Source organism: Helicoverpa armigera, chromosome 23 (assembly GCF_030705265.1).
Source record: "Helicoverpa armigera isolate CAAS_96S chromosome 23, ASM3070526v1, whole genome shotgun sequence".
NCBI lineage: Eukaryota > Metazoa > Arthropoda > Insecta > Lepidoptera > Noctuidae > Helicoverpa > Helicoverpa armigera.
Window position 1 is genome coordinate 3,243,220 of NC_087142.1, and position 221,113 is coordinate 3,464,332.

General features: G+C 36.2%; 17 protein-coding genes and 1 long non-coding RNA gene across 38 annotated transcripts in view; 9 read left to right on the forward strand and 9 right to left on the reverse strand.

The window, feature by feature from the left end:
• LOC110376848 (UDP-glucosyltransferase 2) overlaps positions 1-3,169 on the forward strand; it is a 6,960-nt gene extending 3,791 nt beyond the window's left edge. For both annotated transcript variants that reach the window (XM_021335461.3, XM_021335462.3), the window contains exons 5-9: positions 1-51; positions 749-968; positions 1,143-1,362; positions 1,733-1,952; positions 2,208-3,169. The exon at positions 1-51 is cut by the window's left edge and continues 147 nt beyond it. In XM_021335461.3, the coding sequence (XP_021191136.3) occupies positions 1-51; positions 749-968; positions 1,143-1,362; positions 1,733-1,952; positions 2,208-2,478 (982 nt within the window). In that variant the 3' untranslated portion in view covers positions 2,479-3,169. The remainder of the gene's footprint in view (positions 52-748; positions 969-1,142; positions 1,363-1,732; positions 1,953-2,207) is intronic.
• A 6,297-nt stretch (positions 3,170-9,466) lies between these two features.
• Positions 9,467-18,160, reverse strand: LOC135118533 (UDP-glucosyltransferase 2-like). Its single transcript, XM_064040876.1, has 9 exons — positions 18,002-18,160; positions 14,569-14,721; positions 14,299-14,386; positions 13,874-14,066; positions 11,274-11,471; positions 10,955-11,174; positions 10,657-10,876; positions 10,334-10,553; positions 9,467-10,021 (listed from the first exon to the last, which is right to left on the reverse strand). Exons 2-9 carry the CDS (start codon positions 14,716-14,718, stop codon positions 9,721-9,723), a joined length of 1,590 nt encoding a protein of 529 aa, XP_063896946.1. The 5' UTR covers positions 14,719-14,721; positions 18,002-18,160; the 3' UTR covers positions 9,467-9,720.
• Positions 18,161-19,562: 1,402 nt separating this feature from the next.
• On the reverse strand, positions 19,563-23,262 carry LOC110376846 (UDP-glucosyltransferase 2). Of its 2 annotated transcripts, none has more exons than XM_064040708.1 (9): positions 23,135-23,262; positions 22,529-22,684; positions 22,125-22,212; positions 21,680-21,872; positions 21,165-21,362; positions 20,838-21,057; positions 20,457-20,676; positions 20,086-20,305; positions 19,563-19,930 (listed from the first exon to the last, which is right to left on the reverse strand). In XM_064040708.1, the coding sequence occupies exons 2-9, from the start codon at positions 22,679-22,681 to the stop codon at positions 19,657-19,659; spliced, it is 1,566 nt and encodes a 521-aa protein (XP_063896778.1). In that variant the 5' UTR covers positions 22,682-22,684; positions 23,135-23,262; the 3' UTR covers positions 19,563-19,656. The 2 variants fall into 2 exon arrangements, with proteins under 2 accessions (XP_063896778.1, XP_063896779.1); XM_064040709.1 differs by having other exon boundaries at positions 23,223-23,240.
• Positions 23,263-24,487: 1,225 nt separating this feature from the next.
• LOC110376845 (UDP-glucosyltransferase 2) lies at positions 24,488-36,252 on the reverse strand. The gene is made up of 10 exons (XM_021335455.3): positions 35,929-36,252; positions 28,763-28,918; positions 28,034-28,121; positions 27,242-27,434; positions 26,886-27,083; positions 26,619-26,650; positions 25,971-26,158; positions 25,521-25,740; positions 25,107-25,326; positions 24,488-24,835 (listed from the first exon to the last, which is right to left on the reverse strand). Exons 2-10 carry the CDS (start codon positions 28,913-28,915, stop codon positions 24,562-24,564), a joined length of 1,566 nt encoding a protein of 521 aa, XP_021191130.3. The 5' UTR covers positions 28,916-28,918; positions 35,929-36,252; the 3' UTR covers positions 24,488-24,561.
• A 5,772-nt stretch (positions 36,253-42,024) lies between these two features.
• On the forward strand, positions 42,025-44,747 carry LOC110376837 (uncharacterized). The gene is made up of 5 exons (XM_064040711.1): positions 42,025-42,184; positions 43,048-43,116; positions 43,506-43,604; positions 44,164-44,262; positions 44,548-44,747. The coding sequence occupies exons 1-5, from the start codon at positions 42,103-42,105 to the stop codon at positions 44,643-44,645; spliced, it is 447 nt and encodes a 148-aa protein (XP_063896781.1). The 5' UTR covers positions 42,025-42,102; the 3' UTR covers positions 44,646-44,747.
• Positions 44,748-44,851: 104 nt separating this feature from the next.
• On the reverse strand, positions 44,852-47,832 carry LOC110376857 (uncharacterized). The gene has a single exon (XM_021335472.3). It carries the CDS (start codon positions 47,646-47,648, stop codon positions 45,966-45,968), a length of 1,683 nt encoding a protein of 560 aa, XP_021191147.3. The 5' UTR covers positions 47,649-47,832; the 3' UTR covers positions 44,852-45,965.
• A 295-nt stretch (positions 47,833-48,127) lies between these two features.
• On the forward strand, positions 48,128-54,796 carry LOC110376859 (mitochondrial pyruvate carrier 2). Of its 2 annotated transcripts, none has more exons than XM_021335475.3 (3): positions 48,128-48,411; positions 48,487-48,527; positions 54,511-54,796. In XM_021335475.3, the coding sequence occupies exons 1-3, from the start codon at positions 48,327-48,329 to the stop codon at positions 54,733-54,735; spliced, it is 351 nt and encodes a 116-aa protein (XP_021191150.1). In that variant the 5' UTR covers positions 48,128-48,326; the 3' UTR covers positions 54,736-54,796. The 2 variants fall into 2 exon arrangements, with proteins under 2 accessions (XP_021191150.1, XP_021191149.1); XM_021335474.3 differs by lacking the exon at positions 54,511-54,796 and adding an exon at positions 49,516-51,297 and having other exon boundaries at positions 48,139-48,411.
• LOC110376858 (mitochondrial pyruvate carrier 2) lies at positions 52,076-53,629 on the forward strand. Its single transcript, XM_021335473.3, has 3 exons — positions 52,076-52,420; positions 52,496-52,536; positions 52,730-53,629. The coding sequence occupies exons 1-3, from the start codon at positions 52,333-52,335 to the stop codon at positions 52,979-52,981; spliced, it is 381 nt and encodes a 126-aa protein (XP_021191148.1). The 5' UTR covers positions 52,076-52,332; the 3' UTR covers positions 52,982-53,629.
• Positions 54,797-59,071: 4,275 nt separating the features above from the next.
• LOC110376849 (septin-interacting protein 1) lies at positions 59,072-67,651 on the reverse strand. The gene is made up of 12 exons (XM_064040721.1): positions 67,391-67,651; positions 66,953-67,096; positions 66,487-66,686; positions 66,061-66,180; positions 65,617-65,786; positions 64,875-65,058; positions 63,438-63,641; positions 62,587-62,804; positions 61,299-61,495; positions 60,713-60,931; positions 59,889-60,052; positions 59,072-59,503 (listed from the first exon to the last, which is right to left on the reverse strand). Exons 1-12 carry the CDS (start codon positions 67,494-67,496, stop codon positions 59,105-59,107), a joined length of 2,325 nt encoding a protein of 774 aa, XP_063896791.1. The 5' UTR covers positions 67,497-67,651; the 3' UTR covers positions 59,072-59,104.
• Positions 67,652-70,343: 2,692 nt separating this feature from the next.
• Positions 70,344-90,913, reverse strand: LOC110376820 (FHIP family protein GJ17503). 2 transcript variants are annotated; one of them, XM_064040765.1, is made up of 17 exons: positions 90,615-90,913; positions 86,540-86,713; positions 85,900-86,084; positions 82,132-82,201; positions 81,473-81,557; positions 80,582-80,690; positions 80,018-80,178; positions 79,377-79,517; positions 78,800-78,882; positions 76,497-76,664; positions 75,945-76,154; positions 75,337-75,477; positions 74,556-75,063; positions 73,992-74,170; positions 73,017-73,158; positions 72,646-72,762; positions 70,344-72,571 (listed from the first exon to the last, which is right to left on the reverse strand). In XM_064040765.1, the coding sequence occupies exons 2-17, from the start codon at positions 86,684-86,686 to the stop codon at positions 72,327-72,329; spliced, it is 2,691 nt and encodes an 896-aa protein (XP_063896835.1). In that variant the 5' UTR covers positions 86,687-86,713; positions 90,615-90,913; the 3' UTR covers positions 70,344-72,326. The 2 variants fall into 2 exon arrangements, with proteins under 2 accessions (XP_063896835.1, XP_063896834.1); XM_064040764.1 differs by having other exon boundaries at positions 76,497-76,685.
• Positions 90,914-91,050: 137 nt separating this feature from the next.
• Positions 91,051-93,890, forward strand: LOC110376836 (uncharacterized). Its single transcript, XM_021335447.3, has 2 exons — positions 91,051-91,365; positions 91,981-93,890. Exons 1-2 carry the CDS (start codon positions 91,152-91,154, stop codon positions 93,261-93,263), a joined length of 1,497 nt encoding a protein of 498 aa, XP_021191122.3. The 5' UTR covers positions 91,051-91,151; the 3' UTR covers positions 93,264-93,890.
• A 672-nt stretch (positions 93,891-94,562) lies between these two features.
• On the forward strand, positions 94,563-96,491 carry LOC110376851 (uncharacterized). The gene is made up of 2 exons (XM_021335465.3): positions 94,563-94,841; positions 94,973-96,491. Exons 1-2 carry the CDS (start codon positions 94,667-94,669, stop codon positions 96,214-96,216), a joined length of 1,419 nt encoding a protein of 472 aa, XP_021191140.3. The 5' UTR covers positions 94,563-94,666; the 3' UTR covers positions 96,217-96,491.
• Positions 96,492-96,626: 135 nt separating this feature from the next.
• On the reverse strand, positions 96,627-108,386 carry LOC110376853 (spidroin-2). Its single transcript, XM_021335466.3, has 3 exons — positions 108,313-108,386; positions 102,327-102,387; positions 96,627-98,446 (listed from the first exon to the last, which is right to left on the reverse strand). The coding sequence occupies exons 2-3, from the start codon at positions 102,349-102,351 to the stop codon at positions 97,125-97,127; spliced, it is 1,347 nt and encodes a 448-aa protein (XP_021191141.3). The 5' UTR covers positions 102,352-102,387; positions 108,313-108,386; the 3' UTR covers positions 96,627-97,124.
• An 8,150-nt stretch (positions 108,387-116,536) lies between these two features.
• Positions 116,537-213,961, reverse strand: Pyd (polychaetoid). Of its 13 annotated transcripts, XM_049837589.2 has the most exons (29): positions 213,636-213,961; positions 194,487-194,538; positions 171,248-171,395; positions 136,488-136,663; positions 135,983-136,170; positions 135,355-135,624; positions 134,433-134,603; positions 133,940-134,006; positions 133,592-133,742; positions 133,026-133,176; positions 132,053-132,196; positions 131,569-131,741; positions 131,149-131,320; positions 130,596-130,812; positions 130,236-130,416; positions 128,166-128,390; positions 127,674-127,845; positions 127,182-127,288; positions 126,658-126,813; positions 126,393-126,517; positions 125,874-126,005; positions 124,721-124,849; positions 124,130-124,265; positions 123,461-123,604; positions 122,992-123,094; positions 122,524-122,599; positions 118,997-121,695; positions 118,442-118,519; positions 117,760-117,924 (listed from the first exon to the last, which is right to left on the reverse strand). In XM_049837589.2, exons 1-28 carry the CDS (start codon positions 213,925-213,927, stop codon positions 118,491-118,493), a joined length of 6,786 nt encoding a protein of 2,261 aa, XP_049693546.2. In that variant the 5' UTR covers positions 213,928-213,961; the 3' UTR covers positions 117,760-117,924; positions 118,442-118,490. The 13 variants fall into 13 exon arrangements, with proteins under 13 accessions (XP_049693542.2, XP_049693541.2, XP_049693540.2 ...); XM_049837585.2 differs by lacking the exon at positions 118,442-118,519 and having other exon boundaries at positions 116,537-117,924; positions 133,026-133,158; XM_049837584.2 differs by lacking the exon at positions 118,442-118,519 and having other exon boundaries at positions 116,537-117,924; positions 127,182-127,282.
• On the reverse strand, positions 147,106-148,492 carry LOC110376795 (PIN2/TERF1-interacting telomerase inhibitor 1). The gene is made up of 2 exons (XM_021335397.3): positions 148,133-148,492; positions 147,106-147,919 (listed from the first exon to the last, which is right to left on the reverse strand). The coding sequence occupies exons 1-2, from the start codon at positions 148,410-148,412 to the stop codon at positions 147,108-147,110; spliced, it is 1,092 nt and encodes a 363-aa protein (XP_021191072.3). The 5' UTR covers positions 148,413-148,492; the 3' UTR covers positions 147,106-147,107.
• On the forward strand, positions 149,926-151,379 carry LOC135118509 (protein angel homolog 2-like). The gene has a single exon (XM_064040785.1). The coding sequence runs from the start codon at positions 150,138-150,140 to the stop codon at positions 151,230-151,232; it is 1,095 nt and encodes a 364-aa protein (XP_063896855.1). The 5' UTR covers positions 149,926-150,137; the 3' UTR covers positions 151,233-151,379.
• LOC135118537 (uncharacterized) lies at positions 161,070-163,543 on the forward strand. The gene is made up of 2 exons (XR_010277655.1): positions 161,070-161,351; positions 162,957-163,543. It is a non-coding gene; the product is annotated as an uncharacterized LOC135118537 (long non-coding RNA).
• Positions 164,903-171,012, forward strand: LOC110376796 (thioredoxin domain-containing protein 12). Of its 5 annotated transcripts, none has more exons than XR_010277669.1 (6): positions 164,903-165,062; positions 165,439-165,495; positions 166,024-166,118; positions 166,638-166,736; positions 168,156-168,451; positions 170,650-170,790. XR_010277669.1 is itself a non-coding variant. In XM_021335398.3 (2 exons), the coding sequence occupies exons 1-2, from the start codon at positions 169,466-169,468 to the stop codon at positions 170,804-170,806; spliced, it is 489 nt and encodes a 162-aa protein (XP_021191073.1). In that variant the 5' UTR covers positions 169,340-169,465; the 3' UTR covers positions 170,807-171,012. The 5 variants fall into 5 exon arrangements, 1 of the variants encoding a protein (XP_021191073.1); XR_010277668.1 differs by having other exon boundaries at positions 164,904-165,062; positions 166,024-166,122; positions 166,638-166,732; XR_010277667.1 differs by having other exon boundaries at positions 164,904-165,062; positions 166,638-166,732.
• Positions 213,962-221,113: the final 7,152 nt, after the last annotated feature.

Genomic DNA, 221,113 nt, shown 5'->3' on the forward strand with positions numbered 1-221,113 from the left:
AAGAGTACATGAGCTATGGACTTTACTAGTAGGACTATATCACCATAACTTGTAAGTATTGGTATAGAAATGCTATTTATCTTACCTCGTGTTAAAATGTAGGATCAGAAATTAAAAATGATCGAATACTCCATAATCAACTTTTTCTGAATGATTTTTGTTCGGGAGTAAAACTGCTACAAGATTTGCTTAGAAATAATCAAACAGACTTGTAAATTCAAACTCATCACTGCATTGTTCTGTTTGTGCAAAAGAATATTATCTATCATTACCGTGCCATACATGTACAATCATCTTAGGATGTTTGAAAATGAGTTACGATGCATGTTTTGTAGAAAATGAGAGTATAATTATACAAAAACCGTACATTTGTTGCTAACTCACCAAATTATATAATATATGAGAGTGCAAAAAACTTCGCTCGATTAAAATTCAGTGTCAGTCATGATAAACCTATGTATTACAAAATTCCATGTGTCATGTACCAATGTCAAACCAGTTTGATCATTCATTTCATTATTATTATTGAATTTTAATCTTTTCTTAATGCGACTGTTTATCTTTGACAGTAACAAATGTAATTTTTTATCAATTATTATTTATGTTAGGAAATAAATCCGTATTTATATAGACGCCATGATTATGCAGGATTTCCAACAGCGATTATGCATAATTGTGTTGGTAATCTTTTGTATCGCCAGACGCCCTGATAACCTTTGAGATAAGCATAATTTTCTTTTCATTGCAGTGATTATCACGCGAAAGAAGTGTCTGATTACGAGACTTTGATAGCCCCGATAGCCAGGGAGCAAGGGAAGCCTGTGCCTGATTTCAACGTTCTGAAGTATAATGCATCTCTTTTGTTGGGTAACACACACGTTGCCATTTCAAACGCAGTACCTCTTCCACCGTGTTATAAGCATATTGGAGGATACCACATTGATGAGGAGGTCAAACCTTTGCCTGAGGTTGGTGGCCTCGTCTTTGAATATTTGTTATATATTTCCTTCTGAATCGATGATGATATTAAATTATGTTCTAAATTAAAATTAAATACCCAAATTATAAAATGAGTCCAAGAATTTGATTGCCTTAATCAATTTAAGCTGTATTCTAAACTCATGTGTGTACGCATTTCTCAGGACTTGCAAAAAATTATGGATTCCGCCAAACACGGTGTTATATACTTCAGTATGGGATCAAATCTGAAGAGTAAGGATCTACCAGATGAATTAAAGCAAGGACTATTGAAAGTTTTTGGTGCATTAAAACAAACTGTGATTTGGAAGTTCGAAGAAAATCTGCCAAACACGCCGAAAAATGTTCAAATAGTACAGTGGGCACCACAGCAAAGTATTTTGGGTAAGTTTTTTCAATAGTTTCATTCGAAAAGCAATTTGATAAAGTAATCTATATACATAGTACAATAAACATAATCTTGAGGTTTTATCTTATTGAACACTGCAGCAATAAAGATAAGGAAGCCGATTATTTGGAGAGGGCATCCATTTATTCCTAGCGAAGGTGATTTCAATTGACATCAATTAACAATTGAATCCTCGTATCCAATCGTAATCTGAGGAGACGAATACTCAGACATCAAATCGTCGTGACTTGCATCTAAACAATTTAGAGAGACAGAATGCTTTTTAATTTATCTTCTTTATGAAGTTTATGATGCTTAATAGCAATTTCGAAGCATGTCATTAATTTATCTTCTGTTCTATTTCAGCTCATAAAAACTTAATCCTCTTCGTGACACACGGAGGTCTCCTGTCAATCACTGAAGCAGTCCACTTTGGTGTTCCCCTCATCGCCATACCAGTATTTGCTGACCAATACCTAAACGCCAATAGGATCGAAAAGAAAGGGTTCGCCATCAAAGTAGACCTGTCACGCACAATGGACCAGGATCTTAAAGTCGCTTTGCACGAAGTCCTTGGGAACAAGAAGTAAGTTGGATACTGATTTTAATACCAAATAATTATAAATTATAAAGTTAATTTTTTGGCTAGTTTACCACGACCAGTTACTGTCAATCCAAAGTCCCACTGTATCTACACCTAATATTTACTCTTTATATCAAAAATTTGTTTGAAACTGGTATTCGATCTTATGTATATCACACTCATTTTCCAAAATTCATCATCTAATCCAATTTCTCTCTATAAGATCTCATAAACTAAATATCATTCCTCTGTCAACAGATATGCAGAAACAGCAAAAGCACTATCGATAGCATACCACGATCGTCCCCAAAAGCCGAAAGATGCTTTAAACTTCTGGGTGGAGCACGTGGTGCGCACGCGCGGCGCTCCTCACTTGCGCTCCGTCGCGGTCGACATACCCCTCTACCAACGAGTGTATCTAGATCTCTTAGCTTTAATCCTTCTAGCTTTAGTAGTACTATTGGTAGTGATCAAGAAGATTTTGGGTCTTCTAACATCAAAGAAGAGTGTTAAGCAAAAGAAGAATTAGATTAATTGACATTTAGTGCTGTGAGTGTATTTGAATTGAGAAAGATGACATACGGCTGATTTCAATATTATTTCTTTCTGAAAAAGTGAGACACATTATTTGACGAAAAAGAAGTTCCAATATAGGTACTAGTTTATCGATTTTCAAAATATCTTGAAGCATATCCCTCTTGTTAAGAGTCAAGGCCTTCTTTTGAATACTGTTGTGTTATCATCTTTAACCTTATGTCCTGAAAGATGCCCTGTCTGACTGATAAGGTTCAAAGTTATCAATAGCAGTAAAGTTTTTAAGGTGTAAATGTTTTTCTTGTTGTCAACTGCTGGTTTGTTGTATAATAATTAATTATAGTTCTTCCTAACTTTTGTGGTTTCGTCAATTTGGAGTTATTTGGCTTCCTATGATAATTTTATAATGATGACTATTAATGTGTAAAAATCTGGTAGTGAAACTGAAACCCAAGTTTCCCGACAAACTAAAACGTAAGTTTTCTTAAAACAACTGGTGATTATTACTTACTTATTTTCACAGTCAATTTAAAGTAAAAATAGTTCTTTAAGACAAAAAGAAAAGGACGTTTATGCTGTCGGTTAAAATGGGCCCTAATGTTGATATTAATTATTATGTTTTATTGAACTTTGTGAATTGTGACTGTATTTTTCTATTATTGTAAATATAACAATTTGTTACAAAACTATAGTTTTATTATGTATTATTGTCTAATTTTTTTGTAATTTTTAACATTATGTATTTTCATTACTATGGGTATCCGTAAATCTATTACATCTTCAAGTTAACCTGCACTAAGAAGTTCAAATATCTAATTAACGATTAAACTCATTAGTATTAATTAATCGAGTGATATATTCACGTTAATTCCGCTCTAATGTGTTGTCATAACAACAGATATTAAATCATCAAGTGTTATCATTAATTAAGTAGACATTACCGGTTCTTGCAAGTTTCAGAGTCAAAGGCTTTGCAAGGGGATCCATCTTTATGGGATTCGGGATAAGCTTCTTTTACTTATCCATGAATCAGGTGGTTATTAGTACACTAAAATAGTAACATTTTAGATTCGGATCATTAATGATTTGGATGACCCGACTGTTGATATAGACTAGCTAAAAGGAATATAATTATGACCTACGTATGTTCCTTGCCATCCTGCTTAACCAATAAGTTTAACGAACTATGTACAGATAGCGCGCGAGTTGAATGCAGTCGGGGTCTGAGGTAAAGAGCCCCCCGCCACCCGCACGCCCCACCTCACGCGCCTGCAGTGTAGTACCACAAAATACATAGGTACAGAAGTCAATCTCATGTATGTACTTCACTTTTCATGCCTAAACTCGGCGGTCGCGCTAGGGTCGTCAACTTTTTATGCGCATAAAACTAACGTGGTAGTGGTACTCGTATCTAATTATTTGATTTATTGTTGAGAATAAAACAGGAAAAATGAAATATAAACCAATAATAATAAAATATTTAATGTGGCATACATGAGGTTAATAAACACTTTCAACGGAAATTCGTTTGAACGAGATAGGTACCGAACTTTTTCAGAAACCGCAATTTATAATTTTGTTATTCATACATATACTTATAGGTACTTACTTATTACTCTTTACTTGCGAAAAAAATATTTTTGATTGTAATGGGTTGGTACAGTCCCTGATCTAAGCTTGCTTCTGCCTACAGAAACCTTGATTTGCGAGTTTTATTTCGTCTACCTTACAACATACTCTCGCCATGAATCATCAACTCCTACTACTTAGTAATAATCTTTGAGGGTAGGTTGGGCGGTTCGCCTGGGCCGACACTAGCAAAACTTATTACGGCATTGGGCCAGAGGCCGCCAGGGCGCTTACCTACCCACCTAACTGTACCTACCTACCTACTGCGTTTATTAAAAGAACCATCGAAATATGAGAAAATAAGTAGGTCCATACTATAGGTAATACGGCAGGCTAAAAAACGACAGTTCACTGTTTATTGTTGTATTAAAACAACCGTCCACTGAACAATTACATATAATACGACTTTTTTTGTTACTCCATTATTACTTTTTCTTTTGTTATTAAAATTAAAAATATTACAGTCAAATTACAGTTAGGTAGGTATCAAAACGCGTGCACATTTATCTACCTTGTGTGTGACGCGCGTATCTCAAGAAAACGGCAGCCCCGCTCGCACTGTTTTGAGTTGTTTTGAGACAGCGCGTCTGTGAACACGCACACATAGACACCTATGTCTGCGTGACTCGAACGCGCTTTATATGTAGATTGACTTCTGTACCTATGTATTTTGTGGTAGTACTGTGCCATCCTTGTCAACTATCATACCGCATTCCTAAGCTCTGCATTCAACTCGCGCGCTATCTGTAAGTATGTATGGTATGTTCTCTTATGTATACATAGCAAAAAACTATGACGACAATTTAAATTCTTGTTCTTTATAAAGTGATCTCTATAACAGAACTAATTAGTAATGCTCCTCATTTCTTAACAGAGGCAGAATCGTCGTCATCGGATACTGTCAATGTTTGCCATAAAGAAGAATAGAATAGACAGTAGGAAGTTTTTAATGATTATTTAGGTAAAGACAAAGATCGTTTACGTACGTTTTACGATTGTGGTGAGCAAATACATCATATTGTTTGCAACAAATATCTATATTTATTTTAGGTTCATGGTGAAACGTGTTCGCTCACGTGTCTAGTCTCACTTCATCCGTAAACACATATTATACATATAGACACTAGATACAGCATACTACAACAACTACATACAGCATAGTGTAGATGTGTTTATTTATGATAAATAAACCAGAAATGTAGATGTTGCTATATATGTAGACTATAATAATTCCCTTGAACTTCCCCGTTTGATATACCTACTCCTTGGGAATGTGCTCTCAGTTTAGACCGTTTTAGAAGTACATAAAATAAGTACGTTTTTTTTTTATCAGCTGCAATAGCAGATTTTGACAAACCACGACAACGTGAAGTTACTAATAAAATTAGTTCAACGGAATATTATTATTTGGACCAAAGAAACACAAAGGGCTTCGACGCCTTCTATCGATGGGGATGCATATAGGGAAACTTCGTATTTTTTTGTTTACCAAATAAAACTTCATAAGTATTCCGTTTCGTGGTTAAACTTTCCATAAAATAACAACAGTTTCACGTAAACACCGATGGGGAACGTTTGGAACAACTGATGGATGTATCCTATTTTCATAATACCTCCCAAGTGGGTGCTTACCAGCCTCACGGAATCGGCATGCAGTAAAAATATGCAAGAACCTACATAAATGTTCGGCTGTGGGCTCAAGGAGCTAAATTGTGAAAATTTTTGGGCACATTCGGCAGATCTTCTTCGAACTTCCAGAGCATTGTTTTTTTCAGTTGTCCAAACTTCTCTCTCAAACTGAATGTGAAAGCTACCCTGTCTGTCTATCCAACTTTTTGTCCAAAACTACTGAACCTATTTTAACTTTATCTTATTTAAATAAGAATATGTGCAGTAGGTACACTATGCAAACTTAAACTACTTTACTGAAAATAAAATACTATATAAAAAAATAAAAATAAAATAACATTGATTAGGCGTCGAAGTATTCTTCCGCATCTGTCCTACTTTAACTCAATTTGGATAAGAGAATATAGCCTATGAAGGGATAATTAGATAAGCGATTTTTTTCCGGATTCAGGAAGTAGATTTTTCGGACCGCGGGTGGAACCACGTTGAACAGATACCTGGTTACAAAATCTGTTACTAGCCTTCAAATTAATAGTCTTCTACTAATTTGAATTCAGAATACATTTTGATTCCAAACGTAATTTTACTAAATTCACATAAAGGTCAGTTAAGACCTTGGACAAAACCTTTGTTAAAAACAAAGAAGTCGAGACTCCACAGTCTAATTAGTCCTTAAGAATAATGGGCAGGACATGATGTCACGTTTCAAAGTTACAGCCTTAGTCTGAGTTTGGAAGTCTGAACAGGTCTGGATTTGACCTACTTGCAGTTCGGCCAGTCAACTTCGAACACATGGCACGAACTATGGTATTAAAATTTCAAGTTGGTTATTGATGTCCAAAATTTTGAAATGGAGGGAACTTTGAAAATATTCAAAGTAGGTTAACTTTTAGTATCTATGTTCGTAAAGTTTTTACATACAAGAACATTGCGTCCTAGGTGAAGTATGATCGGCAGGAATAAGTATTATGATTCTTTCGTTAATTCAAGCACATTCACCCAAGTGGTGCTGGTGCCACAAGCCTATAAAAGCATTTACCTACTTTACTACTAGAACATAATAACAATTGCAGGTAGACACACAAGCTTTTTGTCATCGGGTGGATGACCTCTGCTAGCCAATTCAAACTTCACTCATTCAAAGTCCTATGAGACCAAAATGCAGACAAAACTCATATTATTAACAAGATAACTTTTGACCGTTTCATTAATATGCACATTCTATTATTCCCTTCAAAAATTATAATGTATTTTTTAAGAATATACTTATTATATAAGTCTAACTTTCATTAAGCGTGATTTCTTTCCAAAAAATGTTTAAAATTATCACTACCTTCACGCTTTATAACAATTGTGGGTTTAGTGATACCCGGTGCCTAGTAATATTTTTACACGCTTTTTATTAGCTTCACCTGTATGTTTGTAGGTTTGTATGTTTGTTTGTAACCGACTTCTTTGGGCGCGATTTTGACCCACTTTAAACGGCCAGATTTCGTTCAAACTTTGTAGATTTATTGAGGACCGATGACAATACACTAATTTGATAAAATTATTCCATTTTAACCGACTTCCCAAAAAGGAGGAGGTTACACATACACATCGATTACTCCGAGGTTTATAGACCGATTTACGTGATTCTTTTTTTGTTCGACTTGGAATAGCTGCCAGTTGGTCCCATATTCATCAGGTCAGGATCTGATGATGGAAACCCTGAGAAATCGAGGGCAACCGTCAAAACTTGTAGGCATACATAGGGTAAAAACTTGACACTTAGGTGTACGCCTAAAAGCACTATTCAACTGTGAAGATTTGGAGCTGACCTGATGATGGAGACCAGAGAGGGTCGAGGGAACTCGACAACTGAATATGTAAACTACCTCGTGTTTGGGCTTAAATTATTTGTATTGACAAGACCTTTGCAACAGTGAAGGTTTGGAGCTGACCTGATGATGGAGACCAGAGAAAATGGAGGGAACTCGACAACTGAATATGTAAACTACCTCGTGTTTGGGCTTAAATTATTCGTATTGACAAGACCTATGCAACAGTGAAGGTTTGGAGCTGACCTGATGATGGAGACCAGAGAAAGTCAAGGGAACTCGACAACTGAATATGTAAAATACCTCGTTTGGACTTATATTCTTTGTATTGATGAGAATTTCCCACTTGTATGGATAGTGACAACTATTCGTATCACTGAAAAGCTTTAAATAAATAACCTTTTTACAAAAAAATTAAACCGAGTTCCCAAAACACTAAAAAGCAAAAAAAAAACTAATTTTAGGTGCATCGGCCTAGAAGTCGGTGGCAAAATTAACTTAGTAACATCCATTAGACACCGACTTCTAGGCTTTTCAATTTGCAAAATATGATCTTTGTTAATTTATATAATTTTCATATATAGTCGATAAGGTAAGAAAATTAATTAAAATTTTCTAGAATTTTTCTCTACAGTCGATAAGGCAGGACTCGATGTTAATTTTTATTTCCAATAATTATCTTTGGCTTATGTTTAACTGATCACCAGAAATAGTAACAAATAGCAGACAAAAATAGTAAATGATCACCAAAATGAAACTCGCATTTTAATGTAAAATGATAACCAAAGTTTTAACACTTTGCTATCCCATTTAAGTGAAATTACTCCAAAATAAATCATGCGCAAGCCAAAAATAGTAAATGATCACCAAAATTAAACCACCATTTTAAAGTAAAATGATAACCAAAGTTTTTACATTCTGCTATCCTATTTAAGCAAAATGAGTCCAAATAAATCATTGTTATCCCAAAAGTAGTAAATGATCACCAAAAGTAGTGAATGATCATCAAAATTATACCAGCGTTTTAATATAAAATGATAATCAAAGTTTTTTAAGTAAACTGACTCCAAAAAAATAAGTTCGGCCTGATACAATAAATGTAATAACATTATGGGGACCCTTTTCCTGCACTAGGGTGGAAAATTATCTATTCCATGCCTCTAAACAGTGCGATAAGAGTGTGTTTTCGAGGGAGTGTATTGAGAAACACATTCTTCTTCTTCTTTCTCCTGCCCTGTTCCCAATTTTACTTGGGGTCGGCGCAATATGTCATTTTCTTCCATTTTCCCCTGTCACTCGTCATACTGACACTCACGCATGCATTGCAAGCCGGACACATAACTTAATATGGCATCATAATACTTTATTTGATAATAAGCCTACATTTTATGGCAATCACAGTGACTTATTTAGGCAAAAATAATACATTAATTTGGTCGTCAAGAGTTGGTGATCATTTACTAAATTTGGTGGTCGAATACAATTTAAAGTGAAGTCGTGACTAAAATAGCTGGTACTATTACATTTTTAGACTTTATTTTTCTGGTGTTCAGTAGATTTTTCTGGTTGCAAAACTAAGGGTATCAAAGCATTTTATGGTGGTCATTATATTTGTTCCCATTATCTTTAGCCGTTTTCTCTAATATTGACAATTTTTTGTATACTAAAGAGAATTTTAATTCTACAAAACAAATAATAGTTTGAAAACAAACTAAAAAGTAGAAAATAAATAATAGTTTAAAAAAACTAAAAAACACGCTTTTTATAGAAAAACGAACTAAAAAATAGGTTTTTTTTTTTTTATATATCAACATCGGGCGCGGTCAGTACTTGGATGGGTGACCGCCTGGGAACACCGCGTGACGTTGGCTTTTTGTTTTTAATTTCGATAAATATAAATCCAAATTGAACAGTAGCATTTATTTATTAAAGCTGTTATTTACAGATATTGATAAAGATTTTTTATTCATAGTATGGCCTCGGCAGTGTCGAGGCAAATAGCAATGTGTAACAATTTACTGTTATTGCCGATATGGGGACTACATCATCTTTAGGTCCTATGATTGAGACTTTTTACATAACCTGATCCCAAACTGACTGAAGTAGGTGTATACAGATACAATATACGTTCTATAAAAAATATCGAAAAAATCAACATTTCAATTTAATTTTGCCAACTTCTTTCCAACTGCCTTCACTCTTATCTCTTTCTGTTTCTTAGAACATACAAGTTTACATAAAACTCTTAACAGTATGAAAAACACTAGTATGACAACTGATATTAGGCCTAGTAGGTCTAAGTATAGGCGCTGGTATAGTGGTATGTGAAGTGCTGGGGATCGTAAATGGGGGGCACCATTCGTGTTGATGACGTGATGTACCCAATGCAGTAATTCTTCTCCAGGCTTCGCGATACGATCGTGGTATATGAAGGACAGCTCTTTCACCTTTTGTCTGTATCTGTAAGAATAGCAATATTATGTATTACTGTACAGCCTTTTATCACTGGAGGATTTGGTGTCGCGCGGTTTCCAACGTCATTTTTGGCAGTCAGTGTCAATTGTTTGCTGTTGCGCATATATACGCGCGACACCGCCCTTATGTACCGGACGGTATCGCTCGAAAAATTCGCCTGTGTCAATCAATCAATCAAGTTGTTCGGAAACTAACAAAAAAAAATTATGAAAAATTGAGTATTGAGATATTGTTTTCAGTAGAATCTGGAAAGTGCTACCAGCTTTTTTAACCACCATGTTTCAAATTATGACTTACTTGGGATTGTGAAGTATTTCTTCAATAGCTGCTTTTAAGTCTGCAGCCACAGTGTATGATAGTTTAACTTCCAAAGCAAAGCCTTTGTTGATAGCTCTTTTAACATTTATGAATTGGTCTCCAAATGCAGGTATGCCAATAATGGGGACGCCGTAGTGGATTGTTTCTGTAGTGGATAGGAGACCTCCATGGGTTATGAAGAGCACGCATTTTGGGTGCGCTGGAATAAATGTAAAATAATATTATTAGAGAAAATAACCGAAAAGTGATTAAACTCAGGCTGAAGACGTTACGAAATGTGAAAAAGAAATATTATAACCTACATAAAATGCTCGCTTGTGGTGCCCACTTTAAGATGTGAACATTTTTGGGCAGATTGGGCAAGTCTTCTTCAAACTTCCAAAGCACTGTATGTTTCAGTTGTCCGAACATGTTCAGTAGGTCTCGTTTCACCTTTTCAGGCCAGTCTTTGCTCTTCAAGTGGGATCCCATGCTGAAGTATATTACTCCATTTTTGGCACTCATCATAATGTTTTCTAAATCCTGCAAAAAGTCAGTGAGTATCAGGATGGTGATATTTGGATTTGATTAATTTACTAAATGGGTTCAAAGAGTAATTACCTCAGGTAAAGGCTTCACATCCTCATCGATATGGTATCCTCCTATAGGCTTGTAGTTCTGTGGCAATGCAAGAGCCTGTCCCATAGAAACGTGTGAGTTTCCCAGTATTAGGGACGCGTTGTATCTCACATCATAGAAGGATGGGGCCTGGCGACCCCTCTTCTCCACATAAGGCACTATTAGCCTCTCATAAGCATCTAACTCCATACGATCGAAATGCCTTTACAAAAAAGAAATTCCATTTGATAATGAACCTTCAGGCTTATACAACTAAGTCAAGATTGGCTTGAATTTTTTCCTAATCATAGGATCTACTCACTTAAGTTCATAGTATCGTGTTTTGATTCTGGTCCACAACTCTTGAGCTCTCTGCAAGAAGTTAAATGGTGGCATATTTGAAGAAAACGCACCCGTTGAATATGCAAGATGTGGTGCTCCATCAATGAGACTGATGTCTAATGAGTTGACTTCCATGGGGGACAGCCAGACCAGAGGACAACCGAAGACTGTCGCTAGGCTGGAACAATTTCAACACGAAAAAAAATTGTAACGTAACTTAGGTAATTCTAAATTAAATAAAGATCCGATCTATCAGAGCTCAGAGGGTCTGTCAGTGGATTTCATTCCCAAGGTGTCAATGCCACTACTGTCTGTCCGTCCGTCCAATTATCTGTGCGACAGGAGGTTGTATTTTATGAACCAGAAAAAGAGGAATATGAAATCCCAGGAAATCAAGAAATAATATCCAAGTCATGTCCCACTCTTAGTTAACATATTTTCACGTATTGGTTTCATATGAAATTAGGAATGTTGTGTTATTTTTTAAAGTAATCAGAAGCATTGTTTGTGTCATTCTCATACGAAACAAAATATGTGTTATAAGATTAATAACAGCCCTGCGGTAGATATACCACAACATATTATACTCTTTGCAAATAAATAAATATAAAATGACTAGCTGTTGCCCGCGACTTCGTCTGCGTGAGCAATATAGAATTGTCAAAATACTATTTATCTCGTAAGGGTATTGTGTGTAGGTATATTTTATGTATGTGTGGCCATGTATCATCATCATCATCCTCCTGCCCTTATCCCAATTTTATTTGGGGTCGTTATTATGTTTTCTCCTTCAATACTCTTCTATCTGCCGTCGTCTCTCACGTGTGACCATTTATATTTAAATGAAAGAAGTAAAGTTTGTGACTTTGTGGAAATCTCTGGACCTAGTCAACCGATTTGGAAAATGATTACGTATGGGGCGTAAGTAATTCTCACAGCATACAAAGGTCTGATAAAGCTGTCATTTGTACATTTTCTGCAGCAACTGCGACTTATCAGAAGCCAGAAAGTCTGTCAAACAGTCTTACCATGGATAACGTGGTGTCTAGTTCACTGGGTTGAGGAGATCATATAGGTAGTCACTCCAAGTAAAATATTGGTACTCAAACAGATTCGGTTTGACCGGAAGTCAACAGCCACATAATTGGGAAATAGCTGGGTGGATGTCATTAGGCAGGCACATAGTTTCACTACAGGGGGTAACACTTGAGGATTTTCTGTGCACATTCACTATGTTAAGTTGGGGTTCCACCGAAATGTTTGAATTAGTTCACGAACAGGCTCTGTGAGATCTGTGAGAGTCCAATTCATGTTCTTGAACCCCAGTGGGGCCCAGCAGGGCCAAGGTCTGCCGGGGCTGCGGGATGATTGTTCGAAAGAGTTACCGCGGCCCTGGTGCATAAAAAGCCTACGACGGAACACGACGGTTTTTAGTCAGTAAGAGTCTGACACACCCTCACCGCTGCTAACCCACAGCGGGAGGGGTCATTTGATGATTTTTGACGTCATCGTTAAAAAAGAAATGTGTTCGTACTTGAAGCCTGCAGTTCTTTTTTCAAAATGTGCGCTCGCAATTTGTCACTTCTTGGTGGAGCCAGCAGATCAGAAGAAACATAAGGCTGTGTTCACGCTAATAATTATGTAGCTTCTCCAGAATTGATGTAAAAAGATTCGACAGCGAGCTATAGTAGCGTAGTTAATAAAACTAACTAAAACAATCTTGTTGATTCTTCAAATATAGTTAGAGAGCGGGAGTGCATGATGACCACTAAGAGTTGGTAAATACGTAACGAAGACGACCGAGTCCCCGCGACCAAAACTAATTCATTACTATTCTATGTTCGTTCCATTACGTACTGATAGGTTCAAACTAATACATTTTACATCCTTCATCATCCCTTATTTTATCACCTTATGGGTTGAATGGGGGTTGAATTAATCAAATTCGTATTTAAGCGAACGTCATCATAAAATTCTGATTCGTCATCAGGACTTCTTCATAAAATCTAAGAAAATGTATACAAACTTTCATCCCCCATTTTATCCCCTTAGGGATGGAATTTATCAAAATCCTTTCTTAAGGGTTGCCTACGCCATAGTAGCTTTATACATGCAAAGTCTCAGTCTGATCGGTTTAAAATTGACAAAGTTTCATACAAACTTTCATCCCCTATTTTATCCCCTTGGGGGTAGAATTGATCAAAATCCTTTCTTAGCGGATGCCTACGTCATAACATCTATCTGCATGCCAAATTCCAGCCCGATCCGTCCAGTGGTTTCAGCTGTGCGTTGATAGATCACTATGTCAGTCAGTCAGTCAGTCACCTTTGAGTTTTATATATTTAGATAGATTGAGATCGAAAATAAAATGATGACTAAAGCTAAAAGAAAAACAGCTAAAAGTAATGGGACTTTCATGTTACACAAATTTAATGAAATTTCTACCGAGGCAACAAAAAATGTTGCGTAGTAACAGTAGTTAGTGCATTTATTTATCTTTCAACATATCATTTATATTTTTAAATATTAGATTATAAAATGATATATATAAAAAAATGGTAAATAATATAATCAACCTACCCCGCAGGAACATCAGCGAGCATCCAATCAACGATGACCAAGTCGAAATGTTCACTAGGGTCTTCTAGAAGCTTCTTAACATTTTGATGCTCTATTGTTTTAACAGCTAGTTGCAGCATCATCATCTTCACTGTGATGTGGTCATTTGCTGCCACATCCTTGTCCATGATTTTCTGGATGTTCATGATGCCCTCTGTAAAACATAAGAAATACTGTTAAGGCAGGTATTCTTTTCTACTGAAGGTAATTGATGCCTAGGCGCTGCGGGATTCTTCGAAAGGACTACCGGCCTGGATCATGAAGGGCTCCAGAAGAAACATAGTGGTTCCAGTCAGGAAGATAATGATACTCCTATAGACATTAAAATTTGATCTATGTAAACATGGCAGTCTAACTTTACCAAACCTCAATTATTTCATACCTACTTGGCATTAAATCAATATTGCTGCTAACATCAATCTGGCGAAGGTTTGGTGGAGGATTCTTATACTCAAAGATTCTGATGTACGTCACCTGAAATATTAGAGAATAACTCTTATACATATTTTACACTTCAATTTACTCATTATAAGGTCACTGGTCACTCAAATATCATCGTGTTCTGTCCAGAATTTGTTAGGCATTTTAAAGAGAGCATTTTCTTCTTTATATAAATAAAAAATACCAAGAAATCAAGCAAAGACTACTTCACCAACCTCGTGACCACCTTTCAGCAATTCTCTCACAACTCCATTGCCCAGATTTCCATGACTCCTGGATGGCATGGTAACCACCACCAGTATCTTGGAAGCCTCGCATGACAAACTTAATAATATGATCAGCAAAAAGTATGTAGCCGCTGCCATTGTCTGTAAACATATTGGTTGTAATTTTAGATTATAAGTAAGTATACACGCTGGTGCAGTCGTTACGGGTAGTCAGAAGCCAGTAAGTTTGACACCAGTATAACCAAGGGGTATTGGGTTGCCCGGGTATCTGGGTTGAATAGGTCAAGCAGGGCAGACGCTTCTTGTAAAGCACTGGTACTCAGCTACATTCGGTTAGACTTGAAGCCTACCATAACATAGTTGGGAAAAGGGAGGATGATGTGTCCATCTTTTCATCACATCATTTGTGTAATAGGCATTGACCTGATTTTAAGTTGTTATTTCTTTACCTACACAAAATCTTAATGGGACACGTACAAAGTCGCTGGCAGAAGCTAGTGTAACATATTTATTCAAAAGTAGCTAGCTGTAGTGTTTTGCAATTGTTCATTTACACAATGTTTACGTTATTGCACTCGCTATTTCACTCTCAAGTGTAGTGATAATTGATAATCTAAGTATATATTTATATAATACATTGTTGCTTCATCCCGGGAGGTAGTAGACCCAGAAGAAGGGCATAGTTTTGGTCACCGCGGTACATCACCCACTTCCAGAAGCCTTGTGTTCGTTCACTATACACACTTATACTAACCTATCATGTATGTTTTGTCCATCAGAAAATAAGTAAGGTCTGGGGGCCCTGAGATCTTGCTCTATTAAATTCAAAGTCAAAGCCAAAAATGTTTATTGAAAATAGGCTAGTTTTTAGCACTTTTTCACGTCAAATAATACAAAAGGACAGCACCCCCAAAACGCCCCCCTTTCACACAGATGATAAACTTGCAATTTGTTTCATTATTTAATTTTATCATTAATTGAACTCAATCTTTTATATTTTGTCTTTTGACTGCTAGACTATCTCCAAATAGCATAATGGCAGTTGAAGTGGTAATAAGATTAGTCAATTTAATTCTTTCTATAATCTCATTGTAGCTGGCACCGGGTGAACAACTGTTTATTATATTACTTTTACAGTATTGAGAGACTAATTTACCAAAACCTAGACCAAATCTATCAGAAAATATTTGTGATGAGTTTTGATTTCCTGAACTATGTTTATGTGAAATGCTTGATGGTGGAATATTGCACTGAACAGCGACACGAGGTGGTATTGTGTCTAGGGATTGCGATCCCGCAAAACGGGATCCAGCATTCCCGCGAAATCCCGCACCCTTTATCAAAGTGCTAGATCCCGCACATTCAAAACGCGGATCCGCGGATCCCGCGAAGGTTATCAGTAGGTATCATCATAGGTGAGTCGCAGTAATAACATAAAGATAAGAGGAAGTTGTAATTTGATAATGAGTCATTGTAATGGATAAAACTGAATTTAAAAACTTTTGATGCAAAACATTTAAAATTTAAGTTTTTTTAAGACTGACTTGATTAATAATTGCTCTTGCTTCCTCCTCGATCGTTCCCTCAATGCTGAGGATCGTGACTCCTTTTTATTTCGTCAACCAGTTGTCTCCATCGGTTACGTTCCGTTGCTTGGTGTAGTGCAGTGCTGACAGATATCTCCAGTTCCTCCGATATCTGGTCTGACCACCGTTTGGGACTTCTACCTCTAGGTCTTTTGCCTTCAATTTTTCCTGTTACCATCAGGCGTTCCAAGTTGTTAGTGTCTCTGCGAGCAACGTGGCCGAAATACCGTACTATTCGCTGCAAGCAGGTAGTGGATAAGCGTTTTGTCTTTTCTAGCTTTAGTTGTTGTAGAATGCTCTTGCTTAGGTACTTAATTACAATGTAATTAATATTTTGTTAGAAAACAAATACTTTTGTTGCATTATGTGAGACATATATAATTTTAAAATTTAAGTTCTTTTAGGTAAGACTGCTTTGAAAAATAATTACTCTTGCTTCCGTAATTACAATTTTATTGATATTTTGTTAGAAAACAAATACTTTTGTTGCAATATGTGAGATAAGTATATGATTTTATAAAAATAAAACTAGATTTTTATAAAAAACCTGTAGTTTTAATAAATGAAATTAAAAAATGCGGGATCCCGAGGGATCCGCGGGGGTTGGTCAATCCCGCATATCAATCCCGCGGGATTGAATAAGCTGCGGGATTGCAATCCCTAATTGTGTCACTGTTCACAGCTGACTGCATAGTACGGTAGACTGCACATCAGTGGTAACTGTCATGCACCTTAACACAATAGTAATAGGTACGATTTTCCTATAAAACTGTTACCACTGACCTGAAGTTGACTGTACCAGGCAGTGTTAACTGTAGGTCAGCTTGTACAGTTGGTTGAGAACAAGTACAGTTGTTATATTTTTTTTCACTATATTTTCACTACCTAACTGGAGCAGCTCATCGGTAGCCAGAATATGTGCCTTAATTTGATATTTGGCTGCCTCATAATTGTGTGTAATTTTTGTTAACTCACGCTGCAGATCAAGCATCTCCTGTTGCAGAACCTGTGTATCTTGGTCATACATTAGCCTACTTTGTAAAAGTTGATTAGTGCACTAATTTAACTGTTGTTTTAAATTAACCTTACTTTTAAGTAAATTATGTAGATTTTTGTTTATGACACACTCTCTTAATTTTTTGAATCAATTTGTTTATTCTAATATATTTTTTATTTTTTTTGTGACTCATATTTAGTGAATTTGATGCAACAAGCTCATTAAAAAGGCGATGAGTGTCGTTTTCTTGTTGTTCTATTTAGTCTAAACGTAGGCTTAGGCTGTGACTGTTCAAGTAAATATTTTAACTAAGTAAGAGCTTAATTTAATACACATCATCCTCCGAGCCTTTTCCCAACTATGTTGGGGTCGGCTTCCAGTCTAACCGGATTCAGCTGAGTACCAGTGCTTTACAAGAAGCGACCTATCTGACCTCCTCAACCCAGTTTCCCAGGCAACCAGATACCCCTTGGTTAGACTGGTGTCAGACTTACTGGCTTCTGACTACCCGTAACGACTGCCAAGGATGTTCAATGACAGCCGGGACCTACAGTTTAACGTGCCATCCGAAACACAGTCATTGATGTCTAAGATACTTAGAAAGAACATACAAACTTAGAAAAGTTGCATTGGTACTTGCCTGACCTGGAATCGAACCCGTGCCCTTATACTTGAGAGGTTGGTTCTTTGCGCACTAGGCCACCACGACTTCTTAATTTAATACACATATACGCATATAAAAAAAAATAAGGTTTTATTGTATGTATAGTAACTGTAAATATTGTATAAATAAAACTTAATAAAAAAAAATGAAAGAAAATATTTTTTTAATTTTTACCTCTATGTACTTTCACCACTTCACTTTCATGACTTAATATCAACTGTGACAGTGATGATCAGGTACTGTTGTTAAGCCGGGTTGCATGAGTACCGATATCATCTCTCTCGCATTTTGTAATAAACAAAGGTATCTACGTACTGTGTGGGTGAAGTACATTTTTTTTATTATCAGTCACCTTGCATTGCCCTGCAATATTTATCTAATCTTATTCGCAAAATAACCTTAGCGTGATAATCCGTGCCTACTAGCTTTCGTTCACGAGACTGTTCGCGTTAATTCGGTACTACGTTTTCGTTATAATTTTGGTACTCATAAAAGGTTCCAGTATCCTTGAGTTAAATCAGGCTTTTGTCATAAGGAATGTCATCAAAATGTATCCAGTCGTTTAATTTCAAGTTGTTACTAATAATACCTGTACCCGAACTATAACCTTCCGAATTATAAGAATTGTTTGAACTTTCCAAAGCCATCATAGCCAGAAAGGTTAAGATTACGTCAGGTGCTTATATTCTAAGCAGCATTTCATAGAAATCACGAAATGATCTCTCCTGCTGTAACGATGATGATGATGTCCTCCTAGCCGATTATCGGCTACGGCGGCTGTTCTCATGTAAGGAGATTAGCCAACTGCGCAGGACATATTATAGTGCACAAGCATTTGCTCACTATTCCTTCACTCTCATCTCATCTCTCATAGCCCGATAGGACGGTAACCGGGGAGAGATCAGGGGCAGGACCGACATTTACGTGCTCTCCGATGCACGGGAAAATAAAGAATATGCCTGCTGTAAAATATATGCGGGTAAAAAGTACTAAGCAAAGGTACGACTAACCAGAATCTAAATTATAGTGTCGTGATTACGCTAAACAATCACTCATAGTTAAAATCGAGGAACGATAAAAACGAATTGAAGAAAGCAGGACAGATTTGGAAACATTAAAAACTTACATAACTCACAGATCAAAGCAACGGGAACCCGTATCAAGTTAACTGTTCACTAACTCATCCGCCTTATCGTCGCCTAATAATGTATCTAAATATCTATTTCTTGAACATAACATAGGACTTCTAAGACAATCATTATCAGTCTGTCACACGTTATCACATTTCTCTTAAGAGATGTAGTAAATCCCTTGCAACTTTTGGATACGGATGAAATCGAAATCGAAATAGAACAAATTGTGTCCGCACTGAAAGATGATAGTGCAGCTGGATAGGACAATAATTTAGAAACCAATAACTTATTATCTTCTTTACAATTCGGGTTAGAAAAATCTTGGCCTTCTTATCCGAACAAATGTTCTATTTTTTCAGTCGTTTTTTTTGGCCATGTATATTTCGACGTGCCGTGACCAAGTCTTGAAATTTTCAGCGAGCCTTTCAAAAGCCAGGTCCCCATCGAACGACACTGGTGGTTATTGGGTAAGCGTCATACTCGTCGTTGTTTTATTTGCTAATATAGTTACTGGCCTAGCAACAATAAGAACGTCGCTTGTTGCCCACTGCGCCATTTTAAATTATGCGTTGGATACTTACTAAAATAGTGACGAAACCAAATATGTTAGTTTTTTTTAATTTTCATTTATATTATATATTAACAACAACTAAAAAACGTCTTATACATCTTACAAAAGAAATAACAAACTAATTTCTAATTATTCTTCTTTGAGCTTTTTGACTTCCCGGAGCGGTAATACCTCCACGCACGTTTTAACAAAATGTATGAAAGCGTTAAAACGATTGTGAGCACCACGGCAAGGTCCAAGAACATTTTCTGGTAGAACGGAACGCCCAGCGCAGGCGAGCGAAGGTGAGGGGCGCCACGCGTACGCAGGACATGATTCACCCAATGAATCAGCTCGTCTCCCGGCTTCACGGGACGATCGTGATGAATGACGGCCAACTCCTTCGCTTTCTCGGCGTACCTGAAATTATTAATTAAAAAATTATTATGTAGCTGGATAAACGCTTTACTTTAGCTCTCATGACCCACAACCAGAAGTTCTTGAAATAAATATCATGCCATTTATGCCTCACACGTTGTATAGTACCTTAGATTAACACCTCTTTAAGAACTTACCTTTTGTCATCGACAACTTCAAGTATAGTCTTCTTAAGCTCGTCAGTCATTGTGTAGGATAGATCCACCTTTCTCGCAAAGCCTCTGATTTCTGCTCTGTGTACATTCACGAACTGGTCTCCGAAGACCGGTATACCAATGATGGGAACACCGAAGTGGACAGCCTCAGTCGTTGATAGGAGACCACCGTGAGTTATGAACACGCGAAGGTTCGGGTGAGCTGTAACGAAAAGAGGTTTATTGAGTGAACCAATTCAAGGTGTCAGTTTACCATCCCATGATCACTACTTAAATAAAGATTTTGTAAATGGGTACTCAGAGAGTGTATATGAATCCTGGAAGTGCTTAAAACAATTTTTTTGCAAACGCACCAAGAATAGACTGTTGTGGTGCCCATTTAATAATGTGAAGGTTTGAATGCAGGTTCGGCAAGACTTCTTCAAACTTCCACAGCACTGTGTACTTGAGGCTTCCAAACATCTTCACCAGACTAGCCTTGAGCTCGTCCGGCATGTCTGCACTCTTCAAGTTTGAGCCCATGCTGAAGTAGATCACCCCATTCTTAGCTCCGTCCATCAATTTCTGCAGGTCCTGAAACAATATTTTCATTTGTATGTTAGAAGTGGTGAATAAAAATAATTTAATACTGAGCCAGGTAATCTCGCTTGTAATTTATTATGGTAGATTTCCTGAAAATCTTGAAAGTTTAAAATTGTTTCTATTCTCAGTAATAATAATTTCTCATGACTTACCTCTGGCAAAGGTTTCACTTTTTCGTCAATATGGTAACCACCAATATACTTGTGGTTCTGTGGCAAAGATAAAGCGCTAGAAGTGTCTACATAGGCGTTGGAGAATATCATTGAAACGTTGTATCTGAGCTCATGGAGCGTCGGTGCTTTCCTTCCTCGCTGTTCAACAAATGGAGCTAGGTAAGATGAGTACACATAGTCTTGAATTCTGTCCAAAATTCTGCAAGTAGAAACAGAATTAGTTATTTCAAACAGTAACGGTTAATTAGAGGGATATAGTTTAAAATCGAATACTCAGTTTCGACGAAGAAATATTTGCTTACGTACAAGTAATTAAGGACCATATGTTTTATTTGGGTCCACAGTTCCGAAGCTCTCTGAATAAAGTTCAGTGGAGGAGTGTATGGAGACATGATGTCAACTGTGAACGCAGGGTTTGACGGCTGGTCGATGTACTGCAGAAGCATCCAGTGAATTTCCACAGATGATATCCAAATCAATGGACAGTCGTAAACTGCGGCAAATCTGTAATTGACGATTGATTAGTCGATTGTTTCAGATAAAACCATCTCCATGTTCCAAACTGAAATCGACAGTAAATTGACAATATTGTCTTCAACAATGCTTCAACATTAAAAAGGTCGAGTGTAGGATGAAGTCCACTCTTAACTGACCATACTCACCGTGCTAGACATGCGTATTGGTAAACACTCTATGCGGCCCATCTGCGAGGAACGCATTTAAAATTCCAATTGAAGCTATGTACTGATTTTATTAGGACAGGGCAATGTTGGTTGGATCCCTTTACACACTAAGTTACCTTTACATTCTTTTTGACTTACCCAGCAGGTATTTCACTCATCATCCATTCAGCTATGACCAAGTCAAACTTTTCGTTGGGGTCACTCAAAATCTTCTGCACGTTCTCGTTTTTAATCATTGCCTTAGACATCTCAGTCATCATATAAGACATGAACAATGCATGTAAACTCATATTTTTCCCTTCCATCAATGATTTTAACGTCATCAAGTCCTCTAGAATAGGATAAATTTATTGTTTGTTAGACTCAGATGGTTTAATACCTGAGCATCAATAGTCTCAGACAGATATTAGGTCCATTAATCTTCAATAGATTTATAAGGGTATTGCGTTTTCCTTAAAATGTTTTATGCTTCGGTTTTGTTTTGCTACGACTTAGACTTTGTTGATATTAAAGGCGTGAGTATTAATTGACTTTTAACGTACTTTTATGTTTAAAGTCAATTCAAGTGTAAATTAAGACTTACTAGGTAAGAGGTCCAAGAGACTACTGACATCAATCTGACGAAGAGCCGAGGGAGCATTCTTGTACTCATATGGTGTGATGTATGTTACCTGGAAGAATACAAAGGAACAATATTCAACTTCAGATACAGAAAAAGTCTAATGCAATTATGTAAACCAACCAGAGTGGCTTATCACAATATAATAATTACACTATCTGTCCGATATTTTGCTATCTTGAGTGATTAGTCAATAGTCATCGTATCATAATGTTTTATTGTTATTTTTATAGTATTAAAATGAAAAAGATTTCTAGTACTAACCGATTTCGAAATTTTTTGTTTCTTTTGAACCCCTTTTAGTACGTACCACGGTAACTATTTCGTAATTCCGGCAGAACATTAAACTACCCTAAAGAATAATTTACCTCATGACCAGCTTTCAGCATATTCCTGACAATTCCATCTCCTAGATTGGCATGACTCCTGGAGGGAAGCGGGTACACCACCAGGATCTTTGAAGCATCCCCTATTGCGAGCATGATGCTGAACAGCACCCAACATATTTTCGTCTTCTCCATAGTCTATAATGAAAAGTTGTTGAACAATTTAGATAAATACGAAATCAATAAATGAAGAGGAGATTTCTCTTTAATGATAATGGTCAGTGGGTCGTCTTAGGGGCGGAGTTATTTATTAAATTAACAAGAATTACTTGACTAAGAATGGGCATTCCTAGCCAATCATGAACTTGTGTTGCAAAATGATAACCCTGACAATTAGGAATCTCTTCTTACAGGAGTTGCATGTAAGTCCAACATAATAGTATAGATAGATCTAAGTCTTCAATAATGTGCTTTTAAAAGGTGTGGTTTACTTTAATTATAGTAACAAAGTTTGATATCAAGGCAATGCACTTTTACATGGATGCCCTCCAAACATTGTACAAGAAACATCTCACCGAATATCATTTCAAATCAAATAAAAAACTACACGATGATCATTTAATAAAATTGATAACAAAATACACTCACGTTAACAGCTCCTTAAAAATTATGCACCACTTATATTCGTATTTCTTATCAATCCCATTTAATTGTTGTAAAAGACCAGCGTACTTACGCGCAGAAAACAAATATTGTGAATGATATAGTAGCCATCGTAGATATGAATTATATACCTATGTCTTAATCTGTAATCAGTAGATTAAACTGCACGTAAGGCCTATCTTCAGATAACTTAGTGAAAACTACACTCGCGTCACTCGCGTTTGGGGTCTCATTCTCATCTCATAAGTAAGAAGTTGTGATGATGAAAGAGTAACAAACTTAGATCCGTTCATTGAAATTTGAATGTAAGTCTCTTACATAAGAATGATGAATATTTGAAATTTTTCATCCAATTCGTAGGACTTTACTCGAGGTGTGGGAGACGCCGTAGGACCCATCAAGACAGAAAATGGAAAAGCATCTACCAGCATCTGAAAATTAGTGATCGATGGTTATCATGACAGTTCTGCCCACCACTTGCATGCATAAATAAGAGCATACCTATATAAAACGACAGCAAACGCTGAAGACTGGTATCTGGATTTCTGGATAATCAGAATAACATAAATACGACTGCAATTTCATCATATTGTTGTCAAGCCGTCCATACGAGGTCTGTTTAAAAAAATAAGATGACTTTTCGAAATTGGCTTGCTATAAATACTGTCTACGCACACTCGATTATCGATAAAACATTGTTAGGTTGATTTTAAGAGGCATAGCAGTATGAAGTGTCTTTATTGGTTATTTTCTGATATCCAAGAAATAGAAGGAAGACCTTATTAAGTAATTTTACATAAAACTTTGAAACGTCACAAGGGATAGTAACTATGCTGTCATCCGCAAACATTGTTATAGACAATTCTAGGGATAAGGGCATATCATTCACATATAATATGAACAAAAATGGTCCCATAACGCTTCCCTGTGGTACACCGAATGTAGTACGTTCTCTTGATCTGACTATATCTTGCCTATCGACAATATTAATACGGCTAACTTCGGTAATTTGTGTTCTATTCTCTAAATATGACCTACTTTTGCACGTTACCTCTAATACCATAAATTTCTGATTTATTGAGTAACATATTGTAATGGACATAATCAATCGCCTGAGTCATGTCGTTCAATAAAGCATATATAGGGTTTCGTCTATCCATGTTACTGACGATATTATTCGAAAAGTCAAACACTGCCATGTTGATGGTTCAATGCTGTCTGAATCCTGTTTTGTGCTCCACAAAGTATTTCGTATTTTTCCATGTAATTAAAATGTATTTCTCAAATAGTTCAAGTATCTTGTAGTTTGAATTAAGGTACGAAAGAAAAGAACCAGAGTTTTCACTGATATTTTTTTATTAACAGCATTAAAAATTCTTACACATCTTATAAAATAAATAACAAACTAATTCCTAATTATTCTTCTTCGAGCTTTTTGACTTCCCAGAGCGGAAATACCTCCACGCACGTTTTAACAGAATGTATGCAAGTGTTAAAACGATTGTGAGGACCACGGCAAGGTCCAAGAACATTTTCTGGTAGAACGGAACGCCCAGCGCGGGAGAGCGGAGATGGCGGGCGCCTCGCGTGCGAATCACATGGTTCACCCAATGAATCAACTCATCTCCCGGCTTCACAGGACGATCGTGATGGATGACGGACAACTCCTTCGCCTTTTCGGCGTACCTGAAATTATAAATTAAATAGGGTGATGGGCTGTTTTCGTTAACTTTCAAGTACCTACACTTTATAATGGGATCCACAGAATTGAGGATGGGTAAAAAGATAACAGTAACGCTTAAAATCCAGCCTTTTATGAGGAACTTAGCTAATTACTCTCATGACCCAAAACGACGGGTTCTCTCTATATGAACCATACCTATTAATTACAAAGTATATCAGCCTGAACAGCTCTAAATTATAACATGTTTGATAAACGCCCTCTTTAAGAACTAACCTTTTGTCAGTAACAACTTCAAGTATAGCTTTTTTAAGCTCTCCAGCCATTGTGTACGACAGATCCACCCTTTTCGCAAAGCCTCTTATTTCTGCTCTATGCACATTGATGAACTGGTCTGCAAAGACCGGTATACCAATGATCGGTACTCCGAAATGGACAGTCTCAGTCGTTGATAAGAGACCACCATGAGTAATGAACACGCGAAGGTTCGGGTGAGCTGAAAAGAAAAAAGTTTAATGAGTCAACCAACATTAGAAGAATTAGAATACAGAGGTATTATCTCATGATGCCGTCTTGAATAATAGACCCCAAGGCCAGACACAATCAGAATATATTGTCGATAGATTGAACCTTTAAAAAACTAGAACACGAAACACTTAAAGTACTCAAAAAAAATGTTTACAAACGCACCAAGAATAGACTGTTGTGGTGCCCATTTAAGGATGTGAATATTTGAAGGCAGGTTCGGCAAGACCTCTTCAAACTTCCACAGCACTGTGTATGGGAGGCTTCCAAACATCTCCACCAGGCTAGCCTTGAGCTCGTCCGGCATGTCTGCACTCTTCAAGTTTGAACCCATACTGAAGTAGATCACCCCATTCTTAGCTCCGTCCATCAATTTTTGCAAGTCCTGAAAAATATTTTCATTTGTATGAACTTACAATATTCTTTAAACATGACAATTTGACAAGTAGGTAAAATTCTCGTCAAGTTATGGGTATAGTGGACACATAATTTATTAAAATTGATTTCGGAAAAAACTTAGAAGCAGCTCATACATTGTTTCTATTCTTAGTTATTTTCGTTAATAATAATAAATTATCTGGGAAAAATAACAATTTTAATAAAGAGAGTTCATACCTCGGGCAAAGGTTTCACTTTTTCGTCAATATGGTAACCACCAATATACTTGTGGCTCTGTGGCAAAGATAAAGCGCTAGAAGTGTCCACATAGGCGTTGGAGAATATCATTGAAACGTTATATCTGAGCTCATCGAGTGTCGGTGCTTTTCTTCCTCGCTTTTCAACAATTGGAGCTAAATAAGTTGAGTAAAGATAAAGATAAAGATAAAGATACTTTATTTTGTAAAACATGGTACAAAGCATAGGTGTTATAATATAAGTAGTATCAACTCATGTTTTGCCTTATGATGGCGTACAAAATTTCAAATGGTTCTTAAGCTAGCTTAAGATATTAAAATTGACTCTATATAAAAAAAAAAAAACAATATTAAAATATGTAAGTAATTAAAGAAAAGACTCAAAATAAAAACAATCACTAAAGAGAATTTAAAATAAAAAATATGTGTGTATCACTCACTTAAAAATTCTTGTATGCTATAGTAGCACTTATTTATTAAATACCTTTTTAGATTGGTTTTAAACATTGTATCTGGCATTTGTTTTATTGCTTTGGGTACTTTGTTATAGATTTTGGGCGCCAAACAGAAAACACTTTTATTCTTCAGGGTAGTTTTTGAACTTACTATACTGAGGCAATCATTTTACAGTATACATTGTCTTGAATTCTGTCTAATATTCTGAAATTAGACATACATTTCGTTATTCTACAGCCATTTCTCATTAAACAGACATAACATTAAAATAAAAAAGTGGAAAAATTTAAGGCCGCATTGAATAGTATCAGTAGGATGGCTGAAAAGCATTATAATTGAATAGGGTTTCTACACAGTAATTTTCTTCTCCAGACCTCTTTAATTAGGTGCTTGAGACAACGCCAACGTAACTCATAAAATTGATAGCAAATGTACTTACACGTAATTCAAGACTGTAAGTTTCACTTGGTTCCACAGTTCTATAGCTCTCTGTACGAAGTTCAGTGGTGGCGTGTATGTGGTCATGATGTCGACCGTGAACGCAGGGTTCGGCGCCTGATCGATGAACCGCAGGAGTATCCAGTGAATTTCCACCGATGATATCCAAATGAACGGACAGTCGTAAACTGCACCAATTCTAAAATTAAGGATAAGTTACTTTAGTCTGCTTTAAAAATGAAAACAAAAGTAAATATCATCGACATTTACTCTCTGAGATTACATTTAATTCCTAAAAGTTCTCAGTGGACTTATACTTAGAACTTGAATCGGCAGGAATTGCCTTTTTTGACTTACCCAGCAGGGATTTCACTCATCATCCACTCAGCTATGACCAAGTCAAACTTTTCATTGGGGTCACTCAATATCTTCTGCACGTTCTCGTTTAGAATCGTACCCTTAAATATCTCAGTTACCATATAAGTCATGAAGGCTATGTTTAAACTGATGTTGTTTCCATCCATTAATGCTTTTATCGTCAGCAAGTCCTCTGGAATAGCATAAAAACAATAATTTGTCTAATTCCTAGGCCAAACGACACGTTCATTCAGGACATAAACTAAGCCCAATCATATTTTAGCTGTATACGGTCTAATCACAACATAGGGAATTGCCGAATCTTCAAACTGACCGTATCCTGCACAAATCTGATCTGGCTTCGAAATTTATGTCTCATTGTCAACTTTCATCGTTTCTATATGACGTTCTCGTCATATAAGTCCTAAACCTCTTTAACATATTCCTCTCTAGTTTAGTTTTTTAATCATACACTTTTATTTAATCATCTAACAATGTCTCCTTCATCGATATCCCATGTTCCTACACAAGACCGTCCTAAGGTACACCATGATGTTTGTGTGGCTGATCTCTTCCCAGTGGTGTTGCATTGCCGACCCATCAGACTATGAGAGTGAAGGAATAGTGAGTCAAAGCAAATGCATTACAATATGTCCTGCGCAGCTGGCTGACCCCTTCAAGGAGGACAGCCGCCTTGGTTGACAATCTGGACGTCATTATACTGTCATTTGTGGCTAAACACCGACAGCTGTTGCAGATGGAATTCTACTCAAAAGGACGATGAAAACTTACTCGGCATGAGGTCTATGAGATTGCTGACATCGATCTGACGAAGAGTCGGGGGAGCATTCTTGTACTCAAATGGTGTGATGTATGTTACCTGGAAGAAAAATGAGACACTTCAATTTGAATACCTACATATTTTTTTTTGTTACAAACAAGTTCCTAGGGCATTCCTTACCGCGCATAGATAATCTATGTTATTCTAATACAGAAGCTATAATAATTACGACCAAGTTTCTTCAAATCCTTCGAGAAGTTATGTAAACATAATTTTAGTAGGATTTTCAGGCTCTTATGAAAAGTCAGATACTAGGTGTTTATGATAATTCGACAATTTTATCTTGTTCTGAGTCACCATGGATTTTTGGACAACCAGGAAGTTCTACACAAGGTTAATAGGTATATAGATATCAGAAAATATTTAGGTCAATGTAATAGCTAATTTGCTATGGTATTTCATATCTGATATTATGTTATCTGACTGAAGCGATTAGTAGATAATCTGAATAAACATATAAATATGAACCTAATACCTAAATGTTCCATTATCGAACAAATTTAACGTTTAAAAGGGAACTGCTTCCGGCGCGGCGTCTTATTCAAAAGTAGCTTTTTTATTCTGATGAATGCATTAGCATAAAACTGCCAATTTTCATCGAAATCCATGCAGTCGTTTTTGTGCAAAAGATGAACAAACAAACAACCTAGTTTCCTAGTTTTTTAGAAAGAACTGCTTACCTCATGACCAGCTTTGAGCATGTTCCTCACAATTCCATCTCCTAAATTGGCATGACTCCTGGATGGAAAGGGGTATACCACCAGGATCTTTGATGCATCACCTATAGCCAGCATGATGCTGAACAGCACCCAGCATATTTTCATCTTCTCCATATTCTGGAATTGAAAGTTGTTGTTTAAATAAAATATTTTTAAAAATAATCTGTATCGTGTAGATCAGATATGAAACATTAGTATCACTCAAAATAATATACACCTATTAAACTGATATATTTAGGCTTAGACCTGAGTTCACCGAAAACATAACGCCAATTTTCTTAAAACAACTCATCCTCCGAGCCTTTTCCCAAACTATGTTGGGGTCGGCTTCCAGTCTAACCGGATTCAGCTGAGTACCAGTGCTTTACAAGAAGCGACTGCCTATCTGACCTCCTCAACCCAGTTACCCGGGCGACCCGATACCCCTTGGTTAGACTGGTGTCAGACTTACAGGTTTCTGACTACCCGTAACGACTGCCAAGGATGTTCAATGACAGCCGGGACCTACAGTTTAACGTGCCATCCGAAACACAGTCACCGGTGTCTAACATATACTTAGAAAGTACATACAAACTTAGAAAAGTTGCATTGGTACTTGCCTGACCTGGAATCGAACCCGCGCCCTCACACTCGAGAGGTTGGTTCTTTGTCCACTAGGCCACCACGACTATCTCGACTATAATTTTCTTAAAACAACTGCTTACTATATATTTCCACGTTCAATTTTCAACTCTTTTAAAATACGTACATGTTATATGTACACAAAAATTATTATTACCTACCTATACATCACATAGTGATTAATATAAATGGGTGTTTTTCAGAAAACTTGACCCTAGCAAAATCGGCCTGTCCCACACATTCAAACATTTTTATTTTGATTTTTTTATATGGCACGTGTGAAAGTGAGTTTTTGATTAATTTAGGTATATATTTCAATGTACAATTAAATCAATATGTAGCATAAAAAGTGGATAGTTATTTTTATATTTAAAATAAACCTAAAGAGGACGTATAAATATCGTGTGTCCCATGGCGCTCTTGGAGATTTCTAATACATCTTACTTCTAAAATATTCGTTTTTAGGTATGTTTAAGTTTTTGACCTTAGTCTCTGTATTTCTAAAAACGTATTTTTAATTTTTATTCCATAAATTACTTGTTATTTTAAGAAATATCATTATTTTAATGTTGTCCTACGAAAATCATTGTACCGGAAAATCCGGTTAAGTCACGGTGAATTTGATATCTTATGCAAGACAAAATCTACTAATTTGTATTTTTTCTGCCTTCCTGGCAACTTTATGATCGTATTAGGATTCCGCCATTGCTGTTTTAAAGTCAGTTGCGACTAAAACTGAGACGAAAGTGTTGGTGTCATCGGCGCGCAGAATTTTTGTTCTGGATAGTGGCAGCATTTAAAAGGTAAATAAAGTGTTTTATTAACTTTATAACATTGTATATAACAGAATAAACTTATCTCCATTCGATAAGTATGGCAAAAAACAAGGTAGTTTAACTAAATATTAGTTATTTTCAATTTTAAAACTTTCGTGGGATGAAAACGTCACCTCCTGTGCGTCACGTTACTTACTACCGGAACAAAATCGTGACTATCTTGAATTATAAAGCTTAGTGTATAATGAAATATTTTATGGAAGTGTCTTGTCCGCGCATGTGTGTAGGTATCAAACGAAAGAGTTTAAAAAACAGTTAATCGGTTTTGTTTTGCATGCATTCGATAATCTTATCTTATCTTATATATTATCTTCTTATATATAAAAATCAATTGCTGTTCGTTAGTCTCACTAAAACTCGAGAATGGCTGGACCGATTTGGTTACTTTTGGTTTTAAAATGTTTGTCGAGGTCCGGGGAAGGTTTAAACGATACGAAGTTTGTTGGGTCAACTAATCTTCATCTTATATATAAAAATGAATTGCTGTTCGTTAGTCTCACTAAAACTCCGGAATGGCTGGACCGATTTGGCTTATTTTGGTTTTAAAATGTTTGTAGAGGTCCAGGGAAGGTTTAAACGATACAAAGTTCGCGGGGTCAGCTAGTCTATAATATAAAAATGAATCGCAAAATGTGTTAGTAAGCGCATAACTCAACAACGCCTAGACCAATTTGGCTAATTCTTTTTTTGTTGTGTTTGTTATTGTCAGGAGAAGGTTCCTATGAAAAAATAGGGTAAAGTAGAGAAGTCAGTTGACGGGAGCGAAGCGGCGGGCAAAAGCTAGTTGGTTAGGTTAGGTTAGCTTAAAACTTCATTATTGAAAGTTTATTAAATACATATAAATAAATAATGTGTTAGTTGTCTTTTTTTTATAGACAATAGGTATTGAACGCTTGGCGGGAGCAACAATTTCAGACGAAAATATTGTCTTGTTTTATACTTTTTTTTTCAAGTACCCAGTTGGGTTTTAGTTCTGAGCTTATTTTTCATGTGGTAAAGAAGTAAAGTTGGTATGTTTTGTTTGTACATAGGTAGGAACTCGCCATATCATACTAATACACGGAACAAAAAAATAAGATTTAAAAATAACGCTTTTCATTATTCCTGGATGCTATAAATAGATTTGTTTTTTGTTTCAGACCAAAGTTCGCTGATCACTGCTAGCAGCTATTATGGTTGTCTATTGTGACGTTGACAAAATCTTAACGTATTTCGATTTAAATCAATGTTACATTAATAATGCTAAGTGGCCCTGGCCTGTGACACATTTCACAATTACTAAAAAGTGTTTCGGATGTCGGCGAAAAATCAACAAAAGCAGAAAACTGCAGCATTTCACATTGCTTATGGATCAAAGTGATATCCGAAAATTACTGCAGTGCTCCATTTTTTGGTGTCCGTTTTGCATGCACTTAATCTATGATCATTTTCCTGAGGACGAGTGTGAGGTTTGCGTGGGAGAAAGTAATTTATAGATAGATAGTTTCATTAAAGGATAATGGCGCTTACGGCAGCAGAGAGAGCAAAAGATATCGGGAAAATTGAAGCTAAATGCTGAAAAATTTGAAGTACAGCGACAAAAACAGTTGGCGAGACTAAAAAGAAATCGGAAAAAGGTAGCCGATCTAACAGAAGAAGAAAAAACAAAACAACGAAAAATATGGAGAGATGAAAAGAGAAAATCGAAACTAAAAAAGTGTAATAAAGAAAACATAAAACCTACAAAAGAACCTTTGAAAACTGAAACTCATGTTAGCCAATTACTTCAACGAAGATATAAAAATTTGCGCGCCAATTACAAAAAAGCTTTATATAAAATACAGAAATTACACAGGATGTTAGAAACCAGTCGCAAACGCTATTATCGCGAAAAATTTATGCATGAAAGAACGAATCGTGAAATAGAGAAGCTTCAAGCTCGACAAGAAGTATTAGAATGTTCTTTGAAAACAGTTTATAAAAACGCAAATACTCAAAAAGAAAAACGACTGTTAAAAAATATTGCACTTAATGAGAATGTAAAAGCTAATAAGTCAGTCATGGACGTAACAAAATATCTAGGATTAAAAGCCGGATACGGAATACAAAAAAGAAACTACCAAATTCTAAAATTCAAAACGATATTGAGACATTTTATAACAGGGAAGACATAAGCAGATGTACAGCAGGAAAACATGAAACAAGAACAAGGGGAAAACAAAAGATGCAGATTAGGTATCTAACTGACACATTTGCAAATTTGTACGATATTTACAAAAAAGAAGGAGGAAAGTACAGTTTTACTACATTTTTTAGATACAAGCCGTTTTATATTTTGTCACCCACGATTAGAAATAGAGACACATGCTTATGTATAAAACATAGTAAAATCGAAAATATTTTTATAGCGCTTAAAAAAAATAATATTTTATGTTACACAAATTTAGAAGAAATAATAACCCAAACAACTTGTAATAAAAGTCGTACAACTGTATGTTTGGTAAGTGTAATAATTGCAAAACTCTTGACCTCCAATATAAGCAAGAAAAAATGGAAGATGATATTACCTGGTTCAAGTGGGAAAGGGTAAGTCATACCTATATTAAATCTGGTAAAACATTTGTTACCAAAAAATTGCAAAACAACAAAAAAAAGGAATAGTTAAGACCTTAGTTTCTACATTTATAAAAGAATTTCCGTTGTTTAAATCACATATTTATAATTGGAGGCACCAACAAAGCGAGTACTTAAAATGCATTAATGGATTACACGATAATGAAATAGCCATCTTATGCGACTTCAGTGAGAACTACGAATGTAAACTTGGTACAGAAATACAGGCAATGCATTTTGGTGCTTCTAAAAGTAATATAACTTTACATTGTGGCATGATATACTTCAAAGGTAAATCACAATCATTCGTCACCATATCTAACAACACATGCCATGAACCGAATGCCATCTGGGCACATTTACTACCAGTTCTAAAATTTGCCAAGCAGTTGGATCCAAATATAGAAATAATTCATTTTTTTTCCGATGGTCCATGTAGCCAATATAGGCAAAAAAAAAACTTTTATTTAATCAATCTTTTTGCAAACAAAACGAAGGCTTGTTATACTTGGTCATTTTCAGAGAGTGGTCATGGTAAGGGTGTAGCAGATGGCATTGGTGGAGCAGTTAAACGTCAATTGGACAAACATGTAGCTTATGGTAAAGATATAAAAGATGCTGAGCATGCTTACCAACACCTTAACAAAAGCATGCAGTCAGTAAAATGTTTTTTAATAGCTGATAATGAGATTACCAATATGAAACATCTTATACCAGATAACATTCGGCCTGTCCCGGAAACTATGAAGTTACATCAAATAATGTCAGGAGGTCAAAATACAATATTTTACAGGCAACTGAGTTGCTTTTGCGGTGACCGACGAGGTCTATGTGACTGCCATTCTCCTAAAATACATAAGTTGCTTGAAGTTCTTGAGAATACCTACCATGCATCTGCGTTTCAAACGCATGATCAAAATCTGAATCTTGAAACAGACCAAAGACTGAAAACTGTTGGATTGTCTTCCATTCAAGCTAGTTTCACAGAAGAGGAAGATGTGGTTCAAATTATGAATGCTAATGTGAGTTTAGTTCATAGTGAAACAAAAAGAAATGATTGTCTTGAACCCATTGAAACTGATGATAGTTCCCATATCAGTGAAATTATTTCTATAGACCCTAGTGTTTTGATTGAACTAACTAATGTAATAGACTTAGAAGCTTTAGATGTATCTACTTTTATACCACAAAATGATATTTTGCATAGTAGTTATGAACAGAATCTTGAAGAACCTAGTACTTCTACAGGCTTGAAACATGTTGATTTGAAGAATTTAAGTGTTCCTAAAAAGCGGGCAAAGATAATGTCACCAGTAAAACTGTAGTCCCAAGATACTTTTTATGTCATTTATGTAAAATTCGTAAATTTTTTGTACCTAATGATATGACTCGTTGCATTGCATGCAAAAACTGGGTTTGCAGCTTATGTTGTGGCCATCCTTCAAGCATTGACTATATTTGCGACATATGTTACGGTTCTGAATAATACAATAAGTCAAATGATTGATCAAATTTGCGTGTGTCGCTGTAAGTGTAAGTTTTAAAATTATGATTGAATAGTTGATTCAAGTAGGATTATGATGACTGAAATTAGTACAAAATAGTATATAAGAATATAAAAAGTTCCTATGAATCCAAAGTAATATTGTGTGATAATTGTGTAGGTTACATTTTAAGTAATCGCCGAGAACTAAGCTGGTTTTCGTCATATAGGTACCACATAACTTATAATTATTATAAGAACCAACTTAGTCATTGGCGATTAGTTTTAAAATTTCTCAAAAATTATGTCTATTATAGTTTTAAGTGTATAAAAAGGTTGGTACAATTAATCTAAAAGTTCATTAAGTAAATACTTTATTCTTTATAATTGTGTTTTTAAATCGGCAGTGTGGACATTGCTCAAATTATTCTTATCCATCACGAAATTTTCATAATAGTCACTGTCCCATATTCTGGATGTTACAAAAATGGTTTTAAAATATATATTTTTCATTTTATAGCGTTTATTTTGGCATCATAGTATTTTGTTAGTATCTAAAATTTCTCACTAGGCTTGATTTTGGAAATTGTAGCGGGTATCATTAGTAATGGAAACTTTTCTAGTGAGATGTGTCCAAGAAGTGACGAACGTGAAACTATTTAGCTGATTATTTAATAATCTTATAGAATTATGCTACTGTTTTGTTATTTTTTTAAAGATTTCAAGCATACCTTTATGCCAATATAAGTTGATTTTGTTTCAATACTTGTTTGTTTTATTTCTGATTGATTATATTTTGTGACGTTCAGGAATACTTTGCATCATACGCTTACAGAAAAACTTTAATATTTCTTAAAATCATATTATAATTTTAATTTAAAATGCAGATTTAGCTAGTTAACAATAAATTCTTTAATATTAGAGTAAATATAATAGAATTCACGAAATACAAAAAAAATATTTCCTGTGCGTCACAGGGCATTCTTTTCTGAAAAACACCCAAATACATAGTACCTATATCACTATTAAAACATGACTCAATCAATTATCTTTGCTATTTTTATGTATTTACAAGACATTTAAAAATAGAACATACAATGTCATGATTAGGTACTTGTAAAAATTATGTCCGCAAGATTAACTTTAATACCAGATTTGGTTCCTTATTACTAAGCATTTGCTTGAAAACACATATTTACGTTAATTGGGATCTGATGTATGTAGTATAACATTCTGTATCAATATTTATTTGTTGTCATACAACTTAATTACACTTGTAATATTTTTTTGATTGGGTAGGAACCCGTTAGCACCGGTTATAGCTACTTATAAGAAGCTTTAACCAGTTCCAGATTAACATATGTACATGTTTATTCAAGGAAATTAAACTAAATAAATCCTGTAGTCTTCTTTACGAAAAACCTCTTTTTTCTTTTGTAGCAATAATATAGAAAAACCATCTAGTTTTTCATTGTTAATTAAACATTGACGTAATGTAAATACATTTATCACTTACTGATTAATAAGTTTGACTTCCGGAAAAGGCGTGAATGCCACTAATGATTTAAAAATAATTCATTAACAAAACAACTCACCTTACAATTGCTACACAACGATCATAAAATAAAACTGATCACAAAATAAACAACCACGTTCTCAGCTGTTCAAATTATTACAACATTAATATCTTATCAACTAGCACTTTTAACTGTAGTTGAAAATCAGCGTACTGCAGACACTGAAAATATTGTGAATAATAGAACAGCCATCTGAGTATTTTATACGTCAAATCCTGAGTTATCACTAGATTAAATACATGATAAAGCCTATATCAACTGATTACTTAATAAGAATCTAACTCGGACTGATGTAATTAGTTGTACCTATTTCCAAAACGATTTTATCTTATTTAAAGATTACTTTTAGTTCGCGTATCGAATGGAGGCAACCACTTGTGTTGTGAATTCGGGTCGCTACTACTGTAGGTACGTATTACCGGCGTGTTGTCCAATTTAGGCGGTTAGTGGCTAGATCAAGGACAGTAAACTGGTTATTATTTAATCTACAATAATATTGTAAAGTTGAAGAGCTTGTTTGTTGGTATGCTTGAACACGCTCATCTCAGGAAATATTGGACCAGTTTGAAAAATTCTTTCACTGTTAGGTAGGCTAGTTATAGAAGAAGGCTAGGTAGGAGGCTACTTTTTGTACAAGTGAGTAGTAATTCCTACGGGACGTGGGAGAAAAGTCTGGCGGAAGCTAGACTTTGATAGTTGATTAACATCATGTTACTAAGATCTCGTACATAAACTGGTTCAAATACATACCTAGTTATGCTTGGAGAAAATTGTTCTAAAGTACTAGGGGAGATGTTCCCAAAACGGGTAAGCTAAGGGAAGATGTTAAATAAAATAACCAAAAACATTACATGCGACTTGTATTTGTACTCATAGGGTTGTTTATATAATAAACTTTGGAAAACATAAGATAGTCTTAGTAATCTTCTTCAAAATTCAGAAAAAAATCAAAAAAAGTAAACCCCTTCGAAATACCCGCTTTGCCCTCGGGGGGGTCCTAAAACGGGTAGTGCCTTTGGGCAAAGCAGGTAATGAATGAATATATGTGATAAATGAATTAGAAAACGTATCTTAGCCTCCTGTTATCCAGGAAATCTTTATCGTTAATTAGTCTCCTTAATTATGTTAAACAGTTTTTTTATTTTGATCAGTCTAGAACACTTTTTTACTTTATTAAATGTTACATTTGAAATTATAATCCTACCAGCAGATAATTTTGTAAAAAATCAGAGAAAACATATTTTAATTTCTTTTTCACGCTGTTCCTGTACTTGTTCAGCTCTCTGTGGCTTCTTTTGTCTTCGATTAGCTTTCTGTGGGATCAATTGAGGAAGTGGTCCCTTATTTCAAATCGGGTAGTCACCCGTTATGCCCCTACCCGTTTTGCCCAAAAGCACGTTTTAAATTTCAACTACCTTAACCTTAAAATAGTAAACAATCAGACCACTAAGTATTCACAATTAATAAGCATATAACATGCAAAATGATAATACAAAACTACGAGAACCGTATCTTGCACCATATTTGAGTAGTCAGCACTAGCATAATCCGATTTTTTTTAATAAACTCTGCAAAAAACTTTTTTTACATCTAATCTCGAAAACGCTCGTTCTAGGCGCCCGAGCCAACTGACCGTGATCGGCGGGGTGGTAGTGCACCGCTCTACACTCACAGGTTCACACTAAGACCTATAATATACGAATGGCAAAGCCTACCCGTTTTAGGAAGGGTACCCGTTTTAGGAACATCTCCCCTACTCATTACCTTAGACAACAAAGGGGTTAAATAGGGACATGGGTGGGTTTAGTTAGTTTAGAGTCTGACACTCCCATCTGCTGCACGCACAGCAAATGGACCTATGTATTTTTAAAAATTCTCGACCCAGTATTTGCCCATTGGATTAAATTCCTTAGGACAAAGTCGTGGGCAGAAGCTAGTATCACAGATTATTATAATAGTAAAGTATGCTCATTATTTGCTCAGTACATGAATATAGGAGGAGATGACAATGAATATCAATTGCGGATTTATAAACCAATTCACGATTGCGTTCTAAACAGCACACTAGAATCTAATACACATTATCATAGTATTGTCAGTTGCGCAATAATTTGAATCTAATAATAGATCATTTATTTGTAAGTATGAGCGGAAAGCACCAATTTGCTGTCTACATAACTCATAAATCTGAGGAGTTTGTTTTTGATTGAACGCGCTGATCTCTGGAACTAATGAATCAATTTGAAAAATTCTTTCAGTATTAGATAGGCCATTGATCGAGGCCCATGGCCGATCATTGATCGTGGCCTGTGGCCTATCATTGATCGATCGAAAAGATAACTTTATCCAGCTGAGCAGTTCTCTTGGGATGCAGGTTTACACGCGGGGAACAACTAGTACCTCTATAGGACAAACAAAATACTTGTAAATACTTAGGTATCTCTTTAAAAATATTAGTTTAATTAGTTGATAAAATGATAAATGCGTTGTCATCGTTAGTTAGCGCATCTCTTATTTATAAAACAATGTAGATAACTTCAAAAAAGAATAAACATACTGACAGATAATATTATGGTAATGATAATCCGGTTCAAAAAAATAGGCCTATCAATAATTTACCTACCTACACTCATTGCGTAAAAAATATATTCAGCAATGCGTCAATAATTTTGTAATTGTTATCATGTTATGATTAACGTTTAGAAAATATATACTTTCTTCGAGTTGTTAAGTGGGCTGTAAGTTCAATCACCTAACAGGCCCAAGTTTTTGAATTTCCTCAAATCCAACTGACGGCCTCGGGTGTGAAATTTTGGCAGCGACTCCTTCAATCTGTATGATGTTTAGGGACTCTTCCTTCATACACTTACCTACGTGTGTACGGGAGTGTAACAACGCTAACTTGAAGTCTCCGAGTTGTTTTCTCAAAGTTTCTCAAAACCTACAATGCGCTTAGTACCCAAACCAGGAATCGAAGACGAGAAATCCTGCGCTCAGTAACCGCTCCTACAACCAAAGAAGCAGTCGATACTCTATCTATAAGCTGGCAATTCTTTCCCAGAATCATTGCAACGAAACGTGGCTTACGTTTCGTTCGTTTTTTTTAACTAATCTCGGATTAGTTAAAAAAAAAATTGTTGTTCTAATTACTTACCTACCTTCTTAAAACATTTCCAAACAAATACCATAAGATAAGGGTCAGCAAAATAATCCTAAAACCCACCTGGGTTCCGCACACAACATTCCTCACTATCCCATATTTTATAGAGAATTGACAGCCAGGACAAATTGTTCGGGACGGACAATTTATCATCACTGTCCCGAACTAAAGTGGACAACCATTGGATAATAATTGTTTGTTTACATGCTATTGATATTTTATTTCCTCGATGAAGCGTACATAGGTTGTCCAAAATTTTGCAGTTTTATTTAGTAAGGTAAGTCGTAATGGCCTAGTGGGTAAAGAACCAAACTCTCAAATATGAGTGACGGTTTGATTCCAGGCAAGGCAAGTACCAGTGCAACTTTTTTAAGTTTTGATGTATTTTCTAAGTACTTATAATATTTTAGACACCAATGACCGTATTTCAGAGGGCACGAAAAATTTGTAGGTGCCGGCTGTCATTGAATACAACAGTCGTTACGGGTAGTCAGAAGCCAGTAACTCTGACACCAGTTTAACCAAGGGGTATTGGTTTGCCCGGGTAACCGGGTTGAGGATGTCAGATAGGCAGTACTCTCTTATGTACTTTATTATATACTCTCTTATGTACTTTATTATATACTCTCTTATGTACTTTATTAAATACTCTCTTATGAACTTTATTATATGCTCTCTTATGTATTTTATTACATACTCTCTTATGTACTTTATTATATACTCTCTTATGTACTTAGCCACGTTGGATGGCAAAGCTTAAATTTTTGACCAAAATAGTTACCAATCCTTGGGTCACTTGAAGGTTCAGCAAATCGCTTCGCCGTTTCTTTGTACAGGAGGTAATCTTTTGTCTTGTCATGCTACATCTTCATTTATATTTATCACAGATATTTATAGGTATTGGTAACACTAGACGACAAGGTTTTCAGTTAGAAACTATATTGTGATAGTGTGCATGACTCTTCAAAAACAAGGATATTTGTAAGACAAGCGGAGCTTACGCTGTTAATTGTTATTATATTAATCAATCAAACACTGACCAGGACCTTAGATAAACAAAGTTATAAACACCTGATGAGCTAATATTTAGTATTTAAAGGACTAAGGATGATACAACAGATTTTAATTACTCGATACCAGTGCCGGATTAACCCTTTTATCAAGAGTGGCAATTATTGCTACAGGCCCCACGCATACGGGGGAACCGAACCTAGGCTATGTGGGGCTATGTGCCTCCTCACAACTGAGTGACAAACTTTTTCGTCATCTCTGTAACTCAGTTAGAAGTTATGCAGGCACTTTTCATGACTTCAATAAGGAGCCCCGCGCTGACAGCGTAACAGTAGCACTTCCTTGAAGTCAGTTGGGGTTAACAGCTGCCTGGGATGCAAGATTGTTCGGCTTCCAGTCTAACCAGATGCAGCTGAATACCAGTATTTTACCAGGAGCCACTGCATATCTGACCACCCCAACCCGGGCAACCCAATACCCCTTGGTTAAACCGGTGTCAGACTTACTGGCGTCTGACTACCCGTAATGACTGCCAAGGATGTCCAATGACAGCCGGGACTTATAGTTTAACGTGCTCTCTGAAACACAATCCTTGGTTTCCAAGATAGACTTAGAAAGTACCTACATACAAACTTAGAGTATTCCTAAGTTCCTAACCTGCAATGTATCTCACACATAAAAATAAACACTTCAAGAAATAGCTCTAAGTAGGGACTCATTAAATGTTTCTTTATTTACTAATTTATGTAAAATACCTTATGTACCTCTAATCTGATTATGACTTAATTACTTACAAACACCATAATAATGATTGACGAAATCACACAATGAATTTGCATCAGACATGTAAAGTGGTTTTGAATTTATCTTTTATTATTTTGATAAGTTAAGATATTTGAATTCAAGATTTTGGGTTTTTTGGTACACACTAAAATTAGATTTTGTCGATAGGTAATACCTATATTACTCACCTTGATAAGATTATGATGTAACTCTTAACGCAATTTTCTTTCTACAAGCATCATTGATAAATATAATCGCCATCAAATAGGTAACTTTGCGTCTCTGAAGTTAATCAATCAGAAAATACGTTAGTGTGAAAAGGCTGTTGTTGCACACTGGTGGATTTTCCACGCAGTTTTTAACCACACCGCCTGGAATGTCTTGTATGCTCGATGATAAAGCGCTGTAAAAAAATCTATCCAAAAACATCCACTTAATTTTACTTCACACCATTCAATAAACAACTTAAAGATATCCTTATTATGGTCAGTGAGATATATTTATTTTAGTGGAAGAACAACCATGATAGGTACCCATTATGTTTGCTACTATAATCGACGTGCAGTTGAGGACGCCTTTGTGTGCGGAATTCAATTATCTCCGCGTTTTGCATTCCATCTGCATCCAAACACACTGATTCAACTTCTATTAAAGATGATGACATTACGCGTCCTTTTCTCAAATAAGGACCTCGGCACATATAGGCAAAAATAGCATTGGTACAATATTTTCGTCAGTTGTGAGTTGCGACTTAGGTAATATAATTGGTTTGAATATGAAGGGGCTTCTTACTATCAATGATTTAATAATTTCAGGAACATCAATACAGACTGAAAATTACAGAAAAACCTTTGACTAAACCATAGCACGCTTAAACTTTTGCTATTAAGACTATCATTTTTTTTCTATATGCAACTAGATAGGTCTAGACAATTTTTAATGAATTTAATTTTCTGAGGGATTATGATTTTATCTTGGACCATACAAGATTCAACAATATCTACCTACACATTCATCAAATTAAATCAGCAATCATATACACAGTAGGCACGTCATCAAATAAAGCCTGCAATATTAATTTCTATATCATAAGTGGCCGATACCACCAACGGCTAATTAATTTTTCGAGTGCGGGCCGTTTATAAAAGCGCCGAAAACGTTCAATATTACTACATTTGTCATTCGGGAAACCATTAGCAGGAATAAATTCGGCGATATATAACAGCTTGACTACCAAAATGAAGGCATTTATTGTGCTCTGCAGTGTAATTTCCATAGTTTATTGCAAAACTTTGGGACCGCATTCGAGGCAACACAAATGTAAGTAAACTGTAGCTTTCTTTGTGTTTGATACTTGCCCTCTTCTGTAAACTGAAATTAATTTCATACAATAATCTTGTGATTTTCGTCTATTTTCTGTAGATTCATAATCAGTCAGGTAGAAATCAGGTATTTTGTGTGCTTCCTTAACCAGATTTCAATATGTCCTCATACAACTCTTGAAATCGTGACAAGAACTAGGTTCTTTTAAACTACGCAGACCTGTTGCCACCTCCGACGATATCCTTCTATATGACTAGACTACTTTACCTGTAATTAAATTATCATTTTGTTTGTTGTAATTTATCATCAATAGGTACTCATAATAAAATTTTCATTTGTTTTATTAGTCACAATATATGTAGTTGCTGGGGACTTTGTTTCACCACTTTTTCTTCCCAGCAAAAACACATAGGAAGTGGTGAAGGGCGGGCGTTTTGGGGGCTGTCTTTTGTTTTGACGTTCAAAAAGTGCTGATTTTCAGCCTACTTTGAATAAATGACTTTTGATTTTTTGATTTTAATAAAATGTAAAGTCAAAGCATAATCTATATAGCATATTTTATAACTCAAGAATGGCTGAAATGTTTGAGCTGAAAATTAGAGGGGAAATAGCTTAGACCCGGGAGAAGGTCATAGGATAGTTTTTGTCACCATCCGGGAAGCGGGTGAAACCGCGAGCAGAAGCTAGTACCTATCAGATACCTATCAGTTCCTGCTAGATTATGTAGGTATACTTAGGTAGGTATATCTATTTGTATTCTATACCTACCTATATATCATAGATCTACCTCTAGATATACACAATAGTGTAACTACCAAGGCGTATTATTAGTTTAGTACTAAAGTTTAGTTTGTATTCAGTTTCAGGCAATCAAAGATGTGTCAACATGTGGGACGAAGGATGTATCAACGGTCAGCTTCCCGGATCCGGTAAGACAACAGTTCATACATCTTCCTAGAACATTAAGCTTTGATGGAGACCCAGCTAAAATATCATTTGGCAATTGAAAACTTACGGCATTTGCAGTTCGCACCAATTAATTTTGCATTTCTGAAGTTAGCCATTTGACTCCTTGGCCATTTGGTCCCAGATCTTGTTGAGAAGCTTTGCTTGTGCAAAGGTGGCTACTATTGACATTTCACATTACCAAACCACTTCTGCGTATGCGTGAGATATCACAATGATAACATGAGAAATGCAAAGAAAATTGGTGTTACCTTTTTTAACCATTTTAGTTCAATAGGTACCTAGTTATTTTAGTTGAGATAATATGTAGTTCCATCCACCTGATAAGTATTTCATACCAAAAAATATTTAGGCAATGATGACGACTATCTGAACGGAGGCTTCAACCCTGGCAAGCGTTGTGTCAACATGTGGGATGAAGGGTGCGTCAATGGACAACTCAACGGGGCCGGTAAGAATCCACATCTCCGTTAAACCTTATAAGTAGCCTTAAGGCCGTATAGCTACAGAAAGGCTACAGGTAGCCGGTGCTGAACCGCCGGTGCATTTTGGTGACAGTTACGTAGGTAGGTACCTTAAAATTTCCTTCTCGTTGCTTCAATCTGCTTGCTTTATGTATTAGGTGCCTAAGTAACTGTTACTCGAATAGATTATCACCGATAAACACACAATAGATTGGCGACGGCTTCCTACTAGTTTTCTTGCTGTAAGTTCCTGCCTGTAGAAACGGCCTTAGCTGTTTACACCTCTTATGAGGATTCATATCACAAACGTTCTTCTTTAAATAAATAGATCCCTAGTCCCTAGACATGAAACGCCAGTTTATTGACACCACGTTCTAACAATGGGCATAGAAAAGTCCTGAGCATTGAACTATTGCCTACCTATTTGATAATCATAATAAAGCTGATGTTTGTTTGTTTGCAAACGCTTACCTCAGAAACACTTGTGGAGCGCTAAGTGCCTACTTACTTCCCATTCTGGATTTTAATTGTTATGTTATTATCTAGGCAACGATGATAACTATCTGAACGGGGGCTTCAATCCTGGCAAGCGCTGTGTCAACATGTGGGATGAAGGATGCGTCAACGGACAACTCAACGGTGCCGGTAAGATGGCTCAGAATACCTACTCACAGTTTAAAACTTTCACCCTAGCTGACTTTCCGCCCGGTTTTTCGCCAGTGTGAAAGGGCATCAACGAAAATTCATCAATTTTAAATCTCAAGTTGCTGCTTTTCACCACACAGAGAGGTCAATAGACTACTTTTGCGCTTATTTCCGTAAGAATTCAACTGGAGCGAGTGGTGAATTAATTAATTCAAATTAACTACACCTACTTTTAGAAATATGATATGTAAGTACTGAACTAGTAACATGAGAATTTTTTTCCAGGAAACGACGATGACTATTTGAACGGCGGCTTCAACCCTGGGAAGAGATCCCTCCATAGCCTTCTGCAAAAGCTGCATAATTACGAACACCATGAATGATAAACCCGCACCCCACGTACAAACTTACAAGGCTTTCTTTTGTTTATTTTTATTTCATTAAACTGGTCTCGTCATTTGCTTGAATAAATAATTTAAAATATATGCTTTTTTTTTGTTTTATAATCGAAATGATATTCGTAATTCGACCAGCTTCATTCTGTAACAAAAAGGTAAATCAAGGAACTAGGGAAAAGAAATAGCCTGTATATACTATAAAAACTTTATTAGTCCCACATAAACTGAGCTATGAGCACAATGCTTACATAGACTCTATAAAAAATATTTTTTAAACATGTTCCAGTGTTCTCACTGTTTCTAAACCTAATTACCTATTACATACTAAAATCTATATACAAGTGAAATATTTTTAGCTACCGAATATTTTGTTACTGGACGAAAGGCATTGGCAGTTAGTCTAAAATTTGCTTGGCAAGTAAGATAAGTCTTTGAGTATAGAAAACAGTAACAGCTTACGTCGACAACATTAGTTATTTAAATATAATGCATTGAATTAATATAGTAAAAATAACCAACTAGGTATCTATCTACATTAAAATTTCACTAGTTTTAGAATAAATTTTACAGCTATGTGAAAAGTAGCTACCTAATCATTTCACATTGACTAACTAGACTCGAACTTAAAGGTACCTAAAATAACTGATCTCAAACAAAATATTACTTAATTATGAGAAATATTATCACAAAAGCGGCGATGTTAAATAATGACATTTAAATGTTGTTATTTTTGTATTACTAAAAGCGGTGGGCAAAGCATCGAAATTACTTAAAATTAGGGCAAATTGTAACAAGTGGTAATACTATCGGCTTGTACTTGTACCTAATTAAACGGCAATTCAACGAGATCAAAATAATAGAATTAACAATTGTCAGCTGTTTACATAGAATTTTGATTTAGTATATAATGATTACAATCTTATGCAGTCTAACTCTTTATTGTCACAATAATATTGAACAACTTGCACATTGTTATCACAGCGCTAATCTTATCAATATTCAAACATAATGGTTGCCATCATTCATTCAATTGTCATTTCATCACAATAATCCAGTAAAATAGAAATATCATTTCAATATATTTTGCAAGTTTAGTGTCACACACATTTCATCTAGATCAGACATTGGCAGACATTCTCTTTTCATTATTTTGCCACTTTAAATATGAAGATAACAATTTAATATAAGTACACACTATGAGCTAAACTGTTTAATATTACTATAAATTCTCACACCAATTCTAGTCAAATAAATTATTACATAGTAAAAACAAATTTTACAATATTCAAAGTCTTGAAGAAATCTTCAATTAGTTTGGCCATGCCAATGTTCTTGAGCATACTGTGGCAATTCCATAGGCAATTTATTATACCCTGAATTTAAGCTGGGACCAGGATTACTTGGGACACTTTTTTGAACATTAGCTTGCCTAAATTTAGTAGAATATTTGTAAAAATCAGACATTTCAAAAGGCTTCGTCTCTTCTCTGTATGGTATACATTTTCCTTGTTCAATCACTGTCAGGTTTTTGGGTGACTCCAATGAAACTGCACCAGGGGATAGCACTGGAGGACTTTGTGGCATCTGGTTAGGGCTTTGCATGGCCGAGTGTCGGCCAGTAGAGATCATGATCTCATACGCTTGCGAATTTCCTACACTGGAAGTCCTCTTCAAGCTTGAACTCTTTTTAAGAAGAGACGCTTCAGATTTTGTTGGTGAATCTAATGAAGTCTCATACCATTGCTTCTCTTTCACTTTCATATCTGCTTGAGAGAGTGGTGAGAACTTATTCATGCCTACAGGGTCAAAATTGTAAGATTTTGTACTAATTGGAGTTAATTGATCAGCGTAGTGTCTCCTATCATCTCTGATATAGTCATCTGTAGACACTTGTAGTTGCATGTGCATAGGATGTTTGATGGTATTATGTTCCCGTAAAGGTAATGTATTTGGAACAACAGCAGTCCTTTCTATAGGCATATGTGGCTGCTCTTGAATATCAGGTTGTGACCTGTGTTGATACATCACCATTGGTTGTTCATGCTTCATGTTTTCTAAATGTAGCTGATTGTAATCACTGTGGGATGTTAAATGGTAAGTCTGAGTCCTCTGTAATGTGTTGCGTCGAACACCTTCCGCTCGCCTCTTAGATTGTTGCATTTGATGCTGATGGGCTAAACCAGTGAGGTGCTGACTCTGTGCTTTCAAATGTGATGCGTACTGGTATAACAGAGGTGTATTACGCATACCATTTTGTGCTGGATGTGGAGCCATACTGCCATGAGTGTAATGTGTAGTTATATCAGGATGGCTCGAGCTAAAATGAGTTTCTCGTAATCTAGATACATTATGAGCTTCAGGAGTATTGTTGCAGTAGATTTTATTCATGTAATCATTTGTCATGGTGTGGTGCCTGTAAATGGTACCTTGCTGCATGTCATTCTGAAGGTTGTCATTCATAGGCTCATGTCTTCCTGCTAGTGCAGGGTATGTGTGGGATGTATGAATGGAGAATGTATCAGTGTTCCGCTCTTGTGGAGGAGAAGGGAAGAAGTTAGAACAGCTAGTTTCTGGACGTCGGACATGTCTTGAATGTGCACTTTTTGTAGAAACACCCGATATTGACGGAGTCGATAGTCTATGTGAAAGATTTTTACGTAAGTTAGCTTCTGCTTCCATCGTGCGGTCACCTGTGGCGGCTCTGAGGCGCCTGGACGAGTTATCCGATCCATCTTGAACGTCATTGCCGTCTGTTGACCTATCGACACTCTTTATACTTCCTAATCTTTCTCTTTGAGGCACTTCGGGGCTTAAGGGCGCTTCTGGTGGCATAATGCCGGTTAATTGCACTTCTTGAACACATAATTTATAAAGTTCCTCGTTTTTGGCCGCAAGTATCTGCTCCAATTCCTTTTTTCGAGCTTGAAGCTTGAGCAACTTGTCCTGTTTATCAGAATGCAAATCGCTTCCCATTGTGCTCGTACCCATATTAATAACGTATCTTAACACACATAGAACATAAGTCAACGGAACGTCCACAGAAATGAATGTAAATAGTCAATGGATAAGTAAAATAAACAAAGAAAATTATAAATTCTTGAGCGTTGACACATTTATTATCACACGCACATCCGCACCCATGTTTGTTTGTAGAAAAAAAAAGTTACGTTCCAGTTTAATGATTTTCGTATGTATTCACAAGTACTTTATAATGTTTATGAAATAATCTGAAATATTTTTTGCTTTCTGTGCTTTTTATAGTGTTATACTTTTTACAAATTTTTACTTAGGTAAAAATTTTATTGAATTTGAAGATATTTTATAAATGACCAAATAAATTGAACGCGTTTTTTTATCTATCGATAGTGTTGTGAATGTGATAACCGGAAAAACCGGTTTTTCCTCACGCATAGACACTAGATAACGGCAGCTTGACTTTCTCTCTCAGCTTGACTCTAGACTATCAATTGTCAATTTTACAATTTGACATTGACAACGCTATCTTACTATCTTTTATCACAACTCGGGCTTTCAAGTATTGCCTCGGCTGCTATCAGTGCCATGTTTTAGAAAACACTAAAAAGTAACTCCGTAACTATCTTCCTTCCCGTACCTTTGTATCCCATATAGAAAGACCTCTACCTTAATTCATACAAACCCTGCAAAATGTCGAGAGTGTACAAATCAATTATAACTATTGCGGACAGGTTTGTCCCAGGTTCCATGCGTCCTATGTGGGAACATCCTGCTGGTAAGTATAACTTACATCTATGGAATATAAAATTTAAAAAATAATGTGTATTTTACGGACGTTTCTCTGTTTTAGGACCTAAAACAATATTCTTCTGGGCGCCTGCTTTCAAATGGGTAAGTAATGCGGACGTAAATTCAAGGTCACACTATTTATATTAAAAAGACCTTGCGTAAGGGCAATTGCGCCGCGCATAAATTAATAATTAGGATAATATCTCTTTACTGGAAAAGTAGGTTCTAATAAAAACATAAATCTATTTTGTTATTCTACAAAAAAAAAAGATCTACTCAAAGCTGCGTTCCAAATTCAATCTATTACAACACTTATGTACAGGCATAGGTACTGCATATGCAAATGCCTGAAACAATATTGGATATCAATATTTATGCTATGTAATTTGTCAATTTTGACTTCTTATCTTGGTTTACCAGCTTACATAGCTCTTTATGAGTAAGATTATGGTTTATCTGAAGAATCAGTTTTTATGACATGATTTTATTGAGCACTGTTTAATGTGACATTCACACACACTCTGATAAACTGATAGCATATAGTACTTAAGATTGTGGGATCACTTCTATGGTGCATGTACCTATCATTTTAAAAAAACTGTGTTACCAGTCCCAATATTTAATATTTAAATGTATAAATAACATGAACCATCTATCATGGTTTAAAAAATCATTTTGTGTTTCTGAGAATGTTTCCATTCTAATATCTCATCTGGGTAATTGGGTTGTCTGAATAAAACTGACTTCTGACATTTAGAAAATATGTGCATGAGCAGAAATATTAACAACACAACCATTGTATAATTAATGCACAGAATTTATTCAATTAATAATATTAGCAAGTCCATATCATTATAATAATATAATTAATTGACACTTGAATAATGGTATACAATAACACTTAAATATTTTTAGCTTACAAGAATATATTAACCAAATCAATATTATGTAGTGTAGATAATATTAATACATGGCTCATATATCGGGCAATATAATTTACTTCCATTGCTTGGTAACAATAACACAGAAGTCAGTTTTATTCATAAACAAGTACTATGGCCTTGACTCACTTCATCATTGTCACTTTCAGGGTTTGGTGATAGCTGGGTTGGGTGACTTGAATCGACCTGTCGAGTCCTTGTCTATCCGCCAGTCCGCATCACTAGCGGCCACCGGCATTATATGGTCCCGATACTCCCTAGTTATTATACCTAAAAACTACAGCCTCTTTGCTGTCAATGTATTTGTAGCTTGTACTAGTGTATACCAATTGTCAAGAGCTTATATGTATCATAGGGATCAGGAAAAATTAAAACAGGCCCCAGCGCAGTAAGTAGTAAAACCTCTTTTGACCAAGTGATTTTGCTGTGGTACAAATGTATGCAGCGCCAAATGTCACTGGCCAATAAGTTTTGTCTTTGGTTAGGTCGATAGTTACGGGATGTTACATGGTGCCACTCTAGTAGCCGGGCCTTAGTAGATCATTTTTTCAATTTAGATGCGAGATTTTCACATCTCCCTCAGATAGCTAGATTCTACTTCAACATTGACAAATATATATTTAATTGTTATTTTTATGCTAGCAAAGGGTATTAATTTATTATTAGCTGATTTTGTTTATTATTTATTTAGTTAATTACAATTGTAGATTTAAATATTATGTATAATTAGTATATTTTGGGAAGGATAGGAATATATTTTTTTAATGTTAGTTTGTGATATAAGTACAAAGCCTTGTACAATTTTGGATCAAAATTATTCTGTTGATGTTGTCATAAGTAGTGTATAATGGAAACTAAATGAAGCATAAAGTTCAATGGAGTCAGAAAATAGAATACTAATAGTTCACAGATTTTAGTAAATTTTCTATATTGTTTGAAAACCTGCACTGGTTATTGCACGAATTATTTTTACGTACTCTCCTGAATCACTGACCCTATATATTTCTAATACATGGTACCTGTGCATGGCCATTTAATGCCAGGGTGGTCAACGCTGATGTTCTATTTTGTGACTACATTGTGACTACCAATTCGTTAAATATGACTTACAAATGTGGTGTTAAGGAGGTCATTCAAATATTAAAGCGCCATTTAATGGCAATAGACACTACAAACGTTGGCGGATACAGGTTGGGGAGTTTTTGGAAAATGCAGCATGGATGCCTGTTGATTGTTATGCATTCCATGAATGATATGCATGCTATATGGCCTAGGGCTATATGTTAAATATTTCAGACTTAAGTGCGAAATAGGAACGTAGATACTTGCTACGCTCGAGCAAGCATTCCACCTTAACTTCTTTGAATGATTAAAATTTTTAAATTAATACTTTTATAGTTCGTGAACATTTACGATTTGTAAATGATTCTTGGGAATTTAGAACTATAAAGGTATTTTTGCAATTAAAGTCTTAAATCGATTCGGTACGTTCCCAAATAAATCTGTATTCGTCACATTTGTTTGCGATAAAAACGCTGTAATAATTCATTTCTGTTACAGCGTAAGTAATATTTTTTATCAAGTGACCTCAAGTCGGAATGATCCGTTGTTTAATTAACGTGATCTCGAAACGATTAATTAAGAAAGACAAGAATCTGTGACAATGTTGATAGTATCTGTTATCATAGCTTATCTAAATTGAGAATAGGTGCATAAAAATTCTGATTAGGTAAACATTTTGTCTCATAACTGTGATATTCTTAACGTAAATGTGGTTGTAGACCAAACGAATGTTTAGTATTGTTATCTTTGTCATAGCACACCGTTCATGTAACATGGCGTTATTAAATCATAGTTTTGTAAAAGAACACTTTGTCTATTTTTGTAAAACCTTTTTGGATTTGTGGAAATATATGTTTTTATATTTCGAACGTTTCTTGTTTCTATTTACTTTCTCTTCTCATTTGTTACTAACGATGTTCGTTTCTTTTAATTAATTTGTTTTGGCCTTCTGTCAGCGTTGCATGTGCCTGAATTGTAACATTTTCATTCACACCATAAAAGTACAAATGATAAGAAAACCGTCATTTGCCTTGAACATTATTTCATCTGAGTGTACCAAACCGGCCAAGTGCGAGTCGGACTGGCGCACGATGAAAAAAATGTGTCTGATGTTGTACTTATGCAGAGGCATTGGGCTTGAGCGCCTTAAGGGCCACCATGGGCATAGGTATATACCTAGGCCCGCTGCTAAAGCTTAGGTACCTACAATTATCTCTGAGCAGCCACTTACTCAATGTTCCGGGCCGCCATTAACTTCGGCACGAACTTTAAAAGCATGGTTTGTAGAAGAATGCATAGTTAGCATAGCTTTAGCATTGTGTTTACCTACATAGAAATCGCACGTCTGTCGCACTTACAGATTGGTAAAGTATTGCATGGAAGTACAGTTGCAAAATTAATAAAAGTTCTTTCTACCTGCCTACTGTTTAGTTTAGACCGTTTGAAAAGAGTTGGTTTGTTTTGAACGCCAACAGCACCGCGAGTGTGTAGAGACGCTATCACGACATATGAAAAAGGTTCAGGAAGCAATTATAATGTGTATAAATATCGTGTTAAAATGGCCTAAGCATGTGTGTAGACGTAGTATCTAAAGCCAACGAAATTCGAAAAATAACGGTTACTGGAAATGTTCAAAAAATACCTCTAACGGTGTAACCGATTTCCACCGATTTCACCCTAATTTCTATATCGACGGCCAGTAACAAATTACCAAGGAAATTATTATGAAGACCTTCTTGGTGAGTAATAACAACTTCTTAGTCCTCTATGACAGATCACGTCTGACTTTCTGATTTTAGAGTTTGAAGCAGATGACAGCTGACTGTCTTCTGTAGTTTCAATGCCATGTAACGAATGAAATTTTTGTATAATTTCTTATAAAAAAAATATAAAATTCCACAAAAATGTCTTCTAAACTATACAAAGCTATTATAACGTTCGCAGAAAAGTTTGTTCCTAACGCCCTTCGGCCCTTGTGGGAACATCCGGCTGGTAAGTATATATGCTTTTGGAATATCCCAGTTGTGAATTAAGAATGATTTACAAGGCTTAGTGTCTTCATTTCAGGTCCTAAAACAATTTTCTTCTGGGCGCCCTTCGGAAAATGGGTAAGTTCAATCAAGATCGCAAATCCCATAAACAAGAAACGATCGGTTTGTCTACACACAGTCACGTTTTATCGAGACATTTGTAGTTCCTTTTACAAACAATTACTGAAATCGTTACCAAGAATCGATTAAATAGAAACCGGGCAACAGCTGGAAAGCCTGATGGCGATATTTCATTCATTATTCCTTTCAGGGTTTGGTGATTGCTGGCTTCGGTGACATAAACCGTCCTGTGGAGAAATTGTCTGTGCGGCAATGCGGGTCCCTGGCTCTCACCGGCACTCTATGGGCGCGATGGTCGCTCATTATCATCCCAAAAAATTACAGTCTCTTCTTTGCTAACTGTTTCGTTGCTGTAACAGGCTTTTACCAACTTTCGAGGATATACTTATACGAAAGGCGACTCGAAGAAGAAAAGAAATTGAAAGAAAAAGAGAAAAAGTAATCATCATAAACATCAGTTCGATTCTATGAAAAATTCTTGCCCCCCATTTGTAATCGTTATTATTGTAAATTGTAGCATTGGCACTCTATAGATGATTGTCTTCCAAATGAATTAGCTTCTTACGCTAGGTACCGATAAGCTTTCGAATCAAATCTCCCTCATCATGGCCCAAGGCCTTCGTGTTGCAAATGTCTTTCTGCTGTTCTTATGCAGGCCAAAGTAAAACAGTAAGAAACATGACGAAAGTCTAAAAGTAAAATGTTCTAAGGGATTCCTAAAATGTTCTCCGAAAACAGAAGATACGTCGGAGTAAAACAATTTTGGAGAAAAATGTCCCAGTAGAATTTAAATACCTACCTACTTGTTAAAAAAATGTATGTCCATGTTAGTTATTGATGAGAATAATTAGGATGGAGTTAACGTGGTTGAATAATCGGATTCGTATTTAAATTTTAAAAGCCTGTGTTATAGGCGGCGAGATGAATATTTGGCTATGAGTTAGGTTCACTGGTTCATGAGAAAGTAGCGGAGGTTTGAAGACTGTTTCTGCGCGCTATTAAGTGATTCTTTATTAAATTGTAGTTCTTCATTGAAACGTGATCATGTTTTGTACAGTACATGGCATTGATATTAAACTTTTTTTTCGCATTTCTGGTTTTTCATTTCACTTAATCTTCTGACGGGAATAAAACCTTTGAATTCATTTTACGTGGGCATTTAGCCACAAGACAAGACGATGACGGTAGCGAACTACACTTCTAGGTTCTACGTATCTGGGGCAGCTTGAAGATGTTGAAGATAAGCTCCTCGGCACCTGGGTACAGGTAGCAAGCAGTAGGTAAAATACATAGGTACCGTACCTAAGTAGGTAACTTTGTTCCTAAAATTGCTCCAAAACATGGATGCAAAAATGATTTTGGGCTGAGGCCAAATTATGATTTCAGGCAGGGAAACAGGTAGGTATTCAAATGGTTCTTGTTTGAAGACACTTGTTGGTAGGAGGGTGTTTTGCACGAATTGCACGTTATTCGTGAGCACTGAGGAGCCCCTTTGCTTGTTGGCAACACGGCTTTCATTATGCGGTCTGGCAGTTTCTGTTGATATTGACTATGACGACGTTGACTACCTATGACTGTTAGATCGGTCTGTGCATGTTGATTACTGGGTCCAGTGTCTAGACTTGACTAGATTTATGATTTGTCTAGATTTTTAACTGCGTAGACTAAATTTATGATTTGCATGACCGTTACTTACTGCACGATTTAGGTAGGTAACTAGAAAAATCGTACGTAGATCCATTATTAACACTGTATTTGACGATAGCTGCATTTTTATATTATACGAAGGTCGTAATGGCAGGGCACGGCGTAGCTGTTATGAAGCAGCGAGCTCGTTGTCACCTTTCTATAGGTACTGACGATTTAAAGGTCTAATTCAAATGACAAGAGACAATCTCTAGGTTGGAGATACGCCGTGCCGTGCCATTAAGTGCCTTAATACACTTTATTGATGTGCTTGCGATGTTTCAGGCTCTCGTGTTGGCTTCGCTGGACGCCTACACGCGGCCCCTGGACAAAGTGTCGACCACTCAGTCGGCGACGCTCTCCGCCACTGGTCTGATCTGGACACGATACTGCTTGGTCATAACTCCTGTCAACTACTCTCTGGCCATTTGTAACTTTGCGCTTGGCGTGGCGAATGGCGTGCAAACTGTTCGCGCTTATATGTACCAACGTCAAAAGGCTATTGCTTAAAGGCATGGTGGATGAAAAAAGTCCGTCTTTTAGATAGCCCGAAAATAATGGACACCTATTTTTTATTCACACAGGTGAAAATTAACGAAGATACACCATGAATTTTGTAGGCAGTAGGACCTACGTCAGTTTTACAAGCCCAATTATATACCTACCTAAGATTTTTTTATGTTTTGTTGTAATAAAAATAGGTGTCCAATATTTTTGCTAAGTCTAAAAGACGGACTATACCTATCACAATTTTTGAACCCTATCTTCACGTCTTTTGTTTGTTTGTTGGGATGCTAGAGGAAAATACGCATGCATCCTTAATATTGAAAAGTTAGATATAAGCAAAAATTAAACCACAAAAGTTGAACAAAAAATACTTGCCTCAACTAATTAAAATACTAGTTTATATAATTAAGTGCCATAACTATTCAAGTCAAGAGAACTAACGCTGATTTTTTTACATATTAGGTACCTAAAGAAATAGGTAATTTTATCGAATTTATTAATTTAGTTATACAAAATACAGTCTAATAAACTAGTCACAAATTTAAAAAAAGAACTTGCCAAAAAAGTCCCACCAGGTAGTGAGGCCTACCTAATATTTACTACTAACTACGGCGCCACCTAGACGATCGATTAAATTGCGCAATATTACCTACGTACCTACAATAAAATGATAATCGCTCGTCTAGGCTGCTTCTAAGACTTTTTATTACAGTAAAATCTGTTGATTGGCTTTTTAAATTGCTTACCTACGGCTACATATTACTCTGTTAATTAATGTCGCTTGAAGACTGGAAACAGAGCTACTAATAATATTTTAAAGAAATTCTACTCTTTGTTGATTGAAATACATCCTCTATTTTCTTGTCTTGCCTTGAGCTCCCAGTCTTAGTTGACACATGCTTAATTCTTCATTTAACCGCGTTTAAGACCAATTTACATAAGATATTATTTACAAACCACGACGCTACTGCGTCAAACTTTGTATTGCATTGTACTTACCACTAATATTGTTACTAACTACCTCAACAATAACTGTTTCTACTAACAAAAGTAAGGAAATTGTATTGTCTAGGTTTTCTATTGACACTCATTTTTGTAGAGTGGGATGTGTGCGTTCGCGCAGCGGAATGTTGTTGAATTTAAAGATTTTAATTATGCAGATAATTAGTGTAAGACGTCCTATAATTGTGTATGGTAAATAAAAATTTGTGTATGCAGCCATTGTGGAGAAATTCACCAAAAACAGATTCCGCTGGGCGAACGTTGGCGAACGTTGTCCTGGCGGAACTTTTTTTAATCCATAGACTTTAGAAGAAAAGAGATGTGTCCGAAAATTAGTGTGTATTTGTGTATAATTGATTATGTATGAATGAAATCAGTGCATGCATAAACTTCGGAGAAATTCAAGTTTCCGCTACGCGAACGTTTGGCCATTAGCTAGTTTTCATATAAAGCGCTTACATAGAGAGCTGTAGATTTTTACATACGTTGTTTTGAATTTGTTTATATTTGTTTAAAAAACAGGTTTAGAAAAAGTCGTAGGGTTTAAAAGATAAAAATATAAACGTAAAATACACTTATTAGGTCTTAGTTCTTAAAGTATGCAGTTTGGGGTCTAGATTTTCACTTTTACACAAACCTTGTAAGTGTCTCCAACATGTTGCCAAGTATCAATGATGTTCCGTTAGTAATTAAAAAGTTATAGGATATTTTACCATGAACAGATCACTGTTTACAAAGCAGTCGAATATCACGACGTTCTAAAGGAATTGCATGGTAAAATGTATGCCAATAATTAGTTTAATCGTTCAACTATTCACTTGCAAAATTTCATGTCATTAAATTCAGTAATTAAAGAAAGACAATTATAATACTGACGAAGCATCGAAACCCTACATAATCCGACCAAGTTCGGATAGCTACAAAAAAGCGGCCGTGCCATATGTCTAAGCAACGTTCTTAACTTGGAAGGTTAGTATATTTATTAATATGGTACAGTTGCGTACACAAGCGTTAGGAAAAAATAAAACAATTGCATATCTTGAATGAAAAATATTTTTTTAATAATAATGCCACTATCTACGAAATTTTAGTTAAAATACGTAACGTTTATTAACGTTATTTTTAATCACGTAGTCAAGTAATTTATGTAAGTAATAATAATAAAAATATTTTTGTACACGGATATTTAAATAGAGAAGTACTTGTTAATTGAAGATTTATTTCTATCGTAGATAGTGGCATTATTATTAAAAAAATATTTACAATCCAGAAATACAATTGTTTTATTTTTTCCTAACGCTTGTGTACGCAACTGTACCATATTAATAAATACTAACCTACCAAGTTAAGAACGTTGCTTAGACAATGACACGGCCGCTTTTTTGTAGCTATCCGAACTTGGTCGGATTATGTAGGGTTTCGATGCTCCGTCAGTATTATAATTGTCTTTCTTTAATTACTGAATTTAATGACATGAAATTTTGCAAGTGAATAGTTGAACGATTAAACTAATTATTGGCATACATTTTACCATGCAATTCCTTTAGAACGTCGTGATATTCGACTGCTTTGTAAACAGTGATCTGTTCATGGTAAAATATCCTATAACTTTTTAATTACTAACGGAACATCATTGATACTTGGCAACATGTTGGAGACACTTACAAGGTTTGTGTAAACGTGAAAATCTAGACCCCAAACTGCATACTTTAAGAACTAAGACCTAATAAGTGTATTTTACGTTTATATTTTTATCTTTTAAACCCTACGACTTTTTCTAAACCTGTTTTTTAAACAAATATAAACAAATTCAAAACAACGTATGTAAAAATCTACAGCCCTCTATGTAAGCGCTTTATATGAAAACTAGCTAATGGCCAAACGTTCGCGTAGCGGAAACTTGAATTTCTCCGAAGTTTATGCATGCACTGATTTCATTCATACATAATCAATTATACACAAATACACACTAATTTTCGGACACATCTCTTTTCTTCTAAAGTCTATGGATTAAAAAAAGTTCCGCCAGGACAACGTTCGCCAACGTTCGCCCAGCGGAATCTGTTTTTGGTGAATTTCTCCACAATGGCTGCATACACAAATTTTTATTTACCATACACAATTATAGGACGTCTTACACTAATTATCTGCATAATTAAAATCTTTAAATTCAACAACATTCCGCTGCGCGAACGCACACGAGTGGGATGAATATTTTTCATAACAGTCGTCTTGGCGGTGGCATTTCCGTGCCCACGATAATATATACCTACTAATATTCCCACACTTCATCATGTGTCCGAAGGAACCTAAAAACATTTTCCGATATATAGCCGCTTTTCCCAGTATTTTTACTATACTTACTACTATGTATTAAATACTAACTACAACTAACATTTTAATCATAACTTAATGCCATTGATTGCCAGAACAAAATAACCTTATTAACTTTAAAGTAGATTTTATGTAATGTTGTTATTTGTTAATATTTTTCAAAATTTTATCGAATATCATAGAAACTAGATGTAGTAACAGTAGTTTGTAGTTTTACAGATTCATGGATTGATTTTCATAAATACAGTTTTATTTTTTAATGGTTTTCGCACTAACATTTGATGAATAATGTAAAAATTTTATAAGAGGTCCATGTATTTGTGTAGAAAGTAGTTTGTAGTAAGCTTGCACGCATGTATTTGTGTTGTTTGCACGTTGTTGTGTTATTATATTAAATCTTGCCGCAAATTAACTTTTATTTTTAATGGTAACATTCCTTTCATATCGCTTTCAATTTTTAGCCGTGTTACTGACGAATGACTACCAACTACCAACATGTTCACATGTATCAGTAATCATAATGTGAGGCGGAATTCCAACAGCAAGAGTATTCCACTCGAACCACATGTTAACTAACACCATGGATCATTGTATCAGCGTCGGTAACAAAAACCGACACCCAGTGTCGTATAAACAAACTAGAAAGCGGAACTTGACAGCAAGCCAACGATACAATGCCAATAAACGCATCGGAAGATCAATTCAATGACCTTTGCAATAAGTGTCAAAATCGTGCCAACTCGGGCGAGACCTTGATTGCATTTGTTTGAGGAAATGAAACTCAAATATAGAAGGGGATGACTGAAGAAACGATGGATGGATTGTGTGAAAGTCGACATGGCTAGAAATAATGGTACTTGTGAGATGACGGATTGACGGCAGATAGAAGAGTATGGAAGAAGCAAATATGTTCCGCCGACACCATATAAAATTGAGATAAGAGCACGGCGCTGAACGCAGATAAAATTGGTATAAGGAGGATAGTAAAGGAAATAAAACTCAAAAATAAATCTTAATATTTTAATTTCTTAAATACTCAATCTTCAACCATACTCAGTAGTTTATCCATGCTAATAGGGCTGAAAGTTCTGCCACTATCATTGGAATACATGATCACATTTCTTATAACATAACACTGCAATTCCCCTATCTTATACAGCGGTCTTCCTTCCCTGGTTTTGCCGGCAATAGGTACAAAAGTAATGCCTTTTTCGATGCACCTCGTTTCGAGTAATTCTGAGAAGGATTTCGCTTGGGTAGCTGAGGCGATGACGTCAGCGATTCTAGAAGTTTCTTTAGGCTCGGGCATAGTGAAGCGAGGTGGAGGAGGCGGTTCAACGGACTCTAAGTCAGCGCTTCGGTTCATCATGTCCAATGCTTTTCTGAAGGCATCACGCACCGCTGGTTCTTTTAGCACTTCCTCGGGAAACATTTTCTGGTGAAGAAATATATAAAGTTAAAAAATTTGTGTTGTTGTTTTATTTTATTTGTCTTTTAAAACATCAGGGCTGAATTATTTACAACAATAACAAAAAGGTTAAACGCTTTTATTATAATTTTTACCTGACACACTGTACAATATGTAAGTACAGCTCAGCACATCAACCTAACTCAATCTGACAAACTTCAATAGATTTTCAAACTTATCACAATAGATGAAGGTCAATATTCGACTGGTAAAAATTGACAGATTCGGGTAGTTTGACCTCCTGCCGCCTACACTCAGTTGATGCAAAAAAGTTCTTTTTTTAATTTCCTTTAAGCAAGCTTTCCCATCATATTATTGCCAAATAAATATCAGTAGTAAGTATATAAGTCACCTTAAAGTCAGTATAAGAGTTGAGCACGGTGGCGTGCGGCGGGTTGGTGTTGAGCCAGGCCGCCAGCGCCGCCAGCCAGCGCGGCAGCAGCGCCCGCGCCGCCAGCGCCGCCACCGTGCCCGCGCCCAGCAGCTCCAGCCACTCCACGCACCACAGCCATGCCGCTGGGGGAATCATTATTTAGGTTAATAGTGATTTTTGGACAGATAGTGACAGAAATAAAAACTAATCTTGATATTTCGAGGAAGTATTAAAATATTGTTAACTATTCATTTATTTTATTTATTAATGCTTTTTGCACACATTTTACAAAAATTCATGTACAAAGGCGCACTTAACGCCTTAGGTCCTTAACGCCCGGTCAACCTTTAGATGGAGGAACAATGACATGGTAGGTGCTCAAGCACTAAATGAATAATAAATACAAAGAGATTTTGTTTGTACCTCAAAAGCTCCTAATACCGAATATCCTGAACCGGTTTGAAAAATATTTTGCTGTTATGAAGCTACACATCTCCTTGTGTCGTGGATAACTTAGGCGTCGTCCTAATTGGCAGCGATCGCGCGATGGCGCGATGCGATTTTCATCTAAGACGTCGTCCCAATTGACAGCGATCGCACGATGACACGATGCGTTCTCGTCATGCGATGAGTTCAAACATACAGATTTCATCAGAGTGTCCTATTTGAACCTCGGAACCTCGCAAGTGAGATGAAAAACGCCATCGCGCGATCGCTGCCAATTAGGACAACGCCTTAGGCTATATTTTATTTTATCCGAGTACGGAAAGTATGGCGTAGCTACTGGGTGCAACGGTACTTACTGTTCTCCCTGCCGACGAGCTCAAGCGGCGCATGTTGTAAACAGTGGTCCAGCTTGGGCACGATGTGCTGGTGCAGCAGGGCCCCCAGCGCCGGGCCCCACGCGGCGGCCCACGCGCCCAGCACCCCGCGCGCTGACGAGTCCGCGGGGTGCCACGCCGACAGCGCCGCGGCTAGGCGAGACCGGATGAGGGGGTATACTGAGCTGGCTAGTGCTTCACCTGAGACATACAATCTTCTCATAAATTAAGGATCCCATTACCGTTTGATAGATTAGTAATGCGTGACAGATAACTATGAGTTCATAAAGGATCACCAGAGCATCGTACGGGCCCCGTAAATATCAAGTGCACAAGTCAGCAACAAAAAATCGATAAAACTTTTAACGTTCTATGATCAAAATCAAGAAATACCAGAAATACCGATATCGAAGTTGAAGAAAGCAGCACATATTTTTCATTAGATATGAAGCACATATTTCAGTTTTGGCTTCACAAAAATAACTGGCTTGAAGATCAATATACTATCGCATATCTATGATTGGTAAAGTTTCCTTGGAATAAAGATTTTTCAGTACTATTATCCGACCTGCGATGTCATGCCAGGGCAGCACCCAGGTGTGCAGCGGCAGGGTGTCGTGGGTGGGGTCCCAGGCGCGGACGGCGGCCAGCAGGCGCGGCAGCACGGCGCGGGCCACGCCGGCGCCCGACACCCAGCTCGGGCAGGCCGGCTGCCACAGAGTCACTGCCTGGAGCATCTTGGTCGGGGAGCGGGGGTTCCATGATCTGAGGAAAGAAATACTAAGTTAAGATCGATTTTGGTTTGTTAGAAAAATATTTTCCAAATAAATACTAGCATTACCCGCAATTTTACCAGGGGAACTTTACTAGCATATTCTATGTCACCAGGGAATCCTTCCCGGAAAGGGTATTTTTACTCTTTGATATCCGAGTGCAAAAGCCCATTTTATCCTCTAGAGCGGCAAAGTAAATTGAATTTAGAACGTCATGTGGACTGAGTTTGTGAATTCGGCTGTGTTCCGAAATTAAACTCAGTATACTGGCCAGTGTTCGTGAGCTCACGAATCAACGCCTTTGTACGGAGTGCCACGGCGATACAAGTTGAAGTAGTAATGTCCTGAGCACTAGCTTCGGAACACAGCCTGTCATCAACATTTTTGAATTTGGAAAACCTTTCTGGTACTTTTTTCTTAATTTGCGTTGTGCGCGCTGTTTTCTTTTTACGTCATATTGTTTAAAAAGTGAAAAACATATTCTATTCTACTAAAATGAGTGATTTTAGTGACGACGCGACGACGACAGAATTGATTGAAACTGTCAATAATGCGCAAATGACCTTTCTCCTTCAACGATCACGCGAGAAGTATTCAAAACAATACGAAATGTTTAATACATGGCGACTAGCTAAAGGTGCCAAAACATTTTCAGAAAACGTTTTGCTTGCATATTTTATTGAATTATATGAGACCAAGAAATCAAGCACACTATGGAGTACTTACTCAATGCCAAAAGCAACGATAAGATGAAAAAAGATATTCATATCGAAACCTATACTAAGTTACTGGCATTTTAAACAGAGCCTCATCTGATCATGAACCAAAAAAATCTAAAGTTTTCACAGCATCCGAAACTCCGCCCCTTCACCATATGTATACATAACACATATAATACGTTAAAGAAACATATAGTTATCGGCACGGATATTGAGCTCTCGGCGGAAGAGTGGGGATCGCTTTGCGCACTGTACACATAAGGCAATAATCCAAAAAATCGCTTCTGCGCAGGTGAAGGTCAGGGCTCAATATCCCTGCCGATGATTATAACAGTGTAAAGAAAGACACAAAAAAGTCACTTACTCAGCAGCAGCCGTCAACTGCGGTATATAATGTTGCCACAACAAACTATTATACGCCTCCTCAGTGAGCAGTTTCCTCCACTTCAGGAACGTGGGTATAGGTTCATCAGGCACCTGCAGCGGGTCCCAGGCTGCTATCATTGAACTGAGTAAGGGACTGACGATGTTGCCAGCAATTGTGCCTAGACCGAACATCTCGTATTCTAGGGGGTAGGACTCCTGTGAAGAAAGTTATGGATACATAAATAGGTATTTTTTTACGTTGATGCTACATTATTACAATGAGCTAAATTACACTTTAGCACATGTCCCAAGATTACGTAGCAAAAACCACCATGGTTAATTTTATGATAACATTTTTTTCCTTAATATTTTTAACTAGCAGTTTCACTAGGGTTTCACCCACATTTCGGAAAAAAAGTCTAATACCAAGACAAAATAAAGCCGAAATGATGATGATGATGAAAGAATTTTTAAAATCTATTCAGCAGTTTCGGAGTCTTCAGAGTAAAAACAAAAAAAATAAAAAATGGTTCCTCTTCATACATTAATATTAAGTACTAGCTTTTGCCCGCAACTTCGTTCGCGTGGAATAGTGACTACCAGCAGATTTTTGATTTGACCAATAGATGGCGCTATATGTCTGGAATAATTTTATTTTTATTTTTTTTTTGTAATAAAAACTATCCTATGTCCTTTCTCAAGTTTCAAACTGTGTCTGTACAAAATTTCACGCAAATCGGTTCAGTAGTTTAGGCGTGAAGAAAAGACAGACAGACAGACAGAAAGACAGACAGACAGACAGACAGAGTTACTTTCACATTTATAATATTAGTTTAGATACAAACTCACCTTCAGCTCAGCAAGGACATCATGTGCAGTTTCCAACGACACATCAGGCTTGTTCAACATCTCAACTCGCTGCAATATGTCCTCAACCTTATTGATAACTTTATCTTGTTCCTGCAGCTTAATGTTGCAGTCTTCCAAGTCTCGCTCTATGACTACTATCTCGTCTTCTGCTGTTTGGAGTTCACGGGCGTTTTGGATTATGTCCTGTGAACAAGAACTATTAATTTCTAGGTACTGCATTTGAGTAGGAAGTTAACAAATGGATGAAAAATCTTGATAGGATTTATTTTTTGGAGTATCCGCGTTTTTGATTGCGGCGAAATAGTCGCTCTTACGGTCATAAATTTACATTAAATGTGATGATGACCTAGTCGATTATCGGCCAAGGCGGCTGTTCTCATATAAGAAGATCAGCCAGCTGCACAGGACATATTACAGTGAACAAGCATTTGCGCAGACACAAGCGCCCTCACTATACTTTCACTCTCATAGCCCGATGGGACAGTAATCCGACACGACCGGAAAGCGATCAAGCGCAGGACCAACATTGACGTGCTTTACGCTGCACGGAGAATGCGGGGAATCACATCAGATGTACAGATTTGGATGGTACGAAGTTTGAATTAGCTGTTTTGCAAGAAGTTGAGACTCTTTCAAAAGTCAAAATTTTTGTTTTATATCTATCAGCAGAACTCCAAGATCTGAGCAGGGCAAGCCAAGAGGTTGGACTTCAAATGAACATGAGCAAGACACACACAATGACCAACAGCACGAAACGTGGGGTCGAGGTAGATGGGCAAGCTCTACACTATGTCGACGAGTACATCTACTTGGGCCAGTTAGTTTCTTTCGACAACAGGCAGGAAAAGGGGATCGATCGCCGCATAGAGAACGCCTGGAAAAGCTACTGGTCCATGAAGCAGTACATGAAAGGGGACCTTCCCCTTTCACTCAAGCGAAAATTAGTCGACATGTGTATCTTGCCCGTCCTAACCTACGGTGCACAAACTTGGTCTCTCACGGAGTGTCAAAAGTCCAAACTCAAGGTTTGCCAGAGAGCAATGGAGCGTAGCCTTTTAGGCATTAAACGGACGGATCGCATCCGGAATACCGTTATACGTTCCAAAACAGGAGTCGCTGATGTGGGCCGAAAGGCGGCAACACTGAAATGGAACTGGGCCGGACACGTCAGCCGTATGCATCCGGAAAGATGGGCCACTATTGTCACCCAGTGGACACCCCAGGATGGACACCGCAGGCGGGGTAGACCCCGAAAGAGATGGCGTGACGAACTGGACGCCTACTGTCGAGACTGGTGGACTCGATCGAAGGATCGAAAAGTGTGGAAGCGGGATGGGGAGGCCTTTGCCCAGCAGTGGGACATTATAGGATAGTAATAAATAAATTAAAAAAAAAAAAAAAATATCTATCACTAACCTGCTCACAGCACTCCACCATGAGCTGCAAGTTATGCGCGAGCTGCGGCGCGGCGAAGTACTGACACTTGCGCCGCGGCTCGTGCTCGAAGCGCGGCGCCGCCGCCCGCAGCGCGTGGTAGCCGCTCAGCACGCGCTTCTCCTTGCCCGTCATGTCGATCACCGGTACCCGGGACAGTTCGTTGCTGAAAGGTCAATTGGTCAGTTAAACTCAAAGAAATATGTATACAGCCTCCCTAAACTTTTGGTCGTCACGGAAATCTTTCTTTAACTATTCGTCACGGAAGCATTTCCGCAGAAACCAGTCTAGGTATCAGCGGGTAGCGGCTTGGGGGAGGGGCATGAATACATGCATTTGCAATTGACTCATGGTCAGAATTTACTCTCGGTACATCGAGTTTTACAAGAACTGTATGTCAATTGAAATAATGCTAATTACAGCAACCACCGAAAACTACCTTTTCAGTTACCTGGTGTTAGGACTAGAAACAAGAAGGACGATGATGAACACACCCAGCAACACAGTTGTCTATTACAAATGACCCAGTAAAATCCAAACGAACATTGATATTTAAAATTTTCCCAACTTATTTTTTTTTAAATACAAAGTCTAACATTCATAATTTATAATAAGTAAAATTGAATACATAAAGAAAGGCTACGTTAAAACCTAGCCTTTGAAAAACAGAAAGTCCAAGACAAAAACACCCATATCTATCCCCAATATAGTAAATCCTGTGTACCTGGTAATAGTATGCATCGTGGGTTTACCCTCTTGTATGACGTCGGCGGCGTCGCGGTAGAAGTAGCGCCCCTTGTGAGACTTCTTCCAGTTGTAAGTCTTCTCTTTGGTGCCTTTCTCTTCTTCTTTCTCTTTCAGTTTGCGCAGCTCTTCTTCTTTTTTGGCTTTTTGCTGTAAGATTTAGAAGATTATATTTAGAGAAGATCAATATTGGAATTTATGTTTAACTAATTCAGGGACAGCTTTAATTCTACATAAAAAATGACTATACAACAGACATTTAGAATTTCTATTTGCAACATATTCTTTAGTTCTAATGAAATCATTCAAATAGCAATATATTCTCTACATATTTCAAGTGCAATAATAAAAAATCACTCAACCAGATCAAAATTTAAGTTCCTTTTTATCTATTCTTTAACAAACCCTTGAAATGAATACTTACTGCTGCTTTCTCAGGTCCATAAGCACCAATAGCTCCCCTGCCTCTTCTGACCGTAGCCTCCACCGGTGCTGAGATACCCTGCAGATCCTTACCCAAACCCATGCCTGGTTGGTAACCCATCTGTTGAAATAGAACAATATTGTTAATTCCATGTTAGAGGTTTCTGCCTAACTAACAGGTGAGAATATCTTTTTGGTATAGTCTGTCTAGCGTTAACCTTATTCATATTTCGAGACATTCAGAGCCAGCAAGGACTGCAAGAAACTAAATATTGAACACAGAGAATATTGATTATGTTGATTAAGGTAGACTCCATTTGCAACAAATATGGTCATATTCTTAAATATTTTATAACAGCATAATCTACCTCATGCATCTGATCATAAGACAGAAGTACCTATTAACAATAAATTACATAGAACAAACCTTCAACAACAGTTTAGCACCAATACCCTTGGTGTGTTTCTCCCAAGTGCCGACATTGCCACCAAGGTTGACCGGCCTCATGCCCTGCCCCTGCCTCCGGATGCCAGCCGTCTCACTGGCATCCGGGGCATTCTGTTCTTCCTCATCAGAGCTGTCTGCAAACTTGGGACGGGACGTGCCAGCCTCTGATGATTCTATTTCTGTGAAAAAATGAATTATTATACGTGGTTACTTTTTCAATTACAAAACAATGTGTTGACGCCAACTACTCACAGGTTTTATGGGTATGCTACATTGCCAAGTAAAGTTATTGAGTCTTGCAATTAAGTGCTTTAACCATTGAGACGAGATGTAGTAAGCAGATGGACTGATCCCTGGAAACCTAATAAAATAATCTAAATCTTGGTGCCAGAAATAGTTTTCTTAGACACTGGCCAGTTGTATAACAATAAAAAAGGTTGTATACCTTTACTTTCTTCCTTTTTCTTTCCAGCCTGTTGTACTCCTCCAGCCACAAAGCCAATAGGTGCTGAGAAGTCTTTAGGCTTGCGAGATCTTTGCCGAATATTGTCTTCATTGTCATCTTCATCACTGTCTTTGGCCCATACACCTGAATAAAATAGGTGAATTTAATTGTCAATGCTTAGGTATTTTATCTACTGATGTATTTTGAAAGGTGCAGCAATCAATTTTTGATACTGTGTAATAATTTTGATAATTTGATGCCTTAGTAAATTTTACATTATGCTATTTATCACCAAAATAATGAATTAATTCCATTAAGAGTTGTTGAAGTAACAGATCGTGAAAGGCAAAACATGTTTGTATCTTCATGCTTTTTATTAAACTTCTCCAAAGACTTATTTATGAAGAACATGTTTAAACGTTACCGTATGTACGTTACCGTATATCTGATGTTCCTTTTTGGCCCTCCTGTTTCTATTCGGATTAAATTCATTGTCTAAATCATAATCGGTAATCTCGAAACGCATTACTTCGTCGTCCGACATTTTTGCACTATATGTAGCCCACTTAGACACTAATTAGTTTAATACTGTTGTCTTTATACTCTTAACTTAGTAATTTGCTTGTAATCCATTTAATATCACGAATAAATCACCAAAACTCGAAAAGAAAACACGCTCCACCAGTTGCCATAGACAACAAAACATATTTGACAGTGACAGCAGATTTTGCCATCGACACAGAATTATAGGGACGTACGCCTATAAATCAACTATTCAGGCCAATTATTTAGGCGATTAACGTAATTTGGGTGACGCTATTTCGAAAGTTAGTATTTCGGTCAAAGATCCACTTTTGCTGCAACTAAACACTCACCAATGTTTGCTTTTATATAAAACTTACTACAGTACCCTGGATGCTCAATGCGCAGTTTATCAGATTTATACATAATCTAAACTAATATTATGATAAAAATATTTCAATGTAAGATAGCCCATTTATCGAGGAAGGCTATAGGCTTTTTATCTAGGTGCGTGCAGAGGTTCAAACGGGATGCAGGTGAAACCGCTGGCAGAAGCTAGTATTATGAACATTTTACAGTACCGGCACGGATGTCGGGCCCTGACCTTCACCTGCGCACAAGCGATTTACTGCCTTATGCGTACGGGTGCGCCAGGGTCGTTTCACTCAGTACATTTTAACTCCAGTACAAAATCGTGAACACGGAATAGTTCGAGCATTGGCTATAAGATGGCACCACATGTAATGCATTTTGAACAAAATGATAAATACATATAGTAGTAAGAAATTCATTTTTAATAATGATCTCAAATAATGTAAATAATATTTTAAAAGCAAACTATTGCATAAAAAAGATGGAAATATCTAATTAGTATTTAACCGAAAATTGTAATTTATAACGCTTCGTTCTACTGTAGTATTAAGAGTAGTAGTAGTAGTAGTATTGACAATTTGTAAGAATTTCCCTCTTGTACGATCTTTGTATGATACTTAACATTATAAACGTAAAGATATCACTTATTTTATATAAATTTTAGTCTTAAAAGTCTTCGGGATGTGTAAATAACATAAAATAATTTTAGTGCGTACTTGTTGGAACGGAACGTCAACATCTCTGATCAAACAAATTAGGTACATGTGTCAATGTCATGTTCAAAAACTTTACGTTTTTCTTTTTCATGGTGGTTTTCGCGTTATTTTAGATTTTCTCACGACTTTGTTTGTTTGTTTGTTTTATGGACTTTGGTGGCTCTGTTACATTTCTTTGACCTGTGTTCTGTTTTGGACTCCGACAACTCTGTTTTTTATCCGAACCTGGCTACATTCTTTGATTATATACACCACAGAGAAAAACGATGGACTCAGAACGAAAATAACCAGCTTTGAAGTTTGGACTACAGCGAAGCAACATACGGCTTTGTGTGAGTGAACTGATGTCTAGATGGAGTGTCACCATACAATCCCAACAAAGAAGCAGAGACAAAATTGTTATGCATGTTGCGTGTAGGTGTTATTTTACACTGCGCGTTGACGTAAATAATGATACCAGCTTCTAAGATTCTCCCATAAATAATGAAAAAAAAATAGACTAATTAAATAAGTTTGTATACATAGTGTTATTCGGTTTAACTATAACTTTATAGAAAATTGAACCTTGCTTGGCACTGCTCCTTTTGGAAGTCTTCGGCGCCCTATCTTGTCGACAGTACTCATGTCCTTGCTGCGGAAGTGATCGGAACACACTACGGTATTTTTTGTTAGTGTCCACATCGCATATCCGCGGCTTTTTTTAATGTGGTCTATCTACTGACTCCTAACAATAGGATTACTTGGAATTCTAAAAAAATGATGTTACGTTGATGACCATAATTTACTAATCAAATAATAGTATATATAAATAATAGATCATATTTTGGAGAATCAAAAAATGTCTATCCGAAAAATATTCTTTATACATAACATAAACACGTGAAGTTGGGAAAATCAAAAACAGAAACTGGCAACACTGATACAATATGGCGTGATTTAGTAAACATAATTACAAAAAACAAATATTTATTTTCTGGGTCAGTTACCGATGATAGGTGATGTTATTGGCACTTTTTAGCTTTCCTTTATAATTCCGGCAGACTTTAATTGCACATGTCGTCATTTTACCTCTGTTATTTGTATTTTAGTTAGCGCGCGTAATACGTTTTGACAGTTAAGCGGCACGATCTCTTCTGATTGACAGGAAAGCTAATGTCGATGAACAGTACATTGACATTTTTTTCCACGCTTGCGCGCACTCGACGCTACATCTAGACATATATATAATCAAAGGCTACATTTCATGGACTCCGATTTGCTGCAATGGCGGCAGAAAAAAAGTGTTGTGTGCCAAAAGAAAAGGAAATAAATGATATTTATCTCATTTGAGTGTTTTAATTGGATTAAACCCCCAGAAAACGAATAAAATTTTAAAACTAGAAATTGAAAAGAAAGGCCTGAGAGAACGCTGTAGGTCACTGACCTCTATATATAGTAGGTAATGAGTTGTAGTTCGAACATTGCGCAATAGATGTCGCTAGTAGGAGACCTCGACTGAAGACTCTATACCAGTTTTAATAATGTACTCTGTGGGGTGCGCAAAGCGATCCCCACTCTTCCGCCGAGAGCCCGACATCCGTGCCGGTAACGGTACGTACCTTCATTATTTTGATAATTCTGGTACGATCAGGCTCATTTTAAAAACCGTTAAACTTTAAAAAATTAAATAAAGCCTATTGGCCATTTTTTTTAATCCTTTAAATGAAACCCAATATTAGAAATAGGCATTTCGATGTGTGGGTCGTTTTAGATAAAAGGGTAAAGAAGAAGTAAAAAACCAGTTTGTTAATCACATTTTTTATTAAAATTCATCAATATTTTTTTTTTATTTTAAGTATATAAAACTCACGTAACATTACAATCCATACTATGTATTGTGCATCTAGTCCGAGGCTTGGAAAATGGTTGAAGATTTTAGTTCCAAGTGGCAAGTCATGATCAGATATGAGGAAGTGGCAAGTTTTGTCAAAATGGTCTAGTCCCGATTCAATTTACTTATAAATGTTACGTATTTTATTTGATTATTTCAAAAACTTATTTCACAACAAATATAATATTATAAAAGATATGTTAAACACCAATACAAGATGTTGCAGTTACAAACAAACCGCCGTAAAAGGCTCGATGTATTTCGAAATTGTCGAATTCATGCATTTAGTCTTACAATACGATCACAGGAAATGTTGCTATAGTAAATTTTGTCTTTACTGTAAACATTTATAAACATGTTTTGTATAATTTTGCGCGAATAACATGTTTGATATTGAATATACATATTCATAAAATATAAATAAAATATTTGCATCCTTAGGACGGAGACGGACGACTTTTAAACGTTTTTATACTTAGGACGTAATTTTAAGGCAGGGCTACACTTGATTGTCGCCAACACGTCACACGGATTTTTTTTATCTCTTTTTTGGAACAAGAAACACCTATCTCATCAAGTGCAGCACTAGCCTAGTATTTTGAGCGAAATAGGTTCTACAAAAATCAAATAAATTCTATCAATTGATATAAACTTTCTTTTTAGATACATACTCATCATTACTAAAACAGTATTCTTTCAAAAACAATATAAAATACAAATTAAAACACAAAATAATCGTTTCACGAAAATAACTAAATAATTATTACACACAATATTGCAAATTATTTCAATCGAAATATTCAAAGTCAAAAGTTAGTAAAACAATATAAAATAGTAATGTCCAAATCATAAAATACTACATCAGATAGTTAGTTTTCTTGTTAGTTTGTAGACACTATTTATAAAACATTGTTCGGAATATAAACAATGTCTACATAACATAAATAGTTAAAAACATAAATTATATTAAAATAGAATTAATAGAAAAAACACACAGACAAAACCGTAATTTGTTTCATTTTCACAATAAATATTTACCAAATTTTTTGAACATTATAATAATCACAGTTCAAAATTACGTTGATGGCAATCCAGTTAAAACGTTAAATATAATTGCAACTAATATTATTCTAGTAAAGTTAGGTACTTAGATTAAGTATGTGATGCTTACTACAAAAACTAAAAAACGAGTACACGCGGTACCATCTAAAATAATCAATTATTATGCAAATTTTTGTTCAACATCACGTCTAAGACATTCAAACTAATCTTTGAACATTAACGATTTTGTTTTCTTTTATTTTGAATCATTCATCTTTGATATTGTTCTCGTGCTTCTTAAATGCTTTAAAAAAATCTCTACTGATTCTTGAATCACTACCATGAATACGCCAGTATTGGCATTAAATACTGTTAATAATTGACATCTAAACTACTTTAAATTCAGGCCACAATGAAATGTCTTACAAAAACGAGTAAAAAACCGCTAATGTTCTGGTATCGTCACACATCGTAAAAACGGTCCAATCTTAGTTTTAAATATTTACATAACGTTGTATACGTTCTATACTTAGAAGGCAACTCTCAACACCTACGGTGGATCATCACATGTTTCAAAAACACTTCATGGACTATTTAGTGAGAACACTCCCACGACATTCGTGTGTACTTCACTACACAATTACCTAAAAATATTTAGTCGATTACAAACTTCACTGAACCAATCATGCCGAACATTACATAAAAATCGACTAAAAAAATCGTTAGTTACTAGAGTAACTTTATTATGGCGAATCACGTTCGAATTTCGACGTGGGTTTTAAACGAATGTGTCTTTTGTTTTTCCGCTGGCGTTTCTTTTTACGTACATACCCGCAGCGGTGTTGGCTCTCAGTCATAAAGCTACTGCGTGTATGTAACTGTCGTCTTCGTAGTTCCCTGCTGAAAGTCTTAGGGCATGTTCTTCGCATAACGCCGCTAATTCCTTGAGCCACTCGTCGAGTATGACTGCGTTTAGAATAGAGCGGAGGGTGATGGATTGGTTCCAATAGGCGTCTTGCGTGAAGATCGGCCGTTTTTGTGGACTGGCGTGGGAATTGCTTTGTGGACTGTGTGCGTTGTTTTGCGAGGGCGATGAGGCTGGAAAATAAGAAGACGAGAATCAGAATAGATTCAGTTAAAACACATTGAATTACGTCTAAGGGAATACTTACAAGATAATCTCCTTCCGAACATGTTGGAGAGACTGTTGGACAAACTTCGTCGTTTAGACTCCATACGCCGGAATGGCGAGTCATCTATTTTTGCAACAGTAGTATCGTGGCCGTGACCTGAAAATAAAAATGTTTTCATTCGAATTGACTTATTGCAATTAAGAATGGACCTTTGAATTTCTTTCTTCTTCACAAGATGATTTTGTTCATTCACATGACCATACAATATAAGTTCTATAATCGACTAAAAACTTATCCAAAAGCTTCTTAATGACTTATGGACAAAAATAATTTACACAGCGATAAATAACATATTGCAAATTATAAATAGTTACATTACATATGTATTTAGTCGATTTTCTCAGACTTACTTTCATCGTTAGTCTGGCCCCGCGTCTTGACTAGCGCCATCTCTCGCTGTATGAGGAATACTCTCGCCTTGTCCACCAGCTCTCCGCTGTTCTCTATGCCTTCTGTTAATTCGTCCACTTCCTCTTTTAGTTTACTTAGAATCTGGAAAAATGATTCAACATTATTTAAAATTATTCTTGCAATCGTTATTATTTTGTTTCCTGAACTTAAACCATACCTACAATTAAATGCAGGAATTCTACACGCATGTCATAGAATGGGTCAGCAATATATCGGTGTGTCGTTCATAATCACATTAAATGAAATGCGTTAATATACTGGTTAATATATGTCAATTAACACAAAGATAAAAGAAAAAAAACGTAAAAATAAAAAAATGTTTTTTTCAAACAAAGTAAATGGAATAAAAATGTGCAAAAATTAGAACACCATATAAAAGTCAGTTATTACAAACAACTGAAATTCTCCCTTGAAAACTGACAGCTGTCAACTGATCAAAACATACAATACTCCTAACTTTATCTCTGCTTTACACATGATGTTGTAAATTATAAAAACGAAAAATGACTCCTGTGGTTAAACCACTGAATGGATTAGGTTATTTTTTTTACAATTCGCCATAGAATATCATAAAGTATATGCGATATGATTTAATGTGATTGTGAACGACACACTCGATATATTATGAGTTTTAATTTATTTTTATGTTTTGTAATGGATATTTCTAAGCATTACTGACACTAGTCTGCAAGAATACAGTTACTAAAAAAAGAGACACCTAATATGAAATATAGTATGTAAGTATGTATTATTACATAGGCTCTCGATTAAAAACTACGTGACGAATTAAACCTTTTACAAGAATTGCTTAAATTTACATCTTTGTACCAATGCATAACATACATCAGGGTTGTACCATTTACACATCAAATAACAACAAAAAGTTATCGATAATTTCACAAAAACCAACTCACTTGAAACAACGAAGGCACATTAGGCTGCAGCACGAACCCTGGACACAGCAGCAGCGAGGTCAGCAGAGGAGTGGGCAACGATGCCAGCTTTGATACCACGCTGGTAACTCTACAGTTCACTATCACGTCCGATTCTAGGAGGGCCGCCGTTTTCTTTAGGAGACTGGCTAGAAGTGGGCCTGGAAGAAGATAATAGTGATGTCAAATTGGAAGTATACATATATGTAGTATCGATAAATTGTTATATTTTTTCCTACAAATATAATTTACTAGAAATTGAAGCTTTTTTATTGCGATTGAACATGCTAAGAATTTTACTTATACTGCGAAAATATTTTTTATATGTTAAAGTCAACAGATATGTTACTATTTGTAGTACTCATGTGCTACTGTGATATGACAAAAAATATCGATATCCATTGAACTATGGGAACAAATCGATTTAAGAAAATATCTTCTCATCGTGCGGTTTGTCAATGTGTTCCTTACCCCGAATCCCCTACACAAATTCTGTAATTGAATTGAAACATAGTTAAACTTACAAAAAAAACGTTAAGTACTTACCAATAATAGATTCAGCACTAGCCCTCCAGCTCCTAATCAAAGGCACTTCTCCTTCATACTCCCTCGCGTCTCTTTTCACAAAACTCTTAATAAACAGTTCTTCCGCAAATCCCTCATCGACATCTTTGTACTTAAAGCTCTCATACCCACTACTCTCCCCTATAGACGTCAAACTGTCATGTTCTTTCCCTTCACTCGGCTGTTCGGTCTTCACTTCACTCTCTTGCTCATTCAATGACGTCAAACTATGTTGTTCCTTCTCCGAACTGTCACTGGTCTTAGTCTCGTACCCACTGGTACAAGATATAAGGCTGTCTTGTTCTTTCGTTGTGGGAATAGTATCGATTTCTTTCGTGTCTTTTGTATTGTTGTTGGTTTCCCGTTTCGGGGGCGTTACGCTGTCGTACCGGGAAGTCCAGTTGGTGCAAGAGAGGACGCGGGAAACTATTTCGAATCGTGAATCGCAAATGTAGGCGTGGAAGTTACCGTATAGTGTGTCGTTGGGATTCTGGAAGGAAATAGAGGTATAAAGCAAAAGTTTGAAGATTTTTATAGTGTTATCGGACCAAATCTTTGGATTAGTCTACCATGTAAGGAGTGGCCAAAACTGGTTGTCAATCCCAAAAAAAAATCCATTACTTGGATCATAACATATAATTTAATCACGTTTATTTTCTATCGTAAATATAAAATATTATATAAAAAATAAATAAAACACATGGTCTGAGACGAATATGTCGTAAAAATATGGTCAAAAAATAATTCTTCGAAATATTCTTACCCCATAGTTAACTTTAAGCTCGTGCACAAAGTGCGACATGGCTATATCGTCGTGTACGCCGTTGACGCGTCGCTCGGCCTCGCTCCGCAAGTCCAGTACTCGTCGCCCGGTCAGGGCTAGCTCCTCTATCCACTGCTTTGTCTGTACATAACAATATTTGCATACTGTTGTATAACTGTGGAATGTTTCTAGCACTACAAATAGCTTTTGTACCAACTCTTGTACCACATTTTATGCAAATAAAAGAAATTATTATTATAACGAATGAAATCAAAATCTGACCTTAGTTGGTTAACACTTCTGTGAGTTATTTGAGAATAAGGGGTGGGAATTCGGAATGATTAGATAACATTGGACAATAAGTTTTATCGTGTCTGTATCTCGCGGAGAGAAAGTTAAACTATTTAGTTAGAAAGGGGATTGTGTTATACATATACAGTTCTGGAGGTCAAAATAATAACTAAAACAGCTTTCCTATGAGGCTCTGCTATCTTAACATTGTAGGCGACCCCGAAAGCAACTAGGGCGTTTTTATAAGGCTAGGCTCACCATCGGGTGATGTCCATTGAGGATAATCTAGACTACCTTCTATAATTAAATGTACGTACCATCTCCATAGGCCTTGCACAGCATCGCGGCGAGAGGCCTAAGAAGGCGACGGCGGCGTCCCTGTAGGGCTCCGGGTCTGCTATCTTGTGTCTGTAGGCCACCATCAGGTGATGACCGTTGAGGAGGTGGCGGAAGACCAGGTCCAGCATCACGTCTTCGCAGTTCAGGTCAATGAGTGTCTCCATTAGTGCTAGGGAGACTAGTGATAGCTGGAATGGTGTTGAATACATATTATTATAAAAAAGATATTTTATTTATCAATATTCCTGCGCAGTCTTTTTAGTCATATTCGACGTGACATTTCTTTTTAGACATATTTTTTACACAATTATTTTTTCCTTAGTTATTGAAGATAATTGAAATATTTGTGGTTTCTGCTGCTAACAGCTGTCAGATCATGTGAAATCATTTTACTGATATACAAAAGTTTTTAATGCGCATTGTACAAATAAAAGACATATATACATTTTGTTTAAGCGTCAACAAATGTTTATTTTTTTTTTTTATTGTATAGCAAAAACTGAGTGCCGCATATTAAACACTTGACTAACCTGAGAATTCCCCTCCAACCTCCTCAGAAGCACATCCACCACCCTGACTCCGTCATACTCGTAGACGACGAGGAAGTGCAGCACGGCCCGCAGCAGGCCGGCCCTGCTGACGCAGCGCAGCAGCAGCTCGAGGTAGGCCATGGCGGCGGCCTGCTCGGCGGCGCCGCTCTGCAACCGCGGGGCCTTCGTCTATGCGCCGCCGGGAGTCCACAATAGCGGTTCAGTGACAGTGGATATTGAGTTATAAGGATAGGGGGACGGTTGATTTTTGATTGTATTTCGGTTGGGGGGAGAGGGGGGGGGGTACAAAAATAAGGTTGCGATTGCGTTTGGGGGAGAAGGGATAAATAAGATGTCAAAGTTAGTCAAGGATTAAATAATTTTTGGTAGTTAAGACAGAGTTAGTAAATCAAAAGATTTAGTCAATATTTTTTTTCAATTTAGAGTATTTTTTTGTTAAACAAAATAGTGCAGGAAAATTAGAAGATATAGGACAGAATTTAATAAAATATTAAGAGTAACAAAATCGAGCCAATTTGGGGAAGAAACAAAAATTTTGGAGTTAGACTACAATCACCAAAATGGAGGATTTTAATCGATTCATAGCTGCAAACAATTATATAAAAAAATATCCACCAAAAATTCCCATGATCAGACGAGACATACCATAGTTTGAGGCGATAAAAAAGCGACACAAACACATAGCATATAAAAAAAACATGGCCCTTTTTAGCAGTTGGGTAAAGCTCGCGATGAATCGATCAAATGGATGGTTACCGTCACTAAACCGCTGTCGACCACACCGGTGCGTCCCAAGTGCAATGACAATCCCATGTATATATGGGTATAGCACATTCCAAAATATTACAGTTCAAATATCGTCCCCATAGAGCGAAAAGTCACAAGTCCGAAGAAAACTAAAATGAGTTATCAATGTCATCTTGATGACATTGCGTCACAATAAGTAACTCATTTTCGATTTTTTTCGGACCGAGTGACTCTGCTTTCTACGGGGACGAATTTATAATAAATTACAATTTTTCTAAGGGTAAGTTGCACCATTTAAGCGATAAACGAACTATTTTCGGTTGTCAAATCGCTAATTTGACCTATGCTCACGGTTCGTTTGGATATCGTTTTTAGTTAAATGGTGCGACTCACCCTTAGAAAAATAGTTTTCCGTAGAAAAATCATTTTTATAGGGGCTGATAAATTTTGGAATGTGCTTTTTGAATATAAATTCAAATGTAATATGACTTCAGATTTTGGAAAAATGGCGTATTTTTTACGTTCGGTCTACCGATCTCAATAAGCACCAAAAGAAGTTCCATATTGAAGTCACAATACATTTATAACAATTTTTAATGTTAAAAGTGAAATTCACTTCTTAACAAGACACAATATTTTTATGACAAACCAATTTATGATGAGTTTTGAATGTTACAAACATGGTTATAGCAAGATGCCAATCAATATAATAGAATAAATATACATAATACTAATATCATTATTTTAGAATACAAGCTAAGATACATGTTTTACAAAAAATATCGATATTTTTATAAAACACATTATTATTGTTAATCTCACCTGATTTTACTGAAAGAAACACTATATTTTAACACTCATTAGTCACTTATTCAATAATTGCATATTAACATTGAAGTTAAAAACACGTTCTTAAAAAAATAAACATAATAAATAAAATAATATAAATTAAATAAATAATGGCATTGTTTGATAAACAATTATTTAAATATGTCTCTAGGAATTTTATTTGGTCGCATATTATGGCAAAATCACCGCATGCTAGCTGCATCTTTAAATTCATTCATGACACTATCATATACAAAAAATGCATTATTTAAAACTAACATCTGACAACGACTTCACATTCGTCCGTGGAAACTACTTTGCGGACTCAGTTAAAAATCTATAACCTCCCTCAATAAAAAAATATAAAAAAGCTATCTTAAATCATTTTCAAATAGGTCCAGTACTGGTTCCTGATTATTGCAATCAAACACAGAAACTCTTCAGCTTTATAATCATCATCATCTCAGCCATAGGACGTCCACTGCTGAACATAGGCGTCCCCCTTAGATCTCCACAGATACCTGTTGGAGGCGACCTGCATCCAGTGTCTTCCGGCGACCTTTATAAAGTCGTCAACTTGTTGGTGGACGTCCTATAATAGCTAGCTTTATAATTTGTATGTATATTCGTCCAAATCAAATTCCTTGAAACAAATCAAGACGCATACAATAGCGCTGTCATCCCACAACCGACGTTGTGACAAATACCTGTAACAGTGCGGGTCCCATCACAGGTACCAGGAACCCTTGGTACAGCAGGTCTAGTAGGTGCTTCTTTATTGATGGGTGGGCTACCTGTTACCAAAATATTATATTAGTATGGCTCGCCAAACTCTTTGTTGTCACGTAACTCGAAAATAGAAAAAGAACTCAATAAAGCCGCATGCGCGTTCACGCATGTACAATTAGTTGTAAGAGTGATTTAGTTGTAGATTTGGTTTTGGTGAATAAATAATGTATTGCTTTTAGGAAACTTCTACAAAAGTGGTTTATTTACAATTATTGTATTAAGCTGTTTGTGTGAATTTTCGAAAAATCTTCTATGGTTCTGTTGTTTTTTTTTTTGTACTATCATTATCTATATTCTATAAACAATAAAATTCATCCATGAATCATTTCATTCTTCTAAAGTAAGTTTGTAGGCAAAACTTACTGTATCAAAAATCTTATTCATACAGAATAGGTACATAAATAAAAAAAACTACAACAGTATACAGTACCCCAAATTGAGAGTTGGCGAGATAAAATCGTCCTTAATGCAACTACATTAAGTCCACAAAGTAACCTACCTGTGCCACAGCGTTGCAGAACTCCAGCGAATCTATGAAGAGCGTCAGTTTGTGTACATGGTTGACATCATCGGGCGTCAGGCGGTAGATCTTGTCGTTGAGAGTACGGGGAAGTAGGGAGTAGAGACCACTTAGACCTGCAAGGGAAAAAGGACTTTATGAGTATGAGTGTAAGGTTGGTATTTTGTTTTGAATCAGCCTTATACCATAATGTTAGGGTCGGATTCCAGTCTAAATTGAGGCAGCTGAGTTAAGTGTTTTACACGGAGAAACTGCCTATATGAACTCCTCAACCCGGTTACTTGGATAACCCGATAACTCCATGGTTGAGGCTTTCTGTCTTCTGATTGTCAAAGATGTTCAAATGGCACCTGAGACCTCATAACAAGATCAAATTATCGGTGCACAAAATTGGATTGTCAATTTTGTAATATTATCCTTATGACGTGTGTTGTCGTATATTGTGCATGTAACTTAAAAAAGCTACATTGATACTTGGTCGAAATTAATTACTGCAACTAATGCAAAGTTCAGACGATGCCTTTTTTTTGGCGCTTTAGGCAGCTGGAAATAGACTTCACCTAAACTCTCTTTAATAACAATGTCTACACTATTTATAATTGTTATATAGTATTACCAGTAGCGAGCACAGGACAAGTGTTGCCGGACAGCATGAAGTCTGCCAGCTGAGGACATCTGGCAGACATCTTAGCGCAGAGTAACAGAGCATCTCTCGCCGCCGAACCTGTACTGCCTTCGCGATGTACTGATGCTAGGAGCAGACGGACTATTATGAACCTGGAACGAATATTAACAAGTTTTAGAATTTAAAACATATTTCCTAGAATACCAATTTTACAAAGGATTGTGTGAGTAATTTACATAACGGGATTGATTACGTAAAATATTATATTTAGTATGACGGGATTGATTATGTGAAATAAAAACATCTAAATTGAGAATCTCCTCGCTTTTGGTAAGTCAGTTGATTAAAATAAAAAAATAAATAATTAAAGGCTTTAATTATAATTGTTATTTTCTATATGAGATTTGAACAAACGTAAAAATGTACGTAGACGTTCTTATTAAAATACCTTTAGAAAGCATTTTTGGTTTATTGATAATGACTTGATAACGATATACGTTGATCTTCATGACGTAAGGACTTCTAGATTTTACGTAGCTATGTTAAGAAACTTACTCAGCTTGCGATCCTTTATGCGTGTGTGTAGTGAGGAAGAACAAGTCTAGGAACTTCATATTCTGCATCAACGCCACGCATAGCTGGTTCAGGACTGATACTAGCTGACCTGGAAATATTAATGCACAATTATAAAGTAGGTATGCTTTTAAGGATATATTATAATAATAATTATGTGTAGGAAACCCTCAAAAAGCCGCAGGAGTTTCGTAGACATATTTTTGTAGTATTACGTATTTCACGAAAGCGGGTGAACCAAAGTTTTCATGCATAGGTATTCTCTGGCTGAGTCCAAAAATCACACAAAGACAATGTGCATGTACATTTAAACACACATTCGTGAATATTTAAAGTCAATTTAACAAAAATATTCGAATGTGTAATTACAATTTAGCAACATCATCTTATCAAAGACCGGATGGGTACATTTGTCTACAGCACATTTTCGACGCTATCTATGTGGGTACCTATTATAAGCTATTTATAGCAGCGCATTCCTGTATTGCAATTAATACGTTCACAGGAGTGGTCCTTATCACTTCGACGTTGCAAATTTGAGTACCTATATATGTAGATACTTATCGACACACGCGATAGATATACACATTCCTAAGATAAAATGATTCATCCGACTAAATGTCTGAAGAGCAACTCCATTTTGTTAATACATTTTTCATTTCCAAAATGTAATCATTCATAGTTTCTTGAGATGAAACTTTGTAAAATTATCTTGCAGAAAATGGTTTCTAAATTCAACTACGCACAATGCCATCGTGGCAAGTATTCCTGATGTCGGCTAACCTTTTTCCGTCATTACATGCCGCTGGCATGCACGGCATAAACCCGTAGTCGCAGTGTGAAGTAGCCTTATGAGCACTTTTATTTACTTACTTTCAAGGTTGGGCGGTGGCAGTTCATTTCGGAAACCACTCAGCAACTTCAATAGAGGTCTTAAAAATGGTTCTGCTGCTATCACCTGTACAAACAGGTAAATATAGAATAAATAATAATTCTAAACTTGACAAAACTGGATTCATTTTGATCATATAAGGTGTTGATACGATAGTGGTGAATGGCGATTAGTTGGACATAGAAACTTCCTAATATTCTAACATCCATTGTGGGCTTGAAAAGAAGGCAAATCTGGATCATAAAGAGTGTTGGAAGATCATTAGCACAGTTGTAAGTCCTATACAAAAGAAAGCCAGCTATCGTTTACAATGAGGCTACTAAGAAATTCTTATTGAAAAAAAAAGGATAAAGAATCTTAGGACCAGCGATGTAGCTCTTTATTATTTTTGCATAACTTTATGAGACATCCATTACGGGATGCCTCAGGACTCGGGACTGAGTGCAATTTGAAGGACAAAGGAAATACCTTCCAACATTTAACATTTTCCTATCTATAGCTATCTGCTATAATATTTCAGATAATGAGTTTGGCGTGCCCTTAATGTTAATTTCGAAGCAAATATGTACATTTAGTGATGATGCGAACATAATCAGAGAGTGATAATGTAGATAAATTACATAGAAACACTGATTATTACCTGCGCACTGTAATGGCTGATAAGATTCCCGAACAGCTTGAGTTGTTCCAAGCGGACGGCATTTTCGTACCTGAAATAAAATAACAGAGGCTCAAACCAAACTCAAAACTTTTATTCATATTGGGGTTAATAACCCCAGCACCTCGAACGTCAAAACAAAAGACAGCCTATAAAATCTCATCATCGCTTCCTATGTGTTCTCGCTGGGTAGAAGAAGTGGCGCAACAAACTCCCCAGCAACATATTTCACTCTGTTAGGGAAGCTAAAGTAAAAATATTTATATTCTGGGATAATTATTTAGCGGAATTATGTTTACTCTGTATTGATCAATTAAAAATTTACGATAGAAGAGCTATTGTGTCGACATAATGAGTAAAACTTATAAAACAAACGAATTATGCATTTATTTTTTTAGTTATACATATTATTATATATTCATCATCATCTACCGAGCCCTTTTCCTACTAAGTTGTAGTCGGCTTCCAGTCTAACCGGATGCAGCTGATTACCAGTATTTTGCAAGGAGCGATTGCCTATCTGACTTCCTCAACCCAGTTACCTCGGCAACCCTATACCTCTTGATAAGACTTGTGTCAGACTTACTGACTTAAACATATTCTTTTCAAGAATATTTTCGACACCAACGTTCTCAAGGTGAACTTTTAACACCCTACAAAATTGTTCTAGGGCGAAAAGCTAACATATATGATATACAGTAGGTAATATGAAATCTTCATTACTCGCAATTCTGTCGATACTACAAACACTTGAAAGCATAATTGATAACAATATAACTAGCTTTACTGAATTGACTGATTACTGAAGATAAGCATCAATATTAACTGTGAGCGATCTAATTAATAAAGTATTTTATCAATAAGTTTCAGTTTCATAAAAATGTGGGTTAATAATAAACGGATTTATCTTTGGTCAATAAAGGTAACTGATAACAGTATTGTAGATTTTCATTGGATAAGTACAATGCGTGTTCAGATTCAGAATGATATAACTACTGTTTATTAATGTTCTGACTGCTGTATAAAACAATTGACAGCATAATACTATAAAGGACGGCTCCTAATAAATACTGTTTATTTACAGTCTACATGCAATAAAACAACAAGCTTATAAGCATAAACGTGAATGAATATCCTATAACTCAATAAAACCAAATAAATAAAACAAATCTTATCTAATTTGTTACATAATGATGTCCTCCTAGCCGATAATCGGCTACGGCGGCTGTTCTCATTTAAGGAGATCAGCCAATTGCGCAGGACATATTATAGTGCACAAGCATTTGCGCAGACGCAGGTGCACTCCCTTCACCCTTCACTCTCATAACCCGATGGGACGGCAATCCGACACGACCGGAGAGAGATCAGGCGCAGGACCGACATTTACGTGCTCTCCGATGCACGGGTGTATCAATCACCAACTTCCAGGCTCCGGGCTGCTTTGTGAAAGTCTTCTAAAACCCACAAAGCGATTTCGGCCCGACTCGGGAATCGAACCCGAGACCTCGTGCTCAGCAGCCGCACTTGCGACAGCTAGACCAACGAGGCAGTTATGTTACATAATAAAAATATTAAAACACTAGAACTAATTTATGTTAAAATTCTTCACGGTTACCGAACGATTCAAATCGATTAACACGAGATAAAATGTCACGATTATCGATTCACTGACTCGTAGTTCGTATTCGATATTATTCATAATGTTATCGAGAAAGTTGCTACAAAGGGTCTGAACAAATATAAACTTTCTACTGTCGTTAGTGTTTGTAGGAAAGTTGTGTTGTGTTGAAATTGCATTGAACACGCGATTATGGTTGCTAGAAGTGGAATAACATTATTTTGTTCGAAGGTTTAGACTATGGGGTTCAAGGCAGGTCTTTTAAAATTATTGCAATGACGTAATTATTGGATTTTTGTCTAGGACTGTTACAAGGGCACTAGGTGAAAAAAAACTGCAGATGGGTAGGCTATCCATCCCCATTCAATCTGGGTATATGCCTAACGATATGGTGGTAATTAACGCTCAATCCTTCTTTGTTTGAGGAGGGCTGTGCCCAGCAGTGGGATGATAAAAAGGCTGATAATAATATGGGTAATACTTTATCTTAAAAGCTTCAACAGTTTAGACGCATTAGCAATGGTACCAATCATTGAAATTTGCAGATATATAGGATGCAAGCAAACAATTACGCATTTGATCTGAAACAAAAGTCAAGCGAAATCATGACCCTTTCAATACACCATTGAATTTGAATTGTTAATAGTAATACTATTATTTTCGTTAGATATAATTCTGAGTTCATATCGCAGTGTTTTGGAATCGTGTGAATCACACAGGAAATTATAATGTTGACATTAAATGGCATGACCTAGCTGGGTTAAATCATAATTGGGTAAGCAGTTTAATTTCGTCGTAATAATTATAATTGGAGATAAACTAGTTTTCATATCTCGTTGGCGCTTTTGATGAATGCATCGCCTCAACAATATTTTATGCGGCTTGCCACAGTTTTGTTGCTACTTCTTACTTACTCTCGTACTTCTTCTTCCCGTCAGGGACACATAGAGAGTGGTTAGGACTTTTGGGGATGTCTCTTGATCTCAAGATGAAAAACTGCTGATCCTAACTTGAATCATCAATGTTGAGTTTACTAATATTATTTGTAAGAGACAAAAGAATATTCCAGAGCTTTCTAAGCATGAAAGCCTTATCGCATGAGCAGACTGTTTTAATCGTTTCTCTGTAGCATGTATGATCGTCATTGCAGTAGTAAGTAAATACTTAGCGGGTGTGAAATCTAATCGGCTTTTGTTGCGCGTAATACGAGTAAGCACCCAGACAATAAACACTTGTGAATTGAATTACTAGACATATAATCCTATTTCAAAGTAAGTATGCTTTGATATTAAATCATACAGTTAGATGTGTGTTGCTGGGGAGTTTGTTCCGTCTCTTCTTTCCAGCAAAAACACATAGCAAGTGGTGAAGGGTGGGCGTTTTGGGGGCTGTCGTTCGTAAAATTGAAGTTCAAATAGAGCTGATCTTTAGCCTAATTTAAATAAAAAAAATCCTTACTTATGTTTTTTCCTAACTTTGGCTATGACTTTTGACACTAAATTCCTGACGACTAATTTCAAGTTTGTAGAATATCATTTTTAATTTCGCAATAGGTATTTAAGACAAGCCAGTAAAGGAGCTCAGTTGAAGCCTTACGAAATTGACGGGCGACCTTCAGAGCAAGCATTCATTTTAAATTGATTTATATCTGTTTTAAAATGATGAGATCCACACTAATAATATTTTGCATCACGTGAATATAATATACAGTAGATTTAAGAAAAAAGTTCTTCGCTTGATCCATCAATAATAGTTATAATTCTGATCAATGACGTATAGGTCCTCTTTTCTTTTATTTCTCTTTTATTTTCTTTTTCTGTTTATATGGCTACAAAAAGATAAGATAAATTACTGCCAGTTCCTCAAATTTTCTTTCATAACCATACTATTTGGTTTATTCTGCTCATATTTTAAAACTAGCTTCTGCCAGCAGTTTCACCCGCATTCCGTGGGATCCTCTGCAGGAACCCAGGTAAAAAGTAGCCTATTCGATAAATGGGCAATCTAACACGGAAAAAAATTTTCAAATCGGGCCAGTACATCCTGAGATTAGCGCGTTCAAGCAAGCAAACAAACTCTAAACTCTAATATAGATTAACATAGTACCCAAACAATTCAACAAAGTGACTCACTTGCCAGTACAAACAGCCCACTCGTACAGCTTATCCAACAAGTTTTCACTAAGCAAGTACTCCAAACAGGCAGCTGGGCTGGTAGCTGTGTTGATCTCCCTTGCTCTCGCTTCTAGGACCAGAAGTGTAGCGAGCTGTTCCAGGTGATTAACCACGCCTAGTACATCGTCGTGAAGATGGTTTGGCTGGAAAGAAGTTAATATTGTTAGGCATACTTTTTACATAAATTTCTTTACATAATTTTACTTTTTACATAAATTTCTTCTCTATATGTATATCTATGTATAGCAATATTTCTTTCATAAAAGAAGAATGTTTGTAGAGTTATGAGTAAGATAGTGGAGTCCTTGAGGCAAAGAGACAGGACATAAACAACATAATTTTAAGTAGCATGGTTTTTGTTACGTTGGTTGTTTTTTGACCTTTGAATCATTGATGCCTTGAAGTATGTGTTCATAGTTATGTGTGAAATAATTTTCAGAATTTAGGCAATTTTAATTCTATATGCCAATTGGTAGCAAAATGAAGTCCTTTCAGTCACTAAATGCATTACTTCGCTTGGTTTTTAGTATTTTTTTAGTCAGTAAGTATATTTTTTTCTATTTGGCAAATGCGTATAGCCATGTAGAATCTTATTTACCTGCGACTTTTGTATAATATCGTGCGCTTGCTGCCAATGCTTGCAGAACGAGTTATAGCAGGCTTGGGGCTCATAGTCATGTCTCGGGTCGAGAGACCTGGACAGCTGGCGCGCGAACGAGAGGCCCGTGGTGCGAAGCCAACTCATGGTGGCAGATTATATGAGGAACAGCATCTGGAACAAATGTTTGGCATTATTTTATAGAATTTACAAGCTATTCCCGGCTTTCCGAGGAAACTACCTCCCGCACTCTGACAAAAAGGACCCTCCTTTTGACTAATGACTAATGTCCTGTATCAGTCTTGTAGGTAGACTATTTGTGTACTTCTCATTTCCATCAGTTCAGTACTTTTGCCACGAAAGCTTAAAAACAGAGTCACTTTCGTTAAATAATATTACATAGTAAGGATTTTGGAGCTGAGTTCTAATTTCCCACTAAGTCTATTTCATTCTACTATTTGATTAGGAGGAAAAGAAAAAGGTACGCATTCTTTAGAATTGTTTTCGTATTTGTCATCAATGATCCATATATTAACCTTCTAGATATGACTTATGTGTGTTTAATTATAACAAAGAAATTCATGACTGTTTGATGATAAGTTTCACAATTGTGTGCACGTGTACATATATGTATATATCACTAGTACGTACATAATATTGCAAAGTGACTGATTTCCTAGACATTTTATAGCTTATAACAAAGAAGTTACATTAGTTCGAGCTCATAAAATTACCTGGGGAAATACTAGTCTATATGGCATTCAACATAAGTATGTCTAACATATCGAAATATCATTCAATTAATTCTATTTGCGTTCTAAAGGTTAACTGTGAACCGTATTTGAAAGACCCACAACATACTACGATAGTATTCTTTTAACTTGACATGAATACAAATACAAAAAAGTGTTACAACATCTACCCATATCCATATTAGTCGGTAATACTTATGTTTTGTACTCAAGTCTTCTTAAAAGGATGAGATCACACACTTGACATGACACTAAACTTGTTTGGTGTTCTTTGAAAATTCCTAGAAATTTTATGATAGCATTATCGGTTTTCCTGTATCAACTGGGGGGTAAGGAGGTAGGATTTGTATGTAGCTAATAGTATAATAATATTTAGTATACAATATAGTGCATCTTAACATATCATCTGCCGCGCCCTTTTCTTTTCCAACTACCTACGTGTATTAGGGTCGGCTTCCAGTCTAACCTGATACATTTGAGTACTAGTGTTTTATATGGAGCGACTGCCTGAGCTCTTCAACCAAGTTACCTGGGTAGCCCGATACTCCTTAGTAATACGGGTTGTCAGACTTTTTGGCTTTTGACTGCCTACCCGTAATGAATGCCTTCTGAAACACTCGTTTCACCAGACACAAACGTAATTTCATATCTAACATCTCTAGACACTTATATAACGTAACTGTAAACATGCTGTATTCAGATCATTTATATTTACAGTAGTGAAGCGTGCTCATGCATTGTTCATCTATTATTGTACTCGAGGCACGCGCCGTAGTAGTAGTAGCGTATAAGATGCATGTACATACATAGAACGTACTATTGGGGACAGGCCTGACCACCACTATGTTCCTTTTAGCTTATTCATTAGACCAGCCGGGGCTGCGGGATTGTTCTAAGGAGTTACCGCGTGCTGGTACATAAAGGGCTTAAGAAGGAACATGATGGGTTTTAGTCAGTAAGAGTCTGACACTCCCTCCGATGCTAACCCACAGCGGGAGGGGTCATTTGATGACCTCCCATCAAAAAAACGCTTTCTTGCTTTGCCTTAATGACCTTAAATAAACGATATTACGCTTTCCTAGAAGGTTAAATCTATAAAGGGTTTTCTCTGAATAGTGCGATAGGATTTTAAATACAAAAATTCACCAGTGGTCAGGCAGAAAGGTCAGCGGTATTACATACATACAGATTATAGTACCTGTAGTGTATAGGATGCAACTAGGTGACATTACATTTACACATCCCTATTTGTCTTTCAAGGCCGGATAGCTGTGAATTTACATGTTATACATACAAAGCATATGTTGTGGGTTTAAGTATCAATAAATGTGATTAGCATATCTTTAATTGTTGTTGTTTTTGTAATCTTATACTGATTATTATCAGTGTTTTCTGCAAGATAGTTCTTTGTTGTTGCTTATAATTGTGTTTAGTATTTGTCATATTTCATAATAATGGGAAATATACTATTCGCAAAGTTCTGATTAGTTTGGTGGGTCCTGACAGATATAATACAATTAAGTGATTGTTTGCTGAATAATAAATTTAATTGAAACCGTCAAACACCAATATAATTTGAGAAATCATCTGCTTAGCTTTATATCAACTAGGTCGGGATCAGCTTTCAGTCTAAATTCATGCAACTGATGACCAGTGTTTAACGTAAAGCAGCTACCTTCCTGTCCTGCTCAACCCAGTTTTACGGGCAACCCGGTAACCTCTAGTAAGATTGGTTGTCACTTTCTGAATTACCTTCATTGAAGCATTCCCTTAAAAAAACTTATATTTTCCTAATTACCCAGGATAACGCAACAGTATTATATAACATCATTAGTTAACACAGCAGATACAAGATAGACAGTACTTTTACCTCAACTTTCACACCATACCACACCATGGTTTGTATGGTGTGAACATAAAGTACCTAGCTGTGTGAATTCATGAACAATGTTGGTTGTCAGTGAAACCAAGCCTAATTACCATTTGTTGAATGCTTGTAATACAAACGCAGATGAAATACTGATATGATGCAATAGTGAGACTGGTCGGCAGCCAGACTTATGGACGAACTTGAATATCAAACTGGATTTTAATGTAATATTTAAAGATAAGGTAGTTTAAGTTTGTATGTATAGTGTATAAACTGGATTCTTTTGTAATTGTATTCATTCAGATATATGTATCATTCCGTTACAGGTTTTTAAAATAAATAATTATGTAAATAATAAAAAATAATTATATAAATATTTAAAAAAAAAATATATTAAAAAACCTTTCAAATAAAAATATGTAACTTATTTGCCTATATAACTACTTTAGTCTTAGTCAACAATAATAAGTAACACAGCCGATAAGAGCTTCCTCTCTCCTATCCCACTTATTTTGCTGTGCCCGACAGGGTCCATGTGAACTATTAAGACTACCACCTAAGAATACACATGGAAAGCAAATAAAGTATTGAGTATTGAGTATGTAAATAAATGATGATAAAATTAGTAGATGTTCATAGGTGTATGTTTTAGACACATTTTCAATTAGTCTTTGATAAACTCAGCATTCACTCTTTTGGTTTAGGAGAACCTCTATAACAGCCGTACACAATATTAAGTCTATAGATTTTTAAAATTAGCCCCAACAATTTACTAAATAGTTTTTGTTTTAACTTTTTACGGATAAACTATTTCAAGTCTAACACATTGGACAGTGAGTGTTACAATTAAAATAATGATGATTGGCATATTTCTAAAGACATTATGAACAGTAACTAAATTAAACGCACAATTAATAACACATTTATTAATGTTTTAAATTATTGACTCTTAACAAGTATTCATATAAATTTTACAACATACACACATTCATAGTATGCGTTTGACCATGACTAATAATAATTGTATATTGATTGCAAAGCATTAAGTCATTCAAAAACATTGAAAATCTATCATGAGTTAACACTTCACATTTTTGCAAGAATTTTATCGTCTTATATTCAAATAAGACCTTAACCTGGTAGAAACGTAACTTTAATAACACTCGTTGAGGAAAAACATCCACACATTATCAATTTTGAACTCATAGCAAAAGTTATGACATCTACACACTACATTATGTAGGAAGTGGTGTGTGTAGGCAACAGACAGCAAAACAGGCTAAGCGTTTGAGACTATATGTTATATTTTGTACCTCAATCTACCAAGGTGTTAGAAAGAACCTTGACATTCGACTTGTTTCTTCTACACTACAATTACCACTACTAATATTGCCCAAACAGTTTTGCTAACACATTTTACTATTCATAAGGAAATCAATTCAAATGTACTCACGGCCAGGAAGATTCTCGAGATGAATAATGATGCTTTATCCCGCAAAATAAACCACAAAAGTTACATGATACGCAGTTTACGATATAGATTGAAGACGATAGACACTGAAGTGGCTTCCACACAACACTTTTACAATATTAATATGGTATTTCTATTACTGTCATTGCCATTTACTATCTTGTTTAACTCAATAGCTGCAAAATTGTAGCAAAAAACTAAAAATCGCAGAAAAAAGAATGCAATCCGTAAAGACAACCATGCATGAATGACAAATAGTGATGTGAAGTTACAAATCATACTAGCTGTGTTATAGAGATGTGCCATTTAGTCGATTCCTAGGTGCGGTAAAAGTACAATATTTTTTTGATACCATAGACTTAGCAATATACCATTAAATTATTTAAAAATAAAAAATATTTATAGCTTGACATTCCGCTGAAAATTCCGCAAATTTAAATGTCAAATATTCCCTTAAACTATTTATATTTTTGGGTGGATTATATAAATTATTAATTACTTAGTCTAAATTCTCACAAAATGCAGAGGACCAAAAGTTATGCAACGATTGGAGCAGCGGCTGCAGCTGGTGCTGACGATGAGCCGTTTCGAAGGTTTAGGAGTGTCACGTTATTTTCGGGCACGGGTGCAGCTCCTGATTATACCTCTCCATTTGATTTTGATGCATTTATTCCCTGGGTGTGTAAACAATGGTGCACATCTACATCAGTACTGATCATTTCAAAGACCCAAGGTAAGTAAATGGTTTGTCTATGCGTTTATTTACTAACTACCTGTTTTCCCGCTGTTTCATCCTTGTCCCGGCGGAATATCTGTCGTCTTCGGGAATAGTCTAACTTACCAAAAGTTTAAGAATTTTTCAAATTGGCTCAGTAGTTTTGGAGCCTTTACAAGCAAACAAACAAACAAATGTTTCAAATTAGAAGGTATAGAGTATACAGATAGTTATCGAAGTAAGGAAGAGTCCATAATGTACATGACTTGGGCAGACAAGTGCTCTTAGGTACTCACAGAAATACAGACAATATGACAATATGATTCATTATTGAATCACAGAAATTGATAACAACGTTTATTTAAAAGAAAAAAATGCGGAATGCCACATTCGCTTCAATCGTAATTGAGTCGTGATTGGATCTCAGTCGGATGTGAATCGAGTCGCTCAAGTGAAATAATGAGCAGAATCGTGCAACGGGTATCTTTCCCAGTGTGGGATGCAGTTCTCTCTGGTTCCGGGAATCGTAGGGAAGACCTAGTACCTAATTATGTACCTAGATATTTTAATTACTATACCCACCTAAAACTGAACTATGTCAGTTTTTATCGAAACTTTTTCTTCTTGTTTCAGATCAATATGTCAAATACGGGTCTAAAAGAACCAGTAAATCCAAAGTAAAAAAGACAAAAACCCTAGAAGAATTAACGCCCCACAGCTCAATTAAATTAGAAAATAAAATGTCGGTACTTGGGGGTAAGACCGTGCCTATCATTGCATACTACGACGTCAAACACCGACTCGTAGAACTAGCTATAATTGGAAGCACAACTGAAGTCTCAAGAAAAATTTTTCATGCATTAAGTCTGTCAATTCCATATCACTCTATGTTGACTCGATTTACATTCCGTAGAAGTCTGACAACTTATCTAATTATATACGAGATAAATAGATTACTTCCAATTTCTAGCATAACTGAAGTTTGTTTCGACGATACGTACGTGAAGGAAGGCAATTATTATATTCTACTGGAAAACAGCTCGCAAGTGAGGTATTTGTCATTGAATAGATGTAGGATCAACGATGACATATGCAAGAAAATATTCAGTAATCTAGGTATAGGCACTCAGGCATCACAGGGACTACAATGTTTAGAATTGGGCAGTAATGAAATAACAGATGTTGGCGCCAAGTACATCGCATCTGTGCTCAGGGTTAATCGATACCTACTTCACCTGAACTTGTCAGGAAACAAAATCACTGACATTGGTTTCATACCGATCTTGGACAGTTTAATGGAATTTAAATTGACGCGCGAAGAAAATATGGAACTGAAGCGCAGGAAACTATATTTCTTGAATAATAAGATGGAAGTGTATTCAAGATGTTTGGCGGAGTTGAAGTATGGGAAAAGTGACGATTTAGACAACGCGGCCTCTTCCGGCAGGAAGTTACTGATGAGACGTTTGCGCAGGAAGTCCAGGAAAATAATAGCGGAACAGAGTGTGCAAGATATTGCTGAAATGATGGCTAAAGGGATAGTCGGAGTATTTCATGATCCTTTCTCCGATGACAACGTGGAGTATAAAAATTGTGGTTTATATTCGAAAGGAAATTTAGTTATGTGTTATATAAATATTGCCTATAACCAAATAGGATATGCGTCGGTTCAAAGACTCGCCCAAGTCTTGAGTTATCAGGATTCAATTATTAAGTCTGATGATTCGGGCCTAGTAAGAATAACATTAGACGGAAATCCTATTCCAAATGATTGTTGGGAACTTTGTGAAATTGATATGTATTTTAAAAAGATTCTTTATCTAAGAACTGTGAGCAAGAAGAACAGGACTTCGACCATATTTAGTAAAAAATCATATTCCAAGCCAGGTACTCCCTCTGTTTCTACTACTTCTTAGATATCTTAATGTAGGATCCCGCCCGTGTCTGATTTTCAGTAGGACAGATAATCAGGCCGATTATATGTAGGACTACTTATCTGACTAGGATTGTGTGACCGTCTTCTTGTAGTACGTGCACGTTGCACTATTGATATCAGTGTTTATTCTCCTACAAAAAATCTGTCACTGGTTATCTGATGCGGGCTAACTAAACCTGTTATTATTCTAAGAGCAATATGCTTATCTACGAGTAGGTATGTTGACTTTAAGCCAAACTCGTTTTAGTTTATTTTAATAGGAGATATATCTACTTACTTTAAGCCTGGGAAGATTTTAAGTTTATTTCGTTATTAAGAAGATTATTTTTTACTTACTATTATGCATAACAAGATTTACGTTTATTAAGTATATTGTGGTTCTTTCAGCAGTTGCTATTTCTTTATTTTAGCATACAATGTCGAGCGAGAGAGAGCTTTTTTTTTATTAGGTAATTAAGAATTTATTGCTATAAGAGTTTATTAGCGTTTTTGTTGCTGTAATGTCGAGTGTAAGATTATTTTAAGCTTATATAGGGACTGCCTACACCACCATAAAGTAAATTAATTGTGTTTTATGAACAACAATAACAATATTATTTTCTTTGAACTTGTTTTTTTTTTTTGTAGAATTAGAGTATGGATATTTGTTCATAGAACAGAAATGAGTAAAAATGTACCTACTTAACTAAAGCTTCTGCTAGCAGCTTCAGCCGCTTCCCGAGGGGACTTTTTCAAGCACCTTAAAAAGCCTATATATTCTGATATAGGTACATACCTACAAGCTACTGCCAAGTTTCATCAAAATCCATCCAGCAGTTTTTGCGTGCAATATGAACAAACATGCTTACAAGCATACCTACATCCATTTGGCGTTGATAAGTAATATTACGTAGAAGGAATTTGGATTAGTAGGATAATAAAGTGAAAACCTAGGAAAACGTTGTCTAAGTACATTATAGAGGCAACCGTGGCAACGCCAAGCTGCCAGAGTATCCAGAAGCCGCGTAGAGAACTGTAGGTAGCTCGTGGCCACGCTTCCAATTTGGCGACGTTACCAAACCGTCGCAAAGTGAGTTACGTTCCATACCTTTTTAATATTAACTGCTTGGATACGTAGCCTGCGACGTCGCCATTGGCGTCCTAATGATGCAGAGCTCTTTTGATTTTGTTCGATTCCTCGACCTACATAATTCAATTCACTACTGAAAATCGTTATCATAAAATCTCCTTCTGATTCTAAATGGCAGTTGAACTGTCATTCATGACACTTTGTAATTTGTTCGTTTCATGTTGTATAACGTCTTTTGACGCATTATTAATTTAATTATTTGATATTTTTCATTTTATTTTTATTTATTTTTCTTGACACAAATCGTTATTACGATGAGAGCGGTATCTATGAGATCATTTAAGTCGGACACCCGATCAGAGAATATAACATCGAAAAGTTCCAGTGATGATATATTAGAAAATGCTGATTTTGATGAGTTTTTACAGGCCACCTGCAAGAAATTTCAATGCCCTACTGCGATAGTAGTCGGCAGGGAAACCGTACGAGGTAAGAAATTTATGAAAAGCTGATTTATACTACCGCCATTTCAAAATCTCGGTAATGCTTTTTCAGATAGAAATTAGTTTTACAAGCACAAATTATGAAAACGCAACACTTCTTCGTTTTTTCTTTTCTAGAGCCACCACCTAAAAGTTCGAAGCAAAGACAAGAATCTAGGAGCAAACGTGGGGCGGCAATGGACGTATTGCCAACACCTTCAACTCAAAATTTGTCTTACCTCAACCCCTTCGACGAAAAATATCTCCTTGTCATGGCGATATACGACACCCTTAACCACCTGATCGAGATCCTGCTGTCCAAGTACAACGATCAAGTCATACCTCGCGTGCTGATGCAATTGATAGCACTCAAAGTTCCTCACACACGACATCTGACAAAGTTCACTATACGACAATGTCGTATCGACTTGTATACCATCTACGAATTAAATAAGATACTCGTGTTATCCAATATTACTGATATATGTTTGGATCACTCTTACGTGAAGGAAGGTATTTATGATGTACTGCTTAGTCAAAAATCATCTCTGCGAAATCTATCGCTTTCCAGGTGCTATATAAATGATCAGGTCTGCGAACGAATTGCTGCACGCTTACGTAGGTCAGAACCGGCGGAAGCTAGTTTGCTGACTCTTAATCTATCGTCCAACCAAATCACTGATGAGGGTATGAAACATTTAGGAGAAGCTCTCAGGGATAATAGACATTTACGGTATTTGAATGTTTCCGACAATCAAATAAGTGATGTTGGTGCACAGTACGTATTTGACGTGTTACAAGAATTTCTTTTGACTCCGGAAGAAATCTTTGACAGACGTAAATGCTATGTACAGTATTTGAAAAAAAAGACAGAGCTTTACGAACTGTACCTAAGTAAATTCGAAGAAGAAAATTCAAAAAGACTTGCTGCTAAGAGAAGTCTGACAGGGAGACCTAGATTAAGCCCGAAGAAGGATAAAGTTAGTATACGAAGAGACAGCCGTCATAGTACTTCTTCCATCCTGAGCGTTAAGGCGCGATCTATGGTTCTAGAAATACTGGGGCCTTTTCAACACCCTTTCAGTCCTGCTATGGCAGTAGTAAAAGATGGTGATCTGTATTGCATTGGCAATTTTACGCTTTGCTATTTGAACTTGCGGTATAACAATTTGACATATAAAAGTGTTGACGCTTTGTTGACCGTCGTCAAACACCAGAAGATATACCGTACTGAGAATCAATGTGGCCTAGTGAGTGTTTTAATCGAAGGCAACTATGTGCCCGAGGACTGTATAGAATATGCGTTGATACACAAGGAAATGATGCGCTCAGTGAATAGAAGGAAACTCCCCGGGGATAAAAGTGTACCTAGTAGCAGATAGACGTCTTTTGAAGATCATGTAGGATGGTTTTTGTACTGACAGATTTTGTAGGTAACGTGTTAAGCTGTGTCTACGCTAGAAGAGCCGAGCACGAGCGGAGCACGATTCGTTCGTGCTCGGCTGCATTCCGCCTGTTGTCGGTTTTGCCCTTGTAAAAATTACGACACCCTTTATAAAAAGGGCTTGGTTGGCTGCAACAGCAGCGGCTACTGCAATATTATTAATATCGTCCATATTCCCCAAGAGCCGCGAACTCACTGCGGAGAACAGTGATCGTTGTAGGGTCGTTGTACGTCCACACTTGAAGCCGTGAACGACGGCTCCGCTTGTGCTTCGCTCGTGCTCGGTTCGTCTAGCGTATTGCTGGGGAATCTACTTCATATTTCAAAGCTCTCTGCAGGTAAAACTTAAGGTTGCAAGGAAAAAATAAGATTCATGCGGATTTAATTATTTATTTGATTATACAATAATTGTTACGTGTATTTACAAATTGTGTTTTATAGATAGCTAAGTATTATAAAGATTTAGCTTAAAATTTATTTGAACTCTTTAGGAATTGCAACAAAGCCTTCACTAGTTTGGTAACTTTCGTTTTTCAATATACCACGTCAACAAATCATGGAAAGACGTTAAAACATTAAAATATAATATTTTTGACGCATCTATAGTAACTAAAACTAATAAATAGATTTACTATCATATAATACTTAACATAAAAAGTCAGCACCAACTTTCGTTTGTCAAAATTGTGCTTAATACTGGCCCCCATATTATTAGGATAGCACCTAAACAGGCTATTTCCTTACGATCTAAAGTTTTACCTCTTATCAGAAGAGGCACTAAATAGGCAGATATGCTTACAAACTTATCGTTAAATAGTCGCTACAGTCGTGTAATATCTGGCATTATTAATTTCTAGGTGGGAGATATTCTCTGTTGGGTTTCTGAGCTGGCCTTCCCCTACTGCCGTTGGGGTTGAAGCCAGGCCCACTGGGTCTGCCTGATGGGTAGCCTTGGCTACCTAGACCTGATCCTGGATAAGGTGTGCTGGAACTCGGGTAATTAGATCCAGGGCTTCCTGGACTACCAGAAGGTCCTTGTGGACCAGATCCTGGGTATCCAGGATAACTACCAGATGGGCCTTGCGATCCTGGGTAGCCACCTGATGGGCCCTGCGAACCTGGATAGCCACCGGAAGGTCCTTGTGAACCCGGATATCCTCCTGAGGGACCCTGTGAGCCTGGATAGCTTCCGGATGGACCTTGTGAACCTGGATAACCTCCAGATGGTCCCTGTGAGCCGGGATAGCCTCCTGACGGGCCTTGTGGTCCTGGATATCCACTCGTTGACTGTATGCCTGGGTACGGGGTTGATGGTCCTGAACCAGGGTAGCTGGAAGGCCTTGAAGTACCAGATCCGGGGTAAGATGAAGGTCCCTGTGGTCCTCTGCCACCAGGATACGATGAGCCTGTATTATAGTCATTGTAGTCAGAACCTCTAATGGAGTAATCATAGAGCTTAGCATTTAATTCGTACAGGCCAGGAGCTGCATCACAGCTGAACTGATTCCACCAAACGCAAACGAAATCTTCTTGAGAGAAGATGGTTCCGTTGGGACAGAGGAAGTCATACGTTATGTTATTGGAACATACGTGAAAGACTTGGCAACGAGTCTCAACATCAGCGTAGTACCCAGGTAAAGATTGAGCTTTGCAGCTGAACGAGGTTTGGGGGATGTAAGATAATATGGGGTAATCTATGTCAGGTTCTCCTGGGATAGCCGAGTAATCCCCACCTTCGTAGCTACCAGTGTCACTGTCAGAGAAACTTGTAGTCCCATAATTATTCCCCGAGCCAGGATAATTCTGTCCTTGTCCGGGGTATCGTGATCCCTGACCGGGGTAACCAGAGCCTGAAGGACCTCTTGACCCTTGAGGGTAAGATGAGTCAGATTGTCCAGGGTAGCCTCCAGATGGTCCACTTGGTCCTTGTCCCGGGTACGAAGAGCCGGGGTAACCTGGTCTTTGGCTACCAGATCCGGGGTAGTTTTGTGGTCCTGTTGAGTATCCTGTAGTAGAGCCCCCGCCGTTGTAGTCGTCGCTTTGTGGCCGAATGGTTGTCCCTCCGGAGCCTGGTGAAGTCCCGGGTTGGCTGGATGTTCCTGGCCCAAATGGTCTGCTGGGCTTGTTATAGTCGTACCCATTTTGAGCGGCGACGAGGGCTAGTAGCACTGAAACATAAGACATCATTATTATAATGTGTTCTTGTTAGAGATCTCTCTGCGTGTTATTGGTATATTTCGTATTTTTTACTAGTTATTTTTAATAAATACTTTATTTTTTCTCGACTATGTACGATAGAGTGGATTATTTTAGACACTTATATTCCATTTATTTTTCGTATTGATAATTTATTATTATATTACTTTTGCTTTGTTTTTAATACTTTTATAATTAAATAAATATACTTTTCATTTGTTTACTTGTTTTTTCTTCATAAGGGACAGAGGTCACTATTTGCATTTCTTCATTGGGTGCAAATGGTTCTCAAACAATGTGCCAAAGAGTCTGAATGCACCTAATTGTCTAGTACACTCATTGGCACGTAACATCTGATCCAATTGAGAGTACACCCCGAGGCACAATGCCGAGATGAGATCGCGTGGGATACCCTGGTATCGACGAGGTTTTGCAATATGGCCGCCATTTGGCGGGAAATAAACGTTACGATTTAGGAATTAGAATGTTTTTAATTGTTTTTTTTTTCAATCTTGGTTTTTATGCAAGGCCGCAAGATTTATTGAAGACGCCTTAGAAGAAGCTATTGTTTTATGGTAGACATGGGGAAAACAAAACCGATTGCCAAATCTAAGACCTGTGGGAAGGCCGTGCTATGGTGTTGGGAATGGAATATTAAGTAATAAATTACTATAAAATAAAATTCATACCTTTCCGTCTGACCGCGGTAGGTATGAAATGTTAGGAAAAAAAACAATTGTTACCTATCCCATACCTACAATTTACGATCATCAACTAAATAGCAACTTTTATTTAAGAGTTAAAGTTAGTACTCAAATTATCTCATATCCGATCTATGTAGTAGCAAATTGGCTTTACAAGTTAGTGAATTACCACAACAATTTCCAACTTGTTATTTATAAACGTACTGAGTAAACGGCTTCTAAGAATAGAGCAATTTTGTCGGAAGATTCCTACTTTAATTTGTTAATTTTATACAAATAGGTTCTTAGAATTAGTTGTTGAGTTACATTGATTCGGTATTAAGTAATTTAATTTGTTGTTAAGGTATAGTACCTAAGTACGTTGCTTGTCTGTTAATATAACTATTAAGTTATGAATATATTTTAGTATGCAAATAAATATAATTTAAGTAGTACTTCTACACTAAAGTATGATTCCAAAGTTATTTTTTCCTCTAATAACCATTTTCTTTTAAATAAATAAATACTTATTTGAGACTCAGGGACTCATAAAAGAAAGCTTGGATATTGCACAAGGAAGTTCACAGACTAAATAAAACCCCGTGTTCCTTTATTGACTTTTTGAAACATCTCTGCTCCTCTCTGCCTCTCAGATATAAATTTTCAAGCACTAGTGAAATTATTGAAAAAAAATTGCCCCCCAAAAAAAACAAATAAGCACAATTAATTAAATTAAATTAATTACTATTAGTGGATGCGGATGGATGTGACATTAACAATGTGGCTGAAAAAATATTTTTTTGCATATTTTTAAAATTGTTCTCATTGCAAGCGAACAATTGACATGACATTGTTTCACAATGGTAATGGCTCTTACGTTGAATGGTCAAGATGCGTTCGTTTTTAGATCGCTGGGCCATTAGGTTGATGATTATCTAGATTTTGACTGAAATCTAAGTTTTCGTCATTTGTAGCAATCTTTTATCTTTTATTTTGTAAGCTTACTTGCGTTATGTCATACAATTTTTTTGAAAAGCCACAAATTCTCTTTGAGATTTTTTAAAATCATTTAGCGAGTCATGAATAAATCCATCCCCATCTTCATAATTTTTCTGATCAATTTTCACTTATTATTGAGGTTCAGAGCTTTTGTTGCCCCTTTCATTGCCTTTACATCGTGATTTAAATCGTGTATCATTCCCATCTTAGGTGTTAAAACACAATTTACTCCGAAATAGGAAAAAGCGTAAACCACAAACTATTCTGCATAAACAGAAATACTCGCTCCAGTTCTAATCTCCAATTTCAAACAGGGAAGTGTTCCATATTCAAAATAGTTCGTTGCCGCAGTCTCACCACTAGATGGAGCATCTATCGTGCTTTCCGTCACGATCGCTATACAACAATGGAACAAGGAAGATTCAAATTATACCAACTTAAGCGTACAAACAAACGGTGAAAACGTGCAATTAAAATGAGACCTAATAACAAGGTTATAAAGCTTAAATTAGAAGAAAAGGATAGTTTCAGAGCAGCATTTCGTATGTTGGTTTGATAACGTGCGAAGATGCTATTTAATTCAGTGTTACAGTTTGTGTCGCCGTTTCTTCATTAGTTGTATAAGATATTTGCAAATAGGAAAGGCTATTGTAGATGTTACTTAAGATAAAATGTACGTGTAATCGTTTTTTGGCGGGATGTTAGAACAATTGAATGCCTCATTTGTCCCATACTTCAAGAAATCGTTTACATAGTAAATGGAAATTATGGAAAATTAATGATAGGTAATAATGGAATGCAGCTACGTTAATTTGAGTTCTAAAGCTAACAAACGCCTTTTAGAGTGGGTATTCCTCTTGTATTTCTTTGTATAGACGCGCAGGCAGATGAAACATGAGAAATATAAAAGAATGTAAATATGAAGTGTAGACTCCCAAAAATACATTTTTCGCAGGTTGATCTTCGGATATAGGTACCATTTAACCTTTAAATCAACACCAATTCCCAACCTCGGAAACTAAATAGAGTGCATCGCTATTACACAAGATGCATTAAAACAGTTGATGTCCATCCGTAATGATATGGTAAATAATCTCACGCATGGGTCAAGTTTGTCAGGCAAATACTTAGAACAAGTGATGCTTCATCATGCTTAGGAGTTTTAGATGCAGAATATGGGAAAATTAATTTGGATGTTATAGCAGTTTTTCGATTTGTTGGTAAAATTGTAGAATATTATATAGATAGATAAAACATTTATTCAGATAAACAAAAAGACACCACAAAGATACACAATAAGACAAATAAAACAAAACAAGAAGTGGGTAGAAAGAGAAACATGAAATACAATCAGAGATTAACGGCGCGCTGCAGTGTCTTACGTTTGCACCGAATGGGAGTCCAGCTCAGCATGTGTCAGGAAGAATACCTGACGCTGGTATTCTGCTGGATCCCTAAAAATGACGCACGGACGATGTAGATTAATGTTAAAGCACTGTTACTCATCTACAGCCGGTTAGACTGGAAGCTGACCCAAACATAGTTGGGAAAAAGGCTCGGAGGATTATGATATCGTGGACAAATCATAAAAGGTAAGTACACTATTCAATATCTGAAATACCGACTTATGGTTTTACCCACGTTTTACCATTAGTTATTTGAATTCAAGGGAGGGATTCTCAGCTTTAATTAGACATTTCTAGTGTACTAGTAAGATCTTAATTACAGGCATTTGTAGCCATAAATCCTCAAAGCTAATTCATATCATGCAAGACCTAGGAGAAATTACGTGGTCGATCCATGTTGTCATTTTCGTGATTATCCTGAGGTGAAAGGTTGTGTGCGTACGTGTTCCTATATTGGTGAATCTTTGGAGATGACGGAATTATTATTCTTTGATATATTTCCATCATTGAATATCATAATATCGGTAACGGTAATTTGTGTTAACATAAGGTACATTTTGACAAAAATGAGTCGTATAGTATTTGCCTATCGCTTGAATTCGGAATTCCTTGTTCTATCAGTACAGTGATGAACCTATTTATTTGATCTGAGGTGATGAATGTTAGATTTTACAAGTGTTTTTGGAAAGGAAACTAAAAGACTTAGGTTTTGTCGTCCATTGATTAGGTAATGCATTAGTTGTTCTTAAGAAAGATCTACTTACTGCAAAAAATTGACAAACGCAGCATGTTGTTGGTGCTGCACCTTCTGGGCTTAAACTAAATCTGAAACAAATATTATTATGCATTAATTAACTTTCTGGAATTTGGTCCCTCGATCCTGACCAAGGCTCGGAGAACCATTTGCTTTCAGAAGCTATACTTACGATTTTTCTAAATTGTAAAAACCATAATGGAAGTAGTCACGGTATTAACAAAGGCCTAGGAGTCAAGATTATTCATAAAATTAATGCCCATAAGAATTTATTAGTTAATCCAATCTTTAGAATTAATCATGTATCAGAATAAACAATGATTAGTAGTCTTACATCCATCGCTACCAACGCTTGTAATAAGCCAATCAAATATAATAAAAACGCACGAATTTTTAAAATTACTATAATGTGTAAGTAAGCGCGGGATGTTACTTGTCTAGTTAATATACCGCCGTGTAATAAGTATATCATTATTATGACCTACATCGGCGATGACTGATGAGCTTGCAATGCTAGTTAACTCAGTTTTTTTTTTCTTTTAAAGGTCACTGAATTCTCAGAGGGACATAAACAGCTATAGAATAGATCAGATACAATTTTCAATCTTTCACTATAAGGTAGATTGATAAATCATCATGCAGCACAAACGAAAAATGACAAGGATATTGAGAATGAGAAAGTACCCACAAAATAGTAACAAAGATTTCTTCCATCACAATAAGTACCAAAAATAATTGCCACTGTAATCTACCTGACAATGTTTTTCTACGGGATCCCTGCATTGCCATACCAGACCTAATAATAGTGTCAGTGCGATGTAAGTGAAACATAACGTTTGATCTAATGAGGCTGATGAATCAGCGCTTTTCGAACGTCAACCAAAACCCCCATTCTCAGAACCATCAACCACCAAAATTAGGAAGTGATGAGCACTTCCTAATTTTTGCTGGGAGGAGGAAGTAACGCAGCAACCAAGTGCATTTAGATACAAGGTAAATGTTGCTATTCGCCTTTTTAATTTTCACATATTCGATATGTTTCTAATAGTTTATTACGTTTTCATGAATTTCAAATTTTAATATAGTTTTGTTTAGTGTTCTACAGTGTAGAACGTTTGAAAGTAAATCATCCCTTTTGACTTCATCCGGGTCTTCTTGTGCCAACGAGCATAATATTAGAAAACAGAAACGTATCATCACGACACAACATTGCACTCAAGTCATGACAAACAACATCCGCAGTTGTTAGGCTATTAATCACGCCCTTTACTAAATTACTTGTACACACTAAACCATTTCAGAGAGCTGGCTCAGGAAGACACTTTTCGCCATAGGGTGTATTTATTGTATTATTTTCATCTATTGATTTGTGTTCCTTGTTCAAAACATTATTAAGGTTAACGTCTCACTGTTCCTACATTTCAATATTTTAGGGCCATCGGGTTGCGGATAACTGGAGACAGTCGCTTCATGTAAAACTCTGATGCTCAGCTGGATCCCGTTAAGCTAGAAGCTGAACCTGACTGCAGCTGGATGGAACACTGGAATTTCAAGTAAGTCTTCAATTTTGAGCATTTTTTTCAATATCGATTAGTTTAATCAACCAAATAATTTCTTTCTCACGGGTTTGCAACAAATATTTATCTAAAGGCCATCGTATTAGTGAATACAGCACCAGTACTTAGCAACTCAGTAGTACTTGGCCCCGGGTCATGTTTCTAATGGTTTGTTCTGAAACTGTCGGGGTGACGGAACGTGACTGACGCATCACTGCGGGGCGTCCACGCAATGCTGTTCCCACTAGCACTCAATTGCTGATGGTTGAACCTTTCTATGGAATTTAGGTGCTTGTTCACTAGGTAGTGAGTGGGATAGGAAGATCAATATTTTTGTCTTGACCGCTTTAGGCGACCTACTGTCCTTGACGCAGACACAATAGTTCAAAAATCGGTGTGTATCACATTCATATGACTCACTAGCTGGTGCCCGCGACTTCGTCTGCCCAGGTTTAGTATTTCGAACAATATGTTTACAAATTGTAGCCTATGTGTTATTCTGATGTATAAGCTATATTATTGTAAAGTTTCATTAAAATCCATTCAGTAGTTTTTGCGTGAAAGAGTAACAAACATCCATACATCCATACATACAAACTTTCGCGTTTATAATATTATATATAGTAGGATGGAACATTGAAGTTATTGTATGATTGCCTACACTACAAAAGATGTCACTTTGTATGTTGTGGCAATAATAATGTATTGTTGATCTTGCGTTTCACTATCTTCTATTTCACTTAATTATCCTGCACGCGAAGTTCTTCAATCATCACCTAATAATCAAAAATGATGTAAAGCCCTATTCGGAAAAAAAAACAATAGCCGCCATTGTATCCCATGCTTAAGTTGTAAATCAAAATTAAGTACCATAAATTGAATTTTGGTTATATAAACTGTTATTTCCAAATAAGTTAATTGGCGCTCTGTATGGGATGTTTTGTTTCGTGAATATTTATTTGAATCGTGTGAATTTTATGAATAATTCTTTCATTGATCTTGGACTTTGCCAACATTCTATGCTACCAAACTATGAAATTCAATATTTTTGGGTCACCATTTTGGTATGCTTAGTATTGTACTACAATTAAAAGCGTTTACAAAAGGATGAATAGTTTAATAACTTCGATCAAAAAGTTTAATAAGTAAAGCTTATTAAACTTTCAAGTTTTGAGCTGTTAAATAAGTAAATTCCGAATTTTGCGTAATAAATCTTGTACTTTCATGCTGTATAATTTGCAAATAATTTCTGATTTTGAATTGCATGTCTGACTATATTTATCGCCAGAAAAAAACAATTAGCTAGCATGCTAATTTCTATACCTATCTAATTCTAAATCTATCTGCCTAAGTGTTTAATTATCTGTGGAGAATCCGCTTAGTATTGATTTATAATACTTAAAATAAAGAAATATTTTTTTGGTTAAATAACCGCACGCTATGCATGAATAGTTCACGAGCTTAATTTATTAATAAGAGAGTGGTATTGTCAAAATGCCATGTTCTTGATTTGTTTTAAATTGTTTTTCCAAAATGAAACTATTCTTTTGTATGACGGAACTAAGACTTTTAGAGATGTAGCAAATGTTAGAACTCCAGATATGCTGCAATGTCTTGGTGACATGGTGACCATTTAAAAACCATAGTTTTCAACGAAATTAGGTCAAGTTGGGCGAGCACTGTTAGGAGATGTAGGTGTCACCGGGAGATTTAACTATGTATATGCTGTCGGGTCAGTTATATTGCACTAATAAAATACATGGATGGCCGAAGCTACAGCATCCCTGAACATCAACTGTGCTCAAATTGGGATTTTCCAATTACTTAGAAATACATAGTTCTAACAAATCAGGAAGCATATATAGAATATTTTGAAACAAAATTGACACATTCTTATGAAATCGGAACCATTATAATGATGCATCAATTGTTAGGAAATGGTCGACTGAACTGCGATGAGCTTAAATTGGTGGTAGCGGAAATAAAGTGTGCGAAACTAACGGTGATTACGATACGTTAATTCATAAGATTTCTGTGAAGATTGATCGAGATGTTTGAAGAAAAGGGTTCTGCCTACGATTAACTTACAATTGAATTAGGTTCATTAACTATTTAATTGTTTACTAGATTCATTGGATGAAGCTATTCGAGATAAACAGCATGAACTTTAACTATTTGGATACTCATATTTCAATTTGATTATTGGGAATAAATATGGCATCTTTTGTTGCACGTAAAGTCATTGATAACATATAAATACATAATAAAATACAGCGAGCAGCAAAAGCTTACAAATTAATCTATTTAGAATAATGATAATTTCCTCGAGATACATTTTCATAAATCGTCATGAACGAATTAATTGGACTTAGGTATTAAGAGTCGTTAAATCCTTTGATGGTTCACATAAATTAGACGCTAAGATTTAATACTGTAATAAATGTAATTTACTAATAAATCCTATAAACAAACAACCAAATTATTACAAAACAAAACAATACTGATCCCTAAACCTGGCACTTATTCAACTCCAGCGCAGTGCAATGCGTCGATTGTTCATACATATTATTAAAAGCAAAAAGCTCTCATTGTCACCGCCGCCACATTTGAGTAAAAACGATCAATGAGAAAAGAATGTTGGCCACATTGTCTCCGTATGAGATAGAGTTTTTACGAACGATATAATTATTGTGATTGTAATAGTGGAAGGCGTTTTGTTTGGAATTTATCGCTTATTCCGAATGAGATTTGTAGGCGATTTCTGTGTGTTATGTAGTGGACATGGGAACTTTGTATGAAATACCTACTTAGAGTTGTTACATTAGTTAATTATTTTCGTAATGGTTGGTTTTATTTATATTTTGAGGATTTTTTTGAGAAATGATAGTTCTTTATAAAGTTCAAATTCAGGTTTGCGCTTCTGCAATTCTGCTTTTTTTGCAATTGAATTTTATGGCTATGAGATTGAGATGCACGCTCAGCTGTAACTTTTTTTATCTGGAGAGACTTTATCCTCTTATGTTTTTAGGGCAAGTTCCCCCAAGAGTCTGGTTAGTGAGTCTTGCAAAAGGTCCTCCTAAGGTCTTATTACAGTGTCTTTACTTTGTTGGTTTTCTAAGATAATTCAATTATAGGTTGGCACTCCCGATAAACGGAATTTAGTTTTTGAATATGGCATATCATTATGATGGATTACCGTTGTCATCGTCCTTTTAGAATAAATAAGAAAACTTTATATACTTAGTCAAAAATAAACTCATTAGCAGCCATCAGGACACTTTGAAATTTAATTTACGTCTATAAAGGTTAGCTTTTAGCCAAAAGGTTAAAGTTGTATCTATTAATTTTGGGTAAAGGGCCGTTTGTTTGTATCAAGTTGATTCTAAATAATATTTAAGTAACAAAAATATTTAAAGTACGAGAATGTAGTTTTGCAAATATTCTAAGAGTATGTGCAATACGAAAACTGTGAAAGCTGGGCGGGCGGAAAAATTGGGCGGTAAGTCTTTAAGTACATACAGTAGAATCCGGATATAACGACCTTCAAGGGACCGACGATACTATGTCGTACTAACCGGACGACGCACAAAACGGACGGATTATTTCTCATCATCTCATATGATTTTTCTTAAGTACATAACTTAAATTGTACATACATACATAACTTACGAATACATACTATTATCTTCTTCTTCTTATATATAAAAATGAATTGATGTTCGTTAGTCTCACTAAAACTCGAGAATGGCTGGACCGATTTGGCTTATTTTGGTTTTAAAATGTTCGTAGAGGTCCAGGGAAGGTTTAAACGATACGAAGTTTGTTGGGTCAGCTAGTCTTCTTATATATAAAAATGAATTGGTGTTCGTTAGTCTGGCTAAAACTCCGGAATGGCTGGACCGATTTGGCTTATTTTGGTTTTAGAATGTTTGTAGAGGTCCAGGGAAGGTTTAAACGATACGAACGCGGGGCGGGGGTGCGTAGGTAAACAAAACATTGCGCGTGTGTCGTTTTAACCGGACATATTATAATAAATATTGGTCGCTATAAGCAGTTGGTCGCTTAAACCGGAGTCGCACTAAACGGTTATATTGTCTTAGTACCTATATACGAAACCTAACTTGAGTAAAGATTATCGTCGCTAAAACCGATTAGTTGTTATAAGCGAAGTCGTTATATATGAATTCTACTGTATTTATTTTGTGACCTAATTTACTCGAACTTTTAAAGGTGTGCATAGCACTATAACATTATATATGTAGCATGAGAATTTTAAAAATAAGTCAACAAACACTCTTAAGTTTAAAAACTTCACCATTCAATTCCCACCAAAAAAAAAAATACTACCAAAATTCCCAAAAAAATCACAAAAATATATCCTAAAGTCAGAACACTCCATATACAAACAAACTATTTTCGAAAAAAAAAATACAAACTCACCGAGTGCGTACGTAGCGCTAGCGCGTGAGCGCGGACTGTGAGGAGGTGCGCCTGCGCAGGCTTTTATCACCGTTGCCATAGCAACCACCACCGCTTACCAAGGGATGCGTACGATTTGCAAACGTTAAAGTTTTGTAAACTAGGTCAGTTCTGTGATGGGTAGGGTCTGTGGTTTACCGGCTTTCAATTTGCTGGTCAAGCTTTTCATTGTTTGTGGGTTGAGTTAATTTCAGGTGTTTGTTTTGTACAATTTTGTATTACCCTAGTTTCTGGAAAAATATCATAGAACACCTGCAGCTTTGGTTTCTTTGTCCCTTTTATATGACTCTTAACAATTTTCCTTCTAAATAAGTGGATGAGGAAAAAATTGTCTCTCTCGCGTTTTCTACTTACTCAGCCTGAAAGTTTTTGAACCGTACCGATCACCTCTAAAGTTCATCATGATAGCAATTTCAAAACTTTGCCTCTTATTGTATAAAGACACATCTTTTTTTCCTTCTCATTGTCTAACTCTGTTGAAGTTATCGCAATCTGAATCCTAGATAAGATTCTGAGATTAGCAATTAGAAATGATACCCAATACTTTCTTCAGATTGGCAGCTATTCAAACGATCATTCGGACTGCAATCGAATCGAATGTATCGATTAAGTTCTCGATTCTATGGGATATGATGAGATCTACAACGAGAATTAAGAGTACTGAGTGCTTAGGCTGTAATTGGGTCAAAGTCCTAGTTTTTTTTTGCAATTTTTCGTCGTTGGACCATAATTTGCATTTTGTAAAATTTCGTATAGAAAACAACAACGTATTTTAGTTTTCAAAAGTTCTTAGGTCCGTTTTTCGGAACCGGTGTACTTTATATAGAATAATATAAAGATTTCTGCTATTATTCACCATACTTACATCTCGTAGGTCATCATTTCCTTCTTTAGCTTGCCCTAGGACCAAAACTATAACAAGAAAGACACCTCCAAGAATAAACTGAGTTATTGAAACATAAATAGCATACCTTAGTTTAATGTTGTAAACACAAATAATTACGCCATTAAATGTGTACTAAGCGCATTACTCTTGCATACATCTCGACAAAGGAGGGTCCATTCAGTGCAGTCTGAATGCAAATCCTACAATCGTATGCAACGTGCACGCTAAACGAATACACTGATGATGTTTGTTGACTAATCTGTGAAGATTTCAGGCGGTATGCTGAAGGACTGAATACCTTTCTATTTCATGTTGACACATATTATAAAAAGGAGGTATAAAAACAAAATTTACCGTTTATATATATTTTTTTATCATATTGCTGTTGTAACTGCTGGCACTGGTGCTTGGCTGCATCCAGATGGACTGGAAACCGTCCCCAACATAGCTTATGAAAAGGCTAGGCACATGATGATGTGATAAAAGTAAGAAAAGTAGGTGCGATGCTAAAATATAATATTGAAATACCAACCATTGTCTAAGTAAAGGACTACAGATAATCCTAGTACATCTATTCCACTCAGCTTTTAGCACAAATGGTTTCACGTCCGTCACAATTGGGCAACATTTGTTCATGCTCGTCTTATTTATTACTCAAACGAACGCAAATCGGGATGAGTATTGCGCAAATACGCTCAACTTTGGCCTCACTCGCTCCAATTTGAGGCATGCTTTATAAAATTAATTAAATACTTATAGTAATTTAGCTTTTAAACTCGAGTGTATTTTGTTAGTCATACTTATTGCAGGTCTTAGGTACCAATTGCGAGGGTATTTAAGTACGACCATTTATTTTATGAAGTTTAGGAGACGTCTGTTTCTGAGACTTTCTGTGATGATTAACGCTAATTCATGAATATTAGAAGATCCCTGTGCCGTGAGACCGTATTTTTTTTGGTAAAAAGGCTCTCCCTAGAGATTTTTTCATTTTAAATAGGTTATTTTGAAAGCGGAACTGGTGACGAGCTAAATCAAAATTTGATCTATTTTCATCGACTTTAGGAGGGGAGAGCAGGTCAACTATTTTTTTTGCTCCACGCCTGGGATAATCCCACTTACTTTTTTGTGTTTATTTTACCAAAACAGCATAACACAAATTAACGACAATTTAGTAAAAAGCGATATCCTTCAGACCTGCAGGTCAGACGGTTATCAATGTTAGGACACGAGTAACCCCTCGTCCATTGCACTTCTTCGCCAACTATGGAATCCTCAATACGAAAGTTGTCTCATTTCAAATTTCGAACACGTATCTTTGGTCGTTACTGGCCACTTAAAAAAGTAAGTATGAGAAGATCCATCAAATAGGCCATAATACGGTCAAGTTCAGCCAACGCAATGCGTAACTACTATAATGACAGATTATAGTAAATTGTAATACCTTTGACCTTTAAGATTGTAATGTTCTGTAGATTTAATACGGATATTCTATTATTTAAGCCACCCACTTCGTTGAATAGATTAGGTGGGTCATTAAAATCTAGAAAGCTTTTTGTGGAGTTAGCTATGAATGTTTGCACAACTGCAGTTTAACTGTGCATTATTTTTCAAGTATTGAACGGAATGAGTTAAAGTCCCTATGCCAATGTATTGTATCCCTCAGATTAACTATAATTCACATTTCTAGAACATAAAGTCGCTAGTATCGATAGATAGGTACGGCAACTGCAATTTTAGTTTAATTTTCACGAAGTTAACACTCGATGCATTTACTTTCGCCGTTCCTATCAAAGTTCGCATTTCGCATAATCATCTGAATTAGATTAGAAACTCCAAAAATAGCCAATACCATAGACAGATTGATGGCACTTACAAGCACTACAATGGCCGAACCGTTGCGTTGCGTGTTATCTACTGACCTAGGGTTCATCTCGATCGTGACTATTTGCTTCTAATGAAAATCTTTTACAAAAGCTTGGCATAAAAATGATCAGCAAACGTTTCACCAGCTAACCGTATCTCTCTTTTTCCTGCTATGTACCTATCCTACGTGGTGGTGGGGTCAGCTTTTTCAGCCTAATTTTTCAACTAGAATCAAACCTACCTATTTATAATTTTCGACGTTCATAAGTGCTTGTAAAGGCCTGAATGAAATATACATGATTTAACTTTGACTTCCTTCTCAATTTCGCTTTATCTATGACATCGCTCTTGGAAACCTGTATGCTATATCCTTATATACCTATATCCCACCATCTAATTTTGGGATGGCAAATATAGCAAATAAATAAATAAAAGGCCTCTAAATCTTTGACCGGTTACGGAAAGTTGCACCAACTTACCGCATGTTGTATGTAAAAGACGAAGTTTTAGGTCCCTGCCAGGTTAGACGGGGTGACAATTAGTGCCAAAGCATTACGTGCAAGACTAACATTTTTATTGAATGTTGTTATTCAGCTAATCGTTTTGAGGCCTTCCGGTGTGCAGGCAATTGTTTTTTAGGGCAATGAATTATTAGTGTTTTGTTTGGGGTACTTACGTATTTCAAATTGCGTAATGGTCTTCAATTTTAATCGCAGACTGTCATGTTATGAGCTGTTTTGAGATTCGATTCCTTGTATTCGGTTCTAAACTTCTTCGAGAACTTCTTCGCTTCATTTGTGTAAAAGCGTCACCAGGTAAATGCATTCTTTTGCATTATCAAAAATCTAAACCACAAACTCGTAGACAATATTCGAAATATATTTTGTCATCCACAAGGATGCACGTCATGCTTCGTGTGCATTTGGCTAAGCGGCTGAAGATGCAATCGCTTGAGGACATGGATTATTAGGTACTGTTGTTCAAACCAAATGAAAGGTAGAATTCAAAGCTAATGACAATGATAGGAAAATGAAACAACACGTCGAAAAATACAATTATAGGAAAAAAACCATTTGTGGTAATGCCTAAGTTGACATCGCTTACTTAATTTCTGTTTGATTTCCAAAATCACATAGGTACCGGTGTTCTATGCTTTTGAAATTACTCTGAGTCTGTTTTTATTCCTTCTGTAATATTACAACAACAAAAAAACACTGTAATAAAATAGGCCTTTAGAGACCTATTTAGAGGGGATTATTGAAAGGCTTTCAGATGGACAGACGATATGGCGAAGGTCGCCATGAATCAGTGATAGAGAAGATAGAGCAGATTGACGAACCTTGTCTGAGGCCTTTGTTCAGCAGTGGACTTATTACGGCTGACATGACGAGGCCCTTAAGGCAGTTTCGTTAAGTAGATCTCTATAATATTAAATAGTAAAACTAGCTAATCACACCTCTAGTGATAGGAACCGGATCGTGTTGCGTGTAACGTCATTACGATCGTCGCTTCGATATCATCTCATGAGAATTGTTCCGATTATACGGTGACTTCAGTGTTACATCAGTGTTACCACTGATATTATGTTCAGTATTATGACTATCACTGTCCTTGGGCAAGATAATTAGTTTAGAATACTGGCTTTTTTGATGCCACGTGATTGTTTTTATTGTAGAGGATAATGTATGGAAGAAGCGCGCGCGCAAGGACTAAAGGGGGAGTGTTTGATGTGTTTTGTTAAAACAGGGCTGCCGAAGATAATCTTAATTATCACTTAAGAGCTCAAGAAAATCCCCGTAGCTAGGAGTAACTTAAAAATTATGTTATCCACGTACTCGCCAACTAGTTCCTTTTTCTTCCATACACCATTTTAACCATTGTCTGCCTAACATTTCAGCAGTAAGATAGGCGGGTTTATCAATTCATCCTAAATTTCATGTGACCCACAAACTTAAAACAATTAAAGTAAAATACCTAAGGTATCGATCAATCACGTCATATACATGAGTTCAGCTTTTACTCATAGGTCAAAATTAGATAATGTTTAATTGTTTACTGACGCCTTTGACTGCGCCCTTTACTGGGTCATAATGATATGTATGTATTTGTAAAGCGATTTGCTCATTACATCATTCAATTAAAGTACGAAAGTGTAGACACGGACTACGAAACGTGTTAAGTGAAATCTTTTATTTAATTTAACTATTCTAAAGGTCTTTTTCATCCTCTTTTGGTCAGATGGTGATCTGTTAGGTACTAGTTATTTTGTAGGATTATCAGATTCAGGCCGATGCTTACCAAACTAAAGGTGGAGAAATGGCCCCGAAAGATTCTCCAAATTTGACATACCTACTTATCTTTATGCTAACGACATGATGAAGAGAGAATGACGAGAAATGTCTTCAGGCGACCAGCCTGTTATCTGTTATGTACATACTTATTGTTAAATAACAAGACCATAATTCATTTTACAATTTCTAATGAGTATTTAATAAGGCTTTGGGTTATTAGAAGGCCTACAAACAGACAGAACGTCTGATCGCACATCTTCACTCAGAATCTTACAAAAAGCATTTACAGATTTAATATTCTCCAACTTTTTCTAACTTCGGTTACTCTTTATCCCAAATACTGTTTCAACATAAATGTCATATCTAATTATTAACTACAGTTCTTTATAGTTTTAACAATTGAACAATGGATCCGTATCAGGCAAGGTATCGATTTTTTATCCGATTATCGAGTGTGAGTTTACAATCGATTCAATAGTCAATGCCGTCGTTAAAGTGTTTTATGACAAGCAATGAACTTAGATAATAATATTTGTATAGATTATCTGGGAATCTGGAGACAAATAAACAATCTTATCGCGTTCCCTGATATTGTGGGACGAGGGAAAATTCGGTTTTGGTCCATTGGACATGTGAAAATATATTTAATGTTTGTTGTGCATTAATGATACATTGTGTCCTCGCTAATGATCCTAATAATTTTCAAGAAAACACAATTGATTGGTATCAATTACCCACGGGCAACGTAAAACATACTTAACATGTTATCAAAAATGTATAATAGGTGCATAAAAGTTACGCAAACTCATTACATTCACAAACAAGTATATAACTCACCTATGACACGATATACGTAGGAAATCCCACACATTATACATAGTAGCGTTCGCGACCTTATGTAATTTATCAAAATTATGAGTGACGTTTGTAAAAAAACTTTGATATTTCGCCTCCGAATAGTTTTCTGTGCTATCTTTCTAGATTGCAGTTTTATATGCCTAACGATTGCGAGATGTATCATTAGGGATAGGCTTAATGTACCTAAGGGCATTAATAATATGCAGAAACAAATGCAAGTAAAGACCCAAGATCCTCACTATGGCCTGGGTAATGTAGTCAGTAGTTCTTTGCGTTTCAGTATCTATGTGCGATTACTCTGTCTGCAGTTCAGGTATGAGGTAGGTATTATGTGCCCTGAAGATGGAAATTTAATAATTATTTGCTCTGGCTAATTTAAGACTTATTAATATTAGAGATTTATTGATATAAGATGTCGAAAACCACAGAATGAAAAGCATGATATAAATGTTTCCTTCGTTGACCTCTTTCTACGATATTCTGCGCTTTACCTACCATTAGCGTCATATAATGTGCTACGACCTTTACCCACGTAGGGCTGACCCCAGTGTCAAGTTAAAAAAGTAATGAATCCGCCATTGGGTTACAACGACATCACTGCTTAAATCTTGTCTCTAATTATTGTGGTCATTGGTACGTCTTTAACTTGACATAATATTAAAACTATTGTGACAGAGAAAGTGGTTAAACAGAGCCATAATTTAATTACCTATTTAGGTACTTATGTATGTATGAAAATTACTCAACCGATGCCGTACGTCATTGTTTCAACGTCACTCAAGATCAAAAGGATTTGTATTAACAAATTATTTCATTAAGATGAATTTTTATATCACTCTCGGTACCTAAGTAGCTTGTTAAGCCTCATCTCTCTCTGCCTTGCCTTTTCCCCAAGTTAACTACTACACAAGGCAACTGTGTGCTGGTATACCTATTTTTAAAAAACAAACGTAATGGCCAATATTAAATCCTTCTTTCTAAAACCATATTCACTAAAAAGGAGCGTTGATCACTATGATCAGTGACCTCAGATAAAAATAACATTTAGCGAAACACGCTCTTAATGAATTGTAAACATTGTAGATTGATGCCTGTCAATCCGTGTTGGTGAGAAATGGCAAATGTATTATTTTTTTGATTTAGGTATGACAGTGCAAAATAATAACAAGGCGTTTTGTTTCCAACATTGTGTACTCGTAGAAACATATCTCATGCCGGTGAAACTTTCGGAGACCATCACTCCTCACTGTGCTCTTTAAAAGGGCCATAGGGTCAAGGTCATAGGACAAGCCAGTCAGTTTTTTAAGTGGTGTTCGGCCACAGAATAAGCAGGGCCCCGATTCTCCTAAGTTAATAATGTCAAAATCGAATAGAAATCAAATCGCAATATGATCGTAATAGCAGTTTTAACCATATCGGGCATTCTGCTACTAATAAAAGACCAATCGTATTCGATTGACATTTGATTGGTGTGCGATTGGTCTGCTACTTTTGATGATTTTGGTCTATACGGTAGTTTGTTGTACAATCATTTTGCAATCGTAAATCATTTCGAGACAAAATGATTCATTATTGAATGACAGAAAAGGATAAAAACGTTTATTTCAAAGAAAAAATAGCGGAATGCCACATACGCTTCAATCGTAATCGAGTCGGAATTGGATCTCAGTCGAATCGAGTTGAACGTCAATCGAATGGCGCTTAAGTAAAATTAGGAGAATCGGGCCCCAGTTGGCAGTCTCTTTCATCAACCGATACTGTACAATGTACAATGCTCGCTTGATGTTGCACAGTGTACAACATTTACTTCCGAATTCCACAATGTAGAACCCACTTACTTTTTACACACTCGTTGCAACCTTTAATTCACTTCAACGACTTCTAGAACCATAGTAGCACGGTAGCACAAAGTTCACTCGAGGTGCGGACACGATAGAATGTGTGAGAAAATCATTATTTCATACTAATGTGATTCTCGTATTCATAAGTAGTTAATTCAGTCCATTTGTTTGTCAATCACGAAATTGTAATGTAATGGGAACTGTGTTTTTTGTGATACGGATGTTACATTATTGGTTGCTTTTCTTTTGTTCTCTTTGGAGAATGATTTAGGATAGTTTGTTCAATAAAGATATTGGGTAAAAGAAATAATGAGTAGGAATCACAGCTGCGACTTTTTTCTTTAATAAGGAAAGTGCTATTTTTAACCAACTTCCCAAAAAGAAGCAAGTTCTAAGTTCGTCGATTCCGGTATTTTAATAGGTTGGTTGTGAAATGAGACAGTACATATTTTTCATTACATATAAAATTTAATTATCAAGTCAAAGGTAAACTCATCGTTATCACTAATAACAAGAAATATACAGTGTGTTGGAAAGAAGACCAATACAATCATAGTTGACTCTTATTCGCATGAGCATAAGGTTTAAAGTACTTTAGCAAAATTTAAAATTAAAGCTACTATTCCATTCAGCTGCCCAAAACTTGGCAACTTTGTCGAAATTTTAAATGGCGAGGAATACAAGACTTTAAATGAACCAATAGCTTTAAAATCATTACAAACAACGGAAGCCAAAATACAAAAAAAAAAATTTAAATTCTAACAATCCGATACAAAATTAATTGCTTTATTAATAACTGATTATTAAATAATAATATTAGGTACAATATATAAACATTTTAAACCTACTAAATAGACTTACGGTATGGTAAGGCCTCTTAAAATCAAAATGATAAAGTTGTATGTTGACGGTGATTCGCCACAATGCTCCTTATGTCGCTAAGCTAGAGCACATTATTGAAAGTCACCTAACTCTGTACATACGTCCTTTCTAAATTCATCGTTCCATAATATAAGTCTTTCACACAATATCACTCTTACGAATCAAGCTCTACATTAAGAGATTCAGTAATATAGTCTATTTTGACGAGGCCTAGCGCCACTGAGAAATCACAACTTATGTAAATAGAACCAGAATACTTGATTAACTTTAAGCGGTCTTTTGATTGCTACGAGACACGGTTTAGGACAGCTTAAAATTGTAATGAAAAGTATTCAAGCATTAATGTATAACGTGGTCTAAATGTATTTTTAAAATTCTATGAATAAAAGTCTATATCTACGTTGAACTAGATGATATACGACTTAATGATATTATCTATAGAAGTTACATTTCAACATTGGCGATAGACCTCAAAAAGAACATGATAACATTACGATACTTTAGCACCACTACTAAAATAAGGCTGATAGATATAGGTGGGTATGCCAAACATAATAGAAAGCAAATTTTAATACTATAAATCAACAACCACTTTGTACTGAAAACAGTTCACTTTTAGTAAGTTTTCAGACTAATATAACAAAAAATACTTTAAATGAAAGCATCGACACGAAAATGCAACATTTCAAATGCAATACGGATGACGATATACTCAAAATTTCAATCATCTAAAAGTGATCAACTTTCACAGCGACAGTATTCAAAGTGGTTGTCGCAGGGAGGTGTATTTGGTCCCAATCTGTGCTGAGATGGGCTTCAGTGTCAGTGGCCTTGATCGTGAGGCCTAGTGAGGGCACGGCGTTCGCACAATGAGGCAGCCGGAGCGTCACAGGCCTCAGAAACACGAGGCCTTGAGGCCCGCACATCACTAGTGGGGACAGCATCGCTTCACCTGTTATTGGAACACACTTTAGTATATCGCAAAGAATAAAGACAAATGGGTGCTTTAGTGAAATTAGAGATTTGAATGTGCTAAGTGTAAGGATTGCAATTTACAGATTCAAGTATTTTAATAGATTTATTTTTGAAGCTAGTTAAGAAACAGTTATTGTTTTTGTTTATTCTAGGTTTTGTTTTGAAAGTAGTGCAAGGGTTTACAAATTGGCAGCTTAGGCTGTGTTGGGTAGTAGAAATAATCACGACATCGAGTTGAACACACAAACACAAATCGCAACACATTAATGCAGTTAGTAAGCAAGCGAGGCATGACAAAAAGGCGAAAAAGCAAGGCACGATAGTTATGGAGTTAGAAATCATAAATATATTTTCTGAAGATTTAATCAATCTTAAGTAGGTCGAATTATAAAAGATGAAGACGAATAAAGCGAAAATTTTGAAACAAACAAAGTAGACGTCATTGAACATATTGTACAGTGCACAAATATCATCAAAGTTGAGTTCAAACATACTATCACGATGGATGTAAGTAGCACAGTCGACGTCTTCGCTCTTCGATTTCTAAGTACGAGTGTATTGTGTTGCAGAAACTGCGCAAATACAAATGCAATATGATTTATACAACCAATGTTAGTCTTATAAGTTAGTTCATATAAATATTTGATGAATGTGATGTGGTATTGAAGCTATTAAAACTAGTGCATGAATAAATTTTTATGAAAATTATAAGGGTTTGGTACAAAGGTTAATACTATTCTAGCTATACCACTAACCGACGAATATTAAGAAGATTCTACGTTTAGAACAGGCTTGATACACACGAATGCCCTTCATGCAATATCGTGCAATAAATATTTAAATATACATAAGATAACATTAATCGTGTATAAAATCCAAAACATCGAATCTAACATTCGAGACAAAAATTTTGAACAGCAAATACAATTCCCAGTCTTTGTGCAATATTTCCAGATTCCAATCCATTCGCAAATATTAAATGCCAATTAGTATGTGCAGACTACGACACTACAAGGTTTTAACGCGTGCTTCGTTACAAAAGCCTTTACCGTTGTCCATATCGATGGGAGGTCCCCCCACTCGCTGGCTGAGCCGCGGGTCTGACACCGTAAAATAGATCTTTTGCTTGATTCCCGGAGCTATTGCTTTTGGTGGTATTATTAATGATACACCCCATTGTCTATCTTCTAGCACCCCTCCTTCGCTATCAAATATTCCCCAAGTTGTATGTGGTCCATCTGGCTCCACTTCTGCCGGTTTGCTAGTACCAGAGTCATTAGCATCAGATGTTGAAGGTATTACTGTAGTGTTCTGCTGAATCACAGTAGTTTCATTCTGACTGGAAGACATATTTTGTGAATTTTCTGCACTGGTCTCTGCACTCTTTTCCAAAATCTGTTCGCAGAATGTCACACTTCTGCTAGGCTTGTTTGTTCGATCTTGTAAATCTTGTGAAGTGTAGGGAGTGCTTTGAGGTTTGTTCTCAAAGTTCATACTACACTCAGATGCATAATGCGTTTCCATAGACGTGGTGGATTCATAAGGTACAGGAACAGTGGTCACCTTGAGAGCGTTAGAAATGTGATCAGCCTTTCCATGCAACCTAGGAGCATACATCGGTTCACCTTTCAAAATGCTTGTTTCGATATTTTTAGATTTTTGTTTTTCCGCATCTGTTTTTGATTCCGTTAGACGGAGTTTGGAAAAGTCTATTTCTTGGAATGTTTCACTTTCTTTGCCTCCCTCAGCCTCCGCCTTGGTCTGATACACGGGCTCTCTACGAGATAAGTGATTGGCATGACCAAGTTCGTACGGGCTACTTCTAGCGCTACTGCTGCTAGCACTGTCTTGTTCTTCAGTTTGTGCCACTTCTTTTGTTTCCTGATGAGACTCGTATATGACTCTCTCTTTCAAATCTCTTTTCGATACATAGAGAGGTTCTCTAATCTTTACCGAATCACTTTCGTTAGCTTCTTTTCTAGTTTGATAAATCATTTCTTTCTTTGCCTGATTCCTTTGTTTTATTATTTCAAGTTTTTCTTCTAGTCTTATGCCGTAACTTGATTCTTTCTTAGCGAGTAGCGCTGCTTTCTGGGATAAAATTTCTTGTTTTGATACGTAAGTACACTCTGCAGAGGCAGGTCTCACGTCAGGTCTCATATCCATCATTTCGTGGCGAGTGCTATATTGTGTGTCAGAGCAACTGGATTTAACTTCAGCTCGTGTGGCGTATGGTGACTCGGTTTGACCAAGTCGGGCCATCATTTCTGTTCGCGTGGCATATGGAGGCTCACTCATACATTTGCTCATAGGCGAGACTCTCCCGGGATAGTTCACGGGTGTTTGTAATCGCCTGTCTGGCCTTACACCATAATGATTCTCATTCCAAGACGTGACAGGTGGTGGCTCGTATGTCCTCTTTCCGTAAATGGGTTCCTTAGAACTTTCCATTCTCTGTTTCAGCATTTCTTCTTTTGTGCTGTATGGAGATTCGGAAAATCTCTGTCGTAACATTTCTTCTTTAGTCGCGTATGGACTGTCTGGTGTTAGCCTCGTTCGCAACATTTGCTCTTTACTAGAATACGGAGATTCACTGTAAAAAGAATCGGATTGCTTTGATATGTCTTGTTTGTTTGTGTACATACTTTCTCCCATGATTTCACTTCTAGTTGCATATGGGCTTTCTCTGACACATTCTTCTCTTGTAGCATAAGGACTCTCTCTAACGCAATCTGCCCTGGTAGCGTACGGACTCTCTCGAATGCACTCAGCTCTTGTAGCGTAAGGACTTTCTCGAACACATTCTGCTCTAGTTGCATACGGACTTTCTCTAACACATTCTGCTCTAGTTGCATACGGACTTTCTCTAACACACTCTGCTGTAGTTGCATACGGACTTTCTCTTATACATTCAGCCCTGGTAGCATAAGGCGGATCCATAATTGGCATTTGCATAGTATGCCTGTTTCCGTAAGGATTCTCAAAACTCTGGTTAGACATTTCAGATCGACTGGCATAAGGGGTTTCTGTAGAAGTGTCATACACCGAAGTATAGGTCCTTCGAGGTTTAGGAATAGGATCATAAACAATATGATCCTTGCTTTGGTATAACGGTTCTGGAGGTAACGGTTGTGTGGGGTGAAATGGTTCATGTTTAACTTGTTGTTGTCTTTGGTAGATGGGGTCTATTTTGGTTATCATATTAAAGCTGGACGTCTGTCCGTAGATGCCTCTCCTATTGTACTCTATGAGAGAATTCTGTCTACGCAACAGCGGGGTAACTTTCGGTTCTGTTTCTATGTCACACATGGAATTTTGCCTTCGCAGGCTTTTCATGACCGGTTTAGCATCATAATCTCTGACGGTACAGATAGATCCGTTTCTTTCATCACAAAACGAACTCTGCCGTTTCAGAATTGGTTTCAATACTGGCTTTTCACAAGAAGATGAGTTGCTTCGTTGCAACATCTGGTTTCTGATTTGTTGGTTTCTCATGTGTATGCTCATATCGCTGAGGTCAGACTTCTCTCGTCTTAACATCGGCATCTGAGGCATGTTCTGTCTCTGTTGCAAGTCACTTTCGCACAGTGACTTCTGTCGAGACACCTTTTGTGAATTTTTCGTTTTCGAACGGAATAGATCGAGGACGGCGTTTTTAATGAACGATGGTTTTTTAGATAATTTCTTTTTAGTTTTTGGTGAGAACGTCTCGTCGCGCTCCACACTCGAGTTCATGGCATCTGATGAACTGCGGACACCCACAACCAAACACCCTCTTAGTTACTTAATGATAGATAGTAGGACATATCAGATTATTCAACATGAAGTGAGCACAAGAGTATCTAAAATGAAACTAATAACGGAACAATATTGAAATCTCTGAAATGTCCCAATGAGCATGACAATTTTCAAAATATGAATTTTGTGATTCTAAAAAAAGCATATTGAAATAATGATCTGGAAATATCAAAGAAACATTAATACAAATATTTTATAGATATATGGCATGTTACAGAAGATAATCCTGTGATGAATGTAAATGATCATGAAATTGGAAAGTAGATGAAATTAGAAGATCTTAATAAAAAGAGTTGAGCAATACATATTGAATTATATAAAAGTAGTGAAAGAGAAAAAGAACTTAATTCAATATGCTTTTATAACACAATCAAGTTGCACTAAAATGCAGACACGCACTGCCAATAGTTTGTTCCGAAACAAACAGCTAAATATCTAATAGATTACAATGTTATTACAATTTACAGACTAACGCCCCGATATAGAGATATATGTTACAAAATATATGTATAACTGTTTATATACCACATACAATACCATAGCTAATACTGTGGCCCGACAAGACAATGTTAGTCGACTGTGAAGCGATTGGTGTTTGCATGTTAGAGCAAATTGTACAGGGGCTGACGATTCTTAAGAAATGAAGTTCATAAGACTTGAAAATAAAAACATGCATTTTTTAGAGAATTTCTTGACTGTCTGGACATGTTTTGTGAGATTGTAATAATGTATTTTTGGGATTTATAGTGTAATTCACGCAGATAATGTTGTGGCTTACCTTAAATTGTGCATATGTTGAGGTTTCCTGTAAAGCTCGAACGCTGATCCACGTTGCTCTCTACTACCTGCTAAATCTGGAAGAGTCACAGACAGTTGAAATAAATTCCAGATAACAATATATTTTTAATATATGGACAGACTGGTCTAGTTGTAAATAATAACAAAAATATCCTTGGAAATATATCCGTTATTACCATAGTAACCAAATTGATTGGTGACCACTTTTGGGACACCTTAAACTTAGAAGGAAAAAATGTACGACATTGACTAGTCAACGGCACTTAGAATTTTGTCTAAGCGAGTAACTTGAGTAGTGCTCAGCGAGAGCTCGCCTGAATGCCTTTGATTGATTTTTAAATAACTCTATAAGATTTCCTAGATCAACTATGGTCTGTTCCTTTCTCATCATAATAAATCCATATGAGTACTTATAGTGATCTATGTATGTTTTCAAGTGTGGACTTACCTATGAGATGTGGATTGTGTGGTAGGTTGATAGCTCTGTGGTGTGACGGAGGGCCCGAGTACGGCGGTGACTGCGGCGGCATCTGACCTCCGTACATGTTTTGCTGGAATTATATCAATCGATTAGGACTTAAGCACTACTAACTCCAAGTCATTGTTGATTTGTAATCTGTATGGGTTTCTTCTTTAGGCTAACTTCCTTTCTAATAGAATAAAATTTTATTTTGTATACAACATGTTTTAGAATATAAAGCTCAGCCACGTTTTACCACACGGCGTGAAAACATAATAAAGTTTTAAATAGAGACATGCCAAATTTCAGAGTTACGAAGCAATAGACAGGCCAAGTGACATTTTAGTTGGGCTTTTTTATAGCAAGTCCAAAATTGTTCGACACATTCTAAATTATTTACTTACTGTATGTAATTAATTATTTTAAGTGGATAACAAGTGCTATATTGCGGTGTTACCTGTTGATAGTTATTATGGTTATGCGGCCTGTGCGCGGGCTGCGAGTGCGAGTGCTGGTGCGAGTAGTGCGGGGCGCCCGGGTACCCGCCCGGCGCCGCGGGTCGGGGGCCCGGGGGGCCTGACGGTGGGGGCGGCTCCATGCTCTGTAGGGGACGGGGGAGTTAGTGAGGTATGCGTGTGGAATTTCGGAATTTTTTGGTGAAAAATAAATTTAAACGTGCAAATAATTCGTATGATAATTTTTCATTCAAAAAAGTGAGTGCGCTTACAGTTACCGGCACGGATATTGAGCTCTCGGCGGAAGAGTGGGGATCGCTTTGCGCACCCGTACGTATAAGGCAATAAGGCAGTAAATCGCTTCTGCGCAGGTGAAGGTCAGGGCTCAATATCCGTGCCGATAACTGTACCAACTAGTCAGACGTGCACAAAACACACAAAAAAAGAATTATTTTAATTGTCAAGTGTGAGCTTTGAACCCACAAATTAAGGGTGATCATTCGTAATAAGGTGCCGTCTCTATTCGTGTACCCATATTAACATGAACTTGATGTGATGTGAATGTGCATATCTATGTATTACGAAAACTAACTCTTTATATTATTTACCTACTACGAAAATATAATCACACACGAAATCAAAAATCCTACAAAAACAGCACATTATCTTACCCCATTCCTAGGATGGTGCGAGTTGTCTGGCGGGCGGTAGTGCTTGGGCTTGGGCGGCGGCACCGGCTTGTACGGCGGGACGGGCGCTCCGCCGCGACCGCTGTAGTCCGCTTGAGATGCCGAGTTGGTGCGCCCACTGTATATACAAAACATTTATAAGGTAAGATGGATTTTATTTGTCAAAAAAAATATTCTTATGAGTTTGGCATAACTAAAAGTGTAACTAATTCTATCCATCTTGCTACATTAACTCTTTTAAAAAACCTACTTTTATCGAAAGACTGCCGCCTCTATAGAATTACGCAGTCTGTGGTATTTGGCGGCATTTATTCGTACTTTCGAATACAGAGGGAGAAAGATACATATCTTAATCAAAGTCGCTCAATCAGAGGATGGCTTTTTTGAACTGGGTACAAATGTGGTTCAGACTGACTCATCTCAAACTTCTCATCCATCATCTCAAACTGTTTGTACCTACTGTTTCCATCGTCGGAAATTACTAAACATAGGCCTCCACACTGATAGCCAAAAGAACCAGTTCTTAGCGTCTTCATCCATCTTTTACCAGCGACCTTTGATACACAAAACTACCTGTACTTAGCATGATCATTAGTAGGCACGTTGGGCAGCGAGGGTCCGCGCGCGTGCATCGGTGTGTGCGGACTGTTGCCGTTCATTGGCGGCGGACGGGAGGACTGGGGGCTTCGGTATTCTGGCGGCCTGGGTGATCAGAAAATTATGTTTGATATGACTTCGTGTCCACATTGCATTTAAACGTTGCTCTGCTTACAATGGTAAACAAGCATTTTGACCCGGAACAGCTGTTTAACTTTTTATTTTCAAAAGTTCTTTGTTGATTTAGAATAGTGTTAAATGAACAGGATTTCGTTCATTATAGATTAAGGGATATCAGCCCCTGAAAGGAATAGCCAAATCCCAAAAGAACGGTTGGAAAAAAACGGTTAACAAGTTATATTGATGCAGTTGCAAGCACATCTTATTCTACGCATATGCACCCACTTTTTATTAAACTTGATCATTTTGAAGACACTTCAACAGCACTACTTTCTTTACCACCGAACACCAACACAACATAATATCACCATATTAACGAAAAACTACATTAGTAATAACATCACCAAAACATCTGCCATTTCAAACTGAATAATACTGGCTGCGTACACGCATTGTACCAAGTAAACTGAAGTTAGCAATATAATAGTTATTGTAAAGACATATCGTCCACTGTGAAGGTAGGAACAAGTTAGTTCTATTGTCCAAAATCTATTGTCAATGGTGCGGTCAGTTGACTGCAACCTTTTTTGGGATTAAGGCAAAGCTTTTGTACTTCTTTTTTTTGCACAGCATGGTGTTTTTGATTTGGAGTTTGTATGTGTAGGTTTTGCACATTGAGTATCTATAGGTAACTTTTGGTGCACATTGTATATCTATAAATAACTTATTTTGTGGCTCATAGTTTCCCTACAATTTTAATTATTTTATCTATACCTTCAAAATCATTGCTTTGTGGAAGACTTCACTTACTTATGTCGTTAAGAAGCCGTCTTCAATAATACATATATGTACCTAAAACCTTCTCCAAAATCTGACAAATTCTATGCTGAAGACCACATAGAAACATCCAGACTGTGGGCACCTCCTGTTTTGAAGTTGGTTAGAGAGGCATTACAGTTTATATAGCTAGGTATGTTTAGTAGGTATAATAATAATGAAATAAACTGACCTGTATCCATTATCTGGACTTCTGTAATCCAGAGAGTTGTGTTCATGCGAGTTGGAGTTTCTCTGTGGGCTCTGCGTCATGTTACTCTGAGACATGGCCGTCGGATTCGGAGGTGGGGGTGGTTCCATTTTACTGCAACAAATATGCAAAAATTTACTCAAATTGTAATTAAATCAATTTGATAGACGGTCCAGTGAATATTCAATTAACTAATAATAGCTTCGGCCCAGTGGTTAAAGCACGTGCCTCTTAAGTAAGAGTGTGCGGGTTCTATTCCAGGCAAGTACAATTAGTGCTAATGTAACTATTCTATGTTATATAATTTGTAATTGTATCTTGGACACCAAAGACTGAGTAAAGGTAATGGAAATCATTTTAAGGAAACCTAGACTTAGTCTGAAATCGACAATCCGCCTTGACCACCGAATAACGCTCATTTCGTCTTTGTCTGAAAGGAAGATAAGAGTCCTGTGCCTTGCAAGGAGCCTTTAAAAAATAACTTAGTTTACGTCCACTTACATGGAAGGAGGTGCAACTTTAAGGTCATCAGGAGCGTTGGGCGGCAGTCGACACGAGCCTACCGCCGAGCCGTTGTTTGACGCGCCGCTGTAGTCGTACGATGAAGTGCCGTCATATGAACTCTGCTATGAATATGAAGGAAACGGTGAAAACAAATTAGAAAAAAGTGTTTTATTTTTAAATGCTATTATTCTAGCCAGTTTTTGTGACTTTATTAACTTCTTTACAGTCATTTACCTACATAATTATTTAGTCACAATCTTACCGGATTAGAAGGATGTCGATGCCTATCCAAGGAGCCTTGTCCCTGACTAGGCTGTATGATCATGCTGGTTGGCCTCGCGGTGTACGTAGCTGCCTCATCACTGCCCCCGTCCTTAGGAGGCCCGAATAGACGCTCTTGAGCACTTGGGCGGTTCCCCTACGAGAAGAAATAGTCGTAGAACTTGCATATAGAATTTTGCATAAGCTGGTTATTACGAGGGATAAGGTCATCGATGTAGAAATGCTGACGCAAGTGGTCTGGCAACACAATTTATCTCTTATATATTTTCCACTTAGGTATCATATTTTAAATTGGACAATAGTTCACTATAATTTAATTTAACATAACCTCCAGTCAGTCAATATTTCAACCTCGACTCGACCAAGATTTGAATCTTACAATTAAGCCGTATACATTTTCAAGTGAGGCTCATCACTTTTGGAAAGTATTTAAAATCTTCCACATAATATCTCCTAAGATTGTTTTTTACCTACTTAAATTGATTGATTATATTGTATACTTACACTCGTGTTATGTCGCATGTTGTGCGGCGGTCGGGCGGGCGGCGGCGCGGGCAGCAGCACGCCGCCCGGCGGCCGGCTCGCCGTGCTGCGCGGGGGCAGCTCTGGTACTGCCGGGACACCACGCCTCATTATAATATTAATCGAGATAGGAAAATGAATCTACTAAGACCTTCGAGGGTATCTAATGAATGATTGAGTAAGTCAACAAAGTTTAAAAGTATTGATAGCTTTATTGGACTAAATTAATAATTTGCAATATGATACATCAAGTGGCTTGGCAAGACTGAAGTTCGGCCACCGTTTAAGCATTGAGGTGTCGACACCACGGGAGACTTGCCATAGGTCAACGTCTACATGACAAGTCAAAGTTGGTGGTCAGGACACCAAGAGTTTTAAAGTGGGCGTGGTTCGTGGACCCCCGGTTTACTGGTGTACACCTGGATGATTTTGTTCTAATCATTGTACAGAAATCATCAATATTGTCGAACTCACCGGTTCCATACAGCGGCGAGTGCGGAGGTGAATGCGTCATAGGATTGCACTGCTGGTAGGGCGGCGCCTCGTTGTTGCCCATGCTGTGGCCCTGGCTGTGGTTCACGCCGTTCGTGGGAGCCCCATTCGTGGTGGCCGAGAAACCATACTTGCTGTCTCCGTAACCGCCTTGCTGTTGGTCGAATTTGATGTTTTAAGTTACTACTATAGATATTATAGGATCAAAAGCATGCTAGTTAAGTAAGAAGTACATGATAATAACGCATTAAGAGTAACGACTTTTTTTGTGAATGATTATGTGTTCAAATAGGTATAGAAAAAGTTTTCTGGATTTCAAATGCATTTACATAGTAAGTGGAGGATTTAAAAAATATAAATTACATATTCTTGGTTCTGAAGAAATTCTCATTTATCCGTGTTGATTTCATGTTCGAAGTATTCTATGATGAAGAATAAACAACACATAAATAGACAAGACAAACATCTACAAACCGTATAAGGAGGTGGCACAGCATCGGTCATATGGTTGATATCGTCATCTCGATCCATGTTGTCTTGTGTCGTGGCTATCGAGGGGTCAGACGAGGACTTGACGAGTCTCGGCGCAGGCGGCGGACTCACTTCCAAGTCACTTTCAGGACTCGACGCGTATGATAGTCTATTCTCAGTACTCGAAGACATTGAGAACAAAAAGTCGTCGGACAATGGCTCTGGCCTCTGTTTCGCCAATTCCCAATTTTCGCGTATTTTCGGTTCGCAGCGTCCGGCAGGGTGGGTTGTGGAATGGGGTGACAAGACAAGACAAATGAATGATTGCATATAACACATTACAGAAACTAAAAACGGGGTTTAGCGTCTGTGAATGATTAATGGTATTTTTGGGGTTTTACACACTTGGTAATCGATATTCAAAATCTCTTGTTGAAACTTAAAAAAATAAAATTAAAACGTGGATCATACATAGGATCAAATCGATGTTAAATGTTTTATATGAGGCTAAATTTTGAATATCGATTTATTAAAACACGAGTGGTATTAACACTGATAAACTTGTGACAAAATTTACAAAAAAAAACACACTGGCAGTAAATCTTGGACTAAAACTAATCATTAAAATAAATAAAATACATACATATTATAAAAATGATATAAGCAAATTAATATAAAGCGATAAAGCAGCCAATATACAGATAATAAGCTAAGAAAATAGTGATGATTACTTGTGCTAAAACTAGAATGGTAACTTTGGTTTACTTTGTTAGTACTAACTCTAAGTCTAAACATACCCTAAATGCTGTTCAGATATCGGTTTACTGATGACAGGAATTACGTCTCTTTCGGCTTCAGATTTACTTTCATTCTCAATTTTATCTATCTCTTCTAACTTTAAAGTTGGAAGAGAAAGATTTCTGTACTTATTCAAAGTTCTTAATGCAGGGCTAGGCAACGTTCGCGCTTCGCTAAACCTCCCCGGATCACCAGGGGGCTTTTCGCTACATTTGCAATTCGGGATCCTACACGTTTGCCTCAACGGTCTGTCTAATGTTTTCAATAACGGCTTCGGATTCTCTTTTTGAAGCCGTGCCTTCCATTCAGGTACTTCGTTTGTCTTTTTTATTTCATTATCGGTTTGGAAAAATGAAGCGGGTCTATATTGATCTGACATTGGCACCACAGAAGAAGGTCTTTGAACATTTTGTAGAGGAGACTTAGTAGTCGTTTCTAAAACGCTGTAAGGTCGAAAACTCTGAGGTGGATAAACATTGCTTTTGTTAAATATCTGTGACAGTTCCGGACTTCCATTCAAAGGAGGTTTCAATTTAGGATTAATCTTCCTTTGGTAATAATTCTGCCTGTCATCGTAAGGGTAACTAGCTAAGGTATGTCTGTTTTTAGTAGGGTAAGTATTTGGCACACTGTAAGCATTGTTAGGCATGCAAGGGGTTAGAGTTTCAGAGTAGTAGTATGGTACTACATGATTTCTGTTAGCGTCATACAGATGGTCGTGATGTTTAGTGCTGGGGTTAAGGTTCAGAGGGGGGAGGTTTTGGGGTGAACTGACGGCACGTTGGGGGGATTGGGGATACATGTTCAAGGGATAGGAGATGGGGTAAAAGGCTGGGTACGGCGAAGGAGGAATTGGGAAGTAAATGTCCGACACCATTTCAACGTGCTACACCGCCGCAAGACAGAACAGAAACGAATTGGTTAATATATAATGTTTATGATCATAGAAATGTTGATACAACTAAATGAAGACACTAGTCGAGTGTGAGTTGTATCTACATTTTAGACATTGATTAAACAAAGTATAAAGATACTAGGAGACATTGAGAGCACATATAATTTACCAAATGCACCAAATTGCCTTTACCAAGCAACCATCTTGAAGCATGATGCGTTTACTGTTGTAATAGACGAAAACGTTAACATTGAGAAATGAAACCCATAGAAAATGGAAAGTTACATAATATAAATAATACGAAATAATGTAATTATAAGTAATAATCAACATCTTATAACAAGTATAATTTTCATTAAAGTTATAATAAGAGTACTGACCTTGGTCTCAGACACCCATAGTTGCTGCTGCTGTGTCCTTTGTATCAAGTCTATGAGCTTACTAAACCAAGTGTTCTGGTTCGCTTCGCTGAGTGTGATAGTGTGAGTGAACACGTGACCCCAAACTCTTTCCATGTGTTGGCACTGTTCTAGAAGTTTCTTCGACGATTTGTGAGCAGACCTGGAGAAAGATTGGTTAACAATTTAGATTTCTTGTTGTGCTAAAAACGATAGTCAACAACGGATAAACAACAAAAATTGTAGTTTTCACTTACTTCATAATTTAAGCCAAGGAGAAAAAATGCGATACTCTCGTTTTCGAAGTCGATTAAAAAATATTTAAAAATGTAGTCTACTTACTTTGGCAACCCAGCCCTCAGCTGTTTAATGATATGTTTGTTATCAGCTTTAAGGAATATCACAATAGGGTAGAACTGGGCGTAGTTGAGTCTGTCCACGGCGTTAGGAGTGATGTCCAGTAAGGCATGCTTGCCTCTCTCCATAATAGTTCTGATGCTGGATAGGCGGATAATACCGGCAGACTTCGTTTTGGTATCTTCTAGAGTACTGTCCATTTCTAAACAAAGTAATAATCATGTCAAAACGACTTTATCTGTAGACATTGGTTATAGTTTTGGTCAAATCCTGATTGAACAGCTAAATTATTGTTTTGGGTAAGTTTACATGTGATGGCTTTACTTCAGTCGCAGTGTAATAAAATAAGGACACAAAATAGATTTTTAGGCGTTAGGCAATAACTCAATCAAATACTAAAACTACAATTATAAAAAAACATGTGAAACTTTATCTATATGGATGACATAATTATGTCAATAAATCTTAGCAAACCCATTTATCCCCCAAAAGAGAAAAAAGCAAAAGGTTTTATATACTTTTTATAGCATAAACTTACTTGGTGAGGAGAATTTATCAGGGCTCTCGGTGAGCAATCGTTCTCTAGCTATATCCGCGACGGCGCCTAATACAATGACTGGTCGAACAAAGCCGGGCTGCTTGAGTACCACGCGCTCGTATGCCGGGAACTTGCTGATGCTGTCTGATAGTACTACCTCGTCCCAGTGTTCCTGTGGGATAAATTATTTTTAGATTAGATATATTGTTTATTAGGGAGAAACCTCCTCAATATGGCTAGTGGTAAGCTAGTAAATTCTCTCGGTTGTAAAAAGGAAAGATTTTGTAGTTGGATAATTCTTTGTCAGAACGAAACGGGAGCTACACTATCCTTAAGTGACATAGAAAACTTAAATATAAGTTCCCCAGGGACGCGACTAAAACTGCGAGAGTCAGCAAAGATTATATTTCGAAGCTATACCTTGCCCAAACTCTTGCTCCGCCGATGCGTAGACCGACGTCTTCTAAAGAAGTTGTGTTTGCCGTCGTTGCCACTCATCTCTTTCTTTGTAGCGTTGAACTGCGCTGTTGCCAGCTCTTCAGCGCGGGCCTTGTTAGGGATTGTGCCTTTTTGGACCTCTTGGTTATTACGACCTGTAGATTAACGTGAATTCATTTACCATTTATTTTTAGAAATGAGCATATACCTTTTTCAAAAAAAAACAATGCCTGCCTCAATCTTTAACATTTAATCCTTACCAATATTATAATCGCGAAAGTAACTCTGTCCATCTGTCTGTCGCACTTTCATATCAATACTCCGGAATTGATTTAAATTAAATTTTAGTACACAAGTAGTATAGAGTGAGTAATGTCATTAGGAACTCATGCGAATGCGATAACTAGTTCTCTCAGGACACAGGTAAAACAGCTATTAAATATTGTGTATCAATACTACGACTTACCTATCCTATAAACCTGCCAAGCCCCCACAGTGCCGTTGTGTAGCGTATCAACCACGTGGAACACGTCGCCGCAGCGAAACGACATCTCGCCGTCCGTCGGCTCCGTGTAGTGGAAATGTGTCTTTATGTGGAACGAGTCGCCCGCTGGAAAACGATAGGTATTCATTTTAATAAGGCAATAGAAAGTTCAAAGGAAGAAATATTGCGCCGACCCCAAATAAAATTGAGAACAGGACAGGAAGAAGAAGAAAGTTCAGAAATCAAAAATATTAGGATGGCCCAGAGCCCTTAACAATGAATTCATTATCATCAACATCAGCCTTTTTATTATCTCACTGAGAATTAGAAGGGTACGATCCTCTTTTTATAAATTATAGGAATGAGCGTTAATCAAAGTTCATTCTAAGATTATTTTAAAGTCTCGATATGTTTTCCTTCAGCTATACTCAACTATTGGTAAACTGAACTTTATTCAGAAAATACTTATAACTTAGAAAAGTTACATAGGCGCCTAACCTGATATCGGAGATACATCATCCTCCTGCCCTTATCCCAATTTCATTTGGGGTCGGCGCAGCATGTTTTCTTCTTCCATACTCCTCTATCTGCCGTCATCTCACAAGTAACATTCTTTCTTACCATATCTACTTTCACACAATCCATCCATCGTTTTTTTGGTCTTCCTCTTCCACTATATCCGTCCACGTTCATACTCATCACCTTCCTCACAACATGACTCTCATTCCTCCGCATCACATGCCCATACCACGACAGCCGGTTTCCACGCAGTTTTTCTGATACCGGCGCCACTTTCAAACTTCCTCTTATATACTCATTCCTCACTCTATCCATTCGCGTAACCCCACACATACCTCTTAACATTCTCATCTCTGCCGCATGCAAATGTCTTTCATTCGTCGCTTTTGTGGGCCATATCGGAGATACATAAGTATGTAAATAATCAAGTACTCACGCATCTGCCCACTAGCCACAGCATTATACTCATCAGGCGAGTGCTGCACAATAAGGTCGATCCTCTCCTGCAGACTGAGCAGGAACAGCACCGCCTCCTCCCGCGTCACGCCCTTCATCTCCATGTCGTTCACCTGTTCCACCGCACAAAACTGACACTCAATGTTCAAGTCGTCCATATACACGAGTTACTTATGCGTAGGTATTATTAGGAATTTTTTGTTTATGAAGACTATCAGACTTTCAATGTTAGAGAATCTTAGGGTAACTGTTATGTGGTCTCTTCGTCATGGTGGTTGAGAAATAGCATCTCGGTAAAGTTAGCTTTTGAAGTATCGAGTATACACCTATCACATATGTGAATTTGCTAGAAGCTATACCTCAGGTCAATACAAAAATGGGTACTTATTATTTTTAAGTATGTGAAATTATTGATTTAGTGCTGATGAGCAGATCTGTTGACACCTAATAGATGCTTTGGAAATCGTATCTTTAGAATTAAAGAAACCACCTACAACATAAGTCAATAAATTAACAGTCAGTGGAAGAACTTAAATAAACACATACCTTAAGTATTTTATCAGCAGGTTGCAAGCCCTGCAACGCAGCAGGACTCGTAGGTTGGACCCCCGACACGAAGACCCCAGACCGGTTGCCGCCGCACAAACGGAGTCCCACAGACCCCTCTTTTTGGAAACTGATCAGCCTTGGCTCACTCCTTTAAAGTAATACACGGTAATGTATCATATGGCCTTGACTTTAAGATAGTGGATCTTCGTAACTTTATATTTGTAATAACATCAGATATGGCCAGTATGGGTTTAAAATAAAATTTGACTCACAGGCCCATCGACGGATTTATGTAAATGTTATTTACATTTGAGCAGTAGTAAAATTGAAATATTTATGACTTACGTTGGTTTATTTCTTTGATTATTCATTGCTTCTTCTTCATAAAGCTGTCTTCTACTACTGTAGTAATCTGTAATGCAATCATATTTTATTTGTTATGTATACTAATACCATAAGACTGAAGAGTGCGTTTGTACGCGCTAAGCGAAACAACCAAACGGACATGAAAAATTCTTTCAGTGTCAGATAGCCCATTTATCGACGAAGGCTGCAGATTTCTATATTATACTTCAATGTCTCTTTTTGTGATTCATCATCATCATCATCCCCCGAGCCTTTTCCCAACTATGTTGGGGTCGGCTTCCAGTCTAACCGGACTCAGCTGAGTACCAGCGCATTACAAGGAGCGACTGCCCTTCTGACCTCTTCAACCCAGTTACCCGGGCAACCCAATACCCTTTGATTAGACCGGTGTCAGATTTACTGGCCTTTTTGTGATTCACTGTTTACTTAGGTATAATCTGGTATCTTCTGTTACAAGATTCCACGTAGGTACCTTCATTCCTCGGCGGTGGCGGTCTAGGCGGCTGATCCAGCTGTTCGTGCGACATCGGGCCTCTTCGTGCATCTCCGCCGCGGACTGGCGCCGCCACATACAAGTTCTGACCACTACTCGAGTACGCGGGCGAAGCTTCTGCAGGACCGTATACGTTGTGTGGACTGGCTTCTGTTAGGAATAAAAATTGAATAACTTAGTCTTTGTCAATAATTCGTAAAACATGTCCTAGTATATTAAATACTAAATTAGTATATTAGTCTATGCCCATGTCATAATACATATGTAACCCGCGTCAGAATATGTAACCCATGTCATAATATGTAACCTATATCTGTCATAATTCATAACCCGTGTCGTTTGTATTCGTAAAAATTCAATTAAGTATTATTTCTTCTGTGAATGGCTGGGCTAGTCTATCAAGTGGTTTAACTATAGGTATACTCATTTCTATGCCTACTGTGGTGGAAAAAATTTCCTAATCTTACAAATCTTCGCGAAGGACACATATTTGCATATATTTCTACAATTATTTACGGTTATTGCATAATTTACATATAGGCATACGTTTAAAAGATTAACGTTCTTCTTGTCTTCAAAATCTTGTACCTCTACAGAAATTGATATAATAGGCTCGTAAAGATCATGTGATATTTCCAAAAGCAACACTCAATTAGTTGTTATCAATAAGGTGTCTAAAAACATGTAATCTATCGCATATTTAAGTTAATTTGATGTTTTTATCTATTTAGAGCCAAGAGTTTATTTACGTTTTTAATTAAAGCTTTTAAAATTCACTTTCAAAAGAATTCGATCAGATACATATAAATATCATACATTTACTTATTCATGTTCACGATTTATGCTAAATGTAAGAAAAAGAGCGCGAAAAAGAGGACCAAAAAAACTGAAAAACGCTTACCAAGACTATTATAATTATTCTGGTAATTTCCATTCGTGACTGTTTCTTCTCTAATCAGTTCTCTTGTCACGACTAAGTTCAAGCGGTCTTTACAAGATTCTATGAGCTTCCTTGCTTCCTTGAGGGTCATAGCATCAGTCACTGGTGTGTTGTTGATCCTGGTCACCATGTCTCCTTCGCACAGACCCTGGCCTCCTTGGTTTAACTGTTCTCTGGCTCGTAACGTCAGCTCTTTGACGTATAGCTTGCATCCTAATACTATTCCAAAATCTGTAAGAGAAACGTAAGTGGTCATTAGGCTAATTCTAGTCAATGAATACGGATCACATTTGATGTGAATGAACTTCAATCCTTCACTGTTTAAATATGAATTTGTTTTATCTCCTAATATAAGCTACTGGAATAATTGAATCAAAGATAATGCAATCTCAAAGAAACACATTTAGTATTGAAAACATATTTTGTATGTAGTATGATATTTTGGTTTGAGGAGCAAGCATCATCATTATCCCAGCTATAGGACGTCCACTGCTGCCTGCATCCAGCGTCTTCCGGCGACCTTTATAAGGAGCAAGTACCTTATTAATGTCCTATAATCATGATGGTGTTACAAAAATAGTCTACGAACCTTCTTTCTTTCCATTCCTACTAAGTGAGAGTTTGATAGTGGTGGGCGCGGTGGGCGGCGGCGCGGGCGCACGTCGCCGCACCACCAGCGACACGGTGGCGCCACTATCGCGCAACACTTGCACCGCACGCGCGTACTCCACATTTTCTAGCGGGACACCGTTTACTGATACTATTCTGTCGTTGACTCTGAAAAGGATACAAGGATATGGTGATTAGTAAGTATAGGATGAAGATGATAATAATGTCACACTGGTTTAAATTAGGACTAAGTACGCTTTGGCTCATTCTAAAGAAGCCTGAGTAGGTGACAAAGCTTGAATTTCAATAGATGCAGATTTAGTATACAGTGAATAAAAACAATACATAATAGGAATACATTTATCTAGCTAGAATAAAGACACGAATTTTAATGAATCAATATTTATTTAGATAGAAACAAAAAGAGACATCAATATTCTTGTGACAGATCTTATTCAATCAAGATAGGCAAAACCAATACTTACTGCAGTTTATCTTCAGCTGGTCCTCCTCTTAACACGTCTGACACTGCAATGGAGGGGTCCCCACTGGCGAAGTGAGGGTTGTCCCTGCCGCCGGAGACGGCGATGCCGAACCCGTAGCCTGGCACCCGGTTGAGACGGACTCGATGCGTCTCCCAACCAGCGCTGCGTTCGGCCGTCTGTAAGGTAAAGTTTGGGGTTAGCTTAATGTTCCAATACAAAGACATGACTTATTATTGATGTTGTTGAGAGAGATGGTACCTTAAGTTGGCGTATTTATTTTAAAAAGTCAACTTTCAAGTTCAACTTTCTGTAAAGACTCGGTAGGAAATTGCGACTAAACATTAATTATCTACCAAAAAATCTGAGAAGATGAAAAATTTTTGAGTACCTAATTCTGGCGATTTTCTTGCAGTTTAGACAGCGAGTTAACAAACCAGAACCGTCCAAAACAAATAACCCTAATATAATTTATGCAATTTAAACACTCTCACGCCTTAAGAGAAAAGGTTGTAATACATTAGAACAACGATGTACTAGATTACAAGGCAAGCCTAGGTTTATGACTAGCAAGATTTATGATTGCCGTTATCCTTAACCTGGTACACCAAGATGAATTGCCTACCGTTCTTAGAACAGTTACTGAGGTAAATATGGTTTACTAGGTAATTAATTTGGTTGTAAACGTAGCTGCTAATTTAGGTAAATTAGACTTGAGAGTATTTGTTTTGATAGAGGGTAATAACAAAGGTCTGTCCGAGCAGTGATTTTAAACTGTTGGCCAAATAAGGTACAATGATTTTGTTAATGTCAAATATAATCGAGTCAAAGCTGTTCAATATGGATAAACATGCGAGAGGTAATATAATTCCTAAACGGTATGCTAATTGCTGGTTAAATAAAGATGTTATTTGAATACCCAGATCCGCCTAGACTTATCGGCCCTGGCCCCGCAAAGAATTCAAATATCCTAAGATATTATATAAAAAAAGATAATATTCATACAGCCTGGTCGTTGATTACCGTTCATATAGAAACTTTGTGCATACACTTGTACCGTATTATGTGCCTCATACATAACTTTATGGACAGAGGAGCCTTGAAGTGTCCAAGCTTATCACGAAACTACTGGCTTGCATATACAATCAGTTTAATTCTACGATTTAATACAGGTTATAAAAAGAAACACGATAATACCTTACACCTGTTCTCATTAATAAGGTGGCAGAGGTTAGCCTATGAAGCCAAACAACGGCAATCGTTTTACTATTGACCACTCACTAATCCCCATTCAAAATACTACGAATTTCTTTATATGAATTACCAGGTGATCCCTAACTGTCTGAAATCCGTATAACATCGTCCAAAAGAAAAAATAGTTAAAAAAACATTAACAGAAAATCAATTAAGAGAAAATCTACATTCAACATTTTGTGGACTTTGAAAGGGAGTAACCTAACGCAGTATACAATCTTTCACCACTATAACTACTTCTTTCAGCGGGCATCCTAATACAATACTATTGAAAACGTATTCGTCACATATAACAAAGTACACAATTTCCCTTCGATTACGAACATTAACCGCTACACTGTAAGAGCTTTTGTTCTCAGTATCAACGTTTTGACAACAATGTTCATTGTTGAGTTATCAATCTGCCGTTTTGCCAACACAAATGCAACTGTTGACATCAATATGCAAGGGGCAACGGGTTCCGCTCTTACTTGGCAAACAGTGTCAGCGACGATGTATCAATAAACATTTTGTAAAAGGATTATTTAGAGCCAACAAATGTGGCGCAACCACTGGATTGTATGGCTATATAAGTTTTAATAGAGTCAATTATAAAGTGTCTCAGAAATAAAATGGAATTAGGTTGAAGGAGGTAATTTGTATGCAAATACCCAGTCAGTGATTCATTCGTCAGCCCCGGTCACTGACGGAGCTAAGAAATTAAACAGTCAATAACTTTTATCAAGGCCTGTATAGTCTTTCTAAGTCTAACAAGTATTGGCTCCTGTGCTGAAAACAAAACGAATAGAATAGATCGCTGAAATTGAACATAAAGACCGTTGGAAGACCACAATACTGACAACAACTACTTAGTATATAGATACAAGCTACACACAAGGAGGAAGCTTGTTCTAACAGAATAAACAGACAAAATTAATGATAGAACTGTTAGTTCTGTTAAGTACCTAGATAAATTTCACAGTCATTAGGCAGTAAGCGCCATGCGGCAACCTACAGCAAACCAGCCGAATGAACATAAACATCAGGCGATTCCCACGCCGTCGGGAGAGGCACTCCTTGATTAACTGCGTGAATTGCGTTGGACTTCACTCACGCTTAGTTCCTTCTTAGGCTCGTCTTACAAAATCTGACTCAAAACTAAATAGATCTACAACTTTAAGTTCTAAATCAGTGTTCTTTCATGCGTATCTTAATCATTTGATCACAAAAGTAATATAGATGATCGCCATGCAAAGATGACTCACTAACTGCAGACCCAGATTGACTGCTACGATCAACAAATTTTAGGGCACTTCTATAGGAAACTTCTTATTTAACATTTTATGGGAAAATTCCAACATCATGCATGCATCGCGATGGAAACATTAAGGCTGGTTATGTAACAAAATTTTCATCATCGAATCATGAACCATGCAAGAGATACTCATCTATAATATCATAATTATGTACAGTATACTTGCAACGTTGAGCTATATTGTAACTGACACTCGGATTACCGTAATTTTGTTTCTTAAGGACCCAACAAAATGCTTCTGCATCGAAGCCTTTATCTGGTATAGGTTTCGCTAAGTCATATACTTCTTTGTTACCACACATAATGAAACGTACATGAATATCATTAATATTCAATTTACAATGAAATAAGTTAATTATTCAATTGGTAACGAACTAACCTTGCTTCCTACGCAAGTCTGTCATAGTTATCTACGCGCGTTTGAGACAAAAAGACCACATTGTAGCTAATGTTATGCCTTCTGTTGGCCTATTTAGACACACTTGAAAAGGCGTTGCCCAATTTCTATACAATGGGCCTGTAACCGTAGCTAACTATGCTGACAAACCTGCGCTAGTCAATAAATCTTTCAAGTATCGAAAGCTTTTAGTACAAAGGAGACAACATTTGAAAAAAAATGCATTCTGAAAGAACTGGTAACAATTCCTCAATATGGGAAAATAAGAAAATAACAAAGACTCGTAAAAACAGCCAAGGGTTTGCGCACCTTCAACAAGTTGCAACAAGTTCAAACTCGATGAGAATCAGCCAAGAACTCAGATCCAGACCTAATTAAATAACAGGTTCACAGGCCCATAGACTCCTGACATTTAGCAACAAAACCGGTCATAAATTTATAAAAAAAATCATAAATAACGTAATTAGTCTAAATACGTGTAGAAATTTAAAATAAAAACGAGGTATTATATTAATTTAAGGACAGTGGGATATACTTACAAAAGGCATAAAAGACAACTAATATACACTACGTCAAATTCGAAACAGCAAAGCTACTATTGGTAAGCATGGAAGTAAATGCTGACTTAAAGAATGCAGAATGTGTTGATAAGAATGTAAATAAAGCGCAACAGAACCAAGCAAATTAAAAGTTATGAGAGGCTATGGGGTCAAATTATGAGATCATCATAAACATGTAACATAAAGATACAAGGCACCTAGTAATATGAAACGATATTATAGAAATAATATTACCTTACTCACTGATGCTCGAATAATATCTTAACATAACTTCATGTCAACGCTTGGAATTAAATGCTTATAAAATAAGTATCATTATTAAGTGCCAGTTATTAGATAACAGTTCCAAAGAGTATTTTATCATTTACTGCCTGCATATTAAAACGAATCGCCATAAAATCTAAACGGCACAGATATAAAATATTTATGGTATTGCAGATTTAAGTTTAAGAGGCAAGGTAGTTGTGGCCAATTGCTTATGATCTCTGAAGCTTTCAAATCTAAGGAATGGCTTAAGTAACCATTAAATGAGTCTCTCTCTGAAAACTCTGAGTTGGGAGGTAAAACTGCAAATTTAATTAATGGGCCCTTAATTTGTTGGCTACCAGTAGAATAAGCCTAAAAGACGAAGCTCTAAGTAGTGTACGTATATCTGGCACGTATCATAATGTTTCCTTAGCTAACTTACGCAAAATAGTATACATCTGAATAAACAGTAGCAACTGTTTTAACTGAGCATGATGAGGCCAATTAAACGAAATTTAAAAACGAAGACTGACTAAACATGGCAATGGATGAAAATATTATTAATTTCCCAATATTTTTAAAAGCTATCGAGAGAGTGTTGTTAATAAAGCTGACACAAGACGAGTCCCAAACTTTTTGCCCATTTACGGAAACTTATACAATGAGCCACATTGAGCAACATTAGGTCAAAGTTGTTGCCTTGTTATTGGTATACCGCTCCTACGCAAAACCAAACAGGTAGATATGAAGCAATAGGAATCACATAAAGTCAAGCCATGGGTACTAATAATACATTAACGTCTAATATATTTATTTTATACGGTGCGTAATATTGCTGAGATTGAGTTTCAACTGCAATTTGAGAAAGGGCGTTCCACGAATTCCGAGCTATCGAGACTGAGATATTATTGTGGACAGACAAAGGGTCATTTGGTTGATGTATGAAGGAAGAATCAAATACACATTTAGAAGATACGGTACATTCAGAAGAATAAGAATTGTGTAAAACTATAAAATGTTATAACGACTTATTACGTCGACGATATGTTAACCGTGGGAGGAGAACTCTTTGGCCGAGAAACATGCGGAATTTGTGTCGAATTTGTAGGAAGACTCTTGTGTCTAAAAGCCCACATTTGACACACATTATATAGCTGTAGAAAACTAGGTAGGTACTTCATACAGGTACCAAGCGAAGCTATTGCAATATCAAAACAAATTCACATGTTTGCAGTTTTGACGGCATATCTGCCAGATTAGTCATCCATTACCTTACTTTATGACATCAACAAAGCTTGACCATACTGTCTAAACAGAAAAATAAACGCTTACAGAGGAAATATCCCGATGGGCAATGACTTATGAGTCATTCTAGCCGGAACTGTTAAAGTGTTGGGTTTATTAGTTAAGAACTTGGCTGTTATTACAACCTGCTTAGTTTCGCGCCCTCTTTAACCTTAGAACGTAACATAGTAATTGCAATAGAGTATTTATTTGTGTACGACTTGATTTCTGCTAATGATGTGTGACCCTTAACCTTACAGTAAGAAAACAAGAGAACTATTACTATACCAGAATTTGGATGCTAATCAGCGATTTTAGAATACGCCTAAACACGAATCGACAATCTGTTAATTCTTCTGTTAATACTTCTATAGGTTTATTTTTTAGTTACATAAATATCTAAAGATCAACTTTGTCAAAGAAAAAGAGTGTCTATGGAGCTTGAAGCCGTTCTCCGTGAGACCTACTCCTTGGAACCGTGTAACTAACTTGACGTTTCGAGAGAGCTTTTATATGCATGATTGAAAAGAATGAGTCTTGAGTTTGAAGATAATGTTAGTAGTGGCGCTATACGTATTTTATTATGCTCCATCTCAAAGCCTCCTAACATGACAACTTTCCCTCGCATCATTTACAAGATTTGTAATACGTTAAATTATTCATTCACAACGTAATGACGATTAGCATGCAGTTGTCAGTCATTATACAAACAATTACGAATGAATTAACACAATTGTTTTGAATAATCACGCATTATTTAAATAGGTAATGAATGATAAGTAAGAGTAAACAATAATTTGGCAGATGTAAATAAAATAAATGCCGAATCTAAAGAAACAAAGCGTTATTGATTTTTAATTAGGTATCTAAATGATGACGTTATGATTGATTCCCAGCGTTTGAAATTTAATTTGACGTTATTTCGAGATATGTACATATTGTACTTGTTAAGGGAATATTGTAGCATCTACCTACTCTATACATTATGGAATGCAAATAAATAATATGAATTTTAGTACCATCTGCAGAATTGTATAAATATTAAGTTTCTCGGAAAATAGCACGGATGACCACGGGGGACAAAATAACTAGTACTTTTTCCTCTGTGGTTGTTGTGTTGTGGGGATGACTATATTTCTGACTAGCGGTATAATCTACGGTTAGTAACTACATACCTACCGTTTATTTGTGCGTTGTAGGGTTTCAATTTAATTCTCTACACATCCAAATTAAAAATGTTGTAAACAACTGATTAGGCACACATAATCAAAAGCATAAAGTAACTACTTTTACATGTATTTTAGCACAAGCAACAGTGTTCTGCCTAAGCGATAAGGTTTCATTGCCACAAATTGCATGCTGCTAACGGAAACACAGACTCTGTTAACAAGATCCTCAAAAATATATTTATCTAGTTCATCAACTATTTTATATAGGTATTTTGTAGGGAAACCTATCAAAAATGTTAGCAGCTTAATTCAAACAAAGAGTAGGTTACTTCACTGAGTACATAATATTATTCTAATGATGAACAGACTTGACACTTAATTAACTATAATAAATAACTGAAGCATAACATTAATTAAGTAAACTCTAATACCTGTAACTTTTCAAATCCAAAGTTATCCAATTTCATGTTGAAGTAATTTAGATTGATGTCGCCTAACTCACTCATACATATGTCACTAAACTTTGTAACAGCCTCAATTTCATTACCACAGTAATTAAAGCACACAACACTATTTTAGTTGAAAAAAAAAAAATTAACTCAGATCAAAGACACAAAAAAATACTTTTAGTTTTTAAATCTGATGCAGAGCTTTTTGAATTTAGAATTTAAATGTTACGCCGAAGGTTGTAGTTGCCGTAGGCGTGCACCGGTGACGGCCGACTCACGCCATATGAGATTACGACGAACAGCCTTACCAAACTCCGAAGGCACTAAATTACAACCAAGTATTAAAATGAACTCTCCGAGACTTAATTTCTGTAACTAGCACTCGTTTTTCCTAACGCGGCTTGTTAAACAACAGTTGAACGTACTGCTACGCCAATTGAGGTTTTGTTTACTTCTATGTTAGTTCAGTTAGTAGGTAAGACCGGTAGCGTGTCCCAACATAGTACGGGAAAGAAAGTATTGACCAAACGTAACAATACACTCTTTAACATGTAGAGAGAGGAGGCTGACAGTCATTTATGTCGATAAGCCTACTTAGGAAGACAATACGGAGCGGAGATTTGACTGTAGTTAGCTACAAAGTGCTCTTTTATGAGGTGCATGAAGGGTATACAGCTTCCGGGTATACAATTTACACTTGTTGTACTTGTACCTACTTAAGCACATTACAAATTATAATTACCTAAATTAAATCTACCTACTTTAAATGCTTATGCCTACCTGCATGCCTAATAAAGTTAATGGTTACCTAAACGATGTTTGCCATGGGAAATTGAAGGTAAGTTTTTGGTTACATGAGGTACCTACTTATTGTGCAGTATGGATCTTTCCTGCAAACCTTTACGAGCCAAAATGCGTGAAGCTTACTGCTGTGACCTGTAACTTGTAAGCAACGGTCATAACCGGCAGCAGAATGGAATGTAACCAAAAAGAACTTTATGTTACCGCCTTATAAAATTCTCTTTATTATACAGATAGGTGCGGATCCATATTAGGTACAGCCCATCACTAAGTAAATATATAATTTGCTAAATATTTGTGCAGTAGAGCTCCAGAAACCGTTTGAACAGCTGACATAGACAATCGGGGACAAGTCCGGGGAAAGCCTCCAACGTACTACTACTGAGGCACAATCCAACGCGTAGAAGTCACATATCGGTACTTTTAATTAAAGCATTTGTACGCATCTCTCATACTTTTGCTCTTAGTTGAAGAAAGTTTAATTTATTATTATGGAGCTTTTGATTTATTGCCGTGGGTATCGAATTCGAAATAATTATAATTCAAGAAATCGTAGAGTAATTCCCTTAATTACTTGAAGAGTATCAAGCTACAGAATAGTTGAAAAAACCTGGCCAATTAAACTTTTCTTCTCAAGCTTTATACATTACCGAAGGCGCTTAGGTAAACTGTAAACTACTATATATAGGTATATCTATGTGCCCAAACATCCCATTACACAAAATGCTACTATTCTAGTGCGTAAATACTTAGTTATGCTTCCAGTCTGCCTTCTCGAAGTGCCGCGGTCCCACACCACACGACAGGTCTCAAATTGAATTCCAGTTACATTTTGTATTTCACAAAGCTGTCGAGTTCACAGTAAAGTGTAGGTATGCGGCCACATCATTATTCACCCAGCGATTCGTATACTAAAGCTACAAAAACCGCAGAACGTCACACGCATCACCGATGAGATGCACCACCTTTATGTAAACGGAATAAGGTTGAGTTTCGCACGAACAGCAGTTGTCACAACAGCTGTTTTAGTTTTGTTTTAGCGCAGAAACAATGGACATTCTATCCACACCGAAGCGGTAACATTATCTGGGTCTTTTCACAACGTTTAGCTTTTAAAACAGGGTTTTAAAGTTCAGTTTAGCTTGACAATGCTCGCAGTATCCTAGAATTGATATTAATACCCCCATTATGATGCGTCGCAGCGCCTATCGGCAATGTGTTATTGAATATCAAGTATAGACATTTGCTATAAAAGCTGATAAGTTTATTTTAGATATCTAAATATGGGTGTTGGTATTCTGTCCGTAAAAGAATATGTTATTTGGTCATTCTTTATATGGGTAAAGTTAATGGAGAATGGACTAAAACAGAAGATAGATGTTTAGCAAGAAAGTGAAGGTTTGTATTATTATTGTTAGACATATTTAACTCAAAACTCAAAAATGTCAGTAAGTAAGCAGTTTTAGATCTTTAAATTGTTGTCATAGTAATTCTTACTGAACTGATCATATCATTCACCCAAATATGTTTGGGTTGGTCTGTAATATAAAAGCATGAAGATGAGTGCTGATCAGTGAACACAATGTCAATTATTATGTTTAGTGAATAAATGTAATAGATAAGTAAGATTATAAAACATATTAAACAAGTCTTGAGAAATTCAGAATATTTATTACATAACGCCATGTTATTAACAAAATTATTGTGTATCCTTATTATGTATTTCACATACATAAATAACTCATTACTACTAAAATACTATAAATATCCCTTGATACTGGATAAGTTAGTTCCTTTAAAATCTAATACTTCATCTGGGTTTGATTTTAATTTTTCTATGATAGCATGTTTATTAAATCTTATATCATTAGCATAGTCTTGCTTCAACATTCTCATTTTATCTATGATCTTGTTCCGAAGAGGTTTTTCCAAATCTGGATTCTGCAACATACTGGCCAGTTCTGTTATCCTATCAGGCAAGTTAACTTCATTTTCAGTATATTCAATTTCTATTGTTTTACTTCTTGTCTGCATCTCGCTGTACCCTTTATTTATTTGTTTACTAATATTTTTCACACAAATATGTTTCTCCGGAACTGTTTCAACTGTAGACTGCTTCCCGTCGTCGTCAAATACAATCTTCTTGTTTAATTTACAGTCACATTCATTATCTGTTGAGTCTTCTGTGTTGAACTTTCGCTTTTTTCGATTGCTAGGTCCTGCTTCACTATCTAAGTCCAATAAATGTCCATATTTAACCTCAATTTTCTTCATAACCTCTTTACACTTTGTGTACACAGATCTTAGCTCTTCCAAGTCATTTTTATCAATTTCTTGGGTAGTATTTGTGTCGTCAATGTATTCTGCCGAAGCTGCTGGTATTTGCTCAGATTTTTTAGAGTTGTGATCAGACTTCCGCTTCTTTTTTCGGTTCGCCGACGGGGTTGGTGATTTTTCTTTGTTTTTATCATCAGAAGATGTTCTTTCATCCGTGTTTATAAGTTCTCGGACATGATTTTTCACAATAACATACGACTTTTGTTCCAACAGTGGTTTTCGAATAACAGCAACTTCCACGGGCGTCTCGTTGTCATCATGGACGACCATCATTAAAATTGCTTTATATCATTAATCTAAACTTCGCAAAATACTATTATTCAGCTTATAAAAGCTTTATTTCGAATTGAATTTAATAAAAACACGTGCTGACCTACTAACATACGCCCAACAGTTTGACATTGACACTTGACAGCAGTCGGTAGTGAAGTGAACGGCGCGGAGTAAACAACATGGCGGCGAGAGAGGACGTGCGCTATCGATACTTTAGTCGACTAAACTCTGTGTAATACTTTTATTTGTATCGATAAGTCTGATATCTATTTTTCGCGTTTGAGGAATAAAAAAAATTATATGCATTGTTAAAATTAAATATACTTTTTACTCATATTGCGCAAAAAAATGCAACAGAAATCTTTTTATTTGTAGAAAATATTTGTTTCAACTTTCTACATATCACAAGTTTTAATTCTTAAAAAATTCTAAAAACTAAGTGAAACGTGCATTTACTGAATTTAAAAAGCAAAATTGATTAATACTAATATTTTAGCTGACATAAGGTTTAAAGTATTTGGTATTCCAAAACTTTAATAAATAAGAAACTGCACATATCTTATTCATCAATATCTTTATTTTTCCTCTTTTTCTTCTTTTTAGGCACATAATCTTCTTCAACACACTCTTCCACTTTTTCCACATCTTTTTTCTTTTTAGATTTTTTACTTTCCACAAGGTCCTCCTGAATGGATTCCTCAAAACCACTTTTCTGCTTTTTCTTTTTTGATTTTTTAGGTTTATCTAATTCATCTTCTACGATTTCAGCATTTATATCATTTTCTAAATTTTCTACAGTTTCTTGAATACTTTCTTCTTCTTGATGTTTTTTCTTCTTTTTCTTACTTTTCTTTTTAGTGTCAGCAACCTCTTGGGATTCTGGGACATTATTTTCATCATCAACTGTTTCATTTTTATCAGAATTGTAGAAAGAGAATGACTGAAAATTGTAATCTTGTTGGCTTTCTTCTTCTTTGTTCTCATCATTAGTAGCTCCTGCAAAACCTTTGAATGAATAATCAGCTCTATCTTCATAGTCTGTGTTATTACTGGATAGGTTTAGAACGCCTTTTGATTTTATAGCAGCCATTTTGCTTTTGAAATAATCCTCCATACTGCCCTTTTCTGTAAAAACTTTCTCAGTAGTTTTTATTTCAGTAGTTTCTGAATTATCTTGTACCTCCTCTTCAGTTTTTGGATTTTCTTCCTTTTTCAAGGTCTTTTTACCAAAAATGTTAGCCAAGTCCTTTTCACTGTAGCGAGTCAGGTCTTTCCCGCGGGTAAACTTATGATAATGCACTCTTGCTTTGCTTTTCTTGGATTTAACTTCTAGAGAAACACCACTGTGTAATTTGTCGTCGTTGTTATCGCCTGAAAGTAAATTATAATATTGTAATCTTTTTATAGGTAGTTGTAGATAAAAAAACAAAGATTTAATTGACCAGAGCTTGATGGGATTACACTAATATGGTACAAGTTATTTTACTCAAGTATAATGCAGCGATTTATGCCCAACTTTCTTTAAAAACAATTATCATATTGTTGAAATTGCGTTGTGTTGTATAAATACTGAGTGGTACTTACCATTGGATAAATTAGCTAATAACGAATTGAAGTCGTCTTCGTGCTTTGTCCACTGGTCGTTCTTGTCGTCAAAGCCCAGTCCTCGTTCATCATTCTTGTACCGAGCCACAACATGTTCCACAATTCCATTTTCTTTAGCACCTAACCCTTTGCCTTCACTCCATCCCATTTTTTCCAACATTCGCTGGCCGAATTTCGTCGAATCATTGCTCCAAGCATTATTTTTAGCTCGAAGATTAATCACTTTTTGTTTACGCCGGGGACCCGCTAACATAGCCATGTTATTAAATTTTTATTAACATCGCACACGTGAAACGTGTTGTCACAGAAACAAAATGGATGACAGAACAACTGTGTAGCTAAGTTCGGGACGCGGCGCGGGCAAACACAATACGCAATTGGTCGAGAGTGAAGCGAGGTTCGTTCGTATGGAGTAAACAGTGTTGTGATTGGTCGCAGTTGCGCCATGTTGGTAGCACTGACTAGAGCGCGGTCCAGCTACAGTGGAGTTCGATTTTAAGCATGCAACTTTTTGCTATATGAAGCATGAAATCTTCGTATAGTTTATGAGTTAGGGCGACATTTACACATTCACGTAGATTGGTGGGACCAGAAATCAGAATAAAGAAAAATAATAATATTCTGAAAAAACTCAGGATTTTAACATAAATATTTCAAGTAATTCATTTTTATTGGAAATTTCTTTAGATACTCATGTTACGCAGATGCACAAATAGTCGAGTGAAAACCTAGGAAATGCATTTTTTCTGTTTGGTTTTTGCATTTCTAGGACGAAAATATCGTTAAGAACAACATATTTATTCCACCAGAAAAATAAAGTTTTTTACACTTCACGAAATCCACGTTTCATCAAGACTCACGATACTATAGTAGTTTTGTCCCGTTATACCCCCACACTTATCTGTCGCATTCTGTCCGACCGCAACCTCAATATTGTTATGGGGTGAGTCAGGTGGTGGATCTTTGAATTAATTACCTACTGTGTCAACGACTATACCTACTTACATCAATAAATTAGATGAGCTATGTATAGTAGTAGGGTGCGATGCATTACTATCACATCATCGGCGTTATTCCCTCAGGCAAAGTGGGAAGTGCTGAAAATACTTGAATGCTTGTGAAACAGTATGAAGGAGAAGAGAAGAGAGACTTTCTTGATGGGCGTAGACTGTGTAGGTCAATATTTTACGGTATTGAAAAGAAATCTATCTATTGTTTATTTTTTGTTAGCGAGCTTAGTATAACTTGTTATGATTTATCTACGAATTGGCGAATAGTTTTTAGACAAAAATGTAGGACTTGCATAAGATGCATCTTTTTATAATTACCTATGTAAGTTTATTCGTTAAGCCATTTTGTATTAAATATGATTATAGTGCTAAATAATTCCAATGTATAGCATGTGTTACTTACTTTTTCATAAAATAATATTTCTTCACTCTTCGCTTTAAACAAAGTGCAGGTGTGGCAATGTAAATATTGCTTAAACCAATATTATTTAAATAAAAGTTAGAGTACGGAAATATGCTAATTTAGTTACACTTTTTCAAACATACTGATACCTAGATCTAATATGAATCGATTCTTGAAAATTTATATCGACAATGTAAAGGTTACATGCAGGCCCATAAATCAAAACGCGACTAATTAGCGTGACCGATGACAGGTGCAGCACTAACCGATCAATAAACGCAAGTTACACCATCGCGATCGCGATACTATAGCGCTATCTGTACTACACCGTAGTACAGCCACTTCGGGCACTTGTTGAACACCCGACGCAAATATTACAAGCTATTACGATGAAGATACAAGAATTCACGGCCCCAGAGGCCTTCGCTTATCGCATCAAACACAACGGCGGCCCGAACAAATAGCCTCCACTTGGCGCACTGAAACCCCCTCAACACTCAGGTCAAGGGTGTGGGAAACTGTGGGGGTGGCCAGAGGAGCGTCTGATGGCAAATACATACAAATAAAAGTTATGTCGTACAACGTCTTAGCGCAAGGCCTGTTAGAAAATCACTCGTATCTACTTGAACGTTGTGAGCTCGAATATCTGCTGTGGGAGAACAGGTCCGAACTGCTCTACGAAGAAATTATAGACCAGTCGCCCGATATATTGTGTATCCAAGAGTTAGAATCGACATATCTGAATAGCTTTTTTTCAAGATTTGAAGAAATCGGATATTACGGTCTGTACAAGAAAAAAACTAGCAGAGGCATCGATGGCTGCGGGATTTATTTTAAAAAAGATTATTTTAAATTGGAAGATGTTGTTGACGTAGAGTTCTATCAGCCGAAGGTATCGATACTGAACCGTCACCACGTCGGTATTATCGCTAAGCTGTCGTCGTTCAGCATGCCCGAGAAGCCTTTCGTGGTGGCGAACACGCATCTTCTACACAACCCCAAGAAAGCACTCGTGCGACTAGCACAGTTGAGAATATTCCTTGCTGAGATCGATCGAGTCTCTTATGTATTTAACGGACGGGATTCAGGGTACCTCCCTATCATATTATTAGGAGACTTTAATTCTTACCCCGACAGTCTCGTCGTGCAGTTACTCAACGAAGGCCAAGTTAATACACGTCTAGACTTTAATAACAATGAGTGGACTGATATTGGCATCACGGATAACTGTCAGCATTTGTCGGTGTATTTAAACAGGAAGGAAGGACGACATACAAGTTTCAGTGAGGTTCAGATATATAACTCTGTGTACAGCAAGGAGTGGCGCATGTACGAGCCACAAGCCCCGACAAAGCAATATCATCACACGTGGTTCAGCGAAATGTTCACCAGCGGGATTCTCTCACAACCATTTCACTTCCGATCCGTATACGATACAAGGAGAAGAAAAAATAATTTCTACACTGAAGCGTCCAATGGCAAAGATTATATAGTAGTGGATTACATTTATTATAATGCGTGTAGCGGCTTGCGGCCCTTGGAACGGCTTCATCAATATACTGATCAAGAAATCAAGGAATTTGGCAAACTGCCGAATAATGTGTTTGGGTCCGACCATATCTCGCTCGTGGCGGTCTTCGAGCTAAGCTCTAAAAGGCCATACTAGTTGCTGTCGGTTGGATACTTTTGTGTTCGTAAGTACCTACTCAACTCAACTATTTTATACAATTTACAAAATTGACTCCATTTGTACTAACAGTGCAATTATTAGGTGTTACATACTTCGTAAACGTTTTAAAAGTTGATGTTATTAGTAAAACTTTTAGAGCCCAATTTTAATATCCTATTAAATGCATGCCTCGGATAATTTCATGAGTGAAATGATTGATTTATAAAGCAAAATGATTTTGTTTTTATGTTTGAGCGCGACATTGCAAGCGATACGGTTATTACGTCACGATTTTGAGCGCGCGTGATTTGATGTCAGAACAATGGCTTTTTTTGTAAAATGACCGTCGTGATGGGAATTCGACGAAACAATATAGCTCAATGAAAATAATCGTCTGCATGAGGTAACATTTGGATTTTTTCTGCGACGCCACATAATATTACTTACTGGATGTTAAAATTGCGGTTCATTAAAAGTTGTAGTTTAATGTTTGTAACTTTTTGATCTAAATGTTGATGAATTTGACTGTAGTAGTCCGTCGAATTAATAAATATTTACATGTCCATTACGCATTATATTTTATAATATTGTTACTGAAATGAAAATTATGCTCAAGTTATTTTAGAATACATTTTATTGAGATTATATCGATTATCTAATTGTTAATTTGCCGATAGTCTATACATTAGTTATTGAATTGTTTGTGTTGTGTTTGTTAACATATTATTCTGGCCTAAGTGTTGTATTAATTTTAAGAATTAGGTACCTACAGGTATTTTCGTACATTACTTGGAATGATCGGAGTGTTGCATGTGGAATTCACTAGTTAAAGAAATGAAGCACAATTTTTTTAGTAAGAGAAAAAGACTTAGCGTATATTTAAAAAAGTTTCTGACATGTAAAGGAGATATTTTAATCGACAGACAATTTAATGTATTTTATTATTGTATACCTACTATGATTGTACCTCAGTCCCTTTACAACGAAAACCTACCTACCGAGCTTTCTGAATGAAATATAAAATCGATATTTATAAAGAGAGTATGAGATGTATTGTCATATTATTGTGAGCTTGGATTTTGTATCCACCTGAATTATTTGCTTATGTGTGAATGAATGAACCTATGAACCGACCAATATACCGACTGTGGCTGAAAGCTTTAACTTGGTATTTTCGGGTGCTAGTATGGCTAGGAAGGGTATTAGGTACTTATTACACATTGTCATTAGTAAAAAAATGTTATCCCACTGATTTTCAGTCTTTGGACACATAAGCCTACTGTCAATCATGTTCCTATCTTTTTTACTTAACCAGTTTCTAGAAAGCCGACTTTGAGAGGCTAGTTATTATATTATCTGCGTCTGGCCACAACATAGTACGGAAAAGGCTATCTTTTTCCCTACTGTGTTGGGGCCAATTTCCAGTCTTATCGCGTTTGTACCATGGGCCATATGGTGCGCCTTAGTAAGACTGGTTATTAGGCTAGCCAGTTATTGTTTGTTTATTATTTTTTAATTATTACACAGACAGCTACTAATGATAATGTGTAAGTATTACGAAAGCGTGTTGAAAAGACGCGTTTTACGGACTGACCACGCGGTAATTTACCGATTTCGGTGTTGTGCTAGTTGTAATTCATAATTCTATGTCTATCTTTATTGTAAACAGTCCATTTAGAATGGAATAAACTGTGTATCGATGTACTTTCTAAGTGTGATTAATAAATGGTTGTGTGTATAATTTTATGTATTATTTGTTTATTTATCCTTTTCAGGATTAAACTGAAACTTGAAAATATATAAGTAAGTATGTAGGTAAGTATATTTTCAACTTTTCACATTCATTTACGAAATAAATCAGCCCTATAGGTCGGTAAGAAAATACATAATATGATGCCAATCAGACCTCAAAACGAAGGCAACCTAAACTATAATTAGGGGCCTACATATTAACAAATAGGAAAGTACTCTACCTGTGCCAACATACGTACTTAGGTACTAACTGTGCCAGTAGCCAGTATAAAATAATTTAATGCGATTGCAACCCTAGAAATGGCCGATGCAGCTTCATTCGACTTTTAAAACCAATAAACATAGTGAGGGGAAAAAGTTACTAATTGAATATCGAAACATTTAATCTCAAGTGAGTTTATCGATTCAAAAATATGAGTAGTAAACTAAATACCATTTAGAAGCAGGAAAAGCTGTCAGGAAAATGGTTATTAAGTAAAGGATACGAGTTGTTATGGTCATTGCGCCTGTTACCAGTGCATTAATGCCATCTAAGCATTTCTGTTGCACAAATTGCAAAACTTGCGATACACATAGCGGTATTAGATTAATTTTATGCCATTACTGAGCGCACTCTACTCTTATATAGAAGATAAAAAAAACGTTTCGCTGTATGTCAATCAGGCATTCTGTTTTGTAAATATGAAGAGATTTCTTTGTTTTGATCACATCCCTCTTTTTTACAAGCTTTTATTATATTTGATACGGGGGGAACCGAAAATATAGGTTCGCCTGATTGAAAGCGATAAGTATCAAAGCTCTACCTAGTGTATAGCAATTTTTGGTCAAACGAGGAACACACGTTTTGTTTTCAGTTTACTTGTTACTTACGAGTCTTATAGGAGAACGAATAAAATAAAAAATATCTAAAAAATACCAAAAATAAACCGATGGAATTTGATTTCGTGCCTACAATGCAACTTGCAATCAAAGTACCCAAGTAATACGAACTTGTTTATTTATACAGAGACAATACTTAGCGAAGACACATAAATCTTTACGTATTTGCATACACGACTTTCATTTCCATGAGGTGTGCACACTGTTTTTTGTTTTGCCATTAATAAAATATTCTAGTAGCGAAACGTAGCCATAGCAGGCGCGATGTTTTCCACCAACACTGCGGTCTCGCTTGACCAGAGCGGCTTGAAGAAAGCTGCTAGTGAGAAGCATTCCTATGAAAACGAGTCTCAGTATGTTGTAGAAGTACCTAGGTGTGCTACCTACTAGATATCTATTAGAACGGGACCACATCCTCGATATAATTATCCGTCTGAGTCCTTAATAAGGACAAGATGAAGTAATTTTGTCAGCGTTGGTAATCAACTCACAGCCAATGTGCTTTGACGTTAGATACGTTTAAATTGGTTGAAATAACTTATTATGAAAATTCGTTTAATTGTGTAACAGCTTAAAAGAATTGTTCTTTTTCACATCGTGAGAATTTAACCGAGGCGAGGCTAGAATAAAGTGTTCGTCAAATACGATAAAAAGATTACAAAATGTAAAACTGACGACAAAGACTTATTATGCACTTGGCGTCCAAAGTTGCAGTCAATAAATAATGTACGAGTTTGTAGAAACGACGTTTGTGATAGACGTCGTTGAACTTATTACAACGCTCTCATTAAGTCAGTCCTATATGAAAGAACAGCATCACGACGAGATGATCTGTTAATCGATTTACATTATTTATATAAATGCTAATGAAAACAAGAATCGACTAAATAGAGAGAGTTGTTAGGCCACTGGCTGGTTGTACGCGTTGTTTATGGTCAGTGAAAACGCGCGAAAAGCCGCGCTTGCGTGACACTATCCATAAAAGCGGAAAACGTTTCGCGACTTATTTCGTGTTGATTATATTTTATTGATTTTACACGACTTGGTTTCCTGTATTTTATAGTAATTAGAATTGTGATTAACATTGCTATTCCTATTTCGTCAGTATTTTAAAGTGGTGTTACGGCGGCAATTTTGAACTTATGAAAAGTTTCATTTTAGAATACATGCATGTATGAATTGACTGGTGTGGAGTTGTTGTTGCTATACTAAATAATAAGTCATCAACCTTGTAGGTAATTTAAGAAGATTTTAATTGACAGGTAATGTTTTTATTCATAGTTTTTATTATACAAAAAAAAAAGTTATAGAATATCATATTTCTTGAACAACGTTTAAGCGTGGTACTTCTTACAACGTATTTCAGGAAACATGACACTATTCCACGCAATGTAAATGTTAATCTCAGTGCTATGTTTAGGTGAATGTCCATATTGCATAGTCAACGCGGTTATTTTGCATCCCAGTTATTTTGAGATTTAGACGGGAAGTATAGCAGACGACCTATAATATGCCTACATAGGTTGCAGTACTTTAATAAAGTTCTATATTTGCGTGAATGGAGTTTGTCATCGTCTTTTCGAGCTTTCAAACACATTCTTGTATGGAATTAATTGAGACGACAGATATAAGAGTTGGATGGATTGGCAAGAAAAGGACCCTGAACGACCCTGTAGAATTGAGATATGTACATGAGCATTATGAAGATTATTTTTATGGACATTGGTTTGGTAAGTATTTCCGAGGAACTTTTCTGCCACTTAATAATAAAATGGTGTTCGGAATATTAATTAATCTATACTGAACATAAATTCCTATCCGCAAGTGTTGAAATGGACCCTAAATCTTATTTCCTATTAGCCACATGGCGAGTCACGAAATTACCGGCATCCTACAATAATTCATAACAAACAGCTAAGTTTGTTGCACTTCGCTGTCCCATTTATCGTTCAGTTATGTTTGCTTTATGATAACCAAGCTTTTGACGTTAACTCTGATGGTTCCGTAGATTCTATGAAGACTGTAACTCAGAAGTTCTAAACCTGAGCATTTACCTAAATGCCAAAAATTATCAATTGCTTGTTCGGTTAGTTAATGGCAGTTATTAAATATTAATGCCCTGTAATAGCATACTTAGAACCCTTCATACCAGTGGCTAGTGCTAATAATTAAAGGTCAGATTAACAGACAGCTCTTAAAAACTCCGGTAAATATTTGCTTCGTTCAATAAACGGATATTGTAGATAAAGCTCCCATGGCCCTCGACGTGGGAATCTTGTCGTGTGACTCACTCGAAGCTATGCGAGACGAGACCAATTTTGCTAAAATGCATTTAAAAATAAAAAACAACAAAACGTTTATCCACGATTAATTCTAGTCCTCTATTTTAAGGTGCAACAGAAGCAAATAATTTGCGGAGTTAACGGTGTACCACGGAGGCTGAACGACTGGGTTCGAGGCCAAGAAAAATAAACTAAAAAAAGTAAATTATTGGAGACCCAACCACTTTGCCGTCGACAGCTGCGAATTGGCGCGAAACAGGTTTTTGGCGGGATCAGTGACGTCACCTGACATGTGCCTTCCACCAGTTTTGGATTCGTGCAAAAAACAAAGAGTCTTTCATCTCGGAGGTCCATTCTATTTTACGACTGCTGATTATTATGTTGGTGCATTGTCTGTTTTGAAAGCAGGTGATATTATTGTAACTGCGTAACTGCACATCACACAGACAGAGCCATAATCCTATACTTTTTAATGCAAAACTATGATGCGAACTAGATCTAGCTTTTAAGCCTTCTTTGTCTTGCCTTGTTGAGTGGTTCTGTGGTATGTTTTTCAAACTTGAGTTTCATAGTAATTGCAATATACTTAGTTCCTAGTATAAGTTTGGTAGGTTGGTTTATTTTTGTCTTTAGTTACGTAATCAAATTATATTTTTCATAAGTGAGATAACATCCTGTATGATGAAAAAGTTGTGTACAAAGGCATCATAGTACAAATATCTTTGTCTAGCTTAATAACTAAGCTAATGTTTCGAGTAAGTAACAATTACCGACTTCACGCAATTAATAAAATATTGTTTCGCGATATTTTCCAATTAACTGGTCCATCTAATGAACTGTCTTCACTCGACCAAGTTACTTTCCAAGCGTTGAAGTATAAATCACACGCACACATCTATTTGATTCTGCAGTCTTATATAATTTGATACGAAATGCGCATGCAACCACTGCATAACTAACTCACTAGAGCTGGAAAACTCGTTTGTTCGACTATGAATATTTTTGTAAAGTTGCACAATGACATAGTCACATTACTATGTTAATGGAGCCATTGTTTAATGCGGATTTTTATAAGAATCTCTTTTGTTTCATAGTTAGTTGCAGTATCTTTTTGGCTGATGGGAAGATTTCACCAGGCTACGTAAATATTACTCGCATATTGTTAGACACCGCTAACCGCAAATTAGTGGTCAACGCAATTTTAGCTTTAACAATATCACAGGTTAGTCGCGCACCACAAATAATGCTCGTAAAACCAAAATGTATCAAATAATTGAGAAGTCATTGCACTTATTCATAGGCAGGCATGCAACGGCAAACGTGTTTTGCTTCATCGATACCTACTCCGAGAAGCGGTCGGCTTACCTGAGAGTCACTCCGGACGTGGTTCAAATTATTCACCACTAATCCGTTGTCTGTTGCTATTGGATCCATTTCTGTACATTCATTATCCGTATAACTTTAAGTTTCAACCACACATTGCACTATACACGTTCAAACTTCGAGCCGCGGCCGAATATCACCGACACCAGTCTTAGTCACTAAAGAAAAACGCATCTAGGCACAGAGATAGTGAACACACAGGCGCCTGACCCTCCGGGGTAAGGCTTCACTGGCTTACTTTAAACAAACGAGTTACTCCACCGACTTAAATCAATAAACCTCCGTAATAACATTACGATGTGAACTACAAAAGTTTTCTCGGAAATGAAAGAGTGTGTACAAGTTTTGTTGAGCACAACGTCTGGCCGATCGTAAGGACGCCAGGCGGCGAAAAGTTACCCGTGCGTGATTTCTGGGGGACTCTCAAAAGCAAATGGTCATATAAGCTATCAATCTTTGCATACCAGAGTGGTTAGGTGAAACGGACATTCTCGTTTCGGTGCGTAACGCTGCGAGAGTGAAAGGGACAAAGTGTCCGCAGGTACTCCGTCTCGAAGTGGGCGAACAGTATCTACAGGTTTTGCTCTCCCACTACAAGGAGGCACGGAGCGGACTCGGAGAGCCTCGAGCTTGAAAGTTTAGTTGAAAAACTTAACAAGCATAACACAGTCTTCAAATTGCCACTTAACACCACGCACATCGAGTATTTTGGACACGTATGGCCATAACCCTCAAATAGTACCGGTTTGTATCATTTCTGGGTTGATTTGTTTGGAAATTCAACACGTGTTACTTTTCCTTTTACATATTAAACTTTCATTTACGTTTGATATGGCGGTTAGAAAATAATAATAACATTTCGTTTATTAATCGACCGTTAAAGCGAGGAAGGAAATTAAATCAAAGAAACGATCGATACATTTGATAAATCGAATGGAACCGGTCTCAATGCATCTCTGGTGAAGGCCGCTAGAGCTAACCTCTACACAGGACACTCCTGCGCAGGGACCCACGCACACTACGAAAGCTCCTCATGAATACAAGTAACCACATTCAAAAGAGCTGTCAGTGAGGCGTTCGCGTTATAGAATAGGGATAATTCTTACCTGGTCGTTACGTTCCTCTGCAATTGGCAGTTTTTTGAGGTGTTATTTCTATAAATACATTGTTGTCTACTTAGATGGGCAGGTGTGCATATTTCTCTTCAATACTGGTGCAGTAATGTTGAGAATTGTTTGCTGATTCGAGGATTCTACAGTTTCGTGTCCACTATCTAGTGGTACCTTATATGTGTAACATTTTTGTTTTTGCAGTTAACAGTCAACCATACAATAGTACTAATGAAGCAAGACATTGGCCAGACGATGTATTATGTAGTGCGGAAAATAGAAATAGGAAATCCGCATGTGACCGACATGAAACACGCAGTATTGTATTATTCAACTTGAAAGAGCTAACATCATGTAGACCGTAGCCGTTTGACTTGTAGTATTTAATGTTCCTACTTTTAATGCCAATTCATATACATGAATTAGCATCAATGAAATAAACTAGTCGTCTTATAAATCCAGTTTTACTTCGAAAATACGACTTATGTAATTAATTCTCAGACTCAGCTGATGTCTAAAATGTGTAGTCCGCTCAACCTGTTTTTCTTTTAGTAAAATATCTCTCATAATTGCTTCGCTCGTAAACTGCGTCAGTATTACGACTACTCGTATTTATTATCAAATCGAAATATTCAAAAGATTTTTCATAAGAATTTAATATTGACATTATGCATGGCATAAATACTTTTTAGAGCCAAAAGAAAAAAGAAAGGAACAACTGACAACAGTCAAACGGCCACATTAATTACAAAAGAACAAGTCAAAATAATGTCATGGGTAAACAAGATCTAATTTTCATAATTACTGTTTCAGCAGTTGCATCATGCTTTGCAACAATTATAGACAATTCTAGGGGTGGCAGACGGCCATAATGGTAATATCCTTTTTTTTTAGTTACTCTAAATTATGATCTGATAATTTGGATACCACTACTCTACCATTTTGATGAACAGCTCTTCGGCAAAAGTTGCATCAAACTTAGTACTAATTTAGTAGATGATGATGATGTTACTGTGTGACGAAAGCATTAGAATCAACTTAGGAGTGTGATGGCCTTGACTATTTTGCTATCAGTACCTCATGTTTGTAGTTAAAATGAACTAGCAAAAGTCATTCAATTAATCACAATGTTAATGTCAATAACAAAATCGTCGTTCGAACTGGGATCTGCGTGTCTTAATATACAGATGAATGGGTTTTCAAATGAGCATTCTAATTTCAGACTTCAACGTTTACAAGTCGGACAAACAATGGCCAACAACCGTAATGCAAGCCAACTGCATCAGTAACTCCACAACCAGACACTACTAACATTTTGTCTCATCCCAAAATTCAAAATTAAAGTCCCGAAAAAAGCATTCACAATGTGGCACGGAATCAAACCGACTCGGCTCTGGCACTTGACAGGGATGAGACACATGAGAAACATGTTGCGCTCTCGCCTCACAGCCAGTTACGACAGAGTCTACAATCAGAGAAAAAGGAATGACTTGATTATGCTCGCCAGTATAATTTTTGGCAGTGGTATGGGAGTTGGCTATGCGTTCGGATTGTTCACTAAAAAAGATTGTTCCATTAAGAAAAAGGAAGTGGTTACCGGCGAAGAAGAAGGTTTCACTTGCAAAGTTGATCCCTGTCCCGCCCCTAAAGGATACCAGAAACCAAAACCGTGCCCTAAACCAGTGAAAGATTAAGAAAGGAAGCAATAAGTATGATTACATCAATAACTATACGCCCATGACATGTTAACCAGAAAAACTAAAAAATAAATCAAAATAAAAAAATTATACTAAGTTTTATTGTACCTGATGGATCGTTTGATAAGTAGTCTTTCCTCGGAAGTCCTTTTTTCTCGTCATATACAACAGAATTTGCATTTATAAAGCTACTGGCTACGGAATGTAGCTGCTTCATATTCGTGGGCTTGGGCATGCGGATCTTGATATTCCAAGAGTTGTGTGTGACGTTTGGCTCGTACCAGAAAATCATTCCGTTGCCCTCAAAGACTTAGGACCCCGCTTTCCCTAGATTCGTGCCTTATAGTTATTTATCTCTAGTTGATTTTATTATACTAATATAACAAAGACGTAACATTTTTTGTATGTTTTTCTGTATCTTAAAGACTCTGAAACTACTGAAACGATTTGAAAAATCTTTTGGGCAGCTAAATAATAATTATCCTCGAGTAACATAGGCTATACTTTATCCTGTTACGGGCTGTAGTTCCCACGGGACACGGGAGAAATCGCTTGAAAACAGCTAGTTATTAGTAGCCTTGTAACGATTCCGAATATATCTAAACACTAGGAACACTGACCTCTATATCTAGGAATCAGTAAATCGTATAACAAACTTTTTAATAGATAAGTACCATAAATATGCTTTTCACAAACTCTTTTGAAGTTATTGAAGAGGTTTTGATTATTCTGACTTCTGACGAACAACCCCGAACAAACCAACCTTCAAAATTTTTAATATTGACAAATTCTTGTATTTATTTATAATAAAAAAAAATTCTTTCATATATTTATTTAAATCTGCTTGCAAAGTAATTTGAAATTAATTATAATTCATTTCACAGTTTAGAATTTAGTCAAGATGGGCCAAGTACTGAAAGTTGCTGTTCTCTCAATCTCCATGGCTGCTGGCTACCATTACTACCTCACCTTCAAAGAATAAATCAATCCCAACGCGATGGCTCCAAAAACAAGGTTGGTGGTAGTCCTTATCCTTTTTTATGATATTTTAAATGCGAAAAACTGCTGAACCCGACATGAAAGGACAATGTGCAGATCTGTATCAAAGTTGGCCCAACTCTAGCAGCTATTATAAAAATGCGTATAGTCGAATGTTGTGCTTTCCCTCCTAATTACATAAATACATACATACATTCTGTTAATTCAAGTACTTAATTAAAAAAATACTTTTGATAATCATCTTTACTACTTAAGCCCTTTACTACTCGGCCAAAATCTTATTGCTGTTCTTACTTAATTCTTTGCAAATGCTTGTGTGTAATAGGTACTATTAGGTAAGTATAAAATGGTATGAACCAATATAGCTTGCTTTCCTTTAAGATGCAACATCTATGTTCGCATTTGGAGGAGTTGAACACCTCTGTTGAGCTCCTCTGTTTTTTGAAAGCCCTTTAGAAGCAGTTTTTAAAACACCTTTTTGTCTTTTTACTTTGAATTTAGGAATTTAGATTACTTTAATTCTTTTCACTGTGATATACACGATATATAATACTAGCCGTTTTCCCGCGGTTTCACCCGCGTCCCGTGGGAGCTACTGCCCGCGCCGGGATAAAATATAGGTAGCCTATGTTACTCGCAGATAATATAGCTTTCTAATGGTGAAAGAATATTTAAAATCGGTATAGTAGTTTTTGAGTTTATCCATTACATACAAACACACAAAGTTTTCCTCTTTATAATATTAGTATAGATAACGCTAACTATCAATTTAAACCCTTTGTTACTATTATTCTGCCACGAATCGCAGATTCGTCGCCACATAAGTAGGTACCTATTTGTTTGTCTCAAAAAATATATATCCAATGATTCAAAGTACAATACTTGATTCATTTTGCCCATTGTCCTGGTATGAATGGCATTTTTTTTGGATTACTTACAAATAGTGTATTATTCTGTTTCGTTTATTAATTTTAGTATAATAAAGGCGAAAATTTTCTGAGTAAACCTATATCTTTTACTTCTTGTTGTTGCGCAAACGGCTACACTGGTTCTAAAATATAGGGTACTTTTATCCGGGTGCAGGAAGAAATTTACTCTGGAAGCGAGTGAAACCGCTTGTGGAAACTGGTAATCTGGCTCTGTATCTGGAGCCCTCACTACCCATCGGTAGCATTTTTATGTCTTTGTGTGTGTAGGTTTTTTAAATGCACATTAAAAATGTAAGAAATGTGTTGTAAAATATTTTTCCCACAAAATAGATAAAACATAGGTCGATATGCTCAAAATCGGCTTAAATTTTTAAATGTTTTTTGTACAGAAAGAAAATAATGGTGCAGGGTAAATTAACGGCCCAAAACTTAGGAAACTGAAAGCAACACGAATCGGGGAAATTCTCGGACATCAACTGAGATAAAAACCTTCTTAAAATTTTTGCATATGCATATTCTAGAACCTTCTTTTTTCATATTTTTGCTGCCAGTTTTAAAGGAGGGTAAATAAACTTTTAAAGAAACTTAGCTCTGAGCTTTTACGTGAAAATATAATCGCGTTTTTTATTTATCTACAAGCGTTTATTTACTAAATTATCGTAAAACCTTTAAAATCGCTATATTATTACAGGTTAAAACTTATTCGGCCAAAAAAGAGAAAAAAGTGCCAGTGACATGTCACGTCAAATTTTCTATGGCAATGTTTGACAGCAAGAAAAAGATACCGAAGGAAGCGTTTATTATAAGAAATGAGAATATTGTTATGGATTTAAATTTACGAGATCCAGACAACTAATATGGACAGGTTCGAGCAGCTGAAATTCGTTTGTTTACTTATGTCGATGGCTGCCGGAGTGGGTTATTCCTTCGGGTTAATTACAGTGCCGACTGCCAGAAACCGGAGTACAAACACGAACAGTGTTGTAAAACAGGTGACAAAGGAAAATAGAACAGATGAAAAAAAGCTTCCTGCGAGCCGGCCTGCAGCCAAGTTGGAGGTCCTTCATAGTGCTAGTAGCAATAGTGAGAGTTCTTAATATTAAGGCTTCTGGAGACAGAAATGTTAAGCAGAAAACCATCTGATAAGTGGGAAGTCTTCTTACTCGTCGTTAACTTCATTTGCTTGTGTTTCTGACTTAGATTTTAAATGATTGCCTATTTCTATTTGTTAACACTTTAGATGTAAAATAGATGGCAATTAAAACGTATTATTTATAATTTTGGTTTGCATTATTTTTACAGTCTTTTTAGAGATTTCTTTGTAAAGAAAGGGCTCTTGGTGTCTAGATAGACCTGAAACGATTTCATAGGATGTTCACTATGAAAAATTACATTTGGGTCAGTTATTTTGAAAGATTGTGGATTCTGTTGTTTACATAGAAACCCTAAAAATTACTAAACAGAATATTTAACAACCCAGCCAAAAAATATGATCTTTGCTAGGGGGTAATTTTTTCAATATAGGTGCACCGTGCAGAGAAAAATACGGTTGTAATAACATGGTAAAAAGAGGGAATAAAACTAAATAGACTCATGGTCCAGATATCCGGGACTTAATAATCAACACAGTGATTTGATTTGTGACTCACGTCGGTGACACAAATCGGTAACGCCCACAGAAAAACGAGACCACAGGTGGTGACTGCACTGATAAAATGTCACGAAAATAGCCTACAGTAATGTTTAACAATGCCATTGCATGCTTACATTGGAGCTATTATAATATACGAATCACTTGATCGATTGGGGACAGCAAACATTACAAATGGTAACTTGTTCAGTACTGATATCCTAATGGTTAATGCACATGCCTCTCTTGTACAATTATTGTGGGGATTCGATTCCATAGGTGTGGTGTATCTTGGATTCCAATGATAATATGGGGTGAAGGAAAACATCTTGAGGAAACTTGGACTGGAAGTCTGAAATCACGAATCAGCATTGGGCAAGCGTGGTGATATTTTTATTTTAGGCTACTTGTGAAGGATAGGCTCCTCTACTAGTACTGGTGACGACTGTGACGAGACTGTTTAGACACTTTCTTCGTTTGCTAGCAGCAGGACGTTTAAGCTTCAAATAAAGAAGACTATGGGATGGTCTGTGCCCAGCAGTGGGACATATAAGCTAAGATAAATAAAATAGTCTCGTATTTAATTATAAATATTTTAGGTGCAACTAAAATTTGCAAGAAGGCATCCAGCCTTATTTTTTTAAGAGCTTAAGATAGTTCGGCACTTGTCAACGGCTACTTATTCACTTGCCATCTCAACAAGTGTTACAGAGAGCATTGAACTGGCCCTTCAAACAAATAAATTGAATTAAGATGCTAGCCTGGGTCCAATTTCTATCCATCCATCTTTATAAATCAATGCTGGACGCAAACTGTGTACTTACGAGGGTATCGCATACGGATCTCCTTTTTAAATATTTATAAATATTTCAACTGGTAACTGAATTTCAACCGTCAAGTCGTGCAACAGTCAGATTGATTTGTCATAAGCTTCAGTAAAATCACAGAGTAACCAACAAAATGATAAAGCATTAACAAATATAAATCTAAATAAAAAAATAATGGCAATCAGAGGATGGCAATGGGATATGATATGGTTTTCAGTGTCCTTTTACATAGCATATAATTTCATGGCTGGTGTAATAGAGAGATACGGAACACACAGAGTTGACGGAACGCCTATTAGACGAACAAGCCCGTTTCCCGACGAGGATTAAGTGTAAAAAGGTATACAAATCCATAAATACATCAATAGTTTAAAAACACAAAAAAAACCGCTTGTATAACGCTTGTGCACGCTCAAAGTCCACTGTAAGATCCTTCTAACAAGTCCAAACACTGCTGTGATACGATAAATAGCCATGCTATCTTTCGGCTTCAGCATGAGGTTAGTTCGACAGTTTTTAATAAACTATAATGTATAACAAATAATCAATAATCTAATAACAAAAATAACTGCCAAATTCCACGACGCTACGCACAAATTTATTTTCAAATTGTAACCAAACACATAATCCACAAAATGTTTTTTTCATAACTGAAAAAAAAAACTTCTTCAGTTCTGTTTAACAGAAAATCTGATCTAATATGCATTACCTTACAGCTTTAAACGAGCTTGACAAAAAATACAACCTTGCGACTGGAATGGACCCGGCTAAAGGTAAAACTGACTTGACTTGTATAAGTATATAGTTGTATGTTTCATGATGGGGCAGAGACCAACACAGTTCTACCTGAACGTATATTATTCAACAATGAGATATCTTTAGGTTGGTGGGCATGGTTGGTATGAAGTAAACAGGCATTTAGAGTTTTTATTAAAGAAGCCAACCACCACCGATAAATTAAGTAATCCTAAGAGATCCTTATCTTTGATCAACGTAGGAATCCTTAACCCCGATGATCAGAACATGTCTCTTCTATTCTGTCTATGGTCTTTCAAATATTTACCCCAAAAGAGTTTCTATGAGCTGTACACTGACATTACCTTAGTGACAGTGATAGTTGATCTTTCAAAGATTACGCGTTCACTTATAAAAATGCGGTTCACAAAATGTACCCAAAACTAAATAGTTATAAAAAAAACCCATGTAATAGCAATACTAAGTCGATAGCCATGGCACGGGACGTTTTCCATGATTGGATGTTCTTTGGTTTTTCATTCTGGTTCTCTTACAAATTCTTCCAGAGAGTTATAGAAAGGTATGGGTCCCATTCCCCTCATCAGTTTGTGGAGGCGACGCCTGACAAGAAAAAAAAATTAAATCCCGATGACGACTAACTGTGAGTACGTAAAATATTGATAAATAAAGTTATAAGTTTCTTAACATATCATATCATGCACCGACATTATATAGTTCATAGATAGCTTTGAATAGAGATGCAGAAATAATTCCGTATCATGGAATGATCTTCTTCGACCCTCGATGTTTTTAGAGGGCGAGTAAAATTCCTAAGACTAAAATAATCCTAAGAGATCCTTAGCTTTGATCAACGTAGGAATCCTTAACCCCGATGATCAGAGCATGTCTCTTCTATTCTGTCTATGGTCTTTCAAGTATAAAACCCAAAAGAGTTTCTATGAGCTGTACACTGACATTACCATAGTGACAGTGATAGTTGATATTTCAAAGATTACGCGTTCACTTATAAAAATGCGGTTCACAAAATGTACCCAAAACTAGATAGTTATAAAAAATACATGTAACAAACAATACTAAATCGACAGCCATGGCACGGGACCTTTTCCATGATTGGATTTTCTTTGGTTTTTCATTCTGGTTCTCTTACAAATTCTTCCAGAGAGTTATAGAAAGGTATGGTTCCCATTCCCCTCATCAGTTTGTGGAGGCGACGCCTGACAAGAAAAAAAAGTTAAATCCCGATGATGACTAACTGTGAGTACGTAAAATATTGACAAAGTTATAAGTTTCTTAATTACACATACCATATCATACACCGACATTATGTAGTTCATAGATAGCTTTGAATAGAGATGCAGAAATAACTCCGTATTATGTGGACCGATCTTCGTCGAACATCGATGTTTTTAGAGAGCGAGAAAAATTCGGAAAAAGGTATTTCTTTGGTCCATCTAGCTACGATCAGCCCATGTCGACGGCGCGATTTGTTCCAGTACTCCTCAAATAGGTTCTTAGTTGCCAAGTTTATGGAAAATCGCAATTTACATTTTATGGTATATTAAAAAACCGCTTTTTATTCCTCTATTTCATAATTAAGTAATGTTCTGTAGATCTTAGAATTAGTCGTTGACAGTGTAACTTCCCAACTTTTCAAATCGGTTAAGTGCCTGAAAAAGCATGAAACCAAACAGTAACTTATATTTTATATCGTGCTCCGTTAGCTCCGTAATTAATTAAAGCAATTTAATGAATGCGAATACTCCGGAATATAAACCACACACCTAATTTATTCATTCAGGTATACTACCTATTCCAAAACAAACTCTTTAAGCCAAATGACCATAAATTCGAATTTTTGTTATTCTTCTTACCTGTCATCTGTCACATATACATTTAGAAGAATTGTAAAAATAAAAACATTAAAGTAAAAATTAAATTTACAGTTATGTCAAGATTTAAGCCACTAATTTATGATGTATTTTGGTTTTCCTTGTCCTTCTATGTTTCATACTCGGTTATGAAGGCAATTATCGCGAACCATCGATCTGACAAATTACAACCGTTGCAAAATGAACATCAGTTTAAGGAGTAGATTTAACACGAAAACGTGCAATTCTATCCCATCAATAACATTAAAGGTAACGTTTTAACAAGACCATACTAAAGTTATTACTGTCGCACATCTCTCATACTCAGACTTCACTTTCGCTCCTCGCACCCTAAGACCCTAAATCCACCAACTTTACACCCGTCTCGTCGCACAAAGAAATTTGAAAAAAATTGTGTCAGTGGATCAGTAGTTACTTCAATTGATTATATTTACATAGGAAGTCCGCGGTGCAAGATTTCAGATGATCAAAAGAGTTTTTGGATTGATTTTTGGTAAATTATGAATTTTGTTTTGTTAATCCATTGCCCCTTTTTCCCCAAAGGAAATAACTCAGTTTTCTGCAGACCAGCGATGGTTACGTGTGGCATAGACCTCGAATGTTAAGAAACGCGTATAGAATTGATCAGTCAGTCAAGACGGCTGTTTCTCTGTGTCAGGTGTGCATGCGTGGTATGCGTAGAAAGACGGACTGCATTTATTCATGAGTATCACAACACCAATGTAGGATGTACGGTTTTTTACACAATAATTTGACTAAACATACCTTTTTCCGTCTTTTCCTCCCAGGATATGTGTTCAAAGGCTGCGGAGGTGGTGGAATGTGGTAGAAATACGGAGGCGTGTAGAGCAAGTCATCAATCCCGGCTATGGGCGTTCCTCTCGACGGAACCATAGACCGCACTGTACCGTATAAGTTCCTGTTACGTCCCTGTTTCCCGTACATGTTCATCATCACACCGAATTCACACTGGCTCCACAGTTTTGTACCTTTGCACGTTCACGTTCAAGATGAAGTTCATAAAAACGCCCGAAAATTAAACAGATAATCGTGAAGACCACATTTGGTGACAAGCGCAGTTAATGTAAGTACAACTTATTTTTATTAATAAAAAATAAGCTACCGGAGTATTGTTTTTTTTATTATAAAGGTTTGTAACGAGGTTGTCTAATAGATAAATATTTTACGAAATATTAGGATCTTTAGTACCCCGTTTATTGACGATTAAATGTGTTGAGTGAACGCGAGCGACCGGTGATATTGTCACGGTAACAAATGCGTGTTTGGTTGTAGAATGCAGAGTTCCATCATGAACACATTACATCTAATTATCATAGTTTATCTGCTTTTTCCAATAGGCTACGTGGAGCGCGAAGTATCGACATAGTGATGTTTGAAAATGATTAAAAAAATGCGCTCACGCAGATTCGCGCGCCGATCCACATCGATAGGTTTAAAAAGTCTGTCATGATTATATTTTATTTGGATGACAATAAATTAATATGCAGATAATTGCGGCGTTCGAATGAACATGAATATTTTACGCTCTCATTCATCAAATTAAATAACTGTTGTAAATGTATCTTAAGTATTCCTCATATTAGTACGAATAATAACTTCTTTCCATTTAAAAACCAATGCATTGCAGACATGTAAGAGCTTTTTAGTAAAACTGAATAGTGTTTCATTGTAGGACACATGTACACATACATGAATGTAGGATCTTATAGTTCCAAGACATAGCAAACTTTTTTCTTTAGAATTACAAATATAGCAACAAAAAGTTTTTAACCGATACCGCCACCTAGTGGATCAAAACGGAACAAAATTCAACATCATAGACAACAACGTCAACGAGACAACGTTCCTCTCGCGACGAATCACAAGCCACCGATGTGCTTACTTCCATCCGTGTTGGCTAGAGGGCGCTGCTTGACAGGTTACAACCTACTTGATAGACCGCGTAACTTCAAATTCGAAAACATTTTGCCAAAAATGGCGGACCAACAGAAAGTAACATACAAATAAAATTATTAAAATGTATTTAGATTGTACTATCACGACCCCGGTCGAAGAATAATTACCAAATTACACCAACATGGCTGCTGGGAAGGCTGCTAAGGCGTTTTTAAGTCTTATTTACGACTCTGTACATTGTGCCGGCATCTCAGGCAAGGACAATGGATTTGGCAACAACTATGTTTGGGCTGGCTCTTTGGAATCAGGGCTACAGATAGCCACGCATCATAGGAAGCCTTTGATGGTGATAATCCATAAGTCGTGGTGCACCGCCTGTAGGAACTTGAAGCCGAAATTCGCCAACTCAACAGAGATACAAACGTTAAGCAAACACTTTGTAATGGTCAATTTGATCGATGAGGATGAGCCCAAGAACAACGTATTTGCACCAGATGGGACTTACATACCGAGGTACTTGCTATATAGCTCTCAAATTGGCGAACCTTTGGCTAATCTCAAGTTGTCTTGACGTTTAGTCGTTACAGCTGTTGATTTTATCCATATTGCTGTTTATTTTGTGTGCTCAGTGTACTACCAGATGTTTTATAATTGATTTTGGATATATCAGGATATTTTTAGTGTCGTTCATGCGTCTTCAGATTTACTTAGTAAGGCAATAGGATCAAGTGTAATCCAATTATATCTGGTAGACTTTGTGGTATTTGAGGTGGCTAGAAAAATCTGTGAAAGTGGAACAAGGTTTTTGCAGAAAACGCGTTTTCTGAATTAAAGGCTCGAGCAGACCGGATGCGTATGCGTAACCACGCGCGTAGTCACGCGCGTAGTTACGGCGTAACCATGAGTTGTAATGTATGGAAATGTATGAGACAGGCCACACCGCTTGCGTAACGACGCGCGTGTCTACGTTACGCAAGCGGTGTGGCCTGTCTCATACATTTCCATACATTACAACTCATGGTTACGCCGTAACTACGCGCGTGACTACGCGCGTGGTTACGCATACGCATCCGGTCTGCTCGAGCCTTAAGACCGTGTTTTTATAAGTGTTTATAAATACATTATGTCATAAGCGTTTGTTTATGAAATGAAATAAGATATGAGTTTCTGTTTAAAATAGCCTTCATGTTAACGATTATATGACACGATGCTTTTCTGCTCATCTTATGGGTACCTAGATACCTATCTCTTAAATTTTTAAATGAAACCAACCTATCTAATCTATTTTCTCTCGTCAATGCCGTTACAATGTATAACTTTTCTGCAATTCTATCTTTAAATAACACAAGCAATTTTGTTCCACAGAATCCTCTTCATCTCGCCAAAAGGTTTGGTGGACCCGGACATTGTAAACGAAGAAGGCAGTAGTCAACACAAGTATTTCTACAGCAAACCAGAACAAATTGCCAAGTCAATGAGAAAAGTGCTCGATAAATACATGCAGGAACAATTTGACGTATGAAGAACTTTAAGATCTTGACTTAGAGATGGAAATAGCGATCTTAAAATGAAACAAGGAAACATAAAATCATTTTACAAAGATTAACATCTCTATTTTGGTTCTTTGTAAGCTTTGACAAACACACTTTCGTTCCAGGACACTAAAATGACACTTTGGCAAACTGTGATAGACGAGTACTCTGTAGCAATTAAAACACTGAAACCGCATATTTGTTTTATATTATTTCGTGTCTAATCATCAATGACCTAGCATCTCACACAACTTACAGAGGACTTTTAAAATTATCTGGTATTTGGCAAAATCTTAACTGCACCTAATGTTCCTCCTATCTTCTAACTTCCATTAGTTCTACAACCCTTTGTGGGTCTTGGCCGCCTCTACCATCACCGCGAAGCTTGTCTTTTCCTCCTGTCACATACTTCTAATTTCTAGAATACTTACATCTTCGACGACGGGCTCGACGTACATTTCCACGGTGTTGTTGAGAGGGGGTAGCGGCATCGGCATGGGAGATGCAGCCGCTGATGATCTTCGCGATATGCTGTTGCAGGAACATTGTGACACGGACCGACGGGAACGGGGAGATTCTCTGTGGACAATTAAAGCATCGTAAGGTTTAGCTAATATTATCGGGTGGATTGGATTGGATTGAAGGATTCAGATGAACAGAAGTGCCAAAATAAACTCTGTTAGTTAGTTGGATCCGATTATACTCCGGCCCCTAGTTAGCTGTGCTGATCCTGACAGATTGGAATAATCAAAGGGGAATTAGTGGAGATTGGTAAATGTGTGTCGGATACAGTCCTTTCAAAACTTTTAAAAACAATTCATAACAGACAGTGAAATTAACCACTAGATATCAGATTATATCACTTCCACATTGCAACTTGTACGGTACAGTTTTGTGCATCACTTATTTACTTCCTTGCATTATGTTTATGCAATAGGACTGTTTGTTATGTGCATAATCAATCAAGTACACATCACGGTACACTACATTCCAAGCTTCAATGAATCGGTTTGATCTACATATATACCTAGCTTATTTGTTTTCCGTGGTTTCATCCACTCCGACCAACTCCAGGGTCTCACCTTTATACGTGCAAAATTTAGCAAACTTGCAATTTCCTTGATGATTAAAAAATTACATACACTTACTACATACATTCGTACCTACTTATGAGGTATGTTCCCTTTTTACCGTACTCAAATAAACATTGCCTTCAATTAGCAAAACGGAATGGGCTAGAGTCCTAGGAATACCTTTTACTGAAACATAAATGCTCAACTGTAAATTACTAGCGCCAGTTCTTTCAGTTCTCATTACAGACAAAGATAGGAAAATGCTGAAGTATTTCGTTTGTGTTACTAAAAGAGAACTACTAAAACTTTGTCTGTATGTGTGCATAATTTAGCTTTCATTTGTTGGCTAAGGAAATTCTACATTTTACCTTAACTAGGAATGTGGGAATATTGTTAGGTGATTAACGTTTAATCCTTCTCAGTGTGAGAGGAGGCCTGTGCTCAGCAGTGGGTGGGCAAATGAAAAGGCTGGTGATGGTGATGATAATTTGGAAATATGACTGAAGTGGACTGCTTACTTCTTATATTTCCATATAAATATCTTTTAACATGATGATGTATTCCCAATGAAATAATTCAATAATACATTCGTAAACACCAAGCTATTTCCATTCGTTCTCAACAACAGAATATTAATTACTTAAAATTTTAATAACCCAATGCGGTCACCGACTGCCTGGGAATTGGGTCATGTAGAACAACTGATGCGCATTTATTGTTGTTACCTAGATACATAAACCTACTTATAAGAAAACTAATAGTATTCCAATGATTAATAACAGAGAAATTGAAAAAAACTATACCCTTTTTGTACAGGTGACAGAAGTATTTCCCTTAATAGAAAGACCGGGGAAGACCTAATGCTAGTTTTATGTATAAAAGACCTAAGGCTTGAAACTTTACAGATTTTCATGAAGTTTTACTAACATTGTAGGTAATCTCCAGAAGTACAGTCATAGACAGATTCCAGAAATTCTTTTACAAACAGAATACTTTTCCTTCTTTGCACAAGTGCAGTAGGCTTTAGTATGTTCATTCGAGCGTAAACGGGGTGATAGTACGTCCAATATATTTTAACATATTTTAAAGAATTTACAGATGAATGCTTTTGTAAATCTGGTACTAAACCCTTGTCAGTTTGAAAAGTTTGCACAAATAGAGTTAGTGCAGAGCAGTTAATGGGTCCTTAAACCGGGTTTTGGCACGGAGATTGGCAGTTAACGTGACGAATTGGGAGCTATTACCAACTTACATACGGAACTTAGAATACTACTGCGTCAGTTGTGTCTAGAGGTGGTAAGCGTGAACTTTCAGCTTTTAATCACAGTTTTGGATATTTGCACGACAAATTACCCTCAGTCTAAGTTCTTAACTTTCGGCCTTTGTGCAATATTTCATTTCATTTACTCAAAATAACATTTACATTGTGTAGAGCACACAATACAATATTTGGCACATAGATACATATTTTCAATACCTAGTTGGTATGTGATTCTTTAGAATATATCCTCCTACATAAGTCTTGAAAGAATACTTCCTATTCAAGGTAGTGTTATTGATTTTATGATAAGGTAACTCACCTAGTAAGAATTTAAATAAGAAGAAGTTAATCACAAATCTAGTTAGAGAACCAGTGTAGCGAAAACTATTCAAACAGAGGACAATGGGTTTGGCGTAAATGGGAATAAGCCAGTTTACTTCTAAAACTCTTAGTTACCTTCTGCTTCTCCGACACACGTGGTGCGAGGTCCGTTCACACCTGCACCTGACGGGCACGAAGTACCCCAGCTGGGGCAGAGGCCCAGGTTCCGTGGAGTCGCTGGAGTCACTCCATTCCGGCTGGCTGAATAGCCCCATGTCTAATGCCGACGGCATGGTGGTGATCACTTCACTTTTAGGTTTCACTAGCTTAGTTCTCCTTTTGAAGTGTTAGGAGTTGCTTACTGGTTTATTTGGTTGCTTTTATATTGAGTTTTTTGATAGTTTAGATTTTTGATACTTTGGAAATGAAGGCTTTGGCAGTGCAGTGTTGCAGTCTATTGAACGCCCTTGAGGTAAAGGCACTTTAGTTTTATATTTGAAATTATATACTTCTGTCGTTTCTGTTTTTACTGGCTAACTAGCACATGCCTCAAAATTATTATTTCTTTGAGATGATTCACAAGAAGATAGGACTATATTTTTTACGCGGGCTGGGCTGTAAGGTAGACACATAAATAAGCCCAAAGTGAGCTCCTTGTTGACCGATAAAACGCCGAATTTTATCTAGGTACACGAAGTCAATTTGCTTTTAATTCTTCTGTACAGTAAAAAGATTTAGATGTCTACTTAGAATCTAACGCTGATAACACAATTTTCTATGTCATACAATTTGGAACAGCAGCTAAGCTAGCAGAAAGTCTCTCTGTCCCATTAACATTAAATTAGGTAGCACTCACAGGCTTCACTAATTGCACTATACGACATTTTGAACCACGTGTTAAGAACTTCAGTATTACATAAAACACGTCTTACACGTCCTGAAGTGAGAATTTCAGTGACCGATGCCAAGTTAGTGTACAAACAAAATGATTATAGATAAGGGTGTGACGCGGCGTCGCTCACAATTAGATCCAAATTAAATAGTAAATGATATGACAAGATTAGATAATTTGTTGTAATAAAGTGTTTTTGGGTTAGCACGTATCCGCTGAAATTGGAACGCCAAGCCCAAAGTTATCGACGGTAGCCCGAAAAAATATTATGAGGGCTAGATTATTTTATCAATTACAACTTTCTATAATCATAAACCTGTACCATATTGATAAAGGAATAGTAGCAAATTGGACAGTAAAAAAATTACTGCTTAGTTTGAATAATAGACTTACTTATAACTTATGCAAGATTTGTTGTTTTATCGTATATTGACCTCTTTGTTTCACTCTTCGAACTTAAGAAAAACCATTTGATACTCTTACGCAGAGTCGCACCATTTCACAACATAACCAAACCATAACCAACCGTGGAATGGCCACCCATTAGTCAAATCGGCGATTTGACAACTGAAAATGGTTCGTTTATCTTTATTTATAATTAAATGGTGCAATTCAACGTTAATATTAGAATCGATACTCAGACTTGAATCTCGACTTCAGGATTAAATTCTACAGATCAAACGGCTTCAACTACTTTAGTACCGTAAGTACCGTTCAAACAAAGTTTGTCAATACTGGAAACATTACCGTTCAACATACGTATGTATATGAAAAATTATACGAGAGTTCTCAAATGCAGAGACGTGATTCAAGAATGCACCTGTGATGCGAAACATTCCAACTTCTGAAGAGGAACAAATATTTGTTAAATGCATCATCGAGATGTACCGAAACGCTTTATTTACATTTCTTCACCTACCACTTAACTGCTATATACTGCTTATACTGCTGCACAGTGCGCCCATGAATATTTTTGGATGAGCTGCTTATGTAAACGTGTAACTTAAGTATGTAGGCTGACTCAAGAATTTCTACTGAAATATATAGTTTGGTAGTGTCAAGTGTTCACGCTAATTGTATTACTAAAATGTTATGCTTGCATTAAATAAATCTGCGGTACAGTTTTACGATACTGGATTATGTAACAACTTTTGGAGGGGACGAAAAAATCCAGTGATTTATAAATAACATTTAAGTATTCGAGCGCATTTGTCTTAGAGGGATTCTCAAGAGGCAAAGTTTTCCCAATTCAGGAAAGCTTTAGCAGTAGAATCTTGGTCAAATACAGCAAAATTATCCAAACATGTGTCCAAACTATGCATCACAACGACTCTCTAAGATTACAAAGACCCATTATTGCCACCAAAACCAAGAGAATACTTCCGAAATCGCCTATTATTTCTCCCTCTCCTATGTTTTGTCTATAATCTATTATTCTATGGCCATTTCTTTAGCCCAGCAGCTGCCAACCTTTGTTTTTAAACAAATAAAGCTGTAGCCGGCTCGGGTTTCGTCAAAACCCACCGGGCATCAAAACGTGAGGGCACGCGCATTCCTCGGCAAACGATAGGTTTTTTTCTAGTACTTTTTTGGGATCGTGACTCACAAAGGGACCGATGTAATGTAATTATGATTGGACATTAAAATCTTTTTTTGGGCAGAGATTGTTGAATGTAGCCGTCGTAGAATTGACGTAAGTGAATGGAATAGCTAATGTACCCAAAATAAAAAGACGAGAGTATTTTGTATTTTTTACCATCTTCGCAACGACTAGTTAGGGTAACAATTGCCGCTATGCTTGCTGTAAAAAGTTTTAATATAAAGGCTGGTTTGAAGGCACACGTAATGCAGGTCATAACACCTGCATCTCCTTGGCCCAACGACTTTTAAGGCTCTACATACAATGACCGGAATTTAAGTTGTTGTTTCCAATTTATATCGAGGGATTATTCATTCCACCTTAGCCTTATACGAGTATTAACCTTCCTGAAAGAAATTAAATAATATTGTGAGGTCATTAATATGGACGAGAGTCCATACCAGGGATATTCAGGGGCACAATATCCCTGCTATAGTAGTGGTAGATAGTGATACTAGACTAGAGACCTACCTTTAGATCGTTCATGGAATTCCAGCAGTCAATACCTATATGGGCTATACAAAGTGCATTCAATTTTCATCTTTCAACAACTCTAAACACTTCCTTTCAGCCCGGAATCGGCCATTTATCACACAAAACTAATGGTTCAACTTCAACTTCCAAATAGAAACGTCTTTGACCGCGAACAAACAGACAGACATGTCTCCATTCATTAGTATGTCTTGGGACATACAAACGTGCACTCATACAATTCATAGTAAATCATCGTCGAAGCTTTTAGTTTAACACGAGCGAGTACAGTCCCACACATAAGTGATAGAATTAATTATGAGAACGTTGGTGTGTAGCACAGGTGATTTTGTGAGTCACGAATGAATTGGTAATGTGGAATATTCATTCTGACCGTTGTAACTATGTGTACTTAGTCAAAAGTCGAAGGAATGTAATTAGAATTAAGTGGCAGGGTATTGTGGACATTTAATTGGTCATAGGTCTTCTTCTTTACTATTATTATAACGGAAATATGTTTTAATGAAATAAAGTAATCGTGATAAAGTTTTTAATAAAGGAACCTGAGAATTTTCTCATAACTCTTAAACGTTAAACTTTTGCTCCATATTTTTATTTTTTCATGGGCTTCACAGCATTTTACAGCTTAGAATTATGAGCGTACCTATAAAACTTTCTTTACTCTTTCAAGCAAAAACAACCCAACGGATTTTCCCAAAAAGAGACCACAGTCTATACTGGAGTCTACTTTACATTTTACCTTAAAAATGTAAACACAAAATAATATCATAAAGAAAACCGTGAGAAACTGCAATAAGTACATACAAATCTATCAATACATTCGTTCACATCTCTTCTAGCATTGGACAATCCTCAATACTATTTGTCGCAACGTCTAGACATTTGTATGCGGTGGCCGTAGTTCCTGTGAGCCAACCACTTAGAATAGCAGACACATTGAAAGCATTTTAAACTTGGACTTGTCACGCTTCCTTTTGAGTGAAGAAAGTTTTTGTCAATATGTAATATGGTTAGGAGTTTTGAGTGCATGCATTTGGTGAATACGATTTGGTGGCGCCTGCTAAATTACTAACTACGCCTTCCATGAATGAGTCTCGGAATGACGCGAACGTTGCAAGGAGTACAGAAATTCAAATCATTTCTTTATGACTGTGTCTAACTTTTGACGTTGTAATGGGCCGTAATTGTTAAGTTCCTAATAACAATATGAAATAAAAGCAATAACTTTACGAGTTGCTATTTAAGGCCGATGGTTTGGCGCTTTAAAAATGCACAAAGACGCTGCTTTTCAGAAGTTTCCTTACAAAAACTGGTCTTCCTACTTGTGGTATCAGACTGCATGCAGGAGCAACATTTTTAGGACTTAATGTTACCTTAGGACCTTTATTATTTAAATCAACAACTGTGGCCCATTGTATTTAATTTGCTGCTATAGTGCCCGTGTTGAATGACCTAGTTTTAATAAAGCAACCAAACTAGTTGTAAACAATACTTGGGTACTTAATGTTTCTTACTTCATCGCGAACTTTAAGACTGTGATGGTGAAAGAGTGATTAGAACTTCTAGCATATGTAAGCTAGTAAAACTTAACGTAGTAGATATGGAGTTCAATGTAGGCATGTCGATTTCGTATTGTCTTAAATAAATGTTAATGCGAGACAGTCACAATAAAAATAATAAGGGCTTATAGAAGAGAAATCCTAAGCAAGGCGCGTAGTGTCGATAAAAACTGCATTAATTTCACTTAAAAGTTTCGCACTCCATTCATAGCTATCTCGCACTCTACTCTTAAACCATATGTACTCTAAAACAATAGGACCTCAGAGTTCTCAAAATGAAGCGTCAGATGAGTGTCGAGTCTGTGTGAGGTCCAAAAAAATAAACATCAGTCATCGTGAAAGCGTGGGCGATGTTTAGAATCTCATGTTTTGCTCTGAGCCATCCTTGTGGCTTTTTGTATAGTCACATTAACGTGTTCGAGTTTCCTTAAAGGGTTTTGCTATGCTGTTTGATTTATAGATAAGCTAGATTGAGAAGGTGGTTGGAAGATCGATGGATTTATTTAAAAAAACGCGTCTCCTGACATCACGAGGTAGGTATTGCCTACTAGCAACTGGGCTTCGCGTATCCCTCTAGCTAGCTAGCTCTACAGGAATTCCTCTACTCTTGTCCCGATCGACATGCACATCAGAAGACTTTATTTTGTTATACTTATGTAGCTGTACTATAGATGAGATAGGAAGATCAGCTTTGAGCTTAGAATCCTTCCCTAGGTCTTCTTTCTCAATTTTACGCCATTGGAATATTTCTCGGGAGCCCATTGCTAAGGTATATAATTTCATTATCTGTGACGAAAAATACTGGTGTTGGGTTATCCGTTGAACCTTAAACAATTCGTATCGAACCACATTACAAGTCGCTTGATATCGTAATATGATTTGGAAATAGTTTATGATAGATGGCATAGAGGCCTAAAAGAGAAAAAAATGCTAAAATTATTAGGACACTAAAGACGTTTTTTGTTTTTGTTGCAACCTGCATGTTGCGTTATAGGTACTTTATCTAGCTGAAAAAGTTCTAATTGATTGTATCAATCATTTCGTGAGATAATATAAAGTAGGTATATAGAAAGATAAAAAAATACATATTTACTTATATGGCTTTATCTGAACTCTTATTTGGCAAGTTATATCTAACAAGATGCTTAGCATTCAGTAGTCGTCTAGATATTATCTTATGTTTTAACATCTGCCAAAATTGCCGCTGTATTCAATTATTACTACGTGCTTCAGTTTTTGGGTTATTTTTGGAATACTAAATTAGTGGTACTTGAGTACACTACACGCGTTAAAATTTTTTTACATCTTATTAGATTATGTTTATTGAATTTGTGATTTCTGTATCTTGTGTGATCATAGCATAATTTTTTCAATACTCCGAAAGATTCACTGCACTGGCCTTATTTCGACTGGGCACAGCATCTGACATTACTAAATTGATACTAACTTAAGCAGTAGTTCTACCATAATTACTTCTCTATCCGTCGAAAACTTTTTATGAAAGAAAGTTTTCTATGGACAGATATTATTTTTACTAATGCTAATTACAATGAGACAGGCAAATCCTTGATTACATAACAATCAACGCAACATGAAAACAACATAAAGAAAAAACAATAGCGTGGGTTTGTAAACGGACACAAAATTAAAATGTCCGATGTAATTGCTTCGTCTACAACTTGATGGAGATCGCACAAATTATGTAAATTGTAGACACGAACTACACGACACGTTTGTTTAGATTATAACGTTACTGACGGGCATCGTGAATAGTTGGATAATAGTACCAAGTTTGGATGTTCTCTCATGAAATATTAGGATCTATTCTGCTCATAAATTACATGGTTACATAGAAAAGGGCATAATCTATCAATAGACATTGTTACAATTTGTCAATAGGATAAATCTATCGGCATTTACCTCATTCTGAACGAACAAAGAACTTAAAGCAACATAGTTTCATTTATAACTCTATAAATTCGTTCACGAACGTTTGTCGCTTCAATTCCACCACACATAGGCCTACACGTTGAACTTTGTTTCCAATTCTTAAACTCAATAACCCTCACTTTGTTAACAGATTGACAAACTTCTTCTGCGTTTAAATAAACTCTTATTACTAGGACCATAAGATTGGAATTATCCAGTTTTAGCTGCAGGGGTTTCTGGTGAGTAGATGATTCATCGAACATTGTCTTGTACCACGGCGACTCTTTGGCAATTGCTATTGTAGGACAGTTGCAGTCCGACTGCCCTCTCTAATGAATGTACATGCATTTTGTATAGGACTTAAGCTTTCAGGGACATGTTGAGAAAGCTGATCGTGAGCAAATGTGTTCAACGCAAATTAGCTGGCATAATAAGCTTTTGTATGATCGACGTCTTGCATAGAAGTAGGAAATCTTTCGGATTCTACAGTTTGACGATGCTTCGGAACTATGACATATCTACAACCTTTAGTTGAGAGTTCTAGTGTGCTTCTGGTTTTAATATGCTCGTCTATTTTTAAACTGCTTCCAGGAAATAAAACCAAATTGACGACACCATTGATTTATAGCTAGCGTTACTATTTTTAAGATTCGAAGCGTCCTAAACGCTTCTTCTAAATCCGAACACACAATTTTCGGTCAACTTAGGTATTTGTTCCAAAAAAGGGCGGCTGTTTGGAATCTCCAGTAGGCGTATAAGCACTTAATTGCATCGATGTAAGATACTGGCGATAAAATCCGACGGTAATTTTACGTCGTACATGTATTTTTCATCCCACATGTGCCTTGATCTGCTATCAAGCGTTCGATTACTCACCGAATTATTCTGAGGCACAAAAAAAGATGTGTCGTCAGCCACCTCTAAAAGTAGGTGCAGTTTTTTTGACTCATTTTTTAACAGTATCGATAAGCAAAAAAACTGTAGTACTTGCGTATTATTTGGCAACGTGTTATAACAATTTTTCGTCAACTTGGATGTTTTGCATGTGTACGATTGCACGATTTGTAAGAATGAAAGAAAAATGAGACTGAATTTTGGCAAGCGAGTGTATGCTAAAGATAAGTTTTGTTTGTTGCGTTTTATGCAAGTAAACTCTTAGCATACATTTGTGAGCGAAAATATTGTTTTGCTTTCTGAAAGCCGGCGAAAAACAAGGAAATTTTTCATATCTTTCGGAAAATTAAAGACTGTGCAAATTGTGAATGCAAAGTAGCATTATTGTTCTAACACAGAAAACATATGGAGATAAGCTACCCAAAAGAGTACACAAAACATTTCTCGAATCCTGTAATTGGAAACAACAGGAACATAAGTACAATATGGCCTGGTACGTGACCAACTATTCGCTCGTTACCTCTTTTTTTGAGCCATAGCTAAGTCGGCTCAGCTTTTTTAGACGAATTTCGAGCCAGACGTGTGGGTCATTACTAAAAAGGTTTTTGTCCGATATCCCCTTTGAATTCTCAGTTTTTGGAATTTGTGGGAAGTTTAAAATAGAACGCCTTTTGCAGACTAGGTAAAGTGGACATTCGTACATGTTTTTAATATTTGTATTGTGAAATTAGAAAATTATAGTTCGGCCGTTCAGAGAATGCGTTCCTGACACCTATCAGTTAGTCAGGACTAGTGATGGGCACAACATAACACTGAGTTCGTTACCGTTCCCCCAAAATAAACCGCCGCATTATTTTAAGATTATTTTCGTTTTAAATTGGCGGAATCATTTAAAATTTATATTTTAGTTATTTAAGTGGAAACCAAAAAAAGGTAATATTCATATAATAAAATCGTTTTATTTATTCTTTGTTACAAAGTTACAATCTGTATTTCTATGCAATAAAGTAAGTACATTGAATTGAATGTGCGTACAGAATGTTAATCAGACTCCGATTCGCTTGAGGAGGTGGTGTCTTCATCATCATCTTCGCCTACGTGTATATTACGTGTATATTAGGTATTATCAATAACAGAATCAATCCTGATATCTCGGTCAAAATCTTCCAAAATCAGGTTTTTAGAGCTCTACCTCACTGGGACGCCATGGCGACGTCGCCAGCGGCACAGGTCTGGCTACTTCTGGCATCCAAATGTCGCCAAGTCGAGTGGCCATGGCGTCTCGACAGTCAATTGTTTACGTCGTCGCTCAAGAAATTGCAAGCTGACTGGCGACCACATTGGCGACTGTGTGAGGGAGGTGCGCTTTACCGTGTACATTATAGTGGCTACTGTGGCCACGTCGCCAAGTTGCCACGGTAGCCAGAAGCCACATAGGGAACTGTAGCTCGTGGCCACGCCTCCAATTTGGCGACGTTACCAAACCGTCGCCAAGTGAGTTAGGTTCCATACATTTCAATACTAACTGCTTGGATACGTAGCCGGCGACGTCGCCATTGGCGTCCTAATGAGGCAGGGCACTTAGTCTTAGCGCACGAAACGACAACAAATGACTATTTAGCGTCACAAAATGACGGCCCATGATGCCATTTGGGGTTACCATTTTCAACCTAAATATAAAATGCTACTTTCTTTCGCGCGTTCAGTTTGATAATAGTTTTATTTTTATATTTCATAAAAGTTATCCTATAGTCCATTATTTTCAAATTCTTAAAAAGAAAAACAAAACGTATTATTTTATATTATAAGTATAACTGTATAAGAACCATCAACCAGAACAGATTACGATACTTGCCTGTTATTTTTAGCACAGCACTACAAATATAAAGCGCTGACATAACCTTGTAATAGCGCAGTATAGATTTAGAAAAATATTGTTTACCAAGTTATTTGACACTCAATTTGGCACAAAATTACAACATTCATTGATTATTATTGATATAATAATGTTGTTTTAATGCTCAACAATTGTTAAAACGATAAACAACCAGCAAAAATATTTTTATCGTACTGCAACGCCATTACAAAGTTACGTCGTCAGTTCAATCGCGATGTGTCAGAAACGCATTCTCTGAGCGGCCGAACTATAGTGTTGCGTTAAGGATCCATTTAACACAATTTTTATATATTTTAATCTTCACGATCTCAAAAGCAATCCTTTCGGCTTTTATCGCATGTGCTATCTATAGAAGTACACTGTGGCTTGTCTCAAAGTGAGCCCCGGGTCATTGTATTAACGTTATTGTTTACAAAACTGACAACTTGAGAAGCATTACTCATATTCGCTAACCCTTTAACTAACAATAAGTGTTTCTTTAAGAGGGTCGTTTAAGAAAGGGGATTGGTCGTACCCTGGTCTATCTAATATTATTTTTTATTTATTTTTGCGAGATAGATTTGCACTAACATTGAATTCATTCACATTTTGACTACCTATGTACCTATACCTAAAGAGATTTAGTCATTGCTCATGACTGTTTCTAAAAAAAACGGTAATGAGTTTCGGTTTATTCTACGAAAATACGCCGTACCAAAATGAAATGCAAAATCTTTAAATAGTTATATTATTGTTTTGTTTGCCATTCTAAAGTGTATTGAACTGTAAATACAGTCGAACATTTTGTTAGATCATTGTTTTTCTAAGTATCTGTTAGCTGCCAAAAAACTATTAAGACGAGTTATTTCTTTACGTTCGAAAATATTTCACGGATTGCGACATGGGGTGACGATGTTTATGATTTCATGATATTTAAGTAGCGTAAAATCTGTTTTTCTACTTTATTTATTATTTCCTGAAAAATATTCTATGATTTTCATAATTTCTTTACCGTTTTACAAGCTTAAGAGATTTTTGGAATAATTGCTTATTTTGGGAAACGGAAATTGACTAACGTAGGTACTGCGTTGAGTCATTTATGTTTTCAGTTTATATTAAGGAGCTGTCACACTATTTCACATTACTAGAGCATCGGCTAAGGGGGACACTTGTGTATTTTTAGTTTGTCTGACATATCAGGGTAAAGCTTAGTCGATTTTCTGTGTTTAGTCGAATAGGATGGATTCAATTACGGAGCTGTCTCGCCTAAATTCTTAATGTCTTACTTACTCGAAGAGCTAGTGAAAAACTATGTATTTTGAAAGGTGATGTATTTTGAAAGTTGAATAATTTTTTTTTAAGGGATCATAAAATTTTCTCACCTTCTTAGATTATTATGCTACTGTTTGCCAAGTATTAGTACCTTAGTATGCACTCATGCGAGGTGTCTAAAAATAGTTTTTTTTTTGTCTGATTATAAGTTATTCACTTCTACCGTAAAAACGAAGCCCTACTAATTTTCATAACGAGCAACAATGACGTCATTAATTTGTTTTGTTTTGAACACAAGACCTTAAGATAATGAAGTAATTAGGCTCCGTAGACGTAATTTACATCTGCAAATCATATTATGACAATATACTGTAGGAGTTAATAAATTAATATTACTCCTACAACATTAACTTAATACAAAGATCATTGGATACGCAAAGGTTACCTGGTAGCAACTACAGTAAAAGTTTGAAGGTTATTTTAGTTCAACATAAATAAACACGATTGTATTATTAGAGGCAAGACAAAGTTTACTTTCAAATTCTATTTAAATTATATCTTTAAAAAAACATTTGAAATCTTGTTATGTCTATGGCTTTAATAGATTTATGAAGTTTCTTTTTAATTAACGCGTTCCTCGTTCCTTTACGTTGCGTAAAAGAAGTGAGATTAAAACAGAATTTATTGCTTGTTAAATGTAACAAAAGAGTTTTAATTAAAATAGAAAACGTTGTTAAACACATTCACCTAAGTTTATTTAACCTAGCTAGGTAAGGTATTATCTAAGCCTAGTACCAACCTACGTTTTTAATTTAAGAATATTTTCAGACCAAGAATATCTACCTGCCTACACGATGAGTTATTAGGAACGTGTCTACCTACATTATTTATTATAAGGTAAGTAGACTTGATTGCAGAATTTAGTACCACAATTTTATCAACATTACATAGTCCAAAATCATGGAGAATGCCCATAGAATTGCGAATCAACCGTAGATTAATCAAATTATTCCCATCACTAATGTCAGTTAACTGAAGTGACAGATGTCAATGTCAAACTTTTTCTCTTAACCCGGGGTTCGCAGAAGCATACCGTCTAAAACTGAATTATCCAATGCCCCAGTTTCAATTGCATTAAATATTTCTTGAGTTTACTTAGCTTAGCTCGATCCCGGATTCCCAGTGCTAAAATAACTAACTATTGATCCCAGAAGACGAGTTTGAATTGCAAAGAGGATTTATCTATGTAGTTAGTATGATGCTAGCCTCCGACCTACTAAGACATTCAGTGACGTAAGCTTCCTCGCTACCTGTGCCAAGTTTTATCATAAGCTATTGTTCTCAGACTTCATTAAGTTTACCGCAAACAAACAAATAGATTGAACCTATTCAGTTTATCTACCATCTTCGTTAAGTTAGTGATGTTCGACTTTAGTTTAATTAGTCGATTCTTGTAAAATATCGATTACAACTGTATCTTTATGGTTTATCGGATACTACTAATTTGTCTATTCATTCCTCATTCGCTTTTCAAATTTGAATTGTCATTATTATAACTGCCAGTCGTTTCACTGTATGCACCCGCATAAGCAGCGTAATATAAATCTTCACAATTGATAAGAACAAAATGTTAGTCTGTATTGATGCCTGTCCGTCCGTTTATCTCGATCGCAATAAAACTTTATTGTCTTGTTATCAATGTCAACCATCAATCAGGGATGAAATTTGTTCGATACTATACCTTATCCCGTCACTAATAAAGATCTATTTTGGGTACATTTTCGGGGGAGCAATGAATCTATAGCGTTCAAGGCCCTCTGTGGCCCCATGGCTACCATTAATAAAGATTTTAGCCGTAATAGGAAATCTGTTAGACTTCGCACTTGAGCGCAGGTAAAGTTTATTTTGTCAATTACTATGGTTTCATTTCCAAGGAGCAATATCTGATTTGTTTCCTCAGATAGAAAATTGCACTCAAACATTGAATCTGAGTCTCCTCTACCATCATGAACCAAAATTGTAATCGCTTCATCGTCTCTCAGTCTAGTCATCGTAAAAATTCTACTCTCAAATCATTCTTAATACTTCCACCGAGCTCGTTCAAATTGGTAATAAGAGCAAGCTCTCAAATTCACTCAGTCATAATTCATCTATCAAGCACACCTGAACGATTGCACTTAAAAAGTAATCGATGAGGATTGAATTTCGATCGGATATTGCACATGTAAATCCGATCTCGTCGCTTCACTCGCTTAATCAGTTCACTCTGAACGGAATGAACGAACATTTGAATAAGCTACCGCTACCGAGTAATCTGGTTAATGGAAAGTACTCCTGTGGAACTGAACAATAACTTCATTATGTGAATGTTGGGACTTTCTTACTTAGGCCTAAGTTTAATAAGTAGTCCTTCGTACAAGTTGTGGCAGTATTGTCATGTGAGGATAGTTCTTGATATGTTCTGTTCATACAATTCTCGTATGCGTCCTTTTTGCTTTGAGTGTCGAGATAATTGAAACTTGTCGTATACCAGGTTGCTGACCTACTTCGTTCTTTGTTTGCACGATAAAGGCTGCAGGAATTCAATAACTTCATAAAGTCGAAGCTTAGCGACTATAAAACAATTGTACGATCTGCAATAACGTTTGCAACATCAATGAACCGCAGACAATCCTTCAATCAACGCTTTAGTTAGAAGATTAGACGTTGTACTTACGACGTCTACGTACACATAACAACATAGTACTAGTCTGTCAACCATGTAGGTTGTATGAATCAGCGATTCAAACCGGCCACTACGTGTGCCAAGCGTGAACACGCTGTCTGGCTGTAAAAAAAACAAATACGAGTATATCTGCTTACAAACACGTGGATGATTTGGTTACGAATGAAGATTCAACGTGAAAATAATCAGGTTTCAATTTTAAGTAGCACGTTTGATAGTACTTAATAAGCTGAGAACGTCAGCGAAATTCGATAACAGTAATCCGCTTTAATAATATGCAATGTTTGTAAAATCCATTACATTTAAGCTACTTTATAGATTTTTCTATCTAACATTCCCCCTCATAGTACCAGAGTCAGGATTAGTGTCCTGTGTATCTAAATTAAACTTGATTGATGAAACGTGTTGTATCTATCTATTCATCATAGATGACCTGATAAACAAACGTAGGTGTAAAAGAAAATACTATTACCTATACAATCTCCAAAATCCCACACAACAGTCCATTCGTCAAGCCAAAAATAGTCACACAAAGTAAATCCCAAGTCTCCAGCTGCCTCGAAATTAAGACAGTGGACAGCACTCTATCTAGCCGTGACAGTTGTATGTCCAATGAAAAAATGGCGTGTTTTAGCTCTGTTGTTGTAGTGGACGTGGTTTGTGACGTCACAAGACAGACCAATTTTTAGGGACGATGTGATCCCCGACGCCTACGCAGTCGGAGACCGATCTGAGTGTAGGGTTGGCATAGGTATGTGATGATAGATAAATCAATGTTGTGGTTGCTATTGAATATTATGTGCCGTAGACACTGAAGAAGTTAACTCATATTTGAACTTGGGACTTCGAGGTTGGATGTCACTAACTCATTACTTATTCAATTTTTAAATACGTTGCCTGCATCACATAAGTAGAAAAACTAGCATACCTACATATTTGAAAATGGGACAAACAAACACATAACAGCAATGGAAATCCCACGATAAAAGAACTGTCAAGTTGACAGCCCTGCCGCCATGTTTTGCAGATCTATATCCGTTGGTTGTCGTGTCTAGTCGTTGACATATTTCGTATGGATACACCACCTCTATGGGGAAATACATGGAAATATGAGCGGGATGGGATGTCCTCACACTCGTATTAATAGATTCCTTCTTAGAGTTATAAGAAGCAGGTGGATTGGTGTTAAATGTCGCAGCAGAATTAATTTACGGATTAAACTAATGAAGAATTTCTTTTTTTCTTTCATTTTGGTGATGTAATAGAATAATAACATGTTAAATGAGAATGTTGTTTTTGCTATGCAATTGATTTGATTATATCCAATACCAATATACATATTTTTTATCGCAATAAGTCATTCATTAACCTTAATTAGATAACACGATATGTAATACCATACCACTAACTACAGAGTCAACCATTGTAATGTTTTTTTTAAATAAAATTACAAACAATAGAAACAAGACACATGTCAATTCAAATTGAGAATAACATTGAATTTTAAACATGAACCCTGTTCTGTGGAATCGGACAGAAACAAACACCCACAATGTTAGATTTATTGTTATTGAGTCTAACACCGCAAGGCTTGCTTAAACAAATTAATAAACCCTCTTGTGTATTGTTTAGGTTTAGCTAAGTCTAGGTGTTATGTGGTTTGCAAAGGAGGAATCTGATCAACTGTGTGTTCGACTAACATAATATTCCAAGCAATAATTTTCAGCTTGGTCTAATGTACTGTGTTTATATATGCTATTTACATCACACTTATAAGATTACTCGTGTGTACCCTATACTCGTTATTTGAACAAACATTTTAATATCAATCTCTTTTCAATCGCGCATTCCAATTTCAAAAATATGCTCCATTAGGAACATCAAACGTAGTGATGACCTCTTCACGTTAATAATTCGATGCAATGTCTAGTCGATTATGCTTTTTACGAATGACATCATCGAATTCAAAAGACAGCGCGGTGTCGTTCATTCATTAAATTGACGTGCGGTACAAACACGTACGCCTCTTCATTGCTTATTACATTGAATCTAACGAGCTGTGGGTAGCATGTGACTTGGGACATGACCAATTTTGTTGGGTTAGCTTGACAGCTGATAAACAAACTAGGTAGGACTTTGTTAAAAAAGTTTAATTAAGTCTACTAACGAAATCAATAATGTTCATAATTTGTCCTGACATATAATGTTGACCTACTCTCGTTATCCAGCTTTATTCGGCGCATAATTCGTTTATTCAAAAGAACTATATCCAAGAAGAAATGGCATAAATATTGTCCTCATTTATCCGTCATTAGCAAATTCCGGCAGCAAATGTTTTCACATCCGACGCTGTTTCGCTCAGGTCATTGCATTGTGCTTATATTTATAAATAAATTGTTTTGACTAATTAGAGCGCCTGTTATATCAAAATTGGACCGAAACAATTTATCAATAGGTCAATCAATTATCATTTTTTAAATGTCAGTCCAATAAAATGCAACTGCAGTCACTTGGCCTTCTTTTCCAATTATTCAACCGTTTTAAATAATATTGGCACCTGCCACGAAATAACTCTCGATAAAAACGTGCACTTTAAAAACTGGATTAAATAATATAAAAACACTTTCAATCACAATACCACTCTCACTTTTAACACTCGTATTCGATTATTCGTGTTCGTAAATCGATTTGTTATTACCTCACTATTAAGCACACGCACTACTAAGCTATTACGTTTAAGTTTTTATTCAAAAAAATTTGAATTTCGAAAATTTTGTTTCGAATGCGTCAGTCAGCGAGGCGAGCGCGTCGCGACGCTCGCGTCGACTGGCAGCTTTCGGCCGCTTGCCAAAGAATCCATGCCTGAAAATATATTTATGTGGATATGGTTATTTACCTTCTGACTGTCGCGGCGTATTTAATTTTTTAATTCAATTTAAATTGTAGATTCGAGAGGAGGCGGGTGGAGTAAGTTCGCGAAGTACTGAAATTCCACAATACAGACAAGGTCACTGAACTTAAGAAAATTGATCGCATGTTTGAAGTTGTTGGAAAATACTTGCACAAAATTTCTTAAGCAAGCTCAATTATGAAGACAAAGCAATTTCCAATCTTAACATTCATCCATTCCCCGCATACAAATTCACGAAATTGACAAAATTACGCAAAACTCTTTCATGTCAGTGTGCAATTACCTCAACATCACCATTTGCGGTTCATTACACTAAACGTGAGGCACTCCCAAAGTCAGGCCAATAAAGATAAATTTAAGCTCATAACAAGCCGGAAACACGGTATTTATATAAACTTCATAAAACTATCTAAAATAAAAGTTCTGAATGCAAGCGGTCCGCGAACTGCAACTAACAAGACCGATAAAAACTGAACTGAAGTACAAACAATAATCAACCTTGTTGCTCAAGAAATAAGGCTGTTTGATGTGGTTATAAAAGTTAGTTTCAGTCATCGTAGGTGGGAAATATAGGCGAATTTAGGACAGATATTGCTCGACCCAGCTTGCAGTAAGAACGACCTAAATGTTAACCGACATAGAAATAATGGCTGAAAATTGGTGTTAGTGCCAACTGTACAATAGTAATTCGGAATTGCTGAGTCAAAAAGTCAGATAATTATACATTTTAGTTACAAGACATATTTTATTTTCTTTAACGATCAGGAGGATCCGTACAAAAAATGGTGAGGTTCGCTCTCACGAAGTTTCATAAGAAGACGATAATGACAGGATGTAAGCCTTGAAACTTGCCCACGATAGTAAACAAAACAACACTATCCTAGGGAATACATTCTATTGGAGGCGACAAAAACTAATTAACATCCTTTGACGTAAAATAATATTCACTTAGAATCATAAGCTGGTAGCTAGACAAGTTTTGAATTGCCCACAAAGCACTTTCATGTAATGTAGTGACTAAACATGTCATACTTTCTTATTTGAAAGAAAAATTGCAAAATATAAGAAGTGAAGGGCGATTTACGGTCAGCACTTTAGCACATTATGATAGCTGAACAGTCTGTAATTAGTAATAAAATATTGTGTTGAGTAGACGAAGTCGTTTCTGAGGTACATAATATTATCTGTGATAATATGGAAGGCATAAGTATAGAGGAGATTCAAGCAAGTGACGCCTGGTCGTCGATCTTGTCTTTCACAAAACTACCACAAACTCGTAGTTGAAATAACGATGAAGTTGTAGAACGTACAGCAGAAGTACTTGAAATTAAAACATCAGAGAGAACATTATGTAACACAATGCTCGTTGTTTGAACAACATCGAAACACGTGCGCTGGGCTCGGCTACCAATCAGCTGCTTTATCGACAAGCGTAAGCTGCACCTTTACATTAACTTCATAAAGAAACCGTTAAGCGCCTCCACATTATGTGTTCCTGGTACGATTAGAAAATAATGGCTTACAATTTCATGGTTTATTATTGCTGCTTTTTTTACTTCTTCCGCGTCTTTTGTCGTTTCTTTTGAGACTATTTTGATATTGTGATATTGAACATTGTTGAAGCATGGTTTACAGTTCTCCTCTTTCTTATAATTTGACTTGTATGGCTTTATGATATCTTCACAGTTGCACAGTAACGGAGTCTAAATGACGAAAAATATTTTATCGTCTTTTTGTTCAAACGATAGATAGCAATTTCGGAATCCTATGAAATAATGTAACTCAATACTAATAACATGTTATAATTCTTGTTTTGCCTCAAACTAGGTATGCATACAGAGGTGTGACATATCACTTATTTGACGATTTTAGTGCTAAGCTTACACTTTTTGGTATCGAAAACATGATATGTATGTTGTCAGCAGATGATACTTCACTTATTTTTAAAGTCGACAGAAATAGGGATCAATTTGACGACGTAAACAGTGCACTTTCGTTGGTTACACACTGGTTTAGTACTAATAACTTGGTCTTAAATGCGAAGAAAACAAAATGCCTTAAATTTACTCTACCGAACGTGAAAAACCTAGGCCCGAATATTATATTAAGTAACGAGGTTCTAGAAACTGTCAAATCCACAGTATTTCTTGGTATATCAGTCGATAGCAGACTTCAGTGGGGCTCGCATATAGCTAGCCTCGCGGGAAGGCTTAGCTCAGCTGCGTACGCCGTCAGAAAAGTAAGACAATTCACTGACGTAGACACAGCTCGAGTAGTCTATTTTAGCTACTTTCACAGCGTTATGTCCTACGGTATTCTTCTGTGGGGCAAAGCTGCTGATATTCAAAACATATTTGTATTACAAAAACGCGCTGTTCGTGCGATATACCGGTTAGGTAGTAGACATTCGCTAAGAGAGCTCTTTAAAGAAATAGGCATTCTTACTGTGGCATCACAATTTATCTTTGCCAATATACTCTACATTAGGCAAAATATTCATTTGTACACCAAAAAAAGCGATGTTCACAGTATTAACACTAGAAACAAGCATAAACTGTGTGTACCCACTCACAGACTTCATAAGGTTCATGGATCATTTTTGGGGCTCGGTATCCGCTTTTACAATAAACTACCTCTAACTTTACTACAATTACCGTTTAATGCATTTAAATTACAAGTAAAGTCAATTCTTTCAAAGAAGGCTTATTATAGCATTAATGATTATTTAAATGATAGGAATAGTTGGTCGCTAAGTTGAACGCAAGGCAGCTCATTCTTGTTATCACTATAACTAAATTATTAACTTATTATATTTTTTTTTACATTGTTTGACATTACTTCTGACATTAATTCTGATTTTTAATTTTGCTTAGCATTGTTTCGTTATGGCTTGCTAGTACTGCAGTACTTCTTACATATTCTACTTTTCTTGAATAGCTGCAAGCACGTCATGCTCCCTTAGACGGTATGGCCAGCGGTAGCGTTGGGGGTCGGGTTGTCCCCTTCCCTCAAAAATGTGCGAAGGGGGCGATGGCTGATCCTCGCGTTATACTCGTGAACGGGTGCTGCTGGCGGTACCAGGTCGTGTTGGTGGCTATTGGTGGCTATTGACACTATTCATAATAGTATGATTTTCTATTAGCTTTTTTTTTGGAGAAAATAATAATACTGTAGTCCTGGCAGGTACACCTTGTTTGTGTTGTTACAACATAATCATCTGCGCATGTGGGTGGGCACGCCGATTTTATGCTTATATTAAAAATACATTTTTATTTTATTAACAGGAGGCTTTAGATACACTTAATAGACTATAAGTAATGCTTGAGTACCTACTTAGTCTTTATGGGTGTAAATCTGTGTGCTAGCCTACTTGTGTTAAGTTTGTATTTTTTTTTTCTTTCCTAATTTTATATAATGGTTATCATGTGATAATGATATTTTTATTTGACTTGTTTTGTATACATTCTGGTTCTTCAAACCTTACAGACAGACATGTGTTGCTGGGGAGTTTGTTGCGCCACTTCTTCTTCCCAGCAAAAACACATAGGAAGTGGTGAAGGGCGGGCGTTTTGGGGACTGTCTTTTGTTTTTGACGTTCGAAAAGTGCTGATTTATCAGCCTAATTTGAATAAACGATTTTGAGTTTGAGTTTGAGTCAATATGCAAATTACTATTCTAGCTATCATAATTAATTATCAGTTGTTTTCAACAAAACAAATAGAAGATCTCACTAAACATTATCTCAAAGGGTAACTTGGCGGAACTCCAACGATTAAGTTTTATCAGCTCGTTAATATTAGCTGACAAACGGACCTCTTTCAAACTGTTATACTGTGAAAAATATCAATATCGTGCCCCTCTGATATCGGACTTATTACTATAAACGCGACTTTTTAAAGTCCAAAAATAAGTACACATAGTTCAGGTCAGAGGTAACAGTTTTATAGGAAAATCGTACTTATTACTATTGAGTTAAGGTGCATGACAGTTACCTCTGACGTGCGGTCTACCGTACCTACACCATAACTTAAACTAGGATGTTAGGTTACATGCAGTTCTTCTACATTGTCTATGCATTTAAGTAGCTGGGGGGACAATTACACCCCAAAGTGGAACAGCTACCATTCAGCCACTAACCTCCGTAATAACCAAAGCATTGACTAAAACCGGTGATTAGCTTTACATTGTATTAAAACCAACAACGCTACATTGTTTATTTGTGTAGTACACACCTAATATGCAATTCCTGGCGACACAATGCACATCCGATGTCCCTGACATAATTAATTGTACGGCCTTCTGCTATTTATTTAAAATCTGATACGGTACGTTACATAATTAGTTGGCTGTGGAAATTACGGCAACCTCAGTATTGTAGTCTGAATTAAAAGGCAAATGCTAATAGCACTACTAATACGTGTTATTTAATTGTACCGGTATACCTTATTGTCTAGTCTCACGCTTGTTCCTATAAGAATATAAGTCAATTGTTGTATTTTTCATATATATTTTTTTTCTATAGATTTAATAATAATAATTTTAGTTGTAAGTTTTATTTTATTTTGCTGTGCCCTACAGGGTCCACAATTGTACCTAGCTCTAAGCCTAACTGTAACACCTACTTTAAACATTGTGGAATGCAAATAAATAATATGAATATGTTTAGCAACACTTTTAAATAATGATTAGCAAGAAGGAAACCCAGCTCTTAGCAGACTTACCAAGACTAGTGATCTAAAGATAAAATTAATAAATAAGAAACACATGCATAGTTTCTCAATCCTTTACGTTGTCTTTATTAATTATGGCGTATACAAAGTACAAACCTGTGTAGATTATGGTTCATCACCATATTTTCTTTAGTGTGATCACCGTATCCTGCAACAAAAATAAATAACATTAAAATCCTGGCAATTGACAATCATTATCACGATATTTATCTTAATCTGCGTAGCGTATGCCTCCTATTTTATGACTTTCCCCAATACTCATACAAACTGCATTATCGGCCAACTTCTACCTCATGCGATGTATCAAGTGTTATTTTTTAAACGCAGCCTTAATGAACCAAGGTCTGTTTTGGCTTCTGTCCCATTTTCAAAACGGTTAGTCCTAAGACGTTCCGGTTTCCTCACAATGTTTCCTTCGCTTCGTAAAGGAGTAGTAATGGAACTAATTCCTGAGCTTACAAATACTTAATGAACGATCTCGGGAGACTTTCAAGTGTATAATTAATTAGTAGACTTTGAGGCTATTGCTACTGAAAGTCGAGAAGCCTTTACGTAACACCCAACAAGACTTCCTTGGCCTAAATATGTAATTTAGACAACAAGAAACTTGCTTAAAGACTTTAAGACTTTCTTGTCGTTATAGAAAATTTGTAACCTACTGCTTCACTTGTAGAGCATAATGAATTTGCGAAAATTAAAATATCCCATGTCTCTTCTAAAAAGATTTTTACTAAGAAGGATCAAAATACGATCTTGTCTTTTTGGAGCGCTTACGAAAAAACCATCGACAGGATTTTGGATTAAAATCAAGATCTTTGAAGTGGTTTTGTGTGAAATGACGGTAGGAATAGTGTAATGATTACAGGATGTCCATCTCGCTAATATGCGGTTGTCGGATGTCGTTGAAACGTTTTTGTAACCACGAGCTGTCACCCGTAATGAGAGTGCACTTAGCTTTAGGTGGCGTTGTTTTTTTTGCTCCTTTTTTGCCTTTTCTTCGAAAGTTATCATTGATTTTGGTACATAAAAACATGTAACAAACGTCTTGTCTTTTTTGTATTGGTATTGCGACTTATAAAGGAAAGCAGAGACAATAGTTGAACAAGCGGTGTGTATCATATATGCCTCATGGGACAGAGAAGTTGTTAGTAGATATAGATTAAATATTTCTGTACACAAACATATTTTTTTCCAATTTTAGAAACTATTTTCCTTTCAAACGGAAACTTTAGATGTCACTACTTAAATAACTTTTATATTTACGCATCGTTTAGAGTGCCACTGAAAACTTCTGAAGTAGATTTTCTTCCATTAGCAATACATATTTTCAAACGCATAGGTGTCAACTAATATATGAGAATATTCAGTAATAGACAAATGTTTAGATTTCAATCTGTTTCGGACATTAATCTTAACACCTTGAAAGCTTTTAACTAATTATAAACAAGTTTGAATTGTTATTATGAACTTGTAATGCTTCCCGAATACTTTTCAGAGTTCATTAATAACGCTTTGGACTTAGAGAGAATATTAAAATGTTTATTGTTAATGTTCTTGTGGAATTCGTAACTTTAGATTGAAAAGGTTCTTTCAGTTCCGTTCTTCTACTTTTGTTGCCGAATTTCTTGTCGCCACATTGGATACGTTTTAAAAGTTATTTTTTTTATACTTAACATCTTTTCTATCGTCATCATGTACTTTTCCAATCATCATGTTTATTAATATATTTAGCTATAGATATGAGTACCTAAACGTAACTATGTCTATGAATAAACATTTTCGGAACCCACCATAGACGACATGGTAACACTAATAAAGGAATATCCGTGAAGTTATTGAACCAACTTTAATTTATTTAACGGTTACTTCACAGTTTTACATTATTCATTCTTTTTAAAGTCAGACGAAGGAAATTCTTCTTTCCTATACAATAGTGAACCTGTCTAAACTATTTACTTCCGCTGCAACGAATACCGCAAAAAGTTTAATAAAATGGATTCGGTAATTTGGTTTTATTTATGTAAAAAATTACAATATGATTTGGGTGTTCTGAAGTTCAACTTTGATTCGTTACTGTCTGGTAGAGATAAACATATGTATCAATTGCAGACGAATAAAGCTTGGTATATGGGGTCGTAGGTACGACTTTTATAGATGTCCACGTATACCAAAAAGTTTACGTGCAAAAAAACTATGTGTAGATACATATAGGTCCTCCTTTGCCTAAGTCGTAAAAAAATCGTAACAAAAAATAGGTACCACAACAACGGTCATTGTTAACTTTGTATCCCTAAATCCCTATCTAGCCCTACCTACACCATTCAAGTTCAAACATCGAATAGCTCACTCATGACGTAACTTATCTTTGTAACCGCCACATTCTATGTCAAGTACAGAAAGATGCACATTTTCTCACAGAGCTCATGAATGAGTCTAGTCATGATCCGATGACAGTACTGCTGAGCTGCGCACAGAATTCTTGTAATTACACTTGATTTGATGAGAACACCGTCTGTTGTGTGAAGGCCGATTTGATTATAGAAATGCCTTTCGAGACTTTAAGGTTAGAGCGTGAGATGATGGAGAAGACAGGTGAAAACTTAGTATTTCAAGGAACGTCTCCACTCGCATTTATTTTATTTGTACGATAGATTTTGGAAAAACCAAGACAATAAATGGAATTTGGGATCCTTTGGAAGATTTGCACCAGTGCCAAGTGGGACTCAGGTGTATTTCTTTGTTCTATATATTTTTTATCTGCAATTATTACGTCATACATAACCGCTACACGTGTATCTACTTAAGCGTAAAGAAAACATAAATGTATGAGTACGTGTACAGAAATCCTATTACAACTTATCCAATCTAGAACTGAAGTTATCCCAAGAGTGTGCAGCTATTAAACCAAGTAGGCCACATATTGATTTAAATTTCTACTGAATCTATGCCACCGATACCCGTCCACAGATAACATATCGTATATTTGACAGCGCGGTAGATCAAAGCCATAGATAATAAAACTTATATTGGGTCTTCCGTGAAGCGATTTGTAACAAATCGTTGTTGATGCACCGTTTCCGAAACAAATAGGGACTGACGTAGGTTCCGCTCTATTGATATTTCGTGAGAATAGCCCTAAATATCGTGTTTATTGTTTACTGGTATTGTCCGATACATTGTTATGTCAATAAATAAAATACGGACTTCATTGGTCATCATTACTGTACAATATTTGGCTAATAGACCAGCGAAAGTGACCTCTCTTAGGTCATAGGTAAACTGAGACTGAAGCACAGATCTTATCCTGAGTATATATTTACAGCTAGTTGATAGGTTGGGTCTAATTTTAAGTAGTATTTTAAGTTGTACCGATTAAGATAGCTTTGTTATAGAGGTAGATAACATAGAGAGATTTTTTTTTATATGTAAGACCCCAGGGAAACAGCAAACGTGGGTGGAAGAGACCACCCACTGGTAGTAGTTGCCAAAATCCTATACGACAGAGATCGTCAACCGAATTAAGGAGAGTCAAGAACAACACAAATACATATAAAAGAAAAAGAAGAAAGAAAAAAAAAAGAAAAAAAAGAACTAGCAAACATTATACCAACATGCTCCAGGAAGTAACTTCACACAAGCTGTTTATTATCGAACCACAAAGAAGTTTCATTCACGAAGTATGTACTGTAGACTGCACATCAGTGGTAACTGTCGTGCACCTTAACTCAATAGTAATAAGTACGATTTTCCTACAAAACTGTTACCACTGTCCTGAAGTTGACTGTACTAACTGCAGCGATCAATCGCGTTGTTGATCTTACTGTATCGTAATATTCAGATGTAGATGAAACAGGAAGGGTTTAGTTAGTTATATTAATGGATGGTTAAGCTGTGAATAGCGTAGTTTGGGTGGCATGGATAGATAAGTCGCGTTTCTGTAGATATTTTAAGTTTTGATCAACATAGTTATATGGACTGTCGTGTGACAATAACATAATAATATAACTAAGGCAAGTTGATTTATCCTAATATTATAAAGAGGAACAAATTGTATTAATTAAGATTAAGTTTTGAACATACATCTTTTATTTAACTCCGAACAGCTGCAGTATTTTTTTTTCAAAACATTCTGAAACGAGACGCAAATTTTACCCTCAAAATTCTATGCTACATCATCTCTAGAAAAACTCAAATAACAGAATAATGAGTGCATAACTCGAGCGTGTTTCCTAATGATAGTAATTACAGAGCTAATAAAAAGTTCAACAGCTCGTGTTTAGCATTGCACCTGAAAGGTCAACGGCCTTCTAACAAGCGTTATGTAAACAGAAACAAACATGGCTGCCCTTGGTCTGTGGTCGCAATCAGCTTTGTTCAAAGAGTTTCTTTGACTAGTTATTTAAGTACGAAGTAACTTTAAGTTTTGAGGTCGTTAGTGTCTAATTTTCATGTAAAACGCAGACACTTTAGAACAAATAAAGTAAAGAAAATTCATGCTGAAAATGGCTGTTTCTTTCAGCAAAAAACTTTTGTTTTGGCGTCAATTAAGTTTAACTTATATTACCAAGTTCTATCACTAACGTAGTTTTATCGCATAAAAATATTCTTTTTTAAGAACATAAACAAACAATATCTTATAAACGACTATCTATTACATATTTAGTTTCATGAAACTCCGAACTAGTCTAGCAAGTGAAATAGGTACATATTCTGAAGCTCATTTAGTTGTTACGGCGAAATCTATAGTACTTAAGTACAAAATCCTCATTCTTCAAAGCGAATTCTAATACAATTAATCTCTGTCGTCAAATGAATGCTTATTATTTTTAGCCTTTACAAGAATCTGTGAACAAAACACGTGTCAAGTCATCCGTCTTGCCAGAGACAACTAAATACAGCTCCAGAGACAAAACAAAATGGCGCCACAAACTTAAGTCTTTCAGCTCTTGACAAACTTATTATAATGTCTGTAATTAGTCTTACGCTTGACATTGTGGATGGCTGAGATGTTTCTGTACTTAAATAACTTAAACAAACACTATTTTTCATTCTGTGTAAGTTAGGAACACTTAATTTTTCGTCTGGATTGTTTACATAAAGAACTTAGCCGTAAGCTAACCGCAATACTAAAAAAAAATTAATAAATATTTCCGTGCTACGCACATAAATTAAAAATATTATCCCTACTTAATATAATTAATTCCAATGAAGCTTAAATTCCTCGTCTATTACTTTAATAGTTTAAAGTGCACTATTAAATTCTGCTGATCTAAATAAGTACTCACTTTGATGATCTAATGGCACCCTCGTCCATCGTTCTTCCCGTATCGAGTTCCTGTAACCCGAGATTGTGGCAACCATTGTAACAGAACTCACTACAAACTCGATTTACAATCTCGAAGCTACTTTTTGTTGTAAGCTAGTGCAGTCAATGCTTTGAAACGTTTATTGACTCACACTCACACGATTTTGTTAGTCGTATCAATGAATGTCATGTTCGCTTTCTTGCATATAGAATACGGTTAGGAGGTTACGGTTAGGTCAGGTTAACCCTGTTTTTATGCAGCAACTGTTTAGTTTTATATTGTTAGAATATCTGAAACTTAACTATAATTAACGCCCAATCGCCCAGTCGCCTTCCCCGTGAATGAAGAGGTCTGTGCCTAGTAGTGGGACGACAAAAAGGCAGATGACTATACTATGATCTCAATCTTTACTATGCATATGATGTACATGAACTCAATGTGTTGGCGAGAATTCATAAATAAGATAGTTTATAGAATTGCTAAACTCACATTCTTTCTCCCTAATGTATTTTTTCGTGAGTTTTTATCATAGTACCATCTAAAATCGTACTGTGACCGCAGCTTCCTCCATGAAGGGTTGTCATTGAAGAGTCTTTTGTCTTCGATGAGTGAGGAATTCATTACCATGTGTAATGTGCTGGAGTGGTGCCCAATCAACCGTTTACTGGTCATCGCTCTCAAGTATCCACTGAGTAGGTACTGAGCTACTTGATTTATGTAAAGTACCTGGTAGTTTTAATTATGCGTAGGCACGGAGAATTACATTTGAGACATAGTTTTTTTGGTAATGAGGAGACTGTTGGAGGTGAATGACTATGAGTACCTAAAGGTAGTTAAGGAAGAGATGGATGCATCAATATTTTATTGACTGTTTTGAATAATGAGAGTGTAGTGGCCCTTAGTGAAAGAAGTGAACCAAATATATTCTGAACGAGGCATGGAGACAAGGAGCTTTTGCAGGGCCAAAAATAAATAATAATACATAAACATGACACTTGTTTTCCAAACTTAGGCTGAAAATATTCTTAACCGAATTAATTTTGGTAAAATGTCAGTGAAATGCCGAAAGGTCACCTCTATTTTTATCTGTAAAGTAAACGGTTGACTGTTGCCAACATAGATTTCGGCAGCAAAGCCTTATTGCCGCATAGAAACATTTTGCCCGAAGCGAAGACCAATATAAATTCGAAGAAGGATTTGAGAACCTGACCATATCCTATCAACGTCTTCTCTGGTGACGTATCTTAGTAAAATCTACTAACTTCATTTCATATTAAGTACTAACGAAGACTAATCAATGAGGTAATACATGCATTGGTAGCGTTTAAGTTTAGACTTAATTCGACCCTTTATAAAAACAGACGCTAGTAAAGTGATCGGCTTGTATTCCCACTTCTGGGACTCACTCCTGTCAAACTACTGTCATTCACACGCGGCCACTAATAGTTAAATTAAAAAAATATTCTGCAATAACCGTGGGGGAGTCATCGCCCCTATATGGATGTTACAACGTGTCGGCTTAAATTACAATATGCACACAATGTGCACACGGTAATGCTTTTACTTAACATAGTAAACAATGCTTCGTATGTTAGCTTTGACAGTTTCTCTGCCTATATTAACTGTAAGGTCTTGGAGAAAAACAAACCCAAAACAAAAATGTGAAAGACTGCCAAGTTCGATAATATGGGAATGCTTCGCCTATAAAAGAAGTGAGATCTGAATAAGTACCAAGTTCCATACACATACCTCAGTTAAAAATAGTTACTTTTTAATGATGTTACTTGGCAAGTTTTCATACACCTTGTTATAAACCTACTAAACGCAATGAATCAAGTATTTCATTTTCTATTAAAACTTGCCAAGTAATCATCATTAAAAAGTAACTATTTTTAACTGAGGTATGTGTATGGAACTTGGTACTTATTCAGATCTCACTTCTTTTATAGGCGAAGCATTCCCATATTATCGAACTTGGCAGTCTTTCACATTTTTGTTTTGGGTGGGATTTCATTTATTTTTGTAAGGTTGTTTATTTTATTTTTTTCTTATGATGAAGTTAGTTAAAGAAATGTCTCAAATTTATACTATTTTTTAGATTTTTTAATATGCACTATGTTTCTTACAAAGAAATGAACTAAATTAACTAAATGGACTAGATTTACCAACTGACTGACATGACATGTTATCATATATTATGTTCGTGGATCAAAGTTACACATTCGTTATTTTCGAAAGTGATTCACACTTGGCCGTTTTCAGATTTTTACTTTACTTTGACTAAATACAAACCTTTGTACCATTCGAAGATATATTATATAAATATAGATAAATTTAGTTCGTTTTAGTTCCTTAGGGGTATAAATTTACACCGGGTATAAAACACCTTCATTATTTTGAAACCGACTCACACTTGGCCATTTTCAGATTTTTCCCTTTACCTTGACATAAAGACCTACCTCCATGCCAAATTTCAAGTCAATACGACCATTGGAAGTGGTCTAGGTTTTTGATGAGTGAGTCAGTGAATAAGTGAATCAGTGAATCAGTGTATAGTAAAAATAGCGATTTTCTGACGTCAATATCTCAAGACCTACAATAGGTATATTAATGAAATTTTGTATTTTAGATAAGTGAGGGGGTCTCAACAGATACTAGAAATTTGATATGCGTAAATAAAATAGATTTTGAGTTACAGGGGGGTCGAATTTGGCCCGAAATGGTTCGTGTAATATAACCCACGGCCGGTGTGTCGCTTTTTTTGCTCGAACTTGGCGGACACACTGCCGTGTGTCTAGATTGAGGTAAAGATTGCAACCAATGTACAAAAGCAATTCATTTCTATTTGACCTTAATGGATCTGTGGTTTACAATACGGATACCATTGGAAAACTTCTTAAAATGGACTTACGCTGCAAAATTAAATATTTTGAGCAAACCTAGTCATTCTAGCTTTGACTAAACTGCTGAACGTGCCGTGCTGTGGTCATTGTTGGATCCATTTGTACTGCAATAGGTATAATTGTGCTATTCTGTGTTACACAATCGCACACTCAGCCAACACACGGAACAAACTGGCCAGTTACACAGTACGATTACAGTTTTCTACAACATTTGAGTCGTTAAAAAATAACGCATTCCATTCACGGCCCGACATTGTGTGACGAGCGACGTGGACGGCTATAAAATGGACCGTTTTATTATCGCGTGCTGCTGCTATTGCAGTGGGCCTGTCTGTCCCTTTTGTAGTTTTAATTCATTACTCAACGTTGTTGTAAATTATCACCTTCCATTTTTGTAATCAATATATGGGTTGGCCATTAGATTGGAAGTCAAGTGCTAAATAATCATTCTAGGTATACATTCCGAATCGATGTATACCTAGATTGAATTAATCTTGGCTTAATTTTGTAGAAATGTACAAGTTGTCAAACTTTTTCAAATTGAGAGCAAATTGACGTCCCAAATAGAGCGTCCTAAGCTCCAACTGCATTTTCTTTCCCCAATAAACTTTATCACGAAAACTTGGCAAACAAAAGGAACCGATTCTGGACAAACGGTCAATCCGTATGCGCCATACGTTACCTCCTACGACAAAAGTCGCATGAATAAGTCCCAAATCCGATGAATGTAGATGGTCGGATAAAAGTCGCAGCATTCGTACCCAGCCTTAGCGCAAATAAAAAAAGGTCTCATTCAGTATCAGTCCATTCGGGAATTGAGCCGAAAATGCTGAATACAGACTCAAACATAGACGAATTTATTCATTAAGCTCGTTTCATACCTTTAATAAATGATTAGGTCGTCTGGCTCCACTCTAATTGGTCTGAATATTTAAATGGATTAATGAAATAACAGATAGTACTATGTGCCTTTGGGATTATCTAAAGTAGATCCTAATAGCCATTTTTCTCAGTAACTCTTCAAGTTTTTATCAAACTTAGATATGAAGGGATTTTATTAAAAGTTATATCATTGGATGACTCACAAAATAATCTTGAGTCGTAAAAAAGAGCTGAAACGGTGATGTATCACTTTCTGTCAGAAATTCCATCAAGTTTGAAATGGATTTGGTTAGATTTATTCATATTTTACATAATATTTAACTTTGCTTATTTTCTCCAACTTTGCTCTCATGCTGAAGATTTATTTATAGATGCTCTTAAAGACTATTATTTTGTTTTACAATTAAGAGCATTGCCGTCAATTAATCAGCTCCAATTTTTTTATAACTCCACGAAGCTTATTCCCATCATCATTGCTTACAAACACGATGCAATTATCATAATTAACATACAATTCTTTGATCTTGGTCCCATTTCAGTTTCTGATTAGTTTTTCAAAGTTCACGGGTACGTGGGATCGATTCCCTGGGAAACAAAGGAGCGTAGAACTGATAATAGTCCTTATGAATGTTAAACTCAAACTTCTATGAAATTAACGGTCTGGCTGGAATTGTTAATGGTTTTGGTTTTAGGAAAAAGTCCCGTGATTTAATGACAAAGTTAAGTCAAAATGATAATGACAAAAATATGCAAAATGTCATTGCAACTGATAAACGTATAAACATAAGGCTGAAATTGAAGGCAGAATGATCTACATTTTTTATATTTTTAGAAACCGGCCATAATTCAGGTTCTGTATTCATGTTCTCTTAAAAATAATAGAGAAACCGGTAGGGGTGCTCAAAGACCGACCACTAGCCATAAAAATGTTCTTTACCCGATAGGTAATAGGTACCCAAGATAGCTATTTACACATTCAACACCAAGAAGTATTGTTATGACCATCGAAGAATAACCCTAAATTCTCAGCACCTTCATTACACCAAATTGCTTATACCAATTGAAACGTGGGCATAACATCGTAAATTACCGCTAACCTTTTGTTTTTAATTTCGGTAAGTGCTTCAGTACAGGCATTAGACTCATTTACTATAGCAAAGTAAGAAACATTAGTTCTATGGCCAACAAAGTACTCCAACAAATCCGGGAAATGAGAATGTCCAATTGCTAAATTGCAATTGAGTAGAACTGCAATTAATTCGGTTCAATGGCCGAAGATCACAAAATGGCGGTTGAATTCTTCCTTGGTTTCCAATTTTATTGCAGTGCGGCTAATTTCTTTTGTTTTAAGGTTTTCAATCGGGGTTGATTTCGCTGCATTTGTCGTTATGGCAAGGCAAGATGACGATTTTGCAATTCGACTAATTTGAAATAAGTTTTAGACGATCAAGTGTTCTCCATAATTTTTTTAATGTACATGTGGAATTTTGAATACATATCTATTTGTGTCTCATTCGCTAATTTATGTTGTTAAATGAGAAAAGAAACTACCTAGGTAGATAAATACTGTTTTATTTATCATCAAAGGCATATTAATAAAAATTGACTTGATAGAAAACTGTATGAAATATGTAAATTTTATTTTCTTTTAAAAAGAGTGTCCATGGAGTTTCTTGCCAGTTCTTCTCCATGAGACCAACTCTTTGGAACCGTGCACCTAACTTTGACGTTTCGAAAGAGCTTTCATATGCCTATTTGAAAAAAAAATTGAGTTTGTGTTTGAGAACCCTAAACAAAATAAATACTTCTGGACCTTAAAATTCAAAAGTAAATGAAACGCCAAACACAAGGCGCTCAAAAAATATACAACCTCTTTAGCTCAAGCGTTTGTAACAACTAGAAGAAGCAGAAACACCACGGAACAGAATTCGCTAATTCAATTAAAACAATCATAGCAGTGCTCGTGACCTAATCACCGACAATTCAGCTCATTGGACTAATTAGTGACGTGTTCGGTATGTTAAGCGATGGCCGTTGACCGGTACTGATTTTTATATTTGTTGCGCGGGATTGAGTTACAATTCCTCTCTGACAAACCTGGCTAGTATAACTAAAGAGAGAAACAAGATTTTGCTACAATTGGAACATTCACCGAATTGCAGCTTCTCACATCTTAGCATGGATTTCCGATATCTCGTCAACTGCTTACGATGACAGCTGAAAAGGGTTGTATAGTACCCATAGTGCACCTGTATTGCACGAGATAAGAATCTTATGTTATGAATTGTCTTGAACTTTGTCATAATCTGAGGAAACAAACGCCAATGAGAAGAATGCCGCGATCTTCCTGACACGTCACATCATTCCTGCTGATCTTGTTGCAATAACAGTGTTTGGTACATTCTTAATATCGTTATGAGAACAATGTGTTCTTGATAACGTTTGTATACAACAGGTCATTGTGCTGAACGACAATAAGCCATTGTGGGGCGAATCCCACGAAATTTTATTTAAATGTTGCTAGTATGTAATGCTGCAACTGTTTTGGTGTTTAATATGGAAATACTTCCTGTACTGATGTTTTGATGCTGCTGGTTTCTGGTTGGAAAACTCGTTTCAAATTAAATCTTGTAGAATCTTATCAGAGATTGGCCTGTTTTTTTTCTACTAACAAAATAGCAGTAAAAAATTACTATTTAAAACGAAAAATTCTTCAAATATCAAAGTAGCTACACTCTAATATCGAACATGAGATAGCTCTCAGTTTAATATGCATTGAAAACTGCATGCAACACACGAGATTGACTTCCCTAGCGACAGCTTCATTAAAACTTGAATGCACGTTAAGCAACAAACACATAAAAGAGGAATTGAAACTGTCAAGTCAGATATTGCACCGCAGACAAGCCGTTGTCTAGCATTTATGGCCATTTTCGCTAGTTCATCCAATCGACAATCCTTATGTACGTCCAAAATAACCTGGCGAGTATGAAGTTTGACAATTGATACTATTATTCTTATATACTTATCTGTCTACTTTAGAAAAATTAAATAATCAATTTTAGGATAAATCGTTTTAGAATAAATCTTCAGGAAAATTATAACTACACAACTATTGCACGTGCTGTTTGTGTTTGTTACCACACTAGTAGAAATGTGCTTTGCTGCCAATGAAAGTGACTATCGAGCCTCTGCTAATAACTTTTTAATGATTTGAATCACTTTCTATGTTCGTCGAAGCTGCTGTTTACACAAGATTATATCCTACATTATACTTGAATTAATCTGCAACAGCTAATACTACGATTCTTTGAAATCAATCTATGATTTGAGGAAAAGTATCAATGTAAAAAAATACTAATGACTTTGAATCAAAAACTGGTTGTTTAGGCTGCAATTTACTTATTTATACCAGCGGTTTCACCCGCATCCCGTGGGAACTACTTCCCGTACTGGGATAAAAAGTAGCCTATAGTAGCCTTCCTCGATAAATGGGCTATATAACACTGAAAGAAATTTTCAAATCGGACCTGTAGTTCCTGAGATTAGCGCGTTCAAACCAACTCTTCAGCGTTATAATATTACTATAGATAAACGTGCCTAATAGTAAAAAACATAATTAACAAACAAAGTACTTTGGCCTTTACTATTTTTATTATTCCTGACCTTTTATCTCTTTCGTAGAACAAATTAGACAAAACTTGTGCCATTATCAGGAATTGTGAGTCAATAGGAATCGTTATCTACGCCGTTGCTTGCCAATGTTCCTAACTTGGGACGATAAATAAACATTTTGTACTTCTAATGGTATCAAGGCGATAAAGGAGTTTTGGTCATTTTAGCTTCGGTACCTAGCAAGAGGAACTCATTCATTCTACTCATTTTATATGCGATCTGAATCCCTGAGTTGACGATGAATCTTTTCAAACAGTTTCTGGCTGGTGAGACAGATTTACCAACTTTCTGTCTCCTGATTACTCGTAACGACAGAAAAAGGTTTACAATTAACAGGCATTGTAAAATAAGGTGAAAGTTTAGGAATAAATCCTGAATTTCATTTACATTTGTAATGTTCTGAAAATATATTTGCTCAATTCAGTAATTAGTTGTCAGCGCCTAGCGTCAGTAGTTTTGTCAATGCATCTAATGAGCGATTGGACCTTTACCAGAGCGATTCATTTGTTTTTAGTGCTTATTTTGTTTGTGCCTTTGGAGGGTACAAATATTACGGATAATAAATCTTAAGAAAACTAGTCATTAAAGTTTTTGATTTCTAAACAGGAATGTTAAATATAAAATTATTTCTCAACAAACAATTACAGTTAAGTATTCAACGAATACAGCAAATAAATTAGGCTACAGCTTATTAGACAGCTTTAAAAAATAAAAGAAAACCTGTTTACACGACACAAATTTAAACTACCGATGCGGATAAGTTCCACGGTCTCGTTAATCAATAATTAACAGTTTGGCTTAATTGAAAACAATATCTATTAGTTTGTTACAGTCATGCTTCTGACCACACCATAAATTGTTGATTTTAATCTGAAATATCGTTTTTTATGGCTGCACCTAATAGTGATGGGATGCGTAGCAACTTAATACTTACGGTCCGGTTATTCGATATATTTTTTAATTTGTAGTATATAATAATTTTTAATCGTTTATGTCCAAGATGGTTTTTTATATTATGTAGAGTAGAAGATTGTTTAACTTTCATTGTAGAAAATATAAGACTTTTTCTCGCGTGTTTGAATGAAAACGTTAGCTACAAGTAAAAAGTTAATTACATTGTACCCAATTAACCAGTGATTAAGAAAACACTGAAACTGAAAATTGCCAAACGAACATTAACTCCTTTACCCAACCGTAATTAATTTGCTATTACAAAGTGCACGATACAAAATAAAATAATAGGTTCTAAAACAAACAAACAATAAAAATTAATAAAGAAATGAGTCGATTAGTCGATTTTACAATAAATCACGCACCCGCATCTCTAGTTCGATATGCACGGCGGAGCGTTACAAGTCAATATCGTTTCAGTAATTGGACATTATTTTTAATTTGGAACGCGGGCATCGAACTTCGAAGTAGCTGAACTTTTCTATGCACGTATAAAGATCAATAGCTTGGCCAATGGCGTTTTATGGTATACGAATTTCGGCGAAGGTTTCAAGGGAATCGATGGTTTTTGTTCCCATTGCTAATCGATTATTATGTGACAAAAGCTTTTGTTCTTTTGGCATCCTAAAAACGAAAAACATTTAACCTGTCTAGGAAGCATATATAGCATTCATATACAAAAACTGTATGTAGACAAAAAGTTTAAAGAAAATTGTCTTATTTCCTAGACCGATTTACTTGAAAATTGATCTTACCTCGTAAAAATAAATAAGTAAACTGTGGTTAAGATTTCCTAAGTTATTGCTTAACCACAAAATGCTTAGTTTCGTCAAACAGATTTCTACAAAGAAAGGCTTAGACGGTAATGTACTTTGAAAAGGCAGGGTCCGTAAACATTATAAACTTAGGAGAAACATAATTATGACCTTTAACTACATAGGTATTTACCACGTATCAATTTCTCCTCCAGACTATAACGTAAGGGGAATTTGTTCCAAATCTCCTCACAAATAAAGAGCTCATAACATAAAATCCTACAAATTCCAATTTAACAAAAACTAGATAATAAGTTGTTAGAAGACGTTTCCCATGGTTTGTTCACACGAGCCGTCACACCCCGTGAGCAATGCTATAACGAACTACCTACTCAATGGCCCACGGGGTTGGCCGGCCTTTGACCCGAGACGTTACTATGGGATGGGAGCTCTAGTAGTACCGTGAATATGACAAATGACAATGTTGTCTTTGACCTAAATCTAGTGAAGTCATTTTGTATGTTATGAAAAAAAGGGTAAGCTAAAGCGATGACTTGTTAGGCCACATGTGCTTTCTATCTTATTTGAGAAGAGAGATTACAAGCGTTTGAGACGTTGTTATATTTAGTGTGAAGATAACCGCAAATTAGCAAGTTAACAGTAAAGGGTATGTAATATGAAACTTGGATGGAATCTGAATATACTCTCATGGATTTCATTGGATTGTATACTTTATCCAGTTGCACTTCTTTTATGGATACGGTCATGCTCTGTTATAAAACAAACCAAGATAACGCACGAGAGCACAAGCACCCCTAAAAATAAGACAAAAAGCAAGATGGCGCCCACCAATTTGACAGATGTTCAGCATCATAATTTTACCGCGCAATATTGCATCGACACTTGGCGCCAAAACATCTGCTCGTGCAAAATATCAACATTTGCATCCTTTAACCATCGGCAGGTGCACACAGCACGCGTCGACCAATTTATTTTTCATCTTACTTCATAAACTTCTTAAAAATATCTTTACATACTGCGGGCAGCAATCACGTTAGTAATATTGTTAATAACTAGTAGGTAACCTTGACTTTGAAACGTGCCTACACATAGTACGTACATGGTTAATACTCGCAGGTAGGTACCTACATAAGTCTCATGGAATGACGCTAACAACAATATAACATTGAATAAGTTATACTTCGACTACGAAGTGTGTGAACGAGCAGTTTTCGTATTATTAGATCAAAAATTATACATACCTTGAATATTAAGATAAAGTGTGATTTTGTCAATCAATGCTCATATCGTTTGGATTACCCAACGCTAGAATCATCAATCTAGTTCTGCATTGCATGCATTCACTTTACTTTCATGATTGAATATTTTTTTTTGTGTTAGGTACTTCAGATGGTACTGTCCACTCTATGGTTTTATCTTTGGGGACTTCCTTGTGACATTTCTCATGAAGACCGATAATAATACATGTGTACCCAGTTGACGGAAAAGGGTCCTCCTCATTACAAGAAACTCGAACAAATCTGACGTTATGTAGACTTCTGATAGGTAAGTAATTCCTTCCTATAATTCCGGAAAAGGCTGAAGTGGCGTGTGCAAACTGCACGTGTGTTGAAATGTAAAAATAAACTAAAATAAATAGCAGAAATTAATTCTGATGAATATTAATAAAGTGCTTATATCAACCGGTTATAATAAATATCGTGTGCATAACAGGTTGCATCAAGTTTTTTACACCTGATCTTCAATGTATTTCTAGTTCAAATAGGCAAAAACTTCTGAACTTTACTCTTTAAATATTAAAAGTGTTTTCGTTTTTGCTTGTTTTTTTTCAGTCTGATTTAAATTACTAATTTGTTTTGACTTTTTCGTATGAGTCATCCTTAGCACGCGCTATGGCCTGACCATTTGGTGAAATGATTTCTATATAAATTCATTTATTACATTGGCCTTAAGGAATTAGACATAAGATTCTTTTAAAGTTTACGTGCAAAATATTACAGAATACAACAGCAGCCTTTTCTCTGACAGAAAACGTCAAAAATCCCCATCTTACCAAAATATTTCCCAGTTTCTCCTGAATTCCATCACAAAGGTTTACATACCTACAAAAGACGACTAGACCTATTTGGTGGGCTCTGGTATATCTTTCATTGTCAAGTTTTAACTGCACAGTGAACTATCAGACACCAACAAGAACCGTACTAACGTTCGATAAACCAGAGACAATCGTCTGTTTTTGTGTTAACTCACACCCGCTAACGACTTCTGAGAAACGAGAGAATACTGCCTTACACGATGTTCTCGGAAGAACTTGCTTACTTAGACGGATTCGTATCAAGAAGTTAAGGATGTTACGATGTTAGAAGATATTACCTTAAGGAAGTTCCGGTATACTATCCATTTCCAAAACACTGAAACCTATTTCTTTGATCTGAGCACTGAAAAGACAAAAAACTGCACGAAGCCTCGCTATGTCGAGACTATCGGTTTTGAAGATTGGCTCTCGTGTATTTTTGTCAGAATTTTAATCAATGCAACTTTGTGTTTGGAAAATAAAGAGATACATAATCATCATACTAGGGCAGTCAAAGGGCTATAACAGGATTTTCGTGTAGGTACTTTTTGGATAGGATGAATGAACGAACAAAATCTCTTACGAAGTACTACAATGGGATACATCTTCGAAGCCTTATCTAGGAAAATAATAAACAGTCATGGATTTAATTACTACATCCTTTTATTATCGGCTGATCGTAAATTCCTTGAATATCTTATTCTCTACAAGCAAGGCGCTAACCTTCTTCTACTTAAGTTTTACGTAATTCAAGCGTTCTCATAATATTTAAATTCTGTAATATTGTAAGTTTTATGAAGTAATCAGATGTACATGACATTGTGTTTTGAAGGCAACTTGCTCAAGAGACATCTCCATTATTATCATTATGTCAAATCTAATCGTAATCACAGCTTGGAGGTTGATTACTCATAATTCATAAAATTCTTGACCTTCAATCCATTTAATTGGTCATCTTATTCGTGGTGCTAGGATGTGGCTGGTGCCATGATTATCTGAATCATCATAATCGCAACTACTATTACTGCTACATTTGGAATTTGACGTTTAGGCAGGGCTGAATTCTACATTCTAGCATCTTATCTCTGAATACAATGTCCAGACTACTAATTTTTCCAAATTAAATCATCTTTTTAGCAGGAGCTTTATCTATGAACCTTTACAGGTATTTGGTTTGGAATAAAACATTCTAATTGAACACAAATGTAACCTAATGTGGAAACTACAAAGGCACAACAGAGGACATAAACATTAACGTTTACGGTCAAGCCAGTAATTGCGGTTACATTTGAATTACATGAATGACCAGGAGCTCAATAGAGGATTGATTCCCATAGTACAGGCGGGGTCAATTTCCGAACACACCCGCATAAACTCAGCCTTGTCCCATCAACTAATTCAGAGGATTTTCAACCTTACGTCGTGTACCAAAAGATTCAATGCCAAATTTAAATACGGGTCCGTCTTTGTAAAGTTTGAATTATTGTCTCTAACAATTCTCTTCTCCCCTTTTTGATCGGTCATGCAATTTTTCAATCTAAGTCGAATTGGTACGTTCGTGCGAGGTAGCAATTTCTTTGTAATAATTCGGCACTTTTTACCGTTTGGTAATGCTCTAGGCATGTATTTAGGTGTTTAGCGTAGCCTCGATAAGTTTTTCTGTTATGTGACAAGTCTTTGTCCGCGCTCGGTCCAATTCGCTCCTTTCATGAATGTTGTTGAACGAGCCGTGAAATTTTGACGTTGTTTTGTGTGTTCGTGATCTTCATTATAGCTTTCTGTTACATTCATAGGTCTTCTTCGGTTTGTTCATTTTTATTAATTGTCATGCCTTATCCAGCTACCCTCTAATTCATACCACTACCACACATGTGCCAATACTGCAAGCCCAGTTGAATGTGTACGATGAGGAATACATTTGTTCTTACACATATGTATTTAGGTAGGTAATAGGTAGGTAAATATTATTAGATTGCTTGAGTAGGTGTAACATAGGTAACATTAAGAAAATTCTGCTGATATCCTGCATGAGGGTGCATCGAGGACTTTTTAATCCATGTAGGCACGGGTATGTAACTTCCTAGCAATACCTAACTAGTGGTAGGTACCTACTTACCTAAATAACCTAAAACAAAATAAGAAAAACACCGATTTTCATTACCTACCTACTTACTACAAGTTTGGGAGGTAGGTAACTTACAATGTAATGTTTGGTACGTAGGTACAATGTATGGCTATGATTAGGTATGTGTGCTTAGGAAGATAAATAAGTAACTTTACGTTCTTAAGAGTTGTAGAGACCTACGTAGGTAAGTATACTAAGCTAGAGCGTGCTGATCATAAAGTAAATAACCTATAGTCTTTGGTGCTGATTAAGCTCATCTTATCCCATCACTTAATAATATGATGCCTACCTACCCACTTACCTAGACTAAGTATAGATAGGTACCTATTATAATCTACAACGTTCGCCTAGTAAGGTAATTAATTAGGTAAAATTGATTTATTAGCATGATAGATAGGAAAGTGCCTCTACCTACCTACTACTAGAGTAGCTACCAGAAGCTAAACAGAAACTTATTGGGTAGGTATAAAGTAAGTACCTACCCACATCTAAGTTCAAAATTAAAACTCTTGTATAATTAACTGTAAATTAATAGGTATCTATAAGTACTTACCATTGACAATGAACCTGTGCCTATCGTTCAGCAGCTCCTTGGACAGTTTCGGGCATTCCTTACTCAGAACAACACACAGATCATTTAACTTGGCACCGCTTTGTTTACTAACAATCTCAATAAAATAATTACACTTATCACTGTCATTCGCGCCCGTTATTATTTCGAACTCGTTTAAATTAAGAATACCTTTCTTAACTAAGACGTCTAGAATATTTGTATCGCATAGTTCTCGTAACAAAATGTGTTTGTGGCGTAGGAGACCGGCACAAACGTCACCTACCGCGGCCATCGTTCAACTAACGCGCGATGAAAAAACTTCATTGAGTCCCCCTCATTCAAACTTGAACAGATGCGATCATGTAAGCAAGCATGCTCCACTTGGGTACCTTACCCTTGAAAAAGGCGATTTTGGGTACTTCTATCCTTTTCTAACTCCTTGAATTAGGAGAGATAACATCTTTTGGTTTGATAAGAGAAGTTTACGAGTCCGTAGATCGTGGGACTGGGACCACTGGGACGTAGTAACTTTAAACTAGGATCATAATGAGCGTGGAATGTTTTTGTTTATTTATCAAATATTATCGAGCAAGATAAAGAACAGTAGTAAATACCTACCGTACGTTAAGTTTGTAAGAATATTGTCCGTGTTTACATAGTAACTTAATTAATGTTTAGTCCGTTAGGGTGATTGTCAATAACTCAAGCGCGGATCCAGCCCTCAAAAAAGGTTGTGGTCACAGCTACTAGAAAATCGGCTAACAGCCAGTTTCTTCATCAAAAGTTAAAGCCAAAGTAAAAGTCAAAGTAATGTTTAAAGTAAAAGTAACGGTCAAATTCAATTTGTCTATTAGTTTTGCTGTCACTTTAGCCTTGAAAAAACGTATTTGACCGTAACTTTTACTTTAGACATTATTTTAACTTTAACTTTTGATGAAGAAACTGGCCGTAAGTACGAGTCGGAGCATGAACATGCTCATTAACAGTCATGCAAGTCGTTAATGAACTTTTGAATTAAACTATTTCCTTTTTTCTGAGCATCAGGCCTTTGGCATTAGGAATGAAAATAAACTTAGGAGGAAGTCGGACCCGATTTAAAAAAATAAATAGTCAGTTTCGATCCAATATTTCAGTATTTCAATCAATACCTTATATTTTTTTCTTTTTTTCTAGTAGCCAGTAAGCCAATGTATGGGTTTGACGGATTTGGTACACTTCTCAACTTTTACCTTATGTATGACTTATTTTTATTTTTTTAGGAATATATCTAAACGGAAAGTTTTTAGATTCTCTTATAGTTAGCAAGTTATAAAACCAAAAGCGAAGACGGAGAATAAACCGTTTAAAGTTGCGCGAGCGAAGCGAGCGCGAAATTTTTGAGTTTTGAGCCACAAATTACCTTAAGAAATTGTAAAAAAAGTACTGTGAAATTAAGAAGCTGTGAGCGTAGCGAGTACAAAATTTTGAAGTCTTGAGACACGAACTCACCCAAACAAGTAAAAAAAAGCCACTGCCAAGTGAAAAGCCCGCGAGCGTAGCGAGCGCCAAATTTTTTGACTTTTGGAACAAAACAGTACCTAAACAACAAAAAAAATTAAAATAGTGCCTATTGTAAATAATAATAATTTTATTGTAATAGACAGCTGTGGAAAGTTTGTTCTTCACCGCTTCTTCTTAACCAGAAAGTGCTGAAAGAGGGCGTTATGGGGGTGCTATCCTTTTCTACTTTCAATTTTAACTTAAACTAATCGAACGTTTTCGACATGGGACTCAAATCACCGCAAAGTGAAGAAGCCGCGAGCGTAGCGAGCGCGAATTTTTTTGAGTTTTGGGATACAAAAGTACCTCAAAAACTAAAGCTGTTAGAAAAAAATATGGTAACCTCGAATTAGTAAACAACAGTCATAAAATTATCTAAATGCAACAAAAAAAGTCTTATTTTATCCCTTGTGTTATCATCAGCCTATCGATTTCAAAAAGCCGTAAAAGTGTGACGTCACAAGTCTATTAAGGTTGTGGGCATGCCCATCGTGCCCACAACGGTGGATCCGCCCTTGCAATAACTTATGAAATTAGAACAAACATACGTTTCTTATACAATATTATGTACGAGTATTCATGCACGAGAACATAGTGAATGTTTCATAATAAACAAATCACGGTCAAATAAAATGATCGAATAAAAGTGAAACGTGTTCGGTGTTCGTGTTCAATGAAATTGGCATTGAATGGCTTTAAAAACTTTAAGAAATATCGATCTAGTTGTCAAGTAAGGGTACCTATGTAATGTATCTGGCGTACCTACTCCTACGTAATTACATGCTATGGTTCAGTGGAAGTTATTGTAGGTATTCAAACTTCTGGTATTCTTGAAAGTCTTTATTAATAGTTAAAGAAATACAATCACATTTTGTTAGGAATTATAACATTGTTCTCACTGGTTTTTTACATCATGACAATTCACACCACAGTCATTCTTTTTCATAGACCAACAAATCCTACATTTTTAAATGTCATAGACTATAAATTCCTAACACCTTCTCCTATTTTTAATATATGAACATAAATTAAAAATACCTTATAATTACTTCAGAGACACCATCAGTTTTCAAAACATTAACTTAAACAAGTATTCAAAACATTAACTTAAACACTTCTAATCATAACACTCAATAATTCACACAACAACTTTATCGCAATGAAATTTAAATTTTTCTTTATATAGTGGTTTCGTCAACATATCCGCTATCTGATAATTTGTAGGACAATATATAATATCTAAATATCCTTTCTTATAATTTTCGTGTATAAAATAAAATCTCACATCTATATGTTTAGATCTCTTGCTGAATGAACCTGTTTTTATCAATTGGATAGCACTCTGGTTATCAATATTCAAACTAATCTTAATACTGCTACCAATTAATTCACTTATAAAAGTCTTTAAGTATAAACACTCTTTAACGCAATCTGCTGCTGCTATATATTCAGCTTCAGTTGACGATAGACTTACTATCGGCTGTCTTTTGGAGCACCAAGCTATAGGTCCACCTGCCAACATTATTATGAACCCTGTTGTACTTCGTCTGGTCTCTGTACAACCTGCATAATCTGAGTCACAATATGCATGCAATCTTGTAATATCTTTCCCAGCATTATACAAAATCCCTTTATCTCTCGTTCCATTCAAGTACTTCAACACCTTCTTTACTGCTAATATGTCTTGCCTTGATGGATTTTCTACCTTTTACTTGCTTCATTCACAGCTTGACTGATATCTGGTCTTGACCTGGTTGACAAGTACAATAATCCACCAACTAGTTCTCTGTATGGAAAATTTGACGTAGCCATCTTAGATTCATTTTCCTTTCCCACAATGCATGGAGTATCTGCAGCTTTGGAATCATACATATTATATTTTCTAAGTAATTTTTCTGTATAATTCTGCTGATGCAACAAAATGCCTTGTTCTGATCTTTTATTTCAAAACCTATATAGTTTTGAGGTTGTTCATATGTTTTAAGATAAATTCTTTTTCCAATTGATGCAAGATCTGTAATAACTTTTCCTTGTCTTTTGATATGGCCAAACCGTCATCAACATATATAGCCAATATTATAGTTTTGTCTTCGTTAAAAAACACACACTGATCTGACTTTGTAGCTCTCAGTCCAAGTTTCCTTAAAGTTTCTGTAAATCTTTTATTCCATGTCATTGGTGCCTGTTTTAGCCCATATAGTCCTTTCTTTAAACGACAAATTTTATTAGGCTGTCTTTCATATCCTTCAGGAATATACATAAATATGTCTTCCTTTAACTCGCCATACAAAAATGCTGTTTTCACATCAAAAGTTATCATTTCATATTCCTTTGAAGCAGCAATTGCTATTAATGATTTTATTGCTGATTGACTTACTACTGGACTATATATTTCTTGATAGTCAATGCTTTGCTGTTGAAGCCTCTCGCTACAAGTCTTGCTTTGTAAGTACCATTTTCTTTTACACAAAATACCCATTTACTTGACAATATCTTGTGTCCTTTTGCTCTTCCTATATCAACTATTTCCCATGTATTGTTACTTTCCAATGATTCCTTCTCCGAATTTATGGCCTTCTCCCAATTATTCTTTTCAGCAGATTTCATGACTTCATCATACGTAAGTAATACATAATCTTGCAGGTAAGCTGGTTTTTTCCGTTGTCGTTTTGTATTTATAGTTTCTATCTCTGCAGTATTACTTTCTTTATTTTCATCATTTTCTACTTCATCAATAATATCTGGGATGTTGTCTTCTATTACATTACTTTGTTGTTCTAACTCTTCTATTTCATAATAACTGTCATCACTTTCTTCTTCTTGATTTATTTCTTCTTCATTATTACCTGGTATTATTTCTGTTATCACCGAACTTCCTGTTTCTTCATATTTTTCTCCAATTTTCTTATTATTATTAATTATAACAATATCCCTTGCTATTTCAATTCTTCTTTCTTCTTTATTCCACAATCTATATCCATTATTAGTATATCCAATCATGATTAACTTTTTGCTTCTTGGATCTAGTTTCTTAATATTTGAATGTAATTGTTTAGCATATACTATTGAACCAAACTTGCATATATTAGATATATTAGGCCTTTTACCATGCCACATCTCATAAGGTGTCTTATTCTTCAATGATTCACTTGGTAATCTATTTATAATATAAGTAGAACAGTATACAGCTTCACCCCACATTTCTTTATCTAACCCTGAATCAAATAGTAATGCTCTGATTTTATCTAATAATGTTCGATTTAGTCTTTCTGCTTTACCATTTAGTTGTGGTGAATATGGTACTGTATAATCTAGTTTTATTCCCTTTTCAGTACACCATTTTTAAAATCATTGCTTGTGTATTCACCTCCATTATCGCATCTTATGGTAGATACCTTTTCTGTTCTCTCTCTTTCTGTTTCTTCTATATAATGTTTTAAATTTTCTTTAACTTCATTTTTATATTTAAGCAAGTATATTTTAGTAAAATGAGTATAATCATCCATGACGGTTAAAACATAACTATAGCCATCATACGTTTTGTTTTCGAACGGTCCACATACATCAGTATGTAATAATTGAAGTGGTCTACTGGCTCTGTTTCTTACTGTGTTAAATGGGAGTCTTGTTTGTTTAGCTTGTGTACAGATTTCACATTCGTCTATTTGCCTTAATCCATTTATTTTTATTCCATCTGCCACATCTGGTAATATATCTAGTATTTTCTTTCCTGGATGTCCAAGTCTTTGATGCCATTCTAAGGCAGTGCCATTTTCTTTCATTAACAGTGTTTTTTCTTGCATATTATTATCATCCAAATTAATTTTATATAAACCGTTTTCTTTTTTTCCTGTTAATATTAATTCTGACTCCTTATATATTTTTACATTATCTTTGGTAAATATAACCACTCCTTGATTGTTTGTAACTGCATTAACCGATAATAAATTTTGTGATAAGTCAGGAACAAGCAGGGTATTATTAAGAGTACATTTATTGCCAATGACTTTACCAGTCCCTTTCACCTCTATTGTTTCTTCATTTGCAGTCAAAACAGATGATGGTTTACATTCAAAAAATTTTAGTATGTCTAAATTTTTGGTCATGTGTGCAGTACACCCAGAATCTACAACAAATTCTTTCAGTTTTGGTTCTTGAATTTCACCGTTTGTAAAAAATGCCTTTTCTATTCTTTTGTTACTTTTTTCTTCATTCTCATTCTTATTCTTATTTTTGAAAAAACAATTTTCTTCTCTGTGATTAATTTTTTTACAGATTGAGCACTGTTTATTTTTAAACTTACAGTCTTTATCTTCATGGTTGTCCCTTTTGCAGATATTACAGGCTCTACAGTCTTTCTTCATGTGCCCTGTTTTGTTACATTTGAAACATTTTATTGTATTAAACTTTTTCTTAGATGTAGATGAAGATGTAGCTTGAAATGCTAGCTGCTTGTCACTTTCTTTTGCTTTCAACATTCGATTTTCTTCAGCCAGAAGTCTGTTTGTTAAATTTTGAAGGGTTTTTTTATCGTCTGCCATGCATTCCCAAGAAGTTATAAAATAGTTTAAATTATTTGGTAAACAGCTTAGTATTTTGGATATGACCATTTCATCATCTATTTTTGTTCCTAGCTGATTTATACGAAATTGTAAATTTTCTATTTCGCTTATTAATTGGGAAAGCGATTGACTGTCCTGTTTCTTATATGTGAAAAACTCTTGTAATAGGGCATCTTTGTTTCTTTGCTCAGAACCTTCGAATATTTCACATAATTTTACGTACATTTCACGTGCACTGTTGCAATTAATTATGTGACCTTTTAGTTTCTTATCAATACTGCTTATGATAATTCTTTGCACCTGAGCATCTTTGATACTGAAGTCACTTTTCTTGTCATCTTCTTTTATTTGTGCAATTGTTTTTGCAAGATTTGCCACTTTTAAGTGTATATTGAATTCAAATTTCCACAATAAAAATGTTTCCGCATCTTTTAATTTTTCTATCTGTATTATCTCAGGTTTTTCCATTTTTTAGTTTTTCACCGTTTTTTATTTTCTTCCTTGTTATTACTGTTTTTTAGTTTTTTTCACTTGTTTTTCATGTTGGGTTTTTCATTACCCAATCCCGGTTTTTAATTTTTTCTTCTCGGGCGTTCTGGGCCCATAACCTATTGTAGGTATTCAAACTTCTGGTATTCTTGAAAGTCTTTATTAATAGTTAAAGAAATACAATCACATTTTGTTAGGAATTATAACATTGTTCTCACTGGTTTTTTACATCATGACAATTCACACCACAGTCATTCTTTTTCATAGACCAACAAATCCTACATTTTTAAATGTCATAGACTATAAATTCCTAACAGAAGTTTCAGTAGACAAAAGTGAAATTAAGTTGCTTTCACGATTTTAACATCGATAAAGAAATTGAAAAAACCTATGATAAACCAATGTTCGACTGTTAATCTTCTTGGTCCATTGGTATTGTAATTGACACTGCGGAGCACGGGGTTTCGTGTTCGATACCCCAATGCAGTTCACCAATTATTCATCATAATATTACTGAAAAATAAAGCTAAGTAGATAACGTTCATAAAAGTAAATAACGTACGTACAGACAAGTAAATTCTAACCGAAAACATGAAGCAAAGAAGAATACTCAAGTAATTTATGAAACGGAATAATATCATTCATTAGGACTCGGAATAGCCATGTAATTCGAAATATAAATAGCACCTCTGTATATTGCTCCTTTGGGACTCGTTTCGGGTTAGATGAAATCTCAGAGATTCACGTTATAAACTACCACACCTGCGATATTATTGTAGTGCATTGACTTCCATTCCTATTAAGTTAAGTAGAATATAAAGACATAAAAAAGTCTGATTTATAAATGTGGTCACTGGAAGAAGAAAAATAAGGAAGTCAGCCAGCCCT

Excerpts from the sequence above, each read along its gene's own strand:
- LOC135118509 (XM_064040785.1), top strand. The coding sequence starts at position 150,138 with ATGTCGTACAACGTCTTAGCGCAAGGCCTGTTAGAAAATCACTCGTAT.
- LOC110376851 (XM_021335465.3), top strand. The coding sequence starts at position 94,667 with ATGAGAGCGGTATCTATGAGATCATTTAAGTCGGACACCCGATCAGAG. Across the intron at positions 94,842-94,972 it reads CGGCAGGGAAACCGTACGAG|AGCCACCACCTAAAAGTTCG; the intron begins GTAAGAAATTTA and ends TTTCTTTTCTAG.
- LOC110376857 (XM_021335472.3), bottom strand. The coding sequence starts at position 47,648 with ATGGGTACGAGCACAATGGGAAGCGATTTGCATTCTGATAAACAGGAC.
- LOC110376849 (XM_064040721.1), bottom strand. The coding sequence starts at position 67,496 with ATGTCGGACGACGAAGTAATGCGTTTCGAGATTACCGATTATGATTTA. Across the intron at positions 66,181-66,486 it reads GTGCTAAACTGTTGTTGAAG|ATGGGTTACCAACCAGGCAT; the intron begins GTTTGTTCTATG and ends CTATTTCAACAG. Across the intron at positions 61,496-62,586 it reads CAGTTGACGGCTGCTGCTGA|ATCATGGAACCCCCGCTCCC; the intron begins GTAAGTGACTTT and ends TTCTTTCCTCAG.
- LOC110376820 (XM_064040764.1), bottom strand. The coding sequence starts at position 86,686 with ATGAGTTGGCTTCGCACCACGGGCCTCTCGTTCGCGCGCCAGCTGTCC. Across the intron at positions 75,478-75,944 it reads GTGCAAGGCCTATGGAGATG|ACAAAGCAGTGGATAGAGGA; the intron begins GTACGTACATTT and ends TGTTATGTACAG. Across the intron at positions 73,159-73,991 it reads ATGTGCCTTCGTTGTTTCAA|ATTCTAAGTAAACTAAAAGA; the intron begins GTGAGTTGGTTT and ends TCATTTTTCCAG.
- LOC135118533 (XM_064040876.1), bottom strand. The coding sequence starts at position 14,718 with ATGGCAGCGGCTACATACTTTTTGCTGATCATATTATTAAGTTTGTCA. Across the intron at positions 11,472-13,873 it reads CTCGCTGATGTTCCTGCGGG|CCTAGCGACAGTCTTCGGTT; the intron begins GTAGGTTGATTA and ends AAATTGTTCCAG. Across the intron at positions 10,877-10,954 it reads ATGTGAAGCCTTTACCTGAG|GATTTAGAAAACATTATGAT; the intron begins GTAATTACTCTT and ends GACTTTTTGCAG.
- Pyd (XM_049837582.2), bottom strand. The coding sequence starts at position 213,927 with ATGGCCGCGGTAGGTGACGTTTGTGCCGGTCTCCTACGCCACAAACAC. Across the intron at positions 133,743-133,939 it reads AATCAAAGAAATAAACCAAC|GAGTGAGCCAAGGCTGATCA; the intron begins GTAAGTCATAAA and ends ATTACTTTAAAG. Across the intron at positions 131,321-131,568 it reads GGAGCAAGAGTTTGGGCAAG|GAACACTGGGACGAGGTAGT; the intron begins GTATAGCTTCGA and ends TTTATCCCACAG.
- LOC110376845 (XM_021335455.3), bottom strand. The coding sequence starts at position 28,915 with ATGGAGAAGATGAAAATATGCTGGGTGCTGTTCAGCATCATGCTGGCT. Across the intron at positions 26,651-26,885 it reads CTTACAGTCTTGAATTACGT|AATATTAGACAGAATTCAAG; the intron begins GTAAGTACATTT and ends GTCTAATTTCAG. Across the intron at positions 25,741-25,970 it reads AAGTGAAACCTTTGCCCGAG|GACTTGCAAAAATTGATGGA; the intron begins GTATGAACTCTC and ends AATATTTTTCAG.
- LOC110376836 (XM_021335447.3), top strand. The coding sequence starts at position 91,152 with ATGCAGAGGACCAAAAGTTATGCAACGATTGGAGCAGCGGCTGCAGCT. Across the intron at positions 91,366-91,980 it reads GATCATTTCAAAGACCCAAG|ATCAATATGTCAAATACGGG; the intron begins GTAAGTAAATGG and ends TTCTTGTTTCAG.
- LOC110376853 (XM_021335466.3), bottom strand. The coding sequence starts at position 102,351 with ATGCTGCGTTTGTCAATTTTTTGCA. Across the intron at positions 98,447-102,326 it reads GCGTTTGTCAATTTTTTGCA|TGCTACTAGCCCTCGTCGCC; the intron begins GTAAGTAGATCT and ends CTTATGTTTCAG.
- LOC110376858 (XM_021335473.3), top strand. The coding sequence starts at position 52,333 with ATGTCTTCTAAACTATACAAAGCTATTATAACGTTCGCAGAAAAGTTT. Across the intron at positions 52,421-52,495 it reads CTTGTGGGAACATCCGGCTG|GTCCTAAAACAATTTTCTTC; the intron begins GTAAGTATATAT and ends TCTTCATTTCAG. Across the intron at positions 52,537-52,729 it reads GGGCGCCCTTCGGAAAATGG|GGTTTGGTGATTGCTGGCTT; the intron begins GTAAGTTCAATC and ends TATTCCTTTCAG.
- LOC110376837 (XM_064040711.1), top strand. The coding sequence starts at position 42,103 with ATGAAGGCATTTATTGTGCTCTGCAGTGTAATTTCCATAGTTTATTGC. Across the intron at positions 42,185-43,047 it reads GCATTCGAGGCAACACAAAT|TTTCAGGCAATCAAAGATGT; the intron begins GTAAGTAAACTG and ends GTTTGTATTCAG. Across the intron at positions 43,117-43,505 it reads CGGTCAGCTTCCCGGATCCG|GCAATGATGACGACTATCTG; the intron begins GTAAGACAACAG and ends AAAAATATTTAG.
- LOC110376846 (XM_064040708.1), bottom strand. The coding sequence starts at position 22,681 with ATGGAGAAGACGAAAATATGTTGGGTGCTGTTCAGCATCATGCTCGCA. Across the intron at positions 22,213-22,528 it reads TGCTGAAAGCTGGTCATGAG|GTAACATACATCACACCATA; the intron begins GTAAATTATTCT and ends GTATTCTTCCAG. Across the intron at positions 20,306-20,456 it reads ACCACAACAGTCTATTCTTG|CTCACCCGAACCTTCGCGTG; the intron begins GTGCGTTTGCAA and ends TTTTCGTTACAG.
- LOC110376795 (XM_021335397.3), bottom strand. The coding sequence starts at position 148,412 with ATGGCTATGTTAGCGGGTCCCCGGCGTAAACAAAAAGTGATTAATCTT. Across the intron at positions 147,920-148,132 it reads ATTAGCTAATTTATCCAATG|GCGATAACAACGACGACAAA; the intron begins GTAAGTACCACT and ends ATTTACTTTCAG.
- LOC110376859 (XM_021335474.3), top strand. The coding sequence starts at position 48,327 with ATGTCGAGAGTGTACAAATCAATTATAACTATTGCGGACAGGTTTGTC. Across the intron at positions 48,412-48,486 it reads TATGTGGGAACATCCTGCTG|GACCTAAAACAATATTCTTC; the intron begins GTAAGTATAACT and ends TCTCTGTTTTAG. Across the intron at positions 48,528-49,515 it reads GGGCGCCTGCTTTCAAATGG|GGTTTGGTGATAGCTGGGTT; the intron begins GTAAGTAATGCG and ends TGTCACTTTCAG.
- LOC110376796 (XM_021335398.3), top strand. The coding sequence starts at position 169,466 with ATGGCTGCTGGGAAGGCTGCTAAGGCGTTTTTAAGTCTTATTTACGAC. Across the intron at positions 169,798-170,649 it reads GATGGGACTTACATACCGAG|AATCCTCTTCATCTCGCCAA; the intron begins GTACTTGCTATA and ends TTTGTTCCACAG.